The sequence below is a fragment of the Heptranchias perlo genome, chromosome 25 (genome assembly GCF_035084215.1).
Source record: "Heptranchias perlo isolate sHepPer1 chromosome 25, sHepPer1.hap1, whole genome shotgun sequence".
Lineage (NCBI taxonomy): Eukaryota > Metazoa > Chordata > Chondrichthyes > Hexanchiformes > Hexanchidae > Heptranchias > Heptranchias perlo.
Genome location: NC_090349.1, coordinates 10,214,031 through 10,496,510, shown reverse-complemented (window position 1 = coordinate 10,496,510; position 282,480 = coordinate 10,214,031). Strand labels below are relative to the sequence as shown.

Here is a 282,480-nt window from a genome sequence, read left to right as displayed (position 1 = left end):
CAGGAGTGAAGTTAGGAAACGCTTCTACACGCAAAGGGTGTGAGAAGTTTAGAACTCTTCCACAGACAATAATTGGTGCTAGCTCACTTGTTAATTTTAAGTCTGAGATTGATGGATTTTTGTTAACCAAGGGTATTAAGGGATATGTGGCTAAGGTAGGTATATGGGGTTAGGTCACAGATCTCACTGAATGGTGGAGCAGGCTCGAGTGGCTAAATGCCACTGCCACTTGCTGCCTCCTGTTATGCACCACCTTCTGCAAGAAAGCGGGACGTGTGTCGGTGAGACGATGCATCTGATTGGAAGAGTTGAGTACTGATTGAAAGAATTTGTTGGTAGGTGGGCAATGGGGGAGGTGTAGAACGTGGAGCAGTGGATGTGGCTAATGGTGCAGTTAGTAGGAGATGCCATTTGACAGTTGACCTCACTCTCCTTGACCAGTTGTGTCAAAGCATTGAACTTCCTGCACTGCATCCATGTTTGTGGTGCTATGTGCCTGCCATTGACTTTGTCCCCTACTGCCTCGGAAGCATATGTCTGGAGGGCCTCTTGCCCCACTGAGGATATAAGGTGTCCCTCCTTCTGACCATCTCATGCACCAAGGTCTCCAGTGCATCTGCAGAGAACCTTGGTGCATGCTCTCGCGCAGGCCTGGTATAAACTCAGATCAGCAGATTGGTGAGGTCTGGTGTGCAGATTGGAGGATGTAGGATTTAGTAGTGCGCAACCTTTATCCAATGTTTTAACATAACTCATCAGTTTGTAAACATAGGGATGGGACCTGCATCTGTGTTTTACATATGCGATGTCTGATATCCATGCGGACCTGTATCATATATTTTGTACTTTTTTCATATGGTCCAGGCTGCCTTTAAGAGGTGTGAGCAGCTCACGCATGATTTGGGCCCCCTGCTAGTGAGAAGTGCTGATGCTGGAAAGAACATTGTGGCTAGGCCTCCATGACGTGGCAGCACAAATCTAATGTGCTGCCTGCGTCGGGACCACTGGGCGTAGGCTAATCGCGCACCGCGATGCCTATGCCCAGATTCGGGCCTTATCCAATTTAACCCCTGATATGTCTGAGGTAGGTAACAGGGAGACATCTATTGTGTATTAAATTAGTGTCAGCCTTGGTTCCATGGTAGCACTCTTCCCCTCTGAATCATAAGGCCATGGGTTCAAGCCCCACTCCAGGACTTCAGCATGTAATCAAGGGTGATACTTAAGTGCAGTAATACATTGCAGTGGCGCATATTTTGGGTGAGACATGGGGCGTGCATTCAATTTAAACCGCAAATACCTGCAGTACCTGTTACTCCTGTAGGTGGACAAATGTAAGGAATCTTACAACACCAGGTTATAGTCCAACAGTTTTATTTGAAAATCACAAGCCTTCGGAGCTTACCTCCTTCGTCAGGTGAGTGAGAGGTTCTAAAAACACATAGCATATATTAGGCTGGGAGACGATCAGAGCAATCAAAGGTGTCGTTGGTGTTCAGACAGGTTAGCCACAGGAAACAATACATCCCAGTATACTGAATACACAATGGGTCAGATTACAAAGATTGTTGCGGAGGGTTCCCTCCCAGTCGGGGAACACTTCAGCAGTCAAGGACATTCAGCCACCAATCTTCGGGTAAGCGTTCTCCAAGTCGGCCTTCGAGACACACGACAACGCAAAATCGTCGAGCAGAAATCGATAGCCAAGTTCCGCACCCACGAGGACAGCCTCAACCGGGATCTTGGATTCATGTCATGCTACACGTAACCCCACCAGCGGGGAAAAAAAAGTTATCTGTTTTTAATACAACTGGACATTCTCTCTCTGCCTTTCGGGTCTCTTTTTTTTTATTCGTTCACGGGATGTGGGTGTCGCGGGCAAGGCCGGCATTTATTGCCCATCCCTAATTGCCCTCGAGAAGGTGGTGGTGAGCCGCCTTCTTGAACCGCTGCAGTCCGTGTGGTGACGGTTCTCCCACAGTGCTGTTAGGAAGGGAGTTCCAGGATTTTGACCCAGCGACAATGAAGGAACGGCGATATATTTCCAAGTCGGGATGGTGTGTGACTTGGAGGGGAACGTGCAGGTGGTGTTGTTCCCATGTGCCTGCTGCCCTTGTCCTAGGTGGTAGAGGTCGCGGGTTTGGGAGGTGCTGTCGAAGAAGCCTTGGCGAGTTGCTGCAGTGCATCCTGTGGATGGTGCACACTGCAGCCACAGTGCGCCGGTGGTGAAGGGAGTGAATGTTTAGGGTGGTGGATGGGGTGCCAATCAAGCGGGCTGCTTTATCTTGGATGGTGTCGAGCTTCTTGAGTGTTGTTGGAGCTGCACTCATCCAGGCAAGTGGAGAGTATTCCATCACACTCCTGACTTGTGCCTTGTAGATGGTGGAAAGGCTTTGGGGAGTCAGGAGGTGAGTCACTCGCCGCAGAATACCCAGCCTCTGACCTGCTCTCGTAGCCACGGTATTTATATGGCTGGTCCAGTTAAGTTTCTGGTCAATGGTGACCCCCAGGATGTTGATGGTGGGGGATTCGGCGATGGTAATGCCGTTGAATGTCAAGGGGAGGTGGTTAGACTCTCTCTTGTTGGAGATGGTCATTGCCTGGCACTTATCTGGCGCGAATGTTACTTGCCACTTATGAGCCCAAGCCTGGATGTTGTCCAGGTCTTGCTGCATGCAGGCTCGGACTGCTTCATTATCTGAGGGGTTGCGAATGGAACTGAACACTGTGCAGTCATCAGCAAACATCCCCATTTCTGACCCTATGATGGAGGGAAGGTCATTGATGAAGCAGCTGAAGATGGTTGGGCCGAGGACACTGCCCTGAGGAACTCCTGCAGCTGAAGGGATTCGCAAAATTTCACATGTTGCCCCCACCCCGAAGATTTATTGGAGTTATTAAAGAAACCCTGGTGTGACTGTTTTAAAAAATCCAAGGTCTCTCAAAATGGCTGCAGTCAGACACATGGCCGAGGACCGGCAGATTTGAAATTGCATTCTCAACAACTTGGCAGGCTTCGTGTCTCAGACAGGTTTCTTTAAACAATGCAGTTGCATCCTAGCCCTGAGGCAAGCTATCAACATGGCCGGCCAACACATCAAAATTCGAGCAGGAAGTGATCGCAGGACAAAAGGTGAACCATCAAGGTACATTCGGAACAATGGTAAAGCAGTTAGCATACAGATCGATACAGGAAACGGCCATAATGTAAATGGGCCAGAGATGGGGTCCTTTGTCTTACGTTTCGTGCTTAAATCAAACAATGAAGCAAGCTGATAAGGTATGAAAAAACCTGTTACCAAGAGGGTATAACTGGAGCTGCCCAGTATATCTCTGGCTGGCAAGCTGCTCTCTTCGCCTCTTGGCCCTATCCTGTCTGTCTGCTAGCAACTAAGAAGGAAGCCATCCAGTAAACCTCGCAACCACATGTCGACGGCAGCAGCAGGCACAGGGGCCAGGCCTTTTCATCTGTTTTCACCGGTGAGCATTAATTTTCTGGCCGCCACAAGACAACCTAGCATAAGTGTAAGGTTGGGGGTTAAGGGATATTGCTAAACTTGTGATTTTAGAATTTTCCCTCGATGTGTCCGTTTCTTTCAACCCGATAAGTGTAAGACTGTATTACATCCATAGCGATTTCTTTATCTTCTGTATTATACTGTTTACCTTGTAGTTTTAGTTTTCTTATTAATAAACATTGGTTTTCCTTGTACCAATCCACTGGTCTGTTTGTCTGTCTTTGTTACCACTCGATAAGTCCTCAGCTCAGAATCAGGAAGGGGTAAGCGATTCGCAACCGCACTGCGGGCAGGGCAGCTCAGGAAAACATAACTGGCTGACCTATTATAAGCCCGAGAAACAGTAAAAAAAAGAAACCCCTTACACAGCAATGCCCTGGGGCTGAGATGATTGGCCTCCAACAACCACTACCATCTTCCTTTGTGCTAGGTATGACTCCAGCCACTGGAGAGTTTTCCCCCTGATTCCCATTGACTTCAATTTTACTAGGGCTCCTTGGTGCCACACTCGGTCAAATGCTGCCTTGATGTCAAGGGCAGTCACTCTCACCTCACCTCTGGAATTCAGCTCTTTTGTCCATGTTTGGACCAAGGCTGTAATGAGGTCTGGAGCCGAGTGGTCCTGGCGGAACCCAAACTGAGCATCGGTGAGCAGGTTATTGGTGAGTAAGTGCCGCTTGATAGCACTGTCGACGACACCTTCCATCACTTTGCTGATGATTGAGAGTAGACTGATGGGGCGGTAATTGGCCGGATTGGATTTGTCCTGCTTTTTGTGGACATGACATACCTGGGCAATTTTCCACATTGTCGGGTGGATGCCAGTGTTGTAGCTGTACTGGAACAGCTTGGCTAGAGGCGCAGCTAGTTCTGGAGCACAAGTCTTCAGCACTACAGCTGGGATGTTGTCGGGGCCCATAGCCTTTGCTGTATCCAGTGCACTCAGCCGTTTCTTGATATCACGTGGAGTGAATCGAATTGGCCGAAGACTGGCTTCCGTGATGGTGGGGATATCGGGAGGAGGCTGAGATGGATTATCCACTCGGCACTTCTGGCTGAAGATGGTTGCAAACGCTTCAGCCTTGTCTTTTGCACTCACGTGCTGGACTCCGCCATCATTGAGAATGGGGATGTTTGCAGAGCCTCCTCCTCCCGTTAGTTGTTTAATTGTCCACCACCATTCACGACTGGATGTGGCAGGACTGCAGAGCTTTGATCTGATCCGTTGGTTGTGGAATTGCTTAGCTCTGTCTATAGCATGTTGCTTCCGCTGTTTAGCATGCATGTAGTCCTGATTTGTAGCTTCACCAGGTTGGCACCTCATTTTTAGGTACGCCTGGTGCTGCTCCTGGCATGCTCTTCTACACTCCTCATTGAACCAGGGTTGATCCCCTGGCTTGTTGGTAATGGTAGAGTGAGGAATATGCCGGGCCATGAGGTTACAGATTGTGCTGGAATACAATTCTGCTGCTGCTGATGGCCCACAGCGCCTCATGGATGCCCAGTTTTGAGCTGCTAGATCTGTTCTGAATCTATCCCATTTAGCACGGTGGTAGTGCCACACAACACGTTGGATGGTGTCCTCAGTGCGAAGACAGGATTTCATCTCCACGAGGACTGTGCGGTGGTCACTCCTACCAATACTGTCATGGACAGATGCATTTGCGACAGGTAGATTGGTGAGGACGAGGTCAAGTAAGTTTTTCCCTCATGTTGGTTCGCTCACCACCTGCCGCAGGCCCAGTCTAGCAGCTATGTCCTTCAGGACTCGGCCAGCTCGGTCAGTAGTGGTGCTACCGAGCCATTCTTGGTGATGGACATTGAAGTCCCCCACCCAGAGTACATTTTGTGCCCTTGCTACCCTCAGTGCTTCCTCCAAGTGGTGTTCAACATGGAGGAGGACTGATTCATCAGCTGAGGGAGGACGGTAGGTGGTAATCAGCAGGAGGTTTCCTTGCCCATGTTTGACCTGATGCCATGAGATTTCATGGGGTCCAGAGTCAATGTTGAGGACTCCCAGGGCCACTCCCTCCTGACTGTATATCACTGTACCGCCACCTCTGGTGGGTCTGTCCTGCCGGTGGGACAGGACATACCCAGGGATGGTGATGGAAGAGTCTGGGACGTTGGCTGAAAGATATGATTCTGTGAGTATGGCTATGTCAGGCTGTTGCTTGACTAGTCTGTGGGACAGCTCTCCCAATTTTGGCACAAGTCCCCAGATGTTCGTAAGGAGGACCTTGCAGGGTCGACTGGGCTTGGTGTTTTGCCGTTGTCGTGTCCGGTGCCTAGTGGTCCGATGCCGGGTGGTCCGTCCGGTTTTATTCTTATTATGACTTTTCGTAGCGAGATTTTACAACTGAGTGGCTTGCTAGGCCATTTCAGAGGGCAATTAAGAATCAACCACATTGCTGTGGGTCTGGAGTCACATATAGGCCAGACCGGGTAAGGGCGGCAGGCTTCCTTCCCTAAAGGACATTAGTGAACCAGATGGGTTTTTACGACAATCCGGTAGTTTCATGGCCATCATTACTGATACTAGTATTTTAATTCCAGATTTTTATTTAATTAATTTAATTTAATTAATTAATTGAATTTAAATTCGCCAGCTGCCGTGGCGGGATTTGAACTCATGACTCTGGATTTTAGTCCAGGCCTCTGGATTACTAGCCCAGTAACATAACCCATTGTGTATTCAGTATACTGGGATGTAATGTTTCCTGTGGCTAACCTGTCTGAACACCAATGACACCTTTGATTGCTCTGATCGTCTCCCAGCCTAATATATGCTATGTGTTTTTAGAACCTCTCACTCACCTGACGAAGGAGGTAAGCTCCGAAAGCTTGTGATTTTCAAATAAAACTGTTGGACTATAACCTGGTGTTGTAAGATTCCTTACATTTGTCCACCCCAGTCCATCACCAGCATCTCCATATCCTGTAGGTGGTGCTGTGATAGTTCTGTTCCATGTTAAGGAATCACACTTTAACTACAACAGCTGCTACTGTAGTTAATGTATATTACCAAGATTTTGCAGTCTGGCCACTGGGTTCCCATAACTTGTTTAATATTTTTGTAATTATTTTCAGCTGCTATTTTTTTCTCAAACTGGAATTTCTAATATCTAAAACAAGGATTTAAACAAAATTTAAAAAAAATTAAAATTGTATTTCACAATAGCAATTAAATGTATCCATTGAATTGTCTTCTGGGTCTTTTGATGACTTCATGAAAGTTTTAACTGGAAAGCCTCAGCCTCTCCCAAAAGGCTAGGCTTGGACATATTTGCCCAGAACTGCCCTGAATTTGGATTGTGTGCTCTTATGTTACATCAATTTTCAAAAAATGCTGAATTTTGAAGCCAACTGATTATTGATCCACCTAATAGTGGGAAAGTCAGTGCTAATTGCTTCACTTGAGCCAGAAATTCTAATTTCTAAGACTTATGAGAGGGAGAAAGACATAGAAAAACTAGATAGGCATGCAGTTTTTTTCCTCATTTTAATTTGATTTATTTTTAAAACTAGTTGAATTGTGAAAGCAAATTAGGCTTTGAGGGAAAAAGATGAGAAGGGATAGGAGGAAGGAAACTGTTTGGGCTCGAATTTAGCAGGCCTGCGGGTTCCCAGCGGGTGGTCCTCCGGGAGCGTCGAAAACGCGGACGGCGAAATTAGTGGGTTGCCCACGCGATCGTAGCAGGCAACACCCTAATAGGAATCAATTACCTGCTCCTCCGGTCGGGCTGCGCATGCGCAGTACGATCTGTCAGCTGGAGGCTCTCTAGTTAAAGGGGCAGTCCTCCACTGACAGATGCTGCAACCAATGGGACAAATTGCAGCATGGAGCAGCCCAGGGGGAAGGCTGCTCCCAGTTTAATGATGCCTCACCCCAGGTATCATCAGATGGGGTGAGGAGGAGGGGGAGGACACAGATCTTCCCCCCGGCGGGCGGGAGGAAGCGGCCTGCCTCTGCCACCAAGAAGGCCTGGCTCGAGGTGGCAGAGGGGGTCACCTGCGCCACCAACATATGGCCCACCTGCATACAGTGCAGGAGGCGCTGCAATGACCGCAGTAGGTCCGCCACAGTGAGAACACGAAGTCTTTCCCCTACACTCCGTCTGCCACAACACTGCCCCCACCCCACATCTCCTTCGGCACCGCCAACACTATTCTGTCACATCACCCTTCATACCCACTCACACCCCATCCTCATCTTACCTCCACCTACTCACCTCGCCAGTACTCATCCTGCCACTAACACGCAACCCAATCCTCATACAATCTAAGCTTGCAGTCGTTGTCCATGTGCCAAGAATGAGTCAGAATTAAGGCTTATAAATTTATTCGAGGAAATTATACTCACACGGGGCGACGTGAAAACTGCGGAAGACCTCCCTTTACAATCACTGAGCTCAGCAGTCACCCTCTGTTTTCCTCTGTTTGCGTTACATCCTCTTGCATTTAATACATTATCTGTAAACCATTACCTTGTTCTACATCTTGACTTTTATCCTCAATGTTCATTAGCTCAGTATCCCAGAGAATGGCAGTCTCCTGTTGACTCCAGTTGGTACCAGAGAGATAAGTGGGGGAGGGGGAGGCCTCCAAGGCAAAGCATTAACTTTATGCACTATAACATTCAGGACTTGGGACATTACGTCACATCTCTGAATGGTCAGGTTAGGGAGAAAGTGAAAACAACTCCTTTATATGGTTATGAGACACATATGCTTATCTACAAAATGTCGAAGCTACACAGAACAAGCATCTCTCTTCACAAATCGAGCTGGTACCAAATGTGGAGAAGGGAAAGGACCAAGGCCTTGAGATTCTAGCCTTATTTGGACATGTTCCAAAATGCTGCTGTTAGATTCTGAAGAAACTGGAGCTTTAACATAAAATGGATTCCTTAATTCAACCTTTCTTGCCAGCGCTCCTCAAACACACACTTTTCCCACAACCCCCAACCCAATCGTTTACATTTAAAGGACCGTAACAACTCCTTACTCAACACATCTCTTCAGTGTTTCATCACCTCTGCTAATAAACTGCAAAGAAATACTTTCTGACATCTAACCTAACACTTCCTATGGATTTTATAGGCATGACCTTTAGTCCTACCATCTCTATCCATTTCAAATTGCTCATCAAACCAGAATGTATCCAAGCCCTTCATCACTTTAAAATCCTCAATTGTATCCCCTATATGCCTGCATTTCTCTTCAGTAAATAGGCCTAATTCTTACAGCCTATCCTTGTAACTGAGTAAGCTTTAGTCTCCTTCTGGTCATCCTCCTCTGCACCTTTTCCCAAAAGCCTATTCATCATCCATGGGAACCAAAACTGGATGCCAAACTCCAAGTGAAGATATACCGGTCAGAGCCTAACATAGTGCTCTTTTTATTTTGTACTCAGTGTTCTTAGCAATACAACTTAAAATCCTATTAGCTTTCCCTATAGCCTACTTGTGCACCATGCAACTCTGCAACAAACAAGATACACCAAGATATTAGCACTTAAACTCATTTTGGAACAAAAATATTACAAAAAATAGTTTTGAAAGGACATAAGAAATAGGAGTAGGCCGTAAGTCCCTCGAGCCTGCTCCGCCATTCAATCAGATCGTGGCTGATCTTCGACCTCAACTCCACTTTCCCGCCCAATCCCCATATCCCTTGATTCCCCTAGAGTCCAAAGATCTATCTATCTCAACCTTGAATATATTCAATGAATCAGCATCCACAGCCCTCTAGGGTACAGAATTCCAAAGATTCACAACCCTCTGCGTGAAGAAACTCCTCCTCATCTCAGTCTTGAATGGTTGACCCCTTATCCTGCTAGGATGCACTATCATGCACCCTAGTTCTAGATTCTCTAGCTAGGGGAAACAATCTCTCAGCATCTTCCCTGTCAAGCCCCCTCATAATCGTATATGTTTTAATGAGATCACCTCTCATTCTTCTAAACTCCAGAGAGTATAGGCCCATTCTACTCAAGCTCTCCTCAGAGGACAACCCTCTCGTCCCAGGAATTAATCTAGTGAACCTTCGTTGCACCGCCTCCAAGGCAAGTATATCCTTCCTTAGATAAGGAGACCAAAACTGTTCGCAGTACTCCAGGTGAAGTCTCACTAAAGCCCTGCACAATTGTAGTAAGACTTCCTTACTCTTATACTCCAACCCCCTTGCAATAAAGACCAACATGCCATTTATTTTCCTAACTGCCTGCTGTACCTGCATACTAACTTTGTGTTTCTTGTACGAGAACACCCAAATCTCTCTGAACACCAACATTTAATAGTTTCTCACCATTTAAACAACATTCTGTTTCTCAATTCTTCCTACCAAAGTGAATAATTTCACATTTCCCCACATTATACTCCATCTGCCACCTTCTTGCCCGCTTACTTAATCTGTCTATATCCTTTTGCAGACTCTGTGCTCTCCTCACAGCTTGCTTTGCCACCTAGCTTTGTATCGTCAGAAAACTTGGATACATTACATTCGATCCCTTCATCTAAGTCTTTAATACAGATTGTAAATCGCTGACGCCCAAGCACTGATCCTTGCGGCACCCCACTAGTTAAAGACTGCCAACCTGAGAATGACCCGTTTATCCCTACTCTGTTTTCTGTCCTTTAGCCAATCCTCCATCCATGCTAATACATTACCCCCAACCCCATGAGCCCTTACCTTGTGTAACAACCTTTTATGTGACATCTTATCGAATGCCTTTTGAAAATCCAAATATACTACATCCACTGGTTCCCCTTTATCTACCCTGCTGGTTACATCCTCAAAAAACTCTAATAAATGTCAAACATGATTTCCCTTTCATAAAACCATGTTGACTCTGCCTAATCATATTATGATTTTCTAAATGCCCTATTACCACTTCCTTAATAATGATTCCAACATTTTCCCAACGACCAATGTCAGGCTAACTGGCCTGTAGTTCCCTGTTTTCTCTCTCCCTCCCTTCTTGATTGGCAGGGTAACATTTGCTACCTTCTAATCCGCAGGGACCATTCCAGAATCTAGAGAATTTTGGAAGATCATAACCAATGCATCCAATATCTCTGCAGCCACCTCTTTTAGAACCCTAGGATGTAGGCCATCAGGTCCAGGGGATTTGTTGGCTTTTAGTCCCATTAGTTTGTCCAGTACTTTTTCTCTAGTAATATTAATTGTTTTAAGTTCTTCACCCTCATTTACTCCTTAGTTCCCTACTATTTTTGGTATGCTTTTTGTGTCTTCTATTGTGAAGACAGATACAAAATATTTGTTTAACGCATCTGCCATTTCCTGATTTCCCCATTATAATTTCTCCTGTCTCAGCCTCTAAGGGACCCACATTTACTTTTGCTACTCTCTTCCTTTTTACATACTTGTAGAAGCTTTTACAATCTGTTTTTATATTTCTTGCTAGTTTACTTTCATATTCTATTTTCTCCCTTATCATCAATTTTTTGGTCATCTGTTGGTTTCTAAAACTCTCCCAATCTCCAGGTTTATTATTCTTCTTGGCAACATTATAGGCCTCTTCTTTCAATCTAATACTCTCCTTAAGTTTGTGGAAATGCATAAAGAGATACCTGACCATATTAACTCTCTCTAATACACCTGACCCACAAATGTAGAAATGCATGATGGATATTTGACCATATTAACTGACCAGCTAATTCAATTTAAAGCTCACATAATAGTTTCTCACGAAAACACACAGAAGCACAATTGTGTAATTACTTTGAGCTTCCACGTGCTGATAACTGTCTGACTAACAGAAATGAATGACCATATAGCCTTGAGTCTAGCAACAGACTTACTGATAATAAAGACAGTTTTTTAGGGAAAAAGCACTTTCCCAGGCCTGCGTCCAAAATATCGAGACGGCCATGGGAACCAGAGGGTGGGTTCCCTATTTTGATTGACTAACTACCTGAACCAATAAAGAATGTACGTGTACGCCCATATTCTGTGACCAGGTGGGCGTTGTTATTGAACTGTATAAACGTGAGCTGTTTCTTGAACTCAGCGAAGACGTAGCCTCAACCATTATTTGAGGCACTCTTCCACTTGTACAAGTTTCTTAATAAATTCTCGCTTGTCTGAATTAAGTGTTTGGGTGTTAATGCATTGTATAGAATAAGTAATATTAAGTTTAAGTTTTCGACAAGTTCTTTAGTTAGCCACGGGTGGATCACTTTTCCCGTGGAGTTTTTATGTTACTCTGCTATTCAAGAAGGGAGGGAGAGAGAAAACAGGGAACTACAGGCCAGTTAGCCTGACATTGGTCATTGGGAAAATGTTGGAATCATTATTAAGGAAGTGGTAATACGGATTTAGAAAATCATAATATGATTAGGCAGAGTCCACATGGTTTTATGAAAGGGAAATCATGTTACAAATGGAATGTATATTTGTTGAGAATATTGAAATATTTCTTTAAATGTTTGCCATTGCTTTTCAACTGTCAAACCCTTTAATTTAATTTCGCAATCTACCTTTGACAACCTGACAAGATGAGCAACGGGTATACTTAGTTGAGTACAGCACGACTGATAACAGCAAGGTTGACAGAATAGGCTGTACACATACAGTTTGAAATTTATGGGTGTTGTAACAATTTTTGAGCAGAAATGCTTGAAAAAAATGTAGAATTCAAGTATTTTTTTTAAAGCTGGTCATAAACAAAAGTGCACAACCTTAACACTTACATAATATCATGCAATTTTAGTTATCTACTGGTGAGTATATTTGCAGGATGCCTGATCCCAGTAAGTGCTGAGTCCCAGAGAAATACGCAACTTTGGACATAAATATTCGAAGATCATAAATTTAAGTGGGAGGAAATTGAGAGGAAAGATTTGAAGAGAGAACATAAACAAAAAAAAAATGAATTTATTCCAAGCCAAACCCTGCTCCTGTCAGATTCTGGATTGGGCAATAAATTGAGAACCCAAATTGCATGAACACCATACGATTTTTCACTTTTACATGGTTCTTAAGGGGTTTGCTGTGTTGTAGTTGAACAGCAATGTGGAAATGTAAACGTACTACCCTCAAGTCAACATAGCACTCCCTCCCCCACAAACACAAACAAGAGTCCCCTTATTAACAAGGAATAAGATCAGAGGAATTGTATGGAGAGGATGACGGAAAGGCAGTTCAATTAATGCTCCAGTACAGTATCTCAACCCCAGAATTTGAAAATGAATTTTATTATTTTCACGTTACAAAACAATCTATTTTCCTGGAGGATGCAGGTATGCATTCACTGGTCAAATATTTATTACAAAAGTCCTGATTATTGCTTGTAAGATGTATTAAGGTAGTGAGCTAAGCCATAAAGACCGGGAGGATTTCTGGACTGTGCAGAGTTAGCTGATCTCAGCCTTGAAAAGAGTTGGAGAGCTAGAATTAGCCTGTCCCAACAGGTAAGGTAGGGGAAATAGGCTAGGATTGCCAGTCACCCTACAGTAAGTGCATGGCTCAGCTCCTGACACAGCATCTCAGTCAATGATTCTTGCAAAATTAATCCTAGGTTCCTGCTGCTTTGCTGAATCACTGATGAGGTTATGTTGAATACAGAACATGTTCAATGGGGAGGCTGTGACACTTGTTTGTACCTTGTCTGTGTGTTAAAAGTGCCAAACAAAAGCTGTTGTAAAAAGTGTCTGTTTTGAGATTTTTTTTTAATGGAATTATTTCATTTATAAATAAAATGAATATTCCCATAAAATATTTACACATGAATATTAAAATATTTAGATCACATGTTTGACAGTTGGGAATATATAAAAGATTCTGATATTAACATAAGGGCTTATGATTATTGAACTCTTATGTAGTTAAATAAATTGGGGAGAGTGCATGGCAATCTTTTTTTTTAAACTCGTTCATGGGATGTGGGTGTCGCTGGCGAAGCTGGCATTTATTGCCCATCCCTAATTGCCCTTGAGAAGGTGGTGGTGAGCCATCTTCTTGAACTGCTGCAGTCCGTGTGGTGACGGTTCTCCCACAGTGCTGTTAGGAAGGGAGTTCCAGGATTTTGACCCAGCGACGATGAAGGAACGGCGATATATTTTCAAGTCGGGATGGTGTGTGACTTGGAGGGGAACGTGCAGGTGGTGTTGTTCCCATGTACATGCTGCTCTTGTCCTTCTAGGTGGTAGAGGTCGCGGGTTTGGGAGGTCCTGTCGAAGAAGCCTTGGCGAGTTGCTGCGATGCATCCTGTGGATGGTACACACTGCAGCCACAGTGCGCCGGTGGTGAAGGGAGTGAATGTTTAGGGTGGTGGATGGGGTGCCAATCAAGCGGGCTTGCTTTGTCCTGGATAGTGTTGAGCTTCTTGAGTGTTGTTGGAGCTGCACTCATCCAGGCAAGTGGAGAGTATTCCATCACACTCCTGACTTGTGCCTTGTAGATGGTGGAAAGGCTTTGGGGAGTCAGGAGGTGAGTCACTCGCCACAGAATACCCAGCCTCTGACCTGCTCTTGTAGCCACAGTATTTATTGTGAATTGTATGTGACCTGTTTGAATGAATAGACTTCATGGGACACATATCTTTTCCTCCCATATACTTAAAGGGAATCTTCAACAACTTCGTAGTGATTATACTCCATTTCTCAGGAAAGTATTCTGGATCTTTATAAAGACTAGAAACTTCCTGTGTGTATGGAAAATATAGCTGTGAGTGAGAGGTTAGGGATAAAAACTCACAGGTACTACTAGCACCACAAATGTCATGTTTTCTCACCCTCAGCTACTACCCTTCCAAGTGTTCCTTGTATATTGTACATAAAAGTTTATTAAAATACCAGATGATCTTCCATGGCATTGCTCAAGGGTAGTCTGAGAGCTGGAGGTCATTTGTGATGTTCAGATGCAGTGTTTAGTGTGGCCTGTCTCTTTAAGGCTGCTGTTCAGATAAGTGAACACCTTCCTAGTGGTCATTGTGTGCACTGTGACTTCATTCTGCTGCATTTTAACTTGATTCAACTACTCACGTTCCACTAGAGGTAGATCTTTGATGAATGTGGGATAATTCAACATCTCATATTGTTCTGCTTTAAACTGCCACATCTATTAGACCAACACATAGAAAGAAATACTTAAATTTCATCGTTAATTACAAGAATTTGTTTGTGTGCTGAGTTCAAAACAGGTGAATATTAAAACAGATGAGCTTCCCAGCTGAGCTTGCTATTAAATATATAAAGTCGAGAGAGAGAGAGAAGGCTCATTAAGCTCACTCCATCCGAGTCTATGTACGATTATTATACCATGGAATCCTCCCCTCCCCACCTTTTGTTTCCCTATTTTAAGGACCATCCCTATCACATCTCAAAAAAAAATCAAGCAGTAATGTTAATGTGTCTATAATCCTCAATCCCCCCCCCTTTTCAACAGATACTAATCCAATTTTTAAAATGTGTCAATTCACTCCAACTACCTTCTGTTCCAAATGTCCACTATTCACATGTTAAATCAATGCACAACAGAACAGTGACACGTGCAGAAACAAACCAGTAGTGGTTAGGGGAGTACCTACCACGTTAATCATTGTACTTTAACAATAGTAATTTATTGTTATGTGAGCTGTGTGCCACTATCAGTCCCTGAAAGAGGAGCTACAGCCTCCTATACTTCGCACTACTGATACACGGATAATCTGTTCTTCGTAATAAAATCATAATTCTTTAATATTACCAGTAGCGGGGAGTTTTCCAGTCTGCAGCATTACAAGATCAAAGGGGAAGAATACACGGCAGCACCTCTCCACATCGAGCACTGATTTTCAGAGTGGCCAGTGTATCTGCTCTGGTAACCCCAATATTCAGTAATGCAGTTGGTAATTTCTTCTCATAGGCTGCAATGATGAACCTATATCCAGAATACACCTATTTATGGAAAACAACAAGAATCAGCAATGTTCATTTATAAACTACCTGGGCATGTGTGATGCAGAAGGGTGGATTTGAACCCGACCCAAAGGCAGGAGGTGAAGACTATTCCTACATACGATATAAGCAGACCCCTGAACCAGTTAGCCTCTTACCTCAGAGAATGAGTTTGCAATTTCTGAAACTTTCAACAAAAAAAATGACTTGTGATGTCCCAACTTATATGGGAAATGAAATGCCAGCATTAATTTACAGACTCTCGAACAAGCATATCACCGAGACCCATTGTTATGTTCCTTGTTAAGAAAAGTGCAATAGTGTTTGTTACACAAGCAAGGTTGCTTCATACCTGAACAGCACCATGCTCCAGGCAAGTATTCACTATATATACTAAATCAAAAGCAAAATAATGCGGATGCTGGAAATCTGAAATAAAAACAGAAAATCCTGGAAAAGCTCTGCAAGTGAGGCAGCATCTGTGGAGAAAGAAACAGAGTTAACGTTTCAGGTCGAAGACCTTTCGTCTGCTGGAGACAGTTGCTGAGGAAAGCGATGTGGCTGTGAAAGCGAGTTTTAGAAGAAACCTGATCAAACATGAGAAGGGAAACAGAAAGCAATGAAAGTGAACAAGGTACCCTTGAAGTTCTGCTCTTCTCTCCGATGGGATTTTCGTTTGTCTCTTCCATGTTTCATATTTATGTAGCTAAGTGAAAGCCTTTAATATATCTGTGTAAATTAAGAGAATTTTTGTTTAATTCTAAAACCACACAGTGTACATCATAGAGAGAACAGTCAGAAGCTCATTACAACCAGGAATACAGAACGACTGGAGTTAGAAGACATAAAAGTTGGAAATCAGAATGTTATATCCTTAGTAACTAGCACCATTAGAACCATTATTGTTACTGTGTTTCACTGAATGTCTCCCTTAAGGGTAGGGGGTGTCCAAGGTTTTGTCTCTGTAGGCTGAATAGTTGCGAACCCTGGAGCTTCAGGAGCCACACATACAAAGTTTAAGTACAAGTTCCCATTAATCTGCATATATCCCAAGTTGTTAATACTAACAGATTTTGGTGTTCTGATTTAGGATATATTCACCAATGAGTCAAAGAGCAGCCCTTTATAAACCTCCAGGCCCATTAAATTCAAACAGGACAAACCTAGAAATATAAACATAAATGCAACTGAGCCACCTTGGCTTCCAGGCTGGACAGTCAGGGCTCAGGGGCCACAGGTTAGACAGCCCTACCTTAAAGGTGTTTGGTAATGTCAGCCACTCACCTGCAGAGAAGAGCCTGCCACCAGAACTGCATCAGACTCAGCCATGCGCTCATAGACAAAATTCACTTTCTCTTTGTTCACAGTGTCTCCAAAAAAGGTGACATCAGGTTTCAGGATGCCACCACACCTCTCACATGAGGGAACGCGAAAATTCTCAACTTGTTTGTCGGTCAGGAAAACGTCTCCATCTGGAGCTATTCCGTGTGCTTCTACAGTCCAGCCAGGATTCAGAGCTGCAAATTTTTCTTGAAGATGAGTCCTAAACGTCATGTCTCCACAGCCAAGACAGATCACCCTGTGAGAACAGCCGTGAAGCTCTGTCAGGCGCTGGCTTCCTGCCTTTGTGTGCAAATCATCCACATTCTGAGTTACCAGCCAATGGAGCTTTCCCAGATTCTCCCATTTACTCAAAACATTGTGCGCCACATTTGGCTGGCGAGAACAAAACTGTGGCCATCCAACATAATTCCGTGCCCAGTACCTCTGCCTGCCCTTGGCACTATGGACAAACTCAGAGTGCTGAATGGGACGCCTTGCTGTCCTAGCGTAGAGCCCCACACCCTCAGAGCGATAATCGGGAATACCAGACTCTGTCGACACCCCTGCTCCGGTCAGCACAAACAGCTTCTTGGACTGAAACACAAACTCTTGAAGTTCCTCCAACTCGATAGAGTCCAAAGGAGGGCTAGAAGGAACAAACGCCAAATTGCATGCAGCGATTGAACTGTAGTTCTTGTAGGTTCGCTTCAAAAACAGGTATTTCTCAGCAACCGCAAATACAGGCAGCAACTGCATCTAGGAATAAACATAATCAATACTCAAGTAATAGTGCCTATAACCATGAGTAGAAACCAAATTTCTGGGAAAACACATATGGTGCTTAGAAACAGCTCCTGTACAAACAGAAACAGCAAAGAGCGCCTGTATGTAGTCTTGATGGTCGGCTGTTCTCTGCAGTGAGTGATCTGCACAACTATAGGCGCAAGATCTTCTTGTACTGTCTTGTCCATTTAATAGTAAAATTCAGAAATCACAGATGCTTTGACTGCTTGTGATCTAGGAGAATGAAGATTAGTTTATACACTAGACATACACAATGAAAAAGTATGTTTTGGTAAATACAGCACCAGCGTGATATATACATGCCAGGAAAGTCCATGGTTTAATCCTCTGATTTAGCAAGATATTGGAGTCTTTACCCACTGTAACATTGGAGAGCTCCTCCACATTTATGTGATGAGTATTCTTGGATCTGACAAACCTGGGTAATCCCAAAAGGGTTGTCAACACTTGTAATAAACTGAAGTGACAGTTTGCAAATCCAGTGTCCTTTATTGAAGAGTTGGGACCGTGTAAACTGTGCCATTATACGGGGTCACGAGCCTGTTAGGGATTCAAGCAGATCGAGTAAAAGGACAATGCCACAATGGTAATAGCTGATCCCTGATCATTTTGTCAACTATTTTTATATTACCTTTTAAAAGCACGCCTTTTCACGATTGTACATGTGCAGGTTTGACACCAGATTAAGTAGGTATTTAGTGTCGCTGATTAGTAAAATGTAGGGGCCCCAAACCCAACCTGTGCATGGGGGCCTCCACAAGACAAACACCGTTCCTGTTTCTCTTGCATCAGACTAGAGCACATTTTAAAACCGAAACAAGCAGGTTCACTGGTTTAGGAACATAGGAATTGCTAGACAAAAAAATTTTCCACAAAATTCACCTGAGGAAGGAGGAAGCCTCCAAAAGCTTGTGAAATTAAAATAAAATTGCTGGACTATAACTTGGTGTTGTGAAATTGTTTACAATAGACAAAAAAAGACCAAGGTGCATCTGGTTTGCGTGATGCGAAATGGAGTTGCTGACTAATCGCAGCGATCAATCTCTATCAATTAGTCTACAACAGTCCCAGACATGACTTGAGGACAATTCTAGTGGTGCAGAGTTTTGGGAGCCATAGGTCCAAAGTCACCTGTTCCTCCCTTACCCTGACTGAGATTACATGGAATTTTTACTGGTGTTCTGGGGATCGCATTCCCCCTACTCGCCATTCTCCATGAAAACAGTAAACAAGTGGCCAGGGAAATGAGCGATCTTCACTGGCTCTGACTCTCCCCAGTACTCCCGAAGTCGCTCTTTCTGTTTAAGAACATTAGGAGCAGGAGTAGGCCATAGGGCCCCTCCAGCCTGCTCAGCCATTCAATAAAATCATGGCTGATCTTTGACATCAACTCCACTTTCCCACCCTATCTCCATATCCCCTGATTCCTTTAGTGTCCAAAAATCTGTCGGTCTCAGCCTGGAATATACTCAACGACTGAGCATCCACAGCCCTCTGGGGTAGAGAATTCCAAAGATTCACAACCTTTTGAGTGAAGAAATTCTTCCTCACCGCAGTCCTAAATGGCCGACCCCCTTATCCTGAGACTATGCCCCCTAGTTCTAGACTTGCCAGCATGTTGTTGTTGCAGCAACAGCCCCAAGGTCAGATTAGCTGTCAGTTCCTCTCCAGACTGCCAGACTCCGAAGGCCCCGCACACTTTCCAATGGCAAAAGATCCCCACCCACTCCTGCAACTTACCTTATCCAGCTCGGCGAGGCCTGGAAGCCAAGTTCTACCTTTGACAGCCGGACGGCGCTGCTATGGAAACACTACAACTCCCACCATGCACCGCAACACCGAGCGCTCGAGCGAAGCCTGGAGCTGCTACCATTGGTCAAATCGCCAGGATCACGTGATCTAATAAAGCGCCCGCGCCGTCTCACTGACCAATAGAAAGGAAGAGCGGTTCCAGACGGAGCCCCGCCTCCTGGCCCTGGCCGCGGAGGAGTCGGTGGCGATCCGGGATATTTGAGGTATGGCGGGCGGCGTAAGGCCGCCAACTGGCGGATAAGATTGACATTTCTGACTGACGCGCTGTGCAGGCCTGCCTTCCTCTGGGGAATGGGCCCTGGGACTCGCGCGTGGTGGGGCTCCTGGGTTTGGAGGCCGCTCCCAAGAAGAAGCGACAGATCCTGCCTGGTGGTGGGAGCTGTGGCGAAGCGGGCCTGGTTACACGGTGTGTGTGAGAGAGAAGTGTAGATGGAGCCGCTTAGGGTGTGAGGCCTCTGTTGTCTGATAACTCTTTGAACTCTCCTCTTGCCCTATATATTGACAGCCTTGTCTCCACTAAGTAGTTTTGGTATTTACAGATATTACTAGAATTTACAGCATAGAAACAGTTCATTGGTCCCATCTGGTCAATGCCGGTGTTTGATCTCCACACGAGCCTCCTTTAATTACCTCTTCCCACTTTGCCCCCATATCCATCCATCCATCTATTCTATTCTATTCTCAGCACGGATCCCTGCGAGACATCACTTCGCACTTTTTGTGGGTCTGGGAAACTTGCTTTAACTCCTACCCCCTGTTTTCTATTTTGTAACTATCTTTCAATCCATTCTGCTACCTGGCCCAGACCTTTGTCGCACGTCTCTTATGTGACACCTTATTGAAGGCTTTCTGAAATTCCATATATACCACATCCACTGCCTTGCCCTTGTCTACTCTTTGAAGAAATAACATAATTCAGAAGGCTGGTAAAATATAATCTTCCTATTTGAAATCCATGCTGACTTTTTTATTACAATCTCCCCCTGTACATGCTTTGTAATCTGATCCTTTAGCAAAGATTCTAGCATCTTTGCTACCACTGACGTTAAGCTAACTGGTTAAAGTTGAGGAAAAAAACAATACCGAGGATTAAAAAAACGTGATGAGTGTAGTTATTGGACTAGTAATCCTGAAGCCTACACTACAAGCTTTATTGATTGCTGCTCTGCACTGGTTAGATGTGTTGATTATTCAATTCTGCTAAGATTCCTAAGTCTTAAAGCGTCAGCTTGGCTCCATTGGTAACTCTGTCCCCGAGTCAGAAAATTGTGGCTTTAAGCCTTACTGCAGACTTGGCACACAAACTAGGCTAATGTTTTAAAGCAGTACTGTTAACACTTCTGTGGAGCACCTTGTGATGTTTTACTAGGTTAAAGGCAGTATGTAAATGCAAGTTGTTGTACTGAGGGAGTTCTGCATTGTCGGAGGTGGTATCTTTCAGATGAGACAGTATACATTCCCAGCATGAAGCTTTGTAACAATGATGAAGATTTACTCGCGCTGCCTGCGTGATAACCTAATGCAGTGGATTGTCTGCCTTTTTACAGAACTTGTCTGATTTGGATTCTATTCATTTCAAGTTAATGAAAATCAGGTGGATCCTATAGAGGACATTCAATCTTCCCCACTAGATTACTGCCCAGGCAGTGAAGTTGAAACACTACCCTGTAGTGTCGAACCCAAGCGGTTTGAATCTGACTCCTCGAGTTTCTGGAATAAGGTCAGCTCCAGAGTTATACTGGAACTTTGCAGGGTCACTAAGTTTGCCGTACAAACAAACTGCATAATATCAACAGAAGTAGGGTACCATCAGTGCATCATTGTGTACTTCAAATGTTTTTACATATTTTGCCTGTCAGTTACTATCCTATAATCTTATAGATTACATGACATCCAGGTGCTGTAGCCGTTGATCTGTATCCTCTTGTGGCAATGATCATAACTTAGTTTATTCATGGACTAATATTGGTATGGCCTGAGATACCAGTGTACGCTTGTGTTTTTTCATAGCCCAGAGTGATGCTGTCATCACTAGATATCCTGCCTGATTTGCTATGCTTGTAACTAAATTAGTTACAAATAGTTTAAGTAGAAATACTTGCAGTTTTGGCATATGGGAATATTCACCTTGTTATAGTGGGAAGTAATTAGCCCACTCTGCCTTCATCTTCCTAATGTCATCCTGTATTACAACAACAACTTGCATTTATATAGTGCCTTTAAGCAACCATCACAAGATTGATGCAAATGAGGTGGAGGGCAGGAGTGATTAAATGACAAAAAGGGACGATGGTTCTAAACTAGTTCACCATTCAGTCTTGAGGCACCGCAAGCTGCTCCTTAGCTATACCGATAGAAATACAATGGAAAGATGCATTATTGCAATTTGCAAGTTACTCCTTGTAACACATTTCACTAGTCAAAACACGGCGTGCTATGATGTTGTGATTACTGCTAAATTCCCTATGACAAAGCCTGAGTCTGTGACAACTTCATTTGAGGGAAGAAAAAGTTGCACTAATGGGTACTAGCCTGGAGATGCAGGTTTGGCATTTGCAGTAGGCTGACCAAAGTGGCGCCACAGTTTTCAGGTTTAACCCCTCCTAAAAGTTCAGGGTTGCATGTTAGGTGTGTGTTTACCAGTTTTTATTCCTTTCCTTCCCTTCCTGCTGTATGCTTTTTCCTGAAATTCTGAAGAGGTTTGAGAAGTACTGACATGTCATGAGACCTGCCATTGCTATGCAGTTGGCCTCTGCTTTCCAAAACCAGAACATGCAGTGTACAAGTGAGTGTTGGAGACCTCTGTGGCCTCACCCATTATTGTTGAAAAGTTTCTTTGGAGTTTGAAAGGTGTGCGTAGCATGAAGATTGGTTGCCTTGTGACAATGTTACATAGCCAAAGGATCCCAAAAAATCACCAAGCCTCCCATGTAAAGATGCAGCTGCTGAAAGTGGGTGTTACTGCCATGTCATACAAGAGCAGTGGAAAGAGTAAACTTAACATATTTACCATGGCAAATTTCTTGAAGGTGTTAAATTTCTTCTGCATCTGGGATGTTGACCTGTGGCACTGCATTGACCTCTGCCATCAGCCCAGCAACTGCCTTCTGAGGAAGGTGCCCCTCCATACTTAAAATAACAAACTTCCCTTTCCTTAGTTTCTACAGCATAACTTCTAGGACTTCATCTAAAAAGGGCGCAGTGTTCCCTCTTCCCTGGGATGTGGCGGACTCCTCTGACACCTTCAGCAGCTCAGCAATAATAAGGCTAAAATAATGAGGTGCTGCACAAGGGAAGTGCAGCTGCCATTTTGAACTGCTCCTTCAGATTTTCCTTGCCCGTGCACACCCAGTGCAGGGCACAATCCGCGCTGGGAACACTGAATAATTGTTTAAATGAGGGGGCCCTTGGAAAATACTGGGTAGTCCCCTCTTTGTATCTGTAATGTGGAATGTGCCTGCACATTTCCGGGTACACTGATATTGGACAATCTTCCCTTTACTAGTAAGTCGCATGCAAAGATAATGTAATTATCAAAGCAATGATTGCACACGAAACAATAACCTTGTTTCCCCCTTGTAATAGCAGTACAGCATTAGCTGCCCTCAACTTACAAATAGTTCAAAGTTTAGATCAAGGATTAAACTATGTGCTGTGCTTTTTTTATTGGAAGTGGTAGGAAGCAATGTTAGTTTTGCTCTGAGCTGCTTATATTGGTTTTAAATTAGGAACACGTGGGCCTGGATTTTCCAATGTTGCATAATTCTGGCACATCTTCACTGGCACAGGATGTGCCCTTAACTCAAGCTGATCTTCCCCATTCCCCCCCAGCATCCAGCCACTTTGCATGTTTAGTTCGACTTCCTGGCCTCAGCCAAAGAATCCACCGGGAAGAGAATGCGGGGAATGATGCAACAGGTTTTGAGCGCCTGACAATAATAAAAAAAAATTCAAAATGTCAAAAAAGACACCTTAGCGTATGCGATCAATTGTCCTGGTTGCATGTTTTTTTGGACCTTTTAAATTTAATTACTGCCGTCCACTGTGCATAGCCAGGGACAAACTGATATTTCTTCCATTCATCATTGCTATGGTGCAACGGATGTAAAATACATCAGGTGACACCTCCATTATTTGGATACCATTATAATATATCCACTCACATTTGGGTGGAGCATAAGTCTACTTGATTCAGCCCAAGGAGCCATCCTAGCTTGAGCAGAAAATATGGCTATCATCTTGATCTGTTGAAGACCTTAATTTTCCAGCGGGTTTTCAAGTGACGCCAGTAGCAACTACCAGTTTTCTAGTTGCAATATTTGAATGAAGCCCTGATGTCATTATTTAGCTTTCCATCGTAATAGCGCTGTGTCATAAAACCACCCATATAAAATGTGTATTAGGGTTGTGTTATGTGCGGAAGTGCTTTTAAAGAGGCTTATAAAAACATTCGTTGCTGTTTTTCCTTTTTTACCCTCTCAGCACTTACTTGTGTCAGTCGTGGCTCAGAGGTAGCACTCTCTCCCATGTCAGAAGGTCATGGGTTCAAGTCCTACTCCAGTGATTTGAGCACATAACCTAGTCTAACATTTCAGTGCAGTGCTGAGGGAGAGCTGCACTATTGGAGGTTCCATCTTTCAGATGAGACGTTAAACCGTCTGTCCTCTTGGGTGGACGCAGAAGATCCAACGGCACTTTTCGAAGAAGAGCAGAGGATTTCTCCCGGTGTCCTGGCCAATATTTATCCCTCCACCAGCATTTCAAAAGTACTTAATTGGCTGTAAAGTGCTTTGGGTCACCCTGTGGTCAGGAAAGACGCTATAGAAATGCAAGGTCGTCTAGTTGCTCAGGCAGCTTTGTGACAATCTTTTTTGAATGTCCATAGTATTGGCCCATGGGAAACCCTTTTTGCTTATGTTTATTGGAAGAAGAGGAGGAGTAACAGAGGGATGCCAGCCAGGCCAGTCTGCCCCAGAGGTAGAGTTCACCCATCTGATGGTTCCTGCATTTACAGACAAAGGCACGCTTACCTGGAATTGCCAGGGAATCTCTGCCTGCAGATGCTATAAATCACTGGGGAAGCAGTAACTGAGCTGCACCATCTGTAAGGGCACCTGCATCTAAGATGCATCATAGGGCAAGCACTGCCATTGGCAACAATGGTGAGCACTCAAGTTCTCTGCCTGCACCTCTCCAGGTATCTTGCAGTGTTATTCTATGGGGATGGTGCCCTGGAGTGGCAATTTCCTTGTTATTCCCTCTTGCAGCACCACTTACACATCGCCAGCTGTCTGACATGGGGTTGCAGTGTTGTGCACTATGACCCTAGCCCAAAGACAGTTTCCTGCCTCCACATTTATTGTGTCATCCACTTTGTTTTGCCAGCTTTTTGTTACTCAAACAGTAACCTTTGTAAAGGCTACCAAGATTTTTGTCCCCGTATGTGGCCACTTGCATCCCTTGAAATAAATCACTTGCACCCCTTGTGAGCTGCTCTTTTCTGTTTATTTTCCTCCCTTCCCTCGGTGAATGCCCAACACACTTTTTTTCCCGTAGGGACAAACTCCCAAAACCAGGCCCACGTTATGAAGCAGACTCTCTCAAAATCAAACCGGGTCAGCACACGAATAGGGATTGGTGCCAATAACTGACTGTCCAATTGGAGACCTGATCAACAAATCTTCCTTGGCCTGTCTTCTGTAAGTCTGATTCTTGATGAATTATACCCAAAGATGAAAGATCTTGTTAATCATTTTTCAAGACCAGAATTTTAACTAAGCTTACACAAACTGTTCAATAAGTTTAACTGTCCAAAATTTACTTCAAGGACTTGCTGGAGTTGCTTGTTTGGTTAGATGCAAGATGGCTTCTTTGTTTCTCCAGGTTAACAGGCCACTAATTACATTTCTTTTAGACCTAGAAACATCCTATAAATTTTTGGGCTGACAAAACTTTGTCCAAGGCAGATGCTCATGGATATGACAGGCTCCAGCAATTTCATTGAGTAACACTTGTATGTTAAGTGCCTTTGGGATGTGGCTTATTAAATCATTCTTCCAGATTCTGGACACACTCCTATTTCCATTAGTGTCTCTTTAATCAATAGATTCCAACTGATTGCATCTCCATGTTATCTTTAAAACTATCCCAAATTTCAGTTTTGCTGACTTCCGGCCTTCATCTCAGTGTGAAGAGTTCAACTTAAGATTGTACTAGCATGGAAGAAATACCGCAAATTGTGCTGAAAATCATATATAACGTTTTAGCACTACATTGTCTACCTCACTGTAATTCTTCTAGAGTTAGTGTGTTTGCTTGGCTCGGTCATAGCACTCTTGCACCTGAGTCAGAAAGTTGTGGGTTGAAGCCCTCTCTAGGACTTGAGCACATAATCTAGGCTGACACTTCAGTGCAGTACCGATGAAGTGCTGCATTATCTGAGATGCTGTCCTTCAGGCGAAAGGTTAAATTGAGGTCCCTCTTAAACCAAGTCAAATAACTGAAAGTAAAATGAAGTCCTGGCCCTAAGTGATGGAGAGGAAACCTCCTTGTGCTCTTGAGCCCTATGGATCAAGATCATTATTTAGGAATGGATAGATTATTTTGCTCAGTTTCTCGTGCTCCTCCCCAATCTGAGGTTTAGGGAATGATGGAACATCACAATCTAGATTTATGACATCCCTGCTACTCAGGGTGTGCTAAAATAAATTCTTGGGTTGCTGTGGGGGAAGGGATGCTTTTAGTAACGAAAAGGATATGGTGTGAGGGATGTACTATGTAATCCAGCTCCATTTTACTGTAAATTTATACAAATGATCAGGCTTAATTGAAATAACTGTTTTGGGCATGTGTGAAGTGCAGCCAACAATCATTTCATTTTATTTGCTCTTTCAGATCAGCTCCAACATGCCTGTTCCCTGTAGCAGCTGTGATAAGAAGGCGGCAGTCCTCAGGCGGCCCAAAACCGGCCACTCCCTTTGCAAAGAGTGCTTTTTCTGGGCATTTGAAGAGGAGGCTCATCAGACAATCACATGTGCAAAGCTTTTCCAGAGGGGAGAGACCGTTGGAATTGGTGCTTCAGGTGGGAAAGACTCAACCGTTCTGGCTCACGTTCTGAAAGTCTTAAATGAGCGGTATAACTACGGGTTAAATCTGATACTGCTCTCCGTGGATGAAGGAATCAGTGGATATCGTGATGACTCCTTAGAGACGGTAAAGAGAAACCAGCAACAGTACAATCTCCCTCTCAAGATCGTTTCCTATGAAGAGCTGTATGGTTGGACAATGGACCAGATTGTGAAGAAAGTTGGTTTGAAGAATAACTGCACGTTCTGTGGGGTCTTCAGACGGCAAGCTCTTGACCGTGGGGCCATGATACTGAAAGTAGACAAGGTCTGCACAGGTAATGCAGCAGCGACTTCCCATTCATCTGGGCCCACTCACACAAACTTATACTTCATGACACAGTGATTTCCAAATATCCACTGGGACCAGTCCCATTCCATAAGGGAATGCAATGTTGCTCCCTGACAACCCCACCTCATCTCCGTTACCATGAGATTTTGAGTAAAGCTCTTCTCTACATGTTTCAGATGTTGCCCGTTTCAGGAGTTTCAATATTTCAGAATGGTTGACACTCCACAAGTCTTACTAAAACTTTTTCTTTACTCCCCTTTGTTTTTAACCTATCGTATTTTGTTAGTCTGAGACCTTTGTTGGTAAGGTGATCTGCTTCCAAGTTTCTGCCAGTACCATGTTGTGCTAACTACTTAGAGCTGTGTGACAATAGCTTGATATAAGACTTCCATTAACTTTTTTTCCCTCTTTTTTTCCCCCCCTCCCCTCATAGAGAAGTGCCTTTGCTTGCTGGTTCCCCATGATAGTGGGGGGAGCTGGCTGTTTGGAGAATCGCTGGTATACATCCATATTGTACCACTCAGTGACCCACTGTTTTTGACAACAACAGCTTGCACTTATATGGCACCTTTAACATGATATGTTCCCAAAGTCAATCACTGAGGTGGCTGAGGGCAGGAGATAAACAAAGTAAAAGTGTTAAGAGTAAATGGGAACAGTAAAAAGCATTGTTGCTATGTTTGCATTAATGCAAGAAGCCTGACAAATAAGATGTATGATTTGAAAGATCTTGCATGGGTTAATAGATTGGACATCATTAGCATCACAGAGATATGGTGGAATGATTCCGATCAATGGGATACATAGCTGGAAGGATATAAATTGTTTGGCAGAGACTGTATTGGGAGAAAAGGAGGTGCTGTGGCAGTGTATATGAACTCCAGTATTGTGGCACTTAAGAGTGAGGAGAAAAAAAAGGATCAATACAACAACTTGCCTTTATATGGCAAAAGAATGTCTCTGACCGCTTGACAAAGGGAGACCGAGAAGTGAAGAAAGTTGGGCGGAGTGGGCAAGAGACCAAAAGCACCGGTGAGGACAAAGATTTCAGGATACATTGATGGCAGGAAAATAGGCACCAAGGCAAGATTGTTTGGAAGAGAATTCGAGGGCAAGACATAATGGCTGAAAGTGCAGCCTCTTGAAGGTGGTGTGAAGAGGCTGGGGGACGAGAGTAATCTGGAGTCAGGAATGGAGGGATTTGGGATGGGATGAGTGACTAGAAAAAAGTTCCCAAATAGGAAGAATAAGGCCATAGATGGATTTGAAAATAAGGATGTGGATCTTGGGAGAGCACTGTGGGTGCAGAGTACTGGATTAGCTGAACTTGCCCCACTTGTGACATGATCCCTTCTAAGTTGATGATAATTGCACTTATGTAACACATTATTTCAAAACATCTCAAAAGCCTTTTACAAAATGAATTAGTTTTTCCTTGAAGTGCAGTGGCTTTTTTTAATTCATTCATGGGATGTAGCGTCGCTGGCAAAGCCAGCATTTATTGCCCATCCCTAATTGCCCTTGAGAAGGTGGTGGTGAGCCGTCGTCTTGAACCGCTGCAGTTCATGTGGTGAAGGTTCTCCCACAGTGCTGTTGGATAGGGAGTTCCAGGGTTTTGACCCAGCGACGATGAAGGAACGATGATATATTTCCAAGTCAGGATTGTGTGTGACTTGGAGGGGACATGCAGCTGGTGGTGTTCCCATGCGCCTACTGCCTTTGTCCTTCTGGTAGGTAGAGGTCGTGGATTTGGGAGGTGCTGTTGAAGAAGCCTTGGCGAGTTGCTGGAATGCATCTTGTAGATGGTTCACGCTACAGTGTGCTGGTGGTGGAGGGAATGAATGCTTAAGGTGGTGGATGGGGTGCCAATCAAGCGGGCTGCTTTGTCCTGGATGTTGTCAAGCTTCTTGAGTGTTGGAGTGGCACTCATTCAGGCAAGTGGAAAATGTTCCATCACTTTTCTGACTTGTGTTTTGTAGATGGTGGAAAGGCTTAGGGGAGTCAGGAGGTGAATCGCTCGCCGCAGAATACAGTGGCTACAAGATCTGCTCTTGTAGCCACTGTATTTATATGGCTGGTCCAGTTAAATTTCTGATCAATGATGACCCCCAGGATGTTGATGGTGGGGGATTCGGCAATGGTAATGCCGTTGAATGTCAAGGGGAGGTGGTTAGACTCTCTCTTGTTGGAGATAGTCATTGCCTGGCATTTGTCTGGCATGAATGTTACTTGCCATTTATCAGCCCAAGCCTGGATGTTGTCCAGGTCTTGCTGCATGCGGGCACGGATTGCTTCATTATCTGAGGGGTTGCGAATGGAACTGAAAACTGTGAAATCATCAGCGGACATCCCCACTTCTGACGTTATGATGGAGGGAAGGTCATTGATGAAGCAGCTGAAGATGGTTGGGCCTAGGACGCTGCCGTGAGGGACTCCTGCAACGACACCCTGGGGCTGAGAAGATTGACCTCTAACAACCACTGCCATTTTTCTTTGTGCTAGGTGTGACTCCAGCCACTGGAGCGTTTTGCCATTGGAGAGTTTTGCCCCTGATTCCCATTGGCTTCAATTTTACTAGGGCTCCTTGATGCCATACTCTGTCAAATGCTGCCTTGATGTCAAGGGAGGTCACTCTTGCCTCACCTCTGGAATTCAGCTCTTTTGTTACCTGCCAAAAAAAAACATTTTTGGCAGGTAACAAATGTGCAAGTTCCAAAAGACATTCAGTACTAAAAAGGGTTAATCTTCGCCATTTAGACCAAGGCTGTAATGAGGTCTGGAGCCGAGTGGTCCTGGCGGAACCCAAACTGAGCACTGGTGAGCAGGTTATTGGTGAGCAAGTGCCACTTGATAGCACTGTCGACGACACCTTCCATCACTTTGCTGATGATTGAGAGTAGACTGATGGGGCGGTAATTGGCCGGATTGGATTTGTCGTGCTTTTTGTGGACAGGACATACCTGGGCAATTTTCCACTTTGTTTGGTAGATGCCAGTGTTGTAGCTGTACTGGAATAGCTTAGCCAGAGGCGCGGCTAGTTCTGGAGCACAGGTCTTTAGCACCACAGCCGGGATGTTATTGGTGCCCATAGCCTTTGCTGTGTCTTCTGCACTCAGCCGGCTTGTTGAGTTGCGTGCTGTCTGTCCATTAATAAGTGAGTGTATCTGTGGGTTGAAGAGTTAACAGTGTCCTTTCTCCCCCTTCTGCCAGGTCACAACGCCGATGACGTTGCCGAGACTGTCCTGATGAACTTCCTGCGTGGAGACATTGCTCGACTTCGCCGCTGCACCTCGATCACCACGGGGAGCGAGGGGGCCATCCCTCGCTGCAAACCACTCAAGTACGCTTATGAGAAAGAGATTGTGCTGTATGCTTACTTCAAGAAACTGGACTACTTCTCCACGGAATGTGTGTATTCCCCTAACGCATACCGGGGCTATGCCCGTGCTTTCCTGAAAGACCTGGAGTCTATCCGGGCCAGTGCCATTATGGATGTGATTCACTCGGGAGAGAACCTTTCTGTGAAGGAGGATGTGAAGATGCCCACACAGGGCACCTGCACCCGCTGTGGTTACATTTCCAGCCAGAAGCTCTGCAAGGCCTGTGTTCTGCTGGAGGGGCTGAACCGTGGGCTGCCTAAACTTGGTATCGGCAAGCACCACAAGCTGCACAGCCGACTGCTGAAGGAGGAGCCACTCACTGAGGAAGAGGAGAAGAAACTAAGAGCGGTTAATTTCTGAATACGTGCATTCATTTTGACATTTAATTTTAAACTCTCTGCAGTTTACCTGGCCATGGCCTGCCTTAAAATGTCAACTAGTCGTTGACGATGGGTTAATGACCAAGATGGCAACTGTATCTAACCTCCATCGTAACGTGCACTGGATAGAACTGCTGCCATCGATCAGCTTTAAACACTATTTTATCCCCCTCATGTTGATGTGAGCCACTTTTTGAATATTCTTACAGTGACATTTTAATTTTTTTTTTAATTGAATTGCAGAGACTGGCTGCCACCCCTTTATGGTGTTCATATTAATATTTGGAGGGATATGGAATCTAATGCTGAAAAGTCAGCACCATTCTACTCCTTTCCTGCAAATTCAGCTACAACTGGATTACTGATTTTCTTGGAAAGCACAGAAACTCTTATGGCATAAAAGACAAAAAACACATTCAATAGCTGAGCAGCAAAAGTTAATTATCATTTGCACCCCCAGCTTATGAAAATCTGTATTTAAGTATGACTTGTATACCAGGTCTTATGTTAATTACAGAAAAAAATAAGAACTTTCACACTTGAATGCCGCCAGTCTGATGGGATGCAAACCTCCTTTCTTTTAGCTAGAATGGTCCTATATGTGAAGTAAATGTGGGTAATCTTAACAACAGTTCCATCAGCTTATATAAGTCCAGAGCACACATCTCTGCTGATTTGGCTTTAATTGGCATAAAATTTGGCAAAATCACTAGGGAGTGGAAGAATTCGCAACGATGGCGTAGGGACAGGGGTGGGGTGGTGTAGAGAAAGGAAGGAAGGGTTATGGTACACATTTTGGGGCAGAGTAAGGGAGCTTTACTTTGCGCTAGCTGTGCTGTACCTGATGCGATCTAAGAGAGCTGGATGCCAACACTCATTGATTTTAAAATTTGGCAAAAAGGTTTCACTTGCCAGTACTGAGATCTTTTGTCTTGATGACCTCTGTATTGACGTGGGACATTCTCGACAGGCTAGATCCTAATCATGGTTGGAGCTGATTTGGAGAAGGGGTGGCTAGGTGCTCGTGGTGGAGGAGGATAAATTGGAGTGCGAGTCAGCCCAGGCTACTTCTGCACTTGGCCTAGCAGTTGCCTGGGTGCAGCTTAACTCGCTGGCCTTTCTGTTACACAGCAGATAGAACTTACTGTTTCTTTGAATCCATATTTTAAGTACTGAATACTTTAGCCTCACAATTACCTTCTGTTCATTCTGGACCCCTCTCCTCTGCACAGCTCTCTTCACTGGACACTAGAACATCACAGACTGCAGAATTTAAAGCTGCTACCACAGAGAGGTGTTCTCAAACATGCTGTGATCAATGCTGTCTACAGAACCTCCTCACGAGGACAGGTGGGCAGATTTGAGATCATGACCCTAGTCCACATTGTGCTGGTATTGAGCAAGTCTTTTGCCAATTTTAAAGTTATTTATGTTTTTCTGTTTCATTAGAAATAACTGATTTTAATCTATTAGCCCTCAGTTCCAGAAGAGGTGGAGGGGGCGGGGTGGGGGGGGGTTCAGTAATTGTTAGGGGAATGGTCTACAATGAAACACTGTGCCCTGACTATGCAGCCCAGTGTGACACTAAATGAAACATCTGTGTTTAACTTAACTAGAGACAGTACAGAGCCTATCCAATTAGTTTTATATTTATTTTCATTAACTTCTGGATTTATCTTAATAAAGCAATTACGATTATTTAATAATAAACTGAAAATGTAATTTGTTTTATACACATCCTATTAATAACACGCTATATAGAACCAAACGTTGTCAGCAACCAACTTATTATAAACCTCAGCAATCCCAATGCAGTTCCCAGTGGGCATAACTCGACATTTCAGAATTTGCCCCTACTTGTCCACTAGTTGGCACAAAATTGTCATTCGCATTGAAAAAGGCCAAAGGATCATTGTGTGGGAAATGGAATAATGTCACAGTTGTTAGTACAGCAGATCCTCTTCTGAGCTTGGGGCAGACAAGGGAGATTTTCCCCATATCTGCCCATGCTGTGCCTAACCTGGGAGTGCTGATACTGATTGTCTGAAATGAATAATGTCCCATTCCCCAGCACTAAAATTTCTTCCCTTCACAAAATCCATAAGGTCAAAAGTATATTAACTGGGATACAATCATTGCAAAAGGCATAGAGAGCGCAGAATTCTTAAATTGCATTCAGGAGAACTTTTTTAGCCAGTACGTAGCAAGCCCAACAAGCGGGGGGACAGTTCTGGATGTAGTTTTAGGGAATGAAGCTGGGCAGGTGGAAGGAGTATCAGTGGGAGGGATTCAAGGTGGTAGTGATCGTAATTCAGTTAGATTTAGCATAGTTATGGAAAAGGACAGAAATAGAACAGGCATAAAAGTTCTAAATTGGGGACCGGCCAATTTTACTAAGCTGAGAAGTGATTTAGCAAAAGTGGACTGGAAACAGCTACTTGAAGGTAAATCAGTGGGAGGGATTCAAGGGGTTCAGAGTAAACATGTTCCCACAAAGAAAAAGGGTGGCACTGCCAAATCTAGAGCCCCCTGGATGACTAGGAGCATACAGGGTAAGATAAGGCAAAAAAGGGAAGCATATATCAGACACCAAGAGCTCAATACTACAGAAAACCTAGAGGAGTATAGAAAGTGCAGGGATGAAATTAAAAAATAAATTAGGAAAGCAAAGTGAGGGCATGAAAAAATACTGGCAAGTAAAATTAACGAAAACCCAAAAATGTTTTATAAATACATAGAGCAAGAGGTTAACTAAGGAGAGAGTAGGGCCTATTAGAGACCAAAAGGGTAACCTATGTGTGGAAGCTGAAGTTGTGGGTGTGGTTCTTAATGAATACTTTGTGTCTCTTCACACAAGAGGGGGATGATGCAGAGATTGTAGTTGAGGAGGAGGTGTGTGAAATATTGGATGGGATAAACATCGTGCAAGAGGAAATATTAAGGGGTTTAGCATCTTTGAAAGTACATAAATTGCCAGGCCTGGATGAAACGGATGAAACGTATCTCACGCTGCTAGGAGAAGCAAGGAAGGAAATAGCGGAGGCTCTGACCATAATTTTCCAATCCATCCTCCCTGGCTACAGGCGTGGTGCCAGAGGATTGGAGGACTGCTAAGGTTGTACCATTGTTTAAAAAGGGAGAAAGAGATAGACCGAGTAATTATAGGCCAGTCAGTCTAACCTCGGTGCTGGGCAAGTTATTGGAATTGATTCTGAGGGACAGCATGATCATCATTTAGAAATTGTAAACAATTTTACAACACCAAGTTATAGTCCAACAAATTTATTTTAAATTCCACAAGCTTTCGGAGGCTTCCTCCTTCGTCAGGTGAACGGTATGGAAATGACATTTTCGAATCCTTCGCATTTGAAAATCACAGAACAATGCCTGGTGATACTCCACATCATTTAGAAAGGCACGGGCTAATCAAGGACAGTCAGCATGGATTTGTTAAGGGAAGGTCGTGTCTGACTAACTTGATTGAAATTTTTAAGCAGGTAACAAGGAGGGTCGATGAGGGTAATGCGTTTGATGTAGTGTACATGGATTTTAGCAAGGCTTTTGACAAGGTCCCACATGGCAGACTGGTCAAAAAAAGTAAAAGCCCATGGGATCCAAGGGAAAGTAGCTAGTTGGATCCAAAATTGGCTCAGTGGCAGGAAGCAAAGAGTAATGGTTGATGGGCGTTTTTGCGACTGGAAGGCTGTTTCCAGTGGGGTCCCGCAAGGCTCAGTACTAGGTCCCTTGCTTTTTGTGGTATATATTAATGATTTGGACTTGAATGTGGGGAGCTTGATCAAGAAGTTTGCAGATGATACAAAAATTGACTGAGTGGTTGGTAGTGAGGAGGAAAGCTGTACACTGCAGGAAGATATCATTGGACTGGTCAGGTGGGCAGAAAAGTGGCAAATGGAATTCAATCCAGAGAATTGTAATGTAATGCATTTGGTGAGGGCAAACAAGGCATGGGAGTACACAATAAATGGGAGTATACTGAGAGGTATGGAGGAACGATGGGACCTTGGAGGTGCATGTCCACAGATCTCCAAAGGTAACAGGACTGGTAGATAAGGTGGTTAAAAAGGCATATAGGATACTTTCCTTTATTGGCTGAGGCATAGAGTACAAGAGCGGGGAGGTTATGCTAGAACTGTATAAAACATTGGTTAGGCCACAGCTTGAGTACTGCGTACAGTTCTGGTCACCACATTACAGGAAAGATGTGATTGCACCAGAGAGGGTACAGAGTAGATTTATGAGGATGTTGCCAGGGCTGGAGAATTTTAGCTATGAGAAAAGATTGGGGTTGTTTCTCTTTGGAACAAAGGAAGCTGAGGGGAGATTTACTTGAGGTATATAAAATTATGACTGGACTAGATAGTGGATAGGGAGGACCTAGTTCCCTTAGCAGAGGGGTCAGTGACCAGGGGGCGTAGATTTAAAGTAATTGGTAGAAGGATTAGAGGGGAGCTGAGGAGAATTTTTTTCCCCCCAGAGGGTGGTGGGGGTCTAAAACTCACTGCCTGAAAGGATGGTAGAGGCAGATAACCTCAACTCATTTAAAAAGTACTTAGATGTGCACTTGAAGTACCGTAACCTACAGGGCTTACAGACCAAGTGCTGGAAAATGGCATTAAGCTGGATAGCTCTTTCGGCTGGCACGGACACGATGGACTGAATGACGTCCTGTGCCGTAACTTTCTATGATTCTATGATAAGATAAACCTCTGCCTGATTGCAGCGGCTACCCTATAACAGAGGAACTCAAACCTCACCAAGGTAAACTCCTCTACTAAAACTTGTTTGCTGCTCCTAATGAGTTAGGACTGTAAATCAGATTGTATTGAAACTGTAAATCTTACAATCTGTAATTATATAGCACAGATTTTTTTACTATAGAATTTTTTTTTCAATTACCAATTTTCAAAAATTTAATTCAATTTCTTACTATCCCATTAGCCTGAGTCCCAATGACCAACCTCACGAATCTCCCATTGTTTTTATAGTTAACTTCAAGACATTCTTATCTATGTAACAGCTTCATTTCTTTTCTTTTCTTGTCGGTTTGTGATCTTTATCACTGCAGGAGAGAAAAACGTCCAAAATGGCAGGTCACATACCCAAATTTTTCTGAAGACTTGAGAAATGTTCTCTAACTTTTTGATACTTTCTGCCATTCGGGACTTCATAGGTTGTAGAAAGCTATTTCTATTTGATTAATGTTTGTGCAGAGTACTTTTAGTGTCTCCTGTTGATGGACAGTTTTGTAACCAAGAAATGCAAGTTTCAGAGGTTCACTGACATTATTCAGACTAAAATGGTTATGTTAACTCGAGAGAGAAAGACAGCAGATGTGTGAACAACGCAAGTCCTTCTGTAAAGAGCATTCACTTCCCATGGGGACAGAATTGAGAAGATGGTAACATCTGGAGCAATGAGCTCAAGGTACAGTTCATTGTCAAGGTTGACAAGCCTTGATGTAGCACTGCAAAATTCAAGTAGGTGTATCAGAAAACAGGTAAATGAAGGAAAACATGGCTTCTAGCCAACATTTGGCATTGATCCTGAGGAAGAACTAGTTATGGCTGCACTAACATGATCTTCCTTATTAGTTCCTGATATTAAGTAATCTTGATAACTGACCGCTGGTGTAGGTGTAGTTAATAGACTTGTGCATGACAGCAGGTTAGACAGCCATTGTCTGACTTCCTCCTTGGGTTGAGGGAGATCCCAATATCAGTGCAGCTTCTACCTGTGGAAAGACAATTATGACTGCAGGGATTATCATGGGCCGTCGTGAAGGAAATTGGTGATAACCCCATGTGGGTTGTATAGGGGCTTGCAGATCAGATGAGTGAAATTCCCTCCCCACCAGACCTACTCAGTTAACGTTTCCGTTTCCATCTCCTCCCATTCTAGACCCATTCCGCTGGGTGTAGAGAGCACCCATGTGGTATGTGGACTATAATAAATGAAATTAAAAGGTAGATTTCTTTACGCAAAGAATGACTATTCATCTAAAGACTATCGACCGCATATCCAACTTCTCATCCTCCTAGACAGAAGTATTGTGGAGCTCTAGGCAGTGGTTATTTCATTAGATGTGATTATCCATTAATGCTAATCTTACGGGTGTGGGTTTAATATCCCATTCTCTGCACTAACGTTTGTTTACACAAAATTTTATATCCTTTGTGTCTGGGGTTTTTTTGATTGATGTTGATACTGTTCTGTTATTTTCAATGTATTCTATTAACATCTACACAGATTTCATCCATTCCAGTGCAAAAGGAATGGTATTTTCCACTTGTCATAAAAGTTATCAGTCCTTGCAGCTGCACCACTGAGCCTCCTCCAGCTCAAAGAATGAAAGTTGTTGCATGAAAGGTGTGGACATGCAGGAGCTTTGTGGCCAAAATGTCTTTTAAAGGAATATCGGCACTTTCCCCAGTTGCATTACTTGTCTTACTCGGAATCATGGGGGTAGATTTTCAAATTGCCACCCGGGTATAAAACTGACATAGCGGATCACCCGCCATTCTAGAAACCGCCCGATTTTCATATCCGTTGATTTCCTTTTTTCCAATGTTTCTCCTGAAAGCTGATTCAGACCTGAGTACAGTTTCAAGGATGCCTGCAGACCACTCCACTTTGCCCAAGTGCCCATTTGTCATGTGTGAACCTTGATTGGGTGTCAGCAGTCTGCTTGACTGTGGAGAATTTCATCATCTAGCCTGATCTTCCCCTTACTTGATGGCCATATTCATAACTTGTAACCTGTGGTAGAAATGTAACAATCAAGAGCTGCAATAATGGCTGATAGCTCAAGGATGCTGTGGCCATTGTACCGACTACACTGAGATAAGTTAGCGAAGGCCAGAAGTTAAATTTAAGGCCCTCCTTGTCTTGTATGACCCAGTACCACACTAGGTAGTGCAGGTTGTGCTCAGCCTCTTCATCCTTGAAGCTTTCAATTTAATCTTGGCTTTCAAAATAGACACATCTTTATAATAAAACTACTTGTATATGTTATGCATGTTGAATTTCTTGTTTGTCAAACCTGTTGAATCTTTCCTCTGTATCAAGCAATCAGTCAATTTTATTCATCTTCACTGGTCAAGTATTTGTCTGTTTTTCATTTTTCTAATTGGTTGTCTTCTACTTGATGAATAACAAAAGGAATCATTGTGTAATATTTTTGCCCAATTTCAAACACATTTTACCCAGTCACATTTCAGAAAAAGAGATTCTCCATGATAGTTCCTCACTCACTTCATTTAGATACCCTTAGCAGGATGTACCCACTGGGTCTCTAAACAGCCTGTAATCAGAGGACACTCTCATTCCCCCACTCCATACTTCACAGTCCCCACTTGACCAGCTGATTTCTGACCTTTTGGGTCTACATTTCCCAGAAGGGCCAAGCAGCCAGGATTGCAAAGCAGATACCATCCAAACTCCCTGTGTGCAGAGGTCTCCAGATGCCTCCCATATGAAAAGCCTAGCTGAATTCCTGGCTTTATTTTCTGAACCATATAGTTGGGGAAAATAAATGGGGAAACAGGCCAGAGTTTGTACAACTGTGCAACAAATCAAGTAATAACATATTTGTGGGGAGAAGTTGTGAATTAAAATATCAGAAGAGGGCATCGAATGAGGCCACAGTGAGGCAGGCTTTGAGGCTGAGGGAATAAGTGGGAGAGCAAGGATTCTACTTCCAATTATAATGTGTTGAGTAAAGCCCTGCAGCTTCTATGAGGAGGACGCAAAGAGTCTGCAAAGGGATATCGACAGGTTAAGTGAGTGGGCAAGAAGGTGGCAGATGGAGTATAATGTGGGGAAATGTGAGGTTATTCACTTTCACCATTTTAAAAAAAGGAATATTTTTTAAATGGTGAGAAACTATTAAATGTTGGTGTTCAGAGGCCTTTGGGTGTCTTTGTACAGAAACACAGAAAGTTAATATGCAGGTGCAGCAAGCAATTAGGGAGGCAAATGGCATGCTGGCCTTTATTGCAAGGGGGTTGGAGTACAAGAGTAAGGAAGTCTTGATGCAATTGTACAGGGCTTTGGTGAGACCACACCTGGAGTAGTGTGTGCAGTTTTGGTCTCCTTACCTAAGGAGGGATATATTAGCCTCCGAGGCGATGCAACAAAGGTTCACTAGATTGATTCCTGGGATGAGAGGGTTGTCCTAGGAGAGGAGACTGAGTAGAATGGGCCTATACTCTCAAGTTTAGAAGAATGAGAGGTGATCTCATTGAAACATATAAGATTCTAAGAGGGCTTGACAGGGAAGATGCTGAGAGGATGTTACCCCTGGCTGGAGAGTCTAGAACTAGGGGACATAGTCTCAGGATAAAGGGTCGGACATTTAGGACTGAGATGAGGAATTTCTTCACTCAGAAGGTACTGAATCTTTAGAATTCTCCCCAGAGGGCTGTGGATGCTCAGTCGTTAAGTATATTCAAGACTGAGATCGATATATTTTTGGACTCTTTAAGGGAATCAAGGGATATAGGGATTGGGTGGGACAGTGGAGTTAAGGTCGAAGATCAGCCATGATCTTGTTGAATGGCGGTGCAGGCTCAAGGGGTCGTATTGCCTATTCCTGCTCCTATTTCTTATGTTCTTAAGCCAATACATAGAAGTCAATGAGCAATGACACAGGAGATCAATTCTATTACCATTCTAGAAAAAATAGGACACTCATCATAAATGGTTTGTTAATGTAATAAATTTAAGATTGTATTGCAGCCATATCAGTTCCTCTGGGATGTTTATTTCACTGATGCTTTGCACTTTAATAAGGAAATAATGCAGTAAAGATTGTCCTTGAATTTGAGGTCGACGTAGTGCAAAGTAGGACACAGGACCACGTCTGTATGTATGACTCATACCTACACAGCAGAACATAAGCAATGCTATTGTTTCCAAAGGTAACTTCTGTAATCATTGACTAATTTATCTCCTATTGAGCCCTTTAATAGTCTTCATTATGAACAATATTTCAAGTGACATTCCCAGCTCCCTTGATGGCTCTGTTGATATTTGTATCGCCCAGAGTGGGATTATCATACATAGACCAAAAAGCTCCTACATTTAATCCCCATTCTTTACTAAGTTAGCTGCTGTAGCAATAAGCTTGTTACAGTCAACTTCAGAGCTTTGGGTTGAGGAGAGAAAAATATCAGCCAGGCTTCCCACTCCTGATTGCTATCCAGTGACTCCTACTGGAAAGTGCAAGCGTGTGTGAATGTCACTTGAGGACAGGATCAGATTTGGCTGTGATGCTCCCCATGACTAATCAGCCTGCTGACATTTGCTGTCAGTTCACATGAACAGCACCTTGGACAAGATATAAGAGGGCAGCCTGGTGCCTGTGGAGCTGTTCCTGAGTCTTCAGTGCCTTCAGATGAGGTGGTGATTGCGGGGAGAAAAAGTATTAAAAAATGGTACACGGAGACCATTTGGCCCATCGTGCCTGTGCTGGCTGTCTCAAAGAGGTGTCTACTTAGTCCCTTTCTCCATACCCTTTTTAAAAAGTATTTATCCACTTCCCTTTACAAAGGTATTATGGATTTTGCTTCCACCTCTGTCTCTTCTTTCGCTCCTGTTCCTTCTGTGTGTGCGCCTCTCTTTCGCTCCTGTTCCTTCTGTGTGTGCCTCTCTTTCGCTCTTCTTCCTTCTGTGTATGACTTTTTTCTCTCTCTTTACCTCCTCCATAGTTTCTTACTTCTGATTTACATATTCTTTCCATTCCCTTTCTGGTTTACATTCTCTTACCCCCTTCCAATGTTTTATCTCTCTTCCCCCCCCCCCCCCCCCCACTCTTTTTTATCCTCTTTCCCTTTCTGTTCTACATTCTCTGAACTTTATATTGCCCTAACCCCTTTCTAGTTTACATTCTCAATCCCTCAGCAGTTTGCATTATCTTCTTTTCCCCTTTCTGGTTCCCTATCCATACTACCTTCTCGAGGGCAATTAGGGATGGGCAATAAATGCCGGCCTTGCCAGCGACGCCCACATCCCGTGAACGAATAATAAAAAATAATAAAAATCCATCCTGTTCTGTCCTAGGGTAGGTCCCAACTCAAGTTGCACACATGAGATTCTTCAGCCATTTACTAGGGAAAAGTTGGCTTCCCGTTGCCTTCTTCATGGTTTTTATCTTCAGATTACCTTCTAGATGGGCTAGTACCAAAGCTAAAGAGCCCCACCTCCCCTTACAATGGGGGGAAGGGCCACACACAACCATCAGATGCAAGCACCCCTATTGGGCATCAGTCCAGTATTCAGAGCTGGCACAGGGGCTGTCTGGAGTGGGGCCCAAACCCAGCCCTTCTGACTCAGAGGTGGGAATGCTACTACTGAGCTAGTGGTCTCTATCCAGGTGCAAGTATCTCGCTGGATATCAACCCAGTATTTAGAGACCATATTCTAGTCTCCATTCATCTGGGCTGTCTGGAGTGGGTCTACGAACCCTTTACCTTGTGACTGAGAGGCGGGAGTGCTACCACAAAGCCAAAGGCTCGGTCTATCCATACTACCACGCTACCTTTAATATCATAGGGGTGAAATTCAACTCTGCCGGTGGGCGTAACATGGGCAGTAGCGGATCGGCCGCCCACTTTACACCCCGCCTGATTTTTATTTCCATTGACTGCAATGGAAAGGAGAATCAGGCGGGACGTATAACTGGCAGCCAATCCATTACCGCCTGCTTTGCATCCCCCACCAAAGTCGAATTTCACCACCTTTATGCCTTAATTTTATTAATAAGCCTGTGTGGCACTTTAACATCTACTGCATTTCCTTTATCAGTCCATACCTCAAAGAACTCCATTAAATTTGTCAGAGCTGATTCTCACTGATCTGATTCAATGTTATTAGTTAATACAATTAAATGCATGTTTTGTACAAATGTACATTGCTTTTTAAGAAATGAAACTACTTACAGTATCATGGCGCATTGCCTGCGGTGTGCACAGATACACATGATCCCTTTCTGTGATCTAGTTTTTTAAAATTGCTTTCAATGAGCCTGCTTGAAATTGTACAAAAATAACCAGTGATGTTTGCAAACTGCTACTCTCACTTTAATTAGCACCTCAGGCAGAGTGATATTCACACTGTGTTCATAGCTGTTGTTCTATACTAATTATTAACAGTTTCCGGGCAATTAGTGTAGATGCCAGTTTTAGAGAAGCAGAAGAATCTGCTCCTATCTGATCTCTGCTGCTGCATTGTGTTCAGACACCATGACCACATTCAAGTGGCTATCATCAGCCTGAATGGAAAAAGAATCCCAGCTCCTTGTCCAACACCACTGCTAAAAACTGGTTGCCTGACAGACAATTACTAGTTTGAGGCGAAGAGAAAATTGCACCAACTGTCTACAAACAATTGCCCTTGTTTATGGAAGCACTTGACTAATGGCTTTTGCTGACATCTTAATGATATTGACCATCTGTGATGTGTGTTCTGCTGCAATGTGTCTAGGTTTTTGGAAAGATCCCCATACATATGTTATTTTATACAATACTATTGAATCTCCTGTGGTACGGCTCACTGTAAATTGAATGATACAATTTTCTGGTAAATATGAACAATTTATCATGTAATACACATTATATTATCTGCTGCTAAAATGGATCTATGTTTAAGATAACCTGCTTCTTTACAGCCACAAGGTTTCTTTGCTTTAAACATCCTCTGGTGAATTACAGGTTAATTGCTGTAGATGAGGGAAGTTTATAGATTACATAGAGATAGGGTCTATAGCACAGAAAAAGGCCATTTGGCCCAACTGGTCCATGCTGGTGTTTACACTCCACATAAGCCCCCTCCCACCCCTCCTCATCTAACCCTATCAGCATATCCTTCTATTCCTTTCTCGCTCATGTGCTTATCTAGCTTCCCCTTAAATGCTTCTATGCTAGTCGCCTCAACTACTCCTTGTTGTAGTGAGTTCCACATTCTTACCTAGTACCCCCCCACCAAAACTAATTAAACTGTGACTGATTGGAGCATGAAATGATTGCCTTTCTTTTTTTTAAACTTTGAAGTATAACCATAGACAGTAACTGCACAGCATGAGGCCATTTGGCCTATGCTGTCTGTACTGGCTCTTTGCCAGAGATAATGCAAACTAATCTCACGGCCCTGCTTTCTCCCCATAGCCCTGTATCATCATCTGCTTCAAATATTTATCTGTGGCAAAGCATTCCGTGCACCAAAAATTCTCCACAAAAAGAAATTTCTCCTAAATCCTCTCCTCGTTCTCTTAGTGACAATTTTAAATTGATGACCCCTCAATACTGACACCCCAACCAGAGGAAATATCCTTTCCCGATTCATCCTATAAAAACCTTTCATAATTTAAAAACCTCTGTTAAACAGATGCTCTTAAAACTTTTATATAGACAGATATAATGGTTTCATGGCCCTTTGGGAGCAATGTATGTTTATTTTAACTTAAGGTAAATGCTTCCCTGTATTGAGGTTCATCTTGGCCCCATTAAGACCCAGGGTTCTATTGAGAGTGAATGTGTGCCAGGGGACAGTAGAGTGGCCAATATAATACCTTTTCAAGAGAGACAGAGCTTACCCAGGTAATTACAGGCCATTTAGTTTAACATCTATGTAGGACAAATTTTGGAATCTTTAATTGAAGGTGCAATTACTAAAGTCTAGATGAAGAGATATTAGAATATGGCTTTCAGAGAGGAGCATCTTTGAGGAGGTGACAGATATGGTGGAAGGCAGAAATGCAGTCAACATGGTATACATAGACTTTCAGAAAGCTTTCGGCAAGCTACCATGAAAGGGACAACTGGAGAAGATTAAAGGGTGTAGAATTAGGGGGAGGATAGCAAATTTTGGAGAGCAGGATTTTTGTCAATGGCATTGCTTGCAAGCACAAACAGATCAGCAGATTTTAATATTCTGAACTGCAGGGAGTCATCCTGAATTGCAGGGAGCCATCCGATCAGTTATCCAGAATCCAGATAGCGTGGGCAATTTGCACCTGCTGATTTTAATGCCACTTCCTGGTCGCCAAAGGGTATGCATTGGCCTGAGACCAGCATGGGTGGGCCATTAGATTTTTTTTACAAAACATTACTTAAATAGTCAGGATGTACTGTACCTTGTAGCAGGTAAGGAAGTTAATCCCAACTTGGCACCTTCCAGGTCTTTGTTTTGCTTGCTGTTGGTGGCAATCATTAGCATCTATGCTGGCGTCAGTTAGTCTTTACTTATGTCACATTATGTTGGACTCAGTATTTTCCCTTTACCATAAGGGCAGCAAAGTCCTGGCCTCCTTATCAGCCTCATTGCTCTGCCTGACCTGACCAATGTATTTCCTCCTTGTTCCTGTCTGCAGAACAGCTGAGCACCTGAACTCCCCCTCCCTGAGTCTGAGGTAGTCAAGAAAGGAAAAGCATAAGGGGGTGGTAAACTAAATTCGACTGTCAAAAACAACTGACTTAGAATTAGCTGCCCTTCAGAAAAAGGTGGGGTGGGATATAACTTTGTAGAGAGGAGAGGGAAGTCTTGCCCCTAATTATATCCCTACTGAATCAACTTTGTGTGGTCATCCTTTACTGTGTTGTCCCTGCCACCAGATGCCAATGTGGTGTTTAGCAAACCTGCAAACCAGTTGGTGTGGTTCGTGGAACTTTATGGGAGCATTCATCCCAAAGAGTAGTTTGACTGCCTGCATAGGCCTATAACATTCAGCACTGACCCCAATTCACCACATGTGGATCAGTCCTGTGCTCATTAATACAATATTGAAGGTTTCACTCTGCATACAGTGAGTGGTGCAGCGAGAGCCAGTGTGGGCTCCAAAATCCAGGCACAAGAATGGGAGCAACTAGAAGAAACAAAACATTGTTTTTTTTAATTTCCTAACCTCAAATTTCCATTGATGAGAAAAAAAAATTGTGCTTTTCACATAACCTTTTTCAGTGAAACTGCCACATGTGATGGCACGCACTTCTTTAGGTGATGTCACTGCCATCACATGAGGTCTAATTGTTTATTTGTCTTCACCCTTACAGGAGAGATCAGTGAATTCACTATCCCCACAGCTTCAGCGTTGGGAAATGCATTGTGGCGGTGGATACAGGTCTCCCAGACAGCACAGGGCTTCCTGTGAGCACAGGAAACCTTGCTTAAAATCTATGGTTAAAATAGAATTTGTTAAAATAGAATTTGTTTAAAAAGATTATTCGGTCCCTGACCTTTGATCATGACTCTACAACCTTGCGGTTTTCATAAATACTCGGCCACACTCACAGTGAGGTCAAAGGATGTTGCACATTGTGAGTCAAGACCAAGTGCAATTAGAGGACAACAAATTTATATAGTGCTTTTAATGTAGTAAAACGTCCCAAAGTGCCTAACGTCTCAAGACGGGGGATAACTGAACTGGGAGAGGGTGATGGGAGAGGAGGGGGCGAGGGAATATGAGAGGAGTTGGAGATGAAAAGGTGTGGGCATTAGCGATGCGATGGAGAAAAGGGTGGGGAGGAGAGAGGGAGGAGAAGGGAGGTTACATAGAGTCCATAGCACAGAAACAGGCCACTCGGCCCAACCTGTCTATGCTGGCGTTTATGCTACACATGGGCCTCCTACCACCCCTCTTCATCTAACCCAATCAGCAAATCCTCTATTCCTTTCCCCCTCATGCTTGTCTAGTTTCTCCTTAAATGTATCTATGCTATTTGCCTCAACTACTCCTTGTGGTAGCAAGTTCCACATTCTTACCGCTCTTTGGGTAATAACGTTTCTCCTGAATTCTCTATTGGATTTATTAGTGACTATTTTATATTTATGACCTCTAGTTTTGGACTCCCCCACAAGTGGAAACATTTTTTCTGCATCTACCCTATCAGGTCACCCCTCAGCCTTCTCTTTTCTAGAGAAAAGAGCCCCAGCCTGTTCAGCCTTTCCTGATAAGTATATCCTCTCAGTTCTGGTATCATCCTTGTGAATCTTTTTTGCTCCTTCTATAATGCCTCTATATCTTTCTTATAATATGGAGAACAGAACCTGTGCACAGCACTCCAAGTGTGGTCTAACCAAGATTCTATACAAGTTTAACATAACTTCTCTGCTTTTCAATTCTATCCCTCAAGACATGAACCCCAGTGCTTGGTTTGCTTTTTTAATGGCCTTATTAACCTGCGTCGTTACTTTTAGTGATTTGTGTATCTGTACCCCTAGATCCCTTGGCTGCTCTACCTCATTTAGACTCTTATTATCCAAAAGCAGTATGTGGCCTCCTTATTCTTCCTATCAAAATGCACCACCTCACAATTATCTATATTGAAATTCATTTGACAATTACATGCCCATTCTGCAAGTTTATTATTGTCTTCCTGTATTTTGTCGCATTCTTCCTTTGCATTAAGTACACCTCCCAATTTGGTGTCGTCTGCAAATTTTGAAATTATACTTGCAATTCCTGAGTCGAAATCATTAATGTAAATTTTGAACAACTGTGGTCCCAGCACCGATCCCTGTGGAACACCACTTCCCACCTTTTGCCAGTCTGAGTAGCTACTCTTAACCCCTACTCTCTGCTTTCTGTTTTATAGCCAGCTTGCTATCCATTCTGCTACCTGTCCCCTGACTCTACATGCTCTGACCTTAATCATGAGTCTACTATGCGGTACCTTTATAGAAGGCCTTTTGGAAATCCAAATATATTATATCTACTGCATTACCCTTGTCTACTATTTCTGTTACTTCTTCAAAGAATTCAATAAGGTTGGTTAAGCATGACTTTCATTTTTGAAATCCGTGCTGACTATTCTTTACTATACTTTTGTTCTCTAGATATCTTTCTATCACATCTTTAAGTAAGGAGGCCATTATCTTTCCTACCACCGAAGTTAAGCTAATTGGTCTATAGTTTCCTGGACTTGTTCTAGCCCCCTTTTTAAATATAGGTATAACGTTAGCTGTCCGCCAGTCCCCTGGCACTATTCTCTTTTCTAATGAATCTTTATATATAATAATTTACCTCAGGACACCCCAAAGCTTTTTACAACCAATGAAACAAGAGATGACACAGGAATGCTATTATCAGGCATAGGTGCCTCACGCTTCTTTGCGGCAAGTCAAAAAAGCCTATTGAAATAGGCCGCTGAACCCAAAAAAACATTTTTAACTCTTGCTGTGGGTAACTGCCTTATTTCCATTGGCAACCCCCCATTGATTGAAATCAGGAGCTAACATACACGTCGACACTAAGGGAATCAAGAGATATGGGGATAGGGTAGGAAAGTGGACTTGAGGTTGAAGATCACCCATGATCTTATTGAATGGCGGAGCAGGCTCGAGGGGCCATACGACCTACTCCTGCTCCTATTTCTTATGTTCTTATATATGTAATAGTGCCTTTGCTATTTATTCCCCAACTTCTTTTAATATGCGTGGATGCAATCCATCCAGACCAGGGGTTTTATCCTCTCTAAGTTTGATTAGTTTACCAATTATCTCCCCCCTTTCTATCTTAAATGTCTTCTTTTTTGATCTCTTCTTCTAATGTCCTGCCCACCTTGTTAGTCTCCCTGGTAAATATTGGGGCAAAGTAACTGTTCAATATTTCTGCCATTTCACTGTCATTAACTGTGGGTTTATTTTGTGCATCCCTTAATGGCCCTATCCCTAGCCTGATTTTTCTTTTGTTATTTATGGGTCTGTAGAATACTATTTCTTTTTATATTCTTCAATTTAATTTTGTAGTACCTCTTTGTTTTCCTAATTGTTTTTTGACTTCTTTCCTAACCTTTTCGTATTCCCTTTTGTCATCCTCCTTTATTGTCTGTGTACTTAGTGTATGCCTTTTTTTTAGTTTCAATTTTACCTTTATCTCTTTATTCATCCACAGTGTTTCATTCTTGGCTAGTTTGTTCTTGTTTTTTTAGCAGAATATATTTCTCCTGAACTCTATTGATCACCATTTTAAATATTTCCCACTGTTTTTCTCTCTCTTTATCTCTCAAAACTTTTTCCAATTTACCTTTTCTAGTTCCATTCTCATCCCCTCAAAATTAGCTATTTTCCAATCTATTACTTTGGTCTTTGTCTTACTTATATCTTTCTTAATCATTATTTTAAACCTTATTATGTTATGATCGCTATTGCCTAGATGTTCTCCTACACTTACTTCTCTTATCTGCTCTGGTTCATTTCCCATTACTAGATCCAGCAGTGATTGCTCTCTTGTTAGGCTTCTTACGTACGAGGTTAGAAAGGAGTCCTGTACAAGCTGTAAAAGCTCCACTCCCTTTTCCCTTTCCCTACCTCTTCTTGCCAGTTTATTTGGGGTAGTTGAAATCTCCCATGATTATGTCTTTTATTCATTTCATAGATTTGCCTACATATTTCTTCCTCCATTTCCCTTCCACTATTAGGGGATCTGTAAAATACCCCTATTAATGTGATCGATCCCTTCTCATCCTTCATCTCAATCCATATGGATTCTGTTTCTATCTTAATGTTAGTTAGGTCCCTTTTTTCTACTGCAATTATGTTATCTCTAATTAGTACAGCTGATAGGTTCACATTCTAAATGGGCCACATTACGATAGCCTTAGGTTGTAGATAGAGGGGGAGAGTGTTGGGGAGGGAGAGAGGAGTAGTAAAGAGGAGGGGATGGGGACAGGGAAGAGAGAGGGGAAGGGGAGGACTAGGGAGCGTGGTGGTCTGGGTTGGGATGATATGGTGTTGGAGAACAGATTCCTGGGGCCCGTTTTGATGCACTGTGGAGTGGGAGCAGTAGGGAAAGGATGATTTCCCTGCATAGTGAGGAGGAGGGTGATCACCTTTGGCTGAAATGCTGCTGGGGGAAGGGGAAAAGGTCAAAGTGCTGATCAGTGAAGGGGAGAACTGGGTGAAAAAACAGAGTGAGCAGAGGAACAGGCGTTGGTGAGTGTGCATTCGGGTGGGTGGGAGGTTAAGGAAGTAAGCGAGTGGATGGGTGGGAGCAATGGGAATTGGTGGGGTCAGGTGATTGGGCCACAGACTGCAGAGAGTGGGCAGTGGGTTTGCGGACCCATGGAGGGGCTAGAGATTGGGTGCTACGAGGAAAAGTTTTTTTTGGTATTATCTCTCAAATACTATGTAACAGCTGTTTTAGTAGCTAATCCTATGTGCTATTTAACATTAAAAACCTCCTACAGGCAGAACAGTGGTAAATGTTGACTCATTTGAAATATGTTTTGCCATAGACAGAGCCTGATATGGGAATTCCCAATGCATTTTGAAATGGAGTGTTGCAACCCACTCACTATTATGAACTTTTAATACACAATAGACGTCGCTCAAGGACAACCCTTTCCTCACCTACTATCTGGATCAGTCCTCTTTCAGCTGATAAGAGAACCGCAGAGCAGGAGCAATGGTCAGGAAGGATTGTTGAGTGCAAATAAACTGTGAATAATGACTAGCTATGAAAAAGGCAGCATTTGTATTTGGAAATCACCCCCCAAAAAATCGCCTTTCCACACTTGCAATGTTTCATACTCTTTTTTTATGTTGCATTTAGTTTTTGGCAACACACAGGAATGGCTACATGAGAATATTTTGGCTAAAAATTGGATCAAGAGCTGGGAGCCCTAGTACAGGAGACAGCAATGGATTCACCACCATCACCCCAGCTTCATGACCGGGCGATACATTGCCTCAAGACAGTGTTTAAAGGAGCATTTACACTGTGGGTTCGCATCGGTATAAAGCAATTTCAGATTCTCACTGACACTAAATCTGTAAACAGAGCTTCAGCTGACTGGAGTGAAGCAGATTGAGACTCCCTGGAGCAGGTAATCATGCAATGCTTCATATGGTGTGCAAACCCATTTGGCCCCCTAGGCACTTTAAAAACCTTTAGAGCTTTCTAAACATTTATATTTTTAACTGTTAGGAGAGAGCTCAGCCTATATCTGTATCCAGCCACGTGCACAGGTCTCTCTTGGGCAAAACTGTTACAGGTTCAGCCAGGCAGCAGCTAGGCAATGTGAGCACAGTTCTACCTGACTAGAACCTGAAGTTAGCTGCAAGTGTAAAGGCACCCTCAGTGAATCAAGGACATCAGGACTTTCACCTAATTATTTGTTGTTAATGAATTTGTGTGATGCATGGCAAACTTTGCAATGACAGTAAAGTTACTGCAAAAACCAGAAAATCACCAACTGTTGACAGCCATTAGAACATTTATTCAGGGCAAAGCGTCTCAGTGTAGCCACTTTGCCAGTGCAGAATCCTTTATTCATGATTGCTTGTTGGAGAAGGCCGAGTCTGGCTCTAAGGCAGAGAGCAGTCTCCATTCACGGTGAGTTACACTTGTAGTGGCTGATAATGACTTTTACAAAATCATCTCAGATGCCCGCAGGAGTTGAGTGTCAGATTATATCAGTACATCAAATCTTCAACATTCTGGTTATTCATCACTGGCAAGATACAAAGCCCCTCTTCAGTCATATCAGTTCACATTCCAAATGGGTCACATTACGATAGCCTTAGGTTATAATTGTTCATTCTACATTCATTATGTAGTGCCTTAAAAATAGAGTTCCTATGGCTCCCTAATGACTGAGTGGATAAATGCCCCACTGAGCCATACAGTCCACGATGGCCAATCCTTGGTCAGGGCTATTAATTAGTCAGGGCAGCGGTGAGGGGGCTACAATTGGCATCAGCGTCCCTGGACTTGGGAGGGCGGGGAAAGTTAAACTTGGTTTCCACCCCTGATTGTTACTAAATAAGTTCTACTAGAAATATGCATGTGTGCATGAATATAAGGTAAGAATTGATCAGGCTCTGCCCTGGTGATCTCCACAGTCAAATAACCTGCCAACTCTCCAGGCTCACACATTAAATGTCTCTATTTTGACAAGCTACCAGAAGACCACCAGCATCCATAGAACTATAGCACAACATGTCTTCATCTTCAGGAGAGGAGGGGTAAGGGAGGAAAACTGAAAACAAAAGGCCTCCTCTTTCCTGGTTATAGGGGTCCTACATGAAAGACAATTAGCCCGTTGGCCAGGGAGCGGAAACTACTGAGTTTATTCTAAACTGCTGACACACAGGCAAAAGCAACTTTTGAACTGAAGTAACCTGAGTTCAGTCGCTGGTCTGAGCTGGCTGGAACCGGTTTGAATTAGCTAAGTTTTGTGAAAGACAAAGGAGAATTCTCTCTTAACTCTCAATTCGCTTTATTCACATCGTTAGATCATATACATATAACTTATACATCTGGTTAGATATAGACATGCAGTTTGCACCAGGTTATAGTTTCTGCAGCCCCTGGCCAACAAGCCAATCTCAAGTCAGATATAAGAGGGTACAGCACGGAGCACCCACAGTTCTGCTCAGACTTCTAACTCAAATTATCACAAGGAGAAATGGTTTAGTTGAAAGTCAGTATTCTCCTGAAATAAATTACTTACAGTCAACCATCCCGCTGCTGGTAGAAAGAAAGATTTTTTTTAAATAAATACTGATTAGGAAGTTTCTTTGTAAAAAGAAACAATGTCTTAGTCTATTCAGCATGCAGTTAAATAGGGAATGGGGGGTTTTCCTTCCCAACTCTACACATTCAGTGTCTCAGGTTTGTGCTGAATTAGCTGATCTCCTCCCTCTCCCTTTACTTGGATACATTATGAGACCAATTGTTGTGGGGGGGCAGGGAAATTGGCCAGGATTCCTAATCCTGATTGCTATCAAGTGACTTGCTGCAAGTATGTGTGCGAACACTTTACGGTTGATCTTAAGTTTCCGTGGTAGTGGAAAACTGGCGCTAGCAGATCAGCCTCCCTTTATACAGCCATATGATTTTACTTTATATTTAAATCAACGAAAAGGAAAATTGGACAGTGTGTATAATGGGCAGTCGATTCGCTGCTGCTTGTTTTCTGCCACCACTGAAAGTTAAAATCAGCCCTTACATATGGTCAGGCCTGGCTGTGTTTGCCCAGCCAATATTCACCGTCATTGCTCACAGATGAACGTTCAACACTCGGGCCAAGTATTGGAGTGTGGCCATTGCCCATGTCCCAGAGAACGTCAGGAGAAGAGAGGTAAAGGGAGAGAACTGTATTTTCCTTATTGTAGATAGAGGTGGTAATTTGGGGTAGAAAGACTAATTGTATAAAACGGCACACCTGGCATTTCAGAAAATTTCACAGCAAAATCTTCTCACCCAGTGAAAGGTATTTGGCATAATTCCTCACTTATAGTTTGACTGAGTTCCTGTACTCAGTCATACTGCTGTGAGAAGGTGCTGGTTAGTTGTTAGGAACATCCCTACAAGGGGATAGAAAAATGGTGAGAGAATCACCCCCTAGTCACTGTTCCTCAACTCTAGCATCTACACTGGAGCAGCATTGGCAGAACCTAGAAAGAGGTCACCTTCCCACCCTGTCGGCCACAGGTGCATAGTGCAGAGTGACTGAGGAGAAAATTGACACAATCAAAGGGGAAAGCAAAAACTGACAATTAGGTAAAACTATGAAAATTATTCCTGACCCTCTGAGGAGGAGGGGGTGGAGATTGGGGCGGGAAGGGGGTTAAATCTCATGGTATGAATCTACATTATTTAACCCTAACTAGAGGCCTCGGACACATGATTCTCCTGTGGCTCCCCACTGGGCTGCAGCCAAAGTGTCCTGCGAAGTGTTCTTTTAACTTAAAATCCTATTCTTAACCAGATACTTGTGCAGCATGACATAGCATTCACCAGTATTGAATCCTGGTCCAGGCAACCACTGCACTGTGGGGGAAAAATAGTTCTCCAGCCTCGCTTCAGATTTGCCTAATTTTGGACATACATTGCAGTCCGACGTTTCCAGTTTAAGTTAAATAATCTGTTCCTGTCTACATTATAGGCAACTTTAAGCATGTTGAAGATCTGGACCATGTCCTGTTTCAATTTTTTTCTGCATGGAGAACAAGTTCAGTTTCACTAGCTCTTCTTGTAACTTTGCATTCTGAGTCCCAGAATCATCCTTGTTGCTCTTTGAACCACCTCCAATCCATTAATATAGTTTTGAAGGCGACATGCCTATAATTGCACACAGCACACCAAATGTGGCCTCACCAGTGAGTTATAAAGGCTTAAAATAGCCTGTTTCAACTTGTAATCAAATGCCCTGGAGATACATTCCAGAACTAGATGCGTCTTGCTAACGATGACTTTGCATTGACTGGAAATGTTTAGTAAATGTTCAAAAATAACACCCAAATCTTGATTCTTTCTCACCTTTGTTAATGGAGTTCCATCCATCGTGTAAATAGGTTTCTTGTTTCCAATCCAATGGGGTCAATTTTAAAATTAAATTGCAGGTACTTTGGGGCACCGAAAATCACGAAAATCCCTAGCCCTTTCGGAACCCGGCTCCAACCCACAGACTTCCAGGTTCCCCATTGACGCGACTGGGTGCGCGCACGCCTCCCGAATGCGGAAGTCCCACCGGCAATTAAAGCCGGCGGGATGATAGTTAAGGCACTTATTTAGATACTTAAAGTACTTAATTTTGTCCACATTAAGGCAGGGATTCGATTTTGAAACATCCTCAGTGTGTTTCCTGTGCTGTGGGAAACACTCCATGTTCGACCAGACGTGTTTCAGCCAGCAGCCAGTTCGACATTCAAATGCTTGTTTGATAGATGGGGAGGAAAGGTGAGTTCTTGCTGCAGGGCACTCTGTTCTTTCACACAAAGTTTTGGCTGGGAGATCTTTGTGTTTTCACTGAAAATTCTTACTTTCCACTCACAATTCTTCTCTTCACACATATTTAACAACTTTTCAGACCCCCTCAAACTTCCACCATCAGGATTGGGGGTGGGGGGGGGGGCGTCATGGCTGCATTCACCATACATCTGAGGACGAGCAACATCACCAGCCTCGCCAGGCATGGCGTCCACCTCCGCCATGTGGAGCTCCACAACACAGTGCTGCGCTACAGGGACCTGCAACAAGAGCACGGAGGGCAACAACAGAGAGAGCGATGTCACAGGAAGCACTACCCTCACCACAGGATCTACAGATCAAGGCTCAGCTTCCTGGACCTCTCTGAGCAGCAGCGCATACGGAGACTTAGAGTGAGTCACCAGGTAGTTGCGGACATCTGCAGCCTCCTTCATGCCAAGCTGCTCCCGGCTGGGCCTGGTGGCATCTCATTACCCGTCGCTGTCAAAGTCACCACTGCCCTCAACTTCTTCGCCTCCAGGTCATTCTAGGGCGCCACTGGTGAATTGCCGGGGTCTCTCAGTCGTCTGCACACAAGTGCATAAGGCAGGTCACTGACGGCTTGTTTCGCAGGGTCTCGCAGTACGTCAACTTCCCCATTGACGACCTCAGCCAGACGGAGAGGGCAGTGGGATTCCACTCTGTAGCTGGCTTCCCATGGGTGCAGGGTGTAATCGATTGCATGCATTTGGCAATACAAGCACTTCCACACAACCCAGGACAGTTCATCAACAGAAAGGGGTATCATTCCATCAACACTCAGCTCGATTGTGACCACCACAAAAGATTCCTTCACATGTGCGCCAGATTCCCTGGCAGCTGCCACGATTCTTTCATCCTGAGGGAATCCAACATTCCACCCCTCTTCCACGCACCGAACACCCTTAAGGGCTGGCTCCTTGGGGACCAGGGATACCACCCTGCATACGTGGCTCATGACACCTATGAGGAACCCCATCACTGAGCAACAGCGTCGATATAATGACAGCCACATTGACACCAGGTCTACAATTGAGCATGCTATAGGGCTGCTCAAGATGCGATTTAGGTGCCTTGATCGTTCTGGGGGAGTGCTTCAATACGCACCAGACAGATGGGATGCATTATAGTGGTGTGTTGTGCCCTGGACAACATGGCACAACAGAGAGGGGTGTCACTTGAGGAGGCCCCGTCCACATCTGCCATCCACATGGAGGAGGAGGAGGAGGAGGATGAGGAACCCATGGGCAGAGCAGCGGCTCACCTAGCTGCTCATGAGGCCAGGGAGTCACTGATATGTGAACGGTTCTTCTAACAGAAAGTGTGAAGAATTCAATCGTCACACCACCTAGAAAGAGAAGCGCCCACACCAGGCCGCCCACCCCACCCTGCACAAAACATTCCTGCAACTACACATAGACCCACAGTAAAGTGACCCAATGAGTGGCATCAAGTGTCGCCGTTCATGGTGAACCTCATGAATGGGCCCTATCACAAAAGCCCGTCAAGAATGGGCAAGACGTGGCAGCAGTGGTGACAATCATAAAACTTAATGTCACTTTAACAAAAACTAAATATAAATGAAAAACATGACAGTCTGTCAAACACCCTTCATGCTCACAAAACCTTCACCTTTCTCTTCCAACTACTTCTATGTGGTGCATCCCTGTGGCTGCAGCAGAGGTAGTGGCAGGTTGCTCATGTTCATGCCCTGATTGCTTAGATGCTTTGCGCCTACACCCTCTGGGTTTTGGAGCCCGTGAGAGCCCCTCCAAAGACCTCTCCACCTGCACCTGTGGAGGGGCAGACTCGGCCATCTGGAGAGCAGGCAGCATTGTGGGTACTGGTTGAGAGGGGAGTAACAGGTGAGACGTGGAGCGCTTTGAGTGGCATCCTCACTTCCATGTTCCCTTTTGCCATCATCTCTCCCCTGGGCCAGGCCCACATCACTCCTACCACCCTGTTGGAGAACAGTTTGAAGGGCATGTATGATGCCTTGGAAGCCCAGTTGTAAAGTTTCTGTCTGCCTGTTTAAGACGGCAGAATGTTGTTCACCCTGAGTCCGAACGGCTGTTGTCAGGGCCTGAATGGACTCATTTGTGAGCCGTGCTTGAAGCTCAATGGAGGCTAGCCTTCTCTTCATTTCAGACATTCCTGCACTTACCTGTGACACTATCTCAGAGAGTTGCTCACGTCCCTGTGACAGTATCTCAGAGATTCCCTCCCACACCTGTGCCACCATTCCATTCATGCAGTTGGACTCCACCATCCTCTGCCCTGTTGTGGAGAGCACCTGTTCCAGTACTTCGCAAATGTGCTGCCGCCCCTCGATCATTCTCCTTTTAAAGGATGGCCCCTGGGGTTCAGCATCTGTGCCAGCTGAGCAGAGCCTGGAGAGGAGTGCTCCCACTGAGACTCTCCACAGCTGCCCCTGCCACCAGTGTCTGCTCGTGCTCACTTGTGTGTGGTGACTCACCAGGTGCCAACCCAACTAACTGACTACTAGGACCCACCGAGGTGTGAGTATCTGCGCTGGTGGATGGCTCACTAAGATGTGACGGTGCACCCTCAGAGGCCGGCAGGTCTTCTAAGGAATCGCCCTCTGCCATCACTGCGGTCGCTGAAAGCCCTATAAGAGAACAGAAAGCAATATTAAGTATCATCACAGATGTCTGATGGTGCGATGAGCATACTGAGGTGCTGAAGATGGCAAGGCATGTTAATATCAATTCATATTGTGTGTGATGAATGTTAAAATTGTGTCACCAGACGTTTCTGGGGTGCCAGTCTCGCCGTCCCCGACAGACAGGCACTCGAGGTTGCGGCTCATCTCCAGCGCCTCCTGCTCCGTGTCCGTGAGGACCAGTGTTTGTGGAGGCCTCCCTCCAGTTTTTGCCCTCTTGCGTGCATTTTGCGCTCTCTTCTAGAAGGGGAGAAAGAACAGACGTCTGAGTGAGTGATGGTGAAGTGGCCAATCAATAAATGCATTGGTTTGGGTGAGGCTGACCGTGAAAGAGATGCATCAGAGGGTGAGTATGAGACAGAGCCATCACATTGTATGAGGATTGGGGTGAGTGGTAGTGGTGGGGTGACTAATGGGGAGGTGAGGAAGTGCAGGTAAGTCGAGAATGAGCTTTGAGTGGGTGTGAGGAGTGATGTGATAGAGTAGTATTGGCAGTGCAGAATGAGTTGGGGGGTGGGGGCGGTGATGTGAAACACAGAATGTAGGAGAATCAGTAAGTGTACTCACTTTGGCTGACCTAGTTAGGTCATTGAAGCGCTTCCTGCACTGGATCCAGGTGCGGGAGATGTTGCTGCTGCTGGTGACCTCCTCTGCCACCTCGAGCCAGGCCTTCTTGGCGGCAGAGGCAGGCCACTTCCTCCCGTCCGCCGGGTAAAACACATCCCTCCTCCTCATCACCCCATCCAGTAGCACCTGGAGTGAGGCATCATTAAACCATGGAGCAGCCTTGCCCCTGTGCTGCTCCATTGTGGTGTGTGGGTCTTTGCTCCAGCAAAAGTCTTTGGAGCAATGGCCCTTTAAATAGAGCTCCTCCAGCTGAGCCTGTGATGCGGGTGCGCAGTCTGCCCGCTGCGCAGCTTTCAGAGGGCAAACCCGGAAGCACGTTAAGTGGCACCAATTGAATCGCAATCGCGGCGAAACGGACATTTTTTATTGGGCGGGTTACCCACACGCCCAATCACCCCCCCCCCAGCTGCCATCCCACCTCCACTCTAATATCGGGGCCAATGTGCCTGATGTTGTTTTCCACCTTAAGCGTTTCATTTCTTGCCTTTCAATTTAAACTGAAAAGTCCCACTTCAGAGACTTGAGCACAAATTCTAGGCTGACACTCCAGTACAGTCTTGAGGGAGTGCTGCACTGTTGACAGTGCCATCTTTTGGATGAGACGTTAAACCGAGGTCCTGTCTGCCCTCTCAGGTGGACGTAAAAAATCCCATGGCATTATTTCGAAGAAGAGCACAGGAGTTTTCCCTGGTGCTTTGGCCAAGATTTATCCCTCCACCAACATCACTAAAACAGATTATCTGGTCATTATCACATTGCTGTTTGTGGGACCTTGCTGTGTGCAGATTGGCTGTCGCGTTTCCTACATTACAACAGTGACTACACTTCAAAAGTATTTCATTGGCTGTTAAGCGCTTTGGGACGTTCTGAGGTCATGAAAGGCGCTATAGAAATGCAAGTCTTTCTTTCTTTTTAAATTGGCCCGTCCCTTTTGAGTGCTTTGATTTTCCCTGCACTGATATTGGGCTATAATAGTGTCATTAACAAATATGACAATAATTCTAGAAGTACCCTCCTCCACAGTATGAACAGCAGTGATCCACAAGAGACTCCTGCAGAATAGTACCAACCACTCCCCATCAACAGAGCCTTGTTTATTTATCTTCACCTTCTCCCTGTATTACATACCAATTTTTAATATAAGTTGGTTGATTTGCCATTCATTTTAAATGTCTTTATCATCTTTAAAAGTCTCTGATGCAGAACATTAGGAAATAACTTCCAGAAATCCCAGTATGTTATATCCACTAGCTGTTCCTTACCACAGATACAGTTACCTCCTCAAAGAATTCCTGTAGATTTGTGAGGCATGACATATTCCTTTTAAAGCCATGCTGATTTCCTTAGGCATCTGTTCTTTACTGATGAACGTTGAAAGTCTTCCATAAAGATCTCATTTTCCCCAATGTTGTAATCCGCTGATTGATGCCTCACCTTTTTTTTTATTTACCAGGATTACATGAGTAATGCTGAGTGTTCAGGTACAATCTCTTTTTGATGGAGCTCCTCCAAACTGGAGGCCTGTGACCAGCGGTGTGCCTCAGGGATCGGTGCTGGGTCCGCTGTTATTTGTTATTTATATTAATGATTTGGATGAGAATTTAGGAGGCATGGTTAGTAAGTTTGCAGATGACACCAAGATTGGTGGCATTGTGGACAGTGAAGAAGGTTATCTAGGATTGCAACGGGACCTTGATAAATTGGGCCAGTGGGCCAATGAATGGCAGATGGAGTTTAATTTAGATAAATGTGAGGTGATGCATTTTGGTAGATCGAATCGGGCCAGGACCTACTCCGTTAATGGTAGGGCGTTGGGGAGAGTTATAGAACAAAGAGATCTAGGAGTACAGGTTCATAGCTCCTTGAAAGTGGAGTCACAGGTGGATAGGGTGGTGAAGAAGGCATTCGGCATGCTTGGTTTCATTGGTCAGAACATTGAATACAGGAGTTGGGATGTCTTGTTGAAGTTGTACAGGACATTAGTAAGGCCACACTTAGAATACTGTGTACAGTTCTGGTCACCCTATTATAGAAAGGATATTATTAAACTAGAAAGAGTGCAGAAAAGATTTACTAGGATGCTACCGGGACTTGATGGTTTGACTTATAGGGAGAGGTTAGATAGACTGGGACTTTTTTCCCTGGAGAGTAGGAGGTTAAGGGGTGATCTTATAGAAGTCTATAAAATAATGAGGGGCATAGATAAGGTAGATAGTCAAAATCTTTTCCCAAAGGTAGGGGAGTCTATAACGAGGGGACATAGATTTAAGGTGAGAGGGGAGAGATACAAAAGGGTCCAGAGGGGCAATTTTTTCACTCAAAGGGTGGTGAGTGTCTGGAACGAGCTGCCAGAGGCAGTAGTAGAGGCGGGTACAATTTTGTCTTTTAGAAAGCATTTGGCCAGTTACATGGGTAAGATGGGTATAGAGGGATATGGGCCAAGTGCAGGCAATTGGGACTAGCTTAGTGGTATAAACTGGGCGACATGGACATGTTGGGCCGAAGGGCCTGTTTCCATGTTGTAACTTCTATGATTCTATGATTCTATGAAATATTAAATCAAGCCTTACCCGTTTCCTAACTCACTTCAGATAAGGATTCGATGGTGCATACCATCTGGTCCAAGTGCTCTGTAGTCACTTAATGCTTTGAGCTGCTACACAATGTGTTCTTTAGTCATCTCTACACCCGTTCTATAGTCCTGAGACAGTTTGGCTTATGATCCATTAAGTTCAGGAGTTAATGCTGCAAAGGAAACTTTTAACCGGCTCACAGGACTGGATTCAGAGTTGATGAAGAAACAAAATGAGGAGAAGAAGGTAAGTGAAGGATATTAATTGGTGGTGTATAGAGTGACTTGCAAAGACACAGTATACCTGCTATATTATTAATTCAGCACAAACTGATACTGAAAATTAGTAGTCTCAACAACAACTTGCACTTATATAATGCTTTTAACAAAGAAAAACATCCCAAGACACCATACGCAAAAATGTGGATGTGGACGTGGAACCAAAGAAGGAAATGCTAGGAGGAATGAACAAAAGCTTGGTCAAGGAGGTGGGTTTTAAAGAAGATCTTAAATGAGGAGAGAGAGGTGGAAGTATTAAGGGAGGGAATTCCAGAGCTTGGGGCTCAGGCGGCAGGAGGTAGGACGAAGGGAGGGAGGGATGCACTAGAGACAGAGGAACAGAGAGTTCTGGGGAGAGCGGTTGTGGGTCTGGAGGAGGTTACAGAGATAGAGGGATTTAAGCACAAGGATGAGAATTTTTAATTTGTGGTCCTGGAGGACCAGGAGTCAATGTAGGTCAACAAGGACAAGGGTAGTGGGTGAACGGGAGTGATGCAGGATCGGTGGTAAGGGTACAAAGTTTATGGCGGTGACCAAAGATGACAGCTTCGGTCTTACCAATATTTAGCTGCAGGAAATTGCAGCTCATGCAAGACTGGTTGTCACAGGGGATTCTATAATCAAGGGGATAGATAGCACCCTCTGCCGTCATGACCGAGAGTCCAGGAGGATATGTTGCCTACCTGGTGCAAGGATAAAGGACATCTCGGAGCAACTGGAGAGGAACTTGGAAAGGAAAGGGGAGGATCCAGTTTTTGTGGTCCATGTTGGCATCAATGACATAAGGAAGAACAAGGAGGAGGTCCTGCTAAGGGAATATCAGGAGCTAAGCACTAAATTAAAAAGCAGGACCCCATGGGTGGTAATCTCATGTTTACTACCCGAGCCACGTGCTAATTGGCACAGGGATAGGCAGATCAGAAAAGTGAATGCATGGCTGATAGAGTGATGTGGGAAGGAGGGGTTCCATTTAATGTGATACTGGCACCAGTACTGGGATAGGAAAGAGCTGTACTGCTACAATAAGCTCCACTTGAACTGGAATGGGACCAGAGTCCTAGTGGAAAGGATAAATAGGGCGGTGCATAAGACTTTAAATTAAGATGGGTGGAGGGATCTGGTAGCAATAACGAAAGCTTAAAGATAAAGGAAACAGGAAATGAGTGTAAAGGTCAGACCAGAGTAGGGAATAAAGATAACATAAATGGTCAAGGAACAAGTGCAGTTATAAAACAGAAGTATAAAAGGAGTGTTAAAAATAAAGTAAAAGGAACAACTATTAAAGATGAATTAAACTATCTGCAGCAATGTACACAGTGTCCAAAATAAAATGGGAACTGGAGGCAATAATCAGTAGCAAGGAACCAGATATAGTAGGAATAACTGAAACATGGCTACATAAAGAACAGGACTGGCAACTAAATATTGCAGGTTATAACGTAATCAGAAAGGATAAGGAAGGCAGAAGTGGGGGAGTAGCTATACTAATTAGAGATAACATAATGGCAGTAGAAAAAAGGACATAACTAACAGTAGGGTAGAAACAGAATCCATATGGATTGAAATAAAAGATAAGGAATCATATAGGGGTATATTACAGACCATCTAATAGTGGAAAGAAGGTGGAGGAAGAAATATGTAAGTGAATGTGTGAAATGAGTAAAGGACATAGAATAATAATCATGGGAGATTTTATCTATCCCCCAATAAACTGTCAAGAAAAGGTAAGTAAAGGGATACAGGGAGTAGAGTTTTTACAATGTGTGCAGGACTCCTTTCTCACCCAGTATATGAAAAGCCCAACAAGAGAGGAAGCACTGCTGGATCTAGTAATGCGAAATGAACCAGAACAAATAAGAGAAGTAAGCGTAGGGGAACATCTAGGCAATAGTGATCACAACATAATAAGGTTTAAGCTAAAGATTGAGAAGGACATATGTAAGACAAAGACCAACATAATACATTGGAAAAAAGCAATGAGAATGGAACTAGGGAAAATAAATTGGAAAAATTTACTGATAGACAAAGAAATAGAACAGCAGTGGGAAACATTTAAGACGGTGATCAATAGAGTCCAGGAGAAATATATCCCACTAAAAAGCAAGAACAAACTTGCCAGTAATGATACACCATGGATAAATAAAGTATTAAGGGCAAAATTGAAACTAAAGAAAAAGGCGTACACTAAGTACATAGACAACAAAGGAGAGGATGACAAAATGGAATACAAAAAGGTTAGGAAAGAAGTTAAAAAATCAATTAGGAAGGCAAAGAGAAACTGTGAAATTAAATTATCAAGGAATATCGAAAGAAATAATGAAGTATTCTGCAGACACATAAATAACAAAAGAAAAATCAGGATAGGGATAGGGCCACTAAGGGATACACACGATAAACTCACAGGTAATGACAGCGAAATGGCAGAAATATTAAATAATGACTTTGCTTCAATATTTACCGTGGAAACTAACATGGTGGGCATGACATTCAAAGAAGAGATCAAAAAAGATATAAAGACATTTAAGATAGAAAGGGGAGAGAAAACTGATAAACTAATCAAACTTAGAGAGGATCAAACACCTAGTCCAGATGGATTGCATCCACGCATACTAAAAGAAGTTAGGGAAGAGATAGCAGAGGCACCATTACATATATATATAAATTCATTAGAAAAGGAAATAGTGCCAGAGGACTGGCGGGCAGCTAATATGATTCCTATATTTAAAAAGAGAGATAGAACCAGTCCAGGGAACTATGGACCAATTAGCTTAACGTTGGTGGTAGGAAAGAAAGTACAATCTTTACTCAAAGATGTAATAGAAAAACATCTAGAATCCGAAAATATAATAAAGAATAATCAGCACGGATTTCAGAAGGGAAGGTCATGCTTGACCAACCTTATTGAATTCTATGAAGCAGTAACAGAAAGGGTAGACAAGGGTAATGTAGTAGATGTAATATGTTTGGATTTTCAAAAGGCCTTCGATAAGATACTGCATAATAGACTCATGACTAAGGTCAGAGCATGTGGAGTCGGGGACAGTTAGCGGAATGGATAGCAAGCTGGTTACAAAACAGAAAACACAGAGTGGGGGTTAAAGGTCGTTACTCAGACTGGCAAAAGGTGGGAAGTGGTGTTCCACAGGGCTATGTGCTGGGACCACTGCTGTTCACTAATTACATAAACAATTTGGACTCGGGAAACGGAAGTACAATTTCAAAATTTGCGGACGGCACCAAATTGGGGGGTATAGTTAATACCGAGGAGGACTGCGATAAAATGCAGGAAGACATTAATAAACTTGCAGAATGGGTGTATAATTGGCAAATTCATTAGATAAGGGTTATTGATAAGTGTGAGATATTACATTTTGGTAGGAAGAATAAGGGTGCCACATACTGCTTGGATAATAAGTCTAAATGGGGTAGAGGAGCAAAGGGACTAAAGGTAACGACACAGGTTAATAAGGCATAAAAAAAGCAAACCAAGCAGTGGGATTCATTTCTAGAGGGATAGAATTGAAAAGTAGAGAAGTTATGTTAAACTTATATAGATACTTGGTTAGGCCACACTTGGAATATTGTGAACAGTTCTGGTCTCCATATTATAAAAAGGATACAGAGGCACTGGAGAAGGTGCAAAAAAGATTGACTAGGATGATACCAGAATTGAGAGGTTATACCTATCAGGAAAGTTTGAATAGGCTGGGACTCTTTTCTCTAGAAAATAGAAAACTGAAGGGTGTCCTGATAGAGGTCTTTAAGATTATGAAAGGATTTGATAGGGTAGACGTAGAGAAAATGTTACCACTTGCGGGGTAGACCAGAACTAAGGGCCATTTCACTCTTGTGAATTCTCTGTCACAGTTGGTCGTACCTCCACGTGGTCCCGCTGGTAACAACATTTACTGTTGGCTAAACGACCGTTCAAAGAATTCAAGATGGCTAAAGTGATCTGCGGAGATCAAAACCCCAGTAGGGTAGGGGAAACAAAACTTCTAGAACAAAAATCCGATAATCCTCAGGGGTTCATCAAATCCGGAAGGAAGGAGGACCGGGCAAACAACCTCCCCACCGTCGGGCGTCCAGTGACCCTCGGTGAAAAATACCTTCGCTGGAATACCGCTAGACCTCTCCCTACAAGGATAGCAACAAGAACCTCATGTACACAAACAAATGAGGACGACTTTATAACTATAAGATCATTCCAAGTACCAAATAGAAAACCTACTCCGGTCGGGAAAGATTGTGAGAAGGGTATACTAGTTGGGGACGACTTAACAAATGACAAGGAAGAGCAACCCTTGGGAAAAGAAGCCCGAGAGGAAGTGCCTACCATAGAAAGCAAGACCATCTATAACTCGTGTCTCAGAGTTTCACCAATGGATAACAGTACAGAGAGCCGAATTACTAACGAAGGGGGCACAGTAGAGGAACTTACAGTAAGTACATACTGTGAAGGTATACAAATCGAACCCCCAGTAAGCAGTAAGGAACAGAGTGAAATAAACATTAATCGAATGTTTCTCTCATTAACAATAAAATTGCAGAAACATCAAATGATGACATGGGAAAATGGCATATATTGCCAATAGCCTGTCGACGTATAGACCCAGTTTGCTCTCTGTTTGGTTGGACATGACGCTTGGTGAAATTCTGAGACTCGGTGGTACGACTTTCCCAACAACGCCACCCCCCCCTCAACTCTCCCACCAAAGTACCCGCAACCCGCTACCCCTCCCCTTGGCTGTGGCGTAACTGGATATTACAACGTGGACGAGCCACGTAAAAACTCGAAACAGACACTCATTTAATGGAACGACGTTCCAAGAGTGTATCTAAAATAGTCACTAATAAATCCAATAGGGAATTCAGGAGAAACTTCTTTTCTCAGAGAGTGGTTAGAATGTGGAACACACTACCACAAGGAGTAGTTGAGGTGACTGATACAGATGCAGTTGAGAAGCTAGATAAACACATGTGGGAGAAAGGAATAGGAGGATATGCTGATAGGGTTAGATGAAGTAGGAAGGGAGGAGACTCGTGTGGAAGATAATCGCCAGCATGGACCTGTTGGGCCAAATGGTCTGTTTCTGTGCTGTACATTCTATGTAATTCTATGTAAGCAGTCTGACAACACTGAGGTAATGGAGGGATGGGCAGAAGTGGAGAGGTAGAGCTGGGTGTCATCAATGTACATGTGGAAGCCGACTCCATGGGGGTTAAATTGGACAAGGCCAATATTCGGGCGCGGTAAGCGCGATTCGCGACTAACCCATGCCCGGTGCTTCCTGCATAGGCAGGACGAAACATTGTCCGGCCTGAGTACTTACTTACCTGACATTAGCATTAAAAACCAGCCTGACACAAGGATTCAAGGAAATGTGCACTTTCCACCAGCAGGGGGAGCCCAAATCTCTTAAAGGGAGGATGTCTCTAAAAATCTCTTAAAGGTAGCCAGTACCTGTTATTTGCTGAAAATAACAGTCTGCTGTCTGCATGGAGTCTGAACGGAGATCAGACATCGCACACGTAAAACACAGATGCAGGTCCCATCCCTATGTTTACAAACTGATGAGTTATGTTAAAACATTGAATGAAGGTTGCGCACTACTAAATCTCACATCCTCCAATCTGCACACCAGACCTCACCAATCTGCCGATCTGAGTTTGTATTGGGCCTGCGAGAGAGCGTGCACCAAAGTTCTCTGCTGATGCACCAGAGGCCTTGGTGCAAGAGTTGGACAGAAAGAGGGACATCCTATGTCCGCGGGGGGGGGGGCAAGAGGCCCTCCAGACATATGCTCAAAAGACAGTGGGAAGCAGTAGGGGACGCCATCAATGCCAGGCGCAAAGCACCACAAAAATGGATGCAGTGCAGGCAAAAGTTCAATGCTTTGAAATGAGTGGTCTAGGTGAGTGAGGTCAACTGTCAGTGGCTTCGCCTAACAACTGCACCACTAACCACATCCATTGCTCCAGGTACTACACCCACCATCATCCACATACCAACAAACTCTTTCCATCAGTATTCCACTCTGCCAATCAGATGCTTCCTCTCACCCTCACACATTTCCACTATTGCAAGCCACACATCCACAACTCAGGCCACAGACAGGCAGCTATTCAACCATTACAGGCACATCACCCAGACACACTTCTCGCTTTCTTGCAGGAGAAGGTGGCTCATAACAGGAGGCAGCAAGTGGCAATGGCATTTAGCCCCTCAAGCCTGTTCCGCCATTCAATGAGATCATAGTGGACCTGTGACCTAACTCCATATACCCACCTTAGCCCAATATCCCTTAATACCCTTGGTTCACAGAAATCTATCAATCTCAGATTTAAAATTCACAATTGAGCTAGCTTCAACTGCCATTTGCAGAAGAACGTTCCAAACTTCTCCCACCCTTTGCGTGTGGAAACATTTCCAACTTCACTCCTGCAAGTCCTAGCTCTAAATGTTAGGCTATGTCCCCTCGTCCTAGTATTCAAGTATAGGAGACCTCCAAAAACAGGTTCACATGCATCAGCAGCCAGATGCAAAAATCCAGCAACTAACCTGTAAATCCCTTTAAATAGCGCTGGCGGGGAGTCTTCCAGGCACTCTAAGACATGTTCAGATGGTTGCGGTTAAGACTGTGCATTGAGTGGAGCGTTAAGTCCCAAAATGGTGTCTGTCACTTTAAATCAGTATTGCACACTGATTGTATCCATTTTCTCCTTACTTTACGTGCTGCCGGTGTTCGTTATTTGTGCATGGGCTACTACCTTTACCAAGATGGTGTCCGGCAAATGTCACGCTAGAAACATACACGTGCAGCCAAGACGCCAAATTGACACTTCGAGAGGCCGCGTAGTGCCGAAACAATGGGCGCTACACGGCCCAATTTCTAGCCCCATGTCTGCAGATCATGTTGGCAAGGGGCAGCATGTAGATGAGGAAGAGGAGGGGGCCAAGGATAGATCCTTGGGGCACTCTGGAGGTAACGGTGTGGAGTTGGGAAGGGAGGCCATTCCTTTAGATACTTTGGGTATAATTAGATAAGTAAGAGTGGAACCAAGTGAGGGCAGTCCCACTGGGCTGGACAACATAGAAGAGGCGTTGGAGGAAGATGGTGTGGTCAACTGTGTTAAAGGCTGCAGAGAGGATGAGGAGGATGAGAAGAGATAAGCGGGTAGGGTACAAAATGGAGAACATTACACTGCTTCAATGAGTAGCGAATTTCTGGGTTGGTGCTTAGCACGTTGTTTGAGCAGAGTGGAGGGAGTTTTGCTCTCTGCCTAACTTGTGCTGTACCTCAACTGCTGTTGCATGATGCTGGCAATGGGTGACAAAAGTGGTATAAGTGTTCCATTCCACAGTACTGGCATCCCTCATCTTGATGAGCACAAACCAAATATATGTGGGAGGGGGGTTAAATTTCTGTGGGGGTTCTCCCAATCGACGGCGGCAGAGCTGCAGAAGCTGCAGAAAAACGGTGTAAACAGTGCTTACACCATTTTTCCGAAGCTTTTACAACGCTTCTGCCAAAGTTACGTCGGACGAGTGGGAGAACAGCCTCAAAGATTCACCCCCATACATTTTAAGAATTGAAATCAATAGTGAGCAGTTGTGTGTTGGAAGATTGGCGTCCTGCCTTGCAGATTAGGAGAATGTAGGTTCAATTCCTCAAACTGCTGAACTTTAGATTTCAGCTATATTGTTGGAGAAAAGGGGGCATCAAGCAGAAGCACAAGCTGGAGTGAAAGTCAAAGTGCTTGTCGAACATCTCTTGATGGCCAAGAGCGATGCAGGTGGAGGCCCTCGAACAGTGAAAGGTGTGCAGGGCCTGGGGAGACTTGGCGACTGGAGAAAAAAAATTTAAAAAACGATTCCCTCACAAAAATTCCCTGACAAAAATCTCAATCTGTATTTGGAGACATTGGGTGCAACTTCAACCCAAACCTAAACACTGCTTGCATTTAAAACTGGCATTTATCGTTTTTTTAAACCATTCTTCAATTATGAAAGATTGGACGGCTCAGTTGCAGAAGTCTCGGGTTCTTATCTTGGCAGGATTCACGGCCTTTCATCTCTCTCAATTTATCAACAAAAACAGCTTTACCACAGTCATTAGTTCCACTAACAGAATCCTGTCTCATCTGAGTTTGATCTTAATCACAATCATTGGGTGGATTTTCACTTTTGGTAGTGTTTCACTGCTGGTGGTGATGTGATATTTTTCTCTGCAACTGCAGGTGATATTTTTCTCAGCGTCATTTTTAGCACTAGTCTGCCTTTTTGTTTGTGTGTTAAACGCAAACATCAATTCCACCCTGTAGTATAATTGAGCACCACACCAGCAACAAATCTGTCACTTGTACAATTTTCATGACTAAAGATAGTGCTAATTCATGGTGATTTTTACAGCAACATAATGTTGGTCTAAATAATATCCAAATACTATAAACCTACTCACAGGCGCACATCCATGTAGAAATAGTTTGCGTGGCAGCAGCTGTAGTATTTAAACTGACAGCAACTCGTGGGAAGAAAGCTGAGGATGTACGCTCCAAACAGGCGTGCATGATTACCTGTCTCTAACTGAAAGAGAATGCCTCAGGTGTATTAGTCTCAGCAGACAATTGTTGACTGACCTATCTCATGATTTGTTGTGATCTGGAAATAAATTCTGTCGCCAACATTGCTTTACCAGGAGCAGTTTTTGTTGCTACAGCCATGAACCATTATGTTACTGGCTCTTTCTCGGTACCCCCATTGTTTGTGTAGGCATCACCCCTCCTACCATGGCTACAAATGTGAAATATGTCCAACTATGTTAGGTAACAAGGGAGATAGCTTCACTGATGGTTCATGACATAACTGGGTCATGACAGCACCTTCTTAGGAAGGACCCATAATAATTGCCCTCGAGCCACAGGTTTCACTAGTTGGTTGTAAAACTAACTATGAGATGACCTAACTGGAAATATCTCAGGATGGGACTTTCATCAAACTTAGGTGCCAGACTGTCCTCAATCTGTTGTCTGTTCCAGATGAACATTTTTAGACATCCAGACACAACTGACATTTTTCAGATCAGCACTCTCTGCCCTCTCAGTTGGTTGTAAAAGATCCTATGGCACTATTTAACAAGAGCAAGGGAGTTCTTCCAGTGTCCTGGCAACATTTGTCCCTTAACCAACATCACTAAAACATATTATCTGGCTATGTATCTCATTGATGCTTGTGGGACCTTGCTGAGCATAAATTGGCTGCCTCGTTTCTCTACATTACAACAGTGACTACATGTTAAAAGTACTTCATTGGTTGTGAAGCACTTTGGGAAGTCCTGAGGATGTAAAAGGTGCTATATAAATGCAAGTTCATTCTTTCTTATTCAGCATTTTTCAGATCAGACAATAAAAGCATAATCAAATCAAAGTTTTCTTTAACACCTTGAAACTCATAGCAGCATCCATTTTGACCGAGGCACAAGGTTTTCCTGAATCTCTTGCTTCCATGGTGCCTTGTCGTACACCTTTGCTATATTAGTACTTATGTAGGCAAATTAATGGGCCGGACGTGTGTGCTGTATGGCTGAACACATGCCATCAAAAAATGATGGTAGCAGATACAAATCAGTAAAAAATACATGGTAGCCCAAAACTCAGATCACAGAAATGTTTATGGGAAGACCTGAATTGAAGAGTAACAGTAACTGGGAAAGCTAGTAGAGGGGAGAGAATGCTGCTGAGGTCTTGTGGTTTTGAAAACAAACCTGGTTATGATGATCGACTGAAGTGGCACACTATCATGGTATCTTGCACTTTGAGTTGCATGGCATTACTGTGCGTACCTGCTCTATCAGCATGTTGTTGGGAATCAGCTCCCCCATACACATGATCCTCAATGAGCATACCACTCACTGCCATTGACTAGGCTGTGTGTATCAGCACTTTGCTAGAGTCCCCTCTTACACTACTCTGAGGAGCACTCCCGCACTACCAGTGCAGATTCCCCTGGTATCAAATGTGTTGCTAGGAGTCCCCACATCTTTCTACTCAAGCGAGTGCCCCTGTAATACTGGTGACTACTGCATGCTCCTGGAGTATCAAATATTCCTAAGAGTACTTTCTGCCTTAGATGCAAGATCCTGTGGTATCAGTACATACTTTCAGGCTATCAATGCTGTATGTTCCCATATTATCCGTGCATGATTCCACTCGTCTGAGTGGAATCACGCACGGATTTGCTGCTCAATGTGAAACTGAATCATGATGACCAGAAGATTTGATTCCCGATCAGCTGATGCAGCGGTATGGGAGCTACAATTTGTCGCAGCACCTCTTGGCTAGGGAGGGGAAAATCTCAGGGAGGTTCCTGCTTCTCATCACTTTCTGATGTCCAGCATAGGCACAACCAACATGTTGCCCTCTTCCCCTGTTCCAAATGAATCATAAAAGGTTACAGAGTAAAAACAGGCGATTCGGCCCATCCAGTGTTTTTCTCCACATGAGCCACCTAATCTAATCCCAATCTTCTTCTTGCTCCCCATTCCCTTTACTCTTTTTATCTGTGGAGCAGGCTTGATGGACCAGCTGGTCTTTTCCTGTCCTTCAATTTTGTATTTTTGTAATTCTTTTTTAAAAGTAGTCTTGAGATGTTCAACTTTAAAGAGGATATAGAGGGGGTTATTTTGTAAGGCTCTACTCTTAGCAGAGACCGCATGAATTTTAGATTTGCCCCTGATACTGCCCCCTCTCCCCCCCATCCAACTTAGGAGCAGAGAAGGTTAAGAGGAGAATTAAAATTATGAGGGGTTTTGATAGCATAAGTAAGGAGAAACTGTTTCCACTGGTAGGCGGGTCGGTAACCAAAGGACGCAGATTTAAGATAATTGGCAAAAGAATGAGAAAGAAGATGAGGAATAATTTTTTAATGCAGCGAGTTGTTATGATCTGGAATGCACTGCCTGAAAGGGTGGTGGAAGCAGATTGTTGGAGGCCAATCATCTCAGCCCCAGGACATTGCTACAGGAGTTCCTAAGGGTAGTGTCCTAGGCTCAACCATCTTCAGCTGCTTCATCAATGATCTTCCCTCCATCATAAGGTCAGAAGTGGGGATGTCCGCTGATGATTTCACAGTTTTCAGTTCAATTCGCAACCCCTCAGATAATGAAGCAGTCCATGCTCGCATGCAGCAAGACCTGGACAACATCCAGGCTTGGACTGATAAGTGGCAAGTAACATTCGCGCCAGACAAATGCCAGGCAATGACCATCTCCAACAAGAGAGAGTCTAACCACCTCCCCTTGACGGCATTACCATCACCGAATCCCCCACCATCAACATCCTGGGGGTCACCATTGACCAAAAACTTAACTGGACCAGCCACATAAATACTGTGGCTACAAGAGCAGGTCAGAGGCTGGGTATTCTGCGGCAAGTGACTCACCTCCTGACTCCCCAAAGCCTTTCCACCATCTACAAGGCACAAGTCAGGAGTGTGATGGAATACTCTCCACTTGCTTGGATGAGTGCAGCTCCAACAACACTCAAGAAGCTCGACACCATCCAGGACAAAGCAGCCCGCTTGATTGGCACCCCATCCACCACCCTAAACATTCACTCCCTTCACCACCGGCGCACTGTGGCTGCAGTGTGTACCATCCACAGGATGCACTGCAGCAACTCGCCAAGGCTTCTTCGACAGCATCTCCCAAACCCGCGACATCTACCACCTAGAAGGACAAAGGCAGCAGGCACATGGGAACAATATCACCTGCACGTTCCCCTCCAAGTCACACACCATCCCGACTTGGAAATATATCACCGTTCCTTCATCGTCGCTGGGTCAAAATCCTGGAACTCCCTTCCTAACAGCACTGTGGGAGAACCTTCACCACACGGACTGCAGCGGTTCAAGAAGGCGGCTCACCACCACCTCCTCAAGGGCAATTAGGGATGGGCAATAAATGCCGGCCTCGCCAGCGACGCCCACATCCCATGAATGAATAAAAAAACAGTAACTTTCAAAAGGGAATTGGGTATATACTTGGAAAGGAAAAATTTGCAGGGCTACGGGGAAAGAGCAGGGGAGTGGGACTAATTGGACAGCCCTTTCAAAGAGCCGACACAGGCACGATGGGCTGAATGGCCTCCTTCTGTGCTATAAGATTCTATATTTCTTAATGCTAAAGGGATCAAGGGATATGGGGAAAAAGCAGGAACAGGGTACTGAGTTAGACGATCAGCCATGATCATTTTGAATGGCGAAGCAGGTCCGAAGGGCCGAATGGCCTACTCTTGCTCCTATTTTCTATGTTTCTATGATAACTGTTTACACCTGGGTCGACCTGTCCATTCAGTAATTCTACTGGAAAGTGCACGTGTGCCGATGGCGGACGTGAGGGCAGGATAGTGCTCGGCTGTGATGCCCGCGTGATCGAGTACTCATTCGCGGGGGGGGTCACAGGGCCACTTGGCTGAGGTGCTGGAGGGTGCCCGTGCCCCCTGGCACGGTGCCACAGAAAGACCCTGCGCCTTCAGGGGAGGAGAGGAGAAACTCCAAGGGACATAAGGGTCTCATAACACGGGGAGGAAATATTGGAAGCCCCCCCCCAACCTTCTCAGGCAGGTATGAGAGCGCGCTCCCGACGTGACCCATTCATGCGCGCGCACTCCCCCATTCAGTGCCCCGCGCGGCGCGCTCCCGAGCGTTGCTAGGAGTCCCACCCCCATCCCCCTCCTCCCCTCCCCGCGCTCGAGCTTCCACACTCGGCAGCTGCCTGTCGGAGCGGACCGTGCCAGCCGGGCTGAGCATCTCGTCTCCGCCGGACTCAGCGCCTCGCAGCCTGAACATGGATGACCTGGGTAAGTGACGCCAGCAGAGAGAGAGAGAGAGAGGGAGAGAGAGAGCAAGGCCCCTCCACCCGAGCCCCAGCTACCGCACACCGCACCGAGCAGCAGTGCCGGCCAGGCCGCAGAACTAGCCCGGGCTGGCATTGCTGGCCAGGCCGTCCACGGTCCCGACGGCAGGGGAAGCGGAGGAGGCCGGTGTGCGGCTGCGGTCTGTGGGCGTGAGGGGCTTTTCCGCTGCTGAGGGTTAGGGCGACCTCCCTCACCCCGGGTGGGCGGGCGGGCAGACAGGCTCCGTCCTTCCTCCCCGCTCCCGAACATGGGGCTCAGCCCCTCGCTCGTTATTCCAGAGCGGAGCCGCTGGAAGTTTGTTTGGAGGATTTGAAAAGTTTCCTGTTTGTTCGGGATCTCTGGAGCTGAAAGGATTGTTTGTAGCAAGGGACCGGACTCTGGGCAAGAAACTTTCTCAGTCATAGGGATTAGTGATTCGATCAGCCGGTCATGGGGAATGGTGATCTGATTAACTCTCCACAGGGTCACGGAGGGATCTGTGGGATGCGGGGAACAGGAATGAGGGATTTGTGGGGTTTGGGGAACAGGAATCTGAGGAATGGGGATCAGAGATCTGCGGTGTATGGGAAACAGGTCAGGGATCCGTTGGCACGGGGAATGGGGATCAAGGATCTGTGAGGACTCTGGAAATAGGGATCTGCCGGGACTCTGAGAATAGGGATCTGTGGGGAATGGGGAATAAAGATCAGGGAGTTATGTGGGCATGGGGAATAGGGTTCTGTGGGGACACTGGAAATAAGGATCAGGGATGTGTGGTGACATGAGAAATAATTAAGGGATTAGATGTCTGTGAGGGCAAGGGGAATAATAATGGGATCAGGGAGCCATGGGGAATAACAAAGGGGTCAGGGATCTCTGGGGGAATAGGGATCTGGGATCTGTGGGGTTATGAGAATAAAATTTGATTAGCCTTTCATGTGAGTTATGGGGATTAGTGGTAAGATTGACTGTCCACTGGGGCTGTAGGAGTAACAATGTGATTTGTTTCTCATGGCATCACAGGAAGTAATGATTTGATCACCTGCCCACTGGAGTGACAATTTGATTAGCTGTTCATGGGGGATCATATGTACTGATTAGATTTTCACATTTTTTGTGGGGTGCGGAGATTCACAAGAAATAGAGATTTAAATAGTTAGTTACTGGTAAAAGTGATTTGATTAGTTGTCCATGTGCTGCAGGAAATGATATTCAATTGATCTTTCATGGAATTGTGAGGTGTAGTAACTTGATTTGCCGTCTGTGGAGAATAGCACTTTGATTTGACATCTTTGTTAAGAGGAAATGCATGCTTTGCAAAGCTGTTTGTAGCTTTTAAAGATACAGGCCTTTTCAGTTTATCCATGCCTGCTGGTGTTTTTCATAATCTCATTTAGATTTTAAAAAATGGGCGTTGGCAAATTCCTTTGGAGTTTGAATTTCCTCAGACAGTTTCTTTCTTTAATGTGTACAACTCTCCATACGGCAAGGAAGCATTTGTTTTGGAATTTACGGTTGCCTGTATCAGGGTGTACTGCATGTTTGTTTTAATATTTTTATGTAATCTGCTATGGTGATTATTACTCCATGTCTCCGGGTATCAAGAACATTGCCATCACATACCGATTGTTCTCTTTGCCTCCAGCAAGGAGAGAATGACAGTTTAAAGATCAGAACAGATAATTTTAGTTTAGAGTCCAGCCCAGAAAGAGGAAACTAAAGTGTGGTTTATTCCCCACACTATCAATACCTCGCAACACCCAAGTCAGACAGCATAAAAACATACTGGTGGGGTTTAAGAGAGCAGTCGAGTGTATAGTATGCATTTCTTTAACAGCATGCCATGCTTAATTTAATAACCCATTGGTGTTTTAGCACAACAAGCAACAGAATATTCTACAATTAAAAGTTGTGTTATTAGTTGTATTGATCAACACTTTCCAGAAGGTAATGACAAGCTGACTGGACTAACAAGCAGCTGAATGTTCTGAGCTCGCTAATGACTTGGCCAGGACATTGCCCCTGAACGTTCCCAAGGGTCAGTTAGTGAGATCCACAATGTACTGCAAAGAGAATCTGACCTGGACTTTGTTAGAATTTACAACCTTTTCAGAAATGTGTTGTTTTTCTATTACCTTGCCCACCCCCCCGAGGGATTACATTAACAGGAATGTGGCAAATGCTTCTGAATTTCAGGTGTGGATTAGTGAAAATGGAAGTGTTTTTTTTCTGCCTAGTATATATCAACTTCTGTAGTATCCTTCCAACAGCAGTAATGACCAGATTACAAGCTTTATCTGATTCTCGGTTCCCGTGTCTGACCCAATTTCATTTGGAGCTGCTGTAGTACAGGTCTTGATGCAGTCCTTGTCCTAAATCGTAAACATTCTGTGTATCCCTTATTGGAAATGTTTTCATTTCAACAAGAACAAAACCGAACCCAGAAAGACATTAATTGTACATGGGTAACCATAACATATGAGAGGTTTGTATGATAGATCAGCATAGTTTAAGGGATGGAAGATAGAGTGTACTGCAACATGAGAGAGATGGGGGATGGACTACTGTAGTGGAATAGCATCATAGAACATTATGACACAGAAACATGCCATTTGGCCCAAGTCTATGCCAGTGTTTTTCTTCATATGAACCACCTAGTCTAATGCCACTCTCCTCGTTCCCCATACCCTTTTTTAAAATTAGTTCTCACTATGTGGGCAATGCTGGCAAGGTTGTATTTATTGTCCTAAGAATGTGGCGGGCTTTCTTCTTGAATAGCTGGTTTGTAGCAAAAGAATAGCTTGCTAGGCTACTTCAGATTGCACTGGGTCAACTGAGAGTGATGGACCAGTGTAGTGGCTTAAGAGAGGGCGAGGGGATAGACCAGTGCAGTGTGATACGAAAGGGATAGACCAGCATAGTGTAATACACAATAAATAGTATGTAGGAATAGACCAGCATAGTGGTTATGAGAGAGATGGGGAAGGGGATGGAGAACAGTGTATGGGGTACATGAGGCACAGTGATCATGAGGGTGTATTAATACAATTTTGAAATGTTACTGTTGAACTGAGGATTCTGCACAGTGACACAAATTAGCTGAGTGAGCCGTTACTCCACAGAAGAATGTAAAGGAAGAGTTGTGTAAAATATTTACAAAACATTCTTCCACCAATCTATTTTTGTGACTTCAGTCTAAGGAACAGAAATCAAAGTGTCGTGATCTGAAGATTGATTTCTGGGTGCAGCAGATACCGTTCTGTATATAGCAGAAACATTTGCAGTGACAGCTATAGACTTCTTTCCACTCTTTACAAAAAAAGATAGTCCCTCGCCAGTTTACTTAGTAACCACTCTCCACTTACAGCTCTCCCCATTGATACAGTGGAAACATCCAGACAGCTCTTTGGTTCATGATCATGGCTTCTGCACCAGAACCCACTGAACATGAGCAGTTCTTTGTAGATTTTACAAAGAACCGTGAGCGCTACTCACTTTGTTGGTGCTTGAAGGAACAGTTTATATGAGGATGTATGGGGACATTCCAATACAAAAAAAAACATAGAAACAGATCAGAAGGAGGGAGAAAAATACAGTTGAAAATGATTTTAAGATGAACAAAATGGGAAAAAAAAGGAGTAAGTTGAAAGGCCAAGGGAGATGTTTCCCCTTTTAAAGGTGGTTGGTTACCTAGCTATGCTTTTCGGAGACGAACAATTTGGCTTTTGTTAACCTTTTATTCCCATTTACTGTAAGGGTGATGGTCTGAAATGGCAGCTTCTATTTACCCAGCCTCCAGTGACACTGCTGTAAGCCCATTTAGACATGGGTAGAAGAGGTAATCCCAGCATCTGAGGATGGGATGTCTCGTGGCTAACTCTGGATCGAATGGAGAGAAGGAATTAATCGCTGCTCCTGGGTCCTCAGTGACTGAACGTAGATTGGAAAGAAGGAACTGGCATTTATATAGCACCTGCCACGACCTCAGGATGTCCTAAAGCGCTTTACTGCCAATGAAGTACTTTTGAAATGTAGTCACTGTTGTAATGTAGTGGCAGTCAATTTGCACACAGCAAGCTCCCACAAACGGGAATGAAATAAATGACCAGATGAAGGATAAATGTTAGCCAGGACACTGGAGAAATCCACTGCTTTTCTTCAAATAATGCCGTGGGATCTTTTACGTCCTCCTGAGCGGGCAGGTGAGCCTTCGGTTTAACGTTTCATCCGAAAGATAGCACCTCCGACAGTGCAGCTTTCCCTCAATACTGCACTGAAGGGCCACCTAGATTACGTGCTCAAGTCTCTGGAGTGGGGCTTGAAACCACGACCTTCTGACTCCAAGGCGAGAGTGCTGCCACCGAGCCAATCTGAGGAAGAAATCGTTGATTCCTCCTGCTGCTGCTGCTAGTAGATTGAAATGTGCAGAACGAGTTGGTAGAAAAGCTAATAGTTTGCTTTTAACCGCACAGTTTCCATTGAATGTGCTTTTATCTTTCACTGGTGCCTATCAGTTCCCTTCACTGAAAAGCTCAAGACACAGCTCTGAGCTTCAGTGGCTCATGTAAACATAGATAAGGAAGGACTAGCCCAAGTAAAGAAACCACTGTAGTCTGTGAAAAGGTCATATGCTTTAGTACTTTACACATTGCTGTTTGACATCTGATCCAGCACACTGTATTATAACAGCTGCTCTGTTTAATCTGTGTCAGTGCACCAGAGTAAAGCTTTATTAGTGGAGATTGGCAGCCATTAGCAGTGTTGATCAGTCCACTGAGCTTGTGACCGTTTGCATTACAGGTCTCGCTAAGTGCAGATGTCCACATGATATTTGTTGATTTCATAGAGAGCGTGGTAGCGGGGATTTGAAATGTTAACCACTTCATTGTCATGAAGCGTTTGGCACCATGTATGTGAACTGCTTCATGGCCCATTTTGGGATGTTAATGTTTAGGGATTGTTTTGGTCTGACATTTCTAAAAGGATTAGGATTGAATGTTTATTCAACAACCTTCACATGTTATTAAACCAAAACTTTAGAGGCTCAAATATATTAGCAATTACGTCAGTGGAACTGGGAAATCAGTGCGGCGTCGGAGTTTGAGGGTAAAAATCTTCTAGTGTCTCTGTGCTGTGCGTGCATTTGTGTCTATCTAGGGAGTTAGGAAGTAAGTATCTCAAGGTAGCATTTTGTTCCTTCGATTGGAGCTTTGCAGTAAGTCCACCTTAACTGTTTCAGGGTTGCATTTGTTATTGCTCTATAACTACAAAGTATAAATTCTGCATGTTCCCAGCAGTGAATACTTAAACACTGATTCAAGGTGTGCACCAGACCACACAGCATTTTCTGATTCTTAGTTCATCCTCTAATTGATCTATTTTAAGATTGTAGTTTTGAGTGAAGCTGTATCTCTTGCTCTCCACCCCTCTAATTACTCTTTTCCATATTTGACACATTGCTCACTTTTCCGTCTTTTGTTTCATAATTTAGAATTCCCTTTCCCTCTATCCTGTTAGTGAATATGAGAATGTGCTCCCCTCACATTGTTCATGTCCTGTTGGGTTAGAATTCAATTTTTCCTTCCAACTTTTATTCGACAAATAATAGAATTCCCCCTCCTACGGTATGTCACTGTGGGTAGTTCTGCCTTCTTACATTCGTTTGACACTCTGAACTGGTGATAGATATTCTGGTTTGTTTTCAGCAGAGGAAACTGGCAGTGGAAGATGGCTGTGGTGTTAGAGAGTCACTGTAACTCTTTGCAGAAAGATGTCTGTAATACTGGAAAGAGACATCTTCAACTCCATACATCGAAATGGGTGTAGTGTTGGAAATAGATCCTTTTGACTGACTTCCACCCTTCCCCTCAATGTCTTCCTTCCTTTTGTCAAGACACCCAAGAGTACATTTCAAAGTTTCTGGCAGCCCACTGATACTTTTGTCAATAAACATTGTTAATGTGAGTTTAAGACAGTAAGTTCTGACAGGATATTTGCCTAATGCTTGACCGTGATGCCTCCCTAGAGGAAGATATCCTCACCTGACAACTGCACACATGCACTTACCAGAAGGGGCCACTGGACAATGATGAGTGAAAATCCTCCCGAGCCCAGGGATGGTAAGGTCACCCATAGTGTCTCACTGCCATCTCAGTTGAGATCCGCTTACATATCAGTGATCAAACATGGGACTTCCTGAATAGATCAGTACCACAATATATATTGTGCATTTATGACTAAGCCACCAGAGATGCCATACCTCGCCCTCTTTGATGCTCTACAGAGGAAAATGACTAAGACATTGATAGGAAAACTATTTGATTCTGTGCTGCCGTAATCTTGACAAAAATCATGCAAATGATTTCTATTTCTGGTCCTGTGGATCAAAATTGAGAGTGCTGGTCAACTACTTCTCACTCTCCTCAGGTAATGTTTCACTTCTTCAAACATCGACACTCAGCATAATAGAGCTCTTGGGTGACTGGGGACCTTACAAATACAAAAATGTTCAAAGTGTGCTGTCCATGTTTCAGGGCTTATTCACATACCTAATTATGAGGGAGGAGATAAAGCTTTTGGTGTTTCAAAGGTTAGTCATCTGCATCACTACTGAGGCAGAAACATAAACCTATTGGTATCCCTGGAATTATTCACATAAATCCCACACAAAGGGTCAATGACCATGTTCACATTCCATGGATTGTGCAGATATGTCTTAATAGTGGAGAGAATACGCCTAACTGTATGCTGGGATTATTCATGTGAAACAAGCACAAGGAGAAATGCTTTGAACTTGTCCTGTAGAAACTTTTGTCTCAGCGATATGAGTATTGCTAGAAATTCCATTGGAAATTCATTGCTTGCATTGAGATTGTAAGTGGAAATAAATCTTTAATGCCTTCTCCAGCATACTTCTGTACATGTATTTAAGTGGGAGCACTATGGATCCTGTCTGGAAGCTCTGTATTTAGCTGTGAACACAGTGGTGCCTTATTAGGATGACATTACTCTGAATTTAGATTTGAACCTGTCTCCTAATTAGGATGACATTGCTCTGTATTTATACTTGAGCACATTTTTCCCCCTCTGACCCAGATAGTATTGCTCTGTAGTATCCAATTCTGGATTCTTGTCATCTGCTATTGTATTGATAAAGTGGAAGTAAATAAAAAGTGACCAATCTAGATTATTAAAGGGTGGAAAGTGATCTGGGGCAGGGAGGAGTGAAATATTCAAGAGTGGAAGTCACTATCCTTTCCAATGTTAGATTTTGATCTCAGTGACAACTGGAAGTGCCTCTTATATTTATGCATCAGTGCTGAGATTGACATCTAGAAGAGGAAAGGATGCTGACCCCCTGATCAGAGGATTGGCATTTACCAAGAGGCAGATCTGGTAGATTTATGGTATCAGAGTATTTTTTCTGCCAGAAAACTCAACATAGCACATCTCTGGAAGGCTTCAAATTGTAACAAAGGAGGGCTAATTCTGTATTTTCAATTAGGGTTAGTACAGATTGATGACACGTAACTCCCCAAGAGTATTGTTCCCCTTGAAACAAAATGGAAATTGGGCTGGATTTTTATTTCTGGTTATATAAATGTATAAGTCCGATTTTGAAGTCACTTCAGCTGTTAAATTGAGTAATAATGTGACACATTGTGATTTACCCCATTCTATAAAGTCAGTGTCAGCAGTGTACGATTTTGTTAGTACTTACTCCACTAAGGTTGGTTAAACAGGAGTCTCTCCCTCCAAAGCCACTGGTGCTTGGCAAAAAAAGGTTCTTTTGTCTCCCTGAATTTTTTGGACACAATCAAAATGGATGCCAGCTAATTTATGTTTGGAAATAAAAATGTCTTCCCTGTAGTTTATATATTTAAACTTATGGAAATTGTAAAATGAAATGTAATGTGTGAGTGTTGATGAATCGAATCTGATATGTTGATTACTGGAGATTCCCTAAAGTGAATCAAAAATTGTGTTTCCACAACAATATCAGAAGAGAAGCTCTGGGAGTAGCTTTACTTTAGTTTGTTATGTAATGCCTACCTTATTTTGAGATGCATTGTGTTAAATTGTACCATTCTGGATCTGCAAAGCAAAATCCAGTTCAGGAATTATTTATTTCAAAAAATTATTAATTTTATTATATAGCTGCCAGGGCAAGGCTCATTGTAATTTCAATCATGCCACAGATTTAGTTATCTAAATTCTCGCTGTACAAGGTTTATAGTCGCTGTTAGAAATGTTCCACTATTCAACCACATGTATAAATACCTGAGCATTACAAACCATGTACTCAGGAAACCCTTTTTGATGCTATCTTGATAGTTACACACCAATTTATTTTGACTATCAAGACTCAACTGTAATTAACTTGAACATTCTATAACTAAAAAAAATACGTTTTTGAAACAGTTATTAATATTTCTGTCAGTAACATTTAAATACCATTTGTTACGATATATTCGAATCATTGAATGATACAGCACAGAAGGAGGCCATTCAGCTCATCGTACCTGTGCCGGCTCTTTGCAATCGATCTAATTAGGCCCACCCCTCTGCCCTTTCCCCATAGCCCTGCAAATGTTTTTCCTTCAAGTATTTATCCAATTCCCTTTTGAAAGTTATTATTGAATCTGCTTCCACCGCCCTTTCAGGCAGTGCATTCCAGATCATAACAACTTGCTGCATTAAAAAAGTTTCCTCATGTCGCTTCTGGTTCTTTTGCCAATTACCTTAAATCTGTGTCCTCTGGTTACTGACCCTTCTGTCACTGAAAACAGTTTCTCCTTATTTACTCTACCAAAACCGTTTATGATTTTGAACACCTCTATCAAATCTCGCCTTAACGTTCTCTGCTAAGGCGAACAATCCCAGCTTCTCTAGTCTCTCCACATAACTGAAGTCCTGCATCCCTAGTAGCATTCTAGTAAATCTCCTCTGCATCCTCTCCAAGGCCTTGACATCCTTCCTAAAAGATGGTGCTCAGAATTGGCAGGAGCCTAACCAGTGTTTTATAAAGGATTAGCATAACTTCCGTTTCTGATACAGAAGTGACTTATAGGGAGATATTGGACTCCAAGCAACTTCTGTTTAATACACAATGGCACCGCCATTATCTAGAATCTATCCCTAATTAATTTTTGGTGTTACTTTACACATTGAAAGCAGGCTTCAAATTGGACATTTTCTACATGTTGAGAACAGCCATTGATTGTTGTAGAGATATCAACAGCTTTTTGTTATCAGATCATGATGTTGCTCTGCTCACTCTAGTTGGAAGTGTCTGAAAATCTAGGAATTGTATAACTTTAAAGCCACTTTTAAACTGGAATGCCATATAGCCATTAGCTCATAAATCTCCTTTTCTCCAGGACAAAACTGCCCTTATTAAATCTTAAAAGCCCCCTCATTTTGCTGTTTATAGGTTCTCGAATTTTAGCCCTCAGTGTGACGCTATGATTTGGAGATAAAAGGCTGCTAACTGCCTGACCAAAGTATGTACAATCAGTGGAAACATTCACTTTGAAACTTGTATTTTTCTAAAATAATAAAGATTAATCAGTAAAAACATAGAATACCTCAAGGCCAGCAAAGACCACAGGTCCATTTAATCCACCTTCCTCCTATCCTAGCGTGTTTCTCTTCAAGGTAAAATGGACAAGTATCTTGGAGATCTAAGCCACTTGCCCTTATAACCTCCCTTGGTAAGCAGTTCCAAAAAAAATCAGTGATAAAAGCTAGTGTGTATTGTGTTGAAGTTGGTTGAAGCGGAGTGTCCCATTTAACATCCAAAGCATTGCTGTGTATTTCAGTTATAATAACTTTCTTCCAATTCCTTTGTTTCTCACTTTCTTCATTTCTCCCTTCGAGCTAAGTTAGGAGAATGGGATGGTGAAACCTGTGCAGATTTTCCCAGTTGTCCCAGAAGGCTTGAAAGATGTGGCAGGGGATCCTATTTTCCAGTTTCATCCTCCTCTAAAGGGATTTGCTAGCAGGGCGATGGTGTACCCCAGGAACTGTGGTTCTAACTTGGCATTCCAGGAAATGGGATTTTTTTTGGTGCTGGTAGATGTAAAGCTATCTGGAAATGTATTCATAGAATCATACAGCATGGAAGGTGGCCATTTGGCCCATCGTGTTTGTGCCAGTTCTTTGAAAGAGCTATCAAATTATTTCCACTTCCCTGCTCTTTCCCTATAGCCCTTCAAATTTTTCCTTTTTAAGTATATATCCATTGCCTTTTGAAGTTACTATTGAATCTGCTTCCACCACTTTGTTGACTTCCCAATTTCGTGTGCTTGCTCTGCACAAAGAAATTGAATAAGATGAGGATTTCTCTCTCAATGATTTCTAAAGAGCTCCTTAGTGAGAGATCTAAATGTAGACTATTTTACAATTTTTTTTTAAAACGGTCTGTCCCTCTCAACATTTGTGGATAATACCAATGTTTAGATATGGTTACGCGTTGAAATGTGCACAATAAATTGCATTTCCATTGGAGGCCTTTGTTCACAGTAAAAGTTGTTGCACTACTATTACTGCCACTAGTGGGAACAGGTGGGTACTGGGTGAACTTTTGGTACTTTCAAAGCTGCAAAACTGTGTCATTATACATATTCTCTATTTGGTTTCCTTATTTGGTCTTGCCTCTACATGTAACCAACATGAACGACACCTGACCTGAAATAAAACTCCATGTTGGTGGTGGGGGGGGGGGGGGGGGGCGTTGTTCTAAATTGTTCCATTATTTCAGGTTTGTTAATCTTGTATTTGTCCTCTGGTTCTTTCTGCAAGCACAATTTAAGTTATCGGTTTACATTTTAGATTCCCTTTAGGAGGTGCCTTGCTTATGCGCTGGGGAATTATGGGCTACTTTTAGTAAGGGGAATGGGGGAATAATTCCTTTGTATTTTATCTGTCTAGCCTGGCTTCCAACTCTACACTCATTTAAGGTGTCTCAAAAGGTAGTAGGAGTACAGCTAGAACAAATAATTGAATAGAAGACTCTCTCTCCTCCTCCCCCCCCCCCCCCCCCCCCCCCCCCCCAACATTGCAAGCAGTCACCATGATGGTTACGATCTTTCATTGGTGCAACTTACTGAATGGTTTTTAGCCAGGTAGGTTTTGTACACACCGCTGCTTTTTAAAAAAAAAAATTCTTGCATTACCCTTACCACACCTCTTTCTATTAAACTGTGCACTACCATTGAGTTACATGTGAATTTACAGGAAGGGTTAAGCTCTTCGCCCACCTGTACCCCAGTGCTTTTCAGCATGGTATAGTGGAGTGACTTCTATGTTGACAATAGATTGTAATGTCCTTTTAAGGACGCGTGTATAGTGTCAGCATGCTCTCTGGTAAGCAAGTGTTACAGTGTGCGTCATTGGTTTGCTAGGAATGTTGCTTTCTTCTGTGCTTGTAGAGCCAGCATGTGGAGTCTTGCTCCGCAAAGGAATTCTGAAGGGCTCCTGAGGGGTCAGGTTGATTTCTGATATGAAACACTGGAATGAAGTGGCACTGTACCTGTGTCAGGTGATGCTTGTGGAGTGCATAAAATTGGAACCTTGACTGACAGAAATGGGTCAGAATGTTGAGGAGAAAGAGACCCGTGAGACAACACTGAACTGAAATAATATTCTTATGCCTGTTCTTTTTTCTAACGTCTTTCAAATGGAACTTCAGTACCCTTCCCCACCCAGAAAAGTAAGGAAGGTGGGATTTAAGGACTAGTTAACCTAAACCTTGATCATGCAAACATGGATTTAACTTTTTTTTCACTAGTTGCTCACTTAGACTATCGCCCATATTGTAAAATGAGTCTCTAAGTTGCTTCCCTATGTTATAGTCGGCACTAAGTAAAATATGTATAAGTTACAATATTGTGTTTAGAGTGTGTAAAAATGTCTGAGGATGTGAATTAGACAATACTTCTTAAAGTAATTATCAGTTGAATGCAGAGGATAAACAGAATGTATATCTGACCATGTTATGATCACCTAAACATATTTCTTCATTGTCTAGGGCACAAACCACAAGTATGTTTATCAACTGATGACTGGGGAAGGTTCTGCTTGTCTTGGCTTCCAGTATGGTACACTGCACAATGGATTCCAGATCATGTGCAAGTTTTTGCCTGTGCATTTGTTTAAAATTAGGGCTTTGCACCTTATATTTCCATCTGTTGACCTTCCCTAGTGGCTGGGGAAGGTTTGTCCAGGCCAACAATGTGAAAGCGCTCTCAGCAGGCAGAAAGAATGGCAGTCAGCTCACCTGGGCCAGAATACAGCAATTGGCACTTGAGGTGGTTCTCTGTGCTGTTGGAGTCGAGATGGCTAGTAGCAGCAATACTGTGAGGTAAATGCAGCATTCAGCTCACAGCACAAAGTACAGAAACTGCGGTTGTTTTGGTCATCAAACCCATTAGTACAATAGCCGATAATAGAAATCCCATGGTACTTTACTTCAGATTGGGTCTAATTAAATCACAAAATAATTATAGATGAGTAAGGCCATTCAGCCCATCTTAGCTCATCCAACTAGAAAAAGCTACAGACCCCCAATTGCAGCATCTAACCATCATTTAAAGGATACCAAGATTTTTGCCTCCACTACTCTACCAGGAAGTTCATTCCAAGTATTGATTACTGTCCATGCGAAGAACTTCTTGACATCAGTCCTAAGTTTTCCTCTTATCAATTTGAACCTGTGCACCCTTCTTCTGTCAAAGTTTACCTTGAAATAGATTTACATTTTCTTTATTGCTTAATATATTATATATCTTTAGAAGGTCACCTCTAAACATCATTCGCTGACACTAGGGCCCTTGTAGCTCTTCTCTGCACTATAGCGAGGGCATGAATGTTTAGTGTTTCAGTAACCAAAACTGGACACCGTATAGCGTTCTTTAATGTATTTTCCTTTTTTAATATACAGCCAGGTTTCCTGGAGATTGCAGTAATGCTTCTTGAATTAACGTAAATATGAAAATGTTTGAATTGTTCCCCTCCTACTCTTGTACTTTGCCCTCGGTGAGTAATTGCCTGTGTGTCGCAATGCCAGATTTATACTGTGATATAAATCTTTTGCTGAATTACGCTGAAATGATCAGATTTGCACTGTAAATGTTGTAATGTTGCTTCTGACTTCTAGATGACCCAGCTGCGGGGATGGTCTCCAGGCATAAAATGTAGTTGTGCTTTCAATGTCAGTGCCACTGTAAAAGAAGTGGATACTCAACTCCAGTCGATGCTGAGATAGATGCTCTCAATTGAAGCAACTAGGCTGCCACATTGTAATGCTTTCTTAAGCAGATTACAATCAGTCCTCAGCATGGTCTTGCATTAGCGAGCACTAATAATTTGTGCTCCACTGGATTCAAATGTTGCCATTTAAGTATCTGACTCCTTGCGATCATAAGTGTTGCTGATATTTTTAGTTTTTTTCTAAATGCTGTGGTGTTCTGATGGAGAATCCTGGCAGACTCCTGGGCTCTCGTTTGATGTCCCTTCATGGACAAGGATTGCATGTATTAAAAGCTGAACAGCACAGATCCGTTATGATTCGCTGCAATAATAACTGATTTACATACTGTTATATTCAGGCCTCTGCCCAAACTCCTGAGTTAGGATGGCTGCATGCTGCAGGAAATCACTTTAAACTCTGACTAGCATTGCCAAAAGGAACAGCAAGCCGCAGACCAAACCACTTCTGGTGTAGAATTTCATTGTGATAGTTCTGTGTTACAGAGAGTTCAACATACTCTTGGGGTCTGGTATAATGGAGAGTAGTAATGGCAGTGTGTTCCAGAACTGTGGGTCCTCGATGAATTAACCCCTGATTTTGTAAGATGGGAAAGAGAATGGCTTTTACTGCAGTTTTGTGTTGTGAGCAAAGCGCTCATTCACGTAGATTGATGTGATTTAATGCTTGCTGTGATGCTGATTCCTGCTCGAGTCTCAACTATATCAGATGCCTCGCCTAAATTCTCAACACGTAACTCAGCATGAATAATGGTACCTGTATCCTGCAGCAGACATTGTGCTGATCAATGCATGAACATGTTGGTCTCTGTTTAAAAAGTGACTGATGCGTTTGGTTCTCCTGGGGATGTGGGAAGCAGTGGGAACCTTGCCTATTTGCACAACTGGTCTCTGCAGGTGAATAGTGCACAGCGTTGGGCCCTTGGTCTTTAACTTGTTGTTTTCTTTGAAAGCTAAATGTGAATCACAGGAAGCATTTCACAACATCTTCCTTCCTCCCTTTCCCCCAATTGTCATGGGAACAAACCAGAAATCCAAGCAGGAAATTTAACAAACATAAAAGTTTAGAGGGATTTTTAATTCAAAATTTCTGTTTCATAATATTTTCACATGCACTTTCTAATAATTAACAACAAAGTAGCATAGCTCACCATTTAGACTGTTAAAGAATCATAGAATCATGTAATTTGCAGCATAGAAGGAGGCTGTTCAAGCCCATTGTGCTGATGCCAGCTCTTCACTTGCTATTCTAATCCTTTTTCCCGCCCTCTTCCCATATCCCTCTTTCTGTTCCTCGACCTATCTGCAGCATTTGACATAGTTGACCACGCCGTCCTTCTCCAGCTCCATGGGACTGCCCTCGTGTTGTTTCACTCCTTCTTGTCTGAATGCAGTGCTTCTTATCCTTCTCCTTCCAGAGCCTCCCAAGGATCTATCCTTGGCCCCTCCTCTTCCTAGTCTATATGCTGCCTCTTGGTGACATCGTCTGCAGGCTCGGTGTCAGCTTTCGTGTATATGCTGGTGACACCCAGCTGTACCACTCTACCATTTCCCTTGCCCAGCTCTGTTCTGTTGTAATTCCAATGTGACATGAAGTAATGGATGAGTCAAAATTTCCTTCAACTGAAGATCCAAGCCATCGTTTTTGGCCTGTAGCGTAAACTCCATTCCTTTGCCACTGATTCCAACCTCCTCCCTAGCCACTCATTTAGGTTGAACTAGACTGTGTGAAACCTTGGCGCCCTATTGAAACCAGAGCTTAGCTTCAATCCCCAACACCAAGACCAATTGTAACGTAGCCACCCTCTGCCTCTATCTCAGCCCCAGATGATGAAACCATTATCCAAGCTTTTGTAGTTCTAGACTCGATTTCTCCAATGTCCTTCTTGCTGGCCTCCAATCTTCCACCCTCCATAAACTCAAACTTAGCTGCCCATATCTTGTCCTGCATTAAGTCCCACTCACCCATTATCCCCATCCTTGCTGACCTACATTGGCTTCCTGTCCCACAGCGTATTAAATTTAAAATCCTTGTCCTCATCTTCAGTTCCCCCAAGGCCATGCCCCAATCTATCTCTGTACCCCCTCCTCCAGTCTTGGCTCCCACACACCCTTCGGCCCTCTGTGGCCTTTCTTGTATCCCGCCCTCCCTCCCTTTGCCCACCATTGGTGGCAGAGACTTCAGCTGTCTCCTCCACCTCTCTGCTTCTTGCCATCTTTAAAACCCTTCTCAAAACCCATCTTATGACAAAAAGCTTTTGGCCAGCTCTCCTTCTCTGTGATTCCACCCCCCCCCCCCCCCCCCTGCCCACCCCCAGCACCTTGGAACATCTCCTAAGGTAAAAGAGCTATGTAAATGCAAGCTGGTATTGCCATTGAGGACCTGTCGATGATTAGTGATTCATGGGCACTCTTCACTGAACGATGGATAACTAGAAAGTGCTGCTTATGATGTGTCGGGGCAATTCAGGGGAGCTCCAACAGCAGAGCAAGTCTTAGCGGCAGACCACAGGCTGTGTACCATTAAGACTGCAAGCTGAAAATATAGGGTCATCAGGCTCATGACAGACCTGCAGTTCAGCCTTTCCACTGGTTTTGGAAGTAGTGTGGAATCACCTCTGGCCTTTTTTGGGGGTTGTTGGAAAAAGCACAGAAAAACAATCACTATGATGGGAATCTGCTTTTGTCCATAACATCCGCTGAGTGTGCTTTATGCAGTATATGCAGTCAGTGTGGCTGTACAGGCTTTCATTGCTGATTTAACCAACCCCTGACTGCACTTGTTTTTATCATTCTCTTTAAAGGAACTGCTTTGCAATTACTTGGTGCTTGGTGGTGGCAAAATTGCAATTCAGACACCAAGGATTTACCAAAGTGTGGGTTTTATATATTAATAAAAAAGAGTGGCACTTCTACTACAGTATGCCACCATTTTTGTTTATTCCTACCATCTGACCCTAGTAGTGTGTGAGATATAGACAGATTCATTAAGGGACTGACCTGATCAGTGAAAAAATCTAAACGAGTACCATTGTGAGGAAAAAGTATTTGCCTTAAAAGTAAGTGAAACTGGGGAATCCATAGTGCATGGATTACGTATTAGCCTTTCATCTCTGCCTTCAAATATAGCCTGTGCTGATGGCATGAAAGTCTCCTTTGTCTGCTGTTTGTAAGGTCCAATGTGAAATGAAGTTGGACAGTTTGAATCCCGTTTCTAGCAAGCATAGACCCAAATCACAAAACTGCTTCTAATTGGCACTCCATTGTCATTTCCTCAGAGAGGCCATAGGATTGCTGGTGTGGGAAATAGATCACGCTAGTTCAGTACAGGGTGCCATACTAGCGCAGTAAGGCTGCGGCTGAGGCAGAATATGAGGTTTGCTGCATATCCGACTTTGGGGGTGCTTGATGATGACACTAAATGCATGAAGTGGGGAAAAAGTTCCAGTTTGCACCTAATGTCAGAGTCTTGCCTGAAGTGAGTTGTCAGACTAATATAGCCAAGGGCTTCACACAGCGTTCACACGGTTCATTGCTCTGGCAGTTTGATGTCATCTCCGTTGATTAAAGCTGTCTTGTAATTCACCAGTCCGCATCTAACCTGCTCAATGTTGACTGTATTGGTTATTAGAATTTTCCACAAATCAACTGCAAATTATTTCTTTATAAACTTGCTTCACTGATATCACAGCCATTTATTTACCAATGGTGTGTACATCTTTGTGAATCAATAAAACAGTACACATTGGCTGTTGATGGCTACACTGTTGGCATGAAAACTGTTTCAAAACTGATTGTGCAAATGATTATAAAATAACAGATACTGGGGCAGTGGATTTGGTTGGTTCATGCTGCCTTTTTACTTATGGGATCCAGCTTAAGCTGTTGGGATGAAAGTCTGCTCTCACTGATGGCTGTAACTGAGAGCCCTATTTGAAATGAAATTGGGGTATAACTCAACCTCAACATAGCCTCAATAGAGCACCTCTACTGGATCAATGAGATTTCCATTTCCCTCACCAGCTGTCCATTTGGCTTCTCTGAGGTTGCCAAGCTAGTGTCAAATATTGCCTAAGCTCACTTCATGTAGGGCCATTACAGCTGGCAGAGTGAGAAGATTTTTTTTCCCATTAGTCTAGACTAGATTTGAAACTAAGTCCTAAAATGAAAAGACAGTGTGCTAACCAGTGCACCACCCAATCCCAGTCACTGTTTAATTAACACCTGGATATTCATTTCTGTCTCTGTGTGATTCAGTCCCTAGTGCCTGTGTAATTAGCTCCCAGGTATCTGTTGTTACCTCTGTGTTACTGACTCCTGGGTATCTATTACTCTGTTTCTGTGTAATTAGCTCTTGGGTCTCTATTAAGCCATTTTTATATTGCTGCTTGTTGAGGTTGCATTCTGGGAGACCAGCATCTGTTGCTGGCTCTCATGTTTAAATTACTAAAACAGGCTCCATTTTCTCGCAGATAGAATTCTAGACTCACAAAGAACTTGGTCGTCAATCCTGCTGCTGGAATAGTGGAGCTGGATTGAGTCGTTTAACATCAAGGAGTTGGCTGCCTCAAAGACTCAGAATTGGAGCTGAACAAGTGTCAGTTTAAACATGGGCTTACCTTGTTTTTTTTTTGTTAGTTCGAGGGGAGGGGTTACTGTCAATGTGTAACTGACTCCCAGTATCTATTACTCTTATGTCTGCATAATTAGCTCCTGGATATCTATTACTCTGTCACTTTATAACTAGCTCCAGTGTATCTTTTATTCCGTCTCTATAATTAGCTTCTGGATATCTGTTACTCTGTCTCGGTGCAATTAGCTCCTACATATCTGTTGCTGTCCATGTGTACTTCATCCCTGATATCTGTTGCAGTCCATGTGTGCTTCATCCCTGGAGGCTAAGCTGGAGGCCATTGCTTTTCGCCTTTTAAATGTGAGATGCTAAACGAAAGTCCATGGCTGCTTCACACGTTCAGTGATGTCCGTTAAAATACCACCTCTTGTCATTCTCATTTCATTTATTTTGGGGAAGATGTGGTGAAAATCATAGGTGAGGCCAGGCTTGGGCATGGTGGGATGTAAATTTGCAATGTTAGTGGCAGAAGCTTGCTTCAAATAGGTTTGTGAGACAAGATTGCTTAGTGTATCAGAAGTGTAGAATTGAACACTCTTCCCCCTCCTCCCTGATGTCTCAGGGCAGGAATGTGCAGTTAGAAATCTGAATAAAGTTCAAGGATGAAATAAATGGGCTAAATGGCTTCCCTTATTAGTCCTTATCTTTGTGAGTTCAAATCTAAGTGGTTCAGTGAGTTCTGTTGCAGTGTTAAGCTGGTTGTTATGTTCAGGAAATTGTTGTGATCAGTCTGTGTGTCCAGGCCTGACTGGGCATCCAGCTCTCTGAATTGCAGCTCAGTGTCACGTGGGTGGAAGGGCACATTGAGCTAAACAGAAACTCTTTCTTGTGTGAAGTTGAAGGTTTGAATATTCCACCCCCATGGCTTTGCTCCGCTATGTGGAGTCTCTTAGCTAAGCAGTGCTGCCGTTTATATTCGTGTTTCAGTCAGCTCTAAGAATTAATGTTGCTAACAAATACACTCCATTCTATTGGAATTGGAAAGTAACATCGCCTCTGTTTCGTTACCCTCTTACAGCGTGTTCCCAGCATGGAGAACCTGTTACACTCTTCTCGTCTCTTGCAGTGACGACAGTCTGCTCCCAGTTGAGCGGATTAACTCTCTCACTCAACCCCTGTCCATTCACACCCTCCCAACACACAGGCTGATGGCATGGTGATAGGATAGGAAGCAAAGGGATTGCACATGGCACAGTGAATGAAAGAGGTCATTAAGCATGGTGCAGTGAATGGTAGCAAGGGTTTGCATGTGATACACTAAATCGAGAACATGTTGCACTTGAGCCCCATCTGGTTATTTTTTAATTATTGTTATTTTTTTTGAAGTACTGTTTTGTACATTTGGTGACAGTGTGGATTAGACAGGAAGCCTTTTGTGTGTATTCCCATGAGCTGTCATACACCAGGAGATTTTCAGTTCACACCACCAAACAGGACTCTGCGTGGCATTTTGTGGAAATGGCCATTGCCATTGTCAGTAACAGAGGAGTTATTTATTAGAATATTTAACTGGGGTAACCTTGAGCATCTCAAAGGATGTTTTCATAGAAACCCTGGGGCAGTGTTACAGAAACACAATATAGTATGCGTCAAAGACAGACATTGCACGTTAGCAGAGGCAAGTGGATACAGTACAAAAGAAGGCATTCTTTGTGGTTTCCTGCTGCTAAGTTCATAGATAAAATGAGAGGGTATAGATTACACTGCAAATCTGAAGATTTTGTTTTATTTAAATCATTGTACTTTCAGGATTTTCCTCTTCGTTGTGCTCTAAGAGTTGTGACTTTGTTGCACCTGGTGATTCTTTAACTGTTTCTTGACCTGCTGTCAGAGACTAATTTTTACATGTAGGTTTTGGGAGGAGGCATTTGTTTCACTTAAACAGCAAAATGACTAAAATGGAATTTGTTGTTTGTGATTCAGGAGCTGGAGAAGAGGTTTAAATATTAAAGCCCTGTTGTGAACAGAGAGTTGGCATGTGTGCTTCAGCCTCGCAAGGTCTGGATGCATGGGCCAAGTTGTGCAGGTCTGCATGTGCATTCCTACCTTGTAGTGTGCATGTGGGTCGATGTGTGTGTTCCTGCCCTGTTATGTGTAGATGATCAGTATGTGGATTGCTGCGCATGAGTGTCACTGTGTTTTTGCCATGTGTGTGTGTATGTGTACCTGTTCCAGCCTGTAGAACTGCTATAAATGGGAGGCCGTTAATGGAGTTGAAGGAAACAATGTGGTGATTTGTCTTTTGAGAGGCAGGGTGCAGTACCAAGTTCTACCCAGTGGTTATCATCTCGTATTATTTAGGTAATATTATAGTACTGTATTTATCTGTTGATCACAATGGAGCTGAATTTACTTCAGAAAATGTCCTGCTTCTGCAGCCTTCCAACAAGCGACGTTGCATTAGGGGCTAGTTTCATAGTTGAGAAAGGCCTAGTTAGAGAACTGCAGCAGATTGATCTGTGCTGGGTAGGCTCTGTGGGTTAGTAACTTGGAAAACCTGGCTACATATTTTTGGAGGAGGTATAAGATTTTACCTAAGTTAGGATTTCTTTGCATTTGTGGATCAAACATGACTTCTGTGATATACCTAAAGCTCTTTAAAGTCAGTTTTGATTGTTAATTTAGAAACTTTTTTGGGGGGGTGGTGGGTGGATTACGCACAGGAGTTCAGTTGCAATTTTGATTTTAGTAAATAACACCTTGGTATGTGACCTGAGTCAGCTTTTGATTGATGACTTCAGTATTCAGGGGACTATCAGTATGTTAACTGTGTCAGTGTACTGCTGTCTTTGCTCCATACCTAACTAGGAATGAAAACCTGTTTGCTGCAGTATAAAGAATAAAGACCTAATAGCAGTATCTAAAAGAAGACCCTGGCCCTTTTAGAAAAATCTCCAAATCACTTCTTTTCTTGCAAAAGCTCAGGTCCAGAGCTGTGCGTGTATCACATCCATGGTCAGCATGGCGTATATAGGATGCAGTGTGTGTACTGATGTGATGCACGCATCTCCAAACCTGATTTTTGATAAGAAAACAGAGAATTTTTTTCCTCAAATTTGGGAAGAAATTGGCTTCAGTGATTAACAAAACCTGGGAATTTATATTTGGAAATCAGTAAAAACTGATTTGAATGACCCCTATGTATACCCATGTAAACAACAATGAAACCTTTACGCAAACTGTTTGAAGTGTTAAGTTAAATTTAAATTGTAGAAACAGTGATAGAGTCAAATGAGATGTGACATCTGTAACTAGAGGACACAGATTTAAGATGATCTGCAAAAGAACCAGAGGCGACTTGAGGAAACATTTTTTACGCAGCAAGTTGTAATGACCTGGAATGCACTGCCTGAAAGGATGGTGGAAGCAGATTCAACTTTCAAAAGGGAATTAGTTAATACTTGAAGGGAAAAAATTTACAGGGCTATGGGGAAATTGGATAGCTCTTTCGGAGAGCCGGCACAGGCATGATGGGCCAAATGGCCTCCTTCTATGCTGTACCTACTGTGATAATCAGGGAAAAGTTAATATAACCCTGAGATTTTATTGTGAATCTTGAGTGTTTAGATGTGCACTGCTATGGAATAGATCTTTGATGTTCCAAACATGGTACATTGAACGACTTGCGCCTTACACTTGTGACTCTGCGCACTTGTGTATCAAACCCAGGACCCGTGGTTTTCACAATTGATGCTATTTCTCTCCCCACCTTTAAATCCTACATTTTTGGCCATCATTTTGGCCATCTCCACTAACTCTTTTACTACTGCTTGGTATGTTTCATGGGGGAAATGTGACTTCTGTCAATTCGCTTTGTTAATAAGCCAGTTACCATTTCATTGAACTGCCTGGTGCTAATGTTGCTTCTGATGTCGTCCCCATCCTGAGGACACTGAACATCCTGGATTGAATTCTTCCGTCCAATATTCCTGAAATTTTATTTTGCTTGTGATAGAAGGGGGAATGGGAGTGGAAAGGAATTCTGGCAGTAAGGACAAGTTACAGTTATTCATATATATTTGGTATTGTTTTAAATTGTGAAGCTGTATTCCAGAGGGGATATACACTACATGAATGAATGCCTTTGACTGTCCTGCCCTAGCTTGAACCTTTCTGGGCTGATTTTGGTTCAAACTTCTCTTGAATGTTGGTGTTCTTTTGGAATGTGCTGTGGTGCTACATTGTCCCAACCCTTGGATTGTTTTAATTGCATTAACTTGCTTTAGGAGCATGTAGGCCGTGATCACCCTGAAGTGGACAGGGAATTCCTGCCCTGGTCCTAGATAGCATTGGATAACTGGCATGCGACAAGTTCTTGCACACAGGTTTTGCAGGGCTGTGGCATATTACCCCTTAATGCCACAGCCCATGGCAAATAATCTACTATCATTTTTAGCCGATCATACACATTGAAGGGCAGGGTGCTTCTTGTGAGTTTCAAAACAGGAATTACCAGGTTTTCTGAATTTAAAACCTGTTTAGTTTAATCAGTTGTGGTGAGCAGAACCCAAACCATCCCAGTAACCACTAGAAAGCTGCTTCAGATTTCCTTTTTTTCCTGAGCTGTACCGACTTCTGCATGCTCTTACATTTCACAAAATTTGTACTGCTTCCATTCTCTCTTGGCACTTTTATATTGCATATATATATAAAGTGATCCTGGGCACCGAGATTCAGATCAGTGACTGCTGTGTGCCACTCTCCCATATTTACTTTCATTCTCTCCTGCATGTTGCCCTTTGGCAACATCATTTGCCGACATGGGGTCAGCTTCCACATATATGCTGACGACACCCAGTTCTACCTCTCCACCACCTCTGTTGACCCCTCCACTGCGTCTATGTTTCCAGACTGCTTGTCCGACATCCAGTCTTGGGTGAGCCTCACTTTCTTGCCACAAACTCCATACCTTTTGCCACCATTTCCCCCCCACCCGCGCAGGCCACTGTCTCAGGCTGAACCAGACTGTTTGCAACTTCAGTGTCTTATTCAACCTTAAGCTGAGTTTCTAACCCCATGTCATCTCTACCAAAAAGACTGCCTACTTCTAAAACCTCTGCAACATTGTCCACCACCGCCCATGCCTCAACCTATCTGCTGCTAAAACTCTTATCCAAGCCTTTATCACCTCCAGACTCAACTAATCCAATGCTTTTCTGGACGGCCTCCCATCCTCTACGCACCATAAACTTCAGCTCATCCAAAATTCTGCAGCTTGTTTCCTGTCCTGCATCAAGTCCCACTCACCCATCACCCCTGTCCTCACTGACCAACAATGGCTTCCAGTCTCCCAGTGCTTCAATTTTACAAATGTTCATTCTTGTGTTTAAATCTCTTCATGGCCTCACCTCACCTCTCCTCTCCCTAGCTCCATAACCTCCTGCAGCCCTACAAAGGCTCTCCCCGAACTCTGCATTCCTCTGGCCTCTTGTGCACCCGCCTCCCGCCCCCCGCCCCTTCACCTTAACATTGCCAGCCCTGCCTTCAGCCACATACTCCCTACTGGAATTCCCTCCCTAAACCCCTCCACCTCTCCACTACCCTCTCCTCCTTTAAGACCGTCCTTAAAACCCACCTCTTCGACAAAACTTTTGGTCACCTATTATCTCCTTCTTTTGCTTGGCATTCACTTTTTCCTTACACCTCTGTGAAGTCCATTGAAACAATTTTTCCTATGTTAAATACACTATATAAATGCAACTTGTTGTTGTCGTCATCCTATTACTGCAGTTCCAGGCCGAAGACCCGTGATTCTCCTGGTGATAGCAAAGGGAACATTTCAACTGGAATCCAGATAGCAGCTTGTAAGACCCACAAAAACGTGGCTCTGTGATGCCTTCTGATCTCTGGAGGTTGGATCATTTATATTGGAGTGTTAGTAATGGTAGGAGTACTGGGTGACTGCTGTGTTGTAAGTGTAAAAGCAACCTCCGACCACCAAACCCCGCCCCCCCCCCCCCCCCCCAATCCAATATGCTCACTCTTAACATGAACTCCCATTGCTTAAGGCTGTGCTCAGCTGTCAGCTGCTGCAGTAGTTGGACAGAAAACCCCAGCTGAGTACTCATGGCATTGAGTAATTTGGAACTGGCTGCAGGTCTGGCCTCACTGTTGTGCAGTTTGGAGGATCTGGGAACTTGGTATCCAGCTAACTCAGATTTTCATCATTTGTAATGTTTCAGCTACTGGTTCTGACAGCCACTCAATAGAAATTCACTTATAGTACATTATTTAGAGGTTCTGTGTTCATTTCTGTAGTGGTTGACACACTGAGACAATGTGTTAATAAATAGTGGTTAGTCTGCAACATCCTCTGCTTTATGCAGCCGGCTGTTACTACAGTTGCAGCATCTGAGCAAAGGTAGTATTTTTCTTAATGAGCAGGGAATGTGTTTGGAGAGCTGGTTCAACTTGCTAACTCTGTGGATCATTATTCAGGATGTCTCCTTATAGCATCGAGATGGGTGAGTAAATAATAGTTAATGGCTTGTCAGCACTAACAATCTCTCTGCAACAGTAAATGGCTACTAGCTGATAGTGTAGTTATTTTTTGCTAGGGTTTCTTTTTAAGAAAATATATAGAACTTGGTGCTGATGCAAAACAATAGAACTAAAATAACGCTACCAGAAAAAGACAAATGTAATTTCTGAACAAATACACACAACATTTTTCTAAAAAAGGATATTTCTAGGTTGCATACCAGTTTGGTGGATAGTGTGCTTGCTCCTCGGCACTGCTTAAGGCATTTGCTTTAGGATTCTTTCAGAACTTTTCATAGGAAATTCATTCTCTCTGCTCATTCCTGATGGTGGGGTTGGATTATGAGTGTTGTTAATGTAATTCTAGCTCAAATTAGCGATAACCAACCATATAGAAACATAGAAACATAGAAAATAGGAGCAGGAGTAGGCCATTCAGCCTTTCGAACCTGCTCTGCCATTCAATATGACCATGGCTGAGCCTCTGTCTCAATACCATATTCCCGCTCTCTCCCCATACCCCTTGATGCCTTTTGTGTCAAGAAATCTATCTAGCTCCATCTTAAATATATTCAGTGACTTGGCCTCCACAGCCTCCTGTGGTAGAGAATTCCACAGGTTCACCACCCTCTGAGTGAAGAAATTTCTCCTCATCTCAGTCCTAAATGTCCTACCCCGTATCCTGAGACTGTGACCCCTCGTTCTAGACCCCCCAGCCAGGGGAAACATCCTCCCCGCGTCCAGTCTGTCTATCCCTGTCAGAATTTTATATGTTTCAATGAGACCCCCTCTGATTCTTCTAAACTCGAGTGAATACAGGCTGAGTCGACTCAATCTCTCCTCATATGACAGTCCTGCCATCCAGGAATCAGTCTGGTGAACCTTTGCTGCACTCCCTCTATGGCAAGTATATCCTTTCTTAGGTAAGGAGACCAAAACTGCACCCAATACTCCAGGTGTGGTCTCACCAAGGCCCTGTATAACTGCAGTAAGACATCCTTGCTCCTATACTCAAATCCTCTTGCAATGAAGGCCAACATACCATTTGCCTTCCTAACTGCTTGCTGCACCTGCATATTTGCTTTCAGTGACTGGTATACAAGGACACCCAGGTCCCTTTGTACAGCAACATTCCCCAATCTATCACCATTTAAATAATACTCTACCTTTCTGTTTTTCCGTCCCTACTTTACATGATGCTGACCTCTCATATTATTAATCAGGAATCTATCTAACTCAGCCTTAAAAATATTCAATGACCCTGCCTCCACCGCTCTCTGGGGAAGGGAGTTCCACAGACTCACGACCCTCTGAGAGAAAAAAATTCTCCTCATCTCCATCTTAAATGGGAGACCCCTTATTTTTAAACTGTGGCTCCAAGTTCCAGTCTCTCCCACAAGGGGAAACACCCTCCCAGCATCTTCCCCTTCTCGTCCCCTCAGGATCTTGTGTTTCAATAAGATCACCCCTCATTCTTCTAAACTCCAGTGTATACAGGCCCAACTTGCCCAACCTTTCCTCATAAGATAACCCCCTCATCCCAGGAATCAGTCGAGTGAACCTTCTCTGAACCACCTCCAAAGCAATTATGTCCTTTCTTAAATAAGGAGTCCAAAACTGCACACAGTATTCTAGATGTGGTCCCATCAATGCCCTGCACAACTGTAGCAAAATATCGCTACTTTTGTATTCCATTCCCATTGCAATAAATCGCTAATCACTTGCTGTACCTGCATACTAACGTTTTGTGATTCATGCACTAGGACACCCAGATCCCTCTGTACCTCAGAATTCTGCAGTCTCTCTCCATTTAAATAATATACTGCTTTTCTATTCCTCCTGCCAAAGTGGACAAGTTCACATTTTCCCACATTATACTCCAACTGCCAATTTTTTGTCCACTCACTTAACCTATCTATATCCCTTTGCAGACTCCTTATGTCCTCTTCACAACTTGCTTTCCTTCCTACCTACCTTTGTGTCATCAGCAAATTTAGCAACCATACATTCGGTCCCTTCATCCAAGTCAGTGATATAGATTGTAAATAGTTGAGGCCCCAAGCACTGATCCCTGAGGCACTCCACTCATTACATCTGGCCAACCTGAAAATGACCCCATTTATGCCGACTCTCTGTATCCTGTTAGCTAACTAATCCTTTATCCATGCTAATATGTTACCCCCTACACCATGAGCTCTTATTTTGTGTAGTAGCCTTTGATGTGGCACCTTGTCAGAAGCCTTCTGGAAATCCAAGTACACCACATCCACAGGATCCCCTTTGTCCACATTGCTTGTTACTTCCTCAAAGAAATTAGTCAAACATGATTTCCCTTTCACAAAGCTGTGTTGTCTCTGCATTGAGATTTTCTAAGTGCCCTGCTATAACCTCCTCAATAATAGATTCTAGTATTTTCCCTATGACAGATGTTAAGCTAACTGGCCTGTAGTTTCCTGCGTTCTGTCTCCCTCCTTTCTTGAAAAGAGGAGTTACATTCGCTATTTTCCAATCTGATGGGACCTTTCCGGAATCTAGGGAATTTTGGAAAATTAATACCAATGCATCTACAGTCTCTGCAGTCACTTCTTTTAAAAGACCCTAGGATGAAGTCCGTCAGGACCTGGGGACTTATCAGCTTTTAGTTCTAATATTTTTTTCAGAACCCTTTCCCTGGTGATTGTAAATGTTTTAAGTTCCTCCCTCCCTTTCACCTCTTGATCCACAATTATTTCTGGCATGTTATTTGTATCCTCTACAGTGAGATGGATGCAAAATATCTGTTCAATTCATCCGCCATTTCCTTATTCTCCATTATTAATTCCCCAGACTCTCACTCTAGAGGACCAATGCTCACTTTACTTCATCTTTTACTTTTTAAATACCTGTAGAAACTCTTACTGTCTGTTTTTATATTTCTAGCTAGCTTTCTCTCGTACTATAATTTCTCCTCCTTATTATTCTCTTAGTCATTCTTTGCTGTTTTTTATATTCTGTCCAATCTTCTGACTTTTTTTTATTCGTTCATGGGATGTGGGCGTCGCTGACGAGGCCAGCATTTATTGCCCATCCCTAATTGCCCTCGAGAAGGTGGTGGTGAGCCGCCTTCTTGAACCGCTGCAGTCCGTGTGGTGACGGTTCTCCCACAGTGCTGTTAGGAAGGGAGTTCCAGGATTTTGACCCAGCGACGATGAAGGAACGGCGATATATTTCCAAGTCGGGATGGTGTGTGACTTGGAGGGGAATGTGCAGGTGGTGTTGTTCCCATGCGCCTGCTGCTCTTGTCCTTCTAGGTGGTAGAGGTCGCGGGTTTGGGAGGTGCTGTCGAAGAAGCCTTGGCGAGTTGCTGCAGTGTATCCTGTGGATGGTGCACACTGCAGCCACAGTGCGCCGGTGGTGAAGGGAGTGAATGTTTAGGGTGGTGGATGGGGTGCCAATCAAGCGGGCTGCTTTATCTTGGATGGTGTCGAGCTTCTTGAGTGTTGTTGGAGCTGCACTCATCCAGGCAAGTGGAGAGTATTCCATCACACTCCTGACTTGTGCCTTGTAGATGGTGGAAAGGCTTTGGGGAGTCAGGAGGTGAGTCACTCGCCGCAGAATACCCAGCCTCTGACCTGCTCTCGTAGCCACAGTATTTATATGGCTGGTCCAGTTAAGTTTCTGGTCAATGGTGACCCCCAGGATGTTGATGGTGGGGGATTCGGCGATGGTAATGCCGTTGAATGTCAAGGGGACGTGGTTAGACTCTCTCTTGTTGGAGATGGTCATTGCCTGGCACTTATCTGGCGCGAATGTTACTTGCCACTTATGAGCCCAAGCCTGGATGTTGTCCAGGTCTTGCTGCATGCAGGCTCGGACTGCTTCATCATCTGAGGGGTTGCGAATGGAACTGAACACTGTGCAGTCATCAGCGAACATCCCCATTTCTGACCTTATGATGGAGGGAAGGTCATTGATGAAGCAGCTGAAGATGGTTGGGCCTAGGACACTGCCCTGAGGAACTCCTGCAGCAATGCCCTGGGGCTGAGATGCTTGGCCTCCAACAACCACTACCATCTTCCTTTGTGCTAGGTATGACTCCAGCCACTGGAGAGTTTTCCCCCTGATTCCCATTGACTTCAATTTTACTAGGGCTCCTTGGTGCCACACTCGGTCAAATGCTGCCTTGATGTCAAGGGCAGTCACTCTCACCTCACCTCTGGAATTCAGCTCTTTTGTCCATGTTTGGACCAAGGCTGTAATGAGGTCTGGAGCCGAGTGGTCCTGGCGGAACCCAAACTGAGCATCGGTGAGCAGGTTATTGGTGAGTAAGTGCCGCTTGATAGCACTGTCGACAACACTTTCCATCACTTTGCTGATGATTGAGAGTCGACTGATGGGGCGGTAATTGGCCGGATTGGATTTGTCCTGCTTTTTGTGGACAGGACATACCTGGGCAATTTTCCACATTGTCGGGTAGATGCCAGTGTTGTAGCTGTACTGAAACAGCTTGGCTGGAGGCGCAGCTCGTTCTGGAGCACAAGTCTTCAGCACTACAGCTGGGGTGTTGTCGGGGCCCATAGCCTTTGCTGTATCCAGTGCACTCAGCCGTTTCTTGATATCACGTGGAGTGAATCGAATTGGCCGAAGACTGGCTTCCGTGATGGTGGGGATATCGGGAGGAGGCTGAGATGGATCATCCACTCGGCACTTCTGGCTGAAGATGGTTGCAAACGCTTCAGCCTTGTCTTTTGCACTCACGTGCTGGACTCCGCCATCATTGAGAATGGGGATGTTTGCAGAGCCTCCTCCTCCTGTTAGTTGTTTAATTGTCCACCACCATTCACGACTGGATGTGGCAGGACTGCAGAGCTTTGATCTGATCCATTGGTTGTGGAATTGCTTAGCTCTGTCTATGGCATGTTGCTTCCGCTGTTTAGCATGCATGTCGTCCTGAGTTGTAGCTTCACCAGGTTGGCACCTCATTTTTAGGTACACCTGGTGCTGCTCCTGGCATGCTCTTCTACACTCCTCATTGAACCAGGGTTGATCCCTTGGCTTGTTGGTAATGGTAGAGTGAGGAATATGCCGGGCCATGAGATTACAGATTGTGCTGGAATACAATTCTGCTGCTGCTGATGGCCCACAGCGCCTCATGGATGCCCAGTTTTGAGCTGCTAGATCCATTCTGAATCTATCCCATTTAGCACGGTGGTAGTGCCACACAACACGTTGGATGGTGTCCTCAGTGCGAAGACGGGACTTCATCTCCACAAGGACTGTGCGGTGGTCACTCCTACCAATACTGTCATGGACAGATGCATCTGCGACAGGTAGATTGGTGAGGACGAGGTCAAGTAAGTTTTTCCCTCGTGTTGGTTCGCTCACCACCTGCCGCAGGCCCAGTCTAGCAGCTATGTCTTTCAGGACTCAGCCAGCTCGGTCAGTAGTGGTGCTACCGAGCCACTCTTGGTGATGAACATTGAAGTCCCCCACCCAGAGTACATTTTGTGCCCTTGCTACCCTCAGTGCTTCCTCCAAGTGGTGCTCAACATGGAGGAGGACTGATTCATCAGCTGAGGGAGGACGGTAGGTGGTAATCAGCAGGAGGTTTCCTTGCCCATGTTTGACCTGATGCCATGAGATTTCATGGGGTCCAGAGTCAATGTTGAGGACTCCCAGGGCCACTCCCTCCTGACTGTATATCACTGTACCGCCACCTCTGGTGGGTCTGTCCTGCCGGTGGGACAGGACATACCCAGGGATGGTGATGGAAGAGTCTGGGACGTTGGCTGAAAGGTATGATTCTGTGAGTATGGCTATGTCAGGCTGTTGCTTGACTAGTCTGTGGGACAGCTCTCCCAATCTTGGCACAAGTCCCCAGATGTTCGTAAGGAGGACCTTGCAGGGTCGACTGGGCTTGGTGTTTTTTTGCCGTTGTCGTGTCTGGTGCCTAGTGGTCCGATGCCGGTTGGTCCGTCCGGTTTTATTCTTCTTCTGACTTTTCGTAGCGAGATTTTACAACTGAGTGGCTTGCTGGGCCATTTCAGAGGGCAATTAAGAATCAACCACATTGCTGTGGGTCTGGAGTCACATATAGGCCAGACCGGGTAAGGACGGCAGGTTTCCTTCCCTGAAGGACATTCGTGAACCAGATGGGTTTCATGGCCACCATTACTGATACTAGTATTTTAATTCCAGATTTTTATTTAATTGAACTTTAATTAATTAATTGAATTTAAATTCGCCAGCTGCCGTGGCAGGATTTGAACTCATGACTCTGGATTTTAGTCCAGGCCTCTGGATTACTAGTCCAGTAACATAACCACTATGCTACCGTACCCGGTACTAATCTTCACGGAATTGTATGCTTTTTCTTCAATTTGATACCAACTTTAACTTCCTTTGTTAGCCCCAGAAATTTCATCTGCCATGTGTCTGCCCATTTCACCAGTCTGTCTATGTCCTTCTGAAGTCTGTTACTGTTCTCCACGTTGTTTACTACATTTCCGAGTTTCGTGTCATCTGCAGACTTTGAAATGATACCCTCTATTCTCAAGTCCAGGTCATTAATATATATCAAAAAGAGCAGTGGTCTTAATACTGACCCCTGGGGAACACCATTGTATACTTCCCTCCAGTCTGAAAAACAACCGTTCACCACTACTCTCTGCTTTCTGATGCCTCGCAAATTTTGTATCCACGCTGCCACTGTCCCTTTAATCCCATGGGCTTTAATTTTGCAAACCAGTCTATTACGTGGTACTTTATCAAATGCCTTTTGAAAGTCCATATACACACCATCAACCACACTACCCTCATCAACCCTCTCTGTCACTTCATCAAAGAAATCAAAGAACTCAATCAAGTTAGTCAAACACGATTTTCCTTTAACAAATCCTGCCGACTTTCATTTATTAACCCATACTTTTCCAAATGCCAATTAATTTTGTCCCAGATTATTGTGTCTCAAAGTTTCCCCACCACCGATGTTAGGCTGACTGGCCTGTAATTGCCGGGTTTATCCCTCTTCCCTTTTTTGAACAGGGGTGTAACATTTGCAATCCTCCAGCCCTCCGGCATCACCCCCATATTTAAGGAGGATTGGAGAATTGCGGCCAGAGTCTCTGCAATTTCCACCTGTACTTCCCTCAGTAACCTAGGATGCATCCCATCTGGACTGGGTAACTTTTCTACTTTTGAGTACTGCCAATCTTTTGAGCACCTCCTCTTTATCTATTTTTATCGTTTTCCAATATCATTACTATCTCCTCCTTTACTGCTACAGTCGCAGCATCCTCTTCTCTAGTGAAGACGGATGCAAAATGTTTATTTAGTGCATCGGCCATGTCCTCTGCTCCACAAGAGGATCTCCTTTTTTGTCCCTAATCGGTCCCACACTTTCTTTGACTACCCTTCTACTATTTATATGTTTATAAAAGACTTTTGGGTTCCCTTTTATATTAGCTGCTAATCTATTCTCACACTCTCTCTTTGCCCCTCTTATTCCCTTTTTTTAAGATCTCCTCTGTACTTTCTGTATTCAGCCTCATTCTCTACTGTATTATGAACCTTACATTCGTCAAAAGCCTCCTTTTTCTGTTTCATTTTAATCTCTATGGGTGCTAAATTAGGCCATGTAGCGCCCGTTGTTTCGGCACTACGCAGCCTCCTGAATATCAAGCATGGCATCTTGGATACGCACGCATGCTTCTGGCATGATGTGTGGTGGACGCCATCTTGGTGAAGGGTTTAGCGCATGCGCAGATAACCAACGCCAGCATCATGTAAAGTAGGGAGAATATGCATTCGATCAGTGTGCAACTCTAATTTAAAGTGATACACACCATTTTGGCACTTAACACTCTACTCAACGCACTGTCTTAACCGTGACCATCTGACCATGTCTTAGAGTACCTGGAGGACCCCCCACCAGTGCTATTTAAAGGGACCATGCAGAATTTACAGGTTCGTGCTGGATTATTGCTTCTGGCTGCTAATGCATTTATACATGTTTTTGGAGGTCTCCTATACTTGAATACTAGGACGAGGGGATATAGCCTAACATTTAGAGCTAAGATGTACAGGAGTGAAGTTGGAAACGTTTCCACACGCAAAGGGTGGGAGAAGTATGGAACGCTCTTCTGCAAACGGCAGTTGATGTTAGCTCAATTGTGAATTTTAAATCTGAGATTGATAGATTTCTGTGAACAAGAATATTAAGGGATATGGGGCTAAGGCGGGTGTATGGAGTTAGGTCACAGACCAACCATGATCTCATTGAATGGCTGAACAGTCTTGAGGGGCTAAATGCCACTTGCTGCCTCCTGTTATGCGCCACCTTCTCCTGCACGAAAGCGAGAAATGTGTCTGGATGATGTTCCTGTCATGGTTGAATAGCTGCCAGTGCGTGTGGCCCGTGAGTTGTGAATGTGCGGCTTGCAACAGTGAGGGTGAGAGGAAGCATCTGATTGGCAGAGTTGAGTACTGATGGAAAGAGTTTGTTAGTATTTGGGTGATGGGGGATGTAGTGCGTGGAGCAGTGGATGCCGCTAGTGGTGCAGTTGGTAGGAGTTGACAGTTGACCTCACTCACCTTGACCACTCGTGTCAAAGCATTGAACTACTTCCTGCACTGTATCCATGTTCGCAGTGCTATGTGCCTGGCATTGACTGTGTCCCCTACTGCCTTTTGAGCATATGTCTGGAGGGCCTCTTGCCCCCCCCTTCCAGATATAGGAGGGCCCTCCTTCTGTCCACCTCTTGCACCAAGGCCTCTAGTGCATCATCAGAGAACCTTGGTGAATGATCTCTCGCAGGCCCAATATAAACTTAGATCGGTAGATTGGTAAGGTCTGGCATGCAGATTGGAGGATGTGGGATTTAGTAATGCGCAACCTTTATTCATTACTGCCTCCACCTCCCCCCTCCTTTCTTTCCTTCCTTATCTTTCCTGAATACCTGGTAGCCAGGATTATTAAGCACCCAATCATCCCCTTCTTTGAGTCAGGTCTCAGTTATTGTCACTATATCATTGTCCCATTTGGCGACTTGAGCTTGCAGCTCACCAACCTTATTTACCACGCTAAGTGTATTTACATACATTGCACTCCAAATTCATCTTAGACTGCTCTTTTGTCCACCTTGTTTCTCCTCTCTACTGTTTCATCCTGATGCCCATCCCCCTGCCAAATTAGTTTAAACCCATTCTGGCTCTTAAGAAAAAGTAGACTCGGTTCTATTCTTGCTTCGCTAACTCTTTCCCCACTCTTGCCGCTTTCTCAGTTCTTCCGCCATTGAGTCTTGGGTTCTGCCTCTTGTTCACTTTTATCTACCCGTTGTGGTGCATCACGTGGCACACTGAACACTGATTCTCAGAATGCCGAGTGCTGCAGAAAACATCCTATCTCCAGTATGTCCTGCATTGCATCATGAGAAAAATCATCTTTCGCTAACCATAACTGAACATGCTGCTGTGAAGAGAACTTAACAAAATGACAAGAGGGGAATGAAAAAAAGTTCAAGTTCTGCATTAAGTATTTGGGTCCTTTCTACCTTTCTTAAAGAAACATGATTCAATTTATAAACTTAGCTATTTAAATTCAAATAAAATGAATAGTTGCATTTATTAGTTGTGTGTCCCTGGCTCTCTGCTTCAAATGCACTTCTTTTGGCTCAGGTTATCATTCACCCGTCCAACTGATTTTTTTTTGACTCCTCAATTTCAGATCATTCTCATAGGTAAGTCCCAATGCCATATGCTTTTGAGTGTGTCTTTATAGCACAATAATTCAACATGTCCATCATTACAGTCTATTGAAATTCTAGTGACAATATTGAAAAATTACAGAAAAAAGTAATTTTATTGCAAAGTCAATAAACAGCTCTTGTAATAATTTGTGGAGCTTGTTTATATTTCTAGTTCACTGTTTCCCCCTCTGGCCCCTCCCCAACTTTACATTGATAATATATTTAATTGCCCTCAGCAGTAACTACAGGTCCTGAAACACCCTCCAACAGTTTCTTCCCAAACTGTTAGTTATAGAATATTTCCATTTACGGTGTGAATATATCTCAGAGGGGAGTTTTAACCTAGTGCTGAAGTATACTATTAAAATGTACCCTTCAGGGAATTAGCTGCGACTGAGCGAACAGGAATGCAACTTAGCCCAGCTCCTGAATAAGTTATGCAAATGAGGTATTGAATAGCATAAGGGTATTGGTCTTCTGTCCCTCACAGAAATGGTTTCAATATATCTGTGACTTTCCTGCCATATCTTTACACAGATTAAAACAGATTTACGTATGTGTTGCCACTTATTTCAAGCACTAACCAGCAGCTGACCTTAACACTGGTATGTGGGGGGATGGCGAGGGCTGGGAGCTAACTTCATTTAATCCCTCTAAATTTCTCCCTTTCCTTCAGAGGGTCCTAACTTATGCAGCAGTCTTGTTCTGCAGGCTCTGGCAATCTCCTGGTACCTTGCTCAAGTCGCCATATTCCATTTGTGAACCTAGACCAGGGGTGTTCACACTTTTTTATCTGTGTGTCACTCAGGTGTATACCAAGGAGCCTTGGCGACCACATATAAAGTTCAAATCCACATTTCTGTAATTTGCACTTATCTTGCTGATACTATCAGATCTTTGCGCTTTGATTTTTTTACCAATGAAGCAACAGTGCTTTCCAAACCACCAGGCCCACAAAATTGAAATAACATAAACTAACAAATAAGAGATAAGACTGAGTTTCCTAGGCTTCAAGGGCCAGATTGCCAGGCTTTGAGGGCTGCAAGTTGAACCCCTGGCATAGACAACAAGTGTAAACAATTTTACAACACCAAGTTATATTCCAACAATTTTATTTTAAAATTCACAAGCTTTCGGAGGCTTCCTCCTTCCTCAGGTGAATGTCAAGAAATCCTCGAACCTCTCGCATTTATAAATCACAGAACAATACCTGGTGATTACAGATAGTCTTTTCAACTGCCCGTTGCCAAGGCAACCAAAGTGTTCAGAGAGATAGGTGTTACCTACAGGGCCACCGAATATACAAACGGCCAGAACAAAAAAAAAGAGAGAGAGAGGCACAAACATAGAAACATCCGGAAGGAAAAGACAGCAATTGACCCGTTATATTAAAAACAGATAACCTTTGTTCGCTGGTGGGGTTACGTGTAGCGTGACATGAACCCAAGATCCCGGTTGAGGCCGTCCTCATGGGTGCGGAACTTGGCTATCAATTTCTGCTCGACGATTTTGCGTTGTCGTGTGTCTCGAAGGCCGCCTTGGAGTACGCTTACCCGAAGGTCGGTGGCTGAATGTCCTTGACTGCTGAAGTGTTCCCCGACTGGGAGGGAACCCCCCTGTCTGGCAATTGTTGCGCGGTGTCCGTTCATCCGTTGTCGCAGTGTCTGCATGGTCTCGCCAATGTACCATGCTTTGGGGCATCCTTTCCTGCAACATATGAGGTAGACAACGTTGGCCGAGTCACAGGAGTATGAACCATGCACCTGGTGGGTGGTGTCCTCTCGTGTGATGGTGGTATCTGTGTCGATGATCTGCGACAACGGATGAACGGACACTGCGCAACAATCGCCAGACAGGAGGGTTCCCTCCCAGTCGGGGAACACTTCAGCAGTCAAGGACATTCAGCCACTGACCTTCGGGTAAGCGTACTCCAAGGCGGCCTTCGAGACACATGACAACGCAAAATCGTCGAGCAGAAATTGATAGCCAAGTTCCGCACCCATGAGGACGGCCTCAACCGGGATCTTGGGTTCATGTCACGCTACACGTAACCCCACCAACGAGCAAAGGTTATCTGTTTTTAATATAACGGGTCAATTGCTGTCTTTTCCTTCCGGATGTTTCTATGTTTGTGCCTCTCTTTTTTTGTTCTGGCCGTTTGTATATTCGGTGGCCCTGTAGGAAACACCTCTCTGTCTGAACACTTTGGTTGCCTTGACAACGGGCATTTGAAAAGACTAACTGTAATCACCAGGTATTGTTCTGTGATTTAGAAATGCGAGAGGTTCGAGGATTTCTTGACATTCACCTGAGGAAGGAGGAAGCCTCCGAAAGCTTGTGAATTTTAAAATAAAATTGTTGGACTATAACTTGGTGTTGTAAAATTGTTTACAATTGTCAACCCCAGTCCATCACCGGCATCTCCACATCATAGACAACAAGTGTCAGCAGGATATTTTACAGTGGGGGGAATCACAGCTAAGCCTGATCCTATCTTCACTCAATATGCATCATCAAGTATGGTCACTGAATAGTGATCAGTTTTTTCTTCTCTCGTTAGCCCAGAGGTATTTGTGGCCAATTGTAACATCCTTAGTGCTGCTTAGCACAGACCAGAGCTCAGATCTGGGATCTTCCTGATCAGTATTGCATCAGGTAGTACACATACCAACTGAGATATCGGGGGAGACGAGATTTATTTTGAACGATACAAGGGTTTATACAATACAGTGAGGGAATTAGTTCAATACATTGTACCTTGAATTTGTAACTGTGGGTGTGTGATTGGTGGGAACAATGCATGCTTAAAGCTCGAGGCAGTTTGGTCACATAATAAATATATTTTTCATTTTTCTTCCCTTGCCACTTGGTTAATCATTCTACTTCAATCAGGAGGTCAAAATGTTGGCCTCAAATATCTCCACAACCTCCATCTATGCTGTTCATAGCTGGTCTAAGGTGTGACTGAAGCAAAACTTTGTTTTGCTTCTGTATAGCATTACACCACGTATATTAGGCCACAAGTTCAAGTCACCTTGAGATTTATTTTAAATATTGTTGAAATCGTCAGTCAAATTAAAATACAGCAATTCATGATGAATTAAAGTTGAGATATAATGGTAAATGTTGAATCTATATGAAAGTTTAGTCACACCACAGTTGGTGTTCTTTGTACAATTTTGAGCTCCACACTATAAGAAAGATGTTGAGGCAACAGAAAGGATACAGCACAGATTCACTAGCAAATACAAATACGAATAAAGGCTTAGAAATTGGGGCTGTTTTCAGTAGAGAGGAGATTTTATATAAGTGTATTATGAAGGGATGAGACAGGGTAGACAGAATCAGACTGCTTCCAGTTTTTGAGGGGTCTAGAATGAGTGGACTTGGATATAAGAATAAATGTAAGTGATTTAGCAGGAGAAACGTTATTGCACAGATTGTTGTGAGGCTGTGGAATGCGCTGCCAGAGCTCGTGATTGAAGCAGAGACCATGTCAATGTTTAAGAACAGGTTAGATAGGTGGTTGAAGGAATATGGGAACCGGGCAGGTGAATGCTTGTATGGAGGAGAAACACCAACATAGACTGGCTGGGATGAATGGCCAGTTTCTGTGTCGTAATTTTTATGCAGTTCTATGAATAAAAATGTATTCAAGGCGAGAGCATAAGTCTTATGAGGATGATTAAAATGAACATCAGAAAGATTAGAGTAGAAATAGATACTTGATAAATAAGAGGGATCAAATAACTAAGTTTCCTAACATACAGAATAGGTGGAGGATAAGTTGAATAGATATATTATGGTGGAATGAGGATGTGGCAGTTGTGTTAAATTAATTCTTTACGTCAGTCTTCATTTAATGAGGACTCTAGACAAGTCTAAAATCTAGTCAGACTGGCTTGTGAAGCTATAATGTATGTGGAGGTCAGAAAAGACCGTTGGGAAGAATCTCAGTATTATTTGTCTGCAGGGTATCTGGACCAAAAGAGATACACTCTAGGAATCTTTAAGAAAATGAGCAATACTATGATTAATAGTTTTAGAGCCTCCATAAATGGAAGGATTGTACCCGAGATCTGTACACTCCCAACATTGAGAGAATGAATGTGTTGTGAAAACAGGGAATTACTAATCTAACATTGGCAATGGGGAAAATGTCAAGGAAGAAAGACCTGTTGTTTTAGAAGTTTTACTCAGAAGTGCAGTTGTAAAGAAAAATGCAGCAGCCATTTTACGCACAGCTAGTTCCTCCTCCTACAATAACAACTTGCATTTACATAGCGTCTTTAATGTAGTAAAACATCCCGTGGCACTTCACAGGAGCGATTATCAAATAAAATTTGACAACAAGCCACATAAGGAGATATTAAGACAGGTGACCAAAAGCTTGGTCAAAGAGGTAGGTTTTAAGGACCGTCTTAAAGGAGGGGAGAGGGTGGTAGAGAGGCGGTGAGGTTTAGGAAGGGAATTCCAGAGCCTAGCGCCTAGGCAGATGAAAGCACAGCTGCCAATGGTGGAGTGATAAAAATTGGGGATGTGCAAGAGGCCAGAATTGGAGGAGTGCAGAGATCTTGGAGGGTTGTAGGGCTGGAGGAGATTACAGAGATAGAGAAGAGCGATGCCATGAAGGGATTTGAAAACAAGGATGAAATTTTTTAAAATCAAGGCGCTGCCGGACTGGGAGCCAATATAGGTCGGCAAGCACAAGGGTGATGTGTGAACAGGACTTGGTGTGAGTTAGGATACGGGCAGCAGAGTTTTGGATGTGCTCAGGTTTATGGAGGATGCTGGATGGGAGAGCATTGGAAAAGTCGAGTCTAGAGGTAACAAAGGCATGGATGAGGGCTTCAGCAACAGGTGAGCTGAGGCAGGGGCGGAGACGGGCAGTGTTACAGAGGTGAAAGTAGGCGGTATTGGTGATGGAGAGGATATGGGGTCTGAAGCTCAGCTTAGAGTCAAATAGGAAGCCAAGGTTGCCAACAGTCTGGTTCAGCCTCAGAAAGTGGCATGGGAGAGGGATGGAATCGGTGGCTAAACAACGGAGTTTGTGGCAGGGACCATAGACAATGGCTTTGGTGTTCCCAACATTTAATTGGAGGAAATTTCTGCTCATTCAATATTGGATGTCGGACAAGTAGCATGACAAATCAGAGGCAGTGAAAAGGTCGAGAGAGGTGGTGGTGAAGTAGCAAATAGCAATGAGATGAATAACTGGTTAATCTGTGTCTGGTGCTGTTGGTTGAATGAGGAATGTGGGCAGTGACACCAGAAGAACACTCTGCCTTTTCGAATAGTGCCATGGAATCTTTACTGTCTACCTGACATAACGTTTAACATCTGACTTCTGATCTAAAGGATGGCACCTCTGACAGTGTAGCACTTCCTCAGTACTGTACTGGATGTCAACTGAGATTGTGTGCTGGAACTTCATGACTCAGAAGCAACAACTGAAACAAGCTGCCAAGAGCATTTTGTGTGATTGAAGTGAATGTTCATCTCAAGAGTGCAAAGGAGTCGTCGGGATAGTTTTCGAAGCAATAAGTAATCTTTCATAAATTTACTGGCATTCGTTAAGGAGGTAAACTAAATTAGTGGATGAGGGATTTCTAATGGATATCATTTACTTAGATTTTCAGGACTATTTGATTAAAATTTTACATCTAAGATTTTAAAAGAAAGTAAACAGTCATAGCTTTAACAGCAGATTACCTAGATTGAAAATCGCCATGGCGATAGAATGCAGGAGAAGATAAATAGGCAAAGCTCAACGTAGGGAATTAGTTACAATTTGAATTCCATGGGTATCTCTTCTGACTCCCCTGCTGTTTATACTATTCATAAATTATATGTAGGAATGTTCTTGTAACATTATAAACTCTGTTGATGGTACCAGGCTTTAAGGTCAGGTAACTAGCAGCCAAAGGGGTCTTGGAAAAATGAAGCACAAAGATTTGATGTAGTTATGTTTAAGGTGGAGGAGAGATACGGACACAATGGAGGGTTGCCTGTTAACAAAAGTGGGAAAAGGAATATCTGTCTATAATCACTGAGCATTTACCTTAAAGAAGGTATGGCTCAGGGGGCATAATTTTTGTGCAGATTGCTTCTCCCAACGACTATTTTGGAAGATGTCCTTGTTTTAACAGTGCCTGTATATTTTCTAACTCCTGGAGAACCATTTTGGGTTAATAGGCTGATTCATGAGTGCCTGTTACATTTTTAGGCTTTACCTCAGGTTCAGCAAGCCGTCGCTCCCTGTAAACTGGAGTGTGACTGTACCTGCCTAATACTAAGGTAATTCTATCAAGTCCAGGGATCAAACAGAAACTCTTATCACTATATTTTGGCTTACTTGGTATATTGCAGGTCTTCTTGTGATTTCTTTGTCTTTGCAAAGCTGTAGAATAAACACTTTGAACCAGAATTTGATGGAGTGGGGGATCTAGTGGCGTGCCCCGTTAGTTAGACTTTTCACCTCATCCTTCAGCTTGAAAACCTTTTGGCTTGCAGTTTGCTGGAAATGTAAGCTGATAGCGGCGAGGAAAACGGGGCACCCCTGGGACCCTGGTGAATGATGGGACCAACAGTCGATCTCCTTAACCGGATTGAGAAAGAAACAGAGGAACGATGGAGAAGGAGGGTGAATTAGAGTCAAATCAGGTACAGAAAGAGAAATAAAGGGAAAGAAAGATTGGATTAAGAGAGAGAAAAGAGACAAAAGGAAAGTAAGAAAATTATTAAATTTTATATTTAAAAGATCTGTAAGAATTTACTACCTGTAGGAATGAGACTCCACAGTTTCAGTTGTTCCAATTCTGAGCTGGAGAGGTTGAGTGGCATTGCAGGAACATAAATCTCATCATTAAAAGGGTACTTACACTGTTAAGTATCAGCCCTAACTCTCTGCGGTGAATTTAGTTGGTAATTAACGCGTAAATGCAGCAATTTCTTGAAACTGGGAGGTTGACGGCGACCTGCCGTTTTTGTGATGCAAATCGTCCAGCAATTTGTGGCAATTCGCAATTCACAGGGTATCTCTTCCTCGCCAAAAAATTGCTGGATGATTTACACATTAAAAACAGCGTGCACGTTAAACTTGCTGTTATTTTGCCAGCAAATTCTGGCCCTCTGTCAGACCAGAGTTTAAACTAAGAACTAGCAACCAGATTTATCAGCAATAAAGGACAAACAATAGATAGCAATATATAGCTATTCCTGTTTGGAATATAGATAGACTAACAGTTGTGTTTTCTGGACTTTCATTGAAGTAAAATTGAATCTGAAGCAAGATCCATAATCATAAACATTACATGGCAGTTGACTGCTACCCTTTCATGGAATCTTCTGCCTATATCTCTCTGTCTCTGATGGCTTCAGAAGCACAGCTGACCTGAAGCAATATCAGCCTGAGATATACTTTCAAAGTCCTTTGAAGATAGACTGGAACAAAGGAAATTTTAAATGTATCTCGAGCTCAATGAGAGCTGCCAGTCAAATATGTACTTTAAAAAGATCCACAGGATACATGTATTTGAATTAAGTGGCTTTGCTCCTTTCTGGAAACAAAATAATTTGTCCGATACACTTTGGACAAACTAATGTTTCCCTATCTATGAACAATATGCACACAAATGCTGCTGAAACAATCCAATTGTCGCCCATTAGTAACACCACTTTGAACACACTAAACAAAGCAAACAGATAAACAGGTTTGCAGTTTAAGGCATTTACTTATGTATGTCGCTCTTACATCGAGTTACTTTGAAACTATAGAACTGAAACAGGCTATTTGGCCCAACTGGTCTATGCTGGCGTTTATGCGATACACGAGCCTCCTCCCTCCCTACTTCACGTAACCGTATCAGGATACCTTTCGATTCCTTTTTCCCTCGTGCTTATCTAGCTTCCCCTTAAATGCATCTATGCTATTTGCCTCAACTACTCCTTGTGATAGCGCGTTCCACATTCTTACCACTCTTTGGGTAAAGAAGTTCCTCCTGAATTCCCTATTGGATTTATTAGCGACTATTTTATATTTATGATCTCTAGTTTTGGACTTTCCCACAAGTGGAAACATTTTATCTTTGTCTACCCTATCATTATCTTAAAGACCTCTATCAGGTCACCCCTCAGCCTTTTCTTTTCTAGAGAAAAGAGTCCCAGCCTGTTCAACCTTTCCTGATAAGGACATCCTCTCAGTTCCGGTATCATCCTTATGAATCTTTTTTGCACCCTCTCCAATGCCTCTATCTAGTCTATAATATGGAGATCAGAACTGTGCACAATACTCCCAAGTGTGATCTAACCAAGGTTCTATACAAGTTTAACATAACTTCTTTGCTTTTCAATTCTATTCCTCTAGTAATGAGCTCTAGGGCTTGATTTGCCTTTTTTATGGCCTTATTAACCTACTTTTAATGATTTTTGTATCTGTACCCCAAGATCCCTTTGCTTCTCTATCCCATTTAGACTCTTATTATCCAAGCAGTATGTGGCCTCCTTATTGTTCCTACAAAAATGTACCACCTCACACTTATCTGTATTGAAATTCATTTGCCAATTACACACCTATTCTGCAAGTTTATTAATGTCCTCTTGCATTTTGACACATTCTTTGTATTAACTACACCCCCCGATTTGGTGTCGTCCGCAAATTTTGAAATTGTACTTCTGATTCCCAAATCCAAATCGTTAATGTAAATTGTGAACAAGAGTAGTCGCAACACTAATCCCTGTGGAACACCACTTCTCACCGTTTGCCAATCTGAGTAGCTACCCTTAACTCCTACTCTCTGTTTTGTAGCCAACTTGCTATTCATTCTGTTACCTGTCCCCTGACTTCATATGCTCAGACCTTAGCCATGAGTCTACAATGTGATCCCTTATCGAAGACCTTTTGGAAATCCAAATATATTACATCTACTACATTAGCCTTGTTTACTCTTTCTGTTACTTCTTCAAAGAATTCAATAAGGTTGGTCAAGCATGACTTTCCCTTCTGAAATCCTGCTGACTATTCTTTATTATATTTTCGTTCTCTAGATGTCTTTCTATTACATCTTTGAGTAAGGATTCCATTATCGTTCCTACCGCTGACATTAAGCTAACTGATCTATAGTTCCCTGGACTTGTTCTATCTCCCTTTTAAAATATAGGAATCACATTAGTGAATTTTTATATATATGTAATGTGCCTCTGCTATCTCCTACTTAACATCTTTTAATATTCGCGGATACAATCCATCTGGACCAGGCATCTTATCCTCCCTAAGTTTCATTAGCTTATCAATCATCTCCCCCTCCCCCTCTTTCTATCTTAAATGTTTTAATATCTTTTTTAATCTCTTCTAATTTCCTGCCCACCTTATTAGTCTCCCTGGTAAATACGGAGGCTCTGATACTTTTAGCAGATACATCATCTGTTATGAGGCTGCAGTGTAGTAACTGCCTCGGTTATTTTCTTTAAATGCACCTGGTTTTAACCTCGTATGTGCCATGTCAAAAAAGGACGAAGGCAATATCAGAGACATTGCCTAACCCCAGAAAACAACTACTGGTTCTTATTAAAACCAGTTGAGATATTCTAGGGCAGGTGCAGACTACAGTCCACAAATTACATTAGGAAAGCTCAAGAAAATGGCAGAGGTTAATTTAACCCTATGTAACCTATTGGTAAGGTCATATTTGGAATACTGTTTGCAGTTTTGGGCACCCTGTCAGACAAAGAACATTGATGCATTAAAGAGTATTTAGAAAAAGTGGTGAAGATAATTCCACAATTTAAACTGATTGAAGATAGGTTGACAGAATTGCACTCGTTCTTATTGGAGAAAAGCTTCAGGTGGTGCATGATTCCGCAATTTGGAATTTGTATACAGTTTAACTATAAATGGATTATTTAACTTAGACTGGGATGATGCATGTATACAAAGTTACGGCTAGTTATTTGAAGAATTTTTCCACCTATACCTACTCACCAATTCACTCATTTTATATAAAAAAAATAAAAAGCTGGATCATTTCCATTGGTCATGGGTAGACAAACAATGTGCTTTGGTGTGGTACTTGAGTCATAGAGTTCAGGAGAGTTCTAGGTTCGATTCTTAGTTTGCAGTGAGTAAGCTAATTTCAAAGGAAGTGGTGATCGGGCGTGGTGGGACAGTCCAGACCAGTAGGAATCTGGAGCTTGAATTTATTCCTCAAATGTGTCATCACAGAGATGAACCCTGGTACTGTTCTCTGCATTCACAATACAAGTCAATACATTTTAAATTCTCATTTGATTATTCTTTCTCCCTCTCTTTCAAAAATTAAATTTTATGCCAACTCTGCTCTGAGTGAGATCTCCCATGTTGTTGCCCATGGGCAGTCTCTGACCTGGAATGCAGTTTCTGATAGTCACTATGGTCTCACTGCAGTCTTAACGTGACAGCAGTTTGCCCATCACTGTAATACAGCAAATTGACGGAACTAATATATCACGTGACTGGTGCAAGATAAAAATATTATACATTTTACTGAGACTGAAAGATACAGGTAACAGATATATTTGTAAAGCTATTTGCAAGCTGCGCTACGTAACTTGCAAGTAAATTCTTCTCTTTCCTCCCCTCCCCACAAAAAGTCTCTTACTTCCTTTGTTCACATTATAATCTTTTTATACCCCCAGGATAAATTTGCTATATTTTCTTAAAATGCAAGTACTTTATTTGTTTATTTGTTTATTCTTCCCTCCTCCCTCCCCAGAACTACTTCTGTTTCTCCCCAGTTATTTACATGATTTTAAAGGACACTTGTTCTCTCCCCTACGTCCCACAGTGGATTTCGTTGTTTTTCTTGAAGCTGTCATTAACATTGCCCAGAAAGGTTTCTTCCACTGTTGAGACTCCAGTGACCAGTACCTGAATAGGTGATCATTCACCGTGGTCACAGTTTGGGTAACTAACGACTCCACCTGCAACATCTGAGGCCAGCGTCTAAATGGTTCTTAAACATCTCCCTTTGACCCTGTTGCAAACATCAGCCCCCTCAGAGACCAAAAAGAACAATACTGTTAGCTCAGAATTTTTATTTAATGCCATAATCCATATAAAGTGCTGAAAAATGAATTTTTTTCTCGCTCGCTCTCTGACACAGGATTTGCTGTAATTCGTTAGTGTTTTTCTGCCTGGTTGTCTTATGCCATGGATTGCCTTGGTTCCACAGGAAAATGTGAAATCTGCAGTTTCCTTGATGCTTCCGTCTGTCTCGCACAGAATTTGTCCATAGCAGCTGGAAATCCCCAGCATCCAAGGCCCATATTAAATTTGTAACTAAAGCCCCAGACAGAATGGCAGGCATATATAGTGGAAAATCTTGCAAGTAACTCAAACATTAAAAGGCCAATTTTATGGGTAATTTGGTGATTTATGTTTTATTCAGAATTTTGTCTTTTTTTATATACTTGCTTTTGTAGCTGTGTACACTGACTGGTGTGAAAAAGGCAACTGAAAACTGAAAAAATTATTTGAGTGACTTGGTTGGTTTGAGACACTAACTGGTTTATGAATGTTACCTTCGAAAAAAATTGAGAGACTTGTTTGCTTAGTTTTCTGCTGGCTACTTGTTCCTAATTGGTATTTTTGCTACTTTTTGATTTGTTCTCATTTACTTTATTGGGTATTTGGCACAACTAGCCAATTATCTGTTGACTTATCAGTCACAGTTTTTGCCCTACTAACCATCCTGTAGAAAGGGAACTTCGCCTTGCCCACTGCTACAGACATGTCATACCTTTGAGGCTACTCTTGTATTTTTAATTTGTTCTTGGGAGTTGGTGATGTTGGCAAGACTGTATTTATTGCCCATCCCTTTGAAAGACGAGAAGCTACAGGTGCACCAGATGGATATAGGTTGAACAAGTAGATTACTTAGAACAAATTCTGAACATCCATGCAGAGATATTTGTCACTCGTTATGTAAAATTACAAATTACAGTTACATATGCAAAATATCATTCCCTTAATGTACCAAATTGTATTCCTTTAATCCCATATTATTTTGAAACAATTTCAGATTGCAAATTTGAATTTTAAGCAGTGACTTAGGCTTGCTTTGTTTTATTTTCAGCCTGAGTTTCTGGCAGCATAGTAGTGCGTGTGCTGTGTCATTGTTAGGAAGAAGTTGGGTTGCAATGTAAACCCTGGCACACTCAGTGGAATTGCTGAGTACCTTAAACAAAATCTTAACACTGCTGCTCAGAGCAGCCTTTTTGCTCTATACGAAGGCAGTCATCGTGTGTGTGCAGGAACCAACAATGGTGTAGGTGACACTGGAGTACGAATGAATAGCAGCAGGGAGTAATGGGACCGTCTTTGTGCCTGTGACTTTCCCCACACTGCTGAGTTCCCGATCTCTCGCGTCACTATCAGAAAAAAACAAGGTGCTTGGCCATTTTGGGGGTGAGGGAGAATGGAGAAGATAAGATCTAATGGGTAGAGGTGGCAGGGGAAGATATTCATCTTCATTCACTCTACCCAGGAGTGATATGAGCAGGTAGTTAGTTTGCTTAAACATCTAGTTAGGTTGCTGTATATGTTGGTTAGCAGTGGGCAGAGAGAAGTTCCCTTTGTACAGGATGGTTTGTTTTCGTATCACATGTACATCCAGATATTTAAAACTGGACCCTTTATGAAGGGATAGGATTGCCATATTTGTACAAGGACATGCTGTGTGAGGGACATACCTTTTGCGTCAGAGTAGCTGAGTTTGCACCTTGAATTGTCTCCAGCACATAATGGAGGAGGTTCATCAGGAGAGGAATAGTGCCTTGCAAAAAAGCCCTGAGACTTTACCAGGAAGTGTTTTACCACCAGCTGGAGCTTACTGGCTGAAATTGGGGTATTGAGCACCTGGGAGAGAGTAGATATAGTTCTGAGATCTGTACTTCATATTAGGACCCAGTAGCCTACAGCCTGGCCCAGTGTATGCTCGAATGAGCTGGGAGTGAATACTTGAAGATTTGTATCAGTAGTGGAGTGATTTAGAGTGAATGCACTGACCAGCAAACTTCAACTAATCACAGCTGTGCTTCATCTAGCTGTCTTGGGGATGGTGAACTTGGATGAGATCCCAGTCTGCTGCTGTCTTGGAAAATTTCTTATGGAAATCAGGAATCTGTTGTAGCATGAAACTTGTTCATAGGATGTGCCGGCTGTGTTTAAAGTTACACAGTGCCCACTTTGCCTTTTATAGTATTCCCTCTCCAACGAAAGTCTGTTTCTTCACTGCTACCAATCTGTCCTCTTGCAGCAATAAGGCTGTACATGGGGCGCTGGAGAGCTCTGATAGAAGTGCTGCTGTGGGATCCTTTTTATAGGACGGGAGAAAAATAGGCAGATCTGAGTAAAATGGAGGGCTTAACTTCTCAGTTCTCCATTTCCGTGGTGAGGAATATTAGAAGTGGAGGCAGACTGTGCTCAGGGGATGTGGTTTAATTTTGTCTGTGGTTCCCTGGGTGACAAGTCGCAAAGCAAAGGGAGAAACACAGTTTTTTTTTAAGAACAATTTCTTCTATGTTCGATGTGTTGTAAGATAAAAATAGACAGCTTGCACAAATATCCACTCATTTCCCCCCCCCCCCAATCAATACTGTAGTAGTAAGACTACTAAATGTTTTTAAAAATGAGAATGCCTCAAAAGATGGCAAAGTATTGACTTAGAAACAGGATGGAAGGCCAGGATGATGCATTGAAACTTAGAAACAGGATGGAAGGCCAGGATGATGCATTGAAACTTTCCGTCTCAGTGGTCAAAACCAACTACCTGCCATTTCATAGAATCATAGAAGGTTACAGCACAGAAGGAGGCCATTTGGCCCATCGAGTCCGTGCCAGCTCTATGCATGAGCAATCCAGCTGGTCCCGCTGCCCCGCCCTATCCCCATAGCCCTGCACATTTTTTCGTTTCAAGTACTTATCCAGTTCTCTTTTGAAGGCTGTGATTGAATCTGCCTCCACCACTCCCTCGGGCAAAGCATTCCAGATCCTAACCACTTGCTGTGTAAAAAAGTTTTTCCTCATGTCACCTTTGTTTTTTTGCCAATCACCTTAAATATATGCCTTTTGGTTCTTGACCCTTCTGCCAATGGGAACAGTTTCTCTCTATCCACTCTGTCTAGACCCTTCATGATTTTGAACACCTCTATCAAATCTCCTCTCAACCTTCTCTGTTCCAAGGAGAACAATCCCAGCCTCTCTGGTCTATCCACATAATTTAAGTCCCTCATCCCTGGAATCATTCTAGTAAATCTCCTCTGCACCCTCTCTAAGGCCTTCACATCCTTCCTAAAGTGCGGTGCCCAGAACGGGACACAATACTCCAGTTGTGGCCGAACCAGTGTTTTATAAAGGTTCATCATGACTTCCTTGCTTTTGTACTCTATGCCTCTATTTATAAAGCCCAGGACCCCGTATGCTTTTTTAACCGCTTTCTCAATCTTCCCTGCCACCTTCAACGATTTATGCACATACTCCCCCAGATCTCTCTGTTCCTCCACCCCTTTTAGAATTGTGCCCTCTAGTTTATATTGCCTCTCCTAATTTTTCCTACAGAAATGCATCACCTTGCATTTTTCCGCGTTCAACTTAATCTGCCACGTGTCCGCCCATACCCCCAGAGTGTCTATATCCTCTTGAAGTCTATCGCTATCCTCCTCACTGTTCACTACCCTTCCAAGTTTTGTGTCGTTGGCAAATTTTGAAATTGTGCCCTGTACATCCAAGTCCAAGTCATTAATATATATATCAAGAAAAGCAGTGGTCCCAGCACTCACCCATGGGGAACACCACTGCACCCATTTGCGAGATACCCACATACCTCTGTAACATAGTCATAATGTGTGAAGCCCATTAATGCTGTTTACAGCTGGGGCCTTGATGTTGATCATTAGCAGTGCCTAGCTGTGTCACAATGTGAGCTGTTCTGCAGCTCATCATCTCTTCTGTTCGTACCATATGTCAATAATGCTTAGGAATCTAGAGCAATAAAAGGCTTTAAATTCTGGAAATGTTTTGGTGTCTTCTTCTCCCCTTCCCACTCTTCTCTCTTTCCCCCCCCTCCCCCCCCAGAAAAAAACAAAACTTGCACGTGCAGCAAGATGAAAACAGCAGCTGTACCTGAGTTTGATAATTCAATGGTGCAACTCTTGTCTGTATATTGAGGCAACCACTGTCTACCTGGAATTCAGGTACTGCAAGTTTTGGCCCTTATTCTGGAGTAGTAGCAGTGTTCAGTCAGCACTGGCTTTGTTTGTTGGTTGAGAGTAGAGAGTCAGTCCCTTCTCTTTCTCTCAGCACAAGGGAAAATCCTCCTGCAGTTGTAAACAGCAGTTAATAGTAAAGGTCAGGGGTTAGTTGAGCTACACATGAGCCTCTTAACTTATCAAAACTATTTCCTCAGAGCAAGGCTCATGAGTTGCAGAGCTGCTGACCAGGTAGTTTCCTTGGGGTCTCTTGGGAGGGTTTGAGAAATGAAGTCATATACTACTAATACAGGACTGCTTTCCTCTTCAGTGACAGCTCAAATACAATTATGCGGACAGTAGACCTCAGAATGAATACTGAACTGTGACAGACCAGAATACAGTAACTGGCAGCGAAAGTTGCTCTACAGCCAGTTCAGGATGGGAGACTTAACTGCCTGATCCTACACTATCTATATAAAAAAAACATGAAATGCGGCTTGCTTGATTAATTCTACTATATAGTATACTGTAGTAGAAAACTACCCATCACCCTGACACAGAACAATATTCATGAGCTGGAACAACCTTCAATGGTCACTGTCTGAGGCTGAACCAAACCGTTTGCAACTTTGGCATCCTATTTGACCCTTAGATGATATCCGTTCCATGACCATGACCAAGACCGCCTACTTCCACCTCCGTAAAATCGCCCGCCTCCGCCCCTGCCTCAGCTCATCTGCTGCTGAAACCCTCATCCATGCCTTTGTTACCTCCAGACTGGACTATTCCAATGGTCTCCTGCCTGGCCTCCATAAACTTGAGCTCATCCAAAACCCTGCTGTCCGTAACCTAACTTGCAACAAGTCCTGTTCTCCCATCACCCCTGTGCTCGCTGACCTAAATGGCTCCCAGTCTGGGAAGGCCTTGACTTTAAAATTCTCATCCTTGTTTTCAAATCCCTCCATGGCCTCGCCCCTCCCTATTTCTGTAATCTCCTCCAACCCTACAACCCCCCTGAGATCTCTGCGCTCCTCCGGTTCTTGCCTCTGGCGCATCCCCGATTTTAATCACTCCACCATTGACTGCCGTGCCCTCAGCTGCCTAGGTCCTAAGCTCTGAAATTGCCTCCCTAAACCTCTCTACTTCTCTCTCCTCCTTTAAGGCACTTCTTAAAACCTACTCTTTGACCAAGCTTTTAATACCGCCTTATGTGGCTCAGTGTGAAATTTTGTTTGATTACGCTCCTGCTTTGGGATGTTTTTACTACATTAAAGGCGCTATATAAATGCAAGTTGTTGTTGTTATCCAATGCAAGTGCTGTCTGAAAATCCTGGGATCCATTTTTAAAAAAATCACTGTATAGCTCTGACTCAATTACTTCGTATTTGATATTGTACTTCGGAGTGAGAGAAAAGAAAATGCCACAGGGTTTGTCTGACCTCCTGTCCCCTTTTTTGATTAGATTCTCATCAATGTGCAATTTCCTGCCCCTTTGATTGTCATTCTAAGTGAACTGGCAGCAGATGTGTGAAATCATCCTGTTCATTTCTTTCCCTGATATATGCATATTTTATGCTATATTTTGTTAGCTACCTCACATAACCATGAAATGCCTGGAATGTGAATGACTTCCCCCACCGGCTGATGTGAGAGAGAAACCAGGAAATGATAGACCTGTTGTCTAACATCTGTTATGAGGATGTTATTGCGTTCTATTATTAAGGACAGAGTGACTGAGCACTTAGAGAAATTGAGCTGATTAGAGAGAGCCAACAGGGGAGGAATTTCTGGAGTGTGCTCAGGAGAACTTTCTTGATCAGTATGTTTCCGGCCCAACGAGGTGGGAGGTATTACTGGATCTAGTTCTGGGGAATGAAGTGGAGCACGTGTCAGTGGGGGAACATTTAGGGAACAGTGATCATAGTATCATAAGGTTTAGATTAGTTATGGAAAAGGACTTGGAGCAATCTAGAGTAAAAATACTTAATTGGAGGAGGGCCAATTTCAGTGGGTTGAGAATGGATCTCACCTGGGTAAATTGGAATCAAAGATTGGCAGGCAAAACTGTAATCAAACAATGGGTGGCCTTTAAAGAGGAGATGGTTCGGGTACAGCCTAGGTACATTCTCACAAGGGGGAAAGGTAGGGTAACCAAAGCCAGAGCTCTCTGGATGACGAAAGGGATAGAGAGTAAGATGAAGCAGAAAAAGGAGGCGTATGACAGATGTCAGGTTGATAATACAAGTAAGAACCAGGCTGAATATAGAAAGAGAAGAAGCGAAAAAGGAAATACGAGGGCCAAAGAGAGAGTATGAGAATAGACTGGCGGCTAACATAAAGGGGAATCCAAAAGTTTCCTATAGCCATATAAAGAGCAAACGGGTAGTAAAAGGAGGGTTGGGGCCGATTAGGGACCAAAAAGGAGATGTATGCATGGAGGCAGAGGGCATGTCTGAGGTACTAAATGAGTACTTTGTATCTGTCTTTACCAAGAAATAAAATGCTGCGAAAGTCACAGTAAAAGAGGAGGTAGTTGAGATACTGGATGGCCTAAAAATTGATAGAGGAGGTACTAGAAAGGCTAGCTGTACTTAAAGTAGATAAGTCACCTGGTCCGGATGGGATGCATCCTAGGTGGCTGAGGGAAGTAAGGGTGCAAATTTTGAAAATGTTCCCTGTTCACCCAAGTCATTAATATATATCAAAAAAAGTAGTGTCCTAGTACCGACTCCTGGGAAACACCACTGTATCCCTTCCTCCAGTCCGAAAAAGAAACGTTCAACTCTACTTTCTGTTTCCTGTTGGTTAGCCAATTCTGTATCCATGCTGCTGCTGCCCCTTTTATTCCATAGGCTTTACTCTTGATGACAAGCCTATTATGCAGCACTTGATCAAACACCTTTTGAAAGTCCATATACACTACATCAGCTGCATTGTCCTCACCTACCTCTCTGTTACCTCATCAAAAAAATCTATCAAGTTAGTTAAACACGATTTGCCTTAACACATCCATGCTGGCATTCCCTAATCAATCCACACTCGTCCAAATGACTCCTAATTCTGTCCCGGATTATCGTTTCTAAAAGTTTCCCCACCACCGAAGTTAAACTGACTGGCCTGTAGTTGCTGGGTTTATCCTTACACACTTTTTTTGAACAAGGGTGTAACATTCGCAATTCTCCAGTCCTTTGGCACCACCCCCGTAACCTGGGAAAAAATTTGCAGGGCTACGGGGGAACGGGGCTAACTGGATTGTTCTTACAAAGAGCTGGCATGGGCGGAATGGCTGTAACCATTCTATGATTCTATGGATTAGTAAAGGGTACGTCTAGTCTAACGAACCAAATTGAATTTTTTTGGGGAAGTAACTAAAGTAATAGATGGGAATATACTTTATATGGACTTCCAGAAGACATTTGATAAGGTTCCATACAAGGGACTGTTAACTAAAATTAAAATTCATGCAATTAAGGTGGAGATGGGTTAGGTGGTAGAAGACGGAGAGTAGGGATGATGGGTATGTACTCGAATTGGAAGGAAGTGACTAGTGGTGTCCCACAAGGATCTGTGCCGGGGCCTCAACTATTCACTATACTTATTAGGTATATGGCTCTTTATAGTTATCATCTAAGTTTGCCAATGACACAAAGATTGGGGCCATAGTAAGTAGACGGGTGCATAAAATTACAAAGAGACATTGATAGATTAAATGAGTGGGCAAAACTGTGGCAGATGGATTTCAACACAGGTAAGTGTGAGATCATCCATTTTGGACCAAAAAAGGATGGATACAAGCATTTTTAAATGGTGAAAAGCCAGGAACAGAGGAGGTCCAAATAGATTTAGGGGTCCATGTACATAGATCACTAAAATGTTGTAGTCAGGTACAAAAAATAATCAAAAAGTCTAATGGAATGTTAGCCTTTATAATTAGAGGGCTAGAATATAAAGGGGAGGAAATTTTGCTACAACAAAACAAAGCCCTGGTTAGACCACATCTGGAGTACTGTGTACAGTTCTGGGCACCGCACCTTAGAAAGGATATGTTAGCCTTGGAAGGAGTGCAGTGCAGATTCACCAGAATATTACCAGGGCACCAAGGGTTAAATTATGAGGAGAGATGACATAAACTAGGTTTGTATTCCCTGGAATACACAAGGTTGAGGGGGTGATCTGATTGAGGTTTTTAGAATTTTGAAAGGAAATGATAGGATAGTTAGAGAGAAACTTTTTTCCACTGGTGGGGGAGTCCAGGATAAGGGGACATTACCTTAAATTCGGAGCCAGGCCATTCAGGAGAGAAGTTAGGAAACGCTACTTCACACAAAGGGTGATAGAAATGTGGAACTCTCTCCCACAAAAAGCAGTAGATGCTAGCTCAATTAATAATTTTAAATCTGAGATTGATAGATTTTTGTTAGCCAAGGGTATTATGGGATACAGAGCCAAGACAGGTGGATGGAGTTAAGATACAGATCAGCCATCATCTCATTGAATGGCGGAACAGGCTTGAGAACCTGTTTCTATGTTCCTACAGTGTGGAATAGTTTCTGTCTCCTTTCTTGCTGCAATCCTGTGTTTTATTTATCTGAGATTCCTGTTCTCCTCTCTGCCCCTGTTTTATGATGCAAGGTTGAGGAATCGGCCTCTCTGAATGTGAGCATTGCTCCACCCCTAGAACTGTTATGGAGGGCAGTATTCTGTCGCTGGAACATAAGAGCTCAGTGAATGGGGGAGCAGATCTCTGTCTTAAAAGTTTCTGAGCAGGAGGGTAGTGCCTTGCAGAATAAGTTTATTTTAGCATGTAATTGATCACAAATCCTATGACTGCTCATGAATCAGGTGATATAAAAGAAAACTATCTTTGAACTGAAACTTGAGTTGTGGATTTAAGTTCTGACCACAGGAAGTGCCATGCTTTTATCTAAATGTGGTTTGTATTTAATTTTTTTGATGGTGGTCTTGGTTATCAACATGTACGCATACTACAAATCTAAACTTATGGTGGGACTTGTCTCTGAGTTCTTAAACTTAGAAACTATTACCTTCTAATGCATTATGACGACTGTTACCAAGGTCAGACAATTGGACACGGTGAGAAAATAGTAACATAGATTGAACAGCTGAAATGAATTTAGCTGGGTTATGTTTCTTTAAACAATCTACTGAGGTGCATGCAGAAAAAGCTGAGTTGCCACAAAAAACGGTGACCGAAGTTAGGGATGAATGAGATTTGACAGGTTTATGGTGTTTGGCACGGTTTCTGTGGGTGTAAGGAATGTCCATGCAAGACACAACACATATCCTGTTTTTACGGAGATTTTGGTTTGCAAGACCCTTTTTTTTCTTTCTCGCTCTGTCACTCACTGTGTGTCTTCTTATTCTATTTGTCGTGTATGTTTGTATTGTGTACTCTTGTGCGTCTCCCCCTCTCCCCTTGGGGCCCTAGGACACACTCACTCGTCTCATATGCCCTGCATGTATTGACAAGCAATGAATGTACAGAACTCGGGAGTGCGGCTATGGAATCTGCTGTGGGTGTGGTTCACTTGGCAGTGTATAAAATTTGATTTTTGATAAGAGAAGGAATGCAGCTGTTTATGTGATGTACTGAGGTTAAGAACAGCCTGCCTGTGGACATTACAGTGTTAGCAATAACACAGTCCAAACATGCTCTACATGGTGACTTTTATGTCAACAGAATAAAATTTGAATTGGATACAGTGGTGAGCTCACTTCCAGAGACATGACTGATCAAGAAAGAAATTGGTTGCACCTTCATTCCAGATTTTCTCTTGTGTGTCACACTTAAATGTATTGAAGCTTTCAATGCGGAAACCACTGCAATAGTGTGTCTGTGTATAGCTATACAGAGTTCTTGTTGATTAGGCAAGTTATGGTTGACTTGCTGTGCAACTGTGCAGAGTTCCTGTTTGTTCAGCAGGGTAAAGGTTACTATCTGCTTAACTGTATGGAGTTCCTATATATTGGATCAACAACAACTTGCATTTATAAAACGCCTTTAACATGGAAAAACATCCCAAGGCGCTTCACGGAAGCATATTGAAAAAGTTAAAGCTGAGCCAAAGAAAGAGATGTTAGTAGGGGTAACCAAAACTTGGATGAAGAGATGTATTTTAGGGAGGAGGGAAAGGTGGAGAGGCCAAGCGGTTTAGGGAGGGAATGCCAGAGCGTTTGGCTAAGATGGCTGACGGCATGGTGGCAATGGTGGGGAAGAATGCACAAGAGGCCACAGTAGGCGGAATAGAGAGTTCGGGGATGGGGGGTGGGTGGAGATTTTACGGTTGCAGGAGATAAGGAGGGGCAAGGCCATGAAAGGATTTAAATACAAGGGTTATTTTCAATTTGAGGCACTGGGGGGCCGTACCCAATGTGGGTTGGCAAGAACAGGGGTGATGGATGAGCGGGACTTGGTGTGGGATAGAATTTTGGATGAACTGAAATTTGCGCAGCGTGGGGGATGGGAGCCGGCCAGGAGAGCATTGGAATAGTCAAGTCTAGAGGTGGCAAAGGTATGGATGAACATTTCTGCGGCGGATGGGCTGGGGGAAAGGCTGGTGATGTTACGGAAGTGAAAGTAAGTGGTCTTTATAATGGAGAAGTTGGAACCTCAGATCAGGATCCAATAGGATGCCAAGATTGTGAACAGTCTGGTTCAGCCTGAGGCAGTGGCTGGGGTGGGGGATAGAATCAGTGCATAGGGTAGGAATTGGTGGAGGGGGTCAAAGATGAAGGGGTTGGTCTTACCAATGTTTAGCTGGAGGATATTGCGGCTCATCCAAGACTGAATGTCGGACAAGCAGTCTGACAACGTTGACGCAGCGAAAGGCTTGAGAGGGGGTGGAGAGGTAGAACTGGGTGACCTCAGCAAGCAGGTGGAAGCTGACCCCATGTCTTCAGTTAATGTCATTAAGGGGCAGCATGTAGATGAGGAAGACACTTGGGTCTCGGGGGATTCCGGAGGTAAAGGTGCGGAGGTGGGAAGAGAAACCATTGCTGCAGATGCTCTGGCTACGACTGGATCGATAAGAGTGGAACCATGCGAGGTTGGACTCACTGAGCTGGACAACTGGGGAGAAGTATTGGAGGAGGGTGATGTGGCTGATCGTGTCAAAGACAACAAAGAGGTTGAGGAGGTCAAGAAAGGATAATGTATCAATATTAGTCAGAGAGGATGCCATATGTGACTTTGATTAGGACAGTCTTGGTGCAGTGGCAGGATTAGGAACATAGGAACAGGAGTAGGCCATTCAGCCCCTTGAGTTTGTTCCGCCATTTAATTGGATCATGGATCTCAACTCCATTTACCTGCCTTGTTTCTATATCCCTTAATACCCTTGCCTAATAAAATTCTATCAATCTCAGTCTTGACATTTTCAATTGACCCAGCCTCAACAGCTTTTTTTGGGGGGAAAAGAGTTCCATATTTCCACTAGTATGAAGAAGTGCTTTCTGACATCACCCTTGAACGGCCTAGCTCTAATTTTAAAGTTATGCCCCCTTTTTCTGGACTCCCCCACCAGAGGAAATAGTTTCTCTCTATCAACCCTATTAAATCCTTTAATCATCTTAAACATCTCAATTAGATCACCCATTAATCTTCTTTACTCAAGGGAATATAAGCCTAGTCTATGCAACCTGCCCTCATAATTTTAGCTCCGGTACCATTCTGGTGAAACTGCACTGAGCCCTCTCCAAGGCCGATATATCCTTCCTGAGCTGTGGTGCCCAGAACGGAACGCAATATTTCAGATGTGGGCTAATCAGAGCTTTATACAACTGTAGCATAACTTCCACCTATTTGTATTTCAGCCCCCTTGCGATAAAGGCCAACATTCCTTTAGCCTTTTAAATTATTTTTTGTACCTGTCCACTAGCTTTTAGTGATTTCTGTACATGGACCCCTAAATCTATCTGTTCCTCCACAGTTCCTAGCTTCTGATCATTTAGACTCTGATCTGTCTTTCTTAGGTCCAAAGTGGATGACCTCACACTTTCCTACATTGAACTCCACCTGCCACAGTTTTGCCCACTCACTTAATCTATTAGTGTCCTGTTGCAACCTTCTGTTCCCATCTACACTACTTATTGTGCCACCTAACTTAGTGTCGTCAGCAAACTTGGATGTACGCCTCTCTATTCCTTCATCTAAGTCATTGATAAATATAGTGAAAAGCTGAGGCCTCAGTACAGATCCCCGGGGGACACTAGTCACATCCTGCCAAATGGAGTGCATACCCATTATCCCTACTTTCTGTTTCCTACCTCCTAACCACTTCGCTATCCATGTCAATAGGTTGCCTCCAATTCCATGCACTTAATTTTTTGCTAACAGTCTCTTATGTGGAACCTTATTTGAATGCCTTCTGGAAGTTCATATAAATAACATTCATAGACACACCCTTATCCACCACGTTAGTAACCGCCTCAAAAAATTCAACTAGGTTAGTTAGACATGACTTACCCTTTACAAATTTATGCTGGCTCTCTGATTAGTTCATATTTGATCAAATGATTAGAGAGATTCTAATGGAGTTGTGGGAAAGATGGGCACAAATTTGGGAGCTTATAACAGGTTCAAGGAATTTGGAGAGGAGAGAGAGATTGGAGATGGGGTGTTAGTTTGCAAGGACAGAGGGGTCAAGGGTGAGTACCTCTTCTCAGATCCACTATCCACCACAAATTCACTGCTTCAGTTGACCTGCTCAACAGCTGTCTCGCCCTTGTTTTTGATGACCATGCCCCTACCAAATCTCTCACAATTACTCACTCCTGCCCAGCTAAGCAAACCCTTAAATTTGAGGGCTGCAAACTTGAGCATACTTGGCACATGGCTGGCCTGCCTGGCCACTACTACCAGATCTGACTTGAGCACCTCAAGCAGTACCCCTCTCCCTCTCTGCAATCAAGTCTTATTCCAGAATCACCCTGGGTGGTAAAGAAAACCCCAAACTCCTCTTCTCCACCATCAGCTACCTATTCCAACCTCACTCCTCCACCCTCATCTCCTGAAACTGTGAAGAACTTATGGATTTCTTTGACTCCAAGACTGAGGCTATCAACTCACTCGACTTTTCTCCCGTCACTACCACCTCCAATGACAGACCTGCAAGGAACTGTATTTCACCTTAGATTTATACAGCTCAAAATGTTCCCTCTAGCCAAAGTCCTGGGCTGAAAGGACAGAATCTACAATTGTACTGCTGGATGTTTCACACAATTCAAGTGGACATGGTATTAATATTTTACTGGTGCACCATTACATTTTACTGAAATACTAGTGATAACACTGCATGGAGAATGGTTTAATTCCTCTTTATCCACTTCAGTCTTTTGTGAACATCGGAGATGAATCAACGATCAAACAAAACTATTTTTCGACCTTTCATTTTAGTTGAATAATGTTTTCCTTTTGCCTGTTGAGTGAACTCATTCTCTGCTATATAGCAGAGAATGAGTTACAGACTGTAATTGAATAGAGGGGTTCGGGTATCATGACAAAAGTACTTTGTGAATGCCCTTTGAACTCTGAAGTTGGGTTGAAATGGCTACCTCAGATATTTATAATGTGTTCTGGATATCTCTTTTTAATCATGAGACCTGTCACTGTTACCAGTTTCTCCCACAGTCGATAATATGGTCATGTGTGATGGAATACTCTCCCCTTGCCTGGATGAGTGCAGCTCCAACAACACTCATGAAGCTCAACACTATCCAGGACAAAGCAGCCCGCTTGATTAGCACCCCATCCACCACCCTAAACATTCACTCCCTTCACCACCAGCGCACTGTGGCTGCAGCGTGTACCGTCCACAGGATGCACTGCAGCAACTCGCCAAGGCTTCTTCGACAGCACCTCCCAAACCCACGACCTCCACCATCTGGAAGTACAAGGGAAACAGGCACATGGGAACAACACCATCTGCACGTTCCCCTCCAAGTCACACACCATCCCGACTTGGAAATATATCACCGTTCCTTCATCGTCTCTGGGTCAAAATCCTGGAACTTCCTTCCTAACAGCACTGTGGGAGAACCTTCACCACACGGACTGCAGCAGTTCAAGAAGACGGCTCACCACCACCTTCTCAAGGGCAATTAGGAGTGGGCAATAAATGCTGGCCTTGCCAGCCCATGAACGAATAAAAAAAATGTACTGTTGGTGCAGGAAGCTTGGAATACCTGCATGTTCCCTCCTATCAGCCTCCACCCTAAGTTCCCCACTTGCCATGCCTAAATCTACACTGTTAACCCATATAATCTAAGGTTTGCCCCCTGTCCATTTTACCTGCTGTTCTGGACCCTAGCCCCAATCTCTTCATTTCCCTTTTTAGACATCACTGGACCACACTGTCTCCTCTCCTGCACAACTTCTCATCTGGCCATGCTTCCTTTCTCCTCTCCCTTTTTCAGCACTTTGCTTTCCTCAACCACTCACTATTACTGAGCCTTCTTTCTCTACTGTCTCTCTTTTCAAGTCAGACGGCTGTAAACGTGAATGTATCTGACACATATCTGGTCTCGTCATCCATCACTGGTCTGGCTCGACCATGTCAAGTATTACCATACCTTACTGTCTTCACGCGAAACTGCCTACTATTCCAGGATCACCATGAAGGGCAAGAAACCTATTCTTAAATGTTGACATGTTTGCTGCTTCAGTCACTAATTCCAGTAGTGCATTCCACAGCCGTAAAAAAAAAAGTTTCTCCTGCTCTGTCCTAAATCTCTTACATTTAATCTTACATCCACGTCCCCTCATTCTCAACCTGTCAATCATTGGAAACAGTCGGTTTCTATCTACTCTGTCCCATCCCTTCATAATTTTAAACGCCTCTATTAAATCACTCCTTAATTTCCTGTTTTAGCGACAGCACCCCCAATTTTTCAAGTCTTTGTTCGTATTTGTATTTCCTCATACCAGGCAACATTCCAGTGAATCTGCACTGTAACCTCTTGCATCAATATCCTTCCTATAGTGTGAAGCCCAAAACTGCACACAGTAATCCAGCTCTGGTCTTACTAAGGTTTTATATACATATGCCATTATATTGCGACCTTTATATTCTATATCTTTTGCGATTTAAAAAAAAACAATATTCCTTTTTTATGGCCTTATCTACTTGAGGTTCTGCTTTTAATGTCTTGTGAACCTGAATCCCCTCTGCTCTACCCCAACACCTAGCTTTTTCCATTCAAAGTATAATTATTACTTGCATTTCATTTAATCAAAATATAGCACCTAACAGTTGATATTGAATTTTCCTTCTGCCACTTTTTTGCCCATTCCATTATCTTATCAATATCCCCTTGGAGCTTCCTTTGGTCATCAGTATTATTTATTATGTCTCCTATTTTAGTACACCGTCCTGTTCTAATATCAAATGGAAATGTGGACACCACTCCCTCTAGCCTTTTATCCAAATCGTTGATGTACGCAGTGAACAGTAGAGGTGTTGGGACAGTATTATGTGGGACACTGCTACCTACTTCCAACCACTTTGAGAAACTGCCCTTAACTCCTACTCTTTCTTTCATCTCTTCTAACCAGTTTATAATCCAATTTGTTACCCTCCCCCAATTCCATGCCCCTTAATCTTGTCCAATAGTCTCTTGTGTGGTAACTTGTCATAGGCTTTCTGAAAGAACATGTGCACCATGTTCATTGCATTTCACCCAACTATCATATCTGCCATCTCCTCAAAGAACTTTGAGGTTTGCCAAGCAGTCTTCCTTTCTGACATCTGTGTTGGCTGCTTCTAATTGTCTTCTCCATCTAGATGTTTAGTAATTTCATCTTTGAAGATTGCAAAATATAAACCCCTCTCCCTTGTGACTGATTCCATTCCCCTTCCTGGCCACTCGGACTGAACTGAACAGCACAAAATCTTGGTATCCTGTTTGACCCTGACCTCAGCTTTAAATCCCACATCTGAGTCATCCAAGACCCTCTAATTCCACCTGTACCTCAGCCTTACCTGTGCTTTTGTCACCTTGACTCAATTATTTAAATGCACTCCTTTCTAGCCTCCACCATCCACAAACACCATATTGTGCAAAGCACAGCTGCCCACATTTTGTTCTGCACTAAGTGTCCCTTGCACATCACCCCTATCCTTGCTGACCTACACTGACTTTGTGTCCCCTAAGTATTAAATTAAAACTTCTCATCTTCAAATCCCTCCATGGCTTTGCTCACCCATTCTCTGCAACTTCACCAGCCTTATATCCACCCCAGCAATCTTCGGTCCTCTGATTCTGGCCTTTTATGCGCGTCCCTCCTCCTTTTGTCCTATTATCCTTCAGTTACCTCGGCTGCACTCTCGGAAACTACCTTCCTAGATAGTTCCACTTCTCTGTCTTCCAGGTTTTCGGCCTCCCCCTCCTAATCTCTCCATCCATGGTTCAATGTCTATCTCCACCTATTTCCATTTGTAAAATGCTGTGGGATTTTTTTTATGTTCGAGATGCTACATAAATGCAAATTGTTATTTTATTGCACCAAGAGTGATGAGAAGTGGTCTTGTGTAGAACTATCCTTTACATAGTGCATTACTGGAGAGTAGGTCATCCCACTCGTTCTGTATACGTGCAAACAAAATAACAGTTATCACGGTCCTGGAACAATATCATTACATTTGTACAGTCAGCTTCCCAGCAACACATGAATGCATTGGTTGTCCTTCAGTCTTTTTCTAGCAGCTATGCATGTTCATTCCCACTCCCTTTTCGGGTCCATGTCATGCTGTTCTCTCCTTTCTCTGGTCTCTCTTTCTGTGAGAAAGACTAGGAGTGGGACAGGATGGGTGGGGACTGGAAAGGTGGTTGGATATACAGGCTGCTGATGTTCCATTCTGCATGTTTGGTTCACTTGATGCCATTTTGACAATTAACAGAAGCCACTTCCCCAAATTCCCATATTTAGTTGGCGATCTCTTTCATGGGTGACATTGAAATGATTGCTCTCCATCGCTGATGTTTTGTTTAGAAATGTTTCAAACTATCTCTTCTGTATTCTGAGACTGGCAACTGCTAACAGTGCAGAATGAAAGCAAGCAATATGCATAGTAAAGAGCTAGAAAGAAAGAACTTGCATTTATATAGAGCCTTTCACGTCAAAGCCTCCCAAAGCATTTCACAGTCAATGAAGTACCTTTTGAATGTAGTCGCTGTTGTAATGTAGTGAAGTGCGGCAGCCGCTTTGCCTCAGCAAAGCCCCACAAACAGCAATGAGATAAATGACTTGATAATCTGCTTTAGTGCTGTTGTTTGAGGGATAAATGTTGGCCAGGGAGAACTCCCTTGCTCTTCCTTGAATATTTGCCATGGGATCTTTTACATCCCCCTGAGAGGATAGGGGGCCTTGATCAAATGTCTGAAAGACAGCATCTCTGACAGTGCAGCACTCCCTCAGTATTGCACTGAAGTGTCAGCCTAGATTATATGATCAAGTCTCTGGAGTGGACAACCTTCTGCCTCAGATATGAGAATGCTACCACTGACTCTAGGCTGACACTTCAAAGTTAAATTCAATTTTTCATACGTGTAAAACGTGAAAGGGATATGATTTGACAAGTGGGTTTTAGGAAGCATCGTCCTTTGCAGATTAGCAGGAAAGTGGTTATAAAAGTTGGTGGAACTGGTATGTGCAGGCTCCTTGAAAACCTGTTTCAAACAGCAATGGCTTGTAGATGGAAGTATGTCCCAGCTCACTCCCTCCACTCTCCTGAATTTGTTTTAAGTTTGTATCCCCTTCCCTCGTACCATTATCAGCGATAAAAGCTCCTTATGACGTATTGAAATGATTCTGAAGCACTTCTCATACAACAAGTTACTTTGAAGTACGCTATGTAGGCAAATGCAGTAACCATTTTGCACACAGTAAGATCTCACAACCTGATGAGTGATCAGTTCATCCAATTTTGGTATGTTGGTTGAGGGAATGTTATTGCTCCCTGCTCATCTTTGAATAGTACCATGGGTTTGTTAATGTTCACCTGAATCAATGGAACAAGCAGAAGGGGCTTCTGTTTAATGTTCAAGCATTGCATGGAAGTGACAGCTAGATTATGCACTCAAGTGCTGAAGTGAGGCTTGAATCCACAAAGTTGTGACTCAGAAGCGATGTGCTACTGAAAGCCTTTCTACATTCCAACCTAACTGCAAAAATTTTCTGAAAACTTATCTCTTGAATTATGCCTTTGGTCATCTTCCCTAACTTCTTCCAAGTTCTGCTTTTGTTTTTTGTTTTCTGGATGTGGGTGACGCTCGCAAGGCCTTCTTGAATCTCTATAGTCTTTATGATGATGGTGCCCCTTCAATGGTGTTAGGTAGGGAATTCGAGATATTGACTCAGCAACAATGAAGGAACAATGATACAGGTTCAAGTCAGGATGGTTTGTGACTTGGTGGGGAACTTGGAGGCGATGGTGTTCCCACAGTATTGTTGCTCTTATCCTTCTTGGTGGTAGAGGTCACAGGGGAGGGAGATACTGTCTTAAGTAACCTTGATGAATTGCTGCAGTGCACCCTGTAGATCATTCCTACTATAGGCACAGTGTGCTGGTGATGGAGGGTGGATATTGAGTCCAGTGGCAGGGGCACCAATTATGCAATCTGCTTTGTCCTGGATGGTGTTGAACTTCTTGAGTGTTGCGGCTGCACCCATCCAGGTGAGTGGTGAGTGATTCCATCACTCTGCAGAATTCAGCCCTGTAGATGGTGGACAGGCTTTGAGGGGTCAAGAGGTAAGCCACTCATCATAGAGTACCCAGTCTCTACCCTGCAGGGTGTTGATATGGTTGGTTCAGTTCAGCTTCTGGTTAGTGGTGACCCCCAAGAGGTTGATGGTGCTGCTGTTGAAGATCATGGGGAGATGGCTGGGATCTCTCTTATTAGAGATGACCATTACCTGGCAGTTATATGGCACAAATGTTACCTGCTTGGTTTGCAATCAGCCCTTCTGTGATGCGCTTTGGACATTTTGCTATGTTAACGGCACTATATAAGTGCAAGTTGTATGGCTTTGTTCATCTGCTGAATAGTGACACTATAATATAATGCCACTGCTCATCTTGTGTACCCCCTGCCAACAAGTGGGTAAGTGCCTTGGAGTCAGGGTGGATTAACTAATTAGAACTTGAAAATACAACTGATTTGAATCACAAATAAAACTCAAAACTGCTGTAATACACAGCAGGTCATTCAGCATCTATAAAGAGAAAATGCAAGTTATCATGTTTCGAGTGTGTAGCCCTTCATCAGAACTAAAACCCGAAAGTGAAAGAACATTTTACAGACTGACATCGTGGTCCAGCCCATACCTGGTCATCCAGTCACACGCCTGTGATTACGATCAATAATTTAGCGCTTATGGTCATCGACAAAATCTGCTACCTCAGAGGATTTCACTTGCAGAATGCCACAATTGATAGTGTCACTCACTAGATTGATGTGGACTGGGGTGGACAAATGTAAGGAATCTTACAACACCAGGTTATAGTCCAACAATTTTATTTTAAAATCACAAGCTTTCGGAGATTATCTCCTTCGTCAGGTGAGTGAGTGAGTGAAAGGTTCTCAAATCACATATCTTATATTAGGCTGGGACACGCTCACACCAATCAAAGGTGTCATTGGTGTTCAGACAGGTTAGCCACGGAAAACAGTTCTGAATACACAATGGATCAGATTACAAGGCCAGAGAGAGAAAGAGACCCGAAAAGCAGAGAGAGAGAGAGAATGTCCAGTTGTATTAAAAACAGATAACTTTTTTTTTCTCTTTTTCCCTGCTGGTGGGGTTACGTGCAGCGTGACATGAACCCAAGATCCCGGTTGAGGCCGTCCTCATGGGTGCGGACCTTGGCTATCAATTTCTGCTCAACGATTTTGCGTTGTCGTGTGTCTCGCAGGCCGCCTTGGAGAACGCTTACCCGAAGATCGGTGGCTGAATGTCCTTGACTGCTAAAGTGTTCCCCGCCTGGGAGGGAACCCTCCTGTCTGGCGATTGTTGCGCGGTGTCTGTTCATCCGTTGTCGCAGTGTCTGCATGGTCTCGCCAATGTACCATGCTCCGAGGCATCCTTTCCTGCAACGTATGAGGTAGACAACGTTGGCCGAGTCACAGGAGTATGAACCATGTACCTGGTGAGTGGTGTCCTCTCGTGTGATGGTGGTATCTGTGTCGATGATCTGGCATGTCTTGCAGAGGTTGCCGTGGCAGGGTTGTGTGGTGTCATGGACGCTGTTCTCCTGAAAACTGGGTAATTTGCTGCAAACGCTGGTCTGTTTGAGGTTGGGTGGCTGTTTGAAGGCGAGTAGTGGAGGCGTGGGGATGGCCTTAGCGAGGTGTTCGTCGTCATCGATGACATGTTGAAGGCTGCAGAGAACATGGCGTAGTTTCTCCGCTCCGGGGAAGTACTGGACGACGAAGGGTACTCTGTTGGTTGCGTCCCGTGTTTGTCTTCTGAGGAGGTCTATGCGATTCTTTGCTGTGGCCCGTCGGAACTGTCAATCGACAAGTCGAGTGTCATATCCCGTTCTTACGAGGGCGCCTTTCAGCGTCTGTAGGTGTCCATCGCGTTCCTCCTCGTCTGAGCAGATCCTGTGTATTCGTAGGGCCTGTCCACTAGATTGGCAGGGCTAACTCTGTCTTTGGCAGCAGTGAGGGGTTAGTCTGCCAACAAAAGTCACTATATACCAAGCTGTTATCCTCACCACTCTACTACATGAATCAAAGTTATGGGTCTGCTGCCGCCATTACATCAAGCGACTTGACCACTTCCACTTGCGCTGTCTACGGCATATCAGTGGTATCAAGTGGCAGGACAAGGTGCCTAACACTGATGCCTTCAAGTGCTGCAATATAACTGGAATTGAGGCCACGATCAAAAAGATCCAGTTGCATTGGTGTGGCCATGTTCGCATGCCTGATTATAAAACTCCCAAAGCCGTCTTCTGTGGTGAGCTGCAGTTCGCATATCACAAGAGGTGGGCAGATGAAACTCTTCAAAGACACCCTAAAGGGCACCTTGAAATCTTGTAATATTAACCCTAATACCAGGATTGGGCTCTTCTCTTATCAGTGCATCCATAACAACTGAGGCTCATCCATTGAGTCAAAGGGAGACTCCATTGTTATCAAGGTTAAATAGCTTGCTTATCTATGCCTTTCATTATTTAAAGATCAAATATTTTTGATGTAAATAATGTGATAGGATTTCCACTCACTTCTGCTTTGTAGTACTTGCCTAATATATCATCAAATTATGATTTGATACAATCTATGTGACTTAATTTTGCAGATGTATAATGTTTTTTTTAATTCAGTGGAATGTATCTGAAATGATGTTACCAGCCACCAGTCCTCTGAAATAACACAATCCATTCTGCACTCCCATTTCCTGACCTCTGCCTTGCTCCCTTCTTCCTCTTCGGTGACAGAGAGTTGATTCATGCTATCAGAAGGAGCTTCCTGTGCTCCTTAGATCAATTAGTCTACAGCCCTTGTAGAGCAATTTCAAAAAACCAGGAGCCATGGGCTAGCCCTTTGTAAAAGAACTCTAATTTTCAGTGATCAGGCTGGAGATTATATGCAGTAAGAGTTAGTATGAAGAAATATGAGAAACATTCAACATACACGAAAGCTTAAAGGGGAAATCCATATTGATTCCAGGACTGCAATTAACTCGGGCAGTGTGCCAGGAGGTAGTTGGCTGCAATAGATCTCAGACACGCACTTGCACCATCAGCCTTCAGCACCATATGGAGTTGAGCTTCGATATAAATGAAGAACCTGTCAGAACAGTGTGTTTGCCTTTGGTCTGATGTGGCACCCAGGGCTGTTCAAATTGCTGCTGCATTAACCCTAACCCTAACCCTAACCCTATTCTCTCCTTTTCTTCTATAATAAAGAGCACAGGAGTTTATAATAAACTTGAGTTAACGTGCAGCTTGCAACAAGGACATGGAATATTTCATTAAATGTGAGTCAACATACAATAGGAACACTGGATTTTACACTAAATTTGAGTCAGTGTACAATGATGTTGCTAATTTGCAGTTTGTGGAACAACTTGTAAACTTCTATTGCCTTTTCCTGATTACTGACAAATGACATTTACGTTTTGCAGAAATGGAAGTATTTGGGATTTTCCTGTGTGTCCCTGTGGTGCTGCGTTCCCTGCATGTTGTATCAGCAGTGGTACTTCTATTAACTACACCTCTTTGCTGGCTAGGCATTGCTTCTAATTCTGGAGAGACTCGAGTTTGATGGTTTTAGTTTGGTCCCTGCCATGTTTATTGATTTACCTCTTGATGCTGTATCAGTGCAGTAATAACAGTTGAACTGAGTTTATTCCTTGCTGGGCTCCTCAATTACTCTTAGTCACCTTATCCTGTTCCTTATAATAGTGAACAATAAAAGAAAATTAAAACACTTTTTTAAAGATATGTAAATAGAATCGTTGGGTAGCTATACAATATGGATTTCCGTAATTTGTGGAGTAAATTCTGTATTATTGTTACCTACTGAATATCATAAGAATATAGGAATGCAAAAAGGCATTTGGCTCTTAAAATTGGTTGCTGAAAAAGGATAGTTCCCTTTTTGAATTTACAGGGCTGGGTGTCCAAATTGCAGGCCAGCGCAAGACCTGGCTGTGAAATCCTATAATTTGGCGCTCTTAGGCCTGTGCAGGTTGTTTTCTACTTATAAGTTTCTTCTGTTGGTTGCAATATTTTGAAATTCGTGGGCTTGGGGGAGTGAAAAAACTGCTTCCTCATTGGAGCATGTAGAGGAATGCCTTTTCTGCCAATCAGGGTGCTCTTACCAATGTTTCATGCTTAGGAGTTCAAAACACTGTAACCAACAAGCAGCAGAAACAATCATGGGGACAGTAACATTGAGTGAAGCAGCCCAAGTATGCTGGAAGCAGATAGTGATGGAAGTGGCTAGGAAAAGGGGAGTATCAGCCTGCCAATTTTAGCGTATGGAAATTTGAGTTTATGGACATTTTCATTTTTCTTGGGTGTGTGCATCCTGCTTTATATGAGTGTCAGCAGGGGATGGTGTACACACTTACAAGTCCTGTAATGTTTGGAATAAATAAATGTGGAAATGCTTAATAGAAAAGAAAGTGATTATGTTGGATGTGGTGTTTAATCTTGCTTTTCTCTCTCTCACTCACCTCACCCTCTATCTCTCTCGCTCGTTCTATCACTCGCTCGCTCGCTCCAAAAGGTTAGACACACCCACACCAGATGAGAGTCTATTCCACCAGTACTTGAATCTCCAATTATAGTTATTCCTAATGTTAAGTTTAGTTTATGGCTTCCTCTGTTTATTTCAGTCCTATCTGTATGTGGGTAATGATCGCCTATACTGTACAATTCACAGTTTATTTTACACCAGTGACAGTGTAAGGAGCAGTTGTTATTTTGTACATTATGTGGGTTATGAATGCCATCAGTTTTGCTTAATTGCGAAGTGAGATAAAAAGAAGTGTAAGCTTGGGAGAAATAGCAAGCAGGAAACTCTATACACAAAGACAGCAAGCATGTTAATGCACTCACTACTGTGGATCCTGAGTTACATCTTAATGGTGCACAATTAACAAGTTTTCTCATCCATCCTTTCCCAACAGAAATTTGTGAAGGAGCTCTGCATGAACTTGAATGAGGGGGATGCTAATTCAGAATTATGCTGCACTTTGCTTCTATGGTCTGGAATATTTCCTTACATGGAGCCCATTGTAAATATTTACATCATTAAATCCTGCTGGATGTGATTAGAACTTATTGGACTCAAAGTCAACTAGTTGGCATTGTTTTTGGAGAAGGATTAATGGTTGTGTGAGAATGAATGTACAGGTATCTCTTCCATTCTCTGTCTCTTGTCACGTGTCTTGTCTCTTTTTCTGTTGTTGAACTCTTTGCATGTTTCTCTGCATCTTTTCTTTCTCTATTTCTAGGTCTCTTCCTCTCCACCATGTCCATCTCTGCATGTTTCTAAGCTTCTTTCTCTCTCTGTGTTTGTCTTGCTCATTATGAAAATGTAATTGTTTCCATATTTATGACCTGTGTTGTTTGGACACATTCTACTCTGTAGTTGTTCTCCAACAGCCTTTAGTAATGTAATTCTGCAACAGTAATTGACATTTACCAGAGTTCCAGTAAAAACTAGCTGTTGCACAGTTATTGATGCTTTGCCTTTACTGTGTTCTATTAATAGAACTGCAGTGTACACCAGCTCTGAAATATTTGAGATGACTGACCACTCAAATCTGGGAATATTCTGGGCCAGTTCTCAACTGTTTAAATCCTAGAAGACGATTGGGAGAATGGGATGTAAAGCATTGTTAAGAAAGATCGATACTGGGCCTTCATTGCACCACTGAGAGAGTGATGCATTGAAAGATGCAAATTGTCTTTTGGATAAGATGTTAAATCTGATGGATGCAAAAGATCCATGGTACTATTTAAAGAAGATCAGGGGAGTTCTCCTGGTATCCTGGCCAACATCTATACCTCAACCAACATCACTTTAAAAAAAAAATCAATCCAGATTATCTGGTTAGTTAGTTCATTGATGCTTGTGAGACCTTGTGCGCAAATTGGCTGTTGCATTTCCCTACATTACAACAGCCGTGCCACAGTACTGAAACGGCCCTTATCAAAGTCACAAATGACATCCTATGTGACCGTGGTAAACTATCCCTCCTCATCCTTCTCAACCTGTCTGCAGCCTTTGACATGGTTGACCACACCATTCTCCTCCAATGCCTCTCCTCTGTCATCCAGCTGGATGGGATTGCATTCGCCTGGTTCCATTCTTACCTATCTAGTCGTAGCTAGAGAATCACCTGCAATGACTTCTCTTCATACACCATTACCTCTGGAGTCCCCCAAGGATCTATCCTTGGCCCCCTCCTATTTCTCATCTACATGCTGCCCTTCGGCAATATGATCCGAAAACACGACAGATTCCACATGTATGCTGACAACACCCTAATTTACCGCTCTACTTTACCGCCACTTCTCTCGACCCCTCCACTGTCTCTCATTTGTCACACTGCTTGTCCGACTAATGGATGAGCAAAAATTTCCTCCAACTAAATATTGGGAAGACCAAAGCCATTGTCTTTGGTCCCCACCACAAACTACGTTCCCTAGCCACCGACTCCATCCCTCTCCTGGGCCACTGCCTGAGGCTGAACCAGATCGTTCGCAACCTTGGCATCCTATTTGACCCTGAGATGAGCTTCTGACCACATATCTGCTCCATCACCAAGACCGCCTACTTCCACGTCTGTAACACTGCTCGTCTCTAACCCTGCCTCAGCTCATCTGCTGCTGAAACCCTCATCCATGCCTTTGTTACCTCTAGACTCAACTATTCCAATGGTCTCCTGGCTAGCCTCCCATCTTCTACCCTCCGTAAACTTGAGCTCATCCAAAACTCTGCTGCCTGTGCCCTAATTCGCACCAAGTCCCGTTCACCCATCACCCCTGTGCTTGCTGACCTACACTGGCTCCCGGTTTGGGAATGCCTCGATTTTAAAATTCTCATCCTTGATTTCAAAACCCTCCATGGCTTTGTCCCTCCCTATCTCTATAACTTCCTCCAGCCCCACAATCCTCCGAGGTCTTTACACTCCTCCAATTCTTGCCTCTTGCACATCCACGATTTTAATCGCTCCACCATTGGCGGTCGTGCCTTCAGCTGTCTAGGACGTAAGCTCTGGAATTCTTTCCCTGAACCTCCCAACTCTCTACCTCTCTCTAATCCTTTAAAACGCTCCTAAAACCTATCTCTTTGACCAACCTTTTGGTCACCAGTCCTAAGATCTCTTTATGTGGCTAATTTTGTTTGATAATGCTCCTGTTAAGTGCCTTGGGATGTTTTACTACATTAAAGGTGCTGTATAAGTGCAAGTTGTTGTTGTTATTATTGTGACTACACTGCAAAAGTACTTCATTGGGTGTGAAGCACTTTCAGATGTCCTGAAGTCATCAAATGTTCTATATAAATGCAAGTTCTTTCATTCTGTATGTAGGGCGACCATTGATGAATCCATTTCCTCCTCAGGTTCCATCTGTGCATTACCTACGTAATGCCTATTGTCACTTCTGCTTCTGTCTGATGCCCAATTGGATTTCCTACTGCCACCCATGCTTCTGTTTGTATAATACTCACCCCAGAGCAGACTATCATCCTTGTTTCTGTGTGTATAGAACCCAGCTTGGCACCCCACAGCTACTTCTGCTTCTGTCTGTTCAGTGCCTCTCTTCCCCCCCCCCCCCCCCCCCACCTCCCCACCGAACACACTGCTATCTCTGCTTCTCTATGTACAGTACATATTTGCTCCCCTCAAATCCACTGGTTTCTCTGCTTCCATCTACATAGTATCCTTTGCAGATTTTTCTGCCACTTAAAAAAAAATTGCTGTCAACAAAATTCCGGAACAATCTAAGGAGGAACCACCAGCATACAGCCAGTTTTATCTGTGAACTGAGGAAACAGGCTGATGCTAGTTATGCACTGTGACATTTAGTTCCTGTCTATTTACTTTTAGTGCAAATCTGTGGCAGGAGTCCTGGATTTTGAGGGGTATGTGCATCTTCAGCTTCTGGTGCAGGGTTTAGTGTCCAGGAATGTGTGCATTTCAACAGGATGTACGGAGAATCCCAGAGGGCATTCTACTGCTTGGTGCTGGTACTCTAACTCCAGTGCTCTCATCCAGCTCTAATGCAAAGTACTGGTGCTGTGGCTTGTAGGTTGCATGATGAAAACTACCCACTTCCTTACACAATTGTGTGGTAATCCTGGTAGCCACTATGTTTCTTCAGAGTCAGGAGAGTAAGATACAGTTATCAGAGATGAAGAGAGTAACTTTTTCATGAAGGTTGTTTATAAAATAAGACTGGGTGTTTATCCAGCGTTCCCCAGACTGGGCTTGACGACACGGAAACGCTCTGTTTCACACTTGGGTATGTGCTGTTCGTTTCAGTAAAAATTTATGAGAGTAAAGTGAGGGCTTTGGAGAGGGAGCAGCTGGCCTGAGGACGTACTGTTTTTGATTGATGAGGTTTGCAAATAACTTGTATTCGTATAGCATCCTTCATGTCCCAAAATGTTTCACAGCCAATGAATTACTTTTGGAGTGCAGTCACCATTGCTATGTCAGAAAATGCGATAGCCAATTTGCGCACAGTAAACTCCAACAAACAGCAAATGAAGAAAGAACTTGTATTTATATAGCACCTTTCAGAACCCCAGTTTAACATCTTATCTCAAAGAGAACACCTCAGACGTTGCTGCACTAACTGTCAGCGTAGATTATGTGCTCAAATTCTAGAGTGAGACTTGAAACCCAAGACCTTCTGACTGACAAGTGAGAGGGCTTGTAAACTAACATTTAGCTGAAGTCTGGCTCTCTCCTACCTCAGACTAGGGTTTGTTCTGATTTTGGGTATTAAGTTGTTGGGGTAGAAGATATTGGGTGTAAGTACTAAGGAGTACGCATAGTGCATGAATGAGGTCGTATGTAATGGCAATTGTTGCTTTACTCTGCTGTCATTTTCGGCTCCATTTCCTCAGTAGAATGTGCTTTTTTAGGTTGATCTCTGCAATAATAGTTCACAGTTAAACGTGCCTCTGTACCGGACTCTGAGAATAGTTTACGTTCTTTAAAAATGCTGATAATTGGATTGTGCATTAGTCATGCTTTTAACAAAGGTTTATTAGAGGGTGGGGTTTGTGACTAAAATTGGGGATGGGCTAAGACTTGGTTCAGAGGCTTTGCTGAATACTGGCTTTAGTTGGCATATGCTCAGTAATCGCAAAATGAAATTACACCAGCTCCTGGCAGCTAAATGCTAAGTGAACCTCAGACCCTGAGACTGTATTGCTGCACTGCTTGGTTTCTGTCAATAGAGGAGCCAAACAAGTTACAGTATGTAAAAGTGGAGCTCCTTCTCATGGCAGTAACAAGTATTGCAATGCTTTCTCAGCAAGGAGGTCCTGGATCTTAAACTTTCCAATTCTCTTCAGCCTGAACAGCATTGTATTCCATGCATTGCAGTGTTGTCACTGGGGTTTCAGTAAAGCACAGTACATAAGAACATAAGAAATAGGAGCAGGAGTAGGCCAATCGGCCCCTCGAGCCTGCTCCGCCATTCAATAAGATCATGGCTGATCTGATCCTAACCTCAATCATGTCCAATTTCCTGCCCGCTCCCCGTAACCCCTAATTCCCTTTACTTCTAGGAAACTGTCTATTTCTGTTTTAAATTTATTTAATGATGTAGCGGACATGTCAAAGTTTTCTGTTATGTCCACTTGACCTAGGAAAAGACATCCAGCATTACAATTATACACATCGCCTTCCAATTTACGATTGTCTCTGGAGATAGCATTTTGAGCTGCGTAACACTGTGTTTAACGCTGGTTGTTCCAGGTTATTCACAGTGGTAGTGGTAGCAATGGCAGCGATTGGAGTTAGTGAATTAAATTTGCAACAATGTTAAAGCATTTTGGCACATATATAGTGTTTTGGTATGAATACGCTTAGCATTAGTGACAGTACTGTTCTGTAGTATGGCATGCAATAATGTGCTTATATGTTTATTGGATCAGGTGGCAGTTTGCTTGAGTCCTGTACAAGAAGCTTCCTGCACATCTGAGCAATCTGTAATGCAGTGAGCCTGCAGGTCTTTCAGAGCAGCCCCATTCCCTCGGGTACTATTCCTTTGTTGCAGTCTGTGATTTGCTCTTGTGGGTCAAGTGTTTATATTGAGCCCTGTTTCAGATGTAAGCAGTGGCTCAGTGGTAGCACCCTCGTTTCTGAGTCTGAGGGTCGTGGGTTTAAGTCCCACTCCAGAGTCTTGCACATAATCTTGACTGACATTTCAGTTCAGTACTGAGGGAGTGCTGCACTTCACTTTTGGATGAGATGTTAAACCGAGGTCCCATCTGCTTTCACGGGTGGATGTAAAAGATCCCATGGCACTATTCAAAGAAGAGTGTGGGGGGTTCTCCCGGTGTCCTGGCCATTATTTATCCTTCAACCAACATCACTAAAAACAGATTATCTGGTTATTATCTCATTGATGTTTGTGGGACATTTCTGCGCACAAATTGGCTGCCACATGTCCCTACAATAGTGACTTCACATCAAAAGTACTTCATTGGTTATAAAGTCCTTTGGGACTTCCTGAGATTGTGAAAGGAACTATATAAATGCAAGTTCATTCTTTCTTAAGTCCTTTGTATAGCTTAGGTTGCTCTTATTCCTTGTGCCCCTCTTGTTTAATGGCTCGTATCAAGATCTGTGAGACTAAGTGGCACGGCCAGTGTATTCTGTGGTCATTATGTGCAGTGCATGTTCACTTTAGCTGTGCTTATTCCAAAAAACATATGGCTGACAGGTGTGGTTTCAGAGTATAGAAATGATAACAAGTGGTTATCAGTGCATGAGTAACTAGGTGAAGGTGCCCATTAAGGTGACATGTTAACAATATGCTGCTTCTGAGTCTAAGCACAGGTTATACATTGAAAATATTGAGTTTCTTCATGACTCAGTGCTTTTGCTCCCTCCCCATAAAGCCAAATTAATAATAACTACATTAGTCATTAGGCTGATGTGTACAGCAGGGCATCTGTGACATTTCCTCTGATTAAGCTTGGGATTGCTGGTTTTAGAGGAGCACGAAGTCAAGCTTGGGTATTGAAGAAGCTACTTTCTACCTCTCACTGGTATGTGAAATTTGTGGACTCATAATGTGCCTTGGCAATGTGACACTGTGGAGGAATGATATTTGTGTTATGTAGCATGTAAAGAATGATTGTACAGCACACAGTGAGGAGGAATACGATGGGAGTAAGCATGGAGGAATACTGTGTCCTATATAGAAGGGAGTTTATAATTAATTAATTCTGTTGGAATAAGACAAAGAAGGAGATATTAGGAGAGGTGACCAAAAGCGTGGTCAAAAAGGCGGGTTTGAAGGAAGGCATTGAAGGCATGGCTGCCATTGGTGGGGCGAAGAGACGAGAGTTCCACAAAAGGCCAGAATAGCCTGAAACAGTGTAACTCCAACATTAAGGGTTCTTCCTGCTGCCAGTGGCAGGAATGGTGTTTTCTCAGTTGCTTTTGACTTCTACATTGCTGTCATTAGGGAACAGGTAAAGTAAATAGGGTAAAATCTCAATAGTGGGTTGGGGGGGGGGGGGGTGGGTGTTCACCTAAAGGGCTACCAGAAATTAGCATGGTTTTAAGAGCAATGAGTCATACCTCATGAATCTATTGCAATTTCTTTGAGGTAATTAGGAACGAAGGAACTTGCATTTATATAGCGCCTTTCATGACCTCAGAACGTCCTAAAGCACTTCACACCCAATAAAGTACTTCTGAAGTGTAGTCACTGTTGTAATATAGGGAAACGCTGCAGTCAGTTTGCACACAGCAAAGATCCACAAATAACAGTAAGGTACGTGAACCAGATAATCTGTTTTAGTGATGTTGTTTGAGGGATCAATATTGTCCAGGACACCTAAGCTAGGGGATAAGGCTACTCAGCGGATAGTCATGCATTTGATAAGGTCCCACATCCAAGTTTTTTTTTAAAAAGATAAAAGTTCTTACAATGAATGGGAGATTAACTAGCTGGATGAAATATTGACTTGGCAGTAGAGAAGAGAAATGAGTCAGCTCTGTTGTTGGGAGGGAGAGAGAGGAATCACCTAGTTGAATTCTCCCTCGGTCAAATATGGCGTCTCGTCATATCATCCATTAACATGGAGGAGGGTACTTCCAGTAGTAATACAATATTTGCTGATAATGCACAGCTCTGTAACATAGTGTAAAGGAGATTAATAATATGCAGAGATCTAGACAAATTAAATGGGTGCACTCAGGAATGGCAGCTGGGATTTAATGTGGATTATTGTACGGTAGCATACCCTTATGTAGGAGAACTGTATTGTAACTCTGCACAGCCCATTGGTAAGAACATAAGAAATAGGAGCAGGAGTAGGCCAATCGGCCCTTCGAGCCTGCTCCGCCATTCAATAAGATCATGGCTGATCTGATCCTAACCTCAAATCTAAATTCATGTCCAATTTCCTGCCCGCTCCCCGTAACCCCTAATTCCCTTTACTTCTAGGAAACTGTCTATTTCTGTTTTAAATTTATTCAATGATGTAGCTTCCACAGCTTCCTGGGGCAGCAAATTCCACAGACCGACTACCCTCTGAGTGAAGAAGTTTCTCCTCATCTCAGTTTTGAAAGAGCAGCCCCTTATTCTAAGTTTCACCCATCCTTGGGAACATCCTTACTGCATCCACCCGATCAAGCCCCTTCACCATCTTATATGTTTCAATAAGATTGCCTCTCATTCTTCTGAACTCCAATGAGTAGAGTCCCAATCTACTCAAGCTCTCCTCATATGTCCACCCCCTCATTCCCGGGATTAACCGAGTGAACCTTCTTTGTACTGCCTCGAGAGCAAGTATGGGCCCAATTTTAGCACCCGCTCTCGGGTGCGTTCTCGGCGGTGGGGGGGCCTCGAAAATCGGAAAAAGGACGTCCCCGACCGGATCCCGCCTCGATCCCGCCCACTTCCGGGTTCCACGCCGGCGTGCGCGCGCAGACCCCGCAGGTGGGAATCCCGCAGGCACTTAAAGCCAGCGGGGTTCCACTTGAGAGTATTTATGTAGCTATTTCAGGTCATTAACTGACCTGATTGAGCTGTTTTTTTACCAAGTGTGGGATTTTACGTTGAACTGAGACTGTTTCCCATACTGGGGGAAACACTCTCACTCCCAACGGACGTGTTGCAGCCAGCAGCCTGTGGCAGCTGCCAAGGTGCATTCCACAGGTGGGGGGGGGGGGGAGAGCCTTCACCAACGCAGGAGGAAACTCCGTAACATTGGGCAACGCTTGCCCTCCACCACCCTCCTCCAAGCAAGAAGATTCACCGGCGTGGAACCGCAACCCCTGTGTGAGGACACACTTTTCTACCGTGCACAATCCCTCAGACCTACACCTGCCAGATGGGTGCTGCGTTGACATCCTCGGAGGACGAACAGCATGACCAGCCTCGCAGTCCACGCCGTCCGCCTCAGAGACGTGCATCCCCACAACACGGTGCTGTGGCACATCCACCTGCACAGCAGGATGGAGGGCAACCGCAGAGAGAGATGCGTCGCAGGAGGCACTACCCTCCGCAAAGGGTCGACAGACCGAGGCTCAGCTTCATGGACCTCTCTGAGCAGCAGTGCATACGTAGGCTCAGAGTCACTCGCCAGGTAGTCGCCGACATCTGCAGCCTCCTTAATGACGAGCTGCTCCCAGATGGACCAAGCAGCATCTTCTTACCCGTCGCCGTCAAAGTCACCACTGCCCTCAACTTCTTCGCCTCCGGATCCTTCCAGGGTGCCATGGGGGACATCACCGGGGTGTCTCAGTCGTCTGCACACAAGTGTATAAGGCAGGTCGCCGATGGGTTGTTCCGCAGGGCCTCGAACTACATCAACTTCGCCATGGATGAGCGCAGCAAGACTGAGAGGGCGGTTGGATTCCATGATGTGGCTGGCTTCCCACGGGTGCAGGGTGTAATCGATTGCACCCACATAGCAATACGGGCACCTCCACATGAGCCAGGGCTGTTCATCAACAGGAAGGGGTATCACTCCATGAACGCCCAGCTCATTTGTGACCACCGCCAGAGATTCCTACACGTGTGCGCCAGATACCCTGGCAGCAGCCACGATGCCTTCATCCTCAGGGAGTCCACCGTCCCGCCCCTATTCCACGCACCCAACACCGGCAACGGCTGGCTCCTCGGCGACAAGGGATATCCCCTGCACACGTGGCTTATGACACCTCTGAGGGACCCCATTACCGAGCCGCAGCGTCGATATAATGACAGCCACATTGCTACCAGGTCTACAATTGAGCAGGCTATAGGGCTGCTCAAGATGCGCTTTGGGTGCCTTGATCGTTCCGGGGGAGCGCTCCAATACACGCCACTCAGAGTGGGACGAATTATAGTTGTCTGCTGTGCCCTGCACAACATAGCACAACAGAGACGGGTGCCGCTGGAGGAGGCCCCATGCACACCCGCCACCCACATTGAGGACGACGATGAGGAGGAGGAAGAGGAGGAGTACCAGCGAGAGGAGGAGGAACGACCCATGGGCCGAACACCGGCTCACCTGCGTGCTGGTCAGGCCAGGGAGGCACTCATATGCCAACGGTTCTCCTAACATCACACTGTGTGAGGCGTTCACATATCATAACGTGCACAGACGAGGGTCCATACAGGCTCCCTCCACAGAAGAGTGGTGCCTGTACACCTGCACCCACTGTATTATGCCCAATGGGTGGGACCGGGTGTTCGTCGTCATGATGAGGCGCACGGAAGGGACCTATTGCACAAGCCGCAGAATAATGGACAATAGGTGGCAGCATTGGTGAGAAAAATTGAGTTTATTGTGTGGTGCCAATCAAGGACTAGAAATAAAAAGATAACAAATCGTCAAACACCCTGGTGCAATCCCTGTGTGTTCACAGAACCTTGGGTTTTCTTTTTCATAGAATCATAGAAGTTACAACATGGAAACAGGCCCTTCGGCCCAACATGTCCATGTCGCCCAGTTTATACCACTAAGCTAGTCCCAATTGCCTGCACTTGGCCCATATCCCTCTATACCCATCTTACCCATGTAACTGTCCAAATGCTTTCTAAAAGACAAAATTGTACCCGCCTCTACTACTGCCTCTGGCAGCTCGTTCCAGACACTCACCACCCTTTGAGTGAAAAAATTGCCCCTCTGGACCCTTTTGTATCTCTCCCCTCTCACCTTAAATCTATGCCCCCTCGTTATAGACTCCCCTACCTTTGGGAAAAGATTTTGACTATCGACCTTATCTATGCCCCTCATTATTTTATAGACTTCTATAAGATCACCCCTTAACCTCCTACTCTCCAGGGAAAAAAGTCCCAGTCTGTCTAACCTCTCCCTGTAAGTCAAACCATCAAGTCCCGGTAGCATCCTAGTAAATCTTTTCTGCACTCTTTCTAGTTTAATAATATCCTTTCTATAATAGGGTGACCAGAACTGTACACAGTACTCCAAGTGTGGCCTCACCAATGCCCTGTACAACTTCAACAAGACATCCCAACTCCTGCATTCAATGTTCTGACCAATGAAACCAAGCATGCCGAATGCCTTCTTCACCACCCTATCCACCTGTGACTCCACTTTCAAGGAGCTATGAATCTGTACTCCTAGATCTCTTTGTTCGATAACTCTCCCCAACGCCCTACCATTAACGGAGTAGGTCCTGGCCCGATTCGATCTACCAAAATGCATCACCTCACATTTATCTAAATTAAACTCCATCTGCCATTCATCGGCCCACTAGCCCAATTGATCAAGATCCCGTTGCAATCCCAGATAACCTTCTTCACTGTCCACAATGCCACCAATCTTGGTGTCATCTGCAAACTTACTAACCATGCCTCCTAAATTCTCATCCAAATCATTAATATAAATAACAAATAACAGCGGACCCAGCACCGATCCCTGAGGCACACCGCTGGACACAGGCATCCAGTTTGAAAAACAACCCTCTACAACCACCTTCTGTCTTCTGTCGTCAAGCCAATTTTGTATCCAATTGGCTACCTCACCTTGGATCCCATGAGATTTAACCTTATGTAACAACCTACCATGCGGTACCTTGTCAAATGCTTTGCTGAAGTCCATGTAGACCACGTCTACTGCACAGCCCTCATCTATCTTCTTGGTTACCCCTTCAAAAAACTCAATCAATTCGTGAGACATGATTTTCCTCTCACAAAACCATGCTGACTGTTCCTAATTAGTCCCTGCCTCTCCAAATGCCTGTATATCCTGTCCCTCAGAATACCCTCAAACAACTTACCCACTACAGATGTCAGGCTCACTGGTCTGTAGTTCCCAGGCTTTTCCCTGCCGCCCTTCTTAAACAAAGGCACAACATTTGCTACCCTCCAATCTTCAGGCACCTCACCTGTAGCGGTGGATGATTCAAATATCTCTGCTAGGGGACCCGCAATTTCCTCCCTAACCTCCCATAACGTCCTGGGATACATTTCATCAGGTCCCGGAGATTTATCTACCTTGATGCGCGTTAAGACTTCCAGCACCTCCCTCTCTGTAATATGTACACTCCTCAAGACATCACTATTTATTTCCCCAAGTTCCCTAACATCCATGCCTTTCTCAACCGTAAATACCGATGTGAAATATTCATTCAGGATCTCACCCATTTCTTGTGGTTCCGCACATAGATGACCTTGTTGATCCTTAAGAGGCCCTACTCTCTCCCTAGTTACCCTTTTGCCCTTTATGTATTTGTAGAAGCTCTTTGGATTCACCTTTGCCTGATCTGCCAAAGCAATCTCATATCCCCTTTTTGCCCTCCTGATTTCTCTCTTAACTCTACTCCGGCAATCTCTATACTCTTCAAGGGATCCACTTGATCCCAGCTGCCTATGCATGTCATATGCCTCCTTCTTCTTTTTGACTAGTGCCTCAATCTCCCGAGTCATCCAAGGTTCCCTACTTCTACCAGCCTTGCCCTTCACTTTATAAGGAATGTGCTTACCCTGAACCCTGGTTAACACACTTTTGAAAGCCTCCCACTTACCAGACGTCCCTTTGCCTGCCAACAGACTCTCCCAATCAACTTCTGAAAGTTCCTGTCTAATACCATCAAAATTGGCCTTTCCCCAATTTAGAATTTTAACTTTTGGGCCAGACCTATCCTTCTCCATAGCTATCTTAAAACTAATGGAATTATGATCACTTGTCCCAAAGTGATCCCTCACCAACACTTCTGTCACCTGCCCTTCCTTATTTCCCAAGAGGAGGTCAAGTTTTGCCCCCTCTCTAGTCGGGCCATCCACATACTGAATGAGAAATTCCTCCTGAATACACTCAACAAATTTCTCTCCATCCAAGCCCCTAATGCTATGGCTGTCCCAGTCAATGTTGGGAAAGTTAAAGTCCCCTACTATTACCACCCTATTTTTCTTGCAGCAGTCTGTAATCTCCTTACATATTTGCTCCTCAATTTCCCGTTGACTATTTGGGGGTCTGTAGTACAATCCTATCAAAGTGATCTCTCCCTTCCTATTTTTCAGTTCTACCCATATAGACTCAGTGGGCGAACCCTCGGATATATCCCCTCTCACTACTGCCGTGATGTTCTCCCTAATCAAGAACGCAACTCCCCCTCCTCTCTTACCTCCTGCTCTATCTTTCCTATAGCATCTGTACCCTGGAACATTGAGCTGCCAGTCCTGCCCCTCCCTTAGCCATGTTTCAGTAATAGCTATAACATCCCAGTCCCATGTACCCATCCATGCCCTGAGTTCATCTGCCTTGCCCATCAGACTTCTTGCATTGAAATAAATGCAGTTTAATCTAGACTTCCCTTGGTCTTTGCCCTGCTTTCTCAGACCATCTGTCCGGTCATGTTCTGTACACTCTCCCTTACTGCCTTTTGTTTCTGTCACCATTTTATTTCCCACTGACTTCCTGCATCGGTTCCCATCCCCCTGCCACATTAGTTTAAACCCTCCCCAACAGCACTGGCAAACACTCCCCCTAGGACATTGGTTCCAGTCCTGCCCAGATGCAGACCGTCCAATTTGTACTGGTCCCACCTCCCCCAGAACCGGTTCCAATGGCCCAGGAATTTGAATCCCTCCCTCTTGCACCATCTCTCAAGCCACGTATTCATCTTAGCTATCCTGTCATTCCTACTCTGACTTGCCCGTGGCACTGGTAGCAATCCTGAGATTACTACCTTTGAGGTCCTACTCTTTAGTTTAACTCCTAACTCCCTAAATTCAGCTTGTAGGACCTCATCCTGTTTTTTACCTATATCGTTGGTGCCTATATGCACCACGACAACTGGCTGTTCACCCTCCCCCTCCAGAATGTCCTGCAGCCGTTCCGAGACATCCTTGACCCTTGCACCAGGGAGGCAACATACCATCCTGGAGTCTCGGTTGCGTCCGCAGAAACGCCTGTCTATTCCCCTTACAATCGAGTCCCCTGTCACTATAGCTCTGCCACTCTTTTTCCTGCCCTCCTGTGCAGCAGAGCCAGCCACGGTGCCATGAACCTGGCCACTGCCACCTTCCCCTGGTGAGCCATCTCCCCCAACAGTATCCAAAACGGTATACCTGTTTTGGAGGGAGATGACCGCAGGGGACCCCTGCACTGCCTTCCTACTCTTCCTCTGTCTGTTGGTCACCCATTCACTATCTCCCTCAGTAATTTTTATCTGCGGTGTGACCAACTCACTGAACGTGCTATCCACGACTTTCTCAGCATCGCGGATGCTCCAAAGTGAGTCCATCCGCAGCTCCAGAGCCGTCAAGCGGTCAAACAATAGCTGCAGCTGGACACACTTCCCGCAGGTGAAGGAATCAGGGATACAGGAAGGAGCCCTGAATTCCCACATCTCACAAGAGGAACATGACACGGCTCTGGGATCTCCTGCCATGACTTAACCCTCAAGTTAGCTTAACAACAACTGCAATGTCAAGAGAAAAAAAAGGAAAGAAAAACTACTTACCACTCCCTTTAAGGAGTTTACTCCTTTAAATTGTTCTCAATTTAGAGAATGTTAACTACACTAGGGACCTTGATTCACTAAAAAATAAACGCTACTTCCTATAAGACCAGCAGACCTTCCCTTTCCTTTTACTTCAGTTACTGTCGATAAGTAGAAATACTCACCTGAACCTACTCACCAATCAGGTGCCTCCCCTGTGTCGCGTCCCGATCTGATTCCTGACGTCACTTCGAACTCGGTCGCAGCTCCGCTCGGCTCCTCTCAACGCTCTGAAATCCCGCCTTTTATCGGACGCTCCCTCAAATTAAATGAATCCCACCAATTTCACTTCAATTAAAAAGGTATACTCAAGGGCCCTTGCTGAACAGCAGTCCCCCACTACACAACAGAGACCAGAGAATCCACAAACTCTAACCTTAGACAAATTCAGCAGGAAAATACTCACCAGCCAATCACTTACCTCTTCCTTGGTGACGTCCCACTTGGATTACTTTTTGTTTCTTATTTATCTTAGGTCCAGGAGTTAAGTCCCTGTGATGTCGCACAGTAGTTGTCTCTTGTTGCAGGTCTGCTGCTGCTTTTATTCCACAATCTCAGTCTTCTACTCTCAGGTCCACTACCGCTCTGCAGGAAAAGCAAGGCAAAGCAGCACCTCCTTCCCCCACTTCACCAAACACCCACACTTACCGAACTCTCAGCACACTGTGTTGTCCTCACACCGTGCTGTCCGCACTGACAGGCCCCTGTATTTCTACAGTTGAGACTCAGATGAGTCAGGCCTGCCCCACCTTCAGGGACCAAATTGAATCTAGCTAACCAATTAACTTGCTGCAGCAGCTCTCTGCTGAAGCCTGACAGAAACTTAGAAATTTAAACTTTTAAATTGACCTTAAACAGTTGAAGCATTATTTCTGGAACCCCTACGTGGTGCTACCCCTGTGGCTCCAGCAGAGGTGGTGGCAGGTTGCTCCTGTTCGTGCCCTGACCGGGTAGATGCTTTGGGCCGACGCCCCCTGGGTTTCGGTGCCCGTGAGGGCACCTCCACAGACTGCTCCTCCTGCACCTGTGCAGGGGCAGACTTGGCCACTTGGAGAGGAGGGACTATTGCGGGCACTGGTTGAGAGGGGGGCAACGGGTGAGACGTGGGGGCACCTTGAGTAGCGTCCACACTTCCATGTCCCCGTTCACCATCTTCCCTCTCATGGCCTAGGCCCACATCACCCCTTCCACCCTGCTGGACGGCAGTTTGGATGACGTGTATGAGACCTTGCAAGGCCACCTCCAATGTATCTGTCAACCTGTTTATGGCGGCAGAATGTTGCTCACCCTGAATCCGAACAGCCGTTGTGAGGGCCTGGATAGACTCATTGTTGAGCTGTGCGTGACGCTCGAGGGAGGCTAGCCTGTCCTCCACCGCAGACATTCCCGCACCTACCCGCGACACTATCTCAGAGATGCCTTCACGTCCCTGTGACACTATCTCGGCGATACCCTCCTGCACCTGTGCCACCATTCCCCTCATGCAGGAGTTGGACTCCTCCATCCTCTGTGCGATTGTGGAGAGTGCGCGTGGCACCTCTCCCAGTACCTCGGCAATGTGCTGGTGCCCCTCGACGACTCTCCTTTTGACTGGTGGCCCCCTGGGTTCAGCATCTGGGTCCGGCTGAGCAGAGCCTGGAGAAGAGTGCTCCCACCGACGCGGACCCTCCGCGGCTGAACCTGCCACCAGGGTCTGCTCGTGCTCACGTGTGCGTGGTGACTCACCATGTGCAATCCCAACTAACTGAGGGGGGGGAACCCACCGAGGTGTGTGTATCTGCGCTGGTGCATGCTTGGCTCATGTGTGACGATGCACCCTCAGAGACCGGCAGGTCCTCTGAGGAATCGCCGTCAACGGATACGGCGCTCACAGACGGCCCTGCAAGAGAACAGAGGGCAATATCAGAAATGTGACCAAATGTGGCGGTGCGGCATATGCCATGTGATGCTAAGATCATTCGCGATCATGAGTGCTGAGTGTCAGCTTTCCCTTACCGGCCGTTTCGCCAGACCCAGCCTCGCCATCCGCCACGGACAGGCAATGTAGCGTGTGGCTGATCTCCAACGCCTCCACCTCGGCGTCTGTCAGAGCCACCTCGTGTGGCGGGCCCCCTCCGGTGCGGGCCCTTTCCCGGGCGTTCTTGCAACGCTTCTCCTGTGAGGGCAAAACACAAAAACGTTATTGAATGATGATTGCATTGTGAGACGCTTCAAGCATTGGTGTGAGTGGGTTGAGCGTGTGGCAGATGGATGGGAGGATGCGTGTGCCACATGGCCATCCCATTGTATGGGCATTGGGGTGTGTGGTAGTGGTCGAGTGGGGACAGGGACGGTGGGTACGTGCAGGCACTGTGAGGATGATAGTTTGGTGACTGTGAGGATTGGTGCGGGAGCGCTGTGCTGTCAGTGGAGATGGGGTTGTGAGGTGTTTGAGGTGATGTGGAAGACGGAGTGAGGCAGAGTGCGTTAGTGTACTCACTTTCCCGGACCTGGTGAGGTCATTGAATCTCTTCCGACACTGCATCCAAGTTCGGGTGGTGTTGCCCCTGCTGGTGACCTCCGACGCCACCTCCTCCCATGCCTTCTTGGTGGCGGAGCCAGGGCACCTCCTTCCATCACTCGGGAACAGCGTCTCCCTCCTCATCCGGACCCCGTCCAGCAGCACCTGGAGGGCGTGGTCCGTAAATCGGGGAGCAGCCTTACCCCTGCCTTCCTCCATGTTGCCTGGAATCTTGGTTGTGGCTGGAGGGGCTTTGGTGGACTGCCCCTTTAAATGCAGCTCCACCATCGCTTAGACGTCACTGCGCATGCGCAGCCCGCCGGCGCGCAGCTGAGAAGCGGAGAACCCGTAACTGCCGGCTAATTGCCTCAATTATCCCGCGATCGCGCGCGCAACGCACTCAATTCGGACGGCGCATTTTTCACGCGTCTGAATGACCACCCGCCGAGAACCCGCACCCCTGGTAAAATCGGGCCCTATGTCTTTTCTTAAGTATGGAGACCAAAACTGTATGCAGTATTCCAGGTGCGGTCTCACCAATACCTTATATAACTGCAGCAATATCTCCTTGTTTTTATATTCTATCCCCCTAGCAATAAAAGCCAACATTCCGTTGGCCTTCTTGATCACCTGCTGCACCTGCATACTAACTTTTTGATTTTCTTGCACTAGGACCCCCAGATCCCTTTGTACTGCAGTACTTTCCAGTTTCTCGCCATTAAGATAATAACTTGCTCTCTGATTTTTCCTTCCAAAGTGCATAACCTCACATTTTCCAATATTGTATTGCATCTGCCAAATCTCCGCCCACTCACCCAGCCTGTCTATATCCCCTTGTAGGTTTTTTATGTCCTCCTCACTCTCTACTTTCCTTCCCATCTTTGTATCATCTGCACACTTTGATATGTTACACTCAGTCCCCTCCTCCAAATCGTTAATATAGATTGTAAAGAGTTGGGGACCCAGCACTGACCCCTGCGGAACACCACTGGCTACTGGTTGCCAGTCCGAGAATGAACCATTTATCCCAACTCTCTGCTTCCTGTTAGATAACCAATCCTCCACCCATGCCAGAATATTACCCCCAATCCAGTGATTCTTTATCTTGAGCAATAATCTTTTATGTGGCACCTTGTCGAATGCCTTCTGAAAGTCGAAATACACTACGTCCACCGGTTCCCCTTTATCCCCCCTGTACGTTATGTCCTCAAAGAACTCAAGCAAATTTGTCATACATGACTTCCCCTTCGTAAAGCCATGCTGACTTTGTCCTATTAAATTATGTTTATCTAAATGTTCCACTACTGTCTCCTTAATAATAGACTCCAAAATTTTACCCACCACAGATGTTAGGCTAACTGGTCTATAATTTTCAGCCTTCTGCCTACTACCCTTTTTAAATAAGGGTGTTACATTAGCAGTTTTCCAATCTGCCAGGACCTTTGCCGAGTCCAGAGAATTTTGGAAAATTATTACCAAAGCATCCACAATCCCTACTGCCACTTCCCTCAAGACCCTGGGATGTAAGCCATCAGGTCCAGGGGATTGATCCGCCTCGAGTCCCATTAATTTACTGAGTACCAATTCCTTAGTGATTTTAATCGTATTTAGCTCCTCCCTCCCAGAGCCCCCTGTTTGTCCAGTGTTGGGATATTCTTAGTGTCCTCTACCGTAAAGGCAAACAAAATATTTGTTCAGCATTTTTGCCATCTCCATGTTTCCCACCATTAATTTCCCGATCTCATCCTCTAAGGGACCTATGTTTGCCTTAGCCACCCTTTTTCTTTTTATATAACTGTAGAAACTCTTGCTACCTGTTTTTATATTTTTTGCTAATTTATTTTCATAATCTATCTTCCCTTTCTTAATCAATCCTTTAGTTACTTTTTGCTGTCTTTTGAAGACTTCCCGATCTTCTATCCTCCCACTAAGTTTGGCTACCTTATATGTCCTTGTTTTTAGTCGGATACTATCCTTAATTTCTTTACTTAGCCACGGATGGCTGTCATTTCTTTTACACCCTTTTTTCCTCAGTGGAATATATTTTTTTTGAAAGTTGTAAAATAACTCCTTAAATGAACACCACTGCTCATGTACTGTCTTACCCTTTAATCTATTTTCCCAGTCCACTTTAATCAATTCCGCTCTCATGCCATCATTGTCTCCTTTATTCAAGCTCAGTACGCATGTTTGAGAACCAACCTTCTCACCCTCTAATTGGATATGGAATGTAACCATGTTATGGTCACTCTTTCCAAGGGGATCCTTAACTAGGACATTATTAATTAATCCTGGCTCATTACACAGGACCAGGTCCAAGGTTGCTTGCCCTCTTGTAGGATCAGTTACATACTGCTCAAGAAATCCATCCCTAATACACTCAATAAACTCTTCCTCAAGGCTGCCGTGCCCAATTTGATTTGTGCAGTTAAGATGATAGTTAAAATCCCCCATAATTATAGCTGTTCCCTTATTACATGCCCGGACTATTTCCTGATTAATACTTCTTCCAGCAGAGTTGCAACTATTAGGAGGCCTATATACTACGCCCACTAGTGTTTTTTTCCCCTTATTATTCCTTATCTCTACCCAAACTGTTTCATTATCCTGATCCTTTGTCCCAATATAATTTCTCTGTATTACAGTGATTCCTTCCTTTATTAACATAGCCACCACACCTCCCCTTCCTTCCTGCCTGTCCTTCCTGATTGTTAAATACCCTGGCATATTTAATTCCCAGTCATTGTCACCCTGGAGCCATGTTTCTGTAATGGCCACAAGATCATACCCATACGTAGTTATTTGTGCCGTTAACTCGTCCATTTTGTTACGAATGCTACCTGCATTCAGATAAAGAACTTTCAAATATGTTTTGTGACACTTAGTTCCTGCTTTTTCCTTTTTTAACATTTTACCTTTTACTCCATACTTTCTGTCCCTTCCTGACACGCTTTCCTCTGTCTCCCTGCTCAGGTTCCCAACCCCCTGCCACAGCTTTGATGCTGGGTTAATCGCCTTACGCCTTCTAGTTTTTATTTTATCCATCATGCCTAAAGTACACTTTCTTTCCGCTGCTCTACGCTTTTCCCTTTCACTTGTTCTTGAACAACTGTTTGTACTCTTTGTATTGTGATGAACCACATGAACAGTTTGCAACATAGACTGCTGGGGCGTTGATGTAACAGGAGTGGCCACTGTATACGTGACAGGTTTCATAGACTGTGAAATTTGGTGTTGGACAGTGATTAAAACTGGCTGAGTAGACAGCGGTGATTCTGGTGCACTCTGAGCATATCTTGCCTCTTGTATTACTGCTAACTTAGGTTGCACAGTGCTAGATTCATGATCTGTGGGGACTGGAGAACCTTCCCTGGACAGATTCTCTGGGGTTTGCACACCACTGGAGTGGGATGAAAACACACCAGGGTGGCTTGGAGAAGCTGGTGCGCTTCTGGAAGAAAGAGGTCCTAAGGGAGTTCTGAAGCAGGGCACTCGCCTTGGCCTTCGTTTCCTAAAGGCCTGCTCTGTTAGTTTGCTTTCAGAAGCAGGGTCTATCCTCCACAATGAGCCTTTCCCAGGCTCCTCCTGGGAACGTGGTACCTTAATGAAGTAGCGATTCAGAGAAAGATTGTGTTGGAATTTTGCCAGCCTTTGTCTGCTGTCCTGTAATATGGATAATTCTTTGTGATGTATATGTCGATTCCACTTAATGTAAGCTGTTTATCTGGTGCTGTTGTGATGGCTTGAACTATTAACTGTGCATAGGAGTAAGGTGGCTTTGCATCATCCTTTGGGCTGTCTCCATCTGATGTTTCCTTGTCATTCTCCGAATTGTTCTGTGTATGGTCAGATATTATTTGCAGGTCACAATGAAGGCCAAGTTTGAAATACAATGTAGTTTCAAGTGCCCTATTTTGAAAACCATGGAAATGATTCTGAAACTTAAGCAGCTTTTGAGCTGAGTCTGTTTTAGTTTGGAGTCTTGGAGGCTAGTATCTGTTAGCAGCTTCTGGAGTTTGCATTACTAAAACGAGTTATATTATCTCCGGCAGAATTCTAGAACTAAAAAAAACTTGCTCTACGGTTCTGCCATCAGGATAAACGAACCAGATTTCGTGGTGTAAACTTGGGGAGATGGCTCATGGATATTAGTCTTCCAGAATCCATATTAAACCAGCATAAACCAGCTTTGAAACTGAGTGACAAGTTTCGGCTGACAGAATTGAACTTGTCCTCCTCAGAGAAAAGACTTAGCGAAGATATTATCCAAGACATTAAAATACTGAAAAGGTGAGATACAGTGCTACATTCACATTTCCAAAGAGCAAATTAATTTGTTATTGTGTCCCAGTGGCAGCGACTATGTCCCAGATAAAAGAAGGAAGAAACTCCCCACAATGGAGAATGAGTAATGAGTAGTTAAGGCAAATAGCATAGATGCATTTAAGGGATAGTTAGATAAACACGAGGGAGAAAGGAATAGAAGGTTTGTTGATAGAGTTAGATGAAGAGGGGTGGGAGGAGGCTCCGTATAAACACCGGCATGGACCAGTTGAGCTGAATGGCCTGTTCCTGTGTTGTAAATTCAATGTAAAATGGGAAAGCATTCACCAAGGATGTTGGAGTTTAGATTTCAGACTCTATTCCAGATGATGATTAGTCCCTGAGTTGGTGTAATGTTATGAAAAACATTAATAATGCCAATTTGATATATCATAATTGGCTCCGTGGCCAAGGAAAAGAAAGGGAAACTGAGGAATCACGGGCATAATATGATGAAGTCTGAGGGCTAGAGGAAGTGCAAGAGAACAGGTAAGGCAATAATTTGCAGAGACTAAAGAGAGTAAAATATATATTAAATTCTGTTAGTGAGCGAACAGAGTTGGTGCATTTTGGTACTGGACAAAATTTGATGAGCAGGACAATATAGACATTTGCAGGCTTCTAGCTATTCAAATCTGTGGAGGTAACCTTGAATTCTGACAGTATAAGACAATGGGGAGATAATTAATTCAAATCCAGTAGAGAGAGAAGTGAGGCTTCTGTTTCTTTTTACATACAGCTGTCAATGTGAATCAGAATCATGGCCATCAACACAAGAATCTTTCACAACCTAAAATATTCTTAGTCAGATAAGAAAAGAACAGATTTGTTGTACAACTGTGCAAAGTACAACAGTTTAGGTAATTGGTGGGATGTAGATGGGGAAGGTGCTCAGAACAAATAGATACCACATTGAACTTTGTTATTTGCAACTAATCTTGCTGAAAGCCTTTAATCAAATTTTCTTGGACTACTAAGGTTTCATCTGATTCCAGTGGTTTCTCAAAAGGACAGACAGAGTCTGTACTTTGTGGTTGTTTTTTCCGTGCTGAAGATTGATTGTAACATTACAGTAAAAACCCTGACAGCCCAGTTAGATAATACACTCCCAGGGTATTACTGAAGGACAGATGTCAATCTGGACAAACTAGACCAATAGACGAGCCAGTGCCTCTCTGATGCAAGAAATGCCTTCGACCTTTATACAAGTTCATTGCGTCTCTCAAACTTTATCTCAGTGCTTCACACACAATGAATTACTTTTATGTGAATTGACTGTTGGTAATGCGGCAGCTACTTTGCACACAACACGATCTGAATTGGTTAAGGGAGGAATGTTGGCCAGAATCAATATCAGATGACACCATGCTCTTCTTCAAATAGTGTTATTGGATCTTTAATGTCTATTTAAATCATAATACAGACAGGTGGGACTTCGGTTTACTGTCTCATCCTAAGATGACGCTTCTGACGTTGCGGTACTCCCTCTACTGCATTGGAGTGTCTGCCTAGTTTATGTGCTGAGTGGGGTTGAACACACAACCTTCTGACTTAGAGGTGAGAAGGCTACTAAGTTGGCACTTTACAAACTGAGGAAACTTAGTTTTAGGCCAAAAACATGGGTAATAATACAAGAATCAGTTTCAGGTGCTTCTGGTCGTTTCAGTGTCAAATCACCCTATCTTAAATTAGAATACAATACAAGGCTGGGATATTTAGTGATGATCAAGACTCTAGAAGGCAATGGATTAAAAATTCTACCTATATACAGATGACATTTTGATGTTGGTTGAGTACGGTAGCATAATGGTTATGTTACTGGACGAGAGGCCTGGACTAATAATCCGGAGTCATGAGTTCAAATCCCACCCGGGATTAAATATAATCGGGAATTTAAAAAAAACTAGTATCAGTAATGGTGGCCTACCAGATTGTCGTAAAAACCCATCTGGTTCACTGAGGTCCTTTAGGGAAGGAAACCTGCCATCCTTACCCTGTCTGGCCGATATATGACTCCAGACTCACAGCAATGTGGTTGATTCTTAATCGCCCTCAGAAATGGCCTAGCAAGCTACTTAGTTGTACAATCTTGCGACAGAAAGTCATAATAAGAATGAAACCGGACGGACCACCCGGCATCGGACCACTAGGCACCGGACACGACAAAGGCAAACCAAGCCGAGTCGACCCTGCAAAGTCCTCCTCGCTAACATCTGGGGACTTGTGCCAAAATTGGGAGAGCTGTCCCACAGACTAGTCAAGCAACAGTCTGACATAACCATACTCACAGAATTATACCTTTCAGCTAACCTGTCCCATCAACAGGACAGACCCACCAGAGGTGGCAGCATAGTGATCTACACTCAGGAGGGAATCCTCAACATTCACTCCGGACCCCATGAAATCTCATGGCATCAGGTCAAACATGGGCAAGGAAACCTTCTGCTGATTACCACCTGCCGCCCTCCCTCAGCTGATGAATCAGTCCTCTACCATGTTGAGCACCACTTGGAGGAAGCACTGTGGGTAGCAAGGGCACAGAATGTACTCTGGGTGGGGGACTTCAATGTCCATCACCAAGAGTGGCTCGGTAGCACCACTACTGACCGAGCTGGCCGAGTCCTGAAGGACATAGCTGCCAGACTGGGCCGGCGGCAGGTGGTGAACGAACCAGCACAAGGGAAAAACCTACTTGACCTCCTCACCACTCTGTCCATGACAGTATTGGTAGGAGTGACCACCGCACAATCCTTGTGGAGACGAAGTCCCATCTTCACACTGAGGACACCACCCAACGTGTTGTGTGGCACTATCACCGTGCTAAATGGGATAGATTCAGAACAGATCTAGCAGCTCAAAACTGGGCATCCATGAGGTGCTGTGGGCCATCAGCAGCAGCAGAATTGTATTCCAGCACAATCTGTAACCTCATGGCCTGGCATATTCCTCACTCTTCCATTACCAACAAGCTAGGGAACCAACCCTGTTTCAATGAGGAGTGTAGAAGAGCATACTAGGCATACCTAAAAATGAGGTGCCAACCTGGTGAAGCTACAACACAGGACTACATGCATGCAAAACAGAGGAAGCAACATGCTATAGACAGAGCTAAGCGATTCCACAACCAATGGATCAGATCACAGCTCTGCGGTCCCGCCGCATCCAGTCATGAATGGTGGACAATTAAGCGACTGACTGGAGGAGGAGGCTCTGTGAACATCCCCATCCTCAATGATGGCAGAGTCCAGCATATGAGTGCAAAAGACAAGGCTGAAGCGTTTGCAACCATCTTCAGCCAGAAGTGCCAAGTGGATGATTCATCTCGGCCTCCTACCGATATCCCCACCACCACAGAAGCCAATCTTCAGCCAATTCGATTCGCTCCACGTGATATCAAGAAATGGCTGAGTGCACTGGATACAACAAAGGATACAACATCCCTGCTGCAGTACTGAAGACTTGTGCTCCATAACTAGCCAAACTGTTCCAGTACAGCTACAACACTGGCATCTACCCGACAATGTGGAAAATTGCCCAGGTATGTCCTGTCCACAAAAAGCGGGACAAATCCAATCCGGCCAATTACCGCCTCATCAGTCTACTTACTCTCAATCATCAGCAAAGTGATGGAAGGTATCGTCGACAGTGCTATCAAGCTGCACTTACTCACCAATAACCTGCTCACCGATGCTCAGTTTGGGTTCTGCCAGGACCACTCGGCTCCAGACCTCATTACAGCCTTGGTCCAAACATGGACAAAAGAGCTGAATTCCAGAGGTGAGGTGAGACTGACTGCCCTTGACATCAAGGCAGCATTTGACCAAGTGTGGCACCAAGGCGCCCTAGTAAAATTGAAGTCAATGGGAATCAGGGGGAAAACTCCCATGGCTGGAGTCATACCTAGCACAAAGGAAGATGGTAGTGGTTGTTGGAGGCCAATCATCTCAGCCCCAGGGCATTGCTGCAGGAGTTCCTCAGGGCAGTGTCCTAGGCCCAACCATCTTCAGCTGCTTCATCAATGACCTTCCCTCTATCATAAGGTCAGAAATGGGGATGTTCGCTGATGATTGCACAGTGTTTAGTTGCATTCGCAACCCCTCAAATAATGAAGCAGTCCGAGCCCGCATGCAACAAGACCTGGACAACATCCAGGCTTGGGCTCATAAGTGGCAAGTAACATTCGCGCCAGACAAGTGACAGGCAATGACCATCTCCAACAAGAGAGAGTCTAACCACCTCCCCTTGACATTCAACGGCATTACCATCACCGAATCCCCCACCATCAACATCCTGGGGGTCACCATTGACCAGAAACTTAACTGGACCAGCCATATAAATACTGTGGCTACAGGAGCAGGTCAGAGGCTGGGTATTCTGCGTCGAGTGACTCACCTCCTGACTCCCCAAAGCCTTTCCACCATCTACAAGGCACAAGTCAGGAGTGTGATGGGATACTCTCCACTTGCTTGGATGAGTGCAGCTCCAACAACACTCAAGAAGCTCGACACCATCCAGGACAAAGCAGCCCGCTTGATTGGCACCCCTTCCACCACCCTAAACATTCACTCCCTTCACCACCGGCGCACAGTGGCTGCAGTGTGTACCATCCACACGATGCACTGCAGCATCTCGCCAAGGCTTCTTCGACAGCACCTCCCAAACCCACGATCTCTACCACCTAGAAGGACAAGAGCAGCAGGCACATGGGAACAACACCACCTGCATGTTCTCCTCCGTCACACACCATCCCGACTTGGAAATATATCGCCGTTCCTTCATCGTTGCTGGGTCAAAATCCTGGAACTCCCTTTCTAACAGCAAGGTGGGAGAACCTTCACCACGGACTGCAGTGGTTCAAGAAGGCGGCTCACTACCACCTTCACAAGGACAGTTAGGGATGGGCAATAAATGCTGGCCTTGCCAGCAACGCCCACATCCCACGAACGCATAAAAAAAAAATCCAAATCTTCAGTATCTCCTTACGTTAATTGCTGACTTGGGTAGGATCTCTCGATGTAAGGCCACATGGAGCAGATCTGAGAACTTCCCATTTGAACAGTTCATCGTTCACAAAAAATGTGGAATTTTTAACATTTCAGTAATTACAATAGCTCCATCCACATATAGATGGGTGGAAATAAATAATGTACATGACCGGAAGAGACCGTTGTGGTCCATCTGGTTGGACCGAGATGTGAATTGGATTATTGCTAAAATTAAGGCAGACATGCTTAGTTTCTATCTCTTCAAGATACAGTGGAGACATTGTCGATGAGTGCAATGGCTCACTGCCACTGTATTCATTGGTTATTCCACTTAGGACCTCAGTATACTGGCTTGAAACTAATCGGGTGCATCTTCCGTGATTCCCTCTGGGATGGGAAAAACTTGAGTATGGTTAGAACCTCGAGTTTTTGATTCAAATTAGCTTTGCCAAGATCCACTGACCATAAGATCTTGCAGCCTTCTGTTTACGCTTTGTTATGCTGTGCGTCAAATCTTGGCTGGTAAAGTGTCATAATTTGACTGTGGAAGATGAGAAAATCCTGAAATGATGCCTAATATGTAGTCATCCAGGCATGAGTTTTAAAAAAAAAAATTAGATTTGATTAAATTCATGCATATGTCATAGTTGAGTAATCTGAAATTGCAGTTTACCCCAACCCATTGAAATTTCAGATGTGGAAAAGTTGGAGAGCCTGCATATGATGGTGTTCTAATGTCCTTTAAGCAGCTGAGATTTTATATGGATTCCAACACTTCCAGTATTTCCAAAACTTACAGGCCAAGGTTGTGTTGATTAAATGTTGATACTGCGTAGGCTGCTGCACTGAAAGCACAGATATGTCAAGAACTTGGTGGTATCCAGGCCCTACTTTGCTGTAAAAATATAGAGCTTCTGGCTGGTCTGGATTGGTGCTAACCTTCATGCCAACAAAGTGAGGCAAAGCAATAGACTAACAGATCTAAGAACGGGCCTCAAAAACAGTCTGCTTAAAGTTGACAGATTAGCAAAAGGTGCCCAGTTCCACCTTGCGTTGCAATTTAAAAAAATCTACATTAGATACCACACTCCAGTAGATGGTGGGGAAATGCGAGACCTGCTTCATATGCTAAGCTGTTTTATGATAGCTCCCCTTTGGGCAGAGGCACTGCAAGGGCTGCGCGATGTCCCAGCAACATATTTATGGTAGGAACTATGACAGAACTCAGTGTTCCTCACACCACAGAAGGAATGCTATTTATGGCGTGCTGGAAAAGTCACCTATATAGAATTAGGTGACTTTTCCAGCATGCTGCACCAGAGGTATGTGGTGCAGGAAGATAATTTTGAGCAGCTAGCATTCAGGGTAGGAAAACCTGAATGGTGATGTGGCCAAGAGTGATCGAAAAGTGGCTATGGTATAGTGGTATTATCTGGAGTGAACAATATCACCTACACACACATTTGAACATTTACTTGAGCTGCAGATAGTGTAAAGGACTGATTTAGCTCTTCCCTTAATAGGAGGTCCTTCGCTTACATCATAATCATGTACCTTCTGGAAGGTCATATGATATTGTCTTACGACCAGCTGTAAGGCAAGACCTGGATTTGTACTGATCTGTGTATTTTTTTAAAATTTGCTTCGAAAAAAGTTCTGATTATCTTTAAGCCTTCTGGTTTTAGGGTTAAACCTGATATTTACTTCTGAAAAGTTTCTCCTTTTTTTTCTATCACTTGTTTCTTTCGATCACTCACTGATGAAACCTGAGAAAACATGACATACCACAATTCTGATGTGACAAACACAGCCACTTTGTGTTTGGTGCCGTGTATAATTCATTATCAGGGGCAGCTTTGATGTAGGACTCACCTTCAACTTTACAGATGTTCGTTCCATGGGGCAGAAAACACTGAGGATGAAGCTTATGATGCACATCAACTCCTTTTAGCAATGTATTTTGGGAATGTTTATTATACACTTGTATTTTATTTGTGCCAGCTGAAATAGTGTTTTTGATTAAAAACATATTGGGTTTTTTTGACCCAATATTTGTTGGCAGCTGATTTAGCTAAATTTTGTTTGACCCAAATTTAGGAAAAAATAAAACCCCAAGGTCAGAAGAGCTAATTATCTTTAAAATGGTGAAAGGCATAGTTATTGGAAGTTAGGTTTACTGCACTTAATCTGTGGTTGCAGAGCACAAAATTAGCAAATTAGAGATGGAGTGGTAACGTGAAAGAAATTTGCAGTAAAAGCAGGTAATGCTGTGTTGATTAGCTACTTGACGGAGGAGTTTGATAAATATCGTTAAGAATCAGATTGAAGACTACAAGTATAGACCTAGATAATAAAATACACTGTGCAACACCGTGCAGTCCTCCTTGGGCCATAGAAATGTCACCTGTGGAATACAGCTGGTCAGGGTTAATTTGTATATGTTAGATTGATGTTTTGCAGTTTTGGCCTGATTACCTTTGTGGGTCAGGCAGAAATTTCACAGAGGTTTGTCTTAGAAATTCTATCTGTGGCTATTTACCCCTCTCAAGTGATTAAAGGAAACAAGGCAGAGTTCATAACACCACAGAACGTTGGAATGAGTAAGCTCGAACAGCAAATTACATTTTCTTGTTTGCATTCCTGTACTGGGAAGCGCACAGACCAAACTAACTGTTTTATACTGTGATGAGATTCTTCCAATGAGAACAAGGTTTTTTCTAACGTAACCTCTGTAGATTTTCTAATCCTGCTGTGCAATTATGTGCAGTTAATATGAGGCTTCCTGTGGCTCCTGGCAGTTTACCTGCTTTGTAAATTGCAAGAAGTTTGTGTGATTTGTGTGTTGAAGCTATTAGCAATCAATTTATAATGATGCTGGAGGTTGATAACAACATCTTTTTAGATGAAAGCATTTAGGAAATTTTTCAAGCTTCCTATTGTCTTTGCAATTCCGTTTTGTTTCCTGGGCTCTCTAACTGAGATGGAGCATAGTGTAATTGAAAGTCTAAAAGAAAGTTCAGAGCCAGAGTGCCGGGGATGGAAGCTGACAGAGCTGAGTTATTAGCCCAAAGTGGGTAGTATCTGGTTAAAGTAGCATGTGCAATAGCGTGGCTACAGCCTGTGTGTTTATCCCTGTAACAATTTACTCTTTGGCTGTATTGGCTGTACTCAATTTTTAAAATTATGATATTTCTGTAATGTTAAATTCAGCATTTTTTTCTCAACGTTAAGACATCAGGGATGAAACCAGACTGATTACCATGGTAATATGTGTTAATTAGTTACCCATACAGGGATTTGTTGCTGGTCTTTCGTCGATGTTCCAGCAAAGGCAATGCTTATTTATGCAAGCTACTGTAGCTTTGAAATAATTGGAAGACCCCAGGAGGGTCAGTCAGCTAAAATGGTCAATCATTTGGTCTGTTTCTTCTCTCTTTTCTATCTCTTGTCACTCGCTCTCTCTCGCGCGCACTCTCACTGTCTCACACGCTCTCACTGTCTCACTCATGCACTCTTACTCTCTCACTCTCTCACACACTCTCACTCTCACACAGTCTCGCTCCTTTTCTCGCGCTCTCACTCACTCACGCTCTCACTCACTCACTCACGCTCTCACTCACTCACTCACGCTCTCACGCTCTCACTCACTCACTCACGCTCTCACGCTCTCACTCACGCTCTCACGCTCTCACTCACTCACTCACGCTCTCACGCTCTCACTCACTCACTCACGCTCTCACTCACTCACTCACGCTCTCACTCACTCACTCACGCTCTCACTCACTCACTCACGCTCTCACTCACTCACTCACGCTCTCACTCACTCACTCACTCACGCTCTCACTCACTCACTCACTCACGCTCTCACTCACTCACTCACGCTCTCACTCACTCACGCTCTCACTCACTCACGCTCTCACTCACTCACTCACGCTCTCTCTCGCTCTCACACTCTCTGACTCTCGCTCTCACACTCTCTATGGGATTACAGGAGTGCCTTAGGAATGTATCGAGAGTTGACCTGCATGTGTTCACATGGCAGCTGCAAGGCAATTTCCAGACATGTTGAGATGACTTGAGTTGGCAGCAAAAGTTGAGTGACTCACAGTTGCTTGTTATGCCTCCATGAGTAATATAATCACTTGGAAGGGTGCATTGATGAACAACAGGAAAAGACTGAAGGAAGCTGTTCCCAGTGGGACTTTGACATATGTCTGGGCAAAGTCTAGCCTTCAGTCAGGTGATAACAATGATGTGTTTATTAATGTGCTGATGCACCATTTGGATAGGTTTGCCAACTGGGATTTTGGAGTTTCTGCAGTTACATTTGACTGGGATTTCTCTTTGGATCCCTGTGTTAGAGACGGGGCAAGTAGCAGGTAAAGTTACTAGCCTGTTGAGGGCTGCAGTAATTTTGGGGTGGGTGGTAGGACTCGTGCCCTTCCAAGGAAATGTTAAACTGAACTACTGCGTGTCCGACCTGGTGGACGATGAAGATCCTGGGGTGCAGTTCCCAAAGATTAATTACCCCCACCTTCTCAGCCAGGATGTCAGCAGCAAAACACAAACTGTCTTGTTTCACACAAACATTTTGTGCAAACTTCATTGGTTAAACTTCATCAAATAAGAGCAGTTATTTGGCATTTAATATGTGAACCTTTAAAGGGATTAGAGGAGCCGATAGATTTCGGGGTTCAAAGACACAAATCTTTAAAAGTATAAGGATAGGTTGATAAAGCTGTTTTTTAAAACAAAAAGGTTTATTAATAAGGAGATAGAGTACAAAAGCAAAATGGTAGAATATTTTGTCCAGTTTTGGGTGCCTTACTTTAGAAAAGGATATCAAGGTCATGGAGAGGGTACAGAAGAGATTCACTAAGATGATGCCAGGGATATGAGGGAGGCTTTAGTTATGAGGGGAGAGTAGTGAAACTGCGGCTCTTTCCATCAGAAAAAATGCAAAAAAGAATTCTAGTAGAGATGTTTAAAATGATATGAGGGGTTTTAATAAAGTAAATCAGGAACAACTTTTTCCACTGGTGAGTGAGTCAATAGCAAATGGAAAGGTTTCATGCAGTGGGTCATTAGAACATGAATGCCCTAATAGAGACAGTGGTGGAAAGAGAATCCATAATATCTTTTAAATGGAAGTGGGTAGATATTTGAAAAAGAAAAATTTTAAAGTTATGGGGAAAAGGCAGGGGAATGACTCTAACGACATCCTGCCCCACCTCACCACCACCTCCCTCGACCCCTCCACTGTATCTGATTTGTCACACTGCTTGTCTGACATCCAGTACTGGATGAGCAAAAATTTCCTCCAGCTAAAAATTGGGAAGACCAAAGCCATTGTCTTCGTTCCTTGACACAAACTCCGTTCCTTAGCTACTGACTCCATCCCTCTCCCTGGCCACCGTCTGAGGCTGAACCACACTGTTCGCAACCTTGCCGTCCTGTTTGACCATGAAATGAGCTTCCATATCCGGTCAATCACCAAGACCGCCTACTTGCACCTCTGAAACATCGCCTATCTTAACCCCCGCCTCAGCTCATCTGCTGCTGAAACCCTCATCCATGCCTTTGTTATCTCTAGACTTGACTATTTCAATGGTCTCCTGGCTGGCCTCCCATCTTCCACCCTCCATAAACTTGAGCTCATCTGTATCCTAACTCACATCAAGACCTGTTCACCCATCGTCCCTGTGCTTGCTGACCCATATTGGCTCCCGGTCTGGGAACACCTCAATTTTAAAATTCTCATCCTTGGTTTCCAATCCCTCCATGGCCTTGCCCCTCCCGATTTCTAACCTCCTCCAGCCCTACAACCCTCCGAGATCTCAGCACTCCTCCAATTCTTGCCTCTTGTGCATCTCCGATTTTAATCGCTCCAACCGTAGGCCCTAAGCTGTGAAATTCCCTCCCTAAACCTCTCTGCCTTTCTACCCCTATCTCCTTCTTTAAGACGCTCCTTAAAACTGACCTCTTTGACCAAGCTTTTGGTCACCAGTCCCAATATCTCCTTATGTGGCCTGGTGTCAAATTTTGTTTGGTAACGCTCCTGTGAACCTCCTTGGGACGTTTTACTATGTTAAAGGTGCTATATAAATGCAAGTTCTTGTTGTTGTTGACTAAATGGACAGCTCATTCAGAGAGCTGGCCAAGGCATGATGGGCTGAATGGCTTCTTTTCATGCTCGAAAACTCAATGTCTGATGGGTGATTGTTGTAGCAGAAATGTATCTTTAATATTATTATCCTTCCTTTCACTTCCAGACGCCTTGTTAGCCGACCTAGAGTCGACAACTTCACAGATTTCAAAAAGGCCCATTTTCATCCCGGAGGAGACCCCATACTCCTACCCAACAGGAAGCCATATTTGCCAGGAAGCATCTGTGCCCCCACCAGTGCCGCCTCCTCCCTCTGCTGATGCTTTGAATGGGGTAATCATCGACACAGTTGAACAGTGGCAGTCTCCTGTTTCAAGATATCAGCACCAGCAGGTAGGTGTGAGCCAGTCATTGCCTTGTGTTTCCACTTGATGGTTATTGTTCTTTGACCCCCATTCCCACCCCTTGCAACATATGTACAGGAATTTTCCACCCTAAATTTGAACACTGTATACATTCCTTGATGCTTCTTTAGCTCCTCCTCCTTTGGCGTATTAATAGAATGAGCATATGAATATAGCAAAGTCTACCACAGATTTGGATCGCCCTGGGTTGAGTAGGCCTGTCCCACCAAGTATAGCTCTGATCCTTCGGTGAACAGAGTGAGTTCAATGAAGTTTAATGTCAATGTCTGTATCCAGGGAAGAACAGTGTCCCTTTAAAGCCTCCTTGTAGTAACTAGGTTCCATTAGCAACCGTATCATGATTGCCTTCTGAAAAACGGGAAACGCCATCTTTGGTACATGCTGCTGTTTTGTGTTGTCTGAAAGGATTTAATTTGTTTGGTGGAGGGGGGAAGAAATGGTGGTTGTTTTGCGTACAGATGAAATGTGAGTGCTCTGTGTACCAATGTGTGATTTAAACTATGGGGATGTGACTGTGACACGCATGGAGGAATGTGATTCATGGTGTGCAGTTGGAGTGTAACTCGGTTCATGTGGCGGTGACTGGCGTAGAACATGGGAAGGGTTTGGAGTGTGACTGGAGTTTTATTAGCATGAAAGTATAACTGCAGCAAAATCTGCCACAGGTTTGGATCTCTGAGTTTAGTACTCTTTCACACTGATTCATTCTGAAGCTTCCATGCTTCAGAGAACAGAGTAAGCTCAGAGCAACTCAGCATCACTTCCAGTACCCAGGAAAAATTAATCCTTCTTTAAAATGCCCTTTTAATACCCAGCAGTGGAGTTCCATTAGCAGTGTCAAGTGTTGGTGACTGTACTGCAGCAAAGGTTGGAGCGCGATGGCACTGTGGTTCTAAAATTTTTACAGCTCCTTTTGTGCCCCGCTTAGTGGTTTTGGAGGCTTCGAAATGCTGGAACCACAATGCTTAAACCCCACTGAAGTGATAGGAACAAGGCTGGGTTTAAGCACAACTTGTATTATAATTGATACCAGCAGCATTTTAATCCTAGATTGGCTGTAGGTGAGACTTGTCTTGGGCTCTTTACAATGGAATCCTCCAGACCTTGCGTCAAAGGGAATGTAATTCTGTGAGATTGTAAATGGGGAGGGGGGCATGAGCAAAATGGAATGTGAATGCAGCATCAAGCGTTGAAGGGGATTTTTTTTTTTATTCGTCATGGGATGTGGGCATCGCTGGCAAGGCCAGCATTTATTGCCCATCCCTAATTGCCCTTGAGAAGGCGGTGGTGAGCCACCTTCTTGAACCGCTGCAGTCCGTGTGGTGAAGGTTTTCCCACGGAGCTGTTAGCTAGGGAGTTCCAGGATTTTGATCCAGCGACGATGAAGGAATGGCGATACATTTCCAAGTCAGGATGGTGTGTGACTTGGAGGGGAACGTGCAGGTGGTGTTGTTCCCATGTGCCTGCTGCCCTTGTCCTTCTAGGTGGTAGAGGTCGCGGGTTTGAGAGGTGCAGTCGAAGAAGCCTTGGTGAGTTGTTGCAGTGTATCCTATAGATGGTACACACTGCAGCCATGGTGTGCCGGTGGTGAAGAGAGTGAATGTTTAGGGAGGTGGATGGGGTGCCAATCAAGCGGGCTGCCTTGTCGTGGATGGTGTCGAGCTTCTTGAGTGTTGGAGCTGCACTCGTCCAGGCAAGTGGAGAGTATTCCATCACACTCCTGACTTGTGCCTTGTAGATGGTGGAAAGGCTTTGGGGAGTCAGGAGGTGAATCACTCACCGCAGAATACCCAGCCTCTGACCTGCTCTTGTAGCCACAGTATTTATGTGGCTGGTCCAGTTAAGTTTCTGGTCAATGGTGACCCCCAGGATGTTGATGGTGGGGGATTCGGCGATGGTAATACAGTTGAATGTCAAGGGGAGGTGGTTAGACTCTCTCTTGTTGGAGATGGTCATTGCCTGGCACTTGTCTGGCGTGAATGTTACTTGCCGCTTATGAGCCCAAGCCTGGATGTTGTCCAGGTCTTGCTGCATGCGGGCATGGACTGCTTCGTTTACTGAGGGGTTGCGAATGGAACTGAACATTGTACTGCCGATAGTCTGATGTTGAGCAAGCTACTAAAATCTTGTCGTGATTTGCCACTGAAATGTTTCTTTTACAATAATAAAGAGGATGCAGTGCATGTTGTATGGATTGATTTGTAGAAGGCATGTGATAAAGGTGCCATATAAGAGACTCATGAAAATTGAGGCAAGTAAAGTTAAAGGGACTGTAGCCTCATGGAAGGAGAGATGGTTAGGGAGCAGAAAGTCAAGAGTGGGAATAAATGGATAGCTTTCGATTGGCAGCATTTAGATAATGATGTGCCCCATTGCTCTGAGCTCTGACCCCTTCTATTCTCCATTTAGACATAAGCACAAGGGGAATGATATTGAAGTTTGTCGATGATACGAAATTAGTGGGCATGGCAAACTGTGAGGAAGACGCAAGAGATTTCAGGGGGACATAAACAGGTTAGCTTAATGGGTCGATAAGTGGCTGATATAGTTCAGTGGAGAGAAATATGAAGTGCTGCATTTTGAGAAAAAACAGTGAACAGAGATCCATGGATGAAGATACATGAATCTTTAAAGCCATAAAATACAAGTGGGATTCTGTATTTTATACACAGGAGAATTGAATATAAAAGTAAGGAAGTGATGTTAAATTTATACAAGACATTGGGTAGACTACATTTGGGGTATTGCATGCTGTTCTAGACACCCCATTTAAATCAATAAGAAAGGAAAACTCAGGATAATGTGCAGGAACAAAGGAACAATTTAGTAGAATTTTTCTTTCCACAGAGAGGGTTATTAGAACATGGAATAAAAACAGAAAGTTCTGATTTATATGCAGCAGGCCTGTCAGCATGTTTAAAGAGAAAAAACAGATTAACATTTCAGGTGCAACCCTTCCCCAGAACTGAGAAACTACTTTTCCTTTTGCAGATGCTGGCAAACCTACTGTGTATTTCTAACAGTTTCTGTTTTTGTTTCAGATTCCTAGCACTTGCAATTTTTCCTTTTATTTATAATTATTAGAACATGGAATGTTTTATCACAGGCGGTTAATGAGGCAGAGACTAACATCATATAAAAGAAATTGGATAAATATTTGAACTGGGATAATAAATGATGCAGAGAAATGGGATTACAGTAGATACCTGCAGTTGAAGAACTAGTTCCAGCTCAGGTGCAGTCAAAATAGCTTCCTTCTGTGCTGTAATTTCTATGATTCTATATCTGACGTGTATAGATGACACACTTTCTCTTGGATTTTCAGGGTTACCAAGAAGAGGTCTCCCCTTCTTCGGGAGTGACCAACTCTCCCAAGGTACAGCCTGGATTGTTTTGTAGCCAGGTTACAGACTGAGATTGACTGAAAGTTATTATTATTTTGGTTCTTTGCTTCGAATGTGATATCTTCACACCTTCAGACTTTGATTATTCCCTGCTCCTCCTTCTCTTTCCCCCCCACACCCCCCCCCCACTCCAATCTCTCCCTCTTTCGCCCTTCCCCTCACCATCCCTGTCACTTCTCCTTTTCCCCCTTCCCACCTGATTTTCTGTCTATTCATTTAAATGGATGGTAAATTGATGCCGCCTCCCATCCCCCCCCCCCTTTACAATTGTGGACTCAACCTGCCTGTTTTTCTTCTGTTGGCTGTGCCCAGCTGCAGGCACAGGAGCAGGTAAACCTACCTCATAAAAAAATTAAAATGGTGAGATGATTTATGTCAAAATTTTTGTGTCCCAAAGGTTATGGATGCTGATTTATGTCCCTTGATCTTCATGACCTTTTGATGTATTAATCATCCCTGGAGGAAAGATAGTCAGATCTAAAGCTATTCATTGTTGCATGTTGGTGCACATAATTGCCAAAACTGAAATAGTGCAAGATCTAACTTTTTCCAGTGCTGCAATAAACTGCTAAAAGACCCAAGGTGCTCTATCTCTCATTCAAGATTACAGCTGCCAGATTCAAAGGGGGAAAAATTGGATAGGAGCTGTTTTTGGGCATAGGTAGCGTGATGTGCTGTTATCCCATGCCCAATGGCCCCTGCGCAGGCGGGACGCAAGTTTCGGCCCACCCAAGGATTCAATTGCAATCAACGTTCCGTTCCAGGCCTTGCGTATGGAATCAATGCAATTCGCACTTTCCACCACCAGGTGGAGCTCAATCTCTTAAAGGGAGGATGCTTCTTCGAAATCTCTTAAAGGTAGCTGGTACCTGTTATTTGCTGAAAATAACAGTCTACTGTCTGCATGGAGTCTGAACGGAGATCAGACATCGCCCACGTAAAACACAGATGCAGGTCCCATCCCTATGTTTACACACTGATGAGTTATGTTAGAACATTGAATAAAGGTTACGCACTACTAAATCCCACGTCCTCCAATCTGCTGATCTGAGTTGGTACCAGGCCTGCGAGAATGCATGCACCAAGGTTCTCTGCTGATGCACTAGAGATCTTGGTGCAAGAGGTGGACAGGAGGAGGGACATGCTATAGCCGTGGCGGGGTGTTGGGTGTGTTCCTGGCTGCAACGCTGAGCCACATCTATGCTAGTAAGTGTGCAGGATCGTTAACCGCTACCTTGCAGCAATTCATATAATTCATTTTATTTGGAGGGAGGAGTAGCACCCCAGATCGGTGATAAACTGTAGACCTGAGCTGCAGCAGTTCAGTCTTCTGAATTCATTTCTCAATTTAAGAATAAAAGGAAACTTGGAAATATCATTCTTACAGCATGTGGTGGAAACTGAATTATGTGTATTCTTCAATCTTAAGATGCATGTAACTTCCATATTCTGCTGTATTTAAAAAACATTTCAATTAACTTCATTATTACTGTTCTCGTTGCTGAAAATTCTGGGTTCTCATTTCAGACACAGCAGCAGACCTACCCATCAAATGTGAAAGGCAGCTCCTCTCTCACCCGAGAATCTGTTAGTCCTCCTGTCCCACGTTCCACTGAAGAAGACCACGTTTACAGGTACTCAACTGGGGCAAGTCCCCCTTTTAAGTGGAGTGGCAGATAATATTCTGCTCCAATAGCAGTTTCCTCTCTAAGCAGCATGAAAGCACCTAACTCAGCCCTTTCTAAGAGAAGTCATGGGCATGGACTCCCTCTCTAAGCACATTGACAGCATTTGGCTGAGACTGATGCTTAGTGGAACAGTGATGGTCTTAAACAAGGACTGCTTCATTAAATGGAATGACAGTGATAAACTAGGATTGCCTCTTTGAATAGAGTCACATTAATAGACAAGGACTGCCTTTTTAAATAGGGTGACATTGACAGCTGAAACAGATCCATTCCCAGATAATAATGTCTCCTAAAATATAACTGAGTGGATAATGGATGAGCAGTCAAAGTCTTGAGAGACTTGCAAATAGCCTTATAAGTGGAAACATTTATCATACCTCCCTGCCAACCTTGTCTTACATTATTTTTAACATTAGAAATTGAGTACTATATATAAGCAAATTTATTGTTTAGTGGCATGTGTGGGGTTGTTAAAAATCTCTTCAGAGTGATGAGACAAGTCAACAATAACTGCATTTGTATGGTGCCATTAGTGCATTAAAAATTCCAAAGTGCTTCACAGAAGAGAGATAGATGACTAGCAATAATCTGAAAATTAGGGGAGATCACTAAAAGAACAGTTGGATGGGTTTTGGAGTCTTTTGAAGGGGAGGAGAGAGTTAGCGGAGGATTTCAGGGAGGGAACTCCAGAGGGCAGAGCCACAATTGCTAAAAGTTCTGTCACCAATGGTGGGGTCAAGGGATGCACAGGAGGCTAGTCAGACAGGCTGAGAAATAGGGGATGAAGGTAGTCGTAGAGGCAGAGCAGGGTGATGCTCGTGACATGACAGTTTAATGTAAGGCATCAGCTGATTTATTCAATTACTGTCTGTTTGGTATTGTAACTTGACACAGGTTAGTAAGTGACATCTTCCCCATTTGGGGTTCTGGGTCATTCACCCTCATGAAGAACAATAGTGCTCTCCTGTGAATGTCATCAATTACTCCAGTAGCCATGTTTTTTTGGATTAAGTTGGTTTAAAAGCACGCAGGTCTGTATACCTGACGAAAACACGACACGTTGGTTTGATGCGTAAGTTATAATGAGAACACAGTCACTTTAACTTTATTTCCTGTTGTGTAATCTGATGCTGATGACTGTGTTGGGCTATGTCAGTAGTAATGTTTAAGCAAGGTATTTTGTATCATACAGTGTGACTCGTCCTGCTAGGCTTTCGGATAATAACACACTCTTATTTTGTCATTTATGCAGCTTCCCCAATAAGACAAAGTCCACAGAACCTTCGCCAATCGTCATGACTGCTTCACTGGGCAGCAACCTCTCCGAACTGGATCGTCTCCTACTGGAACTGAATGAGGTGCAACACAACCCGTCCAGCAGCTTTGCAACAGGCAAGTGTTTTATGTAATATATGCGGGGCACTTACACACTCACAAGCAGTGTTTAGGTTTGTTTTTGTCCAGTTCTTTTGAAAGATCCATGCTTCAGTGCAGTGAGAGAGAAAGTAAGTGCCTTTTTTCTGTTTGTTTACCTTCTTTCTCCTTTCCCACACACTGCCCTCCTCTGTTTAACTATCAATGCCCTAAAGAATCTGAAAAAAATGATTACTTTCATGGGGATACTAAATTATTCAGATAGTCTTTCGGTAGGAAAATACCATTTCCTAGGAGGTGTAGAAACCCAGCTACACAGTAGTACCAAGTCAGATGGCAGCAAGACGTAGAACCAGCTGTTGAGCTTGAAATGAATCCCCTACTGTTTAACATAAGGCTGGGGGACAAATGGAAAGTGTGGGAAGGTTTTCTTTTGAGAATTGCGCCCAAGGGTGGGAAGAGCACGGAGCAAAAAGGCCATTTTTAGAATTGAACAGATGGATTTTTCCTACTGGAGCATGAATCACTTGTATTTAGAAGTCTCTGTGTGAAGAATCAATGTATAACATACACTGGCTGCCCTGATATTCCAAAAGAAGCAGTCAGTCTGTATTTGCATTTAATTTCTATTTATATTTGATTGCGAATCAGTGAGTTTTAACTGCTGAATTAAATAGATCCAACATCAGCTTTCTTAACTTCTCCATTTATCCTCTCCAAGATCTCAGAGGCACATGAACTATTCTCCCACTGTGGTGGGGCTGGGACAGGTGGCCAGTTCCCAGGCTTTTGCCAATGTTGTGGCAGAATGAGGCACCATGAGAAACATGAAAGTTGCCCATGGAAAAGTGCCTTGCTTCTGCTCAAAACTTCCCCTGTAGCACAGCTGAAGTTGGCATGTGAAAAATTGTGCAAATCTCAAACTCCATTAAACTACGCTTTGGCACTGTATGTCGGGTCACCAGCCTTCTGCACAATCGGCAGATTTTGGAGAAATTGCCACATCTTAGTGGAGAATTGCTGTTTAATTTTATCTTTCACTTCAGCTCAGTTGGACAGCACACTCAAGTGGCTGTGATTTCAGTTCCTTATGAATCAATTCTGCAACACACTGCTCCACTGTTTGTTGGGACTCGGGTCAACACCTGCAGATCCCCATAGTGCTTCCAGCCATGCCGCTCTAGGGAGTTCGCAAGATGAAGCCCAGCACTTCCCCACAAGTGCTTGTTCTTAAAAATAGAACAGAACACTTTACATCATTCCACCCTAGGACACCAGGCCGAGGTCTGGTGTCCTAGGGTGGAATGATGTAAAGTTTCCCCACTTTGGTCCAGGCTTTTGTCTCTGAAATCTCTCCAATTTTCAGCCTCCCTCTCTCCACCTCTGGAGTATTCAAACTACAATCTGTAGGACCATTTCAAGGCTGCAAGACCTGGCAATCTTGTCACAAGGACCAAGAATATGATCCTGACTTGCTGCTTTTGAAGGTGTCAGCCTTGGCTCAGTGGCAGCACTCTCGCCCCTGAGTCAGAAGGTTGTGGGTTCAAGCCCCACTCCAGAAACTTGAGCACATATTCTAGGCTGACACTCCAGTGCAGTACTGAGGGAGTGCTGCAATGTCAGAGGTGTGGTCTTTCGGATGAGATGTAAAACCGAGGCCTTGTCTGCACTCTCAGTTGGACGTAAAAGATCCCATGACGTCATTTGAAGAAGAGTAGGGGAGTTCTCCGCTGTGTCCTGGCCAATATTTATCCTTCAACCAACATCACTAAAACAGATTACCTGGTTGTTACCTTGTAGCTGTTTGTGGGACCTTGCTGTGTGTAAATTTGCTGCCATGTTTCCCGATGTTACAACGGTGACTATACTTCAGAAGTATTTCATTGGCTGTGAAGCACTTTGGGATGTCCTGAGGTCATGGAAGGGGCTATATAAATGCAAGTTCTTTCATGTAAAGGGCTGTTCTTAGCTGTGTTGCCTCATTGGTCGGTACATCCTAAATCAGAATACCAAGATCTGTTGGCATCTTCTGCCTGAGGTAAATCAAATTATTGGGCACATTGGTTTAAACTAGTATCTGCTTGGCTCATTTTGTAGCATTTTACCTCTGAGTCACAGGTTGGGGGTTCAAGTCCCACCACAGACTTACATACAAACATACGAATTAAGAGCAGGAGTAGGCCATTCGGTCCCTCGAGCCTGCTCTGCCATTTGTTAAGATCATGGCTAATCTGTTTGTGACCTCAACCCTACTTTCCCGTCTACCTACTATAACCTTTGAACTTGAGTACATAACCTAGGCTGATGCTTCAGTGAATTATTAAGGGAGTGCTGCATTACCAGAAGTGCAGTCATCCAAATGAGACATGAAACCAATGCCCCATCTGTCGGCTCAGGCGGATGTAAAAGATCCCACAGCATTATCCTCATGTCCTAGCTGACATTTTTCCTTCACCAAACACCACCAAAACAGATTATCTGGTCATTCATTCATTTGCTCCAGGTGGGACCTTCGGAGTGTGGTCTTTGGCTGCTGCATTTGCCCACAGTAGTGACTGTGCTTCAGAAGTAATCCATAGGCTATAAAGCACTTTAGGATGTCCTGAGGAATTGATACGGTGCTACATAAATGCGGTCCTGCCACATCCAGTCGGGAATGGTGGTGGACAATTAAACAACTAACAGGAGGAGGAGGCTCTGTAAACATCCCCATCCTCGATGATGGCAGAGTCCAGAACATGAGTGCAAAAGACAAGGCTGAAGCGTTTACAACCATCTTCAGCCAGAATTGCTGAGTAGATGATCCATCTCGGCCTCCTCCCGATATCCCCATCATCACAGAAGCCAGTCTTCAGCCAATTCGATTCACTCCACGTGATATCAAGAAACGGCTGAGTGCACTGGATACAGCAAAGGCTATGGGCCCCGACAACATCCCAGCTGCAGTGCTGAAGCCTTGTGCTCCAGAACTAGCTGCGCCTCTAGCCAAACTGTTCCAGTATAGCTACAACACTGGCATCTACCCGACAATGTGGAAAATTGCCGAGGTATGTCCTGTCCACAAAAAGCAGGACAAATCCAATCTGGCCAATTACCGCCCCATCAGCTACTCTCAATCATCAGCCAAATGATGGAAGGTGTCGTCGACAGTGCTATCAAGCGGCACGTGCTCACCAATAACCTGCTCACCGATGCTCAGTTTGGGTTCTGCCAGGACCACTCTGCTCCAGACCTCATTACAGCCTTGGTCCAAACATGGACAAAAGAGCTGAATTCCAGAGGTGAGGTGAGAGTGACTGCCCTTGACATCAAGGCAGCATTTGACCAAGTGTGGCACCAAGGAGCTCTAGTAAAATTGAAGTCAATGGGAATCGGGGAAAACTCTCCAGTGGCTGAGGTCATACCTAGCACAAAGGAAGATGGTAGTGGTTGTTGGAGGCCAATCATCTCAACCCCAGGGCATTGCTGCAGGAGTTCCTCAGGGCAGTGTCCGAGGCCCAACCATCTTCAGCTGCTTCATCAATGACCTTCCCTCCATCATAAGGTCAGAAATGGGGATGTTTGCTGATGATTGCACAGTGTTCAGTTCCATTCGCAACCCCTCAAATAATGAAGCAGTCTGAGCTCGCATGCAGCAAGACATGGACAACATCCAGGCTTGGGCTCATAAGTGGCAAGTAACATTCGCGCCAGGCAATGACCATCTCCAAGAAGAGAGAGTCTAACCACCTCCCCTTGACATTCAACGGCATTACCATCGCCGAATCCCCCACCATCAACATCCTGGGGGTCACCATTGACCAGAAACTTAACTGGACCAGCCATATAAATACTGTAGCTACAAGAGCAGGTCAGAGGCTGGGTATTCTGCGGTGAGTGACTCATCTCCTGACTCCCCAAAGCCTTTCCACCATCTACAAGGCACAAGTCAGGAGTGTGATGGAATACTCTCCACTTGCTTGGATGAGTGCAGCTCCAACAACACTCAAGAAGCTCGACACCATCCAGGACAAAGCAGCTCGCTTGATTGGTACCCCATCCACCACCCTAAACATTCACTCCCTTCACCACCAGCGCACAGTGGCTGCAGTGTGTACCATCCACAGGATGCACTGCAGCAACTCGCCAAGGCTTCTTGGACTGCACCTCCCAAACCCGCGACCTCTACCACCCAGAAGGACAAGAGCAACAGGCACATGGGAATAACACCACCTGCACGTTCCCCTCCAAGTCACACACCATCCCGACTTGGAAATGTATCGCCTTTCCTTCATCGTCGCTGGGTCAAAATCCTGGAACTCCCTTCCTAACAGCACTGTGGGAGAACCGTCACCACATGGACTGCAGCGGTTCAAGAAGGCGGCTCACCACCACCTTCTCAAGGGCAATTAGGGATGGGCAATAAATGCTGGCCTCGCCAGCGACGCCCACACCCCATGAACGAATAAAAAAAATCATCCACAGGATGCACTGCAGCAACTCGCCAAGGCTTCTTCGACAGCATCTCCCAAACCCGCGACCTCTACCACCTAGAAGGACATGGGCAGCAGGCACTTGGGAACAATACCACCTGCACGTTCCCCACCAAGTCACACAACATCCCGACTTGGAAATTTACCTCCGTTCCTTCATCATCGCTGGGTCAAAATCCTGGTACTCCCTTCCTAACAGCACTGTGGGAGAACCTTCACCAAACGGACTGCAGCAGTTCAAGAAGGCGGCTCACCGCCACTTTCTCGAGGGTAATTGGGGATGGACAATAAATTCTGGCCTTGCCAGTGACGCCCACATCCCATGAACGAATAAAAAAAAAGTTTGTTCTTTATACGTGGCCCATGAAACTCCATGGTATGTACCTAAGCAGCTCACAAATACCAAAGCTTGGATATTGCTACTGTAGGTTTTCTTTCCTCATTTTTGTTTTTGTTTTCTTCCTTTCACTTTGTGCCTCTGTTCCTGGCCTACATTGTTGTTCAATGTTGCCAGGAGCAGGATTCAGCGTTTTGCACTGGAGACTCAAAGAACCTGGAAATGCTGCTGCGAGGTAGGGATTTGTTTGTTTCCTTAGAGCAAATGAGAGAGCTACATCGCAACTACAGAGAGAAACGGGAGCGGTCCAGAATCCTGATACCAACACCCAATGACAGATGGGCAAGCATGAGATATGGAGATCTCCAGAGACAGCTGAGGGGACAAAATTCTGGCGACCATGGATCTAGTTTAAGGGGACTTTTGGTAAATTTTGGTTCAAAGGTAGTTTTAAATCAGGCTTGAGCTGTTGACTGCGTTGTGATTGAATCTTGTTGTTTGCCTGTCCTTCCTCAGATGAGTCCAGCCGCAACCCCCATCCTGCTCCAGTGACTGGCTCTCAATACACTGGTCAGGAAAATGGAACTCAAGTGGGGAAGAAAGTGCCTCCCCCAACTAAAGAAAAACCCAAGAGAAACGGGGGCCGAGGAATTGAGGATGTGCGGCCTAGTGTGGAAAGTTTATTAGATGAACTGGAGAGCTCTGTTCCCAGTCCAAGGTGTGTGTATATGTTGTTCTTGACCTTAGGTTAATCAATCCGCACTTCCCCTGCCAGTAAACTTAAAGATCAATAGGTTTAACCTCGACTCCGTGTACTGCTGTAAAACTGTAATTCACCCACGTGCCTCTGCTTGTTATTCTGTGATTCGCCAATCAGCCACCTGACTGAGTAGTGACCACAACGAATGAGATTGAGTGATTGGCCATTTCTGGCTAGTGAGGTTTGTTGACTGTGTTCAGTAACATGGCTAGACCATTAGAAAAGGAATTCTCTCAATGTTATCATTCCTCAAATACCACAAGTAAGTAAAGAATACAACTGTGAAAATTGGAGGGACTTATGTTTCAGAGAGACTTTTTAAGCACCCACAGTTTTCTTCTTATCTGTACCCTATAAGTGAGTCTTTGTTAGTAAGTAGTCCTTAGTTCTTTTTACTTTTGTGTCCCCCCTGTAATTACTAAAGCTCATTTCCGCGTGTCTCCTTTTGTACATATAAATGTCAGCTTGACTCCTTACTAGGGAGCTTTCTTTATGTCCTATGTTTGTAAGTGCTGGTTTGTTCTCTTCCTCTCCCCCTCTTTGCCTCTTATATATAAAAACTTCTATATTGTCTGGTAAGTTGCATCTTGGCTTGTTCAAAATCAAGTTACAAAAAAGAACTGCACAGTTACATATTTGCTGCTATCTTATTCCTCAATCATTTTATTCTTTAAACTTTTTCATATGTGCATCTCACATTTTCGGTGATCTTGTCCATAAGCTGCAACCCACACTTCTCATTGAGTATAATAAAGACAAATAGTAATACTTGTATTTTTTGATTTTGACAACAGCAAGAGGAAGTCACATCAGCCAGTACGGAGCTTCAAATAATGTTCAGAAAGATACTCCAGAAATTAATGCCAAGGCAGCTTCTTCCAACCAAATCACAACACCTCAAATATGTTGCACTTAACACTTCTGTCTTCAGTTTAGGTGTAATATGGATTTTCAGAGCAATTTATATAATAGCATACCTTTAAAAGTAAAAAGCATATATTATTACGCTATGAACTATGCAACAGTTTGTATGTGGGTAAATGCAGTATGTACGCTTAATGCGAAGCAAACTCCCCCCTCCCATCAGAAAATTGGCCCCCACCACTCAGTTCCCTACTGAGAATTATTTAAGCCCCCAGTGCCCCCCACTGAGCAAGTCTGCAATCTGTCCCAAAAACCTACCTCCATGATCAAAACTAAGCCCTTCCAATGAGCAAGGTTTCATCTGCCTCCACCTTTTGCTGGCTGCAGTTCCAGTTCCAACCCACATTCCAATCTCTTTCCCATAATCCCCCACTGGCTGCAATTTCTCCTCACAGGGTGCCCTTTTACAGCACCTTACTCTGGTTCATTTCCCCTTTTACAGCACCTTACTCCGGTTCATTTCCCCTTTTACAGCACCTTACTCCGGTTCATTTCCCCTTTTACAGTCACCCTAACTTATCATCCGTAGCCCCCCCCCCCCCCCCATTGACTACTTTACCTCCCGTTGGCTGGTGTTCCATGCCTCAATCCCCCTACCCCCACTGATCTGAATTGCCCTTTATCAGCACTCCATTCCTCTCTCCTTCCCATTTTCCATTCCTCTCCTCTGTGCCTTCCTCTTCCTCTGTCGTCTTCTTTCCATCTAACCTGCCTCCTGTCCTTCCCCACTCCACCTCTTATTTGCCTCCTCTTCCTCCTCCTTTCCTCCCCTGAGCTCCTTTACATTGGTGCCATTATCTCCCACCCTCTAACCTTGCTTGTCCTGAAAATTTCAAAATTGGTCTTAACTACCTGTGCACAACACCACAAGAGACATTATTTATTTATAAATATATTCTTTAAGTTTACGTGATTGAGAATTTGCCATTATGGTTTCAATTTATCCTTAAATGGAATCTGCCCGCGGTGTTTGAATGCAGGCAGCAAACTGAATTTCAACAAGGGCACTGCACTCCATTGAGAGTACTTTGTGGTGTGTTGTAGTTCTGGATGATGCTGACTGGTTTGGTCTCGTTTTCAGTCCTGCAACAGCTGTGTCTCCAGTGGAAGGGCCAACTTCTCAGCGTGGCACTCCTAGTCAGCAGCAGGCGCGCATTTCTGCATCCTCAGCAACTCGTGAGCTCGATGAGTTGATGGAATCCCTCTCAGAATTCAAGGTCCACGGCAATGTGAGTGCAACCAGATTTCTGTCCTTCCTGAGTCCAGTACCATAGTATAAAAGCCGGACAAAAGCACTTAACTTTTGGACAGCCTCTATGAGTTGTGTGAAAGCTGTTTTGAATATGGTAAATGCAGCTCACAGGAAGGTGTAGCCAGCGGCAAGCACCTGTTACTTATCAAAAGAAAGAGAAAGTGTTCAGGAAAAAAGTCTCTTCTCTGCATTTTAATTTGAGAGAGAATATCTGAAGCTAATTTTTAATGAGGCTTGGGTAGTTATTTACTGGAGCAAGACTTTACCTGGGAAAAATGCAGTATCTGGAGTTCTACATTGGGAAACAGTCGGGAATGTGTCCCCTCCATCCTGCTGAAGGGAATTTGTTACACATGGCTGCCTCATTTAGATGGTTATTAACTATGTCATATCTGGAATTTGTTCAGATGATGAATGAAAAATATTGGGTTTTTCTGCTATCTTAACATTAGTATTTTTGGAGGTTATATATGTGTGGCATGAGCTTGGAAGAAGTAGAACTGAATTAGCCTTAAAATATTTATCCACATGTTCTCTAGGTTGTGTCAAAAATCTTTCAGCACTTCACTTTGCACAGGCATGTAGAAAAGAGGTGACACAAGGAAAGCAGGGACAGATTGGACAAGAGGTGTCTGTCAAGAGGATACAGTAGGGAATGGGGCATGAAACGCGGGGAGCGTGAATGTGAAATTGGGTGTATACATTGCGGGATGGGGCATGAGACGTAGGGAGAATCCAGGAATGGGAGATGGTGGGGGGCAATGTGGGGCGCAAAGTATTGGGAGAATGCATGGAGTGTGAGGCATTGGAAGAATGCAGTGGAATGTGCTTGAGGTGTCGGAGAATGGATGGGGTACGAGGTGCTGGGGAACACAATGCAGGATGGAACATGAGCTGCGAGAAGAATGGATGGGGCATTAAGTAACTTGGTGGTGGAGGGGAGGGTGGTAATAGGATGAATGGGATGTGTGTGTCCCTCAACAGGGGACAGTTATGGACAGGAACGTGTTATTAAAATCTTCTTTTATTTTCTCTTGTTTTATTCTCCAATTTACTCTCTTTCTGTTCTTTCTGTTACTCTCCTTTCCTCAATTTAGGCTGGTACTGTAAGTCCTATAAGTTTTGAACCAGATGAAGAGCAGGAAACATCTGCTCCAAATGCCCTGCTAGTGCCCGCTGCTGCCCAATCTATCATTACTCCATCAACAATTGGGGTGCTGTTGCCCATGCCCTGTAATTCCCAGTTTGTGCTCAATAGTACAGGTTTACCCTCTCCACTCTCACGAACACCCAGTCCGCTGGAGCTGCTGCACATTGATGAGGAGCCTAGCCCTTTACACCCATCTGCTACCACATTGCCTAACCCTCCCACTCCATCGCTTGACCATCCAGTGCTTCACTCATCTGTCTTTTTTGCATCAACATCATCTAATGCAGATGCAAATTCAAAACTGGACACTGATGTTTCTCTGTCAGTGATGCCATCCGTTTCAGAACCTCCTGTGCCACATACCACCATCCTCAGGAATGTGCAAATAGTGGGAAGTGAGGAAAAAACTCAGAACAGGTTAATTATCGCTAAAGTGAAAGATGAAATTATGTCAAGTTCTTTAATTGCCACTGAAACTGAGAAGCCTGTGTCCAAATTAGCACTGACCTCAGAGAATGGACAGCAAGAGGTGGCTACATCCTTGATTACTGACTTTGCTGAGATGAATGAAGCCTTAGATAAGCTGTTGTCCTTGTATCCTGAGGCTGTGCCAGAAGTGCATGTGGAGACCAAACAAGATGTCCTTGAAGCTACAGTGGTGTCAGTGGAGAGACCGTTAGTGTGTCATGATACTATGGAACCTTCCTCCTTGAATATGGAGGTGAGTAGGAAACTACAGTATCAACAGAGTATTGCACAGGGAGCCAAACCTGGAGGAGAAGACTCCACAAAGTTACTCAATGTAAGCAAGTCATATGAAAAACCCGTACAGCAGGCAGCTCAGCAGCAACAGAAACAAAGAAGGGACATGGAGCTAGAACAAAGTGAAATGAATGACTGTTCACCGCATCATCAACCCGATGAGAGAATGCAAGAGGAGCAGTTTGATTTACCTCCAGTTCAAATGCTCACAGTGGAACGGATTTCTGCTTCTCGTCAGGCAGGCAGAAAGCTTAAATGTGGAATGTTTTACACAGATTTATGGCATGAGCCCCTTCTGCATGATCAGAGTAGTGCTAGACACTGAACATGTTATACTGTTGCAGAGTTAAATGCACTTAACAATGTCCAACTTGCAGCTAGTACTGACTTTTTTTAATGACATTACTAGTGTTGGATTTTTTGTGGATGTATTAATGAGGTGAACTGTGCTTTCTAAATCCATTGCTAATGTGCAGAGTATAGACACTAAAGCAGTTCTAATTGTGTATTTGTTCAACATGTGTAGACACACTGGGACAGAGCTCTGTACAGGTGGTACAGACTGTGGAGCATATCTCGAGTGCATGGAAAATTGTTTGCCTCTCCTTGATCACCCATTAATTAGCAGCTCTTTACTTGAAGGACTGCCATGGGAGGCAGACAAATAGTAACCCTGACATCCACTGCACTGTAATGCAGAGGACCTGATCTTAGGAGATCCAGTGGCATCAGAGACCACTTTGTTGTGGGACTTGTGAGATGCCATTAGTTCCTCCTTTAAAATTAATCTCATGCAGCCGGTTTCCCTGCCTTTACACTGTGGAAATTGTATGTGTCTGGCCTCCAATGAGGTTTGATTAGGATGGTTGGCATCAAATCAAGTAAACGGGAGAGTGGCACACAGAAGTTGAGGATCTCCATTTGAGCTTTCTGCCAGGAGCCCTTACAGGAGTAGTGCCTTAACTTTTGCCTAATGTGTACGTGCATTTCTCTAACTTACTAGGAAGGAGTTTGGAGCTTTCCGTTGTGCTAAGGTAAGTGCTGCACATGGCAAGAGTGTTCATGTAAAGGCTGCACGTTAACCAGTGTGTTGAGTGTAAACACTGTGCGTGAGGGGTGTGCCTGTGTAAGTGCTTCATGCTCGCATTCAGGATTGTGGTTTCACTGTGCAATGTTCCCTGTGGTGCAGATGAAATCTCTTATTAAGAGGACAAAGCATTCTTCAAACGTACACCCGATGTATCGCGAGGACTCACCACGCTGCAGGTTTGGGCCTATCATATTTAATAAAAACATGTCTCAGGATAGGCTTATTGAGGAGCTGCATGGCAAGCTGGGGATCGAGAAGAAGGAACCCAGGAATAAAAAAGTGGATGACTGGCTCACAGAGGGGTTGGTCATCACGTCAAAACCTGTCAGGAAACGTGAGGAGGGAGCTCATGTGATTGAGAAGGTAGCTAGAAGAAAGCATGAAAATTTGTGACAAAGAAATGCATGAAGTAAGGTTTGATGCATAAAGAAAATTGATCTTAATGCCTTGTGCACGGACTGCTTAACAATTTGCTGTAATTCTGACTTTCAGGTTAAGTCTTCAATGTTCCAGTTTGTACTGGAGTGGGCCCTTTGAAAATGAGCTGTGCATTTGGTTGCTACAGCCAGATTCAAAGTAGAGAGCTTTCTGCTTGATCAGATATTGGTTGTGCCAGGTATTGTAGCCACAATTGGATGGGGTGCTGGTGCCCATCCATAGGTAGATGTATAAAGCAGCTGAGGCTCAGATCGAATGAGTGAGGTTGCTGTAATTTGAGATGCTTGCTGCAGCCTGAAGCAACTCCTGATAATAGCTTTCGCAAGCCGTTTCATTTACTTCATTTTTCATACATGTGCACAGGAAATTGCAGATCATGCTTTCCAGAATTTGTAATACTGTCTGTGGGAGGTTAGTGGGTTTGGTTTTATTTACACCATTACCTGGTCTGCTTGTGTATCTCAATTCTGTTGTTAGTGCCCCTGTGAGCCCAGTTGTTTGCAGGTGATGCTCACCAGGTATTTACAAACAGTATAAAACAGTTTGATACATGGTGATTATAAGTGACGTTGGTTGTTTTCAATAGTGATCATTTGAAACTAAGTTCTATTCTGCCAACCCATGACCTACCAAGACTTTGACATTGGCTGTAAGACTAAGACTAACATATGTTTGCAAATGGCACAGCTAAAGGTTCTTTAAGATCGGCTTGTCTTAAGAAAATCACTGTAACTTAGCTCAAAGTGACTGCGATAACTAGGGGTTTTTCTGGTTGTACATTGAATATCTTTTGAATGCTGTGGAGCTCTGCTGTTCTCCATAAACCTGTTTGCCAAATAGCAGCTTGAAGCATGGTACAAATTGGGCTGTGTGAATGAAAATATCCCTTAACGTACATCAGATTCTTAGTAACTAAAGCTGCTGTGTGTTTCTCTCCAGATAATAATCACTCCAGAACCTCCTTCTTCTTCGAAGGGTTCTACTCCATCACCCCAACCTGTTTCACCCTCTCCCCCAATCAAACGATGCCAAGATCAAAAAAAAATTGAACTGCTGAAAGTTTCATCCCCACCGCTCCCATTTCCCCATTCCCCACCTCCTAACCCTCTGCTCTCCACACCATCTAATCCTCTGCCTTCCCCGCCTCCTCCCTTTGCGCCTTCTCTGACTCCTCCCTTTGCGCCTTCTCTGACTCCTCCCTTTGCGCCTTCTCTGACTCCTCCCTTTGCGCCTTCCCCGACTCCTCCCTTTGCGCCTTCCCCGACTCCTCCCTTTGCGCCTTCCCCGCCTCCTCCCTTTGCGCCTTCCCCGCCTCCTCCCTTTGCGCCTTCCCCGCCTCCTCCCTTTGCGCCTTCCCCGCCTCCTCCCTTTGAGCCTTCCCCGCCTCCTCCCTTTGCGCCTTCCCCGCCTCCTCCCTTTGCGCCTTCCCCGCCTCCTCCCTTTGCGCCTTCCCCGCCTCCTCCCTTTGCGCCTTCCCCGCCTCCTCCCTTTGCGCCTTCCCCGCCTCCTCTCCCTCTGCCCTCCCCACCACCTCCTTCCCTATTATCCTCCATCTTCCCAGAATCTCAACCTGCACCTCAGTGGGATATTTCATCTGATGAAAATCAGAAACCTTCTGTCCTTCCAACACCGCCACCTACACCTTTAAGCCCATTACAGTACACTTCGCCACCAGATCAGCATCTATGTCCCCTCACTCTGCCTATAGTACAGACCACTGCTGTCCAAGCTGAGCCTCCGCCATCTCCTTCTGCACCCCCCAGAGTCATGGTGTCAATAGCCTGTCAGACTGATGGTGATAGCAGTGATGAAGACCCTCTACTCTTTCAACCACAGGCATGGAGTATTCTATCTTTCATGATTATACATACCTTTTAAAAATCCATTTCATTTATAAAGGATTTTTGAAGCTTCTTCAGCTTCTGTTTCATTCCCTTTCTAGTGTACTTTGCTCAAACTTGGACGTACACAATCTGATTTCTTGAAATTAAAATAGGTTAAGAAGTGTCCTGATGTATAGAATTGTTGCAGAAGATAGTACTACAGTCATTATCCTTTAAATGTAACTAGTTTCCAGGTATTGAAAACTATAGTCGTAATCCATTTTGATGCTGAATTGTCAGTATTGTTCAGATCACTGCAGTTTATGATGAATGCAGTGGTAAGGATAATGAAGTTTTGAGTGTTGTATATTGTCAGAAATGTCACTCTTATGTTAATTCTACTAAAGAATGGCCTGGCTGAGAACAGTCAAAAATTTACCAATGAGGGCTACTAAGTGTAAACAATTTAGGGGAAGGGTGAGCCATTAACTAATTAGAAATTGCGCTGGTTGGAGTCCTCAATCACCTAGTCAGTAAATGCACTGTGCGGTGTGGTACTATGCCATACAGACCTGGAAGGCCCAGATTTGATCCCTGCTTAATGCTGAGTTGGCTGATTTTCTAATTCACGTCAATGACTTGGATTCAGAAACTCATCTGCAAATTGGTCAAATTTGCAAATCGTACCGAACCAAGCACTAATAGCAAAGGTACTACGTGAATCTAGGTATTGACTCTATAGTAATGGTTAACTGAGGGTCACATTAAATGGGAGAGGTGACATAGTCACATCAGGGTGCAAGTTATCTAATTCTAGAGCTGGTGTAGTAAATTTTCAGATTAGCTGATCTGAAAGCTTAGTGGCTGAAAACAAAACCTTGCATCTGGAATTCATAGTTCGGTATATCTAACAATCACTTATGTAAAATTCTGTTGTTAACTATACAAAATGACATTCTATTATTGTATTAATGTATTATTTTGTTCAGATTTGATTTATAATCAACACATTATCAAGCTACTTGTTTTGTAAAGTTATTTGACAGACTACCTACAGGGGCATTTAATACTGTGGAGTTAAGAAAATGAATGGGCAGTGAAGTTTTGTTCTCATGAGATTATATATCTACTTGTACACTTGACAGTTCCCCGCTTATTGCAATTTTCATTTTCTCTTTATAGGTGAATACAGTGTTTGAATCTTTGTCACTCACTTCTCCTCCATCCTTTGAGAAGGCAGGGCATTCTTTTCATCTCAGCATGCTCTATTCTATGCACGCTGCTTCAATTGCATATCTAGAGTCAGTTACTTACTGGCTGTTCAATGCACAATGTGATCTATATTAAATATGAGGTGGGGGAGGTTGTAGTAGGTCAGGTTTAAAATTCTAGCATTTCACTAATATTTTAAATTGCCCTGCTAGGGGATCATTTGAGATTTTAAATCTTTCTGCATTCATGATGTCCTGTTACCTGAAGACCATAAACCTTCCTGTCCAAGTATTAAAAATAAACTGGAACTGGAAGGCAGATCTGCTGTCCTATCCCTGTAAAGTGTTTTAGAAACTTGTTTTGTAACTGTGAGATAATGATTACTATACAATGCCGTTGTGAGTTTTTACCTGTATAAAGATGCAATGCCGCTGATCTCTTGGACGAAACTTGCAGTAGTTGCTGAAGATGTCTGTTTCCGGCATCATTTATTAATAGCTGCCTGAATAATCAGATAGCTGCCTGAATAATCAAGCAGCTGTCAGAGAAGATGAGTTCCTGCGTAGTGACTAGGTAGGTCTAAAGAAAAGAGACAGTTCTGGGAACACCACACATTGAGTAAGTCACTCTGTAAGTCTGAGAGTGTGAACTGCAAAAAGCATCATGAGCAGCAAGTAAGAGATGCAGGTTTTATACTGTGTATCAGCCCATGCATAAAAATTGAATTTAGGATTGTGTCCTGTATCTGAATCATTGAAGGAAATTAAGAAAATTATATATTGATTTGTATTTTCAATTGGTTTGAAATCCAACCCAAAGTCGAGGTGAGACAGTTGTATTTCTTTATTGAGAAGCCTTTTGTGTTAGACAGCACCAATTCTTGAAAAGATTAAAAGAGAAAATGAGGTAAAGCAGGAAGAATCAAATCGGTTATACCAAACTTGAGTTTTAAAATCCTGAAGATTGTTGAGGAAGGGGAATAATTAGGAACATAAGGATGCTCATAGTTTTGAGGTCCTGGGAAAGAGTAGCAGTCTATGCAATGAGTCATGATTGCAACATAGTGAGGATGTAGGAAAGAAAAAGTACTATGCAAAACAGTGAATTTGAAATTTCAAAGGAACAAAATAAATTATAATAGTATCGAGAGAGAATGATGAGAAAGGCTGAGGGGGAGAGGTTGGATGGGAGAAAGAGAGATCACCTGACGATGAGCTTTTTCTCGTATCCTGTCCAGGAGTATGCATGAGGTGCTAGAAGAGCCTCTTCAAAATGGGAATTTTCAAGACTTTGGCTTTTTAGAAAGTTAAGCATTGTTGAGGGGAAAAGAAGCGTTTGAAGCGAAACAGAAAACAGATTTTTTTTTAAAGACAGCTTTAACAATGGAGGAGATGTGACTCCATCTTCATTGATGTATTTTATGGCTAGGTTTTTGAATCCAGCCTTGGCAAAGAAGAAAGTCACTGCTTGCTGTAGACTGCTTGGCATTTAGTTCATGTGAACTGAATTCTGTGCCTTTTCAGGCAAGTACTAAAACTATCAATAGCATGGAACAGTCTCCAAATTCACTCTATAATCTCAGTTCAAAGAGGCCAAGATTGCTCAGTTCCATGAGGACCCATTTCTCTCTTTCCAGACTGTCCATCACCTGGCAGTGTTGGACATGGACTACTCCACAGCTGGCATTAAAGTGACTGATCAACCAAACGACGTGCCATTTAAATGTAATGTGCTGAGAATTGGGCGGTGGGGAATCCTCATCAGTCTCTTTAGTTGCAGGTCCAAGAACAGTGAGAATGCAATGCATTGTTTCCTTTATTTTTAAAAGTGATAGGGTGGAACTGTAAGTGGGCTCATGTCATGCCTGCACTAGGAATGCTAGATGCTGTCACTGAAGCAATGAATAAACTTTTCCAGCACTAATTACCTTTATTGGTTAATCCAGTATGCTTGATTAATAAACTGATTCTCACTCTTCAGTGACAGCCAGTTAATCTGGAGCTTGACTGGGCCATACTGTAAAATGTCCTTGTGTTGTGGATATACTGCTGACCTCTTCAATATGTTTTGCATGTTTGATTTTCACTCTACCTCTTTTCATTGCTTTTTTAAAACTTCTTCCATTCTGTTCTGTTTCATTTCTGTCTCCTGTTGATCCCTTTCTAGCCAGTCAGTCCAGGCCGTGCTATCAACCTGCTGTATTCCCCATTCCATAAAGGAGATCTTCTGGGGCTGGTAAATCCATTTGCCCTTCCCCCACTGCCGCGCCCAGCCCCTCCCTCATTGTGTGGACAGCAACAAAAACAAAATCCAAATGTGTGTATAACTGAGTGAACTTAATGTTTCAAATAGAGACAGAGAATACAGGCTGCTATCCACAAAGTTTAATGTTTTGTCTTGTTCTGTAGGACTGTTACTTTCAATGATACAACTCCAGATTGCTATTGTCAATACTTGCATAAGTGCGATGTATTAGTATGGCAGTTTGCTTTGTACTCATTTCTTAATACAGTGCGATGTTAGGAGTCAACCTGGACTAGATATCTGGATGTCAACTGAATGAATGGTTATTAAACTGCTAATTATTTTATTTTGCCATGGAGTCTCTACATTAGAGATCTTTCTTTGATTTGGTTGTAGTTGAATTACTTGAATGCTTGCATTACATGACGGTTGCATTATGTTGGAAAACAACTAACTAAACATATATAATTTTATTGGATGGTGATAGTTCTACAGAAAGCTGAGACATCCCATTAGAGTTCTGTGTTGCTTGTTGTGATGACTATTGGGGAAAAAACATGTTGGATGTCCAGCAAAAAAAGTGTTACTATATTTTATCGAGAGCCACAATTCCAACCAATATCTTTCTTGAGGGTATCTCATCAGAATGCGGCAACACTGCACACCAGAGTGACGAGAGATGAGAGTATATGCTTGTGATTTCCCCCAAAAATCCCTCACAGCAGGAGAAAGAGAATAATTAAAGTATAGAACCAGCAGTTCTATTAAATAGTCCTGTTTTATTAGAGCTCTTCTACGTGCTCTGTAGAAGCTGGGATAACCCTGCCTCACAACAGCATTCCTTTGCCAGAAAGTAAGAACAGCACTAAATCCCAGTGTGGTTGAATGGCCGTATAACGAATTGAGGTTCAGAGGCACATAGAGCAAGGAAATCTACCAATAACCAGAAATGGTCCATGAGATGCATCATGAGCATCACTGCAGCAAAATAACAGTGTGCCAATAACTTTTTTTAGTAATTTAATATTTTATTGACCATTGAAATTATACTGTCTAACTTAGTGAGTGGTGCAGGACTATGATATCTCTCTACTGCTTGGATCAAAGACAAGTTGTATGATTCTTCATTCAATTATTATGCCCCACATCCACAAAGTATAGGTAAGGTAAATAATCTTGTCCCTTTGAAAGACTTTTTTTAAAAAATGGAACTCAAATAGCCTTCCCTTAATACATTTCATAAAATCTCTGTTGCATTTTTTCTTTGCCAGATTCTACTTAAGTTTGGCAGAGTTTATAGCATCTGCTAATGGATAGATCAAGACTCTCTGACATCTGCTGCTGAAATGCAGTTTTACAGCCAGTGAGCTCTATCAGCAATTTGAAGAAAAGATTAAAAAAAAACTTCAGAGGCTCCCTAATATCACTGAGGCAACTTCTTAAAAAGTTGTTCAAGGCTGGCAAGAGAAAAAAATTCTCCTGCTTTCTCTTCCACTAATATTAATTGCTAATTCTCACCGGCATTCAAAACATAGTGGGGCACATTTTTTGTTCCTGTCTCTAGGGCTATTGGATCACCTGGATGCAGCAAATACAGGAACATTGGGCGGGGGGGGTGAGGGGAGGGGAGAGGGAGGGAGGGGGGAGGGGGGAGGGAGAGGAGCAAACGCCCTAACTTTCCATCCATTTACTTAAAGATGTAAAATTGGGCGGGCACCCTTACTCCTTGCCACGTGTTTTTCCTTTATTCACTGTGCCCAGACGAGCAACTAGCCCCAGGTGCAGCAACAGGAAAGTCTGTCCTCACATTCCAACAGACCTCAGCATTGGTTCAAGTCAGTACTGAATTTTCTGAAAATGAAGATAACTAATTTAATCTAGCCCACCTCGTGAGGACATTTCTGTGCCCTGTATGTTTAGACAGGGCTTTTTACGTTCTGAATTTTTAACATGTAACTTTTCATACCTCATTTTTAATCATTTTGGCTGATTTCTGACAACAGTTAACAAATTAGCTATCTAAAACACTGTATTTTATTAATATCCACAAAATTGTATCCATCTTATAGACTGTGTATTTCATGTAACACAAGAATATAATCCAAGACACATTGCTAAATGTCCTTCTCCACCCCCCCTCCCCTCCCCAATGCACAATAAGGTACAGGCCCATCGCTGATCCAATATGACTGCAGAGTGCTCAATAAAATTCAGATAGACCGAGTCAACAAAATTTAACCTTGATTGATTCATGCTAACCAAGGGAAGCTTTAATAGCAGACAGCACTTGATGGACAGCCTTTATTGATTAAACACTATAGTCCAACAGTGCTCTATTTAACATCAGGCTGAGTGCTTTATGGATCTTTAAAGACATTTAACAAGGCTAACTATCCCTTGTGTATAATTATGTGACCTACGTGGGGTTATAGTGTAAATCTTACAATAAGAGACATCATTTGTATGTATGTACATATTAACCACACAAATAAACCTTTAAATTTTTTGCTAAGTAAGATATAGTGTCTAATAATAAAAATATATTTGATTACGGCAAGAAGTATTATTCACCTTGCATGTCATGAGGAATATAGACCCTGCAATGAGATGCCTGTTCTGGTCAAAATAACTAAAAATAATGCCTTTACACAATAAAGGAGGGTTATGTAGGTTCTAACTGAAAAATCTAATGAAAGGGAAGGTTGAATTAGCCATGGTTTATGAAACAAAGCTTCTTTTGGAGAATGATAACTACTGTATCTAAAGATGAATAACAACCCTTTTAAAAATGGTTAAGATTTTATATCAGTGAATTAGCACAGAGAAAATTCAGGTTAGTATTCATCTGTTGCTTAACTTTGTAGCAGCGCAGCAACCTGTCAGATATTTAGTATGACAACCTTTTTTTTCCTTTTTTTTCCCCCTTCTGTTCACAGATGATGACCCAGTCAGGGTCTAAAGGAAAGCATGGTGGCTCTTCCACTGTGGCAGGTCCTCAAAAAGCTGGAAGCCAACTGGATAACATGCTGGATGAGCTGCATGTTGGGCTGAATAAGCTGGGGGTTGCGACTGTAGCAAAAGGAGTGTGTGCTGCATGTAAGAAGCCCATTGCTGGACAGGTGAGGAGAACTATCTCCAGATTTGAAACATCCCTAAAGTCTGTTTGTCTGCAGAAGTCAATAGAAATAGCCTACGGTGCTGGTTTTGGGTGGGCGCTGATGGCTTGCAGTTTGATTGGTCCATTCTCATTGCGATTAGTAGCACGCTGTTCAAAGTTGTGCCTGCTCCGTATAGTGAAGCATTTTTTTTATGGAAGAAAGGAAATGAAAGACTGTTGCTGTGCTATCTTGTTTAATGAGTACCCATAACAGTATGCACCAGTACTGCTGTCAGTGTAACAGTAGAAGACGCAGCTGCAGTCATGAGGTAGCTAATCTATTTAATAAAAATTGAAACAACTGAAAATACACTGTAGGTCGGTCAGCATCTGTAAAGAAAAAAGACAGGTTATTGACGTTTTGAGGTGTGTTCCCTTCATCAGAAGGGGTTGTATTTGTATTTTTAAAACATTTACTATTACTCCACCCAGGAGTAGAGCACTCTGCCTCCTTGGGCACACCATCTAGTTGTCTGGATGAGTACAGACCGTATAACCATTTCAAGAGTGATATAACCTTGATTAACAAAACTGCTTGTTATATAATTGTAATGGGGCACTAGCTAGGTGTATTTGAGCAGGTGGGATTCTTTACTGCTTTCCACATTTGTAAAGCACTTTAAAACTGATTTATTTTCCGTCAGGTTGTCACTGCGATGGGACGTACCTGGCACCCAGAGCACTTTGTTTGTACCCATTGCCAAGAGGAGATCGGCTCTCGGAATTTCTTTGAACGAGATGGACAGCCATACTGTGAGAAAGACTACCACAATCTATTCTCCCCCCGCTGTTACTACTGCAATGGACCCATTCTGGATGTGAGTATATTAAACTGGTCTCATTTTCAAAATGCAATGCCTAATCCTGTGAGGGGCTGAATAATGAGGATTAATTACTGGGCACTTTAACTGCCAGTGACAAACATGAACAAAGCTCCAAGGGGACAGTATTGCGTCCTGTATTCCCTTGGAATAGCATTCCTCTGCTACAACAACAACTTGCATTTATATAGTGCCTTTAACATAGTGAAACATCCCAAGGTGCTAGAAAAGAGATATTCAAGTTTCATTGTTTTGTTTTTGAATTTACGTCAAGACTATGGCATGGAGCAGTGCCAGGCTTGGCAATTAGGAGGGGGACAGTTTGGTGGAGCCATGCTATTCCTTATTGTGAGAAATGAGGACAGTGCAGTGAAGCTGAAGCTTTGGCCACCTGTGTTCAGCAGATAAGTGACTCTGTTGCTGTGGTATATGCTGCTGCATTTGCTCTACTGATGGCTTCTCTTTATTTTCTATCTTACAGAAAGTGGTGACAGCACTGGATAGAACTTGGCATCCTGAACACTTCTTCTGTGCCCAGTGTGGTGCCTTCTTTGGACCAGATGGTATAATGCTATCTCTAGTGTTTTCTGTCTTGTGTAGTTTGGCCATTCCAAATTCTGATTTTTAGCACCACAAAATGTAATCGCTAGCACACCATGCATTCCAGAATCACTTTTAAGCTCATACCATTTTAGTGCTGACCTTGCCCTGTGTTGGCCAGGCAGCGTGCCATGCCTTCACCATGTTGGATGAGTTATGAAGACAGGACTACTAATTACATTTAATCTTTATACTCTCAGCAGATCTGAAGAAATTTCAGGCTATCTGGGCCGGTCATTTTTTTAAAGTTTCAAGCTTGTGTGCCATGAAGAAAAACATTAGAATAATATGCTACTTTTATGTCCGGTATTTATGGCACCTACATAATGTAGCCACTTGTCCATTGCGGCCAATTATTTCAACCCCAGCCAAAACCTTGTATGATATTTTATATAGTCTTCCTCTGTAGGAAGACTTCTATTACATGTTGCAGCATTTAATCTAGCCAATTATGGGTTTTCTTAAGTAAATTCAGCTATATAGAATGGCCAGCTACCATCAAGTGTTTCCTTGATTTAGGATTCCTGGTTGATGTTAAGGTTGATTGTGTTCCAATGATAGCAAGTTGTCGGGATTGTTGAACAAAGCTGCCAGAGCACTGACAATCAGTGAGCATCTGCAAGCACATTTGTGTATGGATTTTGACTCCGATGTACTATGCAGGTTGATTTTTCAATCAAAGGATTAGAAAAATAACTCTGCATGAGTAAGCAATCAGTCTTGAGTATGGCGACAGTGAGTTGGAGGAAGGATATGAAAGCGCTGTGCGTGGACTCTTGTCTATGCAGACTCTGGCTGTACAATGGAGTCACTGAAACAAATCATGATGGACGAATATTATGAAACTTTCAACTCAGTTCTCTGTTTGACACCCTTGACTAATCTGCCTGGACCATTGGGTGACTATGATAGTGGTTTGCCTGTTTAACTAAAATAAAATACCATTTAAAAAAATTTTACTTGCCAATCTTCCCTTCTTTCCTCATTCTCCATTTTTTATTTTTATTACTTTCTTTCTATTGTATTTAACCTAATTTATATCTATTCTATAACTTTTTTTTAATAAAAAAGTTTGAACTCTTTTCTTTAAGCCTCCTATTATTTTAGAGGTGGGAGCAACGTAGAAACCTAGAAAATAGGAGCAGCAGTAGGCCATCCGGCCCTTCGAACCTGCTCCGCCATTCAGTATGATCATGGCTGATCCTCTATCTCAATACCATATTCCCGCTCTCTCCCTATACCCCTTGATGCCTTTTGTGTCAAGAAATCTATCTAGCTCCTTCTTAAATATATTCAGTGACTTGGCCTCCACAGCCTTCTGTGGTAGAGAATTCCACAGGTTCATCGCCCTCTGAGTGAATAAATTTCTCCTCATCTCAGTCCTAAATGTTCTACCCCTGTATCCTGAGATTGTGACCCCTCGTTCTAGACCTCCCCACCACAGCCACAGGAAACATCCCCCCTGCATCCATTCTGTCTAGCCCTGTCAGAATTTTATATGTTTCGATGAGATCCCCTCTGATTCTTCTAAACTCGAGTGAATACAGGCCGAGTCGACCCAATCTTTCCTCATACGACAGTCCTGCCGTCCCAGGAATCAGTCTGGTGAACCTTTGCTGCACTCCCTCTATGGCAAATATGTCCTTTCTTAGGTAAGGAGACCAAAATTCTACACAATACTCCAGGTGTGGTCTCACCAAGGCCCTGTATAACTGCAGTAAGATATCCTTGCTCCTGTACTCAAATCCTCTTGCAATGAAGGCCAACATACCATTTGCCTTCCTAACTGCTTGCTGCACCTGCATGTTTGCTTTCAGTGACTGGTGTACAAGGACACCCAGGTCCCTTTGTACATCAACATTTCCCAATCTATCACCATTTAAATAATACTCTGCCTTTCTGTTTTTCCTTCCGAAGTGGATAACTTCACATTTATCCACATTATACTGCATCTGCCATGTATTTGCCCACTCACTCAACTTGTCTAAATTGCCTTGAAGCCTCTTTGCATCCTCCTCACAACTCACGATCCCACCTAGTTTTGTGTCGTCAGCAAACTTGGAAATATTACATTTGGTTCCCTCATCCAAATCATTGATCTATATTATGAATAGCTGGGGCCCAAGTACTGATCCCTGTGGTACCCCACTAGTCATTGCCTGCCACCCTGAAAAAGACCCATTTATTCCTACTCTCTGTTTCCTGTCTGTTAACCAATTTTCAATCTATGCCAATATATTACCACCAATCCTATGTGCTTTAATTTTGCACACTAACCATTGTTAGTGGGACTTTATCAAAGGCCTTCTGAAAATTCAAATAAACCACGTCCACTGGTTCTCCCTTATCTATTCTACCAGTTACATACGCAAAAAACTCCAGTAGGTTTGTCAAACATGATTTCCCTTTCATAAATCCATGCTGACTTTGTCTAATCCCATTGATATTTTCTAAGTTATCACATTCTTTATAATAGACTCTAGCATTTTCCCTACTACTGATGTTAGGCTAACCGGTCTATAGTTCCCTGTTTTCTCTCTCCTATTTTAAATAATGGGGTTACATTTGCCATCCTCCAATCGGCAGGAACTGTTCCATATTCTATAGAATTTTGGAAGATGACAGCTAATGCATCCACTATTTCCATGGCTACCTCTTTTAGTACTCTGGGATGCAGATTATCAGGCCCTGGGGATTTATCGGCTTTCAGTCCCATTAATTTCTCCAGCATTTTTTTTTACTAATACTAATTTCATCTAAAAAGATTTCCTATGATTACCAGAAAAACAGCAATAAACACCATTTTCATTTAATGGCAGTCCAGAAATATAACAGTTGATGTGGTTGCATCATAGATGTAACCAGGTTAATCTCTGATACTATTTGTCGATGTCAAATAGAACAGCTGAGTTTTATCCTCCAGTATATCACTCGCACAGTCACAGTCTATGGTGGGTATCTTGGGTACACCTGAAGCTTGGTAATTATGCTCTATCCCTTGGCAATGGTTTTGAATGATCTCTTCATTCCTTACCTAAGGTCAGCTGGATACTTACATAAAGTAGCAACCAGGAGAAATTATCACCTTCTCATGGTTAACAATCCCCATAACAATTCCTCCTCTTTGTATCGAATTTGAACCTAATATGGAACACATGCTCACATTCTTTGGTTTCCACACCATGGTGCAAAATTTCCTCTGTGCTATATGTAGTGAAATTATAAGTATGAATATAAATAACATGATTAAATAACATTTACAATTCTGCTGAAAATGAAGAGGAATTTTTTCCTTTATTACTATCATTTACTTTAACTCATCAGAATGATCCAAAATGTTGCTACGTAACCATTACATTATTAAATTTTAATAAAGATGTGATTGTTTTTTTAACGGATAAAATAGTCAAGAATTTGCTTATTACAGTTTATATCATGTACCTATTTTCTGCTTACTCCTTAACACCACTTGAATTCTTTGGCAACGAGTGAAGTAACTAAACTTTGCATCTGAGGGTCCTAGTAAAGGGGGGCACTGACCTTGGGGAGTGATGGTGGCATTATTCTCTCAGTCACTTTGGACATTAAGGAGTGAGATTCACTTTCTGAAGCTGCACCAGATCACTAATTTTGTATCATGTTTTCAAGACGCTGCAATTCGATTTGGGAATTTTTAACAGAGGCATCTTCCATTAGTCTTAGCCCACTATTGGTCATTTTAATAAGACATCTGCATTTTTTAAACTTTTTTTCATTGTGGATTCAGTTTGGTTGACTTCAAGAACAGTAGCAATTTCAGGGATTTTTGTTACGTTATAGTGAGTTGGGATAGGGTGAAACTGGGCTTATCTCGAAACCTGCTACAGTAACGTCTCCTTTCCTTTGTTTGCAGGATTCCATGAAAAAGACGGGAAGGCCTATTGTCGCAAAGATTACTTCGACATGTTTGCCCCTAAGTGCGGCGGCTGTGCACGAGCTATTCTGGAAAACTACATCTCAGCCCTCAATTCACTGTGGCACCCAGAGTGCTTTGTGTGCCGGGTAAGAAAAGTCAGACATCCCGAGTGTATGGCCCAAAACCTATTGTTGAATATTAAAGCAATTATTATGACTTGGATGCTGTACATTAGTAACAGTTTTAATTTTAAATGAAATACAAGACAGTGTATTAAATAAATGTAGGAATAGAGAATAAGTACATCATTTTACAGCAGTTCTGTTATTGGCATACCATTAAGGCAGTTTTATTGGATCTGCTGAGTAACTTAAGTACGTGTCAACATTTGAATTGCAACAGAATTCGGTTATAGTGATAATTTTAGGCGGTAGCCCAAATGACCACGATAACCGACTGATCATCATAGACAATTTCCAATGTATACTGCTGAACATAGCTACGTAGTGCTGGCCAGTGCTTTAAACAGCTTATTGATGCATTACTCAGAATGTCAGCACTGTTGATTCTAGGCTCAGCTGTTAAATACTGTTAAGTATTGAGCACTGCTTCGCTCAGACAGCTGCTTTTTGCCTGAAAGTTAATGAATAAAAAGGAGGACCGAGATTCAAAAGCAGTGATCAGGAGCAGATGATGAGCAACTGATTAACAAGTTATTTAGTGTTCATTGTTTAAACTTGGCAGTACTGTTCATCTGTTCAACAGCAGCGGGGATTACGGCACAAAAGCAGTCAGTACAACTGATAGAAAATCCACAGAGTTAATGTAATGGGTTTTGGCAAGTGATATATCTACGTGACCACTGCAAACAGTAATCACTAAAAGGAGATTCCATTGTTATATAGCTTCAAAGATCCTGCTTCAGTTGGAAGGTCTGTCCCTTTTGGAAGGTCACGGAGTTGCAGCTCTGCTGATGACCCTGAGAGTCTAGGATCAGTCTCGTGGTGTTGGTGATGGTAGTGGCATGCTGGAATCGCTTCAGTTTTATTGCCTCCTTTATCGTCCCAAATAAGCTATTAAAGGTGAATGTCACGCTTAGCGAGCAAGAGAAGTACTTTCAAAGTAAAGTACTCTTCCATCTCCCCCCTCCCCCTCCTCCGAGAGCCTGTTCAAAAGGAAGAAGAAATTGTTAAATTAAAATATCTCTTACCTGACAGGACATAGTTTAAGTTCTGCCAATAAAGAACAACCTTGTCGAAACCTGCCATGTTAAGCCTTCTGGCTGGTCTCTGATGGATGGATATGTATGTGTGTGTGTGTGTGTGTGTGTGTCTCTCTCTCTCTCCCTCCCTTAGATTTGCTAAGAGAGTGTGGCTTGGCAATGCTGCATCCAACATGGGGAGCCCTGTGCATATAGTCTGCGCCTTTGATAAGTGTTGCCAGTGGTATAAGAATCAAGATTACTTGTAGCCCTTATTGTTTGAATAAAGTTATCCTGCATGCACTATATTTTGCTACCACTTTCTGCCCCTCTCCAGCCCCAATCTTGAAGACCTTGCTGTGGGTTAATGTCTAGGTTTCCCAGTGTTTGGTTTGACCAAGATGCTAATCCTCTACTTAGCATGTTTGTAGTACTGTGGTATAATAGGGTGCATGTTTCCATGTTCTATTATGCCTGTTAAAACTTGTTATGTTTTAGCCAACAGTTTGGTCTCCTTGCTTGGCTATGTGCTGTTTTAGTCTCAAAGGACCCAGATGTCTGTTCCAGGGCTAAGGAGGGGTAAAATCACAAGTATCCTTGTGATTTCTGTTTTCTAAAGCCTACCTACATTTATTAAACTTGAAGCTACAGAATTGAGTTGGTTTCTCTGTCATCTGTTGTCTGCTATTTTGGTGAATTACAAAGTCTGCATTACACTCTGTCATTTCTCTTGTCTGACATCACCCACAAAAGAATCTGAGGTTTCCTTTTTTCCCCTCATTCCAGCCACGTCCCCTGCATTCCAAACCCCACTTGTATCCTCCACCAACTTTGATAGTATGATGCATAGACTTCTGCCTTGATTACTACTAATATTGTTCCTTGATTGAGGAATATATACTGAGTCTGTTCTACCCACAGAAGACCGCTACACCTTCACAACTTGCCCTAGATATAATTTTTCCTTTGTAATCGCTGTTAACTTCACCCGTAACATTGCTCTTCTCCAACTCTGCCTCAGCTCATCTGCTGCTGAAACCCTCATCCATGCCTTTGTTACCACTAGACTTGACTATTCCAATGCACTCCTGGCCGGCCTTCCACCTTGCACCCTCCGTAAACTTGAACGCATCCAAAACTGCTGCCCATATCCTATTTCGCACCAAGTCCCATTCACCCATCAGCCCTGTGCTTGCTGACCTATATTGGCTCCCAGTTCGGCAATGCCTTGATTTTAAAATTCTCAATCTTGTTTTCCAATCCCTCCATGGCTTGCCCCTCCCTAGCTCTGTAATCAACTCCAGCCCTACAACCCTCCGAGATCTCTGCGCTCCTCCAATTCTTTCCTCTTGTACATCCTTGATTTTCATCGCTCCACCATTGGCAGCCGTGCCTTCAGCTGCTTAGGCCCTAAGCTCTGGAATTGCCTCTCTAAACCTCTCTACCTCTCCTCCGTTAAGATGCTCCTTAAAATAACAACAACCACTTTGCATTTATATCGCACCTTTAACGTAGTAAAACGTCCCAAGTCGCTTCAAAGGAGTGTTATCAAAACAAATCTGACAAAATTTATGTTTAACCAGCTAGGCTTTTAGTGGTAGATGAGTTGAGGAGTTGATCCAAGGACTCAAATTCATAATCAGAAACAGACATAACAGGGTACAATGAGAAAAAACCATTCGGCTCATCCAGTTGATCGGGTTCTTTTGGAGGAAGTTTACAGACTGTTTTCCGTTCCCGAATTCCCTTAACCTAACTCTGTATCTCCACAGGTGTCAGCCGTGGCTAAGTGGTAACACTCACACCTCTGAGTCAGAAGATTGTAGGTTCAAGTCCCACTCGAGGGACTTGTGCACCTAAACTAGGCTGGCACTTCTGTGCAGTACTGAGGGAGTGCTGTCTTTCAGATGAAACGTTAAACCAAGGCCCTGTCTGTCCTCTCAGGTGGACTTAAAAGATCCCACTGCATTATTCGATGTGATGTTTGTGGGACCTTGCTGTTCCCAAATTGACTGCTGTGTTGCCTACACTACAACAGCGACTACATTTTGAAAGTACCTCATTGGCTGTAAAGTGCTTTGGAACTTCTGAGGTCGTTAAAGGTGCCATATAAATGAAAGTTTTTTTTTTCCATATCTGCTAAGAGTAAATGTCAGGGAGGTATTTTTGAGTGTAAAAGATAAAATGAATAGCAAGGATTACAACTGCATGGGACAGTTCCCTGCAGTAATGCAGTAAAACTGTACCTACAACAGAAAAATTGTCCCGAGGAGCTCAGTAAAAGTGAAAACAAACCCATGAAAGAACTGTATAAAATATATGGATGACAGTTCTGGAAAGCAGTTGTTCACTATAAAAGACACATAATACTGTCTCCTTCATGTTAGTAATGCCTTTAACTACAGTTAAAGCAATAATATTTCTCAGTGATGGCCACAATCATACTCCCCTTTGTACGTGTGCTGTATTTGATAGCATATTTTACAGTACTGTACCTTTTATATTCTCTGGGTTCAGTTATCAATGCGCTCTCTGTTAGCTCTAACCTTCATGCCAGAACTTTGTGATTAATAATACAACCGCCTATTTTTATGAAGTGTGCACCTGGTGTGTAGGTGATGCTGGCGTTAGTAACCTTGGTGCTTTCCTACAATACTGATGGCTCACCCCCTACATGGAAAACCCAAAGGACTATTGGACAGGGCACCACCTCTTCAGTTTTATTGCACAAAACTGGTTTTAGTCTTTCAGACATAAAAATGTCCTAAACTAATGTCAGTCAACAGAATATTTTGTAGCCTGCTGTATTTTTATCTTAATTCCTCCATTGTAATGCCTGTCTAATTTGTAATTTTGTAATGCCTCTTTTACAAAAAGTCTTAATTCCTTTGTTGGACAAACTTCTGTGTATTTCCAGCGTTTTCTGTTTTTATTAATAAAGTGGTATCCTTGTAAATGACAAAAATTTGGGGGACTCAAATCCTTTATTCAGAGAGAGTTGAGAAAATATGTATGCACAATAAAACATATATATGTTCAAGACTTGTGTTAAGCAGTAATAACCAGCCCAAAAAAGATTAATTAAATGTTTGTACTAACACTTTTTTAATGAAGGCCATTAAAAAAAATCTTTAGTCATGTCTGTCTCAAATCCAAAGTTCTGGCGACTTTAAACCCAATCCTTTTTCCTTTAAAACTCATGCAGTCCTCCTAAATGGATGAAAATAGTAACAAAAAGAAACAGATACAGATCAGGGAGGCCATTTGGCCCAGCCAGTTCATCTTTCAAAACACACCTACAATTCCCCCCACCCAATTTTCTTTTTTTTTGAGTATGTTCTATGCCTAATCTTTGAGCAGTTTTAGTTGGGATTTTATTCTGTGGTGGTTACATTGCCTTGAATTTTCCAAATCCAAATATGTACCTGTGCAATAATTTATTTTTTTTATTCCTGACAAAACTTTAATTCTTGTGAGCAGAGTTTGACCATAAATATAAAATGATGCATGTCATTCTATTCAGCCAACCTCTTCTACACCTGTACGCACCTTTATGATCTTAAACAGTATAATGAAATAATTTTTTTTTTAAAACTCACACTATCTTGTTTCCTGAAAACCTCATTGAAACAATAATTGTGGGATGGTTTATAATGTATCTGTGTTGGCAAGAGGATAGATGGGGCTGAGTGCTTCGTTATATAATGTCTCATTGGAAAACCTTTAAGGAGAGATTTTCACATTAGCGTTATTAGTCTGGTGTGGAATGTTGGTGTCAAATTATAACCTAATATACAGTCTTTATTAGCTCTCTACACTGACACACATTGAGTATAGGTCAAATGTATTCATGGCGTGACTCAATTATCGATATGCGAAGTGTATAGTCACTGTACATGACTATGCTGACAAACCCAGTGTACGGTCTGCATGTGTTGATGGCACTTCTGTTACAAAACCACCTTTTTAACATGTGATTTTCTCTTGTTTACAGGAGTGTTTCACCCCATTCATAAATGGCAGCTTTTTCGAACATGAGGGGCAGCCATACTGCGAGATGCATTACCACGAGCGTCGCAACTCACTCTGCTCTGGATGCCAGAAGCCTATCACAGGCCGTTGTATCACCGCCATGGGGAAGAAATTCCACCCAGAGCACTTCGTCTGTGCTTTCTGCCTGAAACAGCTCAACAAGGGCACCTTCAAGGAGCAGAATGACAAGCCCTACTGTCACAACTGCTTTGTCAAGCTCTTCTGTTAGACCCATCCCACCAACCAACTGTCCAATTCAATCATTCCTGCAATTCCACAAATTCACACCCACGCACATGATGCCAATCGAACAGACAACTCCAGCTTTTAGAGGTAATACAGATCTTGGACTGAACTAAACACTTATTTTCTACATATGTCACCTTTCCTTTACAGAGACTGAGAAAAGACAAGCTCCTCTGGATGAGGTGCTGAGAGTGCCATATTTCCTCCCAGGTGATGAATGCCAAACCAACAGCCTTCTGTGGTAGGCTGGTTGAGGAGTTGGCAAATTCCAACGACTGGAATCTATAATCAGCAATAGAACATAAATTGCAATGAGAAAAGACCATTGATATCAATCCAGCTCAAACAACTTATTAGATTCTTTTTCAAGAACTGCACAGACCATTCTAACCTCGCAACATCACTGACACCAACCCCAAGAGTAAATGTCACACAGGTGGTTTTGTGTAGTAAAGATAAACTAAACACTGAGTACTATAACTGCAATTGAACAATCCCCTGAAGGACTCGGTAAAATTAACTACACCGGAACAATCCTCAAAAGGAACCCAGTCAAACTGGAAACCAGCCTCCAAGGAACTGTACAAAACGTGGATGAAGTTGATGGAAAGCAGAGGTATCTTTTGAGAAAGTTCACTTTGTTGTACACCTGTGTCTCCTCGATGTCAGTAATGCCTTTGACTGTAACTGAAGCAATAATATTTCTCAGCGATGGCTACAATCGCACTGTCCTGTATAGGTGCACAGAAGATTCTCCTTCTGTAGATGTATTTGATAGAATCTCTTACAGTACTGTACCTTTTTATCCTCTGGGTTCAGTTATCAAAAAGATCTCGTAATTCTGAACTTTCATGTCAGAGCTTTGTGATTTTAAAAACATGACAACCACTTTTTGTAAACCACACATCTGATGTGTAGGTGATGCTAGTACATTGTAAAATTGGTAATTTTTGTGCTTTCTTATAATAATGACTGATTCTTACATGGAAAACCCAAAGGACTGTTAGACAGGACACCGCCTATTCACTTTTATAGCACAAAAATGTTTTGTCTTTGAGGCATGTCCTAACCTAACGTCCGTGAACAGAACATTTTGCATTTGTGAGCCTGCTGTATTTTTATCAAGTTTCTCCATTGCCTAATTTGCCAATAATTTATCTTTTTATGAAAAGTCTTAATTCCTGCTGTGGAGTTTTTCGGGTCTTCCCTGATAATGTGTCATAATATTTTGTCTTTCATCTTATGAGTAATTCATTTTTAAAAACAATGGTAAACAGCAGAGATCAGAAGCATTCTAGTGCTATTTTAACAGCTCACACTCTGTCTAATTGAAGCCTCACTAAACCGGTGTTTACAATGTATTGAATTCAATTTGCCATTAAACCAAAGGGAATCACTTGAGAATGAGAGAAACTGTTTTAAGGAAATAGTCCTGATTCCTGCCCTCTGATCAGTGATAATTACCTATGTTTGACTACATCTTTGTACATCCTTTAATCATGGCTTACACATATAATCTCATGGGTTTTTGCCAATAAAAATTGCTTTTCACTTTATTTTAATTGTTGGCTTAATTTTATTCTGTTTAAAGGGTCTAAATTAACCTAGTATTGCTGCATAAAATATCTACTCTTACAATCGTCCAGCTGGAAGCTGGTTGGTGCAGTTGGATCATACATTTTTTTTAAATTGAGAAACCTAAATGAAGGACCATTGTCTCCAGTGCAGGGTATCACCAAATTTGAAGAAACAAGGTAAATCTGGAAGAAGCAATTACTTGAGGCCAATCTTGGTTTTTAAAAGCCTGAAGAGTTTGGAAGGAAGGAAACACTGATGAGAGTAAAGAGTTCTGTAGTTTCCAAGAATATGCTCGAGTAGGAGACCATGCGCTGAGTCTTGATTTCAACACAGTTGCAGGAAAGAGAAAGAGTGCATATAATGTATTTTCAGCTTTAAAAGAACAGGTGAGTATAGTTCAGAGCAGCATTGACAGTATCAAATAGAAATAACAAAGGTTGCAACAAAGAGTGAAAGAGGTTAGAGGAGATTATATCAGACAATAAGCATTTTCTTGTATCCTATCCAAGAATGTTAGCTGGTGGAAGAGACTCCCCAGAAGGAGCAGTATTCAGGTCTTGGGTGGATTTAGACATTCTAGGGTCTTAAGAGTTGTCGAGAAGAAAGGAATTGTTTAGCATGAAAGAGTAAACTGAGCTATGTGGAGGCAGCTGTAGCATTGGAGGAGATGTGGGAGTTCCATTTGAGATCAACAACTACTTAAATTTCTTTAGTGCTGCTCACATGTAGCAGAATGTCTCAAAACATTTTACACTGAGGAAAACACAGTTAATGGCAAGCATGAGGGAAAATGGAAAGGGGTTAGGGTGAGGAGTTTAATTCATGGTCAAAAAGAAGGGTTTGAAAGTAGAGAAGGAGGTGACAAGGCAGAGAGAACTATACAGGGAATTCCAGAGAACAGGAACATAGTAGATGAACAAGTGCTCAATGATGGAGCAGAGGGCAAGAAGCAGCCCAGTATTAGAGGTGTGGAGAATGTGTGAGTGGACATAAGGTTGGAGGAGATCACTAAGGTAGTGTGTAATTAAGCCATGGGTAAGAGATGGGGCAGAGGTATGAAGATGTCTTTTTGATAACAGTGTGGATGTGGGGCAGGCAACTAAGTGCAAAGTCTTAGTAGTATACCAAGATCAGGAGGCAAAGAGGCCTTGAAGGGACTTCGGGTGGAGCCATCAAAGGTAAGAAGTGGTAGAAGTTGATTTTAATTGCAAGAGCTTTCAAGAGTCAAAAGAATCAAAATTTTCATTACTGCATCAAAAGCCATGGAGATCAAGATGTAGTGATTCAGCCATTGGAGGATTTGGGATCTAGAAGAAGTTGATGGACACAAGAATGGAATCATCAGCAAAAAATGGATAGAGTTGGACGATGAATGGAGCAAGTAATTGATATGGAGAATAGAGTGGGAGAGTGTTGAAGAATGCTAGTTGATAGAATCAGCCATCAACTACAGCACAGAGAGCAATTTGAGAGGAAACTGGATATACTTGAAACATCAAAACTATCCAAAGGAATTTGGCTTATCTTGCATACCTGTTTCAAAATTTGGGCTTTGCTTTTAATCTTATAAGGACATTGTTAGGCCTTTGATATGTTATTGACCCATGCTGACACATCTAAACCATGGTTGGAAGGCTCCACTTGCAAAATTGTTAATCTTACAAGCTTTGGAACCTAAAAGCCTATGTCGAACCTGATAATGTTTTGATCATCTGTGTTCAAAAAACTGTTCTAATTTGCTATTTTCAAAGAGGAAATGGGGGTAAAATTCCTTACATGGAAATGAAAATCGGGCGGAGTGTATAACGGACGGACGATTCGCTACCGCTTGTTTTGTGCCCATGCTTAAGTTGAATTTTGCCCCCATGTCTCAAGTTGGATTTAAGAAGTCGTAAACCCAAGAACAACCCAGTCATTTGGTTCTTTTTAACTGCCCACGTTTCTCAGGATTTAAGCATTTAAAACACAGAAAATGTCCTATCTCTTTAAGAATCCCTAATAACAAACAAAATGGAGTTTTAACTCCATCCTATCTTTGTTGGATTCACTCCAATTGTTCTATTGGTGACCAGAACTGAGAGCAGTATTCAGGAAGCTGCTTGACCAGAGAGCACTGCACACCTTTAGCATGATGGCCTCAGATTTTCACTCTACTGATTCAGCAATACAGCTCAGCATTCTGTTTGCTTCATTGATCCCTAATCTGCAATGCCTCGGTGCTGTAAGTGCTGAGTCTATCATCACTCCCAAATCTCTTTTAGCCCCTCCCACCTAATTTGACACCTTTCCAATGATTAAATAAATATTTTCCAATGTGTAACACCTTGCACTTACCTGTATTGAAATTTATCTTGGTCCTTGACTGCTTTGCCAGTCTCTATTACGGGGAGCGGGCAGGAAACTGGACATGAAGCTGAGTTCGGATCGGTCAAGGTCCTGTGGGTGGCGGAGCGGGCCCAGGGACTGAGTGGCCGGGTCCTGCTCCTACTTCTTGTATTCTTTAGATTTGAGGTTAGGATCAGATCAGCCATGATCTTATTGAATGGCAGAGCAGGCTCGAGGGGCCGATTGGCCTACTCCTGCTCCTATTTCTTATGTTCTATTGCCCCCCCACCCCTGCTACTTGAGGATCATCTTCAAATTTGACCAAGTTGCATTGCATTTCTGGAAAATAAATAAATATGCCTGGAATTTTTACAGGGCTTCTGCCGATCTACTGCTGTAACTTTGGTGTAATCTATGGCTAAAAACATAATTCTACATGATTTCTGCAGAGGTTCTGCCGGAGCTATGGCAGAAGGTCAGGAGAACCCCGCAGAAATTCTGCCCTGTGGTGTTCACCTTATGCTTTACAAGTAGATAAACAAATCTGAGGATACAATGGGAAGCAGCACTGCTTTGGCTGTCTAGCTGTGGCTTTTTGTCACTTTATTGTCTTATCACAGATCATGTCAAATTTGATCATACGACGGTCTCTTTCCCAGGAGTATCACTATGCCATTGCCAGTATGGTATCTGGAAAAGTAAGGATCAACATTTTTTTTTACCAATTTGCATCATAATTCCCTTTTGCTTTGTTGGTCGTTCAATGAAAACCAATTTCCTCTTGAATTTGCCAAAAATATCCAGACGCATCCAGTTATTTTGCTACTGAAAATTTGGTCCAATAATCTGTGTGCATTGAATTTATGATGTCACCATATACTCTGTGCACTGTATGTGGTATGTTGATGTCATGGGTCTGATGTGTGTACGTGTCTGGGACTAATTTTCTGCAGTAAAGAAGCAGAGTCTTTGCAATTAGTATATTTTAAAGAGGATCTGCATCTTTAGTCTAAACAGCTTGCTTGAGTCGTATCCCAAGCTGTACAGTGCATTTAGGAACAAGAAGTGCTTTCAGGACCTGCAACAAATGCATTTTGAGAGCAGGAAGGTGTGCATGTAGAGCTGGAAGAAGTGCTTTAGATTAATTTTGTGCTTTTCTCTGACAGTGATGGCAGAAAATACAAAACAATGGGAAATTATGTTTCAAAGCACTTAGGGGATTTTGAAGTGAGCAAAAGACCAAAGGCAGTAACTTTTGTGCAGTTGAAATTGATGATCATGCAAACCTCATAAAGGAGCAAACTGCAGAAGACTCTGGGATAAGCATGAAACCAGGCAAAAAGTGCATAGAGCTCATGGATTTCTTTGTCCTTAAAATAGAGAACTACTGATCACCCGCTTTTGCTACTTCCCCCCCCCCCCCTTTCCCCTTGCTCACCAAGTCAAACCTCGCCCCCAGTCCCCCCTCTCCTACCCATTAACCGCTCGCTCACTCTCCAGTTTCTCCCTCATCTCCCCTTATGCCCTCTCCAAACTCATCTTGTCCATGAGACCAACCTCCTCATCCTTCGACCCCATTCCCATTAAACTCCTGACTGCCCAACTTCCATTCGTGGCCCCCATTTTAGCCAATATTGTAAATAGTTCCCTCTCCTTAGGAACTATCCCCCTCCCTTTCAGAACCGCTGTTATCAACCCCTCCTCAAACCCACTCTCAACCCTTGTGTCCTCACTAATTAATGTCAAATCTCCAACATCTTTTCTGTAAGGTTAGTGAAAGTTGTTTCTCAGATCCATGCTTATCCCATCCACAACTCCATTTAAGTCCCTCCAATCAGGTTTCTACCCTCCCTCAGCTTCATAAGAAATAGGAACAGGAGCAGGCCAAATGGCCCCTCAAGCCTGCTCCGCCATTCAATAAGATTATGGCTGATCTTCTACCTCAACTACACTTTCCCGCCCAATCGCCATATCCCTTGATTCCCTTAGAGTCCAAATATCCATTGCTTTCAGCCTTTAATATACTCAATGACTGAGCATCCACAGCCTTCTGGGGTAGAGAACTCCAAAGATTCACAACCCTCTGAGTGAAGAAATTTTTCCTCATCTCTGTCCTAAATGGCTGATCCCTTATCTTGAGTGTATGACCCCTAGTTCTAGACTCTCCAGCCAGTGGAAACAGCCTCTCAGCATCTACCTGTCAAGCCCTCTAAGAATTTTATAGGTTTCAATGGGATTACCTCTCATTCTTCTAAACTCCAGAGAACGTAGGCCCATTCTACTCAATCTCTCCTCATAGAACAAGCCTCTCATCCCAGGAATCAAGCTAGTGAACCTTCGTTGCACCACCTTTAAGGCAAGTATATCCTTCCTTAGATAAGGAGACCAAAACTGTACACAGTACTCCAGGTATGGTCTCACCAAAGCCCTGTACAATTGCAGCAAGACTCCCTTACTCTTGTACTTCAACTCCCTTGCAATAAAGGCCAACATACCATTTGCTTTCCTAATTGCTTGCTGTACCTGCATGTTAACTTTCTGTGTTTCATGTACAAGGACACCCAAATCCCTCCGGACACCAACATTTAATAGTTTCTCACCATTTAAAAAAATTCTGTTTTTCTATTCTTCCTACCAAAGTGAATAACCTCACATTTCCCCACATTATACTCCATCTGCCAGCTTCTTGCCCACCCACTTAACCTGTCTATATCTCTTTGCAGACTCTTTGTGCACTCCTCACAGCTTACTTTCCCACCTAGCTTTGTATCATCAGCAAACTTGGATACATTACACTCGGTCCCTTCATCTAAGTCATTAATATAGTTTGTAAATAGCTGAGGCCCAAGCACTGATCCTTGCGGCACCCCACTAGTTACAGCCTGCCAACCTCAAAATGAGCCGTTTATTCCTACTCTGTTTACTGTCTGTTAACCAATCTTCTATCCATGCTAATATATTACCCCCACCCCCATGAGCCCTGATCTAGTGTAACAACCTTTTGTGTGGCACCTTATCGAATGCCTTTTGAAAATCCAAATTTACTACATCCATTGGTTCTATCTACCCTGCTAGTTACATCCTCAAAAAACTCTAATAGATTTGTCAAACATGATTTCTCTTTCATAAAACTGTGTTGACTCTGCCTAATCATATTATGATTCTCTAAATGTCCCATTACCACATCCTTAATGATGGATTCCACCATTTTCCCAATGACTGATGTCAGGCTAACTGGCCTGTAATTCCCTGTTTTCTCTCTCCCTCCTTTCTTGAATAGCGGTGTTACATTTGATACCTTTCAATCCACTGGGACTTTTCTAGAATCTAGGGAATTTTGGAAGATCAAAACCAATGATTCCGCTATCTCTGCTGCCACCTCTTTTAGAACCCCAGGATTGAAGCATCAGGTCCAGGGGATTTGTCTGTTTTTAGTCCCAATAATTTCTCCAGTACTTTTTCTTTACTAATATCAATTACTTTAAGTTCCTCATCTCATTAGAAACATAGAAAAATTTATGGCACAGAAGGAGGCCATTCGGCCTATTGTATCTGTGCCAGTTGAAAAGGACACACCCAGCCTAATCCCACTTTCCAGCACTTGGTCCGTAGCCTTGTAGGTTATAGCATTTCAAGTGCATATCCAAGTGCTTTTTAAATGTGATGAGGGTTTCTGCCTTTACGACCCTTTCAGGTAGAGAGTTCCAGACCCCCACCACCCTCTTGGTGGAAAACTATCTCCTCAGCTCCCCTCTAATCCTTCTATCAATTACTTTAAATCTATGCCCCCTGGTTATTGACCTCTCTGCTAAGGGAAATAGGTCCTACCTGTCCACTCTATCTAGGCCCCTCATAATTTTATACACCTCAATTAAATCACCCCTCAGCCTCCTCTGTTCCAAAGAAAACAACCCTAGCCTATCCAATCTTTCCTCATAGCTAAAATTCTCCAGTCCTGGCAACATCCTCATAAATCTCCTCAGTAACCTCTCTAGTGCAATAACCTCTTTCCTGTAATGTGGTGACCAGAACTGTACACAGTACTCAAGCTGTGGCCTAACTAGTGTTTTATACAGTTCTAGCATAACCTCCTTGCTCTTATATTCTATGCCTCGGCTAGTAAAGGAAAGTATCCCGTATGCCTTCTTAACCACCTTATCTACCTGTCCCGCTACCTTCAGGGATCTGTGGACATGCACTCCAAGGTCCCTCTCTTCCTCTACACCTCTCAGTATCCTCCAATTTATTGTGTATTCTCTTGCTTTGTTTGCCCTCCCCAAATGCATTATCTCACACTTCTCTGGATTGAATTCCATTTGCCATTTTTCTGCCCACCTGACCAGTCCATTGATATCTTCCTGCAGTCTACAGCTTTCCTCCTCACTGTCAACCACATGGCCAATTTTTGTATCATCTGCAAACTTCTTAATCATGCCCCCTAAATTTAAGACTAAATCATTAATATATACCACAAAAAGCAAGGGACCTAGTACTGAGCTCTGCGGAACCACACTGGAAACGGCCTTCTAGCCACAAAAACACCTGTTTCCTGCCACTGAGCCAATTTTGGATCCGATTTGCCACTTTCCCTTGGATCCCAAGGGCTTGAACTTTTTTGGCCAGTCTGCCATGTGGGACCTTGTCAAAAGCCTTGCTAAAATCCATGTAGACTACATCAAACGTGCTACCTTCATCGACCCTCCTTGTTACCTCCTCAAAAAAATCAATCAAGTTAGTCAGGCATGACTTTCCCTTGACAAATCCACACTGACTGTCCTTGATTACTCCGTGCCTTTCTAAATGACAGTTTATACTATCCCTCAGAATTAATTCCAATAATTTGCCCATCATCAAGGTTAGACTGACTGGCCTGTAATTACTAGGTCTATCCTTTTCTCCCTTTTTAAACAACGGTACAACGTTAGCAGTCCTCCAAACCTCCAGCACCACGCCTGTAGCCAGGGAGGATCGGAAAATGATGGTCTATTGCTCTGCTATTTCCTCCCTTACTTCTTGTAACAGCCTGAGATACATTTCATCCGGGCCTGGCGATTTAGCTATTTTCAAAGATGCTAAACCCCTTAATATTTCCTCTTTCACTATGTTTATCCCATTCAATATTTCACACTCCTCCTTAACTACAATCTCTGCATCGTCCCCCTCTTTTGTGAAGACAGACAGAAAGTATTCATTAAGATCCATATCCACATCTTCCGCCTCCATGCATAGCTTACCTTTCTGGTCTCTAATAGGCCCTACTCTTTCCTTGGTTATCCTCTTGCTCTTTATGTATTTATAAAACATTTTTGGGTTTTCCTTAATTTTACTTGCCAGTATTTTTTCATGCTCTCTCTTTGCTTTCCTAATTTCCTTTTTAACTTCACCCCTGCGCTGTCTATACTCCTCTAGGCTTTCTGCAGTATTGAGCTCTTGGTGTCTGACATAAGCTTTCCTTTTTTGCCTTATCTTACCCTGTATGCTCCTTGTCATCCAGGGGGCTTTAGATTTTGCAGTCCCACCATTTTTCTTTGTGGGAACATGTTTACTCTGCACCCCTTGAATGCCTCCCACTGCTCTGACACTGATTTACCTTCAAGTAGCTGTTTCCAGTCCACTTTTGCTGAATCACTTCTCAGCTTAGTAAAATTGGCCTTTCCCCAATTTAGAACTTTTACTCCTGTTCTATCTTTATCCTTTTCCATAACTATGCTAAATCTAACTGAATTATGATCACTACCACCAAAATGCTCTCCCACTGATACTCCTTCCACCTGCCCAGGTTGATTCCCTAAAACTAAATCCAGAACTGCGCCCCCCCCCCCCCCCCACTCTTGTTGGGCTTGCTTACGTACTGGCTAAAAAAATTCTCTTGAATGCAATTTAAGAATTCTGCGCCGTCTATACCTTTTACATTGATTGTATCCCAGTTAATATTAGGGTAGTTGAAATCCCCTACTATTACTGCCATATTGTTTTTGCATTTCTCAGAAATTTGCCTACACATTTGCTCTTCTATCTCCCTCTGACTGTTTGGGGGTCTATAGTACACTCCCAGCAGTGTGATTGCCCCTTTTTTGTTCTTTACCTTAACCCATATGACCTCAGTTGATGATCCTTCTAACATATCATCTCTCCTCACAGCCATAATTGTTTCTTTAACCAATATTGCCACCCCCCACCTTCCTTTTTTTATCCCCCTCTCTATCTCGTCTGAAAATCCTGTAACTGGAAATGTTGAGCAACCATTCATGCCCCTCTTTAAGCCACGTTTCAGTAGTAGCTAAGATATCACACTTCAATGTGTCTATCTGTGCCCTCAGCTCATCTGCCTTATTCACTAGACTCCTTGCATTGAGATATATCCCATTAAGCACTGCCAAACTCCTTTGTTGTCTATTTTCTAACCTTTGTTTCCTCTGCCTTCCAAACTTGCTTACTAATTTTCTGCCTTCCATTTCTAGCTCTGTTTCTCTCCCTTCTGAACCTATGCTCATGTTCGCATCCCCCTGCCAAGCTAGTTTAAACCCTCCCCAACAGCAACAGCAAACCTCCACGCAAGGATTTTGGTCCCGGCCCTATTGAGGTGCAACCTGTCCAGCTTGTACAGCTCCCACCTCCCCCAGAACCGGTCCCAATGCCCCAGGAATCTAAAGCCCTCCCTCTTGCACCATCTCTCCAGCTACGCATTCATCTGCACTATCCTCCTATTTCTATACTCACTAGCACATGGCACCGGGAGTAATCCAGAGATTACTACCCTTGAGGTCCTGCTTATTAATTTCTTTCCTAGCTCCTTAATATCTGCCTGCAGGACCTCATCCCTCTTTCTACCTATGTCGTTGGTACCGATATGGACCACGACCCTCCACCCCAGAATGTTCTGTAGCCGCTCAGTGATATCCTTGACCCTGGCACCAGGGAGGCAGCAGACCATCCTGGAATCACATCTGCAACCGCAGAAACGCCTGTCTGTTCCCCTAACTATTGAATCCCTTATTGTTCTCCTGACCTTTCTCCTCCACCACTTACAGCTGAGCCACCCATGGTGCTGTGGACTTGGCTCTGGCTGCACTTCCAGAGGAACCGTCTCCCTCACTAGAGTGAGATGTACTCAGGGGACTCCTGCACTACCTGCCTGCTCCTCCTTGTCTGTCTGCCGATCACCCAGTCCCTCTTTGCCTGCACTCTCTTAAGCTGTGGGGTGACCACCTCCTGAAAGGTGCTATCCACATAGCTCTCAGCCTCATGGATGCACTGTAGTGACGCCAGCTGTTGCTCAAGCTCCGAAAGCCAGAGCTCGAGCCCCTCCAGCTGACGTCACTTCTTGCACCTGTGGTTGTCCAAGACACTGGAAACGCCCTGGAGTTCCCACATGGCACAGGATGTGCATTCCATGGGACTGAGCTGCCCTGCCATGTCTCGATTTATTATATTATTAATTAAACTTAAGAGAAAGAAACTTAAAGACTTTTAAAAAGAAAACTCACCAGCTACTCACCAATCAACTCCTTCCCTGTGCTGACATCACTTTAGGTGTTTTTTTTACCTCTCATTCCCTGACGCTTGTGCTCCGCTCTCTCTCTCTCTCCTCCTTTTATCGCTGATCCCACGCTTCGCTCTCTCTCCTTTTATCGCTGATCCTGCGCTCCACACTCTCTCACTCTCTCTCCTCCTTTTATCGCTGATCCCGCGCTCCGCTCTCTCTCTCTCCTCCTTTTATTGCTGAACCCATGCTCCGCTCTCTCTCTCCCCCCTTTTATCACTGATCCCGCACTCCGCTCTCTCTCCTCCCTCTCCTTTTATCGCTGATCCCAAGCTCTGCTCTCTCTCTCCTTTTATTGCTGATCCTGCGCATAGACCCTTGGTTCCCCACTATTTCTGGTATGTTTTTTATGTCTTCTACTGTGAAGACAGATATGAGATATTTGTTTAAGGTCTCTGCCATTTCCTTATTCCCCATTATAATTTCTCCTCTCTCAGCCTCTAAGGGACCCACGTTTACTTTCGCAACTCTCTTCCGTTTAAAAAAATTGTAGAAGCTCTTACAATCTGTTTTTATATTTCTTGCTATTTATTCTCATAATCTATTTTCTACCACTTTATCAATTTTTTAGTCATCCTTAATCAATTTTAAGGTCACCTTTCAGATTTCCAGCATCCACAGTATTTTGCTTTTGATTCAGTGATATATATTGTTGTTCCTAGAGTTTTTAGAGCATCCTTGGAGCAGTGTAGAAGACCAAAAGTCAGAGAGGTCAGGAACATTAGGAGCTTGCTAAGGATGACCTAGGATTTGTTTCCATCAGGAATATTCTGGACTTTGCAATAACCCTTTCTGGGGTGGATTTCAGCTCCGAGACTAAATTAATCAGAGTGGGCGGGGCCAGTTCAAGCGGTCTCCGGACGCCGTGTGTAAGCACCTGGCATTTGATTGGAGCATCTCTTCCCTGGTGTCTGATTGGTCCGGCGGATCGCTCTATGATTGGTCGCGTTATTCCTCTTCACGATTGGTCACGTCTCCAGCAGCTTTGTTGTATGATTGGCTCGCCGTGAGCCGCGGTCTGCTCGGTGATTGGTGGTTTGCCGGCGGCGCGGTGTGTGATGGACGGGGACGCTCCTCCCCCTCTCTCTCTCTCTCTCTTTCCGAAGCTCTGAGGTGAGTGTGACGGAGCGGGGCCGCGTCCGCCGGGCGGGGAGAGGAGAGAGAGGCGCCGGGGCAGAGTGTCCGCTCTCAGCTGTCCCAGAGCTGGCGGCCAGGCCACAGCGGGATCCGGGAAGTGTTGAGCTGAGCTGAGCTGCGGCCGGGCGGTAGGCCTCGACCATCACATGGTGGTTGCTGGGCCTAGAACTCGGGCGGGCAGACGGCCTCAGCTTGGTTCCCAACACGTGTCCCAGGTTCTGCTTATTTCCACCCTCGGGTTCAAGTCTCAGCCGCCCTCCAGGCTGCCAACTACCTCCACAGTGTGATATAAATCCTGGACACTAGGCTTCTATTTTGATGGGGTGGGGGTGGAGGTACTTGTTAATTTTACATATACTTGAAATTTATTCGACTCATTCCTTGGCATAGAATCTCGAATCAGAATTTTAAAAATAAAGAACTTGTATTTATACAGCGACCTCAGGGCGTCCCAAAGCGCTTTACAGCCAGTGAAGTACTTTTGAAGCTTCACTTTTAATGTAGGGAAGGTGGCAGCCAAAATTTGCACGGGTGGGGCCACAAACAGCAATAAGATAATAGGCTAAAAGGGTTAAACTATGAGGACAGGTTGTACAAACTTGGCATGTATTCCCTTGAGAATAGCTGATTAAGGGGTGATTTAATTGAGGTGTTTAAATTTAAAAGATTTGACAGGATAAAGAAGCAATTTCCTCTGGTAGGGGAATCCAGAACAAGAGGCAATTCAGGGTGAAATCAGGAAGCACTTTTTCACACAAAGGATAGTAGAAATCTGGAACTCTTCCCCAAAAGGCTGTGGATTCTGGGGGTCAGTAGAAACTTTAAACACTGCGATAGATAATTTTTTGTTAGGTACGGGTATCAAGGGATATGGAGGAAAGCTGGGCAAATGGGGTTAAATTACAGATCAGCCATGATCTAATTGAATTGCAGAACAGACTCGAGGGGCTGAATGGCCTGCTCCTGTTTCTATGTTCCTAGTGATGTTGCTTGAGTGATAAATATTGGCCAAGACACCAGGGAGAGCTCCCCTGCTCTTCGAACAGTGTCTTGGGACGGGGACCTTATACGTCTGTCTGATGGGGGCCTCAGTTTAACATCTCAACTGAAAGAAAACACCCCCCACAGTGCAGCATTCCCTCAGTAGTGCACTGAAATGTCTGCCTAGATTATGTGCTCAAGTCTCTGGACTGCGACTTGAACCCATCGCCTTCCGACTCAGGCGAGAGTGCTACCACTGAGCCAAGGCTGACGGTGTGGAAGGAGACCATTGTGCCTGTGGCAACTCTGCAAGATGTATTCATTTAGTCTCTTTGCCCCATACCTGTCTAAAATTATTTAAATTTTTATCACTTCCTCGATGAAAGCTATGATGTGGAGATGCCGGTGATGGACTGGGGTAGACAAAAGTAAGGACTTGCACAACACCAGGTTATAGCCCAACGGTTTTATTTTAAATCACAAGCTTTCGGAGCTTTCCTCCTTCGTCAGGTGAGTGAAGGGTTCTAAAAATGCATCGCATATATAGTCAGAGTATATATGCTCTGACTATATATGCTATGCGTTTTTAGAACCTCTCACTCACTCACCTGACGAAGGAGGAAAGCTCCGAAAGCTTGTGATTTAAAATAAAACCGTTGGGCTATAACCTGGTGTTGTGCAAGTCCTTACCGATGAAAGCTGTTATGGATTCTGCTTGTACTATTTCTGGTAGGGCATTCCACATCTCGGTTTACCATTACCGCCTTGTGTTTGTACTCTACAGCCTTATTTATAAAACAAAGGATCCATTGTTTTAAAAACATCTTTGTTAATTATTTCTTGTACTTTTAAGGATTTATGTATCTGAACCCTTATGTCACAAATTATTCTGCTCTTTTTAAAAAAAAATTGGTGGCCGGTGCAGGCTAGCGGGTGATCGTGCATCATTTATTGTTCTGTTGTGTGTTGCCAGTTTGATTCTCCACCTGAAGGTGTTAACATTTTGCTGTGGTATGGCTGATAATTGCCTGCTATCCTCTAATACTGTGTGTGAGGGTCAGGAGGGAAAATATTACACCGAAGCCTGATTCTATCATGCACTTGCATGTGCTTCCAGTGGAGTTTGCTAGTGGTCAGGAGTGGAAATACTAGTTGATTCAGCCATGGCTCAGTGGTAGCTCTTTTGCCTTTTGAGTGAAAAAGTTGAAGGTTCAAGACCCACTCTGACAATTCATTGTAGTACTGAGGGAGTGCTGCACTGTTGGGGGCACTGTCTTTGAGATGAGATGTTAAAACTAGGCCTCATCTGAAGAAGAGCAGGAGTGTTCTGGTGTCCTGGCCAATATTTATCCCTCAACCACCATCACTAAAACAGATTATCTGATCATTTATCTCATTGCTGTTTGAGAGCATGTTGTGCTCTCAAACAGCATTGGCTGCAGCGTTTCCCTACGTTACAACATTGGCAGAGAGGCATTTTGGGACATCCTGAGGTTGTGAAAGGTGCTATATCAATGCAGTTTCTTTCTTTGATTCATTTTCTCTCCCGATAAATTGTTTTGACCACAGCTGCAGCTAACTCAGCAGACTAGGGGTCAAATATGGTACCTTCCTGACTTGTGGTTCACTGAATAAATATGCTGAGAAATCTTGGGAATTTATAACACCACCCAAGGGTGGTAATTAATGCTGAACTACAGGTGTGTGGATACTGGTAGTTCACTGGCAACTTGCTCATGTAGCAAGTGAACCATGGCAGTGAATATTGACAGGCTGTTAAAGCTACTGGAGGGAGCGTTTCACAGCCAATCTGAATCTGTCTTTCTCCAGCATCCACTAATACATTCCAAAAGGGGTTGCTTATTGACAGGAGTAAGTATCTTTGCTAATTGCATTCAGGGTACTAGTCATATATTTCAGTACCACTATTGAGGGAACTGGTGTATGCTTTTAAAAGGTAACGGATGGTATCTATCCTCAGGTAATTGTATAATTTTATTAGCTCTGCCTTCATGAGGAATCTGTACCTGCTGTTGTCTTGTAAATCCTTGCCTCATGGTTTTTCTCATTGTCTTGCAGTAAAATCTTGTCTTTAAACCAATTTGTGGCAATCCTTGGAAGCACTTAAAGATGCCCAGGGAAGACAGAGCTGCGTGGAAGTCCAACTATTTTATAAAAATTATCGTGAGTATTACCTTCTATTTCACCATTAGTTGTTCAAGGTGCTTGTTTTCTTTGTAGTCTTAGGTGTATTAGCAGAGTTGCACCGGGCATTGGAGAAAGACCCCCTGAAGTAACCAAACTGAGGAGCAGCCACAGTGTAGACGGGCTGCCAATCTTACCCAGTGTGGTTGATCAAAGTGATTTGGGGCTAGATCTGATACAAGTGGGGTTGACTAATAGAGCAGTGTGAAACTGGGACAGAAATTACTTACTGACCATCAAAGGCCAATTGCAATAAACGTTAGATTTTAATGGCTCTTCAAGGTACTGTTGATGTGATGTCTGGGAGAAGAGGCACACAGATGCAGTAAAAAGGGGAGATCAGGTCTTAACATAATTGGAGCTCCTCTGATGTCCAAATATGGTTGCATAATTGTGCCGCACTAGTATTAGCATAGCGGCAGAAATATTGGTTAATTAAGCTGGGTTGTTTGAGGCCTTAATTGCAATGGCATTTTTTTCCATCCAGTTTTCAGGCATTAAAATGTGTTTTGGGTATGTGAGGTTTTGTGATGGATTATGGATTGAATGGGCAGGTTTTGCTAATGAGTGACTGCTGGCTTTTCATTCCACCTAATTCAATGATTCGACATGGAGTTTTAATTGGGGATTTTGTTGGTAGGTGGGGGAGATGTTCATTTTCAGCCACGGTTATTCACGTGATTCAATTTGGTTTTCTTTCCTAAAGGTGTGTTAATGCCAGAAATGCACATGCATGTTTGCTAACTGATTTTTATTTGGTGTGTGGGTCGGCCAAGCATTGAGATCTTGGTGGAAGTGCTACTATTGGCCTCAGTAGCTGTGGGTTACGGAGTAGTAAATTGGTTGGAGTCCCTGCTTGGGGATTCTAGGAGTAGGGGGCACAGTCTAAAAATTAAAGCCAGACCTTTCAGGAGTGAGATTAGAAAACATTTCTACACACATAGGATGGTAGAAGTTTGGAACTCTCTTCCGCAAATGGCAATTGATGCTAGCTCAATTGCTAAATTTAAATCTGAGATAGATAGCTTTTTGGCAACCAAAGGTATTAAGGGATATGGGCCAAAGGCAGGTATATGGAGCTAGATCACAGATCAGCCATGATCTTATCAAATGGCGGAGCAGGCACGAGGGGCTGAATGGCCTACTCCTGTTCCTATGTTCCTATTATTCAGTGACTCCTGTTGGAAATGCTGGTGTGTGGACCTCGGTTGTTGACTGGACCGGGTTGGGATGCTCTGCAAATGAATTAAAAATTGCTGATCTACACTATTAAGCTAATGAATGATAACCATTTGAGCAAGATGCCCTGCACCCCAGCAAGGAGCCATTTCCACAAGAAGGAAGAAAATTGGCCTCCCACATATTTGGGCTGTTTTATATGAAGAAATGGGCCACTGATTGGGATTTGACAGGCTTGTACATACTTACACTGTATCTAATCTCTCTCTAGCAACTATTAGATGACTATCCAAAATGTTTTATCGTTGGAGCGGACAATGTTGGCTCCAAGCAGATGCAGCAGATCCGTATATCGCTGCGTGGTAAGGCTGTTGTGCTGATGGGCAAGAACACCATGATGCGAAAGGCCATCCGAGGTCACTTGGAGAACAATCCTGCTTTGGAAAAGTAAGCAAGCTGGCCAAGTATGAATTTTATGGGCGGTTATGACCATACGTGAATTGTGCTTGATTTGTGCGTGTAGTGATGTACAAATATCATGTTTCTCTCCAGGCTCCTGCCTCATATCCGTGGCAATGTTGGCTTTGTATTCACCAAGGAGGATTTGTGTGAAATCCGTGACATGCTGCTGTCCAACAAGGTAAGACTCTTCGACAGCTGTTCCGATAAATTTAAAACATTGAAAAGAGGCTGATCAATGTAGAGATCTCCTTTTATAGAATTCATTGATGCATTTTTTCAATATGATTAAACTAAATGTATCTGGTTTGTTCCGTGCTGATACAACATCCCTCTTTCAATGAATATACTTTCTGGGCTGCTTGTAATGTTGGGGGAGGGGGAAGAGATAGAGGAAAAGAATTGGTATGTCATTGATAGCATTGGCCTAGTGAGTCTATCTCTATCTGTAAAAGGGCTTTGTTTTGTAGAGTTTTCTCAATGATTTATGTTTTTGAAACACAAAATGTTAATGTTGATATCAAGTTTTATAGTTCTGCTAAGATCACCCCCTATTGTTTAATGTCAAGTCATTTTGTCTTTGTCCCACCAGTGCTGAATTTCTTGTGCTCTTCCACAGGTGCCAGCTGCTGCTCGTGCTGGTGCGATTGCCCCTTGTGAGGTCACTGTGCCAGGTCAAAACACAGGCTTGGGTCCTGAGAAGACCTCCTTCTTCCAGGCTTTGGGCATCACCACCAAAATCTCCAGAGGTACCATTGAAATTCTGGTGAGTGCTGATGAATGGAGGTACGGACCTGACCTCAAATGTGTTTTGCTTTATTTGTGGTTTTCTTTCATCTATGTCATGAACTGGTGGCAAAACCTCCTGCTTATTACTGTTCTTAAAGTTCTTAGTTCTCTTATCAGTCTTAACGATTTGCTTGAAAGTTGACAGGCTTGCTTCTGTGATTTTCTGAAGCCAGGGCAGTTTTTGTGATTTCCCCCCCCCCCCCCCCCCCAATTGAATTATTAGGGTTTTATGACTGAGTCAAGTTCAATTTTTATTATAGAATTCTAGAATTTCTGGAGACTCCATTCTGTGTTTCCATTCATTTATTATTATTATTATTATTATTATTATTATTATTGTGACTGAATAAATTTTATTTTATTAGGATTGTGGGATTTTTTTTAAAACTGGTGTTTGGGAGATTACGTTTTGAGAATTTGTCCACTTTTATCTGAAAATATAAATTGATGGCCTTTCCAGCTTTCTCCTTACACTCAGAAAATGTAACCCTGAGTTCTCCCCTAAAATGAATTCATTCTAATCCCTGACTGGTGTTTATAGAGTTGGACTAAGCCGGACGGTTATAGTGCTTGTTTTACCTTTGAAACTTGAATTAATTCTCGATGTGCTTTCATTTACTGTTAGAACTGCAGTTTATTGTAAACCTGTTGACTTCTATCCTGACAAATGATTGTCTTGTCCTGTAGAGTGATGTACAACTCATCAAGATCGGTGACAAGGTGGGAGCCAGTGAAGCCACTCTGCTGAACATGTTGAACATCTCTCCCTTCTCCTATGGCTTGGTAATCAGGCAGGTTTATGACAATGGCAGTGTGTACAACCCTGAGGTCCTAGACATCACCGAAGAAACTCTGCAAAGGTGTTTCCTAGAGGTATGTTGAATGAAATTACCCTGGGCTTCTTGTTGCTAGGGATTTCATAAATGGAAGATCTTGGTTGCAATGGATTCAGCCTATTCTGCTGGTTTTGCCTATTATGCAAACAAATTTGTGGGTTCAGTGAGTTGAAATTGCAAAATATTAGCTCCCAATGATCTTTCATCAGCCAAGCTGTTAAATGCTATGTCACATAGTTTTGTCTAGATTGGATTCTCTTGGCTATTCAGTTACAAATGGCTGGTGTTGTTAAATGACCAGAGGGAGCAGTGCACAGGTAGGATTGGGATTTCAGTTAGTGGTGTCTTGACCTGGGATGAGACTACACTACATTTCTTTGGAAAACTCATTTTCTTGATGGTGTTTTGATAGTTTCCCCATGCTTGCTGCCATTCTGCAGTTGGGTGTCTTAACAGGACAGTGTTTTCTTTCTTATTAATGGTATCAATTATTTTCACAGGGAGTTCGCAATGTGGCCAGTGTGTGCCTGCAGATTGGTTACCCAACCATTGCCTCTATACCACACTCCGTCATCAATGGCTACAAGAGGGTGCTGGCTGTTGCTGTGGAGACAGACTACTCCTTCCCATTAGCTGATAAGGTAATGGTAGAAGTGTCTTTAAGTTGAATTCCAACTCTTCAAGTATAAATGGATCCACTGTCTTAGAGGTCATTCAAGATAATTATGGATGAGGACGCCCATTCAGCCCATCTTAGTTCATGCATCCCAAATGACCCTAAAGCTCCCCCATTGTAGCATTTAATTGGTTCTTAAATGATTTCTGTGTTTACGCCTTCACTGCTTTAACTGGGAATCCATTCAGTTGTGTTCATAGAATCTTACAGCACAGAAGTATTGATCACTCTGAAAATCAGCTTTCTGATATCATTTGCTGTTAACTAGTTTGAACTTGGGACCCCCTTATCTACCTCTTTCGGATTATCTCTCAGATACTTCCTTTCAAGGCTGAAACGTCCAAGTTGTTTCCATCTTTCCTCATAAGCTTCTAACATTAAGAATCAGTCTTGTAGCATTTCTCTGCAATTCCATTAATGCTTGAATGTCTCCCTTGTGTATCAGTGCCCAGAACCTGACACTGTAATCGTGATGTAGTCTGACCAGAGCATTCCACAGTTTGATTATGACTTGTTCTGACTTGTGTTGTACTGTTTCAGCTCAATGTGGTTCAGCTTTATTGATTGCTGCTCTGCATTATTTGGACATGTTCAGCGTTGTCTACTTAGACTCCTGGGTTTACTGCTAGCTGACACCCTGACAGTGTAACGACATAAATTTTGGCCAGTCTGCCTGTGAAGCTAATTCCAAAGTTTAATGCTGCATTAAGCACTGCTGCTTGTCTGTAACTGCACATGTGCAATCAGCAACACCTACTGGGGTTTTTATAGGTGGATTTCAGCTCGGGTTAGTTGCATTTCTAGTGTTTGTTCTAGATATTGTAGATGCCCTGAGTAATAAAATAGATGGAGATTTTTAAGTTTTGCATTTTAAATAGAAGAAAATGCTGTAATTTGTTAAACACTTATAGGTACTTGAATGCTATTTTGTAAAAAAATTGTGCCCAACAGATTGCAATTATTCATTGTAGTGAACGTGATTTGTTACTGTTGCACAGATGAAAAGCAGTTGTTTTTCAAATTTCTCTTTTAGATGTCTGCTAAGACATTAGGCCACTGCCAGTATACAGAGGTTGAAATGTGGCGTATTATTTTGCAATGATTGTGAAAATTAGAAATGAAATCTAACAGCAATTTGTTCCTTGTTCTTAAACAGGTGAAGGCTTTCCTGGCTGACCCGTCAGCTTTTGTGGTCCCTGTTGTCGAGGAGGCACCAGTTGCTGCCAAGGAGGAGGTGAAGGAGGAGAAGGAAGAGTCTGAGGCATCAGATGATGATATGGGCTTTGGTCTGTTTGATTAAAACTCAGCTAGCCACCTCGGTATGGCTAAACGATCAGTCTGACCAAAATAAAGCATTTTATCAATAGAAACTAGTTTGTGGGCTCGCGTTTATTTGTGTTCTGTTATATGCTTTTTCTTATTGGCTTCTCATGTTCATTCACATATTTATGGAGCTAATCTGTTTTTATAAAAATTAAACCTATTTTTCAACTGCATGCAGCTCAAATGCTGCAAGCTTAGAAAAGGAGAAGTTTCATGTTGGGTATTTTGGATTTATAGCCAATTTGCACTTGGGGAATCTGGCCAAGCAACTAGGCTGAGGAATGCACCTGGAGGTTAACATGGAAACAATTGGTACATGAGATACATACCCATTAGCAAAGTTTGAGAAAATGTGATTATCAAAGTATAATGTCAATGGGACCCTGTAAATATTGAGGCTTGCCTGGGACTGGTTGTAATTTCGAAACAAAGACAAAAAATGCTGGAAACAAATCAGCGGCTCAGATAGTTTCTGTGGAGAGAAAAGACCATGCACGAACAGAAATAAAATATCCTGTAAAGTGCCTGGTATATGGCTTTTATTTCCCTTATGTTTCCTATTCTCTTATGTTAATGCCATTTCTGCCATTTAACCATTTCCACTTAAGCCCTTCACAGGTCATTTTGTTTTCTCGTACATGTGTATTGTTTCCTCCCCATTCCTTTTACGTTTCTTGCATGTTATTCGTCGGTAATATCGTCCAGTTTTGGAAAAGGGTCTTCACCCGAAACACTTCTCGCCATACCCGAAACACTTCTCGCCACAGATGCCAACTGACCTGCTGAGTGTTTGTAGCATTTTCTGTTTTTATTTGATTTCCAGCACATACAGTTCTTTTGCTTTTTCTCCAAAAAGGTAGGCAGACAATGTTTTTAATTAGTACAGCAACAGGAGCAATGTGCTAATGAGTTGACCAGTGCAGACAAATATAGAATACAGAATTCTCAAGATGCTGGCATGTGGTATGGCCAGCCTGAGATAGATGATCGTGTTGGACCCCCTTGAATTGAGAACTCAAATGATTTATTTGCTTGAGGTATGGCAATTTTTGGTTTCTGTGGTGGCTGCTTTGAGCCTGTTATATTAGTTTGAAAACCTATAATCTAGACTTGATAGGGAGACGTTCCAGAGTTTGTTCCAAATGCATGCAGTTAGAATCACAAAGTGAAGTGAAAAGACTCAGAATTTTTTTTATTTGTTCATGGGATGTGGGCATCGCTGGCAAGGTCAGCATTTATTGCCCATCCCTTGAGAAGGTGGTGGTGAGGCACTGCCTTGAACTGCTGCAGTCCGTGTGGTGAAGGTTCTCAGAGTGCTGTTAGGAAGGGAGTTCCAGGATTTTGACCCAACGACGATGAAGCAACGGCGATATATTTCCAAGTCGGGATGGTGTGTGACTTGGAGGGGAACGTGCAGGTGGTGGTGTTCCCATGTGCTGCTGCCCTTGTCCTAGGTGGTAAGAGGTCGCGGGTTTGGGGGGTGCTGTTGAAGAAGCTTTGGCGAGTTGCTGCAGTGCATCCTGTAGATGGTGCACTGCAGCCATGGTGCGTTGGTGGTGAAGGGAGTGAATGTTTAGGGTGGTGGATGGGGTGCCAATCAAGCGGGCTGCTTTGTCCTGGATGGTGTCGAGCTTCTTGAGTGTTGTTGGAGTTGCACTCATCCAGGCAAGTGGAGAGTATTCCACCACACTCCTGACTTGTGCCTTGTAGATGGTGGAAAGGCATTGGGGAGTTAGGTGGTGAGTCACTTGCCACAGAATACCGAGCCTCTGACCTGCTCTTGTAGCCACAGTATTTATATGGCTGGTCTAAAGTTTCTGGTCAATGGTGACCCCCAGGATGTTGTTGGGGGATTCGGCGATGGTAATGCAATTGAATGTCAAGGGGAGGTGGTTAGACTCTCTTGTTGGAGATGGTCATTGTCTGGTGCGAATGTTATTTGCCATTTATCAGACCAAGCCTGGATGTTGTCCTGGTCTTGCTGCCTGTGGGAACGGACTGCTTCGTTTTCTGAGGGCTTGCGAATGGAACTGAACACTGCAATCATCAGCGAACATCCCCATTTCTGACTTTGTGATGGAGGGAAGGTCATTGATGAAGCAGCTGAAGACGGCTGGGTCGAGGACACTGCCTTGAGGAACTCCTACTGCAATGTCCTGGGGCTGAGATGATTGGCCTCCAACAACCACTACCATCTTTGTGATAGGTATAACTCCAGCCACTGGAGAGTTTCCCCCCCTGATTCCCATTGACAACAGCGCAGATAGATATTAACGGTTATGATATAGTTGCGATTAAGGAGACATGGCTGCAGGGTGACCAAGGATGGGAACTGAACATCCAGGGGTATTAAATATTTAGGAAGCACAGGGAAAGAGGTGGGGTAGCGTTGTTAGTAAAGGAGGAAATCAATGCAATAGTGAGGAAGGATATTGGCTTGGAAAATTACGATGTGGAATCTGTATGGGTGGAACTAAGAAACACCAAGGGGCAGAAAACGTTGGTGGGGGTTGTCTATGGGCTCCCAAACAGTAGTGGCGATGTAGGGGAGGGCATTAAACAGGAAATTAGAGACGCATGCAAGAAGGGTACAACTATAATCATGGGTGACTTTAATCTACATATAGATTGGTCAAACCAAATTAGCAATAATACTGTGGGGGAGGAATTCCTGGACTGTGTACGTGATGGTTTTCTAGACCAATACGTTGAGGAACCAACTAGAGAACAGGCGATCCTAGACTGGGTATTGTGCAATGAGAAAGGATTAATTAACAATCTTGTTGTGCGGGGTCCCTTAGGGAAGAGCGACCATAACATGATAGAATTCCTCATTAAGATGGAGAGTGAAGTAGTTGAATTTGAAATTAGGGTCCTGAATCTAAATAAAGGATTTATTTAGATAAATAAAGTATGAGGTGTGAGTTGGCTATGATAGATTGGGGAACTTTACTAAAAGGTATGACGGTGGATAGGCAATGGCTAATATTTAAAGAACGTGTGCAGGAATTACAACAATTATTCATTCCTGTCTGGCGTAAAAATAAAACAGGAAAGGTGGCTCAACTGTGGCTTACAAAAGAAATTAGGGATAGTATTAGATCCAAAGATGAGACATATAAAATAGCCAGAAAAAGCGGCAAGCCTGAGGATTGGGAGCAGTTCAGAATTCAGCAAAGGAGGACAAAGAGATTGATTAAGAGGGGGAAAATAGACTATGAGAATAAACTAGCAGGGAACATAAAAACTGACTGTAAAAGCTTCTATAAATATGTCAAGAGAAAAAGATTAGTGAAGACAAATGTAGGTGCCTTACAGTTAGAAATGGGGGAAATTATAATGGGGAACAAAGAAATGGCAGAACAATTAAACACATACTTTGGTTCTGTCTTCACAAAGGAGGATACAAATAACCTGCCAGAAATGTTAGAGAACCAAGGGTCTACTGAGAGGGAGGAACTGAAGGAAACCAGTATTAGTAAAAAAAAATAGTGCTAGGAAAATTAATGGGGCGAAGGGCTGACAAATCCCCAGGGCCTGATAATCTACATCCCAGAGTACTAAAGGAAGTGGCCCTGGAAATAGTGGATGCATTGGTGATCATCTTCCAAAATTCTATAAACTCTGGAATAGTTCCCACAGATTGGAGGGTGGCAAATATAACCCCACTATTTAAAAAAGGAGGGAGAGAAAAAACAGAATTACAGACCAGATAGCCTAACATCAATAGTGGGGAAAATGCTAGAGTCTATTATAAAAGATGTGATAACAGAACACTTGGAGGGCATTAACGGGATTGGACAAAGTCAGCATGGGTTTATGAAACGGAAATCGTGCTTAACAAATCTACTGGAGTTTTTTGAGGATGTAACTCGTAGAATAGATAGGGGAGAACCAGTGGATGTGGTGTATTTGGATTTTCAGAAGGCTTTTGATAAGGTCCCACACAAGAGGTTAGTGTGCAAAATTAAAGCACATGGGATTGGGGGGAATATACTGGTATGGATTGAGAATTGGTTGACAGACAGGAAACAGAGAGTAGGAATAAACGGGTCTTTTTCCGGGTGGCAGGCAGTGACTAGTGGGGTACCGCAGGGATCAGTGCTTGGGCCCCAGCTATTCACAATATATATCAATGATTTGGATGAGGGAACTAAATGTAACATTTCCAAGTTTGCAGACGACACAAAGCTGGGGTGGAATGTGAGCTGTGAGGAGGATGCAAAGAGGCTCCAATGTGATTTAGACAAGTTGGGTGAGTGGGCAAGAACATGGCAGATGCAGTATAACGTGGATTAATGTGAGGCTATCCACTTTGGTTGTAAAAACAGAAAGGCAGATTATTATCTGAATGGTGATAGATTGAGAAAAGGGGAGGTGCAACGAGACTTGGGTGTCCTTGTACACCAGTCGCTGGAAGCGAGCATTCAGGTGCAGCAAGCAGTTAGGAAGGCGAATGGTATGTTGGCCTTTATTGCAAGAGGATTTGAGTACAGGAGAAGAGATGTCTTACTGCAGTTGTACAGGGCCTTGGTGAGACCACAACTGAAGTATTGTGTGCAGTTTTGGTCACCTTATCTGAGGAAGGATGTCCTTGCCACGGAGGGAGTGCAACGAAGGTTTACCAGACTGATGCCTGGGATGGCAGGACTGACGTATGAGGAGAGATAGGGTCGACTAGGCCTATATTCACTAGAGTTTAGAAGAATGAATCGAAACATATAAAATTCTAACAGGACTAGACAAACTAGATGCCGGAGGAAGTTCCCGATGGCTGGGGAGTCCAGAACCAGGGGTCACAGTCTCAGGATGCGGGATATGCCGTTTAGAACCGAGATGAGGAGAAATTTCTTCACTCAGAGGGTGGTGAACCTGTGGAATTCTCTACCACAGAAGGCAGTGGAAGCCAAGTCATTCGATGTATTCAAGAAGGAGATAGATATATTTCTTAATGCTAAAGGATCAAGAGATATGGGGAAAAAGCGGGATTAGGGTACTGAGTTAGACGATCAGCCATGATCATTTCGAATGGTGGAGCAGGCTCGAAGGGCTGAATGGCCTACTCTTGCTCCTATTTTCTATGTTTCTATGTTTCTATGACTTCAATTTTACTAAGGCTCCTTGATGCCACACTCGGTCAAATGCTGCCTTGATGTCAAGGGCAGTCACTCTCATCTCACCTCTGGAATTCAGCTCTTTTGTCCATGTTTGGACCAAGGCTGTAATGAGGTCTGGAGCCGAGTGGTCCTGGCAGAACCCAAACTGAGCATCGGTGAGCAGATTATTGGTGAGTAAGTGCCGCTTGATAGCACTGTTGACGACACCTTCCATCACTTTGCTGATGATTGAGGGTAGACTGATGGGGTGGTAATTGGCCGGATTGGATTTGTCTTACTTTTTTTGGACAGGACATACCTGGGCAATTTCCCACATTGGCAGGTAGAATGCCAGTGTTGTAGCTGTACTGGAATAGCTTGGCTAGAGGTGCGGCTAGTTCTGGATCACAAGTCTTCAGCACTACAGCCGGGATGTTGTCGGGGCCCATAGCCTTTGCTGTATCCAAGAGAAACAGCAGCTGCTTGAGGCTGTAGCAAATATATCCACAGAAAGCAATGCTGTGTAGAGCATTCACAGGTGCCTAATGTTGGGTTCCTGGAGGAGCTGGTTATTGACAATAATTGGGAAATGTGCAGTGGAAACATTTGGGAGCGCTGCCAATTGAAAGCCATCCTGAGAAAGTGAAGGTTGCTAGGCAATGTGGTAAAATAGAAAAAAAACCCTACAGATGTAGGAGGTCAGCCAGTCCTGAAAAGAGAAAAACAAAGGCCAACATCCCAGACAGAGATCTATAAATAGACAATATAGCTGGGACCCATGTGGGTTTTCGTAGCAACACCCTTTGTTCAACAGAAATAAATGGCGTTAAGAGAAATTGTTAAAACTTTGGAATAAGTTTGGCCAAGTGGAAAAGGGCGGTAGTGAATGGGAATTAATTGAGCCACTGTTCAGAGAAGAAATTAAAAGGCTTGGAAAGTATCTGGGTGAGAAAGGCTAGATGTAGAGGAAATATATGATTGCTGAAAGGGCCAGAGAACATGAACTTGTCAAAGGGAACAGAGGCATGAGAAGATTCATTGCTGTAGGTGGGTAGAGATTGCATAGAGAATAGAATCAAGCTGAGAGGGAACTCATTCAGTGGGAACACAAACAGGCTGAAACAATTGGTCTACCAGGACAGTCCTGTGTGTATTTTGGGGAGGAGACACCACACCCCATTTTACACCATGTCCCAATCTTCCCCCCTCCTCACCCCCCTCCCCCCCCGACATCACGGTGGAAGATCAGGGCAAGCCTCGCAGAAATTCAGCGCTCTGATCCCATTCTTAAAGCTGTAACCTCTTTTCTACTTAACCAAAACATTGCCAAACCTGCTGACAAAGGGCTACTGTTGTCATATGGTAAAAGAGCCTTGCCCGGATGAAGCTGAACAAACACTATCTGACTCCTTCCCCCTCTCCCATCATAACGTCCCTGGTACAATGATGTATATTTTTTCTTCATTCTTTTTACTGAAGGAGATGAATGAACAATCCAATTGTAAAATCAAATAAACACAATTAACACGACAACTGCACAATTGCTATATTTACTGAAGCAAAACTGTTACATCAGAGAATAATATGCCTTGATGAAGGAATGCCAACAGCAGTTAGTACATAAACATTTTCCTCTGTTCTTAGACTAAATATTCTGAAATACCAGCAGAAGTAAACCATTGGGGCTGATTTTAAGTAGCTCCACTGGAATGAGCTGGTAGCAGCCCAAAAATCATGGTGCTGTACTGCCACTCTGTTCCCGCTCCATTCCTGCCCGTTGCCATTTTTCTGGGGGTTTTCGCTAAGGTGTTCCAGCTGCCTGGTTGTTTCAGGCAGGATCCTTAATTCCAATATGCTAAGAGGTTCTATGATGCACATAGGATCCAAACAATTCTTAGGTATCAATGGGCAGAGCAGGTGTCACCCGCTCCGCCCATTGGTCTCAGGCATTGAGCGGCCTAACCAGCGGTCCTTAAAGGGACTGCTGGAGGCCGCTCGTTTTTATTTTTCTTCCAGTTTTCTGCTCCTCCTGGCCACACAGAAATCTTCCAGCTTGCTGCTGGTCTGTCCACGCGCCCCACCTCTCACCCCTCACCCAAGGATAACATTTCCGGGCCGGATCTCAGTTGGAGCCGCTAAGATTCCCGCACCCCCTGAGTGGCGAGTTACCCGTGAGCGCTGGAACAGTGTTTAAAGCTTGCCAGCCTGATTTAACAAGGTCCGGCCCTCAAAATGGCTCGAGCCTCACGCCGCTGACATCAAGCAGTTGGCGCGATCGTACCGCCCACCCGAGGTCCAACCCCAGTTAAAGTCAATCCCATTGTGTCAAAACCAATGAAACCCTTCTACCCACTCACACCTGAATGGTGGGAAACCGTCCTGTACAGACAAACTCCACTTGCCACTGCTTAAAACGCCTTCAAACATTGGAATAAATGTATGGAAAGATTTTTTTAATGAAAAAACAAGGCATCTATTATTTGTGCTTATGAATTGAGCAAGACATTTTATAATAAGCATAATATGTGGGGATAATTTTCAACTGGGCAGTAACCCGGGGGAGGGGATCACCGGCCCTGTATAGAACCCATCCCATTTTCATTCATTGATTTCAATGGAACGAACATGGGGAAGATTCTAGAAAGGAGCAGGGCAATCTACTCTGCCTGGATACTGCCCCGTGGCAAAGTTAAAAATCACCCCCTTGATGTTTAATCAACCAGCTAAAGGTCCTTGATGATTTGCTATTTAAATGGCATTACTGAGTGGTTGATATTAATGTATTGCAGGCTACATTGCAGGATGCAGGGGCAAGATGGTGAACACTATGAGCTTCGCTCACAAATCCACCTAAAGTGTTTGTCACAGTTTTCATCATTCCACACACCATTCTTGTAAATAACGACGCAATCCTCTGACCCTTCAAAATCATTTGGTTCATTGTCTTTCCAGTACCTAACATCAAACAGAAATGGTGCAAATAAGACACATTTAAAAAGAAAGAAACTGTGCTCAAAACAAGAATAAAAATGAGACTCACTCAGAAACTAACGTCTTGCCCCCTCTAATAGGTTATTGAAATGGGTTTGTTTTCACTCCTAATTAGGTTTTAGCAGGAACACTGAGTATCTGTGGAAAGAGCCATGTTGACGTTTTGGTTTCGGACTCTTGTTTCAAAGAAGATTCCACACCCAGAATGTTAACTTGCCTCTTCTCCCTGCAGGGGCTACCTGACCTGCTGAGTCTCTCCAGAATTTTCTGCTTTTGCTTCAGATTTCCACCACCTGAAACTTTTGCTTTTTGGTTTCATCAGTGCGGGTTTGGGGTGTGGCATCATGTACGTAGAATGAAGTCCTGCTGCAGAACTTGTGAGATCTCTCATCAATGTCTGGGCACTGAAATATTTACCGGTATCATTTGCAATGGATGCTAAAGGCATAGACCGACTCCTTTCATTAGCCCTCTCAATGCGCCAAAGGTAAGTGGTTATTTTCTCTTTGGAGCAAACAAGATGAAGGGCCAAGGACCATAGTGCAGGACATTACCAAGGTTGAACAAGTGATTGAGGTGTGGAGGTAAATCAGGAAATAGTGATTAAGTGAGGTCTGAGAATTATAGAAAGAGGGAAAGACTGAGGGAAGTATGGAGTGCCACAAATTTGAAGTCCTGGGAAAGAATGCATTAAAAGTACCTGACCTGGAAATTCCCCGGTCTCCTGCCGTAACTTCAGTGGGAGATGGGCGGAACTCCCGGAGAAACAGTGTAAGTGGCTGAAAGTGTCGGGCGACTGAGAGAATCCCCACAGAATTTCAGGACTCCAGACAACACCATGAGTTTTAATTTCAACACAGCAGGGAGCATATTTTGCAAATTTATTTTTGAAATGTAGTGACTATTAGGTCGGCAAAGTTATTCTGCGCTAGTTATGACCCCCTCCCCCTCAAAAGACCACGAAATGAATGATTGACCAATCTATTTTTAGGTGACATTGATTCAGAGAGTAGATCAGGACACTCATGAACTCTGAAGTCCTTCGAATAATGTCTTGGGATCTTAACGCTCCACCTGGACCGTAGGAACATAGCGAGGTGGGTTTGAGGTATCGTCATCTGAAGGGGGGCCTTCTAATCTGTTTTTCAGAAGGATAGTGTATGTAGAAGGGTGTTTTTCGAAGTTAGAAGGAACACGGGATGAAAGGCCAGAGGAGCACTGACCATCGTAGAGGTGTTAAAAGAAACAATAAGTTGAGGTTGAGATTGAGGGTGAAGACTAAAAATGAGAAAGAATCAGCTTACAGTGTTAGCTTGGCTCAGGTGGTAACACTTATGTCTGTCAGTTAGAGAATTCTGAGACTGAAGCAGATAATCTATGCTGATGCTCTAGTGTGGGAGTAGCATTTGGTCAGCCCTGCGTTTCTTCCGATGAGATTATCAATGGTTGCTGTTTTCTCTAATATAACAGGATTTAATCAATATAATGAATTGTACCTGAAGTGCTTTGAATCCATTTTGAGATATAGGTGCCAATTTCTTTGAATTCTGGGGGGAAAAATTGGATAAGGGTCCGCTTCGGGCTGTTGTAGCGCGATGCGCTAGTACCTCACGCCCGATGGACCCTACGCAAGCAGGACGCAAGTATGGACCCACCCGAGGACTTACCTGCAATCAGCCTTCCTTTCCAGGCCTTGCACATGGAATCAATGCAAATCGCACTTTCCACCAGGAAGGATGTTTCTTAGAAATCTCTTAAAGGTAGCCAATACCTGTTGTTTGCTGAAAATAACAGTCTACTGTCTGCACGGAGTCTGAACGGAGATCAGACATCGCACATGTAAAACACAGATGCAGGTCCCATCCCTATGTTTACACACTGATGAGTTATGTTAAAACATTGAATAAAGGTTGCGCACTACTAAATCCCACGTCCTCCAATCTGCACGCCAGACCGTGCCGATCTGAGTTGGTACCAGGCCTGCGAGAATGCATGCACCAAGGTTCTCTGCTGATGCACTAGAGACCTTGGTGCAAGAGGTGGACAGAAGGAGGGACATCCTATATCCGCAGCTGGGGTGGGGGTGGGAGGGGAAACAAGGGGCCCTCGAGACATATGCTCAAAAGGCAGTAGGGGACGCAGTCAATGCCAGTCACACAGCATCATGAACATGGATGCAGTGCAGAAAGAAGTTCAATGCTTTGACATGAGTGGTCAAGGTGAGTGAGGTCAACTGTCAAGTGGCGTCTCCTACCAACGGTACCACTAGCCGCATCTACTGCACCACGCACTACACCCCCCATCCCCCATATATCAATAAACTCTTTCCATCAGTACTCAACTCTTCCAATGAGATGCTTCCTCTCACCCTTGCACATTACCACTGTTTCAAGCTGCCCACCCACAACTCACAGGCCACCATGACAGGCACATCATCCAGACACACGTCCCACTTTCTTGCAGGAGAAGGTGGCGCATATCAAGAGGGAGCAAGTGGCAGTGGCATTTAGCTCCTCGAGCCTGTTCCGCCATTCAATGAGATCATGGTGGACCTGTGACCTAACTCCATGTATCCGCCTTAGCCCCATATCCCTTAATACCCTTGGTTCACAGAAATCTATCAATATTAGATTTAACATTCACAATTGAGCTAGCATCAACTGCTGTCAGCAGAAGAGCGTTCCAAACGTCTCCCACCCTTTGTGTGTAGAAGCATTTCCTAACTTCACTCCTGCACCTCCTGGCTCTAAATGGTAGGTTATGTCCTCGGGTTCTAGTATTGAAGTCTAGGAGACCTCCAAAAGCAGTTATAAATGTCTTGGCAGCCAGATGCAATAATCTAGCCACTAACCTGTAAATCCTGCATGGTCCCTTTAAATAGTGCTGATGGGGGAGTCCTCCAGGCACTCTAAGACACGTTCAGATGGTCGGGGTTGAGACTGTGCCTTGAGTTGAACGTTAAGTCCCAAAATGGTGTTTATCACTTTAAATCAGCGTTGCACACTGATTGAATCCATTTTCTCCCTATTTTACATGATTCCAGCGTTTGTTATCTGCGCCTGCGCTAACTCCTATACCAAGATGGCGTCTGGCACACGTCATACAGGAAACATGCGTGCGCGTCTAAGACGCCATCTTGGATGTCGGAGAGGCCGTGTAGCGCCGAAACAACGGGTGCTACACGGCCCAATTTAGCGCCCCTTATGTTTTACCTCATGTACATTTTATTGAATAATGAAATACCCTAACTCTAATGTTGCATCATTAGTCTGATTTATTTAATCTTGTTGCAATTGCAGCATTTAATTTTTCCTGACCTGCCACCAGCAGAAGTTTACATTAAAGAAACTCAGGAGCAGATTAAATCGGCATTGATTGTCAAACTGGTAGATACTCCAATGTGGTAGCTACTTGGATTAATACTTCCTGCCTTAATCCAAACTTTTGTCCTGGACAGTGTTGTGACTATTTAAGCCCTGAAATTCCTTGGGGGTTCTCTTGATCTCCTGTTGTAACGTCAATGAGAGATTGGTGGACCCCCCCCCCCCACCAGAGAAATGGCCTAAATGGGTAATTATGGCCATTTGCACCATTTCCCCAGAAGTTCCACTGATCTAACACTTACGTTATGACAGGAGAATGGGCAAAACCCAACGGAAATTTAGGCCCAGAATTGGTTCTTAATAGTCCTTCAAAATGTATTCACTTACTTTGTTGTGGATGCATAATCTGTTCCATCCACCCAGTGCCAGTCACCTTCGGTGTCAAGGTCATTGAGTCCAATCCAAAAATTGTTGCATTGAATACGAAACCCCAGAAAGTTCTGCAAAACACAAGGATACCATGGGGTAGATTTTCAACCTGCCGTCTGGGCATAAAACTGATATTGCAGATCCCCCGCCACCCCCCCCCCCCCCCAACCGTATAGAAACTGCCCGATTCTCATTACTATTGAAATCATTTTCAGAAAGCATTTTGAGAAATTTATGGGGAAAGATAACACTGTGTCACCTACTGGAATTTATAACAATGAAGAGTGACAACAGGAAATAAGGTTTTGTAAATAATAAGTGAGCACAGAGATAAGATTTTTAAATAAGACATAGAGAATAGATGGACCTGATATAGACAGAGAATAGATGGACCTGATATAGATAGAGAATAGATGGACCTGATATAGACAGAGAATAGATGGACCTGATATAGATAGAGAATAGATGGACCTGATATAGACAGAGAATAGATGGACCTGATATAGATAGAGAATAGATGGACCTGATATAGATAGAGAATTGATGGACCTGATATAGACAGAGAATAGATGGACCTGATATAGACAGAGAATAGATGGACCTGATATAGATAGAGAATAGATGGACCTGATATAGACAGAGAATAGATGGACCTGATATAGACAGAGAATAGATGGACCTGATATAGACAGAGAATAGATGGACCTGATATAGACAGAGAATAGATGGACCTGATATAGACAGAGAATAGATGGACCTGATATAGACAGAGAATAGATGGACCTGATATAGATAGAGAATAGATGGACCTGATATAGATAGAGAATTGATGGACCTGATATAGACAGAGAATAGATGGACCTGATATAGACAGAGAATAGATGGATCTGATATAGACAGAGAATAGATGGACCTGATATAGACAGAGAATAGATGGACCTGATATAGACAGAGAATAGATGGATCCGAGTCTCAATCATCTGGGTTGCTTTTTTTGCTGCCTTTGCATACTATCCTTCTGCAAAGTATAACAATCAAATATGGCTGTAGTATTCTACAAGAGTGCCATTTATTGTACATCATTACTATTATTTTTCCAAATTCATTTGATTGTTCTGGCAAAATATTTTGGATTAGCATCAGTTCACAGAGCTGAAAATATTTGGAATGCTCAGTCCACTATTACCCTCAAATTTGTGTCAAAAAAGATTGAGCAAATAATGTTTAAAATCACAATAACAATCTTAATTCTCAGGTATATAACTCACCATTTGCCCACATTAAAGTCTCTGGGTTACTTTCTACCTGTGTGGTGCACCTTTCTGAAAAATACTTCTGTTGTGCACTTCATTTTCTAGCACAACATTGCAATCATCTATAAAAAAACTTGATTTCCTTCTCTTCTGAACCTCTTGAGGATTTTTATAAAATACTATCTGGACTCCAACATCAACTAACTTAATCCTTTTGTCTGCAGCTGTGACATTCTCAGATATAAATCAGGAGGGACAGTAAGTTGTGCAGATGGGAGCTGAAAGTTGCAAGGGGATATTGATAGATTAACTGAGCAGGCAAAACTATGGCAGATATAGTTCATTGTGGGCAAGTGTGAGGTCATCAACTTTGGACCTAAGAAAGATAAATTGGAGTATTTTCTAAATGGTGAGAGACTAGGAACTGTATAGGAGCAAGGAGATTTGGAAGTCCAAGTACACAAATCCTATAATGCCAGTAGACAGATACAAAAAGCAATCAAAAAGGCTAATGGAACGTTGGCCTTTATCTCAAGGGGGCTGGAAATCAAAGGGGAGGAAGTTATGCCACAGAGCCTTGGTCAGACCCCATCTGGAGTATTGCATCCAGTTTGGGCGCTGCACCTCAGGAAGCCTTTGAGGGGGTGCTATGCAGATTGAAAATGATACTGGGCCTAGAGGGTTAATTTATGAGGAGAGGTTGCATTAACTTGGCATAATCTTAGAAGATTAAGGGGTGATCTGATCGAGGTGTTTAAAATGCTAAAAGGATTTGATAGGGTCGATGCAGGGAAACCATTTCCTCTGGTGCAGGAATCAAGAATGAAGGAACATAATCTTAAAATTAGAGCTAGGCCATTTAGGAGGGAAATCAGAAAACACTTTTTCACAGACAGGGTATTGGAACTGAGATCAGTAGATTTTTGTTGGGTAAGGATAGCCAGGGATATGGCGCTCAGGTGGGTAAATGAAGTTGAGGTACAGATCAGCCATAATCTAATTGAATAGCGAAGCAGGCTTGAGGGGCTGAAACTCCTGTTCTTATGTTTCTATATGAATCTTTATAATGCTCCATATTTCCAAATTGACTCAATTAACTTTTTCACTTTACTTGATTCTTTTTATTCTCCTTTTTTAAAAGGCTCTATATTAAATTTAGCCACTGTATACAGCATGTTTCTGTGGTCTTTAGAACATTGCCAATGAGAATAGCATTTGTAGAATTTTTGGCATAATTTTTGTTTTATTGACACATTTGCCAGAATTTGCTGAAAAAAATAATGACGCATGAACGACGCTCGCCGTTAGTAATGTACAAATCGGCCAGCAACTTGTGGTGAGGAAGAGATACCCTGTGAATTGCAAATCACCACAAATTGCTGGCCGATTTGCGCTGCTTCGTGAAAACGGCATCTCGGGCTTAACCTCCCAGTGCGTTTCATGAAGTTGCTACATTTGCACATTAAGTGCCCATTAAACTCGCCAAGAAAGCTAAGTCTAGTAATAAATTCTGTAAGTGCCATTTTAATGATGTGATAATTGTTAATGACTGCCAATCAACCTCTCTGCCCCAAAAGCGAGCAATTAAAAGTGTGGAGTCTCATCCCTTCAATTGTTGTTGGAGATTTTGACAATGTCAAATTTTAAATTTTAATTTCTTTTTCTTACTTTTCCTTTCTATCTCTTTTTTCCCTCTCTCTTAGTCCAATCTTTCTTTCCCTCTCTTTCTGTGCCTGTATTGACATTGAATTCACCCACTCTAATTCACCCTCCTTCTCAGTCCTTCTGTTTATTTCTCAATCCTTTAATCTATTTGGTTAAGGAGATAGACTGTTGGTCCCGCTGGTCATTAAGGTCCCAGATGCACCATTGTCCTCGTAGCACTGTTATCAGTTCGCACTTCCAGCAACTTACAGGGTAAAAAAATTTTGAGCTGAAGGGTGTAGGAAAAAGTCTAACTAACCGGGCGCACCCTGAGATAAGAACATAAGAACATAAGAAATAGGAGCAGGAGTAGGCCAATCGGCCCCTCGAGCCTGCTCCGCCATTCAATAAGATCAAGGCTGATCTGATCCTAACCTCAAATCTAAATTCATGTCCAATTTCCTGCCCGCTCCCCGTAACCCCTAATTCCCTTTACTTCTAGGAAACTGTCTATTTCTGTTTTAAATTTATTTAATGATGTAGCTTCCACAGCTTCCTGGGGCAGCAAATTCCACAGACCTACTACCCACTGAGTGAAGAAGTTTCTCCTCATCTCAGTTTTGAAAAAGCAGCCCCTTATTCTAAGATTATGCCCCTAGTTCTAGTTTCACCCATCCTTGGGAACATCCTTACCGCATCCACCCGATCAAGCCCCTTCACAATCTTATATGTTTCAGTAAGATCGCCTCTCATTCTTCTGAACTCCAATGAGTAGAGTCCCAATCTACTCAACCTCTCCTCATATGTCCACCCCCTCATCCCCGGGATTAACCGAGTGAACCTTCTTTGTACTGCCTCGAGAGCAAGTATGTCTTTTCTTAAGTATGGAGACCAAAACTGTATGCAGTATTCCAGGTGCGGTCTCACCAATACCTTATATAACTGCAGTAATACCTCCCTATTTTTATATTCTATCCCCCTAGCAATAAAAGCCAACATTCCGTTGGCCTTCTTGATCACCTGCTGCACCTGCATACTAACTTTTTGATTTTCTTGCACTAGGACCCCCAGATCCCTTTGTACTGCAGTACTTTCCAGTTTCTCGCCATTAAGATAATAACTTGCACTCTGATTTTTTGCCCCACTCCAGCAAATTCCAGCCCTATTTGTTGGCTACGCTTTTGACTTTTCAAAGATAATAGTGCTAAGTTTGGGTTGTGAATTGTTTTGCGAGGGATTTTTTTATTGTAGTGTGGCCTATTGGAGGATTGGGGAAGGCAAAAGCTTTGACTTCTTTTCAAAAAGTTATCATTACAGTATACATTTTGGGGGTGAAATTCAACTTTGGTGGGGGTGCAAAATGAGCGGTAGTGGATCGGCTGAACATTATACAACCCGCCCGAGCTTTATTTCTATTGGCGTCGATGGAAAGGAAAATCATGCAGGGTGTATAACAGGCAAATTAACTCCTACCCCCGCCCCCCAAAGTTGAATTTTACCCCTCTTTAACTTTTGTTTGGTCATAGTGCTACTTCATAGACTGGCTTGTTCAGAATATTTGTGGATTGCATTTAGTCTTATTTAACAAATTGATTTTTCCATATCTACACTCAACCTAGACCTCTTCCTTTAGAGTTTCACAATTCTGTGGAACTTTACTTGTTCTTTATAATTTAACTACTTACATCCATCTATAATATATTAAAAATCTCACATCTGCATGCACTTCTTGTCTGGACCGCTTGACTTCCTGTTGTCATGTTTTTGTCACACTGATTTGTGTCAACTTTTTCCATTATAAACTCCTAATAGAGTTTTCATTCATGATGAAACACTTCTATGTAAACACATCACTATCATTCCATAACCTGGTAGCCAGATTGCACAATCTTGCTATGTATCCATAATTCTGTCATAATTGTTTTTGATTTTTTCTTCAGCTGTCATTTTTTTCCATAGTAACTAAAATGTTTAATGTCCAAAATATGGGTTTAATCACTTCCCAGGTTGCACTAGTATAGTTCAGTCAGCTATACTAAGGAACAGGGTGGGCAAATGTGATTAGGATTATTTGCTTGTGTAGGGGGTAATCACTGACATGGACTAGTGGGGCCGAATGGCCTGTTTCTATGTTGTAACTTCTATCTATTTCTATGTATGACACACCCTCTGATTTCACCTTCCTCTGGAATTTCCCTTAACTTCAAGGGCAAGATCCTGGCTGTGTTGGGATTCACGGACATTTTTCCAAGGTGTATCGCTTTGTCAGTTACAGCAGGGAAGAATGATCTGAAACTAATCCTTTTATTAGATCAGAAATGACATTCAAATATGACATTGGGACACAGCAAGTAAACAAGGGTTTCTTTAATACTACAGCTGCATGAAATAACACAGCACTGGGTTAATGCCATTAAAAGTCGATAGCATTCTTCAGTAGAGGTATGCTCAACTTTCTGTGTTTTAACTTTTAACAGTTATAACGATTCTCAAATTCTATCATTTGCTATTTTCAAAAGTGTCTTTGCAAACCTGTTCCATTTCGCTGTTAATCACTACAAGGTGAGCTCCTACAGACAAACAATAATTGTTGGAATAATTCCAGCACATTTGGTCCATTGAAAAGAAGTAATAAGAGTCACCGAATTGAATCCATTCGTCCATACTTGTGCTTGCTGCAATAAATAAACAAACCAGAAGATTATCAGAGCAATTTAACAGACAGAACAGTGATACATAAAAAAAAATATTCAGGACAGCACGTTGGTAGAATTAAAGGGAAAAAGTGTTGGATCTCATATCTTGATTACCAACTAGATATAAATAACTGGTGAACCAAGGTAAAATGATTATACCAGTTATTCATGGTGTTAAAATTAATCCAAAAATTTGGGTAACTGAATGCAGAGTGAATTAAAATTGGCCATTATTTTGGTTGGTTTTGTGATATATGGCGTGTTTTTTTTTACGAGACTTCACTTTTAAAACTGGTGAACCTGAGCTTTATTATTATAGGCATATGCTTCTGAACCATGTACCCTATAGTTACTCAACAGCAACAACAAATTGCATTTATATAGCGCCTTTAACATAGTAAAATATCCTACAGTGCTTCACAGGAGCTTTATCAAACAAAATTTGACACCGAACCACATAAGGAGATATTAAGCGTCTTAATGGAGAGAGAGGTGGAGAGGCAGAGATTTTTAAGGAGAGAATTCCAGAGCTTAAGGCCTAGACCACCATTGGTGGAGTGGTGAAAATTGGGGATGTGCAAGAGGTCAGAATTGGAGGAGTACAGAGATCTCGGAGGAATGTAGGGCTGCGGGAGGTTACAGAGATAGCGAGGAGTGAGGCCATGGAGGGATTTAACAGAGCAATTTAACAGACAGAACAGTGATACATAAAAAAAAATATTCAGGACAGCACGTCCACAAGGATGAGAATTTTAAAATTGAGGCATTCCCAGACTGGGAGCCAATGTAGGTCAGCGAGCACAGGGGTGATGGGTGAACGGAACTTGATGCGAGTTAGGGTACAGGCAGCAGAGTTTTGGATAAGCTCAAGTTTACAGAGGGTGCAAAGTGGGAGGCCGGCCAGGAGGGCATTGGAATAGTTAAGCCGAGAGGAAACAAATGCATGGATGAGGGTTTCAGCTGCAGAAGAGCTGAGGCAGGGGATAGACGGGTGATGTTTTGGAGGTGGAAGTAGGAGGTCTTGGTGATGGAGAGGATACAGCATTGGAAGCTCAGTTCAGGGCCAAATAGGACCCAAGGTTGCAAACGGTCTGGTTCAGCCTCAGACAGTAGCCAGGAAGAGGGATGGTGTTGGTGGCTAGGGAACGGAGTTTGTGTCGGGGACTGAAGACAATGGCTTTGGTCTTCCCAATATTTAATTGGAGGAGATTTCGGCTCATCCAATATTGGATGTCGGAAAAGCAGTGTGACAAATCAGAGATGTGGAGGGGTCGAGGGAGGTGGTTGTGAGACAGAGCTGGGTGTCTTCAGCGTACATGTGGAACCTGATGTTGTATTTTCGGATGATGTCCCTGAGGGGCAGCATGTAGGTGAGAGATGTGGGAGGGGGTGCTAAGGATAGATCCTTGGAGGACTCCAGAGGTAACTGTAACAGGAAGAGACGCCGTTGCAGGTGATTCAATGGCTACGACTAGATAGATAGGGATGGAACCAGCCAATGGCAGTCCACCCAGCTGGACAATCGAGGAGAGGCGTTGGAGGAAGATGGTGTTGGCAACCATGTCAAAGGCTGCAAACGTGGGTAATATTAAGCATTCTACTAGAGCTACTGGAGCCAATAGAGGTCAGCAAGCCCAGGGGTGATGGATGAGTGGGATTTGATGCAGGGTAGGACATTGGCAGCAGAGTTTTGAATGAGCTGAAGTTTCTGGAGGGCGGATAGTGGGAGGTCAGCTAGGAATAGTCAAGTCCTAATGATTGCAATCCATAGAGCTACTGCTTGTGAAGGCTGTCGCAGATCTCTGAAGCATTACTATTTTCTTTTCCTTAAAAAGGCCAAAACTTTGGCTGGTCTTGTTGGTGAGGATATCTCTCTTCCTTCTAAGTCCTACTCCATCAGTACGGATACTAACCCTACAGTGCATTGGCTGGGAGTCGAATCTAGGTGGGAAGTTGGATTATCTAGCCTGTGAACTTTTCTAATGGAACCAATCTCCATATAACATTTTCTATCTTCATTCAAAGAATAACATAATTGTAATTGATCAAACACAGCCAAATTTCACATCATCATCATTCAATGTTCCCACACACGCACTCCCAGTAAAGGAAGCTAGATAACAATTAGGAACAAAAATGCAGGCGAAATTTCCGTCTCCTTGGCCCAGGAGCTTTAAGGACCTATCAACTCCATAGGAACAGGAGTAGGCCATTTAGCTCCTCGAGCCAGTTCCACCATTCAATGAGATCATGGCTAATCTGTGACTAGCTCCATATACCCGTCTTAGCCCCATATCTCTTAATACCTTTGGTTTACAAAAATCTATCAATCTCAGGTTTAAAATTAACAATTGAGCTAGCATCAATTGCCATTTGCGGAAGAGTGTTCTAAACTTCTACCATCCTTTGTGTGTAGAAGTGTTTCCTAACTTTACTCCTGGAAGTCCAGGCTCTAATTTTTAGGCTATGTCCCCTAGTCTTAGACTCACCAACCAGTGGAAATAGTTTCTCTCTATCTACCCTATCAGTTCCCCTTAATATTTTGAAAACTTTGATCAAATCACCCCTTAATTTTCTAAATTCCAGGGAATACAACCCTAGTTTGTGTAATCTCTCCTCATAATTTAACCCTTGGAGTCCAGGTATCATTCTAGTAAATCTAAGCTGCACTTCCTTCAAGGCCAATATATCCTTTCTTAGGTGCGGTGCTCAGAACTGAACACAGTACTCCAGGTGTGGTCTAACCAGGGCTTTGTATAGCTGTAGCATAACTTCCACCCCCTTGTATTCTAATCCTCTAGATATAAAGGCCAGCATTCCATTAGCCTTTTTGATTATTTTCTGCACCTGTCCATGACATTTTAATGATCTATGTACATGGAGCCCTAAGTCTCTTTGGACTGTTTCAAGCTTTTCACCGTTTAGAAAGTACCCTGGTCTATCCATTTTAGGTCCAAAGTGGATGACCTCACACTTGCCTACATTGAAATCCATTTGCCACAGTTTTGCCCATTCACTTAACCTATTAATATCTCTCTGTAATTTTATGCTTCCAACTACACGGCTTACAATGCTGCCTATCTTTGTGTCATCGGCAAACTTGAATATGTGGCTCTCTATCCTGTCATCTAAGTCGTTAACAAATACAGTGAATAGTTGAGGCCCCAACACAGATCCCTGTGGGACACCACTAGTCACATCCTGCCAATTTGAGTACCTGCCCATTATCCCTACTCTCTGTCGCCTGCTGATCAGTCAATTTCCTAACCAGGTCAATAATTTGCCCTCAATTCCATGAGCTTCACCATTAGCTAATAGTCTCTTATGAGGGACTTTATCAAATGCCTTCAGGAAGTCCATATAAACAACAACCACATATCCACTATTTTAGTCACCTCTTCAAAAAATTCAATCAGGTTTGTTAGGCATTACCTACCCTTTACAAATCCATGCTGGCTCTCTCTGATCAGCTGAAAATATTGAAGGTGTTCAGTCACCCTATCCTTAATTATAGACTCTAGTAATTTCCCAACAACACATATTAGGCTAACTGGTCTATAATTTCCTGGCTTCCCTCTCCCACCTTTCTTAAATAGTGGAGTGACATGTGCAATTTTCCAATCTAAAGGAACGGTTCCTGAATGGAGAGAACTTTGGAAGATTATAGTTAGGGCACCTACAATGTTCTCACCTACTTCCTTTAAAATCCTGAGATGGAAATCACCTGGTCCTGGGGATTTGTCACTCTTTAGTAGCATTATTTTCTTCATTACTTTTAATTTGCTTACATTAATTATGGTGAGTCCCCGTCCCTGATTCAAAATTAGTTTCCTTGGGGTGTCTGACATTCTATCCTCTTCCTCTAATGTAAATACTGACGCAAAGTAATTATTTAACATGTCCGCCATTTCCTTATTTTCATTTACAATATCACCATTATCAGTTTTTAAGGGGCCCACATTGCTCTTGACCACTCTCTTTTTCCTAATATAATTGTAAAACATTTTTGTATTGATTTTGATATCCCTTGAAAGTTTCTTTTCATACTCCCTTTTTGTAGCCCTTACTATCTGTTTTGTCATCCTTTGCTATTCTTTGTATCTCTCCCAATCACCAGGATCTGTACTATTTTTTACATTTTTGTATGCTTTTTCTTTTAGTTTTATGTTGTCTGATTTCATCTAGCACATCATAAGGATCAAAGCTACATGGCTCAGTGTGACACAATGCATTACAATAACTAAGCTATAGGGCTACTAAGCATGCACAGTTTATAGTAATCCAACAAGAGCACTTGATCTCTCAACAGTGAAGCAAAGAGTTTAAAACACTCAAAAGATTTTTTGTAGGAGTCAGTTTTGTTAAATTCAACAAACTTTCTCCTATAACCATTATTCTGAACGGATTTTTCATTTTTTGTAATTTTTGCTGAATATTTTTTTTTTATTCGTTCATGGGATGTGGGCATCGCTGGCAAGGCCAGCATTTATTGTTCATCCCTAATTGCCCTTGAGAAGGTGATGGTGAGCTGCCTTCTTGAACCGCTGCAGTACGTGTGGTGAAGGTTCTCCCACAATGCTGTTAGGTAGGGAGTTCAGGATTTTGACCCAGCGACGATGAAGGGGAACGGTGATATATTTCCAAGTCGGGATGGTGTGTGACTTGAAGGGGAACGTTCAGGTGGTGTTGTTCCCATGTGCCTGTTGCCCTTGACCTTCTAGGTGGTAGAGGTCACGGGTTTGGGAGGTGCTGTCGAAGAAGCCTTGGCGAGTTGCTGCAGTGCATCCTGTGGATGGCCCACACTGCAGCCACAGTGCGCCGGTGGTGGAGGGAGTGAATGTTCAGGGTGGTGGATGGGGTGCCAAACTGGCCTGCTTTGTTCTGGATGGTGTCGAGCTTCTTGAGTGTTGTTGGAGCTGCACTCAACCAGGTAAGTGGAGAGTATTCCATCATACTCCTGAATTGTGCCTTGTTGATGGTGGAGAGGCTTTGGGGAGTCAGGAGGTGAGTCACTCACTGCAGAATACCCAGCCTCTGACCTGCTCTTGTAGCCACAGTATTTATGTGGCTGGTCCAGTTAAGTTTCTGGTCAATGGTGACCCCCAGGATGTTGATTGTGGGGAATTTGACAATGGTAATGCCTTGAATGTCATGGGGAGGTGGTTAGACTCTCTCTTTATTTTACTTCACTATATTCCATATTCTAATCAGTGTTTGCCGTTACGTTTTATATATGAATTAAATACATACATTAAAATGAAGAAAAGGTTTGGTGGCTAAGTTGCCAACTCCATGAGATAAGATATAGCCAATAGAAAAACAATATCCTTATTACTTTTATTACCATAATTTTGCAAATAAGAGCTTCCCGGTGAATGAGGATTGATGGTTTGCTGGTGTGTCATTGCGCTAATTATCTTGTTTAGAAATTCAATTATGTTCTTTGCTGTAAAGAGAGAACACATTATTAGACACGTTATGCCTTTTTAAAGAAACGCTTGATATATTTAAATGAGTACTAATTTCAATGCCAGAATCCAAGAATTGCATTGACAACAAGTAGCAAAAGAAGGGAAATTATTTTTTCAGCATATTCCCAAATTAGTTTAGGCATTAACTTAGGTTGTTAACTATTATTGTTTACATATTATTTAGAAGCACTTTATTTTTGCTTCAGGTTTGTGGGGCCTATTGCATACTCCCTGGGGCAGTAATGATGAAATGTTAATGTTTGGGTACCATGCACACTAGTAGCCTGATGAATTGACCTCTTTCTAAATTGCTGTCAGCTCATTTAAATAAATTGTCAGTGATCCAGGGCACAACACATGGCAATCTGGGAGCATGAGTCGAGGGTGGGAGATTATCCTGTGCCAGCAGCTCTTTAAAGGCTGCTGCTCATCTATAAAGTGGCAGAGGGGCAAAATGGCAGAGGAGCAAAGAGTAAGCAGCAACCATGAGAGCTGCATTATTCAATGAAGCAGTTTTGGAGCGCCTACTGTCGGAGGTCTGGCAAAGAAGAGTGGTCTTTTTTTTGGTGGACTACCCTACAGTTAAGGTCAACACCTGAACAGCTGGATGGAGAGGACAGAAAGTGTAAATGCTGTCACGCCTAGGTACTGAGCCCATAAGTAGGTGAGGAAGAAAATTGTTGATCTCAGGGAGGTTGTCAAATTATCTGTCTTCACGTTATGCTTCATTTTTACAATGTTCTCTTAATGGCGAGAGACTAGAAAACTGTGGAGGAGAAAGGGATTTGGATGTGCAGGTACACAAGCATAACATACAAGCATTGCCAGGGCATCTTGTATTGTTAGTATTACAATGCATTTGATCTGTGGCTGATGAATTGTGTCAGGCAACAACACCAAACTACATGCATGCACTCTCAGGTAAGGTGTCTGTTGGTCTGGCCACTTGAGTGAAACACATCTCTCATATTACTCATTCCAACTTATGTCCCTTTCTTTTATCTGCTTGCAGGAGAAGGCTGCACATACCTGATGGCAGTGGATAAAATCAGGAAGTGATCACCTAGGGTATGACCCCCAACTCCTTATGAGGAGACGGTCCTGGAGATTCTGGGCATGAAGACAATAGAGGAAGTGGGGAAGGTTCACATTGAATACCTCCCCCAGCTCAGGGATCATACTATGCTTTGTTTATTATTCTTTATGCTCTTACTGGTTGACTGATAGACTTGTTCAATCATTCATTGAAATACAGATGTACGTTTGAAGTATTATCTTACTGGCTGTATGTTTTTTTGATCCTGTAAGTTCCCAAGATAATGAGACCCTAGAGGGCAATGTGAACCCTTCACTGCCAGCGCCTCACAGCACCCTGGATCACTCAGTCCTATAATGGCTAATGCCAGCAGATACATTTGCTCAAAGAAAGAGTACCAATGAGGAGGTCCATGGCAGGTGGAGTTGGTGGAGCTGTGACCTACTGGGCAGAGGTTCCTTCAGCTGTTGAGGTGCTCAGCCCGGAGCTTCAGGCCTCACAGGACCTACTTACAAAGGGCAGTTTGGCATCTGAGCAATGAACAGTTCATATAGTAATTTGAGAGAGTGACAACAACCTTCCTACTTTGAGGGTAAGTGTGGAGGAGTCCACAATCTGCTCCTGAAAGATGAAAGGCCTAGTGTAGAATTTGCACCTTCTGTGTCTCCTCAGTTGTCATTTATGGTATTTTATGAAAATCATAATTAAGTGCAAATATGATGTACACTTTCAAGTGAGGTGCATGGATTTCCACAAGATGCAAGACTTAAATATATATTTTGTGTTGCATTCCATAACAGTTAATTTTTGGTGTCATTTTCATTACCAATTATGGAAAATACAACTTATTTCTGAATTTTATAGATCAAAAGTCAAATTTGGATTGCACTGCATGTTCACAAATCTAAATCTGTTACAATTGGGAGGATTCATTTAAGGTGAGTTTCTTTACCTATTACACACATTTTCCCATTACATATTCCAATATAAGAAACATTGTCAGCAAAATGATCCCCTTCCATATGGAAGATGATCTTAACTGAAAAGCACAGTCAATACAGGAAGTCAGTTAATCAATACCTTTACTTACTGCCCATGGGTATCAGGTTGGAATGAAAACTTGATGCTGTAAAAGATGGCCATTTCTTCAAATGTCAAAGAGTTTAAACTAAATGTTTAACTTATAAAGGAACTCAAAATAAGCTGCTCAGTTTCATTCAAACAGATGTCGTTTTTAAGACTAGAGAATTTTGTTTGTCAACCATTGCAATATATTACATTTTAAGTACAAAATAATCTGCCTTTGAAGTAATTTCCTTGGTACATATTTGATTTAAGTAGTTTATGCTTGCTGATGTCTGAGTGAGTTTAACTAAGACCAAGGCTCTTCCCAATGCAATGCCTGTCTATGACAAGTTAGTCCAACCCATCCTGGATGGAGGTGGGGATGCTACAATTGGCCTCAGTACCCCTGATTTAAGGAAGGGGAAGTGGGCCAAGGCTCGAACCCCTGGTCTCTATCCTGCAACCCACACTGGAAATATGCACATATGCTTATTGACCACGGATAGGATTTGACTGGGTTGCCCATGAACTTCACTTTCCTGCTCATTCTCAAAGCTCGGACATGAATAAGAAGTTTTTGACCAAGGTGTGACCACCCCGCAGCAAGCAGTCAATCATCTGAAGGGAGAACGGGAAGGGAGACAATTGGCAGAGGAAAAATGGTGAATAGTGTTTGATATTCAAATCAGCGTCTGTTGTTCCTTTTAAGTTGTCTGACATAGATATTTGATAGGTAACGATTAAATTAGATGTAGGGTTTGTTTATGCTGAAAAGAAGGTAAGAGCAATATAAAAGTTCAGACAGAGATAAAATCTCATCATACCAAATTGTTGAATATTGTGTATTTCTAGATGAAGTGAAGTATTCTTGTAATCCTGAGAAATTCTGATTTGTTGCACAGAAGTTCTTAGTTGATCCAGAGAGTTGTGTTGCTCTTCTAAAGTGTTTACCATTTCTTTTAGAGAGTTCTGTATTTCTTTCTGAGAACTTCCTAGCTGGCTGCAACAGTTTTCTCGTTGCTTCTGGAGGTTTTCCATTTGCTTCAGATTCTTATCTGTTTGCACATCTGTAATCAGAGTTGGGTTTAAATGAAGTGTCTTGTTTTGTTTGCACAATGGATCTGGGTGGATCTGAATCAATATACAATGCCACAAAGGTAAAAAAACAGAATAGCTAAAGCATCAGGAAACCATAACATTTCATTAGCTTAAAATCTTTTTTCTGATATCTAATCAGGCAATGAGTTTGTTGAGGGTTTTTTTTAAATGCAATTGATGGCTACAATACTACACTTGGGGCATCTATAACAGTGGGAAATGATGGCCATGCTTGCAAGTGCAGAGATATGGCTTTTCAGGGCTAGAGAGCAACCTTGAAAGTATTTGTTGGCAGATACAAGGGACGCCTATCTCAATTGTTGATTCATATTGGAATGTGGGGCTTCTTGGTGGATGCCAAACTTAGCCTGGATTCAGATGCCATTAATTTCCATGGGGGGTGGGGGTGGGTCTCCTGATTCGCTGCTGTAACCTCAGTAGAAGATTTGGGGAAACAACCCCAGCGAAAGGGTGTAAACTGACAGGTCTAAATTTGCTCTTATTGAGAAAAGTAGATCCAATGAACATATGATAAGGAACATTTTAACTCTGGGTAGTCAACCGGTGGAACATGTGGGCAGACTTTTTGGAAGGTGCAATGGGAAGTCTGGGCTATTTTAATGGCTGGGCCTCATGTAAATGGAGCAGGCGAGCTGCCGCCCGGATCAGTGTCCAGAGGCAGCTCACCAGGTTTGGGCTGACACAATATCGAGCTGCTTGGAGGCTGCCTGGCCGTAAGGGGTGTGGGGGTGGGGGTGAGGGGGTGGCTCTGGAGGGTTTTGGGAACACAGAAAGGGTTGGAGCTCGAGGCAGTAGTGGCACAAGATATTTTTGGGAGATCCAGAGAGCATTCATGCCCCTCATGGCCCCTGTAAGAATATTGGAAATGGGAAAAAATTGACATCTTTTTCTTAAAGCTACTAACCATCATGCTCTGCAGGCTGTGCTGTGTAATTTGCAGAGTGTGCGGCTATTTTGCTGAATCGTAAACTGTTAACCTTTAACTACTGATTGATTCCTATCATCCTTCCTGGCAGACATAGCAGCGATATGGTAAAGAGGAACAATGGCCCAAAAAGCAAAACAATAATCCAAAGATAGTAACAAGACCAGGACCTTGAAGGATTAGCTAGACAAGGTTACTTTGAAAAGAGTCTTGTGGTTAAATGAGTAATGTTAAAACAAACAGACCATCTTGAATTCTTTGAAAAACAACTTCTTTAATCTATAATGGTCTTATGAATGTTGTTCCATATATAGTGTGAGTTTACTGCCGGGGGGACATAAAAACCCAACATCTTTCGAGCTCAGGGCAGAGGAACCAGCAAAGAACACCCAGCCATTGAAAGAACACTTAGGTGTCTGAAGATGACACCACAGTCAGGAGAACACCCGACTACCAGAAGACTATCTCACTGTGGGAAAACTCAAAACGACCACGTTGCCAACCTAATTATGATCTGTGCCCAGAGATCAAACATCATAATATTGTTTTGATCTTTGTTGTCTAAATATTTGATACCTTTACATGTTTGATTTGACTATTAATAAATGAAACATTGATTACCCAATTGGTGTCATCTCTAAATCTGTTACACCCCACAACCCTAATTTTTTTTTACTTACCTTCACTTCAGGTCCAACAGCTTCTACTGAGTAGAACCCCCCCCCCCCCAACAACCCGGAAGGCCCTAAAAGTACCCTTAGGGTCCTATCTACGTAATTAGCATAAGTTCATGAGGCTCCTGCCTGACTCAGGTGGGCGCCTCAGCCGCCCAGCTATAAGACAGCCACAGGGCAGAAAAAGAGTGTTAAGTGGATTGCTTTGATTTTAACTCCTGTTCCACCCAATTTGCATGGGTGGAGGGAGTTAAAATCCCCCCTCCACAATATCCCCCCATTAAATATTTTCTTATGTTGTTTAAGAACATGCCATGCATTATTATTACTGGTGCTTTGCAGCCTGCCTTCTGAAAGACAGGAGAAACACGAGAGGGTACATGCAAAATCACAGCTTTCAATAGTCATAATGAGGAGTCCTATTTTTATGGCCCCAAGGTAAGCTATTGTTTAACTAGATGTCAATGTGGCCTTATTCAACCATAGTTATGGTAGACGCACCCGTCATACTAACTAGGGAAATATTCCCTCTGCTTGTTAAGTGTAGCAGAATCCTAAACTTGTTTATAAAGAACTTCCACCTATTTCTATTCCAATTCTGTTTGTGTTGTCATAAAACCCCATGGTACATTTGTACTCCTATGTTTTTGTATACCTGAATTTGCACCTGATTTTACCCCTTTGTTTTTCCACAGCTATCTAGGGGCTGATAATAAAGTGACAAGAGACAACATAGACTGTGGAACAAAATGGATTGAGAAACCAAGGACACTGCATTGGTAACCTTGGCCAGAAGAAGAACAAAAAAAAGTAACTAACAGTTAATTGTCAAATGTTACTATCCAACTAATGCATATCTGACTCAACAGGACAGCGAGGCTCTACAAATCTATTTCCTCTGGTGGGGGAATCCAGAACAAGGGGGCATAATCTTAGAATTAGAGCCAGGCCAGGATTGAAATCAGGAAGTACTTCTTCACACAAAGCGTAGTAGAAATCTGGAACTCTCTTCTCCAAAAGGCTGTGGAAGTTGGCTCTATTGAAATTTTGAAGACTGAGATTCATACATGTTTGTTGGTTACGGTGTCAAGGGATATGGAGCAAAGATGGGTAAGTGAAGTTGAGGTACAAACCAGCCATGATCTAATTGAACAGCGGAATAGGCTCGAAGGGTTGAATGGCCTAATCCTGTTCTTATGAATCCACGAATCACCGGTAATTTGTTAACCAAAGCGATAGTAACATTTATTTACTATTATGTGAACCAGAATAAAATGACTCCTTACGTTTTATTTTTATTTTTCCCGCTGGTAGTTCACAGTGCAAAGATATCTATACTCACAATTAAGAATGCCGATCACAAATAGTGTCAGAAATGCGGCGACACTAAGGACAATCAGAATATAGAATGACCAAGTCTTGCGATGCACCCGAGAGAAGCGACCTCCCGAAACCTCTGGCAAAATAAAGGGAGACAGACAGATTAAGGACAGAATCTTCATATTGGTGTTAAATGCAACAATAAAAGAGATAAAGGCATGTTCCTTATTGAGTACAGAGCACGTGCCAAATGGTCTACCAGACAAAAAATACGATCTGAAGGAAAGCTACAATTTGGTATTTGTATTCAGCTAAAGTTAGAATCGGACGACCAACAGGAATCTAGTATTATCCTGGAAGCAAGACTTTATCTCTGTTCAAATCCTTGTTGGAACAGTTAAAAAGTATAAAACTAGCTCCGGTGGGGTTAATTTTCAAATTACCGCCCTGGCGTAAAATTGAAATGAAAACTGGGCGGTATCCATAGCTGATCCGCAACGCCAGTTTTACACCGGGCAGCAAGTAGAAAATTACCCCCAGTATATTTCGGAATGTTAAATATTGGTGCTGCCTTTAATTTATTGAATCCAATGGACAAGAATAGATCATCATCACTGCAACATGAACGCGCGTGTGGTCCACACTGTATCAGAGGCTAGCTACACATCCTGAAGGTTTTCAAGAAAAAATAATGAACCTATATTTCGTTTCATAATCTGTGGTGATGAGGGGAGTAGCCTTGCACTGCTCATACTTAAAGGTACCTAGCACAGGAGAGGCGTTTCATAATGGTGAGTGGCTCCAAAAATGTATCATAATGACCACTTTATAAAACGAATCTTTAATAGCTTTATTATTTATGCACCTTTTAGATTTAGCGCCTTTATAATATTGTGCAAATGAAACATGCTAATGAAATTTCAATCAACACATGCAAGGGAGCTTGTCTAAGACTGAATCGGGGAAGTTTAATAGACTGCAGCATGTGCATTAGTACTTGGTTCTCTTTCAGCGAGTACATCTAAGAAATGAAATTGTTAGGTGAATATAAACAGAAAGTATATTTGAGCTGAATTTTCGAATCAAGAACAGACAAAATTAAGCTTTAATTTTTTTGTGGTGCACCCACATTCCCGTTATTAAAATGTCGTCAATACAACAATAACAATGTAAACTTGACTGTAATTACATTGACCTTTAATATATTGGCCTGGAATTTCCTTGCGGGCGCTCCTGTAGCCTAAAGGCTCGTTAAAAGTCTTTTATCCAGGATTTCCAATCATCTTCCGCCTGTGAGAGAATCCTGCAGAAATGCTCCCCATTATATATGGGGGATACCTATCAGGAAAGATTGAATAGGCTGGGGCTCTTTTCTCTAGAAAAGAGAAGACTAAGGGGTTACCTGATAGAGGTCTTTAAGATTATGAAAGGGTTTGTTAGGGTAGATGTAGAGAAGATGTTTCCACTTGAGGGAGAGACCAGAACTAGGGGCCATAAATATAAGATAGTCACTAATAAATCCAATAGGGAATTCAGGAGAAACTTCTTTACTCAAAGAGTGTTGAGAATGTGGAACTAGCTACCACAAGGAATAGTTGAGGCCAATAGCACAGAGACATTTAAGAGGAAGCTAGATAAACATGTGAGGGAGAAATGAATAGAAGGATATGCTGATAGGGTTAGATGAGGTAAGGAGGGAGGAAGTTCATATGGAGCATGGACATGTTAGGCCAAATGGCCTGTTTCTGTGCTGTGCATTCTATGTAACAGATAGATTGTTACAAAGAAAAAATCAGATGGGGTGTAAAACGGGCTGGTGATTCGCTATCACTCGTTTTGTGTTACCTCCCAGACCAATTTCACCACCATAGACTATAGAGTGTTCTACCAGTATATATCACATGTGTCATAGAGGCAATCAATGTATCATCACTTGTTTTTATTACATTCTCTCCTACTTAATAATTCTCATATTGAACCTTGCTGGGCAATGTAGCTCCGAATGGTCCCAGCAAAGTTGTACTTTAGGTTCATTTCTATTCATTCTTAGCCATAGCAAAAATAATTCCACGTCTCAGGTTGTTTCTCTGGAAATGTGAAAAATTGTGCACTTGGAGGAAATAAAAGAGGAAATTTTCAACCAACAAAAAAATCCCCTGAATAAATCACAAACTGACCGGTGACCAACTTCTGCAATCCAGGGGCAAACTAGTTTGCATAGAAATAAATGAGGAAGTGTCAGCTTTTAATGGATAAATATGAACTTATGGCGTCAACTTCTTAAAATCAAAGTTGGACTGCATGGCATTTGGAAACCCCACAAAACTTATGCCAGTAGTCAGGATTAATGTGGGAACCAGTTAACAAGGTCACCGATTTACTTAACATTATTGTTAAATGATCAGCTATAAAAGAAAGAGCATTCACAATTTATACTGTGTACTGCATTTTCATCTCGACACTTGTATACACTTCACTTAAGCAATGTATATCGATGTGTCTTTAGAAAACATCATTCAGTGTACATTCCACCCTACCCCAGCATCCACCTCTTCTTAGCACCATGGGAGAAGAAAATTAAGCAAAAGTGGCGGGAAGAGAAGATTACAACACATGTTAGCTCTGGCAAGGCATTGAAATTACACCAAGGGACATTACCACCCCATGGGTTTGTCTGCAAATCCTCTCTCCTCTAATTTAGTGGAGGTGTCAACCCATTTGAAATAAATTAAATTAAGCATTCTTATGCTATGATTCCAACATGTAACTTCAGGGCCCGGGGCTATCGAGGAGATGTATGGATCTGTATAGTAGAAGACAGAAAGAAAACTACTTAAAAAAAAGGATTGGGTCAGATTGTCAGCTTGGTTCAGTTAGTAATATTCTTGCCTCCAAATCAGGAGGTTGTGGGTTCAAGCTTCATTTCTTGGGCACATACCAGTAATGTTTCTGTTTGTGCTCCTGGCGCACTGAGAAAAATTTGGGAATCATGGGCATAACCCCATGATTTTTCATCCATTAAAGTACTGGAGGGAAATTATGGGATGTCCCAGTGCAATTTCCTGATATATGAGAGGTAAAATTCAACTGGGTGGCGGGTGCAAAGTAGGCGATAGTGAATCGGCCGCCCGTTATACACCCGCCCGATTTCCCCTGGTATAAAATGTAGTCGATCAGCTACCGCCTGTTTTGCACCCCCATCGAAGTTGATTTTTACCCTCAAAGTTTTCTCCAGAGAATTGTGCAGACACTCAGAGAAAGTAATTGGTGCTGGTCAATTGACATCTTTAAAATTAAGTTGGGTCATCTATTGCAAAGGGAGACAGGGTTGTAATGAAATTTAGAGCACTGCTTGATTTTTCCTCAGAACACAGAGGTGATAGAACGTTGTATTACCTATAGTAGGGAATCAGCGGATGGTTTTGGGAAAGCCCTTGATAGAATGATCATAGATGGATTCCTGATGGAGCAGGCTCAACACTTTTTCACACTCATCACTTTTCTATGTTCTTATCCATATCAGAGCCAGAATTCTCCCCGTGTCCTGGCCATTATAAATCTCCCCTTCAACCATCACAAATAGAACCAGCATTTAATTGGTCATTCAACTCATTGCTGCTTGTGGGACCTTGTGTGCAAAATGGATGCCACAACTAGTTGCATAATAATCACGGAATTTCAAAGTAATTTTTGTTGTTCTGAAGACATCATAAGTGCTCGTCTTTCTTTTTTAAAATTCGTTCATGGGATGTGGGCTTTGCTGGCAAGGCCAGCATTTATTGCCCATCCATAATTGCCCTTGAGAAGGTGATGGTGAGCTGCCTTCTTTATCCGCTTCAGTACGTGTGGTGAAGGTTCTCCCACAGTGCTGTTAGGAAGGGAGTTCCAGGATTTTGGCCCAGTGACGATGAAGGAACGGCGATATATTTCCAAGTCGGGATGGTGAGTGACTTGGAGGGGAACGTGCAGGTGGTGTTGTTCCCATGTGCCTGCTGCTCTTGTCCTTCTAGGTGGTAGAGGTCGTGGGCTTGGGAGGTGCTGTTGAAGAAGCCGTGGCGAGTTACTGCAGTGCATCCTGTGGATGGTACACACTGCAGCCACTGTGCACCAGTGGTGAAGGGAGTGAATGTTTAGGGTGGTGGATGGGGTGCAAATCAAGTGGGCTGCTTTGTCCTGGATGGTGTCGAGCTTCTTGAGTGTTGTTGGAGCTTCACTCATCAAGGCAAGTGGAGAGTATTCCATCACACTCCTGACTTGTGCCTTGTAGATGGTGGAAAGGCTTTGGGGAGTCAGGAGGTGAGTCACTCGCTGCAGAATACCCAGCCTCTGACCTGCTCTTGTAGCCACAGTATTTATGTGGCTGGTCTAGTTAAGTTTCTGGTCAATGGTGACCCCCAGGATGTTAATGGTGGGGGATTCGGCGATGGTAATGCCATTGAATGTCAAGGGGAGGTGGTTAGATTCTCTCTTGTTGGAGATGGTCATTGCCTGGCACTTGTCTGGCCTGAATGTTACTTGTCACTTATGAGCCCGAGCCTGGATGTTGTCCAGGTCTTGTTGCATGCGGGCATGGACTGCTTCATTATCTGAGGGGATGCGAATGGAACTGAACACTGTGCAATCATCAGCGAACATCCCGATTTCTGACCTTATGATGGAGGGAAGGTCATTAATGAAGCAGCTGAAGATGGTTTTGCCACGACTGCCCTGAGGAACTCTTGCAGCAATGTCCTGGGGCTGAGATGATTGGCCTCCAACAACCACTACCATCTTCCTTTGTGCTAGGTATGACTCCAGCCACTGAAGAGTTTTGCCCCTGATTCTCATTGACTTCAATTTTACTCGGGCTCCTTGGTGCCACACTCGGTCAAATGCTGCCTTGATGTCAAGGGCAGTTACTCTCACCTCACCTCTGGAATTCAGCTCTATTGTCCATGTTTCGACCAAGGCTGTAATGAGGTCTGGAGCTGAGTGGTCCTGGCGAAACCCAAACTGAGCATCGGTGAGCAGGTTATTGGTAAGTGCCGCTTGATAGCACTGTCGACAACACATTCCATCACTTTGCTGATGATTGAGAGTAGACTGATGGGGCGGTAATTGGCCAGATTGGATTTGTCCTGGTTTTTGTGAACAGGACATACTTCGGCAATTTTCCACATTGTCGGGTAGATGCCAGTGTTGTAGCTGTACTGGAACAGCTTGGCTAGAGGCGCCACAAGTTCTGAAGCACAAATCTTCAGCATTGCAGCTGGGATGTTGTCGGGGCCCATAGTCTTTGCTCTATGCAGTGCACTCAGCCGTTTCTTGATATCACGTGGAGTGAATCGAATTGGCTGAAGACTGGCTTCTGTGATGGTGGGGATATCGGGAGGAGGCCGAGATGGATCATCTACTCAGCATTTCTGGCTGAAGATGGTTGCAAACACTTCAGCCTTGTCTTTTGCACTCACTTGCTGGACTCTGCCATCATTGAGGATGGGGATGTTTACAGGGGCTCCTCCTCCTGTTAGTTGTTTAACTGTCCACCACCATTCACGACTGGATGTGGCAGGACTGCAGAGCTTTGATCTGATCTGTTGGTTGTGGAATTGCTTAGTTCTGTCTATAGCATGTTGCTTCCGCTGTTTAGCATGCATGTAATCCTGTGTTGTAGCTTCACCAGATTGGCAATTCATTTTCAGGTACGCTTGGTGCTGCTCCTGGCATGCTCTTCTACACTCCTCATTGAACCAGGGTTGATCCCCTGGCTTGTTGGTAATGGTAGAGTGAGGAATATGCCAGGCCATGAGGCTTCTTTCATCTAATCTACCAACCAACCTGCCAATTAAATACCAGCCATCCAACCAACCATAACAGGTATTATGTTTATCTCTGTTATAATACATTGAACTTGTACAGTTACATATTTTGTCGTACTAACCTAACTTGAGGACATATGTTAAATTCTGTTGAATTTTATTATTGTTTAGAACATAAACAAATGTAGATTGAGAAAGGCCGTGCTATCCGCCAAAGCTGCTCTTTCCCAAGACCATTTATAATTTGCCCAGTCATGATCTGTACCTCATCCGTTCAGCGTTCATTTATAATGCACGGCGCTAAACTTGCGGTGTGAATGCTTGACCGAACTCCAGAGATAAGCAGAGATTTTCTGAAGACGGTCGTCTCACTTGACTTTGGTTTGACGCTGCATGGTATGCAAATCCGGCGCAGTGTCGAACCTGGTTTACAAAGGCCCTTTTGACCTTCTGACAGTTTTTAGATTTACTTTATCTCAATTGAAATGTTTATAGTGCAGTGATTCTCCTCTTTCACTCCTTAAACTTCTACATTTCTAACTGTTGGAAGAGAGCGCTGCCCGAGTTTGTATCTAGGAATGCACTTAATTGTTTCTTAAATAAGATAGTTTAAGCTCTAGCCAGGTAGGAGACAAGAAGGGGTAAAACGGGTAATAGCGCATCGGCAGCTGGTTTTACATTTCTCCCGATTTTTATTTCAAATAAAAATTGGGAGAGTTGTAAAATGATTCACTATCATCCGTTTTACACGATCGCACAAAGTTAAAATCTACTCCATGCAGATTAAACAAATCTATCCGGCTGGAATCCCAACTGCAGCTACTCTTCTGAGACCTTCGCGTGTATTTAGTGTCACAGGAAAGCGGTTTTTGCGTCATTATAAGATTGAGGTTGATGTGTTAACAGAGACTAATAGTGGTGACCTCAGGGAGAACATGTTGGAGTTGCTGAAAGGCAGTCTTTGCAGCTGGAGATCTCATACTCGAATTGCAGACCCAGACTGCAAAGTAAATGTGATTTTCAGCAACTGGGGTTCAAAAGTCCAGGGTGGAGCGCATCCCGCCTGCAACTTTACCGGCGAGGGATAGTTCATGAAAATTCGTGAAAAGATTCAATGTCTTGCCAGGGGATAATGAACGAAATATTTGTCATTAGTAATAAATGTTACAACTTGTATGTGCATGACTCCGAGTATCACAGACAACTAGATCATATATACAATGATGGAATACCCTCAACAGTCTCCAGAGTGACTTGAAAACCAGAAAGGAAGATTGGGTTTTGTCCGAGCAAAAGGTACCAACGTTGGGTTCTCGGGAGCCATTCACTCTGATGCGGTATAAATGCACTGTAAATTTCCCGAAGGAACGCTCTGCATAAATGCGGATCCCCAAAGATAATCCAACAAAATCCGAAATGTTCAACCCTTCCCACTATTCAACCAAGATCCGCTGCCCTCTAGAGAAAACATTCCCTCTTGTCTTAGTAACTGAAGGGTCATCATTTCCACTGGAATATTTAACCATCATAGTTATAGGCATTCTTTTCATGTTCCCAACCAGATGTGTATATCGCTCTACTTTGAGGAGCTGTGAATCATTCTCAAGGGGGTTGTTTTAACTTTTGGCGATAGTGTGAAACGTTATATACCTCTCATGATTTTCCTTTCCATTGACTTCAACAGAAAGGAAAATGGGAAGAAATGTATAAAGTGCGGCCGATCTGATATCACTCGTTTTACACTATTGGCTCAAAATACCCGGTTTCCATTACAGCTTGAAGAAATATGTGATTGTACCCAGGATCTTAACGCTTTTCAGGAAACATCCCCGCACTTTTAATAGAAAGAACATGTATTTATATAGAACCTTTCATGACGTTATGACGTCCAAAATCGCTTTACAGCCGATGAAGTACTTTTGAAGTGAAGTCACTGTTGTAATGTAGGAAACGCGGCTCTTTAAGCACAGCAAGCTCCCACAAACAGTAACTTGATAGTGACCAGATAAACTGTTTCAGTGATGTTGATTGAGGGATAAATGTTGGCCAGGACACTGGGTGGGATCTTTTACCTCCACCTGAGAGGCTTAACGCCTCATCGGCAAGAGGGCACCTCCGACAGTGCAGCACTCCCTTAAACGTATAATCAAAATTGAGTCGGTTGCTGCTGATTATACTAGAATCCCATATCAACAAACATTTGTGGTACAGAAAGATGACGCTTCTCCCGTGAAATTGGTTCTTCAAATATTATTTTCCGTGCCTCGATATTTGTTAGCGTTAATACTTTTAGATGGTTTAGTGTCTTAGTTAAAATTGGAAAGCAATCTTCTATTTGGGCTGGTACCAATATTCAGAGAACTAAATTTCAATGCATTCGTGTTATCTTTATTTCCTTTATAATAAGTTCTTACACGTTGTAAAACTGATATGAGAAGATGTGAGTTATTAAGGACTGGTAATTTGATCCTGACACATGTTTCTGAAGCGGAACAGCTTCCTGATAGCAGGAACTCGGCATAATTCAATTTTGTAAGGAAACCGTGTAACTTATATCAAAATTAAGAGCAGTTTAGTCTTTGTCTAAATTACCTTTTTATTCTGTGGCATAGTTAGATTAACAAACATTAAAATGTCACTACTAAGTGTTCCTGCGATTTCTTATCTTGCGAAGTGAAAAAGTGCCAGCTACGAAACAGTAACAGAAATATTACATTCAACTATTTTAACTGATTCATGGAGATCCCGATCACTTACTAAGTTTTAGCTACAGCTGGGAATAGGGTATAGCTCTTCATATGATGGGTTTTGATAGAGTAGATAGGGAGAAACAGTTTCCACTGGCAGGAGGGTCGGTAAGCAGACACAGATTTAAAATAATTGGCAAAAAAAGCCAGGGGCAAGATGAGGGAATTCTTTTTACATAGCGATTTGTTATGATCTGGAATGCACTGCCTGAAAGGGTGGTGGAAGCAGATTCAATAGTAACTTTCAAAAGGGAATTGGATCTCTACTTAAAAAGGAAAAATAAATCTAGGGCTATGGGGAAAGAGCAGGTGGGGGGAGGGGTGGTGGTGGGGGGACTAATTGGGTAGCTCTTTCAGAGAGCCAGCACAGGCATGATGGGCTGAATGGCCTCTTTCTATGCTGTATGATTCTATGATTCGCCTGCACCCAATGATAATTCCAGATGAGGACCTCCCTGGTACAATATATTGTATCTGAACACTGCAACATCTGCCTCTCTTTTTGGCTCAGTGAGAGGTTTGGCGCTGTTCTAGTTTACATTACATAGTAACATAGTGACAGATTCAGACAAGAGAACATCAGTCAATCCAGCCCACCTGTGCACAGTATTCTCTTGGTGCATTTCTAACAATCCTGAATTCCATTTGTTGACAAGAACCATAGTTTCATAGCAGCTACAGCACATTAGGGGGCTATTCGGCCCATCGTGCCTGTGCCGGCTCTTTGAAAGACCTGCCCAATTAGTCCCATTCCTCTGCTCTTTCCACATAGCTCTATAATTTTTTCCCCTTCAAGTATTTATCCAATTCCAGTTTGAAAGTTATTATTGAATCTGCTTCCGCAACCCTTTCAGACAGTGCATTCTAGATCATTACAACTCGCAGGGCAAAAAAGTGTTTCCTCACGTCGCCTCTTGCTCTTTTGCCAATCACCTTAAATCTGTGTCTTCTGGTTACCGACCCTTCTGCTACTGGAAACAGTTTCTCCTTATTTACTCTACCAAAACCGTTCATGATTTTGAACCTGTCTAATTCATTCTTGGAACCCGTTAAGGCGTCTTGTTCACCACCAGTATCGGTAATCTGTTCTACAGCCTTTTAGCTAAAAAAAAGTTCATCCTGCATTTCCTATTTTCTTTTGTTGCCCTTAAATTGCAAATGTGACCCCTTAAAAGTATTTTAAAATATAAATTATATCCGGTTGTGTCTGGGGTATAAAATCCCCCTCCAAGGCATCAGATGAAGTAAAGTGGATTAAAGGGCACTTACTGCGATGGCCAGAGGCCGAATCCGGGTCAACTGCTCATTACTGTACTTCCTTATGCTCTAAAGTAAAACATGTTTCGTGGCTAATTGACCTAAGCATTCGGATGGAACAGTCTCGGTGACTTTGTCCAGTGGCGAGTGAATTCCCTTTGAAACACGAAGGCGGATGTTTATAGATGGATGGAAAAGTTGTAAGCTTTTTGCAGGGAATCGTGCTTACCTGTTTTGCCCAGAACCGCCGCCCCAGCAGGTGTGCAGGAAAAAGTCTCCATCTGTTCGGCCTCAATGTCAATGGTTTCCATTTTGCACTCTGCGCGTGGATCGTAAGACTCGCCGCTACGACTGGGAAATAAGGAGGGGATGCCACTGCGATTATAGCAAACTGCCAGAAAGCTACACTGGCCGCGGAAAATGATTGACAGCCGTTGCTCACACACTTCGTTCCACTTTGGGTCAATGTTGATAACTTGAGGCGGACCAGCTACTTTGTCACGTGGGGGTAAGAAAACCTTTGACTGCTGGGCGCAGCAGCACCGTAAATGTGTGAGGATTTCTTCTGTTTAATATTCCTAACACAATGGTCAACAGCTTCTAATTTGTGATTTCGCTACAAATATTGAAATTCTTCACGAAAGGGTTTACAATGTCACAATGCATAACGAATTGTTCAATTGTTCAAAAAAGGATGCAAAGATAAACCCAGCAACTATAGGCCAGTCAGTTTAACCTCGGTGGTTGGGAAGCTTTTAGAATCAATAATGCAGGACAAAATTTATAGTCACCTGGACAAGTGTGGATTAATAAGGGAAAGCCAGCACGGATTTGTTAAAGGTAAATTGCGTTTGACTAACTTGATTGAGTTTTTTGATGAGGTAACAGAGAGGATTGATGAGGGTATTATGGTTAATGTTGTGTATGTGGACTTCCAAAAGGCGTTTGATAAAGTGCCACATAATAAGCTTGTCAATAAAGTTGAAGCCCATAGAATAAAAGGAACAGTGGCAACATGGATATGAAATTGGCTAAGTGACAGAAAACAGAGCAGTGGTGAACGGTTGTTTTTCAGACTGAAGGGAGGTGTTCCCCAGGGGTCGGTACTAGGACCATTGATTTTCTTGATATATATTAATGACTTGGACTTGGGTGTACAAGGCACAATTTCAAAATTTGCAGATGACACAAAACTTGGAAGTGTAGTAAACAGTAAGGAGGATAATGATAGACTTCAAGAGGATATAGAAAGGCTGGTGGAAAGGGCGGACACGTGGCAGATGAAATTTAATGCTGAGAAGTGTGAGGTGATACATTTTGGTAGGAAGAACGAGGAGAGGCAATACAAACTAAAGGGTACAACTCTAAAGGGGGTGCAGGAACAGAGAGACCTGGGGGTATAGATAGACAGGTCATGGAAGGTGGCAGTACAGGTTGAGAAAGCGGTTAAGAAAGCATTCGGGATCCTGGGTTTTATAAATAGAGGCATAGAGTACAAAAGCAAAGAAGTTGTGTTGAACCTTTATAAGAGCAGGGGAGTTATCCCCAGTGTCCTGGCCAATATTTATCCCTCAACCAACATCTAAAAACAAATGTCCTGGTCATTATAACTTTGCTGCTTGGGGGACCTTGCTGAGTGTAAATTGACTGCCGCGTTTCCTATATCACAACAGTGACTACACTTCAAAAGGTACTTAATTGGCTGTAAAGCACTTTGGCAGTCCTGAGGTCGTGAAAAGGCACGATATAAGTTCAAGTTCGTTCTTTCTTTCTATTGGCTAGTGATCCATGCAGAACACAAGCTCATTTTCACAATAAAGTGATTCCTTCAGCATGGCCTGCATAGTAACCGTAGTGTACCATTGCAGGGAGCACACGGTGTCAGCAGTACAGCCTATGAATTACATAGAGATTCCATGACAGAAGAGGAGCCAGATACTGAGCCACCCTGCAACCAGGAGACCTCAATGCAGCCAATATCACCACCATCTCAAACCAGCATTACTCCAGCTATTACCTAGACCATGACTTAGAAAAAGGCTCACAAGGTTGATGCATGTGGCATTGAGAGTATTACATGGATGGGACTAATTGGATAGCTCTTTCAAAGAACCGGCACAGGCGCGAGGGCCCGAATGGCCTCTTCCTGTGTTGTACCATACCAAGATACTATGATACTATGATGCCTGAAAAGTTAACTCTGTTTCTCTCTCCACAGATGCCGCCTGACCTCTTCAGTGTTACCAGCATTTTCTATTCTTTTTAGGAAGTACCTCAACAATTATATCAGATTTTAATTAGTCTACACTACTGAATTGCCTGTCTGTAAGAAAGTACCGATGTGTGAAAAATCAACATAGGAATGCTGTCCATTATATTAGCATAGGCGTTAACCTATTTAAATAAATAAATAAGTTAATGTCTGCTAAATTTTTTTGAAGAAACGCTGTTATCCCACGGGGAAAAAATGAGGGCTTATGTCTACACCGTTTATGTGCAATGTTGTATATTTCATATTGTATCTAATTTCTCATGTTTATGTAATCATTCTTTAAATATCATATAATGAGCACCAGAAACAAATGAAGTGCTCAGATGTGGGTAACACATTTATTTATTAATTCAGGTAACTACAGCATTTTATGTGGACGGATTATTTATGTAGCTAAGACTATGATGTTATAAATGTATTTCTTCATTAACTACTTCTTATGTTTTTATAATTTTGCCTCTGAGCATTGCAACAGGAGGTCAGTAATTCTAACTCTAGTAACCTTTGATTTGTTTTTTAGCACTCTTACTCAAGCAACAATTCCCGCAGATCAACGGTACGCTAATTTATTTATCTTTTTGTCACATATTTTGCCTTTGTTAGATCTATTTTGCACTACTCTTTGGGAACCTGAGCCACCAGTTTATGTTTACATTTTGCTGACGCACAGGCAAAAGCAACTTTTGAACTGAAGTAACCTGAGTTCAGTCGCTGGCCTGAGCTGGCTGGAACCGGTTTGAATTAGCTAAGTTTTGTGCAAACTGCATGTCTATATCTAACCAGACATATAAGCTATATGTATATGATCTAATGACGTGAATAAAGTGAATTGAGAGTTAAGAGAGAATTGACTCTTCTCCTCTTCGTACTAAGCCAATAACCGTAACCGATGACCTCTGGTCAACAATTTACTAATGACATCCATGAGGAATAAATAAAAAGATGCAGAAAGAAAGAATGAAGGAAAGAAGGAAAGAAAGAAAAGAAAATACACAGTTAATCGTCATTAGAAAGGAAAGGAGGATGACATTCAGAGATAGCGAGAGACACCCAATAGAAAATATGTGAGAGCCATATGGAGATAAAGGAAGAGAGAATCAGAAAGTAGGAAAGACACATTTAAAAAAAGAATGGGAGACAGAAGGAATTAGGAGTGAGGCACAAAGAGAGGCACTTTAACGATAAGAGAGAGACTTTTTTTTTGCTTTATCCCCACGTAAGATCAACTCGTCATTGCTAAAATTTACACGATTGCAGAGACGTGAATTTATTTTGCAAAAAAACACATTTAACGCTTTTGACTCAAATTGTTATCCATTTACTAAATTTTGATGAATTATTTTATTAGCACTTCAAGTTAGAGATTAAAAGAGGAAACTTTGTTACTTGGATACCTAGGGATGTCCTTCATACTGCGATGCAATTTTGCTTGCTAGCAGAAGTGAACAGGTTTGGAGGTGCATTTTTGCAACCACATACTCCAAAATGTGTGAGCAATTACCTTTTAAGGATTCCATTGGGGTTCCTGTGAAAGCAGAAATTCAGGAATATTTTTACTAAGAAATGAGAAGTGTTTTGTTAATCAGAGCTTATTTTCCGAGGTACCGACCACAGCATTTTTATGTGGTACCAGGAGTAATGAAACTTTGGGTTATTTTCGGAAAGTTATAAGATTCAGTATGATTAGACACTTACCCAAGGGAGCTGAGGTGCAGATTAGCTGAACTCAAGGCTTAGGGACTCACAGGTTCATGCCAGAACACTGCTGGCGTTTAACTAGCTATAACAGTGCAGTTTGCCAGCATACTGCACTACTAAACCTCCTGCTGCTTTTTCAGCCAGATTCACCCACTCATTAAGGCAAATGGTATGTTAGCCTTTATTGCAAAGGGGTTGGAGTATAAGAGTAAGGAGGCCATTATATGGGGCTCTGGTGAAACCACACCAGGAGTACTGAGTACAGTTTTGGTCTCCTTACCTAAGGAAGGATATACTTGCCTTAGAGGGGTCCAACGAAGGTTCACTAGATTGATTCCTGGGATGAGAGGGTTGTGCTATGAGGAAAGATTGTGTAGAATGGGCCTATATTCTATGGAGTTTACAAGAATGAGAGGTGGTCTCATTGAAACGTATAAAATTCTTAGAGGGCTTGACAGGGTAGATGCTGAGAGGCTGTTTTCCCTGGCTGGAGAGTCTAGAACTAGGGGGCATAGTCTCAAGATAAGAAGATGGCCATTTAGGACTGAGATGAGGAAAAATAACTTCACTGAGAGGGTTGTGAATCTTTGGAATTCTCTACCCGAGATGGCTGTGAATTCTCAGTCATTGAGTATATTCAAGACTGAGATCGTTAGATTTTTGGACACTAAGGGAATCAAGGGATATGGGGATGGGGCGGGAAAGTGGAGTTGAGGTTGAAGATCAGCCATGATCTTGTTGCATGGCGGAACTAACTCGAGGAGCCATATGGCCTACTCCTACTCCTATTTCTTATATTTTTATGTAAGGCAATGGTTTGCAAGATTACCTGGAAACAAGTGGGAAAAGTTCTAATCCGCAATGACAGATCTTCCCGTCTACGTCCCATTAATGAGCCAGGCTGGCTGCTCAATGCCCTGAAGCACTGCAGATCCACCTGGCTGAAGTTTTAATGATTAATTCAGTTCCAGTCTTTCATCACCCAGGGGTTGTCAACTTGGAGCTAATTCAGCGCCAAAGAGATCCTATTGCCTCCTACCTCTCCAAATAAAAGATGACAGTTTCCATTTGGTCACTACACAACTGGCAAGTGCGGGGTTGAACACTCCGTTGGCAGACAAGTACTCGCATTTGAAACTTGGGGGTGAGGCCATGATTACGGGTGGAGATACGTTCATACGGAGGGATCAATAAACGATCATAAAAGATCAGAGGTTTGAGCGCATAACTCACTGACGCCGATAATTCCCCGTTCTTTTAGGCCACGTATTTACTTTGTGTGCCGATTGCGCGTGACTTTGGGAGCAAATATGCAGGAAATTCAAACCTGTAATGCACTGCCTCCTTCACCTGGCACCAGTAGAAACTAGGCACTGAAATCTGAACAATTCCTAAGAGTTGGTAATAAAAGTATAATAACATACACTAATATAGCGTATTAAATGTTGCAAATTATCGCAAGGTGTTTCAAGGTGGGGGTGTAATTAGACGCTGAAGAGTAATAGCGTGAAGAGTTAGGAGGGAAACCAAAGATGTGGGAGTGGCAAATCGACTGGCCAAGGAATCGGGCCAGGAAATTATTGGCACTACATTCTCTGATAATCCTCACTGTTGATCCCGACTGCAGTTTGTAGCTGATGCTGCTGCTTCTCACCCAGAAACGATTTTGTGCTGTGGGTCGAAATCTACAAAGTCTGTTCCTGGAGCAAATCAGCACTGGGAAGTAAGAGCTGCAACTAGGACCAATAGTGAGAAGGTCATTAAGGAGGGAGAGCAGCACAGTGAATAGGGGGTGAGGCTGTGAGGAGGTTAGAGATGGTAAAGTGTCTCTGTGAAATGGATGGGGTCAGACAAGTGTGTGTTTCTTAACTGGAACATTAGAGGGGAAGAGTGTCTACAGGAACTGTGAAGTGTCAGCTATGGTTCTGTGGGGAGCACTCTTGCCTGTGAGTCAGAAGGTTGTGGGTTCAAGTCCTACTCTAAAAACTAAAACATAAAATCTACGCTGACACTTTAAGGGAGTACAGCATTGCAAATATGTCACATCCCTTGCGTCCGGCTCCTACAACACAGGATCTTCTAGTGGATGTAAAAGATCCCATGGTACTATTTTGAAGAAGAGCAGGGCAGTTCTCCCCAGCGTCCTGGTCAATATTTATCCCTCAACTAACACCTAAAAAACCGATTATCTGGTCATTATCACTTTGCTGTTTGTGGGACCCAGCTGTGCACAAACTGCCACGTTTCCTACATTACAACAGTGCCTACACTTAAAAAGTACTTCATTGGTTGTAAAGCACTTTAGGACGTCCCAAGGTAAAGCACTGTATAGGTGCAAGTCTTTCTTTCTATAAGTGATGACAAGGCTTACCCCCTGCTGCTGTAGCTGCAGACGCTTTGTCGCCTCCCACAGACCAAAGCAGAGAAGGTAGTTGAGTTTTTTTTAATCATTCATGGGATGTGGGTGTCGCTGGCGAGGCCAGCATTTATTGCCCATCCGTAATTGCCCTTGAGAAGGTGGTGGTGAGCCGCCTTCTTGAACCGCTGCAGTCCGTGTGGTGAAGGTTCTCCCACAGTGCTGTTAGGAAGGGAGTTCCAGGATTTTCACCCAGCAACAATGAAGGAACGGCGATATATTTCCAAGTCGGGATGGTGTGTGACTTGGAGGGGAACGTGCAGGTGGTGTTGTTCCCATGTATCTGCTGCTCTTGTCCTTCTAGGTGGTAGAGGTCGCGGGTTTGGGAGGTGCTGTTGAAGAAGCCTTGGCGAGTTGCTGCAGTGCATCCTGTGGATGGTACACACTGCAGCCACAGTGTGCCGGTGGTGAAGGGAGTGAATGTTTAGGGTGGTGGATGGCGTGTCAATCAAGCGGGCTGCTTTGTCCTGGATGGTGTCGAGCTTCTTGAGTGTTGTTGGAGCTGCACTCATCCAGGCAAGTGGGGAATATTCCATCACACTCCTGACTTGTGCCTTGTAGATGGTGGAAAGGCTTTGGGGAGTCAGGAGGTGAGTCACTCGCCACAGAATACCCAGCCTCTGACCTGCTCTTGTAGCCACAGTATTTATATGGCTGGTCCAGTTAAGTTTCTGGTCAATGGTGACCCCCAGGATGTTGATGGTGGGGGATTCGGCGATGGTAATGCCATTGAATGTCAAGGGGAGGTGGTTAGACTCTCTCTTGTTGGAGAAGGTCATTGCCTGGCACTTGTCTGGCGCGAATGTTACTTGCCACTTATGAGCCCAAGCCTGGATTTTGTCCAGGTCTTGCTGCATGCGGGCTCAGACTGCTTCATTATCTGAGGGGTTGCGAATGGAACTGAACACTGTGCAATCATCAGCAAACATCCCCATTTCTGACCTTATGATGGAGGGAAGGTCATTGATGAAGCAGCTGAAGATGGTTGGGCCGAGGACACTGCCGCATGGAACTCCAGAAGCACTGTCTCGGGCTGAGATGATTGGCCTTCAACAACCACTACCATCTTCCTTTGTGCTAGGTATGACTCCAGCCACTGAAGAGTTTTCCCCATGATTCCCATTGACTTCAATTTTGCTAGGGCTCCTTGGTGCCACACTCGGTCAAATGCTGCCTTGATGTCAAGGGCAGTCATTCTCACCTCACCTCTGGAATTCAGCTCTTTTGTCCATGTTTGGACCAAGGCTGTAATGAGGTCTGGAATCGAGTGGTCCTGGCGGAACCCAAACTGAGCATCGGTGAGCAGGTTATTGGTGAGTAAGTGCTGCTTGATAGCACTGTCGATGACACCTTCCATTACTTTGCTGATGATTGAGAGTAGACTGATGGGGCGGTAATTGGCCGGATTGGATTTGTCCTGCTTTTTGTGGTCAGGACATACCTGGGCAATTTTTCACATTGTTGTGTAGATGCCAGTGTTGTAGCTGTACTGGAACAGTTTGGCTAGAAGCGCAGCCAGTTCTGGAGCACAAGTCTTCAGCACTACAGCCGGGATGTTGTCGGGGCCCATAGCCTTTGCTGTATCCAGTGCACTCAGCCTTTTCTTGACATCACGTGGAGTGAATTGAATTGGCTCAAGACTGGCTTCTGTGATGGTGGGGATATTGGGAGGAGGCCGAGATGGATCATCCACTCGACACTTCAGCCTTGTCTTTTGCACTCACGTGCTGGACTCTGCCATCGTTGAGGATGGGGATGTTCACAGAGCCTCCTCCTCCCGTTAGTTGTTCAATTGTCCACCACCATTCACGACTGGATGTGGCAGGACTGCTGAGCTTTGATCTGATCTGTTGGTTGTGGAATCGCTTAGCTCTGTCTATAGCATGTTGCTTCTGCTGTTTAGCATGCATGCAGTCCTGAGTTGTAGCTTCACCAGGTTGGCACCTCATTTTTAGGTACGTCTGGTACTGCTCCTGGCATGCTCTTCTACACTCGTCATTGTACCAGGGTTGATCCCCTGGCTTGTTGGTAATGGTAGAGTGAGGAATATGCCGGGCCATGAGGTTCCAGATTGTGCTGGAATACAATTCTGCTGCTGCTGATGGCCCACAGTACCTCCTGGATGCCCAGTTTTGAGCTGCTAGATCTGTTCTGACTTGCCACACAACACGTTTGTTGTTATCCTCAGTGCGAAGGCGGGAATTCGCTCTCCACGAGGACTGTGCAGTGGTCACTCCTACCAATACAGTCATGGACAGATGCATTTGCGACAGGTAGATTGGTGGGGACAAGGTCAAGTAAGTTTTTCCCTCGTGTTGGTTCGCTCAACACCTGCTGCACGCCCAGTCTGGCAGCTATGACCTTCAGGACTCGGACAGCTCGATCAGTAGTGGTGCTACTGAGCCACTCTTGGCGATGGACATTGAAGTCCCCCACCCAGAGTACATTCTGAGCCCTTGCTACCCTCAGTGGTTCCTCCAAGTGGTGTTCAACATGGAAGAGGACGGATTCATCAGCTGAGGGAGGGAAGCAGGTGGTAATCAGCAGGAAGTTTCCTTGCACATGTTTGACCTGATGCCATGAGATTTCATGGGGTCCAGAGTCAATGTTGAGGACTCCCAGGGCCACTCCCTCCTGACTGTATATCACTGTACCGCCACCTCTGGTCGGTCTGTCCTGCCGATGGTGATGGAAGATTCAGGGACGTTGGCTGCAAGTTATGATTCTGTGAGTATGGCTATGTCAGGCTGTTGCTTGACTAGCTTGTGGGACAGCTCTCCCAATTTTGGCACACGTCCCCAGATGTTCGTGATGAGAACTTTGCAGCGTTGACTGGGCTTGGTTTGCCTTTGTCGTGTCCGGTGCCTAGTGGTCCGATGCCGGGTGGTCCGTCCGGTTTTATTCTTATTCTGACTTTTTTTAGCGAGATTTTACAATTGAGTGGCTTGCTAGGCCATTTCAGAGGGCAATTAAGAATCAACCACATTGCTGTGGGTCTGGAGTCAAATATAGGCCAGACCGGGTAAGGGCAGCAGGTTTCCTTTCCTCAAGGACATTAGTGAACCAGATGGGTTTTTACGACAATCCGGTAGTTTCATGGTCACCATTACTGATACTAGTATTTTAATTCCAGATTTATTTAATTGAATTTAAATTCCCCAGCTGCTGTGGCGTGCTTTGAACTCATGACTCCGGATTATTAGTCCAGGCCTCTGGATTACTAGTCCAGTAACATAAACACTATGCTACAGTACCCTCAAGTTGAGTACCCACCAGGCAGGTAGTTGTGAAGACAACAGGATGCTGAAGAGCTGCTTCAGGTGCTTGGACAGATCTGACGGTGTTCTTGGATACTCCCCAGAGAGGGTGCTGTGCAACTTCGCCATGGCTGACAGTCTGGATTTTGACATACCAGAGGAGAAGCTAATCGAAGCAGAAGATGCTGTGCTGTGGGAGCCGGAGCCAAGGGATGTGACGCATTCGCAGGAGGCATGGCTGTGAGAGGGCAAGCCTGTCAGGGGGGGCTTGTAGCACAGACTTTTACCTAATGAGTACCCCGCAGAGGTCGCAATCAGAAGATCAGGCACAGCTCTCGTTAACTTCAAAGAATGTTTTATTACAAAAATGTTTCATAACTTTAAGTGAAAATTGTTACAAATAAGGGCAAATGTTGACTGAAAAAGTTAAACTATACTTAGAATTTTGTTTTTTAATTAGATCCTGAGAAACATATCTTAGTCACAAACTGTGTTTTATTGCAATATTAAACTCTCTTTAGAAATGTGAACAACTCTTTACAAGAATATACCTTTAATCATCAATAATGAAGATTATGAACCACTGGAAACCTGAGTTGGACTGAGGTAAACTTTAGAAATTGTTGCAACTTTTGCAAACTTTGAAAAATGTAAATAACGATTTAACTCTTTGAAACAAGAAATTTTAAATTTGCAGCAATAACACATAAAACTCAACAAGCGGGACATGACTGTGATGATTACAATGTTCAAGGCAGGCAGCTTCCCCAATTCTGACAAAAGAGGAGAAAGAGTAGGCAGGAAAGACTGCAATTAAATTCCCCCTACTCCCTCAAGGTAACCCACTTGGCCCCCGTGTCTAGACAAGCTCTTTGGCCAGCAGGCACTTGGACTGCACCAGCCGCCCTTCCACTGCGATCTTGATCGGCAGCCTAATGGCAGACGTCAGCTCCCGCAAGGCCAAAGCAAGAGACTGGAAGCCACGATTCGTTGTGCCTTCCAGTCTGTCATCTAAAGTCTCAGGAGCAGAAATCTGAGCTTCCATCAAGGTGGGAACCCCGTCTGCTCCCTTACCACCCCCTGCTAAGGGATTTGCTGCATGGGTTCACGCAGCTCTAACATCGCCTGCGTGATGTTCATGCTGAGCATTACAGCAGACTCGGAGGTCAAACCAGCAAGAAGCATCATGTTACTGCTGATGGAGACCAGAGTCCTCATGCCCCTCTGATGCTCCACCAGCAGGCGCCTCTTCAGCCATCAAGTCACATTCCAATGACTCGCCAATCCATGGCCGCCTTCTAGCCGGTCTCTCTGGAGAGGTGGTGGAATCCTCCATCTCCCTGTTCACCAAGACAGGATTCTGATGCTGGAGAACTCACCTGGCTTTGAAGCGCTCGCTCGCCCCGGTGGAATGTGTCCACGCTGGTACCTAGCTGCGGACAGCTGGGTGACTCGGACGGTGGCTTGAAGGTGAAGGGAGACTGCACTTCCAGGAAAGAGCGGAGGCGTGCGGCTCTGGATTTCCATCAAGCCCTCATCTGGCAGCACAATGGGCACAAGTTGCAAGACAAAGCTAGAGGCCAAATTCTCCAGCTCCTCCGGAAGTTGCTCTCCCTCCCTCTCCCCCCACCCTCACCCTCTCCTCTGCCTGGTCCCCCTCCTCCTCCACAACGACTGCCAATGAATGGGTGCATTTTTGGGTCTGACCCGGGTTGCATCCACAAAGGAAATTCCCGGCCTTTGCCAAAAGGGAAAATAGTTGGTTAGTGGTTGTGTCCCTGTTGTAGCATCTCGCTTTACTTTGACGTACCAGTAGATGGTGCTGTGGAGTTATGGCGTAATGTTCCTCCGGACGGCTGATTGGAGATGTTAGTGGTTGACTAGGGATTTACGATAAATGTGCTTAAACTCTGTTCGCTAAAATGTGGTTTACCGTTAACAAAGAAATTGACAGCGTAGTATGGAAAACAAGAGTCAAGTAATGTAATGGAAATCACAGCCCAAGGGTGCACGAAGAAAAATGTACAGACTTGACAAATAATTTCTACCGGTGAGAATGAATGGGTTGAAATTGGTCTTGCGATTTACCTGAGGAAGGAGAAAATCTCCGAAAGCTTGTGAATTTAAAATAAAATTGCTGGACTATAACTTGGTGTTGTAAAATTGTTTACAATTGTCAACCCCAGTCCATCACCGGCATCTCCACATCTTGCGATATAAGCAATGAATGAAGCAATAAACTGGTTCGCTCCCTTACCATCCCCTGCCAAGGGAATTGCTTTAAAATAGTGAGAGAGGAATTTCCTAGGAATGCTTTAACTCATTCTTTACTAATATCAGGCCGTGTGATTGGCAATGCCTTGGATTATTTT

General features: G+C 43.4%; 4 protein-coding genes across 10 annotated transcripts; 3 read left to right on the top strand and 1 right to left on the bottom strand.

Annotated features, from left to right (window-relative positions):
* Window positions 1-12,708: 12,708 nt before the first annotated feature.
* On the bottom strand, window positions 12,709-19,366 carry sirt4 (sirtuin 4). Of its 2 annotated transcripts, none has more exons than XM_068005580.1 (4): window positions 19,288-19,366; window positions 16,705-17,499; window positions 15,230-15,420; window positions 12,709-14,602 (listed from the first exon to the last, which is right to left on the bottom strand). In XM_068005580.1, exons 2-3 carry the CDS (start codon window positions 17,497-17,499, stop codon window positions 15,268-15,270), a joined length of 948 nt encoding a protein of 315 aa, XP_067861681.1. In that variant the 5' UTR covers window positions 19,288-19,366; the 3' UTR covers window positions 12,709-14,602; window positions 15,230-15,267. The 2 variants fall into 2 exon arrangements, 1 of the variants encoding a protein (XP_067861681.1); XR_010967177.1 differs by lacking the exon at window positions 12,709-14,602 and adding an exon at window positions 16,059-16,149 and having other exon boundaries at window positions 15,349-15,420.
* A 125-nt stretch (window positions 19,367-19,491) lies between these two features.
* Window positions 19,492-37,565, top strand: ctu1 (cytosolic thiouridylase subunit 1 homolog (S. pombe)). Of its 3 annotated transcripts, none has more exons than XM_068005577.1 (3): window positions 19,492-19,562; window positions 26,254-26,761; window positions 29,986-37,565. In XM_068005577.1, the coding sequence occupies exons 2-3, from the start codon at window positions 26,266-26,268 to the stop codon at window positions 30,513-30,515; spliced, it is 1,026 nt and encodes a 341-aa protein (XP_067861678.1). In that variant the 5' UTR covers window positions 19,492-19,562; window positions 26,254-26,265; the 3' UTR covers window positions 30,516-37,565. The 3 variants fall into 3 exon arrangements, with proteins under 3 accessions (XP_067861678.1, XP_067861680.1, XP_067861679.1); XM_068005579.1 differs by lacking the exon at window positions 19,492-19,562 and adding an exon at window positions 22,081-22,144; XM_068005578.1 differs by lacking the exon at window positions 19,492-19,562 and adding an exon at window positions 24,963-25,058.
* Window positions 37,566-72,077: 34,512 nt separating this feature from the next.
* LOC137342002 (paxillin-like) lies at window positions 72,078-212,146 on the top strand. 4 transcript variants are annotated; one of them, XM_068005573.1, is made up of 17 exons: window positions 72,079-72,301; window positions 173,450-173,676; window positions 177,034-177,084; window positions 178,640-178,746; window positions 180,053-180,192; window positions 185,500-185,701; window positions 187,749-187,896; window positions 189,017-190,069; window positions 191,021-191,284; window positions 192,299-193,195; window positions 194,365-194,418; window positions 196,561-196,710; window positions 199,575-199,757; window positions 200,440-200,613; window positions 201,098-201,179; window positions 205,109-205,257; window positions 210,307-212,146. In XM_068005573.1, exons 1-17 carry the CDS (start codon window positions 72,289-72,291, stop codon window positions 210,571-210,573), a joined length of 4,161 nt encoding a protein of 1,386 aa, XP_067861674.1. In that variant the 5' UTR covers window positions 72,079-72,288; the 3' UTR covers window positions 210,574-212,146. The 4 variants fall into 4 exon arrangements, with proteins under 4 accessions (XP_067861675.1, XP_067861674.1, XP_067861676.1 ...); XM_068005574.1 differs by lacking the exon at window positions 177,034-177,084 and having other exon boundaries at window positions 72,078-72,301; XM_068005575.1 differs by lacking the exons at window positions 192,299-193,195; window positions 194,365-194,418 and having other exon boundaries at window positions 72,086-72,301.
* A 10,979-nt stretch (window positions 212,147-223,125) lies between these two features.
* rplp0 (ribosomal protein, large, P0) lies at window positions 223,126-231,668 on the top strand. Its single transcript, XM_068005572.1, has 8 exons — window positions 223,126-223,149; window positions 226,234-226,338; window positions 227,810-227,985; window positions 228,091-228,178; window positions 228,617-228,763; window positions 229,474-229,659; window positions 230,123-230,263; window positions 231,455-231,668. The coding sequence occupies exons 2-8, from the start codon at window positions 226,285-226,287 to the stop codon at window positions 231,596-231,598; spliced, it is 936 nt and encodes a 311-aa protein (XP_067861673.1). The 5' UTR covers window positions 223,126-223,149; window positions 226,234-226,284; the 3' UTR covers window positions 231,599-231,668.
* The last annotated feature ends 50,812 nt before the right edge of the window (window positions 231,669-282,480 follow it).

Bases quoted from the DNA above. Each gene is read 5' to 3' on its own strand.
- sirt4 (XM_068005580.1), bottom strand. From the start codon at position 17,499: ATGCAGTTGCTGCCTGTATTTGCGGTTGCTGAGAAATACCTGTTTTTG. The intron at 15,421-16,704 runs GTGAGTGGCTGA...TTCCATAAATAG, and splicing joins TGGCAGGCTCTTCTCTGCAG to GTGTATTCTGGATATAGGTT.
- ctu1 (XM_068005577.1), top strand. From the start codon at position 26,266: ATGCCTGTTCCCTGTAGCAGCTGTGATAAGAAGGCGGCAGTCCTCAGG. The intron at 26,762-29,985 runs GTAATGCAGCAG...CCCTTCTGCCAG, and splicing joins AGTAGACAAGGTCTGCACAG to GTCACAACGCCGATGACGTT.
- LOC137342002 (XM_068005573.1), top strand. The intron at 190,070-191,020 runs GCAGGCAGAAAG...CCTGTGGTGCAG, and splicing joins GGATTTCTGCTTCTCGTCAG to ATGAAATCTCTTATTAAGAG. The intron at 201,180-205,108 runs GTATAATGCTAT...CTTTGTTTGCAG, and splicing joins TGCCTTCTTTGGACCAGATG to GATTCCATGAAAAAGACGGG.
- rplp0 (XM_068005572.1), top strand. From the start codon at position 226,285: ATGCCCAGGGAAGACAGAGCTGCGTGGAAGTCCAACTATTTTATAAAA. The intron at 227,986-228,090 runs GTAAGCAAGCTG...GTTTCTCTCCAG, and splicing joins AACAATCCTGCTTTGGAAAA to GCTCCTGCCTCATATCCGTG. The intron at 228,764-229,473 runs GTGAGTGCTGAT...CTTGTCCTGTAG, and splicing joins GAGGTACCATTGAAATTCTG to AGTGATGTACAACTCATCAA.